The sequence below is a fragment of the Schistocerca gregaria genome, chromosome 2 (genome assembly GCF_023897955.1).
Source record: "Schistocerca gregaria isolate iqSchGreg1 chromosome 2, iqSchGreg1.2, whole genome shotgun sequence".
In the NCBI taxonomy this organism is placed as follows: Eukaryota; Metazoa; Arthropoda; class Insecta; order Orthoptera; family Acrididae; genus Schistocerca; species Schistocerca gregaria.
This window is the reverse complement of record NC_064921.1, coordinates 572,869,490-573,157,847: the sequence shown is the minus strand read 5'-3', so window position 1 is coordinate 573,157,847 and position 288,358 is coordinate 572,869,490. Positions and strand designations below refer to the sequence as shown.

The 288,358-nt window shown below is 40.3% G+C and overlaps 1 protein-coding gene across 1 annotated transcript; it reads left to right on the top strand.

The window, feature by feature from the left end:
• Positions 1–114,350: 114,350 nt before the first annotated feature.
• Positions 114,351–263,247, top strand: LOC126335879 (uncharacterized). The gene is made up of 4 exons (XM_049999349.1): positions 114,351–114,638; positions 144,061–144,270; positions 173,831–173,987; positions 262,755–263,247. The coding sequence occupies exons 1-4, from the start codon at positions 114,351–114,353 to the stop codon at positions 263,201–263,203; spliced, it is 1,104 nt and encodes a 367-aa protein (XP_049855306.1). The 3' UTR covers positions 263,204–263,247.
• Positions 263,248–288,358: the final 25,111 nt, after the last annotated feature.

Below are 288,358 nucleotides of genomic sequence, written 5' to 3'. Positions count from 1 at the left end.
CCACTGCCTACCTGCGGTTGAAGTTTGGATAGGAGCATGGTGGTTTACAATTGTGTGCTTGTTCCCCAAATTGTTAATGGAAGAAACAGTATTTATGGACGTCTGCTCCTGCGAGTGGTCAGATGGCGGTGACCCAGAATCTTCAACGGAGTCAGATGTGCTGTCATTGTGCAGACGTGAAGGTGCCGGTAGTGTGGCAAGCTTGACAGACTTAGGTTTAGTGGGGTGTCCACGTTGGGCCCTGGTTGTGGTTGGAAACTGATATAGCTGCTGGATTGCTGGTCATGGCGTTTACGTAGTAGAGTGGAGTAAGCTCGGTCAGCGGTGTGCAAGGGTTCACTATTTGGTCTATCTTCGTAGGTGGAGATGGCCATTTGAACAGACAGAGTCAGCTTTTCCATCCAAATCTCGGTGAGCATGGTGTCTGGCATGTTGCATTCACCGACGAGAAGTCAAAGGCATCACCATAGCTGGGATGGAGATCTGTCATCAAGGCATTCTTCATAGACAACCTGTCAAACATTTTCTCTTCTTGTCCTGGAGACATGTTCCAGTATTGCTTGTTTAGCTGTAGCGTACTTCTCGTTCAGAGGAGGTGACGTAACCAGGTCATAAATTAAGTCGACACGGTCATGGAGGTGGTTCATGAGGCATGTGAAACAGGCATTGTCATCAAGTGCACATACACTGAAAGTTTGCTCAATCAGGTTGAATCAGAATTCTGGGCGGCAGGTTTGAATGCCGGAAGTTTCGGTAGATTCAACGAACTGGTGGTTGAAGAATGCAGGCAGCCATCGTGGATGCAGGAATAGGCAAGTCAAAGTTAATTCTACATCATGAGGGTGGTAGAGAGGAAGCAGACGTGCTGGCTGTGTTCATAGAGGGGAAGCGAAATCCATTAGCAGGAAGCCCGGCATGACACGAAGCAGGACGGGTTGTTGCAGAGGAAGGCCAAAGTGGTCATGGCGGTTGCTTGACAGGTTATTATGCTATTGGTGCTCCACATCTGCAGCAAAATTGTTCATCACCGAGTCACTGATGAGCTTGGTGGAACCTGATGTGCTCAAATTACTGAACTGATGAACACTCAGAGTAACAGGCTGGCGAATGTCATTCACGTAGTGTGCAACCGGTGTGGAGTGATACACACATGGAGTTTGCACATTGAAAAAGGCGCCCTGTTGTGGTGCATTATGAAAACTATGCTCCCCACTATTTACAGTACTTGCATTAATGTTCGGTATCAGTGTGTAGTGGTTTCTTGTACTGCTGTGCGGTGAAAACTGAAGCACTTCAGGGCTAACAAAGCCAGAATCAGAGATCACTGGCATCATGTTCAAAACCACTGCACCTGATGAGGTCCCTGGGTTCTCAAGGCTATAGAACTGCAGAAATTCACGTCGGGCACCAACTACAGCTGGCGTGCTTGAATTTATTTGCTGTTGCTGGTGAAAACCGGGCTGCGGTGGCATGTTGTAGAAGGCCATTGCATAGCAGAATGCAGAAACCAGCACGGTAGTCACTTTGTACTTGGTTCAACAGATTATTCAAACTGAAGGAGATATCAAAGTGGTAAGGTAATGACCACGGTTCTCTCTTCTAACCATCAACACTTTTATTACACGACAAACGTACAGGTCGAAGATTAGGCGGGAATTGAGGTCCCGAAAGTATACAAAAACGAAGACCAACTTGAAGACATAATACACATATGATGTTTTGGCCTATTGATCCGTGGATCGATGCCACACCATCATTGTTTGGGAACATGAATTCCATGAATGGCTGCAAATGTTCTCCTTGTAGCCATCATAACCATTTTCAATCAACAATCAGATCAGTTGGACCAGTAAGACCCAGATCATCCCATGTAAACACAGCCCACTACATTATGAAGCCACCATCAGCTTCACAACTTGGGCCCATGACTTCAGGGGTCTGTGCCATACTTGAACCCTACCATCAGCTCTTACCACCGGAAATCAGGACTCATCTGATCAGGCCACAGTTTTCCAGTCATTTACAGTCCAATTAATATGTTCATGGGCCCAGAAAAAGTCGCCGCAGGTTATGTCATGCTGTTAGCAAAGGCACTTGCATCAGTTGTCTGCAGCCGTATCCCATTAACACCAAATTTTGACTTGCTGTCCTAATGGATATGTTCATTATACATTCCACATTGATTTCTGCAGTTATTACATGAAGTGTTGCATGTGTATTAGCACTGATAAGTATGTAAACTCTACTTCTTTCAGTCATTAATTGGAAGCTGTTGACCACACTGTTGTCCATTGAAATTTTCTATTCTTGGCACACTCTTGACATTGTGGATCACAGAAAACTGAGTTCCCTAATGATTTTTGAAATGGAATGTCCTATATATCTAGCTCCAACTACCATTTGGCATTCAGAGTCTGTCAATCCCTATCCTGTGGCTGTGATCACATCAGAAACCTTTTCACATGAACCACCAGAGTACAAATGACAGCTCTGCCAATGCACTGCCCTTTTATACTTTTTATACATGATACTACTGCCATCTGTATATGTGCATATTGCTATCCCATGACTTTTGTCACCTCTGTGTGCATACATTCGTATACATATGATTCTACTAGAAACAGTGCAAGCCAACCTAAATCTAGATTCCCAAGGAAAGTCTATTCCCAGCCATTTCAGAGTTCCATGCATTACGAATAGAGTCCACAAGACAACACCATAGCCAAAACATTCACAGTGCACACTCCATTGCTGTCATCATAATTGCTTATGCTTATGCTCTGGGTAAGCTTATATAGCTGAATCTGACTTGAGGCCATCAGAGGGTGCACATGTAGATGAACAGTATCTGATTGTATGTAGTGATGCCACAGTGGTTGCACCCGCTACTTGGTTTCCATGGTAAATCAAGTTGTGCCTCTTTATTGACCATATCATTAGGTAGTGTTATCCCAAATAAAAACAACAGAAACACGAACATATAGTTTATTTTAAGTAATGGACTATTCAGTCTTTTGTGTCATTTATTATTTTAGTCATTTATCATGTTTCACAGATCTCATCAAGAAGAACCTTCAGTTTTGTGGATCAACTCAAGATATACACTACTGATAGAAATTTAACACATAGAAACTTAATATGTGCACTGCATTAAAAGCAGACTACAACTGTACTGCTTAATGTTACATTAGGAGGAAAGCCACTACTTTGGGTAAATTTGAAGAGGATATGGAGGCCAACAGGAACGGGAAACAACTCTTGGATTTCTGTGCCAGTATGGGCTTAGTAATCACAAATTCCTTTTGTAAACATAAGAACATTCACCAGTATACTTGGGAAGGCAGGGGAACCAGATCTGTCATTGACTATATAATAACAGATCAGGAATCGAGGAAGGCTGTGAGGGACACACATGTATTCAGGGGATTCTTTGATGACACTGATCATTGTTTAATCTGCAGGGAAATTGGGATTGTGAGGCTGAAAGTGCAGGAGGTCAGGTCCATATGTAAGAGGATAAGAGTGGAGAAACTTCAGGACAAGAAAATCAGGCTCAAACACATAACAGCGATCTCAGAAAGGTACCAGTTAGTTGAATGTAGTCAATTACAGTCATTGGAAAAGGAATGGACAAGGTACAGGGACACAGTACTAGAAGTGAATAAAGAATGTCTTGGAACAGTAGTGTGTAAAAGTAGGATGAAGCAAACAGCTTGGTGGAATGACACAGTCAAGGCAGCCTGTAAAAGGAAAAAGAAGGCATATCAAAAATGGCTACATACTAGAACTCAGGTAGACAGAGAAAGTTATGTTGAAGAAAGAAACAAAGCCAAACAGATAATTGCAGCATCCAAGAAGAAATCTTGGGAAGACTTTGGAAACAGGTTGGAGACTATGGGTCAAGCTGCTGGAAAACCATTCTGGAGTGTAATTAGCAGTCTTCGAAAGGGAGGTAAGAAGGAAATGACAAGTATTTTGGACAGGTCACAAAAACTGCTGGTGAATCCTGTGGATGCCTTGGGCAGATGGAGGGAATATTTTGAAGAGTTGCTCAATGTAGGTGAAAATACGATCAGCAATGTTTCAGATTTCGAGGTAGAATGGGATAGGAATGATGATGGAAATAGGATCACATTCGAGGAAGTGGAGAAAATGGTCAATAGATTGCAGTGCAATAAAGCAGCTGGGGTGGATGAAATTAAGTCAGAACTCATCAAATACAGTGGAACATCAGGTCTTAAAGGGCTACACAGGATAACTGAAATGGCCTGGGAGTCGGGACAGGTTCCATCAGACTGGACAAAAGCAGTAATCACACCAATCTTTAAACATGGAAACAGAAAAGATTGTAACAACTACAGAGGTATCTTTTTAATCAGCATTGTGGGTAAAATCTTCTCATGTATTGTTGAAAGGAAAGTGCGAGTATTAGTTGAGGACCAATTGGCTGAAAATCAGTGTGGGTTTAGGCCTCTTAGAGGTTGTCAGAACCAGATCTTTAGCTTGCGGCAAATAATGGAAAAGTGTTATGAGTGGAACAGGGAATTGTATCTATGCTTTATAGATCTAGAAAAGGCATATGACTGGGTTCCTAGGAGAAAGTTATTGTCTGTTCTACGAGATTATGAAATAGGAGGAAAACTTTTGCAAGCAATTAAAGGTCTTTACATGGATAGTCAGGTAGCAGTTAGAGTTGACGGTAAATTGAGTTCATGGTTCAGAGTAGTTTCAGGGGTCAGACAAGGCTGCAACCTGTCTCCACTGTTGTTCATATTATTTATGGATCATATGTTGAAAACAATAGACTGGCAGGGTGAGATTAAGATATGTGAACACAAAATAAGCAGTCTTGCATAAGCAGATGACTTAGTTGTGATGGCAGATTCGATTGAAAGTTTGCAAAGTAATATTTCAGAGCTAGATCAGAAATGTAAGGACTATGATATGAAGATTAGCATCTCCAAAACGAAAGTAATGTCAGTGGGAAAGAAATATAAACAGATTGAGTGACAAATAGGAGGAACAAAGTTAGAACAGGTGGACAGTTTCAAGTACTTAGGACGCATATTCTCGGAGGATGGCAACATAGTGAAAGAAGTGGAAGCGAGGTGTAGCAAAGCTAATGCAGTGAGCGCTCAGCTATGATCTACTCTCTTCTGCAAGAAGGAAGTCAGTACCAAGACTACGTTATCTGTGTACCATTCAGTCTTTCGACCAACTTTGTTGTATGGGAGCGAAAGCTGGGTGGTTTCAGGTTACCTTATCAACAAGGTTGAGGTTACAGATATGAAAGTAGCTAGGATGATTGCAGGTACTCGTAGATGGGAACAATGGCAGGAGGGTGTCCACAATAAGGAAATCAAAGAAAAACTGGGAATGAACTCTATAGATGTAGCAGTCAGGGCGAACAGGCTTAGATGGTGGGGTCATGTTACACGCATGGTAGAAGCAAGGTTACCCAAGAGACTCATGGGTTCAGCAGTAGAGGGTAGGAGGGATAGGGGCAGACCAAGGAGAAGGTACCTGGATTCGGTTAAGAATGATTTTGAAGTAATAGGTTTAACATCAGAAGAGGCACCAATGTTAGCACTGAATATGGGATCATGGAGGAATTTTATAAGGGGGCTATGCTCCAGACTGAACGCGAAAGGCATAATCAATCTTAAATTATGATGGTGATGATGATGATGATGATGGTGATGTATTTTTTAGGTGTTTAAATTGGAAGAGCAGGCAAATATGTATCAGCAAGGGTCCAAATTTCAGTGGATATTCGTTAGAAAAATAATTAATTTTTAATACTTAGCTTTGGATGTCGGACAAATAGGTCCAGATGGCACAGACATAAATGAACTGACATCCTATCTTCATTCCTTCACAACCTCAGAACCTTTTCTCCCATCCACTTCACCTAGTCCTCCTCAATCCATCATGACACCTTCCTAGATGTTTACGTCCTCCTTTCTGATGGCTCCATTTGCACCTCTGTCTACATTGAACCTACCAACCACCAACTGCATTTCAATAGCTGACATCCCTTTCACACCAGAAAAATTTCTCCCATACAGTGTTTCCACCCATAGGTGACACATCTGCAGTGACAAGAATGCCCTTGCACAGTATGCTGAGAGCCTCACCAAGGTCGTCACATACAAGCACTATCCCCCACACCTAGCCCACAGACAGATCTCCCATGCCATTTCCACTCAAAGTCCCCCTAATACTTCCACCACTCCCAAGAATCAACCACAAAGGAGTGTCCCCTTCATCACTCAGTGCCATCCCAGACTGGAACAACTGAGCTACACCGTGGCCAGGGCTCTGATTACCTATCATCATACCCCGAGGTGAGGGACATCCTACCCAAGGTACTTCTTACCCACATAACCTCCACAACAGCCTAGTCCATCCTTATGCCACTCTTAATCCCAACTCCTTGCCATAAGCATTATATCCCTGTGTAAGATCCAGGTGCAAGACTTGCCCAATCCACCAACCCAGCACTTCCTATTCCAGTCCTGTCACAGGTTTATCCTACCTCATCAGGGGCCAGGCCAACTGTGAAAGCAGTCATGTCATTTACCGACCATTGCACAGCTTTTCATATTGGTATGGCTACCAACCAGCTGTCCACCAGGATGAACAGCCACTGCCAAATTGTGGCGAAGGCCAAAGCAGACCACCCTCTGGCACAACATGCAGCTGAGCATAACATGCTTGATTCAATGGGCCCTTCACTACCTAATCCATCTGGATCCTTCCCTCCACCACCAGCTTTTTTGAACTGTGCACATGGGTGTTATCCTTACAACACATTCTCCACACCCATAATTATCTTGCCCTCAACCTACAATAACATCATGATGTCCCCAGACTCTCCACCAAACAGTTTCCACATCCTCTGTCCCATTGTCTCCTCCCCATTCTTATCTCTGAGCCTTTTAGTTTGCCACCCTCTGCCAAAGCTGTCTGAGTTGGATGTCATGTGTCTGTGAGGTGTGCCTGCTTGTGTGTATGAATAATGTGTGTTTCTCTTTTTCTCTTTTGATGATGGAGGCTGTGACTGAAAGCTTTCTGTAAGTGTCTTTTAACTGTGCCTGTCTACAACTTAAGATATGTTCTTTACGATAAGTAGCAATTACCTTTTCCTACATTGTTGAGCCTCCTTTTATTTATTCCAGTAGCACCAGTCATATTCAAAATTTTATACAATCTTCATTTTCAGTATATTACTTTCAAATTGATGACAAAACTTATTCCAACAACCAACATGCTGAGATTTACAACTTTTAACATGAGCTCATACTTCAACTGAAACTGCCTTGGTGGGTGAACTTCTGTACCATTTATAGAGACACAGCTACGCACCTTTCAAATCCATTATTTAAACATCATTATTAATAAACTTTAAATGAAAAGTTGTAAGTTTACAAACTGTCAAGTACAATATTAGGCATTGCAAAGGATGGATAATGTTTGACATTAACTGAATTTTGACAATTGCTTTTTTCTGTGTGAACATTTACATAGTGTTATCTGTAAAATATTGCTTTCATAAAAATTTAAATTACTTTTTAATTATAAAATTATTCCAATGACAAACATTTTCGCTAGATCTGATTTAGGAGCCACACATATTAATTTAAGAGTTGTTCATTTTAATGTAGCTAGGTCTTATTTTTTTTATGGAACGTACTGTTAAAGAGAACTGATATTATATCATTTTTCTAAAGTTTTCAGAATATTAATTTTATAAAAATTATCTGTACTGAAAGATCAAAATAATATACTTTTAAGTCTGACAGCATTTATATACTCATACAAAATGTGGACTGGAGTTGTAAGAGATTGCAGTACTCTTGTTCTTGGAGTGTGCAAATTATTAAATATGTGTATCATATTCTAAACAACATGCTTCTCACTCTGCTAGCTTATACTACAATGAGTGTATACCTTCTTTATGCAATATTATTACTGCTCAATTCTGGTGAATGTCTCCCAATCCATACTTAAATGAAACAACAGATAGCAAATGGGCCTGACATTAGATTAACAGAATATTCTAAGAGCAAAATGTACTCAACTGAGTTACTTAAATAGTTTATTTTTATATTTATTCCATTTGAGGTTTTTATTATGTTGGACCCCGAGGAGTTTTACACAGAGTCATATTCAGTGTATTACAATTACTTCTACGTCTTCTTCTAGCAGTTCAAATTTTCTTGTTGGAAACTACATGACTGTTTGTGAGATTAAGGCAGAAACAGCTTCTTGTAAGTCAGTTATTGCCATCTTTAGCTATCATCTGTTCTGTGTCTGATAAGCTTGAGCTGAAACAGTTGATTTATATAACTGTCTTATCTCCAAACATTACAATTTTTGAACCATTCATTAAGTCACTGAAAGATTGTTTCTGTATAATGTGATTTCACTAGGTGGGGGGGAGGCAGAGGTGACAAATTTCAAATTTCTGTGATTGAAATTGCTGATATTCATGTTTATGAAAGTACTCAATATGGGCTTTTTACTGTAATGTTGATGTCTAATACACACCCAGCTCCCAACGCCTTGATCCTGGCTCATATTCCTACAATAGATCTAGATCAAAAACTTGACATATTCATGTTCCCACCACCACCTGCTCCAGTCCTTTCACAGCCTCTCCTGTCCCATCAAAGGCAGGGTTACCTGTGAAAGCAACCACTGTCCTGCTTACAAATGGATATGACAACAAACAGCTGTCTGTCCCCATGAAGGGCCACTGCCAAACTGGAGCCAAGAGACAGCTGATCTACCCAGTTTCTGAACATGCCGCACAGCGCAATGTGCTTCACTTCAATGATTGTTTCAATGATTGTGCCATCTGGAACCTTCCTACCAACACAAACTTTTCTGAAGGGCTAAAGGGGAACTCTCCCTACAGTATATCTTTCATTCTTGTAGCCCCCTGGCTTCCATCTTTGCTGATCCCTGTCCTCCACCTGTAAATCCCCTTCCCTGCTCTCACTCCAGTACTACACACTCCTTCCATTTCACCCACACACTCATTAGTATATCCCCTTTCTCTACTTCTCTCCGTTTCTGCCCTCCCTGGTTCCCCACCAGCCACACCACTCTGCACCTAGTAGACCTGTCCCCACCACTTCCCTGTATACCACTACAAGTGGTACATCTTCCCCATCCCAACCTGATATCCCTTCCATTCCCTGTCCAAAGCCTCCTCCTTACCTGAAAGCTTAAATGTTTAGCTGTCTTTTTGTTGTGCCTATCTGTGACTCTCCACCTCCTCCATATGGTGGCTAGCAATCTGCCCTTTTCATAATATTGTTATTCCTTCCTGGACTTTCCTCTGTTTAATATTTCCGCCCAGCTACCCAATATACAGTTGTATACAGTTTACATAAGACAGGTTTGTTCATTCTTGATTAGAATGGAATACTTAAAACTGGACAAAGTTAAATTAATTTACCAAGTTTTGTACACAGGTCCACACTTTATCATACATAAGTTTCTCACTAGGGTTATTAGAAGCTCATTTTTTCTTGTATGTGGCATGATGCAGTAACTTCATGTCTCAATACCCATCACTTACTACTTCTCTAGATGGTGGAGGGTTACCTATCCATGTGCTACTGTTTATAATACACCAAGGGTTTTCAATTGTTTTTATTACCATGACATTTAATGTATTTGATTTTCATGTATTCATTATTTTCATGCATTTTTAAAGTTTTATTGAAATATTATATGTTTATATATTTTTCAGGGTCTGGATAACATTTCTGTTCTACAGACACACCCATATCTTCAATATATTGACCTTTCTTGGAATTCTTTACAAGATGTCAGTGCACTGGGTCACATTCCATTTCTAATGTATCTTGATGTCTCACATAATAAACTTAAAACATTGTTAAGCTTCAAAGCACCTCATAATCTAACATATGTAAATTATTCTCACAATAAGATTCATGTAATTGGAGATATAAGTGAGTTTTGGTCAATCACGGAATTGAATCTGTCTCACAATCTTATAACAAAAATAGATGGATTACAGCAGCTAAGGTATGGTACCATGTTTATGTCCTCTCCATAATGTTTATTTTGTAAGCTGGAAACATAGGTCAAAACAAATTACTGATTGCTTTGGCCCATGTTGAATTGTTAAGTAAACCATTTAAGAAGTCAAGTCACCTCACAGGCATTACATTTAAAGTCCTACATTGGCTGATGGAGAAAATATCTGCAATGAAAATGCACCAAACTGCATATGTAATCAGGTATGTGATATTTTGGCAGAGGGATAAGAAAAGATCTCATATAAAGAATCAGACAACATGGTACAGTCAGAGAAGCTATCATCAACAAAATCATCTTTTACTTTATTCTTATATTATTATTTGGAAACAAAATTATTGTTATGATGCTGCCATTCATATTTTTCTTTACTGTATGGGATGATAATTTATTTGGTCTTTGCCTCATGTAAAAATTAAATATGAATCTCCAGCAGTCATTATATTTACATACAATGGACTCATGTAGGAAATGTCCATTGTTTAGTATGACTAAAGTAAAGGGAAGGTATCAGAAAACATAGATTTTTCAACTCAATATAATGTCTATATTCATTCATGGAATACATTGAATTGTATTCATACAGGAAGCATTACACCCCCTGTTATCAACAATGGTTTCCAAATCAGCATCTAGAAAGAATATGTGATTATATGATTGAATAGGTGATTTTTTAAAAATATTATAGTGCACTGTAAGTCACAACAACTGTTTTCTATTTGGGTATGCCATGGTGCTAATCAGATGTGCTAGTCATGGACTGCCATATCTGGAAAATAGCAATGTGATATTTACCTGCAAGACAGCATATGACCACACGCAATTTGCATTACTCTTCAGGTAGTCAAAGGGGTGTCATCAGGTGAAAATTATGTGGTTTCAGGGAATTTTCCAAAGTCTCCAAGAGTGCCATCAGTGAATTTTCCTGTTGTAAATGATATAGAAGATTATTTTGGACATCTGTAATGATATGCTTTAAACTAATACCATCTTGGTATCAGCTATGTATCTCTTGGAGTAGAGGTTTTACAGTTTCCTACTGACAGTTCATAGCATTTGATTGTCTATGACTTTAAGTATTTTTTCCGTACATAAAAAACTAACTGTACGTTTTGGTAGCTGTTCACATTTTTGGATTATGAAGCACTGTCCATGTGACTGAACTGAAATATAGAGAATAATAGGAAAGAGGAAGCAACTACAACAAGACAACACATGAGAGAATTAATATAAAAATTTGTTATTCAGTATTCAAATATTTCACAGCCTTAACTTTTAGGAAAAAATGCAGACAGTACCAGCACAAAAGTACTTTTGGATAGCTATTTTAAAGTGGTCATGAATTACACATAATGTTTCCAATTTCAGTAAATTGGGTAACTCATCAACTTACATGACAGTACCAATTCTGTTTTGAAATTTTAAATAAATACATATACACAACACCAGTCGGTTCCTCTGCCAACTCTCACCAGTTCCTATTCCTTTACCATCCAGCACCCAGCCCATCACAGTTGATGTCACTTCCTTCTTCACTAACATCTCCAGTACCCATGGTCTTTCCACTACTGAATATTATCTTCCCAACATGTGAGTAACTCCAAACCTACTACATCCTTTGTGGTCACAAAAACCATTTTATATCCTCAACCACAATTATTTCTCCTCTGAAGGCATCACTACAAACAAATCTGTGGTACAGCAATGTGTACCAATTTGGTATCATCCTATCCCAATGTATTTATGGATCTTCTGGAAGAATCCTTCCTAATTACTCAGAATTGCAAAACCCACGCCTGATTCAGATTCACTGATAACATCTTTGTGATGTTGCCCACTGTCCTTATTACACTTAACAAATTTGTTTGCAGCCACCCACTGAACATATGCAATATCCTTGTCTGTTGATATTACATCCCTGCTCCCAACCTAATTCCGTCATGGATCATACCTTTGAATAGATGTAGGTGTGAGACTTGTCCCATACATCCTACCACTACAACCTACTCCAATCCTGTCACAGGCATTTCTAACACTGTCGAAGGCAGGATCACCTGTGAAAGCAGCCATTTGATCTAAAAACTGTGGTGCAACCACTGTGCTGTTTTTTATGTGGCCATGACCTCTAATATGTCCACATACATTATCACTGTCAAACTGTGGCCAAGAAACTGGTGGACCACTCAGGTGGTGAAAATGTCACCCAGCACAATGCACTTCACTTTAATGATTGCCTCACAGTCCAAGCCATCTGGATTCTTCCTGTCCATACTAGCTTTTCTGAGTTTGACATATGGCAACTCTCCCTATAACTTATCCTTCTTTCCTGTAGCTCCCCTGGCTTAAACCTTTGCTAGTCCTTGCCTTCCATCTACCTATCCCCTTCCCTGCTTCCACATCAGCATTACATATGCCTCCTATCCTGGCAGTGCACCTACATGTCCTTTCCCCCTTTCTACTTCTCTCCTCTCTGCACTTCCTTTCTGCATCTAGATTTACGTACATACTCCACAAGCCACCATATGGCGCATGGCAGAGGACTCCCTGTAAACATTTCCCTTCCTTTTCCACTCACAAACAGAGTGATGGAAAAGTTATTGTATATATACATTCATATGAGCCCTAATTTATTGTATTTTATGTTTGTGGCCCTTAGACAAAATATATGTTGGTGGTAGTAGATTTATTCTGCAGTCAACTTCAAATGACAGTTCTCAAAATTTTTCCAATAGTGTTTACTGAAAATACACATAGTCTCCCTCCATGGATTCCCATTTGAGTTCCCAAAGCATCTCCTTAATACTTGCATGTTGTTCAAACCTACCAGTAACAAATCTAGCAGTTCATCTCTGAATTGGTTCAATGTCTTTCTTTAATCTCACTTGGCGTGGATCCCAAACAGTACACCAGTATTTCTATTATTAATTACTCAATCTTGGTCTGTTTGTTATGTTTATTTCTAGATTCATTTATGAAAAACTAATCAAAACCAATAGAAATTCACTTGTCAAGAAAAATTGTAAACCCTTTCGAATATTGTTATTACTGCAGACTGAAGCAGTAGTAAGCATGCCTTGAGTGTGATCAGATGTATTTCTATATTTTGGACGTGCATTAAATCAGACTTTCTCTATTCGAAAGTCAACTGTCATCAATCCCAAAGGTGTGACCTCCTTACCCCCACTCGACGCAATATATTATGTGGTCAGTCTAGCTTCCTTCATTGCATTATATTCCTAGTAGCCACTGACACTTGTGCTCCTGTGTTCAACAAAATCTTAAACTTTTTAGTTCCTATGGATCCTACCACTGAACATTCCACCTCTGCATATGTATTCGTAGCATTGAAATTAAACAGAAGGTCCCTTAGGTGGGTCTTGGGCCCCCTCTGCCATTTAACGATTGTCCACCCCTACCAACTCCACTTCTCCATCCTCCATGCTGCTGATTTCCACCCCTTCCTTTATTCCTCGGTGACTGGGTACATTGTCTTTGCACATGTCCCACACTATCACATTTAAAACATTTCACACCCACTGTAAACACTGTTTGCCTCTCGCATACCCCTGTTGCCACATCTATTTCCTCACATTGAATTGCCTGCTGAATGGCTGAATACAAATCTTTTGGAGTCCCTTCATGCACTTTTCATGAAATATGCAACAGTAACTCTCTCAAATATACATCAAGTGCCCTTTGCTCAGCCTCCTGCAACAGAACACTATTTGCTTCATCGTTCTGACTCAACTCATAAGTATACTCAATAATTTCCCTTATCCTGTCCACAATTTTCTCCATCATCTCCCCCTCTCTCTAAAGTACCAAGCGTTATTCTGCTTTTTGTGCCTTTGTAAAAGCCCTTCCTTTAACTGCTTAAACTGTCCTGCCTTCCTTTAGGCCTCATAGCACCTTACATGTGTTTTTGCTTCACCCATTAATCTAATCTGGGCTATATGTAACAACTGCTCATCAGACAAACCATTTATCACTGCTGAAGTCTCCAAGTCCTCCATAAATGAATGCACATCCTCAGATGTCTTGCCACAAAACGGAATAATCACACTTGCAGCAGCTGGATCAATCTCCTGCTCCCTAGGCCACAACAACTGATCAGATGCGGTTTCTCACTCACTTCTAGATGTTAATTCATTTCTCAACTGCATATTGTCTGCTGTCAATTGTGCTACTTTTTCCAACAAAATCCATACCACTTCTGGTTCTGACACACCTCGTGTTCCTGACTCTGCCATTGTGTTGCTTTCATTCCCAGTTAGTCCTGACACAAAACATTTATGTACAAGAATAACCCAACTCCCTACACCTCATTATCATCATACTCGGTAACATCATACTCAAACCAATACAAAAGTAATTAAATAAATCTTACTACCCCAAATACACTAACACTTATCCTGAAAAAAAAATAATAATATGCCTATGCAAGACATCTAAAATGTGGCTCCTGGCAGGCCATACTCAAAACACAAACAAGAAAGAAACCGTCCAATACTAAAAAGAAATCTGGTCAATACCCATCACATCCTGTGACCGTAATGCAGGTGGTGGGGTTGAACATCATATTGGACAGGCGTCATCTGCTATTCTGACACCAAATGTAGTGGCAACTTCTACCACCAAATGTATCAGGATAACCAAATGCAGCGGGAAGAGATAGGAGCCACTGTATTAAGACTTGTCTAAGTTTTCCAAAAGCTTTATTGTTTCGAACCACAGTTCCCTCGTACACCCTGGTCTGCATCACAGGGCCCTGCAATGCTGAGAAAGCACCCCAGCAGCATGTGCAATGCAATGCTGTGTCGAGCCAGCCTTGGCCAGCCGTGGGATGTGCCAGCTGCCGACTCAGTTGTGCCCATCCTCATAGCCTCAGCACCACTCCAAGGAACAGCCGAGCAGCCCACTGACAACTGCAAGATGGCCTATGCTGTGTTCCCCTGCCGGCATGGCTTGGATGTGACGACAATAAGCACCAGTGATCCAGAGTCCAAACCTGTGGCCCTTGCCTTGGGATGCCTCTGTTGTGTGTTGGAAGCCAGGATGACTGTCCGCGATAGCTAGCCATGGAGTGGCCTGCCGCTGGCTGGCTACGGACCCCATATTGGCCTCAGAGGGTCAAACCAGTGACCCACTGTGGACTGGAGAGCTGGCAGCCCATCTGCTGCTGTGTGTAGCTGGTGGTGTGACATGCCCCACCGTCCAAGAGAGCTTCCACACTTGAATGAACCTCGTTAGATACCTGCACCTATTTATAAGCAGCTGTGCACCTCTGTTTTGCCATATGTGCCACTTCGCGACACGTACTCATAATATGCTAGGTTGGCCAGTGGGCCCCTTCTGCCTGTGATTTGTGACATGCAAAACTGCTACGTATACTCTCTCAGCAATTTGATACCCCTGTGACCTCTATTCTACAACTAATGGTATGCATAACTCACTGCAATCTGGCCTGCACCTGGCTGTAACATTTGCTCAGAATATTGCACAAAACTAACTTTCCCCATCCTAAACAGTGGTGCTGCTACAATGTGGATGAATCCACTCCCACACTCCTGTATGGCAGCAACCTTGCTGGTCCAGTTGGCTTGCAAGAGATCATAGGTGCTTTGTAAGGTACTCAAGCATCTGTCAAATCTGTCAATTCCTTCAGTCTGTTTACTGAAATTTGTAAATTGTTGGCCAAGAAATTACCTGCATGTAAACTTCATGGAACCATTTGTTTATAAAAGCAGTCCCTGCTATGGACAGTATTATTCCATATAAATGTATGTTTTTTTTCAAGTAGGGGGATTAACTTCCCAATACATTATGTAACTTTAAATAATGCTGTGGAAGGCTAATGTTCTGTAACCGATGATTTGTTATGTTCAACACAGAAATTTCTAAACTTAAGAAGTTCAACAGTGCATTCCATGAACAATATTGTAAATAATTATCAGAATCGAATAAAATTAGGCACTGTTAGATAGTAGTCATACATTTCAATGAATTTTCTTATGTCAACACTCAGCATTTATTTTTTTATCAGTTGTAAATGAACCTTCTAGGCTTCTACATACATAGGTTAGTTTGTATGAACATTTGGCAAAAAGTATGCTAGACATTATGATTGTGATCATAAATTGGATATAAATTGTATAACAAGATATATATGAACCTTTTAGATTTCTATGTACATAGGTTAATTTGTATGAACATTTGGAATATAGAGTGGTAGACATATACAATTGCGATCATAAATTGAATATAGGTTGTATAACAATATATATACATTCCATATTTCACACTGTTTCTTGACCTCAAGCTACTCAATTAAGTCATCATTCATATTTATGACTCCGATTTCCTGTATTTATCCTGATTACTGCATTATTGTATGTTATTGGAACTTGAGTTGTATGCAAACTCATGCTTAACTCTTTTTTGGATACCTGTGGCCATCATGACTGTGTGTGTGTACATAAGGAGAGTGTGCAATATTAATTGACATTAGATGATTCCTATAATTATTCTTTATACATGATTGAACTTATTGATACATGATTATGAACTTGTTCATTTTGTTGTGTTGTAACATTTCTGCTAGTGTGTAGCTGGTGCAATTTGTACTCATGGCTCGGTCCCCACATTCTAAACATAGGCTCTAATATTTTTTCATTATTTTCTACTTTCATGAGTCAACATATATGGCCTTGCCACAGTGGTAACACTGGTTCCCATCAGATCACCAAAGTTAAGTGCTGTCGGGCTGGGCTGGCACTTGGTAGTAGGTCACAAAATATTGTAAACACATTGTTTCCATGTTATGTGAGAGGGATATTGTAAGAGGGATATTGTAACAGAATATGTCCTCTTGCATTTCATTTTCACAGCAGTAATTGTCTATATCAGTAATATTTTTCGAATTTTTGACAGGTCGTTATTATCTCAGCTCTTTTTCTGAAAAATTTCATATAATTTTATAGGCTATATGTTATATTGAAAGCTAAACTTTATGAATAGGAATTATTATTTTGGATGTTATAATTGATAAATACTAGTTCTGTATGAACAGGTAGTTTTTTTTTTTTTTAGAAACACCTGGAATTATGAATTATTTGTCCCACTTAAAATTTCTGTTATTAATTACACAATCTAGTACTGTTTATTATGTTATTTCTCTACACATCATAAAATAATCATATATTCAAATTGTTGTACTGGCCAAAACAGCAACTTTGATATTTCGTTGCATCTCATTAAGTTATGTAAAGATCCCAGAGTGAAGTGTCAGTCATTGGTTACAAATTCGTGATATCAGGATGTTTCTATTTACCTTATGATAGTGATTCTGCTTTAGAGGAGAAAGCCAGTTAAAAAATTTGCTCATTTATACACCAAATGATTGGATGGATATCACTAGACAAGCAAAGAAAACATCCCCCTGAATTTAAGTTCATTGAAATGAAATTCTTGGACTTCTTATATGCCAGGAACTTGTAGAATTCAGTAACAAATAGAAAAATGTTTATGGTTATGGTATCAACTGCCTGACTATAAGATGATTAAATTATGCAGTAGAATCTCATTTCAGCCTAATTTCTAAGTGGAATTTGAACCCTGATGTGCAATTTGATGGCGCTGACTTCAGATGGAAGCCCGGCCATCCCATGATATACTTTTTTCATATCCAGCATGGCCCTTTTCATAACAGACATTGAACAGTAACAATAGTTAAAGGACTTCGGGAATTTATCATGTCACCATTTTCTCAAGAACCAACAGTGTGGCACTGTCACAATAGCTTCTTCAGCTTTTCAGCAGCATGCAGATGAAAGCAATACACATTTCTTTGAATCTGAATTTTATAACTTCCTGTTTGGAAATATTAATTATAAGCAGATTCATGGAATAAAATTATAATTACATATTTGAGAAATTTATTCTTGTTACCATTGCCTTACTAAAACCAGTAGACATAAATAAAGCGGAAAATACAGTACATTTGATGCACAAAGGTAGCATCTAATAGCATTTAAATTTACCCTTATTCAGTATGAGAATAGATAATACAAAATATCTTCTGTTGTTCAAACATTTTAAAATGGTGTAAACCAAAACCTGTAATTAATTATTCATTAATAAATCTAGACATTAAAGAGGACACCACAAAACCTTATTAGAGATTTGAAATACATTTGATTTTATACACCTTGTTAATTGGTACATTCAAGCATTTGGTACTGCATACCATGGTGTTTGCAATAATGTGTAGCTTTTGAACCCTAGCATTACCAACATGTGTGCCTTTTTAGTCCCTCTCACTCAATATTTATGTGTTTTAACCATGTCTTTTGATATATGAACTTGAAATCAAAGCTAATTTTTCATTGCTGTATTAACAATTAAGTGATTATAGAATTTGTCAATTAAAATTCGTTTATTTGATTTATTCTCCTTGGGTCTTAGAACCTCCCCCTCCCAATGTTGATGTTGCAGAAATTGGAACTGATTCACCATCTGACATTGAAGATGAGGTGTGCCTTAACCTGTCAGATACTAATGATACCAGTTGTGATAAATTCATTGCAAAAGTGAATGCAAATGTGTTACTGTGCTATATCAGAAATATCAGCATTCTGTACAAAATGTAGTGTGGGGAAGAATGGAAGTAAGACAACAAGAGGCTATACAGCTCTTTTCTACCCCTCATGCTATGAATCCAATAAAACTGCTCTCAAATGAAGAAGCTTCTCGACTAGATATTTAACAAATCAATGAAGATGCGTTATTTTGTTATATCTGGCTCTTACAATTCATGGGTTCAAATCATAACAATAAGATACCTGTCCAAGATTTGTGGCCTATGCTCTGTAAGTTTATCTTTTCAGAGATGATTGTGGGACTCAGCTGTTGTCTACCAGATGTCAAATCAAAAACATATCAGCTGTCTAATTTCCAAATTGTTGTAACAATTTGGAAATTAGATGACTGAAAGGTGTTTGATTTGACATCCTCTTATGGTTTATGCTTCAGGTTCAACAAGCATATCAGTGCACACTCCGCTGCAGAGTGAAAATCTCATTCTGGAAGCATAATATGGATCAATGTGTCGACCCCAGTTTTTTGAAATTACTAAAATATTAAGGTTTCATGATAAGAATACAAGAGAAACTCATCACCAGACTGACAAGTTTGCCCTAATGAGGGAAATGTTTGAAAACTTGAATTCTTCATTTCGATTGTATTTCATTCCTGGTCTACACACCACAGTGGATGAGAAGTTGTCTTTGTTCCACAGTCACTGCCCATCAAGGCATTTCTAAAAAAAAAAAAAAAAAAAAAAAAACCTTGGAAAATACAATAATCTAATTAGAATGCTGTATGATTCTAAGACTAGATTTGCACTCAGCATGGACATCTACACAGGTAAGTCAGGAAATGCACAGTATCCAAATGGATCAATGGATATTTTAAAGAGACTAATAAAACCTATTGAGAAATCAGACCACAATATTCCAATGGACTGGTACTACACTTCAGTGGAGATTGCTGAGACTCTATGAAATGATTTTCATCTAACACTTTTTGGCACCCTGCAGTCAAACAGACAACAAATACCTGAAGAGCTGAAGACTACAACTGGCCCCAGTGTACTCTCACCCTTCTTCACATCTGTTGGTGCTTTCAACTTATCACTTGGAAGGGGTGATTAGTAACGAATCAGAATAGGCTAACACAAATCTGTATATATATATATATATATATATATATATATATATATATATATATATATATATTCGAAGGCTTACCAAGGGAAAGCGCCGGCAGACAGGCACATGAACAAAACACACAAACACACACACAGAATTACTAGCTTTCGCAACCGATGGTTGCTTCTTCAGGAAGGAGAGGGAAAGACGAAAGGATGTGGGTTTTAAGGGAGAGGGTAAGGAGTCATTCCAATCCCGGGAGCGGATTGTTGTCTGTTTGACTGCAGCTTTCCGCTCCCGGGAAGTTGGACACCATAGACCAGATGGCAAGACATTAGAGCATGAAGAGAGGAACAAGAAGATGGCCTATGTCCCTTTTCGAAACACTCACTCATATAGCAGCAATAAATCCATATTCACTATGCCTTCTCAACTTTCCAAATTGGAAAAAGAATTTTGCTAAATCATAGAAGAGTTGTACTCATTAACTCAGGTCTTGAACTAATAAGGCCACATGTAGATAAATGGGCCCGCAATTTGTATGGGCTTTAGAAGCCAGTAATAGTGGCAATGGAAAGCACCACACAATGGAAGCTTAACTGTGATAAGGAAACTTCACCATCAACAACTGTTACGAACATGTGGATGGTGCCAACTATGCTGCAAGAAGACGCATCTGAAAACATCAAGAACATAGGGTTGGGAAAATCGACTTTTACCTGCTGACTGTGCTGCAAACACATCTGTGGAAAACACAGCAAGAAGACAGCATTGTGTGTAAAATGTGTTCAGAATGCGACAGTAAATTGTGTTTGCTTCATGTAATTGACTGAAATTAAATAGCCATTTCTTATAAGAGAATGCAATCATGAATGTTAGTGGAAGAAAAATTATACAAAGTGAAACTTTCTGTCTGGGCCACTGAAGCCCCTTGTTGTTATATATAAAACAAAAATTATTGTGGTGATGATAGGGTTAACCACTGGATGAATTGAGTGTCACATAAAGTGCTAGACACAAATCTCTATACCAGTTTCAGTTTGAAGTCAGAACCTTCAATTTTGTAACCTGATACTTAATCCACATAGTAAGCAAGACATATGCATATCAAATTCATTTCTGCAAGTTTGTGAATAAATAAAATAAACATCTAAATATTTACTTTCACAAATATGAATGTATCCCTTTTTCTGCATAACTAAAAGCTCCAGCTTTCAAAAGGTATACATATTATATACACTTTCAGCCCATACTCTCCCAAAAAAGGTAATAAAATGATTATTCCAAGAAACTATTAGATTGGAATCTTAAAACAATGTACAATGAACCATTCAGGAAACTATTGAAATTGTCATTATATTTAAAATAATTATGTTAATAATATTGTGTGTAAAGGTCAGTGGGAAAATAGTTTGGAAAGAATAATGGTTACATATCTTCCTAGTTTTAAATACATTATGTATAAGAGCTTTGCAAAAACTGCTCAAAAGTGACGTTCTCCTAAAATGGCGTGTACAACTTGAAGTATTTTATGAGCATAACATGATGTCATAGGAGCAATGACATATTTGACATAATCTGCTACTAAAAATCATCCATAAAATAAGTTATAATGTGCCTAATATATCTGCAGGTATGACTTGCTCCTATATCAAAATCACACGTGTCACTAATGTATCCAATGTATGATACTTCCATTTTAGACACTTGAAACTGGCCTAAGGCTGAAATAGTAAAATGGTAAAGGAAACAAAGAGAATGGCAGCTGAAGGATTCTCGTAATCTATCAAAAAATTCATCATAGCTCAGGATCCTATCACATTGAAAATTATTGAAAAGTAACAGTTTATAGAAATTTCCCCTGATATTATGCAATTGTGTTCAGTATTCTGTTATTATTCACCAGTTCTAAATTTAAATGGAGGAAACATGTTCATAGGAGGGATGGCCTTAGTAGCGGATGGTGTGTGAAGGTGAATTGGTCAGTGATACATTTCACAAACTGCCACAAGGTCACAAATTGAACAGTGACCCAAATATAGACTAAATTCCCTTTACTATAGTCACAAATTTTTTGTCTATAATGACCATCTTCAGATCCATTTTATAAAAACTTGTCCTGATATAATGGAGCCATAGTAGCATCATCAAATGCTAAACACAAAATCAGTGCCAGCATTGTCACATACATATAAATAATAGTATATACAAGAGAGTTATCTTGTCAGCAGCACTAGTGGTGACAAGATGACTCTTGTATATACTATTATTTATATATACATCAAAAAAGTTTTGTGAAACATACATACATCAAAAAAAGTTTTGCGTCACCTTGGTTCCCAGAGCTCTTGAAGATAGTTGTTGACTGTGGATATTCTATAACAGGCACAGTCCCCTTGTCTGTTCAGAGATGTCATTAAACCTGCTCAAAGATGTGTACAACCATGCATGATGGAGAGGATCAGACAGCCGATCAGTTATAGTCATTCCACCAGCAAGGAGGTACACAGCTCATGTTCAACCATGCGTCAACAGTCAATCACATGTGCATTGTCACTTTGTGCCAGGAAGGGCTCTCAACAAGGGAAGTGTCCAGGCATCTCAGAGTGAACCAAAGCGATGTTGTTTGGATGTGGAGGAGGTACAGAGAGACAGGAACTATCGATGACATGCCTCACTCAGTCTGCCCAAGGGCTACTACTGCATTGGTACCTGTGGATTATGGCTCAGAGGAACCCTGACAGCAATGCTACCATGTTGAATAATGCTTTTCATGCAGCCACAGGACATCATGTTATGACTCAAACTGTGCACAATAGGCTGCATGATGTCAAATTTCACTCCCGATGTCAATCGCAAGGTCCATCTTTGCAATCATGATATCATGCAGCATGGTACAGATGGGCCCAACAACATGCTGAATGGACCGCTTAGGATTGGCATCATGTTCTCTTCGCAGATGAGTATCACATATGCCTTCAACCAGACAATCATCGGTGATGTGTTTGGAGGCAACCCGGTCAGGCTGAATGCCTTAGACACACTATCCAGCCAGTGCAGCAAGGTGGGGGTTCCCTATTGTTTTGGGGTGGCAATTTGTGGGGCCAATGTACGACACTGGTGGTCATGTTAGGCGCTGAAATGGCTGTACGATACTTGAATGCCATCCTCTGACTGATAGTGTAACCATATTGGCAGCATATTGGCAAGTCATTCATCTTCATGGACAACAATTCACACTTGCATCATGCACATCCTGTGAACGACTTCCTTCAGGACAACGACATTGCTCGACTAGAGTGACTAGCATGTTCTCCAGACACGAACCCTATTGAACATGCCTGGGATAGATTGAAAAAGGGCTATTTATGGACAAAGTGACATACAAGCCACTCTGAAGGATCTATTCTGCATTTCCATTGAGGAATGGGACAATCTGAACCAGCAGTGCTTTGATGAACTTGTGGATAGTAAGCCACGATGAATACAGGCATGCATCAACGCAAGAGGACATGACGCTGGGTATTAGAGGTGCTGGTGTGTTCTGCAGTCTGGACCACCACCTTTGAAGGACTTGCTGTATGTGGTACAACTTGCAATGTGTGGTTTTCATGAGTGATAAGAGGGGTGCAAATGATGTTTATGTTGCTCTCTATTCCAATTTTCGATACAGGATCCAGAACTCTCAGAACTGAGGTGACACAAAACTTTTTTTGGTGAGTGTATATTTAAATATTTAGAGCAGATTTCCAAAATTGTTGTTATTATTATTTCTGTGAGTTTTCTTATGATTTTTTGAAAATATTTATAAAATAAGGCACCTTATGAATTAATTGCATATAACTTTATTGTTGCATGTATAGATTATCATTAAAGTATGTCTTTCTACAGTGCATCACTGATCTTATTTTTCTAAACTTTTGGTTTGTATTAGTTTAGTTCTAAGTAGCTCTTTTCAAGAGGGTGTTGACTGTCAAAATCTTTTATATGTAGTTTGTAGCTTATTGTTTATGTGATGTGTTGTGTTTTTCTAATTAAAGCAATAATTAATGGAAATCATGAAAACAAAAAAAGTTCCACAACTATTTTTCCAAAGGTTCATCAATGAACTGTAAAGCCTGTATGTCTTCTCTTAAAATAGAAATCACTGAAAAAAAACTAAGAATTTCAAGAAAACTACTGTTTCCTACTTCAAGTTTTTTCAAATATTTTTTGTGATACTGACCTATGACTGTACACTGATTCATTTTTCTAAGCAGAAGTTGGTAATTGCTTGTCATTTTGATTTTTCTAAAGGATCTTCTATAGAGAAGGCTTAAAAAGTGAAGTTCTGGAAAAGCTAAACAAGAGAAATTATCAAGTTGTGCATTCCATAATCTTGGCCAAGTCTTGGACTGTGTGAACTATAAAATTCTGCTTAACAAACAAATATAGTTATCATCTTGCTTGAATGGCGTCTTAACAACTCAATTGACTGTGGAGAGTCGTATTGATAGAACGTGTCCCGGGAACGAAATTAACATCACAGTGGAAGAATATAATGTGTGGGGTCACACAAAAATCAATACTGGGGTTGGTCTAGTTCATAACTTGCAATAATTCTCTTATGATTATATTAAAGAATGGTTTAATGACTGTAATGTTTTGCTGATACTATTAGCATACTAATCATGCATCCAAGACCAACCTTACCAGCAAAACTCAGGTGATAACTAGATGTGCCAAACAGTTTAATCATAATCTTACAAAACCCCACATTATCCAATGTCATACAAGCAAACCTGATCTGCTATAGCCTGAATTAGACATTAATGGTCATACACTTATAGGTATTTTGTTGACAAGAAATAATTCCCACTTCAAAGAATACAATTACTCAGTATGTCATTTTTATTGACCACACACTAAGCCATAACAACACAAGTAAGCAACAATGACTCTCTGTGAAGCCAGTAATTCATCTTCTTTCTCCTGTGCTGACTACTTTCCCAGGAAATGATGTTACCACATGAGACCCACCCCCCATTTTTAAAGCCAGGAACTCCAGCAATATTGGAGTACTGGTGCTTAATCTGTCACCCAGTCTTCATGAAAATCAGCTGTGGAGGGTGTGTCATGGTAGCAGCCAGTGGAATAATGTTGGACTCTAGATCCTGGCAGGCTGTAGCATCTCTCAGGTCTGTGGGCTTGATACAGGTCAGTGGAAAACTGAGAAATGGTGCTGCTAAGGTTATTGCCTTGTAAAGGCATGAAGGTTTTAGTTGCTCTATGGAGTCTGTTTTGTGCCCACCATTCAGCTCAATATTGAAAGCATTCTCCTCTTTCAAAAGCACCTTCTAGGGACAAGTATATGGTGGGTTTAATGATGGGTGCATTGTATATCTCTGAGCCAGACATGTGATGCTGTAAGCACAACTTATGAATGAAAATCTTTCCTCACCTTGCCTGATAGGTGGGACTCTGTCCAAACATTTCTTCTGGCAGCTGATGCAAATTCTGGCACTGTTTCTGGAGTGGTCAACTGAAGTGCTACTGGTACAATGAATTCATCTTGGGCTGTCAAATATTGTAGATCCTTCTTACTGACGTGTGCAGATGCAACAATACCAACAGCAATGTATCTGTTCACATTGATGAGTAACACAGAAGTACTGCCTTGGCATTTGATGCAGACTGTCTGCCGTTCCGTTACTAGTGGAATGTTGTTTAATGGTGTGAAGATGGTTGTAGTCATAGTGTTGGAGAAACTTTTAAACAGCTACATCTTAACTGTCATACTGTCATCTCCAATCTCTCATAGTGGTGTGAAAGTTGCCAAACCTCAATAACCATGTAAGCAACGCTGCCCTTAAGACTGCCTCCTTGAAGATGTTTGTCACTATCTTTTCCATAGCACATATGCCCCAATGAGCCAAAATTCTGTGGGATTGATGGGTGTCGTTTGCCATGGGGTGTGTGGCAACAGATATTCAGAGGATGATTTGGGACAGAACTACATCATAGCTGCATGACTGTGTTCGCTTGTTATTTAGCCACTATATCAGCTCACACCAGAACCTGTATGTTAGTGCAGTTTTGCAACATGTTGGAAGGAACCAGTCAGTGGTTTGTGGACAGCAAAAACTGTAAATTATCTTCCTTTCACAAGCAATCAAAAATAGATTGTTAGAAATTCACAATTAATAGTACTCTATTTCTTCTGTTGTGGTGTAAGGTTCTGTGAGTAAAAGTTGAGCAGTTGCCATAGACCATCCACTCCCTGTTGCAGTGCTGCACTGATTGCATTTTGGCTCACATGCAGCATGACAGCCAATGGGGCACTGATGCAAAGGTGAAACAGCCATACTTGTTACTCCAAACATTCCTTGACTTGCTGAGTTTTTCTTCACTCACTGGGGTACAAGGCATCTTCTGACTACCAGAAATATGCACAATCCTTTGTAGATTGTTGCACTGCTACTGCATGTTTGGGAAGTGGCAGTAGACTGGCTGATGAGACAACATATCCCAAAAATTGTACCACTTGTTTGCTGAAAACACTTTATGTGGTGTTAATGACTATTCTATATTCCTACAGGTGCTGAAAAGCCTGCCACAGGTGGGTCACATGCTCCTCAACTATCAGTGAACATACACTCCTGGAAATGGAAAAAAGAACACATTGACACTGGTGTGTCAGTCCCACCATACTTGCTCCGGACACTGCGAGAGGGCTGTACAAGCAATGATCATACGCACGGCACAGCGGACACACCAGGAACCGTGGTGTTGACCGTCAAATAGCGCTAGCTGCGCAGCATTTGTGCACCGCCGCCGTCAGTGTCAACCAGTTTGCCGTGGCATACGGTGCTCCATTGCAGTCTTTAACACTGGTAGCAGGCCGCGACAGCGTGGACGTGAACCGTATGTGCAGTTGACGGACTTTGAGCGAGGGCGTATAGTGGGCATGCGGGAGGCCAGGTGGACGTACCACCAAATTGTTCAACACGTGGGGCGTGAGGTCTCCACAGTACATCGATGTTGTCGCCAGTGGTCGGCGGAAGGTGCACGTGCCCGTCGACCTGGGACCGGACCGCAGCGACGCACGGATGCACGCCAAGACCGTAGGATCCTACGCAGTGCCGTAGGGGACCGCACCGCCACTTCCCAGCAAATTAGGGACACTGTTGCTCCTGGGGTATCGGCGAGGACCATTCGCAACCGTCTCCATGAAGCTGGGCTATGGTCCCGCACACCGTTAGGCCGTCTTCCGCTCACGCCCCAACATCGTGCAGCCCGCCTCCAGTGGTGTCGCGACAGGCGTGAATGAAGGGACGAATGGAGACATGTCGTCTTCAGCGATGAGAGTCGCTTCTGCCTTGGTGCCAATGATGGTCGTATGCGTGTTTGGCGCCGTGCAGGTGAGTGCCACAATCAGGACTGCATACGACCGAGGCACACAGGGCCAACACTCGGCATCATGGTGTGGGGAGCGATCTCCTACACTGGCCGTACACCTCTGGTGATCGTCGAGGGGACACTGAATAGTGCACGGTACATCCAAACCGTCATCGAACCCATCGTTCTACCATTCCTAGACCGGCAAGGGAACTTGCTGTTCCAACAGGACAATGCACGTCCGCATGTATCCCGTGCCACCCAACATGCTCTAGAAGGTGTAAGTCAACTATCCTGGCCAGCAAGATCTCCGGATCTGTCCCCCATTGAGCATGTTTGGGACTGGATGAAGCGTCGTCTCACGTGGTCTGCACGTCCAGCACGAACGCTGGCCCAACTGAGGCGCCAGGTGGAAATGGCATGGCAAGCCGTTCCACAGGACTACATCCAGCATGTCTACGATTGTCTCCATGGGAGAATAGCAGCCTGTATTGGTGCGAAAGGTGGATATACACTGTACTAGTGCCGACATTGTGCATGCTCTGTTGCCTGTGTCTATGTGCCTGTGGTTCTGTCAGTGTGATCATGTGATGTATCTGACCCCAGGAATGTGTCAATAAAGTTTCCCCTTCCTGGGACAATGAAATCACGGTGTTCTTATTTCAGTTTCCAGGAGTGTATGAGGATCTCATCTATGTAACAAAATAGAAAATATAGCCTGTGAAACACTTCATGTTCATGACAGTGCCACATGTTAGCTGTGTTTCTCAATCCAAAAGGCATGAATCTGTGTTGGGAAACCCGAAAATGCATTAATGAAGCAGTTTTTTGTGTGTTCTCTAGTGCCACCAGAATTCACAAAAATGCCTTTGCACAATTGAGTGCACTAAATACCTGAGCATGGGCAATGATGCTGTTAAAGTCATTCATGTGAGGTACAGAGTAATGAATGGTAATTACTGAGACATTGGATGCCTGGCAATCCCCTCATAATCACCAGTAGCTGTCATTTTTCTGCAGCCTTCTTGAATGAGCTTCATTTGGTCAACATAGTGATGTGCAGTTATGGTGCACTGAGTGGTGACACTTCCCATCAGTGGCAACCATAGAGGTGAGTGCTGGAAACTTTTGCAGTTCATGGCTGAGAAGATTGCGATCATTTACTGTAGTAATGATTTCTATTGGCCAAATCATGTTTGGATCTGCAGATAGAATATGTGTGACACACCTAGATGATTTCCACACTTTCACCGAGTGAGGTGGCTAGCACACTGGACTCGCATTTAGGAGGACAACAGTTCAATCCCATGTCCGGCCATCCTGATTTGAATTTTCTGTGATTTCCCTAATTTGCTCCAGGCAAATGCCAGGATGGTTCCTTTGAAAGGGCACGGCCAACATCCTTCCCCATCCTTCCCTAATCCGATGAGACCAATGACCTCGCTGTCTGGTCTCCTCCCCCAAACAACCCCCCCCCCCCCCTTCCACACTGTTGTACAGGCACAATTGCATACTCATTTATCAGCACAGATGATGGTTGATGGATCAACTCTGTAGCTCACTGTAATCAAATGGTTCACTAAATCTGGCAGCAGATGAAAATGAGATAGGAAATCTTCAATGAGTATAGCATTGGTGACAACGCTGATAATAAATGTCCAAGCAGGCTCATATTGAAGACCAAAATCCAGTGTCATTCCCTGTTCACCATGAGTTTCTGTGTATAAATCAATCACTGTGATCAGCATACGCTGTGTCAATGAGGCAGGTACAACACTCAGCCATGTGGGGTAAACATTTTCCTCAGACATGAAATCTACAAAAACTTTTTACTCAACATGCTCGCACGTGAATAACCTCCACAACTGGTGTACGCTTACAGTGCTGCATTTGCTAGCTTGCCTTTCATCCTTCAGTTGCAGATGTATACACTGCTGATGAAGAACATTGGTGTCATCTGACATCATCTGTGGTGTTTGTCTAACAGCAGGGGCTGGTTCATTTGAGATCTGCATCTCCAAGATGGCTGATATGCCAGCACCATTGGCCAATAGTCCTATCAAATCTATGCCAATCATTTTTCAGGCACCATCTCTGCTGTTTAGGAATATACTCATTGTGACATAGGAATTTGTTGTTCTGTGTTGATATCTTCAGGTTCAGGTGTACAATTTCATTGCCTAATTGTTCCACCCTTTGCTCCTGCATTGGTATATCTACACTCATCTTACGTGTTTTAATGTTAGTTGTGGCACTTGCTACATCAGTGTGCATTCTGTGACCATTGTTAGTGGTGCCCTCAATTTTAGCAAATACTGGATCCTCAGACTGGATGTTTGCTACTTCATCAACCTTCTCACGATTGCCTGCAATGACAAATCTTGATGTATTTCCATGACTGTGTGAATACATGCTGTAGCACATGTAGCAACTCTTCAGGCAGCAGATCATGGTCAGCTAAGACATGTAAAGCTCACAGCATCTGAGACGGGGGTCTTTTACCTAGATGTTTGTCATTAAAAACTTTCTGCAGCCAAAACTTTGCAGACAATATGTAACATTGTATGAGCACCTTTTTTTTTTTTTTTTACTGATGTGTCACAGTGTTGTGGAGAACATCATCTAATTCCTCTAACACTGCTCCTTCTAAATGTGCAACGATACGTATGTGCTTGTAATCATTGATGCGCTCTCCATGCTGTAGAAAGATGCAATCTCTGTGTGAACCATGTCAATGAGTGATTAAGCCAGAGCAAATGAAGTTTGAAAAGGCCAAATTATGCCAATTTATGTCGAAAGTTGCAGCATAATTAGGGACATGGTTTTTTCCATTTTAAATTCAGTCTCTGGGAGCTGTGTGTCCATCATTATCATAAAAACCCCTTAGTTCCAAATCTCCTCTTCAAGGTATCATGTCACAGTCACCATTATGAGTACTTTGTCTACAAGGAATAATTCCCATATAAAAACTGCAGACACTATGATTACTCAGTATGTTGTTTTTATTGCACACACACACACACACACACACACACACACACACACACACACACACACTAAGTCATAATAACACAAATAAACAGGAAGAATATCTATCATAAGTCACTACTGGTAATATAGACTCTCTCTCAAGCCACTGATTCATCTTATATCTATTGCATTGGCTACTAGCCAAGTAAATGATGGTACCACATGCTAAACAAAACCCTGTATATTAAATTCATAGGTATTCAGCTAGGTGGTGATGATGTTTATCACTGCAAGTTCAACATTTTCCGATTTTCCTGGATACTTCAACTAGAAAAGAAACTAAAATTGATTCATCTAATAAAAATCTATTCATAGATTTCTTTTACTCATTTAAGATCATCACAGAGATACTAAAATGCTTGAACCACCATGTGCCTGAAGACAGTTGTTAACTTACCCAGCAGAAGCCTCGTTTCAAATTTTTGAGTATCAGTATCAGGTGAGAAATCTAGGGGCATATTACAACAGTAGGACTGCAAAGAATTAGGTTAATTGCTGCATGTCCAGAGCAAATGTGTAATAATTTGGTATGTGTGTTTAAGAGGGAAAAAGATAGAGATTGAACATAATAAATAGGGATTTAATCAGGGAAAGAGGGGGGAAATGCGACACTTAAGACAAACATATAAATGATTAGTATGTTGCCATATAGAGTTTGAAATCATGTACCATGAAAGATGTCAATAACTAACTAACATCCAAAGCAGTCATTCTCCTCACACTTCATACGTGAATGGAATGAGAAAAACTCTAATGTGTGATAAATTAGAAGTAGCATTCCTTCCACCATGCACTTCACAGTGATATGCTGATAGATTGTAGATTGTATTTTATTGGTCCTGTTGTCTACATAGCAGCTTATGCATAAGACATTGGACAAGTCAAGTTATAAATATACAGGCTGAAAGTAATTTCAAGGCATTTATATTTAAGCTTACAATAATACACTTTACACGTAAGTAAGTATTTATATAACACATTTCATAAATTTAAATATTCTTCAATGGAGTAAAAGCAGTGATGCTGTAAATATGACTTTAGAGATTTTCCAAATGTATTGACCTCAGTGATAGCTTTTATGTTTTCAGGAAGTTTGTTATAAAGCTTAACTCCCATGTGAAAAGTACCTTTTTGGCACAGTGCTGTGTTGATTTGAGTCATATAAGAGTAGATCCAGATATGTAGAGAAGCAAGTAGAGCCCTTAAGGAATGGATTTGTTTTCTGTTTTGTTGATCACTCTTCTGGTTGATTTGGTGCAGCCCACTATAACTTTGACTTCATCTCCTGTAGCAATTGGCTTATTACAGAGGAGAACTTACAGCCATAATCCTCAATTATTTGTTGGATGCATTTCTATCTATCTGCCCTTATAGTTTTTTTTTCCTTGATGCCTCTCTCTAGTATGATGGAAGTTAATTACTGATGTTGTGACACATGTTTGACCAAGCCATCCCTTCCTCTAATCAGCATTTTGACATATTGTTTTCCTCACTGATACTGTGGAGAGATTCACCAATTCTTATCATTCCACTTAATTTTCAGCACCCTTGGGTAACAACCAATCTCAAACACTTCATTTTGTTATCTGATTTTCCCCTGCATCCCACGATTCATTTCCAAATAAATCCTCACTCCAGACTTACTCTCTCAAAGTTTTTCTCAAATTAAGGCCTAGATACTGACTCCTTCTAGAGACGAATGACCTCTTTGTCTCTTCCAGACCACTTTTTATATCCTCCATGCCATGTCCATCATGCATTTTCTTCCAAGATATAAAGTTCCTTTGCTTTGTCTTCATAGTGGATGAAGGGAAGAACATAGGTGTTTAATGGCTCATCAACAGTTAAGTCTCTGGAAATGGAACACAGCATCAGACAGGTCATGGAAGGAAGCAGAAATAAGTAGTATATTTCTCAAAGAACAATCCCATTATTTTCTATAACTGGTTCAGGGTAACCATGAATAATCATAATCAGATTGTTTTGATGAGGAATCGAAACACATTATTCCCAAATAAGAGTCCAGTGCCTTAACTCTAAATCTTGCTCACTAGACCTTCAACAGAATTCTTGATTTATGTTAGATGGAAAGAATTGTGGGAGAATCTGGTGATCCCCTACAAGCAAAGCATGTAAAAGTTATTGCAGCAAACAAAGTTAATGGAAGAACAGCTCAACAACATGCTCATTTTAAGATCGAAGTCTTAGAACATTCCAGACAAATTTATCAAGGAGACTATAATGATGTGCTGCAAAGAGCACCAAGAATTTAATTAAAATTTATAACATTGTTTCAGACACATTTCGAAGCCTGTTACTGTAGCAGAAAATCACAAATACTGAAATTTTGATTTTTGAGCTGACAGTGCAGAGATAATGATCTCCTTGTTGCATTTAAAGAGAGATAAGCTTGAAATTTTTAGAGTATTGAATCTCCTCTGAACACTTCACCAAATCATACAATGAAGACTTTCATGACTGAATATCATAGTTGCTGATGAGTGTGTTGGCAAAATTAAGCATTGCCAGGAGCATCTCCAAAGGTGTCCAAAAACATGTCAGGAACCGAAAAGTTTCTTCAACCATGGCTGCATAACACAGAAGATTCATCAGCAGTTCTACCAAATGATGAAAGCAGTTCTCCATTAATAATAGCATTTACATTTAATTAATCAATGTTTCTTAACAGACTGGTTTCAAACACAAACAGAACAGTACTTTACAGAACTCAAAATCTGTTTCCATATTAATAACAATGAAGATACTTCACGAAACTTCCTGGCAGATTAAAAAATTTAAAACTGTGTGGCAGACTCAGACTCGAACTCGGGACCTTTGCCTTTTGTGGGCCAGTGCTCTACCATCTGAGCTACCCAAGCATGACTCATGCCCTGTCCTTGAAAGGGAAAGGTCTCGAGCTCGAGTCTTAGTCTGGCACACAGTTTTAATGTGCCAGGAAGTTTCATATCAGTGCACACTCCACTCCAAAGTTCAAATCCCATTCAAGATACTTCATAACTGTGTTTCAGTTCATAGCTCTTTACACTTATAATTAAAAGTTATCATGTTACAAAATTCTGAGTACCATACAAAATTATATGTTGCAGAAGGATGATAAATATTTGGCACAGACAAAATCTTGGAGATAATTACTTTCCTGTTAAAATTTCTGTCAAATGTTATTTTTAAATAGTTAGTTCCAGATAATATTGAATTTTGTACTAATTACAGAATTATTTTAAATGCTATCATTTTCACAAAATTCTTGTAGAAGTTGTATACACTCCTGGAAATGGAAAAAAGAACACATTGACACCAGTGTGTCAGACCCACCATACTTGCTCCGGACATTGCGAGAGTGCTGTACAAGCAATGATCACACCCAAGGCACAGTGGACACACCAGGAACCGCGGTGTTGGCCGTCAAATGGCGCTAGCTGCGCAGCATTTGTGCACCGCCGCCATCAGTGTCAGCCAGTTTGCCGTGGCATACGGAGCTCCATCGCAGTCTTTAACACTGGTAGCATGCCGTGACAGCATGGACGTGAACCGTATGTGCAGTTGACGGACTTTGAGTGAGGGCGTATAGTGGGCATGCGGGAGGCCGGGTGGACATACTGCTGAATTGCTCAACACATGGGGCGTGAGGTCTCTACAGTACATCGATATTGTCGCCAGTGGTCAGCGGAAGGTGCACGTGCCCGTCGACCTGGGACCGGACCGCAGCGACGCACGGATGCACGCCAAGACCGTAGGATCCTACGCAGTGCCGTAGGGGACCGCACCGCCACTTCCCAGCAAATTAGGGACACTGTTGCTCCTGGGGTATCGGCGAGGACCATTCGCAACCGTCTCCATGAAGCTGGGCTATGGTCCCGCACACCGTTAGGCCGTCTTCCGCTCATGCCCCAACATCGTGCAGCCCGCCTCCAGTGGTGTCGCGACAGGCGTGAATGGAGGGACGAATGGAGACGTGTCGTCTTCAACGATGAGAGTCGCTTCTGCCTTGGTGCCAATGATGGTCTTATGCATGTTTGGCGCCGTGCAGGTGAGCGCCACAATCAGGACTGCATACGACCGGGGCACACAGGGCCAACACCCGGCATTATGGTGTGGGGAGCGATCTCCTACACTGGCTGTACACCTCTGGTGATCGTCGAGGGGACACTGAATAGTGCATGGTACATCCAAACCGTCATCGAACCCATCGTTCTACCATTCCTAGACCGGCAAGGGAACTTGCTGTTCCAACAGGACAATGCACGTCCGCATGTATCCCGTGCCACCCAACATGCTCTAGAAGGTGTAAGTCAACTATCCTGGCCAGCAAGATCTCCGGATCTGTCCCCCATTGAGCATGTTTGGGACTGGATGAAGCGTCGTCTCACGTGGTCTGCACGTCCAGCACGAACGCTGGTCCAACTGAGGCGCCAGGTGGAAAAGGCATGGCAAGCCATTCCACAGGACTACATCCAGCATGTCTACGATTGTCTCCATGGGAGAATAGCAGCCTGTATTGGTGCGAAAGGTGGATATACACTGTACTAGTGCCGACATTGTGCATGCTCTGTTGCCTGTGTCTATGTGCCTGTGGTTCTGTCAGTGTGATCATGTGATGTATCTGACCCCAGGAATGTGTCAATAAAGTTTCCCCTTCGTGGGACAATGAATTCACAGTGTTCTTATTTCAATTTCCAGGAGTGTATTTTAATTCAGTAAGGTTTGCATTACATTTTGAAATGTTCTATAAAACAGAGTTAACATTAGATCACTTTTGAAACCTTGTTTCCTATTGCATTAAGTAAATAATGGGAAAATGTTAACTATAGTTGTAAATCGTTTTCATACTTGCAATCGGGTATTGAGCTTCACTACTGGAGTGAACTGAGTGGTAAACTAAAAGGAATCTCTGTCTAGTACATTATAAGACTATAATGAACAACAGGTGCTAGTGCACCCTCTTAACTGCTGAAAGCCTACTGACTGTCAACATTACAAGAACTGCTGGCAAGACCTGTTTAACAAAGAACTCATACTACAGTAGCAAAAGTTGAATGAATTTTGGAAACAATAGTCTAAGGATTATTTCTTGAAGTTAGATGTCCCATAACTTTTGGGCCATGCTGATGAAAGACATTAAGTCTTGCTTTTTTGATCCGCCCTAGCTCAAGAAGAGGGATTTCTGTGTCTTATTTGGACCAAAGTAAAGATAGAGATTGCTTGAAGGTACAGATCACCAGGTATGAAAAGTATAGACAGTAGTTCTATGCTCCCCAGAGGGATGCAAGATAGCTCACCCAGTTCTTCATCTGTTCATCCATAGTGGTGAAGATGTTGGAAATCATGAGTATGCTGAGGAGTGCTATTTTCAGAGTTTCAGAGAATGGATGTTCTTTAGGTATATTTAAGTTCTATCATTGGTTTTATCTTTAAGTATATGACATTCTTTTACTTACAGGACAGTAAAAATTCTAAGTGCATTATTACAGCCGTATGCACGAAAACTGAAACAACTGCAGAACAATAAACAGGCTAATTGTGTTAGTAACAATGAACATGCTAAATGTGTTAACACAATTTGTATTCAAATTTATACAACTGCAGGCACATTCTAAAAGGAGCCTGAATGCTTCTGTTTCTTAATTCTGCATGATTTCAGTAACTAATTCTAGACTGAAAGGACACATTACAGTTTTAGTTATCCATTATTACCTGTTTGAACAAACAACTGATCTGTAAACATTAATAAAATATTTTGTCTCTTGCCAGCTATACTAACAATAATTGTAAAATATTTCTATTGACCATCATTCTTAAATTTTGTTCTCTGAACTGTAGTATGATGCCTATTTTCTATGCTGCACAGGTATCTACAAAATCTAGATTTATCATACAACTTCATAAATCATTTTGAGAACCTCAGTCATATGCATATTGTAAATCTGAACCTCAAACATAACAACATAACAACATTTGAAACTGGTGATGACGTGGGAATTAAGACACTTCTGCATCTATACCAAATAAATCTTTCGAAAAACAAATTAAGTTTCTTGGGACTTTTTGAGGTAATATTTCATTACACATTGACTTCTTGTAACTACTCATTTTATTGTTAATCATATGATAAGAGCATGGTTTTGTTTAGATTAGATTAGATTAGTACTTGTTCCATAGATCATAGATACGATACTTCGTAATGATGTGGAATGTGTCAGGTTAATAAAAGATATCTATACAAGATATTACATTAGACAAAATTTTACATGACACTCAACATTTTTTAAAAATTTTTTTATGAGGTTGGGAAATTACCCACTTACTATATCCAAAAATTCATCTAATGAGTAGAAGGAGTTTCCATTAAGAAATTCTTTAAATTTCCTTTCAAATGCTATATGGCCATCTGTGAGACTTTTGATGCTATTAGGTAAGTGACCAAAGAAAAGAGTGTGATATTCACACTGTTTCTGGAATCACTAGGAAATTTAACATTGTGTTTTCCTTATAGATATGAAAACAAGGACAACATCTGAATGTACATCATTTTCACAGTTCTCTACAACTTTTAGTCTGTTAGTATGTGATTTATCAAAAAAGAGATGCATACACAAGTAATAAATTATTTCTGGAAAATATTTGTATCATTCATTCTGGATCCAACAAGAATGATCTAGCTTTAAATTGTTCTACTGACTTACTTGGCTTGAAGAATTATTTACAAAATAATTGCTTAAGTTTAAACCTTAGCAAAACATTCTAATGGACACCACCAGTCTGATGTGGAGCAATAGTGTGCTGTGTCTGATTATGCTACAGGAGTAAAACTGGGGAATAAAGTTGCTTCCCTGGTGCATTATAGACAGAGTCTGAGAAACTTAGTATGCTGAATTATGAGCAAATGAATATGATCTACTATATGGTAGTGTGTTCATACCTTACATTTGCAACTGAAGTATGAGGGTGTGCTGATCCTAAGCATATGAATAGGCTACTCATCCTTAAAAAAAGTCAGTAAGAATTCTGTGCAATCTTTGTTATATAAAGTCTTGCAAATGAACATTTAAAGATAATAATGATTTTGAAACAGCTCAGGTAATTTAATACAGGCAGTACAAAAGTCTAAATAGATATGTACATATCAGTATTCATAATACTAGGAGATACTTTTATTATCATCTGAAAAGCCATAACACAGAGGGAGCAGACAATAGTATCTATTATATGAGGAACAGTTTTATAACAAACATGCAAGAAATTTAAAAAGTTCAAGAGCAAACTGCAGCCTTTCAGAGAAGTAATATAATGAATATGTCTGCTTGTGTCTGTGTATGTGCGGATGGATATGTGTGTGTGTGTGTGTGTGTGTGTGTGTGTGTGTGTGTGTGTGTGTGTGTGTGTGTGTGTGTGTGTGTACACCTGTCCTTTTTTTCCCCTAAGGGAAGTCTTTCTGCTCCCAGGATTGGAATGACTCCTTACCCTCTCCCTTAAAACCCACATCCTTTCGTCTTTCCCTCTCCTTCCTGAAGAAGCAACCATCGGTTGCGAAAGCTAGTAATTCTGTGTGTGTGTTTGTGTGTTTTGTTCATTGTGCCTGTCTGCCGGCGCTTTCCCACTTGGTAAGTCTTGGAATCTTTGTTTTTAATATATTTTTCCCATGTGGAAGTTTATTTCTATTTAGTGTGTGTATGTGTGTATGTGTGTGCGAGTGTACACCTGTCCTTTTTTTCCCCTAAGGTAAGTCTTTCCGCTCCCGGGACTGGAATGACTCCTTACCCTCTCCCTTAAAACCCACAATCCTTTCTTCCCCTGCCTGCCAGATAAAGGGATCTGAGATTCCACGCTCCAACACATAGACCACCAGTTTTCTTTCTCCTGATAACAAAAGGAGGTATGAAAATTCATAAAATTTCATTTTTGCTTCAGATCGCACTGAAATTTCATAGTATGGGTTTCAGTGGTCCCTAGTGCTTCCAGAGGAAAAAATATAGTCATACTACACTTCAAAGGAATGAGAGGTCTGCAGCACTGCAATGTTGTTAGAGAAGGGTTGAATCATTTGGGGGATGTCAGTAGTGTCACAGATCCTAAAGAACATCATCCTATTGCTCATCGCAACGCAGACTGCAGTTTTGACCATGAAATATATGTAATTAAATGCCCCTATAGAAGGAGTTGTTTCATTCATGTACTTTATTAAATCTTATGAGGAATTTTTATTTTGCTTCTGAATAGATGTATGAACAAAATCTGCCATTAGCCACCCGTGAGAAAACCACTTTATTTCAGCACTTGGAGCTGCAGTTCTGACCTGCATCAGGTGCATCAATAGAAGGTGCAAGATGTGGATAAGGGGAGGCATGATAACTTTCCCATAGTGCAAGATGTCTGTGGCAATGGTTGGCAGGATTGTGGTGAAATGTGATACTGGCCATTAAAATTGCTACACCACAAAGATGATGTGCTACAGACGCAAAATTTAACTGACAGAAAGAAGATGCTGTGATATGCAACTGATTTGCTTTTCAGAGCATTTGCACAAGGTTGGTGCCAGTGGTGGCACCTACATCGTGCTGACATGAGGAAAGTTTCCAACTGATTTCTCATGCACAAACAGCAGTTGACCAACATTGCCTGGTGAAACATTGTTGTGATGCCTCGTGTAAGGAGGAGAAATGCATACCATCATGTTTCCGACTTTGATAAAGATCGGATTGTAGCCTATTGTGATTGCAGTTTATCGTATCGTGACATTGCTGCTTGCGTTGGTCAAGATCCAATGACTGTTAGCAGAATATGGAATTGGTGGGTTCAGAAGGGTAATATGGAATGCCGTGCTGGATCCCAATGGCCTCATATTAATAGCAGTTGAGATGACAGTCATCTTATCGGCATGGCTGTAATGGATTGTGCACCCACGTCTCAATCCCTGAGTCAACAGATGGGTACGTTTGCAAGACAACAACCATCTGCATGAACAGTTCGACAATGTTTGCAGCAGCATGAACAATCAACTTGGGAGACCATGGCTGTGATTACCCTTGACACTGCATCACAGACAGGAGTGCCTGCGATTGTGTACTCAAGGACGAACATGGATTCACGAATTGCAAAATGTCATTTTTTCGGATAAATCCAGGTTCTGTTTACAGCATCACGATGGTTGCATCCAAGTTTGGCAACATTGCGGTGAATGCACATTGTAAGTGTGTATTCATCATCACCATACTGGTGTATCATCTGGAGTGATGGTATGGAGTGCCATTGGTTATATGACACAGTCACCTCTTGTTCACATTGACGGCAGTTTGAACAATGGACCTTACATTTCAGATGTGTTATGACCCATGGCTCTACCCTTTATTCGATCTCTGCAAAACCCTACATTTCAGCAGGATAATGCATGACCACTTGTTGCAGGTCCTGTACAGGCCTTTCTGGATAGAGAAAATGTTCAACTGCTTCCCTGGCCGGCACATTCTCCAGATCTCTCACCAATTGAAAATGTATGCTCAATGGTGGCAGAGCAACTGGCTCGTCCCAATACGCCAGTCAATACTCTTGATGAATAGTGGTACCATGCTGAAGCTGCATGGGCAGCTGTACCTGTACACAACATCCAAGCCCTGTTTGACTCAATGCCCAGGTATATCATGGCCGTTATTACAGCCAGAGTTGGTTGTTCTGGGTACTGTTTTCTCAGGATCTATGCACCCAAATTGCATGAAAATGTAATCACATGTCAGTTCTAGTATAATTTATTTGTCCAATCATACCTGTTTATCATCTGCATTATTTCTTGGTGTATCAATTTTAATGGCCAGTAGTGTATTAACCCCCTTACATCTCACATGAACTTCTGACCTCTGGTCCCTAAATTAAGTGGCCTGGAAAGCGCTGCTGCTTCTGCTGCTGATGATGACAAGCATTATCATCTCTGATGAGACAAAGTATCACACTACATTTATTTATTTATTTATTCTCGAAAGATGAATATGAAATTTGTTTTTGATTGTGGACATATTTTATATTTTCAGTCATAACTTTGTTGAAACAATTATAAACAATCAAATACACTGTATATCTTGATTACTGGTGCTTGTATATATATATATATATATATATATATATATATATATATATATATATATATATATATATATATACACACAAAATTTCAAGCTTTCGCAACCTGCGGGTTTTAAGGGAGAGGGTAAGGAGTCATACCTAGGCATTCGAGAAAGTGGTTGGTGTCTTTGTTGAAGGATGGGAGACTGCATGTAATTACATGTAATTACTTCAACCCATTACATGTGTCTCCCATCTTTCATCAAAGACACCAATCACTTTCTCAAACACCTGGAATCCTTACCCAGTCTGTTACCCCCGGAAACCATCCTTGTAACCATTGATGCCACTTCCCTATACACAAATATCCTGCACGTCCAGGGCCTCGCTGCAATGGAGCACTTCCTTTCATGCCAATCACCTGCCACCCTACCTAAAACCTCTTTCCTCATCACCTTAGCCAGCTTCATCCTGACCCACAACTTCTTCACTTTTGAAGGCCAGACATACCAACAATTAAAGGGAACAGTCATGGGTACCAGGATGGCCCCCTTGTATGCCAACCTATTTATGGGTCGCTTAGAGGAAGCCTTCTTGGTTACCCAAGCCTGCCAACCCAAAGTTTGGTACAGATTTATTGACGACATCTTCATGATCTGGACTCACAGTGAAGAAAAGCAACTCCTGAATTTCCTCTCCAACCTCAACTCCTTTGGTTCCATCAGATTCACCTGGTCCTACTACAAATCCCATGCCACTTTCCTTGACGTTGACCTCCATCTGTCCAATGGCCAGCTTCACACATCCGTCCACATCAAACCCACCAACAAGCAACAGTACCTCCATTATGACAGCTGCCACCCATTCCATATCAAACAGTCCCTTCCCGACAGCCTAGGCCTTCGTGGTAAATGAATCTGCTCCAGTCTTAAATCCCTCGACCATTACACCAACAACCTGAAAACAGCTTTCGCATCCCGCAACTACCCTCCCAACCTGGTACAGAAGCAAATAACCAGAGCCACTTCCTCATCCCCTCAAACCCAGAACCTCTCACAGAAGAACCCTAAATGTGCCCCACTTGTGACAGGATACTTCCCGGGACTGGATCAGACTCTGAATGTGGCTCTCCAGCAGGGATACGACTTCCTAAAATCCTGCCCCGAAATGAGATCCATCCTTCATGAAATCCTCCCCACTCCACCAAGAGTGTCTTTCCGCCATCCACCTAACCTTCGTAACCTCTTGGTTCATCCCTATGAAATCCCCAAACCACCTTCCCTACCCTCTGGCTCCTACCCTTGTAACCACCCCCGGTGTAAAACCTGTCCTATGCACCCTCCCACCACCACCTACTCCAGTCCTGTAACCCGGAAAGTGTACACGATCAAAGGCAGAGCCACGTGTGAAAGCACCCACATGATTTACCAACTGACCTTCCTACACTGTGACACTTTCTATGTGGGAATGGCCAGCAACAAACTGTCCATTCACATGAATGGACACAGGCAGACAGTGTTTGTTGGTAATGAGGATCACCCTGTGGCTAAACATGCCTTGGTGCACAGCCAGCACGTCTTGGCACAGTGTTACACCGTCCGGGTTATCTGGATACTTCCCACCAACACCAACCTATCCAAACTCCAGAGATGGGAACTTCCCCTTCAGTATATCCTCTCTTCTTGATATCCGCCAGGCCTCAACCTCCGCTAATTTCAAGTTGCTGCCACTCATACCTCACCTGTCTTTGAATAACTTCTTTGCCTCTGTACTTCCACCTCGACTGACATCTCTGCCCGAACTCTTTGCCTTTACAAATGTCTGCTTGTGTCTGTGTATGTGCGGATGGATATGTGTGTGTGTGCGAGTGTACACCTGTCCTTTTTTCCCCCAAGGTAAGTCTTTCTGCTCCTGGGATTGGAATGACTCCTTACCCTCTCCCTCAAAACCCACATCCTTTCGTCTTTCCCTCTCCTTCCCTCTTTCCTGAAGAAGCAACTGATGGTTGCGAAAGCTAGAAATTCAATTTGTGTGTTTGTGTGTTTTATTTATTGTGCCTGTCTACCGGCACTTTCCCGCTTGGTAAGTCTTGGAATCTTTGTTTTATATATATTAACTTGCCTCCTCCAGAATGATGGATGGCCCCACTGTGTCAACATGATGGACATTTTCCTGTTTAACCTGATGCCTTTCGAAACCTTGACAGTACTGCTTCTGAATATTGTATGCAGGGAAATGACATTCAGATGATTCCTCACATCCCCACACCAATATGAGTCTTGCCATCTTGGTCCTCTATGGAGAAATGTGACTCATCTCTGCAGAGAACTTGACACCAATACTCCATATCCCCAGTGAACATACTGGTTTGCAAACTGTAACCTGGCAACATGATGTGTCACATTGGGCAGCTTCATTGATGTACATGCACAGATTCACAGTTCCTGCAACCATCGCTAAACTGTTTGCACTAAAACCACATGATCAGTATCAGCAGCCTGGCAACAGGCTAGAGATTGTGCTGTCATTTGTCAGTTCTGGATTACCTGCTGCCCAATAGCACAATCCTCCCAATATATTGCTGTGATATGCCATCTCCAGGTAAACTGATGATGACCATAAAACAAAACAAATATTCCAAATCCCCTGCATTGAGATGAGCCAAAGCTTAAGGCACACATCATTATTCACAAAATCGTTACCATGCAGAGAAAACAATGGCAATAATGTGACAAAGAAACACACAGCACCTTGCAACAACTGTCTGCAGACTGATTTGATTCTCCATCAATGCAAAATAGCTGAGTGACACTGCAACCCTCCACTAGTATTTGCTGGCTACACTCAAAATCTGAGGGATTATCAATAGCACTTCCCATTCTGCTGCTGCTTAGGAATCAATGAATGGCCTGTTTCTGTACAGGGACATTTTTAAGGTGGACAATAGAGATTCACAAGTGGCACTGACAGTGTTGCCAAACTGAGCAGTCTTAGAGGGACCCTTTGCCCTTTTATTAACATATGCGTCCATGTCCCCCCTTCCCTCCCTCACCCGCCATGCTCGTACATGCTACAAAAGGCCATAAAAAAATAGGCTTAAACACCCTCTTCTGCTTCACATTGTGTTCAAATTTCGTTGAATGGTTTTGAATGATCTTAAGTAGTCCCACCCCATTGAGTATACCAGCAAAAAATCGTAGTCATGTCGCATTTCAAAGGAGTTAAGTTACATTCAATAGGGTTGCAGCCCTATTATGTCCACAGAGAGGGACTAAATTACCTGGGAGGGGAGGAGGAGGGGTCAAAGGTTAGCAATAATCCTGTTCTGTTGCTTGTCACACTGCAAATTGTTGTTTTCAATGGCAAAAGTATGGAAGTGAATGTCCCAAGGGAAGACAAGATTTCACTATTCAATCTGTTATGTCTGCAAGGCCTTTTATGTAAATTCTGTTACAGAACACCCTCCAAAGAGCCATGTAAGTCTCAGACACACATATAAAATATTGTCAAACATTCAAATATTGCAGTTTGATGCTAATTACTATGTGAATTAAACAGCACCTAACAAAGAGGTTCTGTTTGGAAGCCAAATAGAAAGTCCATCACTACATTAAATGCAAGTATACTTAATATGAAGACTCTGTAATTGGTAGGAATATTTTTTGTTAACATCAAAGCCAGTAAATAGCTAAATTAATTAATGAGTACCAATGTTCCCTAGAATTTATTTACACTCCTGGAAATTGAAATAAGAACACCGTGAATTCATTGTCCCAAGAAGGGGAAACTTTATTGACACATTCCTGGGGTCAGATACATCACATGATCACACTGACAGAACCAAAGGCACATAGACACAGGCAACAGAGCATGCACAATGTCGGCACTAGTACAGTGTATATCCACCTTTCGCAGCAATGCAGGCTGCTATTCTCCCATGGAGACGACCGTAGAGATGCTGGATGTAGTCCTGTGGAACGGCTTGCCATGACATTTCCACCTGGCACCTCAGTTGGACCAGCGTTCGTGCTGGACGTGCAGACCACATGAGACGACGCTTCATCCAGTCCAAAACATGCTCAATGGGGGACAGATCCGGAGATCTTGCTGGCCAGGGTAGTTGACTTACACCTTCTAGAGCACGTTGGGTGGCACGGGATACATGCGGACATGCAATGTCCTGTTGGAACAGCAAGTTCCCTTGCCGGTCTAGGAATGGTAGAACGATGGGTTCGATGACAGTTTGGATGTACCATGCACTATTCAGTGTCCCCTCGACGATCACCAGAGGTGTACGGCCAGTGTAGGAGATCGCTCCCCACACCATAATGCCGGGTGTTGGCCCTGTGTGCCTCGGTCGTATGCAGTCCTGATTGTGGCGCTCACCTGCACGGCACCAAACACGCATACGACCCTCATTGGCACCAAGGCAGAAGCGACTCTCATCGCTGAAGACGACACGTCTTCATTCATCCCTCCATTCACGCCTGTCGCGACACCACTGGAGGCGGGCTGCACGATGTTGGGGCATGAGCAGAAGACGGCCTAACGGTGTGTGGGACCGTAGCCCAGCTTCATGGAGACGGTTGCGAATGGTCCTCGCCGATACCCCAGGAGCAACAGTGTCCCTAATTTGCTGGGAAGTGGCGGTGCGGTCCCCTACGGCACTGCGTAGGATCCTACGGTTTTGGCGTGCATCCGTGCGTCGCTGCGGTCCGGTCCCAGGTCGACGGGCACATGCACCTTCCGCCGACCACTGGCGACAACATCGATGTACTGTGGAGACCTCACGCCCCACGTGTTGAGCAATTCGGCGGTACGTCCACCCGGCCTCCCTCATGGCCACTATAGGCCCTCTCTCAAAGTCCGTCAACTGCACATACGGTTCACGTCCACGCTGTCGCGGCATGCTACCAGTGTTAAAGACTCCGATGGAGCTCCGTATGCCATGGCAAACTGGCTGACACTGACGGCGGCGGTGCACAAATGCTGCGCAGCTAGCGCCATTTGACGGCCAACACCGCGGTTCCTGGTGTGTCCGCTGTGCCGTGGGTGTGATCATTGCTTGTACAGCCCTCTCGCAGTGTCAGGAGCAAGTATGGTGGGTCTGACACACTGGTGTCAATGTGTTCTTTTTTCCATTTCCAGGAGTGTATTTGTCTCTATTATGTTCACATTGCATGCATTATTCCATCAATGTTTGCAGTAAAATAGGTGAGCAAAGTAAAATACTTACAACAGCATTTATAATTAAAGAGGAATTATGCAGTCCTTCATTAAAAATATGAACATATATCAACTTTCAGCCCTAGCAGTTATTCTCAACTATGTGGATACTATTAAATGAAAGCATATTTAATTTGTAGCTCCTGTTTTTGCTAGGAAAATGATGCAACTTATATTTTGCTTATAAATTAATCAAATGTAATTTACATTGTTTATTTCCATATATTATCTTGTTTCACACTTCTAAATTGTTTATTTCATGAACTACTTATACATATTCATTGTGAAATAATGTACATAAATCATGCTGTCCATGTTTTATCTCCGTGTATTAATTTTCTATTGTAATTGTGTAAATTTACATGTTAATCAATACTAGTGATTCTTGCTAAAAGTATAAATAGACATGTTACAGCACTGTCATTATGAAGATTCTAGTCAGTTTTCAGAGAGTCAAGATGTAGTCAGTTTGTAATTAAATGAAATGAGTGTTTGGCATCATTGGCCAGGTGGCCCCTTGTGAGACAGGCTGCCTTGGTGCAGATCTTATTACATTCAATGCCACATTGGGTGACCTGCACATCAGATGGGGATGAAATGATAATGAAGACATCACAACACCCAGTCCCTGAGAGGTGAAAATTCCTGACCCAGCCGGGAATCGAACCCAGGCCCATAGGAAGGCAATCCATCATGGTGACCACTCAGCTATTGGGACGGACAGTTTGTAATGCTAGTTGTTGATTGCTGTACACCACCTATGCAGTAATAAAAGAATTCATTGCAACTTCTGAACTTTCATTGATGACTCCATGATATGGCAAAACTGCTAGTTTCTTAAAGCAACATATTATGGACAACATGACATCAGCAACATAGGAGGTATAAAAATCTAAAGATTGAACATTAAATTCTGCTGATGAGCTCACATCACCCAAGAACTTTCTTGACATTGTCATTCTTATTAGTCTCTGTCTCAATTATCAGTACAAGCACATGATTTTCTGTACCTGGTGAAAGAATTTTTTTAAATTATTCAGTTTTGGTGAGACTACTCAATGGCATTTCAAAGTGAATATTACTATTTAGTAGTTTGAGATAATTATATTTACTGAAATTCTCAGTAGAAATGTTACAAATTTTTGGGAGGAGCTGGGATGTGTGTAAGACTTTTGGCAATGCTGATGTTGTCTGAAAGTTTTAGGTTTGCATGTTTTTGAACAATCTGGACTGTGGACAGTTGTGGAAGATTACTAAAAGGACCTGTGGATAATTGAGTGGATATTAATTGGATGCTAGATTGCTCCCTGACTTCACAACACAACAAAAAAGATAAGTACTTTCATCAATAATGTTTTCAGTTTGGTTGTTTGTTAGGGCCTGTTAGACTGTGGATAAAATTTGTGCTAGGATTTTACTGTCTTTTGAAAACTTTACATGTGATGAATTTGAAGAATTTTGCAAAATGAGCACCAACAATGTGAGATAGGCATGAGTGTTAGCAAGGATTGTAAAAGTACAGCAACTGCAGTAATCAAATTCAGAGTTTATTACCAGGGAAGAAGAGGGTCATGTGGATAATTCAAGCAGTATTTGTTTATTGCTTCAGGGATTTCAGCACCCAAATCCATTAAGAGACCTTTTTGATAAGCTAACACCATTCCTTGGTGACAAACTGACAGAACGAAATGAGAGTATAAATAAATATTTGACCAAATGGGAATAGGTTTAGAAGAAATGAAGGAAGCTTAACACAGAGTATTAAAAAACTTAATAGTACTTTTGAGAGAGTTAATAAAGTATAAGGGCATTTAAAAAATTTACTGATAAGGAGTTGAAGCCAACGCCCTTGTTGCAGTGGTCACACCACTTCCCGTCAGATCACCCAAGTTAAGCGCTGATGGGCTGGGCTAGCACTTGGAAGGGTGACCAGCTGGTCTGCCAAGTGCTGTTGGTAAGCGGGGTGCATTCAGCCCTTGTGAGGCAAACTGACGAGCTGCTTGACTGAAAAGTAGTGGCTCTGGTCTCGTAAACTGCCATACTTCTGGGAGAGCGGTGTGCTGACCACATGCTCTTCTGTATCCACATCCAGTGATGCCTATGGGCCGAGGATGACAAGGCGCCTGTCAGTACTGTTGGGCCTTCATGGCCTGTTTGGGTGGAGTTTAGTTTTATATGGAGTAGTGGACAAGAGGGTTACTGTTGTTGAGGAGAGATTAAGAGAAACAAAGGATATGATAATTAAAGAATCAGAGAGGAATGGTCAGGATTTCAAACATATGTATAGATTTTTGAAATTAGAGCCACAGAACTTAAACAAAAAATTGGAATTAAATGAAACAGAGATAAAAAAAAGAGTTAGCCATTGTAACTGGTAATGTTGAGGACTGTAAAAGGAAGTAATTGCAGTTAACTATAAAGTCAGTCAGTTAGAAAGAAATTTTTGATGCTAATAATTTCAGTAATAATTTTTTGTTTGGTAATATTTTCAATATTGTGATCTTAAAATATTTCCTGGGGGATCATAACATCTGTTCAGTGGATTTTTTGTGTCATTTGCAAGGCTAGTTTCACAGCCAGTAAATGTTTCCAGTTAGAGAAGGTAACATGAGAATGAGGGTGTTCAGTGAGAGGTAGTTAAGAATGTTAGCATACAGTGGCAGCTAGTCTGTAAGAGCACAAGAGCATATGAACACCCTAACTTTTGTCACCTTGCAGTTTTGTTGCCTATTGCTTATTTTTCTTTGAATGCTGTTAAAAGTAACATAGATGTTGCAAACTGAAAGATATGAAACTTAAACCTACCATGGTACTGGCATCAGTATCACGAGCACACCTTCAGTTGTGCACATTTTAAGGACATGCACAACTTACATGATGTAATCACCTTATGAGCAAAATAAAAACAGATTTGATAAGCAACGTGTATGGTTCACGAAGTTCACAGCTAGCCCTTGAAGTTTACATCAGTGCCATCAGATGGTAGCACACTGCAGCAGACGTATATTCTCAACATAAATCTTGGTATATGATAACCCACTTCTCAGACATCGAAAAGTTTGTTACACCTAACATACAAGCAACTGTTAACAAAAACCTTGAGCGAAAACTTAACAACTCAGCCCATAATGTGCTCAAAACGTTAAAATCTGTTAATAATATAATACATAGAGACTGTGAAAAGAAAGAAGATTGTATAATAGACTACAAAACTTCGGAAGACTTGAGCACAACAAATAATGCTTTTACTGTATATATACTTGCTGACAGTCTCAGAAAAAGGCTGGCAGAAACCCTATATAACTCAGGATGCAGTGTTACTAGTGTAATAAAACCTGATGCTCCACTGAAGGAGATCATCAATAACTGTGAAATTCTGATTATCAAGGTAAAGAAAAATGATAGTGTTCTAATCCTAGGGGGCAGAGTAGATGTCTGCTGCAATGATGTATTATCAGCAAGACGAGCGCTAAGAGAGATGCTCCAAAAGCTCAAAAATGTACATGTGATGGTAACCAGCATTCCATATGATTTGGTTAAGAAATCTCATGTCAACGAAGAAATCAACAAAACTAACAGACTGCTTCACAAAATAACAAAGTGCTAACCAAATTCAACACATGTCCAGCTAGATTTCAGAAAACAACAGTGGAGATCTCCTAAATAGAGCAGGACAACTGTATGTCTGTGCTCAAATTATGAAAACAATAAATAATCTCAATGATCAACACAAACTGCCTGGTATCCTCACTATAGCAGTAACTGAGCAAATGGAAATTTGCAAGGAAACATTGAAGATGAGAGAGATACCTAACATACCGGTACCAGTATTTGAAGGAATGGTAGAATATGGGGTACCAGCAGAAATGTCAGGAACATCCAGCAGAAGTGAAGAGGAAACAATTTCTTCAGATGAGAAAGCCTACAAACCTAGTGTAAACTCATGTGCACCTGAAACCTCCAAGGAGGAAGCTGTCAGCACATTCGACACATTTAATGCCTAATGCTCACTTGTAACTAGGACTGCAATCACACCAACAGCCAAGAACCATTCTACTAGACACAGAAACTCATCAGCTGCTCTGCAGACATCTCAAAGGAAGAGCCTCAGGATAAGATGAGCTGCTGTGCATAGTGACTATTTTTTATGGGATGGTCGCAATTCGAAGAAGAAGAAGAAGAAAAGGCAAAATCTTTACAGTGTCAGCAACAAGAAAGTACAAAGGTAAATAGTGCAGCAAATCCACTACATGTGCAGGGACTAGAAAGTAAATTAGCTGAAATATAAGTTCCGTTGACTGACTATCTAAAAGACATTAACATATTAAGCATAAGTGAGCACTGGGTAAAAGAAATGCATGCGTCTAGCACAATTATTCCAAATTTTGAAATGATTAGCAAATTTTAGATTCAAACATAAAGGAGTTGGGACATGTATTTATGTTAGGACAGGTGTAGAATCAAGAGAAATTAAATGAAAACTAAAATGCATAGAAAAAGGTTTTGAATACAGTATATGTGAGCTATCCAAATTAAAAATTACTATTGTGTGTTTGTACCGATCGCCATTGAGCAACTTTGCCATTTTTATGGAAAACCTCGAGGGACTACTGAATGAACTTAAATATAATTTAATTGTTCTTGGTGATTTTAATGTTAACTTTAAGAATGATTGTAGTAAACAACAGCAACTGTACAATCTGTTTTTGGGTCATAATATGATGGCAACTGTAAATGAAGTTACCAGATGTGGAAATATGTCTGAAACTATAATAGATCAAGTATTTATAAACAAGGACAAGTGTGAATATAACACTGAAGTAATTGACACTGGTTTCTTGGATCCCAAGGGTGTCAAATTGAGTTTAAAATGCCACATCTTACAAGGACTCTGTTATCAATAACAATTACAGAGAAAGGAGATTTATAAATGATGACAGCATAAGAATTTTTAATTACATTCTGGAAAATAACAATTGGGGTAGTGAATCAAGTGGTGATGTCAACACAAAGTTTGACTCATTCCTTGAAAGCTAAAAACACTGCTTCGATGTTGCCTTTCATATAATAAGAGTCAAAGCTAAACATAAAACCAAAACATGGGTTACACAGTTGATTAGAAAGTCATCAGATACTCTCAGAAAGTTAAAATCAGCCAAGAAGAATGTAACACTGAAAGCACATGTGTAATGTTATAGAAGCCTGTACAAGAAAGTAATAATTGCAGCTAAGAAGCTTGATTATGATTCATACATTGAAAAAGGTAACAACAAAATTAAGTCAGCTTGGGAGGTAATAAATAAAAATATAGGTAGACACAAAAGAAAATCGAAATGTGGTGCTACAGAAGAATGCTGAAGATTAGATGGGTTGATCATATAACTAATGAGGAGGTATTGAATAGAATTGGGGAGAAGAGGAGCTTGTGGCACAACTTGACTAGAAGAAGGGATCAGTTGGTAGCACATGTTCTAAGACATCGAGGGATCACCAATTTTGTATTGGAGGGCAGAGTGGAGGGTAAAAATCGTAGAGTGAGACCAAGAGATGGATACACTAAGCAGATTCAGAAGAATGTAGGTTGCAGTAGGTACTGGGAGATGAAGAAGCTTGCACAGGATAGAATAGCATGGAGAGCTGCATCAAAACAGTCTCAGGACTGAAGACCACAACAACAACAACAACAACAACAACAACAACACCACAAAAGAAAAGATAACAGCTTTGTCATTAAAAGTGGGGGTAAAACTGTTAAGGACCCACTTCAGATTGCCAACATATTTAACAAACATTTCACAAATATAGCCATTAATTTAATTAAAACTAAATGCAATTCCAATAGCAAGTTAAAAACCCCACGAATGACATGACAATGTTCCTTTATCCAATAACTGAATCAGAGGTACTAAATGCTATAAATAAGTTAAAAATAAAATATCATGTGGGTGTGATGGGATTCCTGACAAAGTCATTAGGCAAAGTGCAGGAAACATAGCCTCACATCTCACTGAAATTATAAATGAATCTTTTAAGACAGGGGTGTTTCCATCAAAACTTCAAATGTCAACTATAAAGCCACTTTACAAGAACGGTGATAAATATGGTGTTAGTAACTTTAGACCTTTATCAGTGTTGTCAGGTTTCTCAAAAATAATAGAAAGGGTAATGTATCATAGACTGTACAAATTTCTTATTAAGAATAGAATATTGGTTAATGTGCAAAATGGTTTCCGTAAAAATAAATCAACTGAAACAGCTATCTTCAATTTTTTACAACTTATTCTAAATACCATAAATAGAAAGAAATTAAATTTCGGATTGTTTTTAGATTTATCAAAGGCCTTTGATGACATTGACCATAATTACTGCTTAGGAAGTTATATGCCTATGGGATACGTGGAGTTGCCCACAAATGGTTTGAATTATATCTGTTGGACAGGTATCAGAAGGTGGAGATAAGCCATACAGATAGGACATATTTATTAAGATTCGAGAGAGTTTTGTATGGAGTACCCCAGGGATCTGTATTAGGGACATTACTGTTTTTAATATTTATCAATGACCTATCAAGTCAACTATCTGAAGCAGAGGCAGTGCTGTTTGCTGATGATACACGTTTGTTTGTTAAAGCAAGTAGTGAAGCTGGCTTACAGGAAAAAGTCACATTAGCAACAGACAAAGCAGACAGATGGTTTAATGAAGACAGACTCATTGTGAATGCCAAAAAAACAACGTGGATCAACTTCAGACATATTACAAATAAAATAAAACTAACCTTACAGTAGAACTGGGTAGGTGTAAGATTGAAGAAGCATCATACAATAAATTCTTGGGAGTATGGTTTGATGAACACTTAAGATGGGAAAAGCATGTAATATCACTGGACAAAAAAATTAAGTCAAACATGTTATATACTTAGAATGCTTAAAAGCTCATGTAATATTAAAACAGTGTTATGTGTTTATTTCTCATTCATGCACAGTTTATTAAAATACAGTGTACAGTTTTGTGGGAACAACAGTCTAACAAAACATTCATTTAGACTACAAAAGAAGGCAGTCAGAATAATGAATGATTTCCACAGAGAAATTCATAAAACAGCTATGCATCACAAAAGTGGACTATACCAACCCAAAATTCTCTACAGTGCTCTTCCCAAAGAACTAAAAAATCATACCAAAAGGTTTTACAGTATTGAAGAGTTTATGAATCATTGACAATAAAAGTGCAGTTAATATTTCCCTGACACAATAAATATGTGTAATTGCTCACATTTAAATACTTGCTGTTTCTATGAAAGTGTGAAAAAGTGTTAATGTATAATGTAAGAAATACTCTTTGATGTGAGAATCATAAGTTTTTTTGTGTGTTGTTATCCTACTTGTATATTTTTATGTTAATGTTCTTATAGTTCTATTAAAATTGTAGTGTCTAAGTGACAAGTAAATTCAATTATAAATTTCGATGTACATGTATTTTAAATTGTAATGTTTATTGACAAGTCCTATGTCATTTTGGTGATGTACTACAAGGACGCTAATAAATTGAATTGAATTGAATGACTATATAAATTTTAAGTAAGAGTATTGCATGATTTCTGTTTGCAGTTGTGTTTTATTATATCTCATTCTTCTATATCTCACTGATTTTACAATCTCCACTTCCATAAGACCCAAATTACATTGTTATGGCCAAAATTTAAAAAAAATGTCTGATTTCATCAGAGGCATGGCCACAACTATTACTCATTCTGTGAAACTAACAATATTCCAAAGAGTTTCCAAAACAAAAGAGTTTACAAATATTCATGACAAAAGAAGAATCTTCACCAACTTACATCATTATTTTGCAAACGAGTCCATAATTTTAACTGTACGTAAGGAATTAGTACATATCAATTGTAGCAAATTAATTTCTTTTTTACATTTTAGCCCAAAATATAATACACTGCATACAAAATCATATGAAATTTTTTTTAGTTAAACAGCAGAGATAATGTTCAACTCTACAAGATTGGAAAATATTCCTGGTAACGATTATTTCTGTATAGTAAGGTACTGTCAGAGGAGAGTATCGTATTACAATACCCCTCACAAAATTTGGAAACAGTGTGTTTACAGTATTTTGTGACAGGTTATAAAGTTTGCTAAACAGTGTACAAAATGATACCGAAAGATGTATTACAGATGTTGAGGTATCCGATACAATATATTACTGAAAACATAAGAAAAATATCTACTGCACAGGCCATTAGCTATACATATATCAGCATATGGCATTCAGATCTGTGAAATATAATGTCACAATAATACAAGGTAAAAACTACAATATTGCAACACTGAACTACATAAATAATTATGGAGACAATGTAAGTTACTAGGATTACAAATTACAAGTTTACATCCAAACAATCAAAACTTCAAAATCTTCAAAAGAGAAGAGAAAAAAATTCATAGCCTAAGTGTACTACGACTGAGCCTACTCAAAAAACTCACAATGACAGACCAGAAGAATATGAGGAGGAAGTTCGGGTCAGTTACACCAAACAACACTCCCATTTTTCAGTAGTTCAGTAGTTCATTTATTCACCTAAACACATCAAAGGCTTACAAAGAGCTGGACATGGTGGAAGAAAGCAAAGATAATCTCAGCTTAGCTTCCAAAGATGATACTTGGAGTCTAGAGACAAACGTATATCAATGCTGGTGTCAACCTCATCGGTAACACATAGCCACCCCCCCCCCCCCCTCCCTACTCCCCCCATGAACGTGTGAGTGTATACCTGTCCTTTTTTCCCCTTAAGGTAAGTCTTTCCGCTCCCGGGATTGGAGTGACTCCTTACCCTCTCCCTTAAAAACCACATCCTTTCGTCTTTCCCTCTCCTTCCCTCTTTCCTGAAGAAGCAATCGTTGGTAGTGAAACCTTGAATTTTGTGTGTATGTTTGTGTTTGTTTGTGTGTCTATCGACCTGGCAGCACTTTTGTTTGGTAAGTCACATCATCTTTGTTTATATATAAAATAGAAAGAAACTTCCAAATGGGAAAAATATATTAAAAACAAAGATTCCAAGACTTACCAAGCGGGAAAGCACAGGTAGACAGGCACAATAAAATAACACACAAACACACACACAAAATTTCTAGCTTTCACAACCAACGGTTGCTTCTTCAGGAAAGAGGGAAGGAGAGGGAAAGACGAAAGGATGTGGGTTTTAAGGGAGAGGGTAAGGAGTCATTCCAATCCCGGGAGCGGAAAGCCTTACCTTAGGAGGACAAAAGGATATGTACACTCCTGGAAATGGAAAAAAGAACACATTGACACCAGTGTGTCAGACCCACCATACTTGCTCCGAACACTGCGAGAGGGCTGTACAAGCAATGATCACACGCACGGCACAGCGGACACACCAGGAACCGCGGTGTTGGCCGTCGAATGGCGCTAGCTGCGCAGCATTTGTACACCACCGCCGTCAGTGTCAGCCAGTTTGCCGTGGCATACGGAGCTCCATCGCAGTCTTTAACACTGGTAGCATGCCGCGACAGTGTGGACGTTAACCGTATGTGCAGTTGACGGACATTGAGCGAGGGCGTATAGTGGGCATGCGGGAGGCCAGGTGGACGTACCACCAAATTGTTCAACACGTGGGGCGTGAGGTCTCCACAGTACATCGATGTTGTCACCAGTGGTCGGTGGAAGGTGCACGTGCCCGTCGACCTGGGACCGGACCGCAGCGACGCACGGATGCACGCCAAGACCGTATGATCCTATGCAGTGCCATAGGGGACAGCACCGCCACTTCCCAGCAAATTAGGGACACTTTCGCTCCTGGGGTATCGGCAAGGACCATTCGCAACCGTCTCCATGAAGCTGGGCTACGGTCCCGCACACCGTTAGGCCGTCTTCCGCTCACGCCCCAACATCGTGCAGCCCGCCTCCAGTGGTGTCGCTACAGGCGTGAATGGAGGGACGAATGGAGACGTGTCGTCTTCAGCGATGAGAGTCGCTTCTGCCTTGGTGCCAATGATGGTCGTATGCGTGTTTGGCGCCGTGCAGGTGAGCACCACAATCAGGACTGCATACGACCGAGGCACACAGGGCCAACACCCGGCATCATGATGTGGGGAGCGATCTCCTACACTGGCCGTACACCTCTGGTGATCGTCGAGGGGACACTGAATAGTGCATGGTACATCCAAACCGTCATCGAACCCATCGTTCTACCATACCTAGACTGGCAAGGGAACTTGCTGTTCCAACAGGACAATGCACGTCCGTATGTATCCTGTGCCACCCAACATGCTCTAGAAGGTGTAAGTCAACTATCCTGGCCAGAAAGATATCCGGATCTGTCCCCCATTGAGCATGTTTGGGACTGGATGAAGCGTCGTCTCACGTGGTCTGCACGTCCAGCACAAACGCTGGTCCAACTGAGGCGCCAGGTGGAAATGGCATGGCAAGCCGTTCCACAGGACTACATCCAGCATCTCTACGATCGTCTCCATGGGAGAATAGCAGCCTCCATTGCTGCGAAAGGTGGATATACACTGTACTAGTGCCGACATTGTGCATGCTCTGTTGCCTGTGTCTATGTGCCTGTGGTTCTGTAGGTGTGATCATGTGATGTATCTGACTCCAGGAATGTGTCAATAAAGTTTTCCCTTCCTGGGACAATGAATTCACGGTGTTCTTATTTCAATTTCCAGGAGTGTATATACTCACGCACGCACACACACACACACACACACACACACACACACACACACACACACACACACACATATCCATCCATACATATACAGACACAAGAGTTTCTTTGTCTTTAAATATGTCTGGTTGTGTCTGTATATGTATGGATGAATGGATGAATATGTGTGTGTGTGTGTGTGTGTGTGTGTGTGTGTGTGCGAGTATATACCTATCCATTTTTCCCCCTAAGGTAAGTCTTTCCACTCCCGGCATTGGAATGGCTCCTTACCTGTCCCTTAAAACCCACATCCTTTCATCTTCCCTTCTCCTTCCCTCTTTCCTGATGAAGCAACCGCCAGTTGCGAAAGCTCGTAATTTTGTGTGTGTGTTTGATTCCGACTGATGAATCTTAATATTAATGTAAGGACATCCATAATCTGACTGTTATTAGACACTTCATGTAAAAGATCATTTTCAGTTTTGTCAAATGCTACATCCTTACCGGTTTTACAGGGTTTTATCAACATTACTGGTATTACAGCACTACTTTGGTTACTCACGTTTTCAAGTAAAAGTTGAACACAATGAATGGATTCCATAGAACAACGTACATCACTTTTTACAGAAGGAACACAAAACACTTTGCTGTCAAAATCACACTTCCTGCTTAGATCTTCTTTTGCTTCATTCCACCAATTTAGATACAAAACTTGACTAACCTCAGATAACTTATTCTGGAATGCACATTTATCTACGTTATCATCAATCTGGCATACTCTAGGTTTACAGATAAACCATCTTTATAGTTTGGATCATTACTCTGCATGACATTAATGAAAAACTGCTTTCATTGGACTGGTATTCTGTGACTCTCACTTACATCATTACATACATCACTTACCTTGACTGTATTGTCAACATCATTCACAAATAACTCTGAAACTCCACAAATACCCAATACTTATCATCATCATCATATTCTTCCAAAATTTCATCAACAACATCATTAACAACGTAAGTCTCATCACCATCACAGTTACACACCACACCTGTGCTCATTTGCAATACGCTATCAGTGTCAGACTTACTAACTCAATTTCACAGCTCTCATTCACATGTACATAAAAAATACCACCTAGTTTAGATCAAATAGCGCTGTCACCTGATTTACTTACAGCAAAAACACTGTTTTCTGACCAAGAGAAGAAATCATTGTACATACTACATCAAAATTTTCATTTCTCCACATTGTGGTTTGTGACTACTACCTACATCACTATAATTAAACATGGTATCCTAAAACTTTTGATTGAAACATGAATGATAAATCTGATACTCCTTCTGTTCAACCTCAGATACCTCTGCCATGTTATTAACACTGTTATTATCACGTAATTGCAAGTGTAAACTGTGGGTCCTGTGCTTGCCATGTTTCCTCACTCCAAAACTGTGGACCTTCATTGAGGCAGGTTCCATTCCCTGAGTAGTTACCTCTATGATTGTTTCTTCTATTAAATTGTACATTGTTATCCCAATTATTCCTATCCTACTGATATTCAGAATTTGTCTCTCTATTAATATTTTGAACCTGATAGAAATTACCATTATCTGTGGTTATTGCCATTGTGATTCCCATCATTTTGATTATTATGATAAATACTACCCTATCCAGCCTGTCAACAAATCGTAAAAACTGCTCAAGAAAGCATCAGGTCCATGTACCAAATCCCACTGCAACATTTCTGGTAATCTAGCTTTAAGTGCATCAATCAAGGTATTTCATCATATGGTTTGTCAAGGCCTGTTAATTTTTAAAGTCCGTTCTTATGAAACTCTTTCAAAGTACCAGCCCTATTCCTACAATTAGGACCATTCAAAAATTCACTTTTAAATCTTCCCTTTTCAGCTTCCAACCAAAATGTATTTAAGCAACTGTTTTCAAAACATTGATGTGTTTCCCATTAACTTAAATTTAAATTTACCCAGGATAGAGCTTTGTCTTCAAGACATCTTTTAACAAATTAATTTTTTATTGCCTCTCATGCCTGAGAAAAAACTTTCTCTACAATAGTGCAGATAATCCTCTGGATTAATTGTATGATGGAAAACTTTTGAAAGGAATGTTGGACCACACAATACCATTGTTTGAATACAGATTTTTTCTGGATTCCATTTTCCTGAATTCCTTAAATTTTTTGATCTAAAACAGTTTTCAACATTTAAATGTTTTGATCTAAACTATTAAAATTTTATTCCATTTTTTCCCCAATGGGCTTCTATTCCACTCGGATATCATTAACATTCTTCATCTGTCATACAGATTCACTTACTAGCTCATTTTCCAAAACAATAAATTTATTTTCTGAGACACCAATTTTTTCATTCATACTTTTTAATCCATTCTGACAACCCATTTTCTTGTTCTGAAATGTGATTACTAAGTTGGTCTATTTGGTATGTACCCTGTCCATTTTACTATTGTTTTGAGACTGTTATGTGTTCATTTCCTCAAATTTTGTCAAAATCAACTCATCAGTTCACATATGGTCTGTACTTTTCTTTTTGATGTCCCTCATCACAGTTGTAAAGTCCTCTTTCAATTGATTTGGTCCTTCATTGTGGGTATTGTCTCATCACTCTTGATACAACTTTGTTGGACAGCTCTCGGTCTTCTTTCTTCCAGTTATTGGAATTTCATATAATCTGCAATTGGCTCAGATCACTGTCCCTTCTTCTACTGCAACAGACAAAACTTTGTTATCAATCAGCTGATCCCAGATGACACCCAAAATTGTAATCCTACCCTCCCACACATCACCAGTAAATTTTTAGTCTCTTCACAAAAATTGATTTGTTTCAAAAGCATGGTGAGGTGTAAGATGTACAAATAACTTTTTTACTTACCTTTATTTTCTCATTGTTGATGGCACTTCATCAAGTCTAGAAGTAGATTCTTCAGGCTGTCAGATGACGATAAATTTTAGGTGAGCCTGTTGTATGAATTCTATCTGAACTTGTTTTTTATTGTCACACATTCTTCTATACCACATTGACTGTACAATCTCCACTTCCATAAAACCCAAAATTACATTGTTATTGCCATGTCTGATTTCAACAATGGCATACCCACAAATACTACTCATTGTGTGGTACTTACAATATTCCAGAGAGTTTCCAAAGCAAAAGAGTTTACAAACTTTTTTGACAAAAGAAGAATCTTTGCCAAGTTATATCATTATTTTGTAAATTAGTCCAGAAATAAATTTAATAAATATCATCAGATTGTGGAAATTATTATTAATTTTAAGAATGCTACGTGTTTTGTAATTTCAAATATTTCTGAAAGAACAGTAATTTTAACTGTACATACAGAGTTAGTACATATCAATTGGAAAAAAATTAAATTCTTTTTATTAATTTTAGCCTGAAATACAATACATTGTGTACAGAATCATATGAAGTTCTTTTAGTTAAATGGCTGAGATTATGTTCACCTATACAAGATTTGAAAATATTGCTGGTATCAATTATTTCTATAAAGAAAAATAATGTTAGAGGAGGATGTCCTATTACAGCCTGATGTTAGATTTTCAGCTTCAAGCAAGAATCAGACCCCTAGACAAGAACTGGAGCCATCTCAACATGAGAAGTTGAGTAAACTTGTAAGTTTATGGTAATCTTCACTTCTCTCAAACCCTTATAAAAGAATTATTAATTACTTGCACTGGGCATTGTTCAATGTGGACAACAGATGGAAGAAGGAAAAAGGGGTGAGATTACAGACTACACATATGTGAATAGTTGCATCAGTGGTTTGTGACATTATTTACATAACATACTTTGCTGTCCTTGCTTTGAAGATATGAATTTAGCTAATTTTCCGAATACTTTTGATAAATAGTTTGCTTTGGTCAAACATTCTGTTGGACATCTGCCAAATAATTAAAAACTATCTATGTATCCATTAAACATCCACTCATCAAATACTCTATATAGGATGTAGCTTACATTGTACATTAGTACACAATTTTAAATACATGTTACATAAGAGTAACATTGATTCAATGACATAAATAATTTAAGCACATGATACAGAACAGTAAATCATTGAAATACAATAAATTAATATGTAGTACAATACATAACAAAAACAGTTTTAGATACATAATACAAAAAAGGAAATAATTTAAGTTTATGTCAACAGACATGCATTTAAAAAAGGAAATAATTTAAGTTAGTGTTAACAGATATTCATTTACAATATAGTAGCAACTGATTTTGTAAACTTGTTTTCAAAGCCACTTTGAATTTTTGCATTTCTTGTATTTCCTTGATGTGGTGGGGAAGTTTATTGTAAAGTTTTTGCCATTTTGCAGGGGTTCATTTTGTCTGAGAGTCATGCTTGCATGTTCATTGTGGAAGCCTGACTTTTGCTTGGTGTCATTTGCATGGAATGGTTTATTTGTACATGTAAAGTGATTTTTAGTTTCTGAAATTTTTATTTCAAAAATGTACTGGCATGGTAGTGGTAGCATCTGTAGTGCTTTCAAAAGAGGTTTTCAAGAATTTCTGATTCTGGCATTTTCAGTTTCCTCTTCTGAGCTATTACACAGCTATTGCTTAATATTATCCCATATCGCAGCAGAGATTCCACTTGTGCATAATACACATTTTTTAGTGTTTCTTTTATTGTACACCTAGAAAGTATTTTTATGCCATAGCATATTGTATTAATCTTTTTGCTGATGCATTTGATGTGTGAGTCCCGCTTCATGTTGTCTTGAGTCCATAAACATAGAAATTTTGCTGAATTTACAGTTTCTAATTTTTTATTAAATAGACTGATGGTTGGAGTTAATGGATGTGTAACCTGTGCAGTATGAAGATGCATTGCAACAGTTTCTCTCCTAATGCCCATGGCCTTACCACTATCAAACACTACCTTTCTCTTTGCCCGACATATTCCAAACCAACCACCTCCTTCCTAGTCACCATGACTAACTATATCTTCACCCACAGTTACTTCTCCTTTGAAGGCATTACCTACAAACAAATCTGCGGTACGGCTATGAGCACCCACATGGCACCATCCTATGCCAATCTGTTCATGGGCCATCTAGAAGAATCCATCCTAAACAGACAGAATCCTAAACCCTTCGCCTGGTTCAGATTCATTGATGACATCTTTGCTATCTAGATTGAAGGTGAGGACACCCCATCCACATTTCCCCAGAACCTCAACAACGTCTCCCCCATTTACTTCTTCTGGTCCTACTCAACCCAACAAGACAACTTCCTAGGTGTTGTTCTCCACCTCTACAGCTGCCACCCATTCCGTTCCAAGAAGTCCCTTCCGTGCAGCTTAGCCACCCATGGTCATCGCATCTGCAGTGACAGGCAGTCCCTCTCAAAATATACTGAGGCATCTCACTGAAGCCTTCACTGACTGTAATTATCCTCCCAACCTCGTAAAAAAACAAATCTCCCTTGCCACATCTTTCCAGTCTCCCACCACCTCTCAGAGCCCCACCGTCTGCACACAGAGGAGAATTCCCCTTGTAACTCATTACCACATAGGATGGGAGGAACTGAATTACATTCACCACCATGGTTTTGCTTACCTCTCATCATCCCTGAAATGAGAAATGTCCTGCCCACTATCCACCCCATCCCTCCCACAGTGGTATTCTGACATCCACCGAATCTACACAATATACTTGTCCATCCTTACACAACCCCTGCTCCCAATCCCTTACCTCATAGCTCATACCCCTGTAATAGACCTAGATGCAGGACCTGTTCCATACATCCTCCCACCACCACCTACTCTAGTCTGTTCACTAACATATATATCACAACAAAGGGAGGACTACCTGTGAAACCAGTCATGTGGTCTACACGCTAAGCTGCAACCACTGTTCTGCATGCTATGTAGGCATGACAACCAACAAGCTGTCTGTCTGCATGAATGGCCACTGACAAACTGTGGTCAAGAAACAAGTGGACTACCCTGTTGCTGAACACACTGCCAAAAGTGATATCCTTCATTGCTTCACAGCCTGTGCCATATGGATCCTCCCCACCAACACCAGATTTTCTAAATTGTGCTGGTGGGAACTTTCCCTGCAATACATCCTATGTTCCCATAACCCTCCTGGCCTCAAGCTTCATTAGTCGCAGTCCTCACCCATCCAGCCTCTTCCCTGCTCCCATTCCATCACTACACAGCTGTCATTCCACCACCACACCCAGTCTGTTCCTATTTATTTTATTTTATTTTTTATTTATCTCCCCATATTTCTCACCCTTATACACCTCCCCCCCTCCCCACCAATCCCCTGCCCACTGCCCAACCTGCAGCACTTCACTGTCTGCTATCCCCACCATACTGTCATTATCCCTCCCTACCCCAGTCTCCTCCTTTCCTCCACCCAGTCGCCACTCCCATCATACACTGGTGCTGCTGCTTGCAGTGTGGTTTCAGTTGCTTGAGACTGCAGTCATGTGTGTGAGTTGCATTTGTGTGAGTTTGTATGTGCATATGTGTGTCTATTGTTGACAAAGGCCATTGGCCGAAATCTTTAAGTGTGAAAATCTTTTTGTTGTGTCTATCTGCAACTCAGCACCTCCACTATATGATGAGTAGCAACTTTCCTTCTCATAATATTGTTACATTCCATCCTGGATTTTCCATTGTTTGAAATTGACAGAAAAAGTGTGATATAGAAAAAATGTGAAAGAATAAAAGTTACAGAAACAGAAATTACTTCTCAGGCAATACTTTTAAAAGTTGTCACATCAATTGGAACCAAGAGAGCCTATAATATCAAAAAATTTCAGCTTCAAGAATCAACCCCTAGATGTGAAGAATTGGAGCCAACTATGAGCAAAGAAGATAAGCAAAAACTTTATTGTTAATCTTACTCCTCTCAAAGCTTATTACAAGAGTTAATTATAAAGTGAGTCACAATCAACAAATGATATCAGGGAGGGGTAGATTACAACTGGAGGAGTCATCTAGGATCAGTTGCAGATAATGAAGCTTTGTCTGTTGCAGAAGAAGGGAGAGTGATTTGTGCCATTTGCAGGTTATGTATAAATAAATTTATGATCACGAGGTACTACTAACAATGATGGGCTGGACCAATGAAAGAGGACATTACAACTATGATGAGGGACATCAAAAAGGAAAGATAAGTACAAACTATTGGTGAAATTAATTTGTGTATGGACTCATGTGCTTATTAACAAAATGAATGCAGATGAGGGTAGCAGTGATGCAGAAGCGAAACCTGTAATACCCATCCAGGACACGTTTGAAACTAGCAAAATTGTAGTCAGCAAAGAAACAGAAAAAATAATGTTTTGCAGTAGATTTTGGCAAAACTAGAGGAAATGAAGACAGATAACAATGGCAAATTTAGGGTAGTTAATGATCAGTTAACTGAAATAAGAAACAAAAACAATAGTAAAATGGACAAGTTCAAAGAGCAAATGCATCAATGTAGTAATCAAATTTCTGAGCTAAAAAATGAGATGCCTCAGAGTGGTTAAAAAGTGTGAATGAAAAAATTGATGTCTTAGAAAATAAATTTATTATTGTGGAAAATGAGTTCATTGTTGAATCTGCAAGCCAGTAAAATGTTAATGACTTCAGAGCCCAACAGAAGGCCACTGCGGAAAAAATGGAATGAAACTTTAGCAGTTTAGATTTTAAAAAAATGTTTAATGTTGAAAACAATATGCAAACTAACATAAATGTTTTAGATCGTAATATTTCAGCAATTCGCAAAAATTGCATTCACAAAATCCTGTATTCAAACAATGGGATTGTGTGGTCCAACATTCCTTTCAAAAATTTTCCATCATGCAGTTTACATCCAGTGAATTTTCTGCTCCACTGTAGGGATAGTTTTGTGCCAGGTATGCGTGACAATCAAAAAATTAATTTGTTAAAATATGTCTTGAAGACAAAGCTCTGTCTTGGGTAAATTTAAATTTAAGTCAGTGGGAACACATCAAAGTTTCAGAAACAGTTATTGAAATAAATTTTGGTTGGAAGCTGAAAAGGGAAGAATTAAAAGTGAATATTTGAATGGTCCTAATTGTAGGAATAGGGCTGGTACTTTGAAAGAGTTTCATAAGAACTGACTTCAAAAATTAACATGCCTTGACAAACCATTTGATGAAATACCTTGATTGATGCACTTAAAGCTAGAGTACCAGAAAGGTTGCAGTGGGATTTGGTACATGGGCCTGATGATGGTCTTGAGCAGTTTTATGATATGTTGATAGGCTGGATAGGGTGTAGAAAGAAGTATGTATCGTAATAATTTAAATGATAGAAATTACAATGGGAATAACTGCAGATAATGGTAACTTCTATCAGGATCAAAATATTAATAGAGACACAAATTTTGAACATCAGCAGGATAGGAATAATTGGGATAACAACGACCAATGTAATAGAAGAAACAATCAAAGAGGCAATCAGAATTTTGAGGTAGTATGTAATAATGATTATTCTCTCAGTCAGAAACAGTGTTATTGCTGTATGTAAATCAGGTGACGACTGTATCAAATCAAAAGTAGGTGGTATTTTTTTATGTAGATGTGAATGAGAGCTGTGAAATAACTGTGGTTGGTATGTCCAACACTGGTAGCTTATTGCAAATGAGTATAAGTGAGGTGTGTAACTGTGATGGTGATGAGACTTGTGTTGTTAATGATGTTGTTGATGAAATAATTTTGGAAGAATATGATGATGATGATGAGTATCGGGTGTTTGTGGAGTTTAAGAATAGTGAAGTCTCAGAGCTATTTGTGAATGATGTTGACAATAGAGGTAAGGTAAGTTTTGTACATGATGATGTAAGTGACTAGTTAAAGCAGTTTTTTTTTATTAATGTCATGCTATATAATGATCCAAACAATAAGGTGGTTATCTGTAAGTATAGAGAATAAAGGTGAAAAGTTTTTGAAGTTGGTTTGGGAACAGATTGATCATAACATAGATAAATGTGTGTTCTGAAATAAGATAGCTGTGGTTATTCAAAGTTTGTATCATAAGTGGTGGAATGAAGTGAAAGAAGATCTAAGCAGGAAGTGTTATTTTGACAGTAATGTGTTTTGTGTTCCTTCTGTAATAAGTGATGTTACTTGTGCTATGGAATCCAACATGATTGACAAAAGTAATTCTACGAGACCAGCAAAGTTGATAAAACCCTGTAAAGACAGTGTGAATGTAGTGTCTAGTAACAGAGATGATTCAGATTTTAGATGTCCTTATATTAACATTAAGATTGATCAGTGGGAAAGTAACAGTTTGATTGATACAGGTAGCCTGGTTAGTGATATATCTGAACTATCCATAGACAAGGTCCAGTTTATTAAGAATTCTGTGGAAATGGCCATTGTAAGTGTAAAGTTAAGAGGAGTTACTGGTAAACAAAGCCAGTATTTAAAATGTCAAGAAGTTTAATGTCTAGTATAGAAGACAAGACCTTTGAACATGGATGCATAATGCCCCAAGTCTGGAAGAATACGTACACTATGTTTGCATATTCATAAGACTGTATAACTGTTTTTTGCTTGTCATGAATTTAGTATGTCAGATGATGTGATTTTTAAAGTTCTGTCTTATCTATTGACTGAGTTAAAATCAAGAGCTTGTGCCATATCATATGAAGAAGGTATTGAACAGCATATTTAGTACACAAAACAATGTTTCAGGATGATGTGAATGCTAGACAGGAAGTTACCTATCCATTGGGGCGTCTGATGAGAACTCTAGTGAACTAAAAGATGCAGGTGGATCCACTCCCCACACTGCTGTATGGCTGTCTGTATGGCTGTACCCAGATGACCAGTTGACTTACAAGAGATCATAGGTGCTGGGTAATGTACTGAATCATGTGTCAACTACATCAGTGTTGTGACCAAGTTTTGTAAATTCTTAGTCAAGACTGTCAAAGTGTTATTCTATATAAATGCATGTTTTTTCACATATGGGGCTGGTTTCCCAATACATTACATAACTTTAAATCAGTATCTTATTTAACAATTTTAAATGAATCCTCTAGGATTTTAAGTATGTAGGTTACTTGTCGAAATTTATTAAATAGTGTGTAAGACATTACTACCCTCCCAACCTGGTACAGAAGCAGATAACCAGAGCCACTTCCTCATCCCCTCAAACCCAGAACCTCTCACAGAAGAACCCCAAAAGTGCCCCACTTGTAACAGAATACTTCCCAGGACTGGATCAGACCTTGAATGTGGCTCTCCAGCAGGGATACGACTTCCTAAAATCCTGCCCCGAAATGAGATCCATCCTTCATGAAATCCTCCCCACTCCACCAAGAGTGTCTTTCCGCCGTCCACCTAACCTTCGTAACCTCTTGGTTCATCCCTATGAATTCCCCAAACCACCTCCCCTACCCTCTGGCTCCTACCCTTGCAACCGCCCCTGGTGTAAAACCTGTCCTATGCACCCTCCCACCACCACCTACTCCAGTCCTGTAACCCGGAAGGTGTACACAATCAAAGGGAGAGCCACATGTGAAAGCACCCACGTGATTTACCAACTGACCTGCCTGCACTGTGATGCTTTCTATGTGGGAATGACCAGCAACAAACTGTCCATTCGCATGAATGGACACAGGCAGACAGTGTTTGTTGGTAATGAGGATCACCCTGTGGCTAAACATGCCTTGATGCACGGCCAGCACATCTTGGCACAGTGTTACACCGTCCGAGTTATCTGGATACTTCCCACCAACACCAACCTATCCGAACTCCGGAGATGGTAACTCGCCCTTCAGTATATCCTCTCTTCTCGATATCCGCCAGGCCTCAACCTCCGCTAATTTCAAGTTGCCGCCGCTCATACCTCACCTGTCTTTCAACAACTTCTTTGCCTCTGTACTTCCGCCTCGACTGACATCTCTGCCCTTAACTCTTTGCCTTTAAATATGTCTGCTTGTGTCTGTGTATGTGCGGATGGATATGTGTGTGTGTGTGCGAGTGTACACCTGTCCTTTTTTTCCCCTAAGGGAAGTCTTTCCGCTCCCGGGATTGGAATGACTCCTTACCCTCTCCCTTAAAACCCACACCCTTTCATTTTTCCCTCTCCTTCCTTCCTTCCTGACGAAGCAACTGCCGGTTGCGAAAGCTCGTAATTCTGTGTGTGTGTTTGTGTGTTTTGTTCATGTGCCTGTCTGCCGGCGCTTTCCCGCTTGGTAAGTCTTGGAATCTTTATTTTTAACAATATAACAAGATGTACACATGTCTGCTTTCATACAGATTTTGGTCCTCAAGCTACGTGAATACATCATTATTCAAAGCTGTCTGTGACTCTGTTTACCTGTATTTATCCTCGTACTGCAGTAATGTGTATGATGGACCTTGAGTTGTTTGTGAGCAGATTCATGCTTAATTTTGTTTTGGTACTCCTGGTCATCACAACTCTGTGTGTGTGTGTGTGTGTGTGTGTGTGTGTGTGTGTGTGTGTGTGTGTGTGTGTGTGCGTGTGTGTGCATCTGTGCGTGTACTCAAGGAGAGCATGCAACTATTGATTTAAGCTTGGTGCTTCTTATAATTGATTGAACTTATTGATATGATTATGAACTTTATTCATTTTTTTGGTGTCAAAACAGTTTTTGCTGTTTTGTACCTGGTGTGTTTTGGATTCACAGGTCTGTCCCCACAGGTCTGTCCCCATATTGTAAGCTTAGACCCTAATACACTCCTGGAAATTGAAATAAGAACACCGTGAATTCATTGTCCCAGGAAGGGGAAACTTTATTGACACATTCCTGAGGTCAGATATATCACATGATCACACTGACAGAACCACAGGCACATAGACACAGGCAACAGAGCATGCACAATGTCGGCACTAGTACAGTGTATATCCACCTTTCGCAGTAATGCAGGCTGCTATTCTCCCATGGAGACGATCGTAGAGATGCTGGATGTAGTCCTGTGGAACGGCTTGCCATGCCATTTCCACCTGGCGCCTCAGTTGGACCAGCGTTTGTGCTGGACGTGCAGACCACGTGAGACGACGCTTCATCCAGTCCCAAACATGCTCAATGGGGGACAGATCCGGATATCTTTCTGGCCAGGATAGTTGACTTACACCTTCTAGAGCATGTTGGGTGGCACGGGATACATGCGGACGTGCATTGTCCTGTTGGAACAGCAAGTTCCCTTGCCGGTCTAGGTATGGTAGAACGATGGGTTCGATGACGGTTTGGATGTACCATGCACTATTCAGTGTCCCCTCGACGATCACCAGAGGTGTACGGCCAGTGTAGGAGATCGCTCCCCACATCATGATGCCGGGTGTTGGCCCTGTGTGCCTCGGTCGTATGCAGTCCTGATTGTGGTGCTCACCTGCACGGCGCCAAACACGCATACTACCATCATTGGCACCAAGGCAGAAGCGACTCTCATCGCTGAAGACGACACGTCTCCATTCGTCCCTCCATTCACGCCTGTAGCGACACCACTGGAGGCGGGCTGCACGATGTTGGGGCGTGAGCGGAAGACGGCCTAACGGTGTGCGGGACCGTAGCCCAGCTTCATGGAGACGGTTGAGAATGGTCCTCGCCGATACCCCAGGAGCAACAGTGTCCCTAATTTGCTGGGAAGTGGCGGTGCGGTCCCCTACGGCACTGCGTAGGATCCTATGGTCTTGGCGTGCATCCGTGCCTCGCTGCGGTCCGGTCCCAGGTCGACAGGCACATGCACCTTCCGCCGACCACTGGCGACAACATCGATGTACTGTGGAGACCTCACGCCCCACGTGTTGAGCAATTTGGCGGTATGTCCACCCAGCCTCCCGCATGCCCACTATACGCCCTCGCTCAAAGTCCGTCAACTGGACATACGGTTCACGTCCACGCTGTCGCGGCATGCTACCAGTGTTAAAGACTGCGATGGAGCTCCGTATGCCATGGCAAACTGGCTGACACTGATGGCGGCGGTGCACAAATGCTGCGCAGCTAGCGCCATTCGACGGCCAACACCGCGGTTCCTGGTGTGTCCGCTGTGCCGTGCGTGTGATCATTGCTTGTACAGCCCTCTCGCAGTGTCCGGAGCAAGTATGGTGGGTCTGACACACCGGTGTCAATGTGTTCTTTTTCCCATTTCCAGGAGTGTATATTTTCATTATTTTGTCCTTCCATGGGTCAACATATCCTTAAAAACACTGGTTTATGTGGCTGATTGATTTTGTGCTATATTCAACTCATGACTGAGTATGTTCTTCTGGTCTGTACCCATCACTGCGAATTTTTCAAGTTGTCTCAGGCGTCGTAATATTAGGCTCCGATTTTTATATCCTCTATTTTGTAGATTTGAAAATGTGATTTTATGAATGTAAACTTACAATTTGTATTTCTAGTAATTTACAGTGTCTCTGTGTTTATTTCTATAGTTTGGTGTTGCAATATTGTAGTTTTGCCTTTGTATCAATTGTCTTGTTACAGAATGTTCCCCAGATCTGAAACTCTGAATGCCATATCCTCATATACATATAAATTATGACTTGTACAGCAGGTATTTTTTTTATGTTTTCTGTAATATGTTATGTATCAGATACTTCGGTATGTCTGTATTATATCTTTCATCATCATTTGGTACACCATTTGGAAACCTTATAGCCTGTTACAAAATACTGTAAACACATTATTTCCAAATTCTGTGAGGACAACTTCCTCTAGCATTACTTTTCCTTGACAGAAGTAGGCAATACAAAAAAAAAATACCAGTTTTTAAACAGCTTAATATTATATCAACTGTTTTTCTAAAAGAATTGCATATGATGTTATACATGATGTATTATATTTAACATTAAAATGTATAAAAAGAAATTACTTTATTGTCATTGTTACAATTGTTATGTACTAACTTTGTATGTACAGTTAAAATTACTTTTCTTTTATAAGCATTTAAAATTACAAAATATCTGGTACACTTAAAATTCCTGTTGTTAATTGCCCAATTGGATGATATTTATTATGTTTCCTACTGGATTCATTTATAAAATAATCTTAAAATTGATGGAATTTCATTTGTCAACAAAATCTGTAAACTCTTTGGAATATTGTTAGTACTGCAGAATGCTTTAGTATTGGGCATGCCTCTGGTGTGATCTGATGTGTTTTTTTTATGTTTTTGAGGATAACAATGTAAATTTCAATTTTGAAGTGGAAATTGTAAAAACAGTGTGATACAGAAAAATGTGAAAGAATAAAAATTACAGAAACAGAAATTACTTCTCAGGCAAATCTTTCAAAAGTTATCATATCAATTGGAACTATGAGAGCCTATAATATCAAAAAATTTCAGCTTCAAGAATCAGCCTCTAGATGTGAAGAACTGGAGCCAACTATGAGAAAAGAAGATAAGTGAGAAATTTTATTGTAAATCTTATTCCTCTTGAAACTTATTAAAAGTTAATCATGAAGTGAGTTACAATCAACAAATGATGTGAGGGAGTGGTAGATTACAAATTGTACTTAATGTGTTTTCTTTCTGATGCATGATTTCACAATCTGCTCTCTGCTTTTTAGGTGTGATGTCACCCACTCACGCGCCAGCGCCCTAATTCATACCTACTCCAATTTTTGAAGTACCAAGTTGTGGTCAAAATGTTTTTTGAGGTCCATATATATTGCTGAGACATGTTCTTTCTGGTCTACTGCAGTCAAGGCTTTGTTAACAAAGTCAAATATGGTAGTTCCTGTTTTTATGAGTTTTCTGAATCCCTGTTGGGTATTTGATGCAAAATTAATTTTTGTTTGAATGAAATCAGTCTTTTGCAAAAAAATCTTTTTCCAGTATTTTAGAAAAACTAGGCAGCAGAGACATGGGCCTATATTTCTTTTCATTTGTCTTGTCTCCCTTTTTGAGAAGAATTCTTACCTTGGTCATTTGTAGTTTTTGTGGGAAAATATCACTACACAATGAAGAGTTGCAAAGATGAGTTAGGGGCTTAGTCAGTACTGTTGCACTTTTAGTTTAATACATCATGAGGGACATTCTCTATACCTGAAGAAAACTTTTGTTTTAATTCCTCTTTAATATTCAGTATTTCCTTTTCATCTGTTTGAAATAAAAGTATTGCTTTTTTTCATTTGAGTTACTTTTTTGCTCATCTCTGCTTCCAGAACCTGTTTTTCCATCAATTTGTTTGCTATTTCTGTGAAACACACATTAAATACATCAGGTACTATATGTGGGTCACGAATTTTGTCTCCATATTCAAGCAGATTAATGTTACAGTGTTTTTCCTGTGTTTTGCCAGTTTCTTTCCTAACAATGGGCCACATTGCTTTCATTTTATTTGTAGCTTTATTTCCCATGTATTTGTCATGTATTAGCTTTTTTGGCCTGCTGATAACTTTATTTTGGATCTGTTTGTATCTCTTAAATTATGTATCAAATTCTGAAATTGTTTTTGTTTGCTTGGCTATGGTATAGATAAACCTTTCTTCCTTTAGTGGGACTTTTATTCTGCAATTGTCCAACTAGTCTTTGTGTTCTTTTCCTGCTTTTTTTTCTGTGTGGGAAGTGCAGTTCAAAATAATGCTTGTAGGTGTTTAGGAATTTATCATATTTTTAACTTGTGTTGCTGCAGTTGTGTACTTCCTCCCACATCTCTGTAGTTAAGCAATTAAAAATGTATTTATATTAAAAACAAAGATTCCAAGACTTACCCAGCGGGAAATCGCCAGTAGACAGGCACAATAAATAAAACACACAAACACACACACAGAATTTCTAGCTTTCGCAACCGATGGTTGCTTCTTCAGGAAAGAGGGAAGGAGAGGGAAAGACGAAAGGATGTGGGTTTTAAGGGAGAGGGTAAGGAGTCATTCCAATCCCGGGAGCGGAAAGACTAACCTTAGGGGGAAAAAAGGACAGGTGAACACTCGCACACATACACACATATCCATCCGTACATACACAGACACAAGCAGACATTTGTAAAGGCAAAGAGTTCAGGCAGAGATGTCAGCTGAGGCGGAAGTACAGAGGCAAAGAAGTTGTTGAAAGACAGGTGAGGTATGAGCGGCGGCAACTTGAAATTAGCGGAGGCTGAGGCCTGGCGGATATCAAGAAGAGAGGATATACTGAAGGGCAAGTTCCCTTCTCCGGAGTTCGGCTAGGTTGGTGTTGGTGGGAAGTATCCAGATAACCCGGACGGTGTAAGACTGTGCCGAGATGTGCTGGCCATGCACCAAGGCATGTTTAGCCACAGGGTGATCCTCATTACCAACAAACACTGTCTGCCTGTGTCCATTCATGCGAATGGACTAATCTGGTTAGGGTGAAGGCATGTTCGCGGAGGGAATGTAAATAAAATTTAATGGGGTCGTTGTGGGGATGTCGTGAGGTTGACATGGTATTAGAGGGTGGAAAGGATAACATGAGGTTAAAGTGAAAATTATGCCCTTCAGTATATCCTCTCTTCTTGATATCCGCCAGGCCTCAACCTCCGCTAATTTCAAGTTGCCACTGTTCATACCTCCTGCTTGTGTCTGTGTATGTGCGGATGGATATGTGTGTGTGTGTGTGTGTGTGTGTGTGTGTGTGTGTGTGTGTGTGTGTGTGTGTGTGCGAGTGTACACCTGTCCTTTTTTCCCCTAAGGTAAGTCTTTCCGCTCCCGGGATTGGAATGACTCCTTACCCTCTCCCTTAAAACCCACATCCTTTCATCTTTCCCTCTCCTTCCCTCTTTCCTGAAGAAGCAACCGTCGGTTGCGAAAGCTAGAAATTCTGTGTGTTTGTTTGTGTGTTTTATTTATTGTGCTTGTCTACCGGCACTTTCCTGCTTGGTAAGTCTTGGAATCTTTGTTTTTAATATATTTTTCCCATGTGGAAGTTTCTTTCTATTTTATTTACATCATTAAAAATGTATTTATGTTTTCTACGCTGAAATTCCTGGTTGTGGTTACAAATATTTTTTGGTATGTATTGAGTGATCTATTTTCCCTTATATTATCTGTGCAAAATGACTCCAAAACCTGAAGTGAAACATTTTGCTTGACATTTAGTAAGAACAACAGTAATACCAGTAAATATTTCGTCTATTGTTGTGGCTGATTTGTTTGTTACATGTGTTGCTTTTTCTATTAGAGCTTTGAAGTTAAATGATGAGAGAAGATTCAATATGTCAGTTTGTTGTTTCGATTCAACAGAAAAATCAATATTAAAGTTGTGGGAGCACGCAGCTGAATAGTTACATGTGCACAGTACAGGGGCAGCAGCAAAGACTCTAGTGTGCATATAATCATTTACCCTTTGCTTTGTGTTTGTTTTGTCTTAGATGTTCTATGTTAATGTCTGGTTCATTGCTTCAGAGTAAAGTTGAACACTAAAAATATGAACGAGTCTATCATTAGTAGAATGCAGCTACGTAGTTGCTACAAAGTCAAAAGAACATGTACGGCAAGAGGCAGAGGAGAAGGACAATGAAGGTATACTACAACACATGCCAAATGGCAGAAGCTGTACAGCATGATCAGTACCCCAGCAGGGAACACTGCACAGTCAGGTTTGGGAGTTATGGAACGACGTTCAACACAATGGAATGGATTCAGCAGAGCGTGACAATGATATTACAAGGACAAAATCCGCGGCCGGAACACATTTACGAGAGGAGGATTTGCTGGGACAATGCATGAAAGTATGCCCACCGCCGTTCCTGGCTGATAAACTGGAACTTTGGTTCTCCATGTTAGAACTGGCATTCATGCATAATCAGGTAACTGATGACCGGGAAAAGTTCATGATAGTGGCAAACAGTCTGGATGCCAGGGCAGCAATATTGGTTGAAGAGATAATTAGACGGCCACTGGAAATGCAGAAATATACAACACTGAAGGGCTTTTTAATAAGCCGGCTTACTAAACTGTTAGATCAAAGAATCTGCCAGGTGTTGCAAGGTGAATTTAGAGGTGACAGAACTCCCTCTGAATATGGGAGGGTTTTGTGTGGAATCGTGAGGAAAAATGAATTTTGGAACACTACAAATCATTCCGTTTGGGCAGCACAGTTTCCGTCTGCAGTAAGATGGCAGCGAACGATGGATACGATATACAAGCACTACTCCAACTTGCCAACAGGGTTCATGCGATGGTTGAACCAACAATTTCTCTCAGTATTGCAAAGGTGGAGGCGACGATGGAAGAATACGAAGGGGCGGCGGTTAATAAGCAATGGTGCGCTATTACTGGTATAGAACTTCAAAAACTCAAGGAGCAGCTAGACAGGCTGCAGAGGCAGTTGGAGGCGTTGAGAGCTACTGGTTCGGAGATCCTACTGACACATAAGGACAGTGAAGATGCCGGGAAGGAGCAGTTGTGTTGGTATCATCAACGATTCGGGGAGCAAGCATCATAGTGCATTCTACTGTACAGTCACGTTCGCCGTGTAAATAACATGGAAACTGTAAGTACAGATGTTTCTTTATTAATGGTATCTCAGCAACTTTATGTTCGGGATGTGACAGCTTCATGTTATTATTCATAGGCACAGGGTCTGTTGCCAGCACATGGCCAAAGGGAAAATGTACTTCCCTCTGTGACAGCACATCGTTTTGCCTCAAGGCTGCAAATAAACAGCCCATAATGACATATGGCAGTGTGTCAAAGAAGTGAATTTAGGACGTAGTATTATTTGTCATTGGACTTTTGTCACTGAAGATGTGGCAGAGTGCATATTAGGAGCAGATTTTCTATATGCATTCGGTTTTGCGGTGGACATTCGATTATTGCAGCTTAGAAGAAGCAAAGAGGTGGTGCATGGTCATGTAGGAATAATCACAGAGAAGGTGGCATGGTTCGGTTGGAGCGACAGAAATATACCGACTTAGAGAACCGTCAGTGCAGCCGATAACCAGTGTGGCCCTTCATACAGCTTAACACATAAACACCGTGCCTGGGCCTCTGGTCTCCCTCAGACCAAGAAGGTTGGCCCCAGACAGATTTGCAGACACAAAAGCTGAGTTCAAAGAGATGTTTGAAATGGGAGTGATACGAAGATATGATAATGCATGGACCTCGTCTTTACATTTGGTGCGGAAGAAAGATGGAAGTTGGAGACCTTTTGGTGATTATAGGTTGTTGAATGCCCGTATGATACCTGATCGATATCCGGTTCCCAACATTCGTGACTTTACAAATAAATTGGCTGGAGCTGAATATTTCAGTGTAGTCAACTGTAAGAAAGCATACCATCAAATGGTGGCTGACAGTGACACACCGAAGACAGCAGTCACTACACCTTTCGGTCTTTTCGAGTTTTTACGCATGACATTTGGTTTAAAAAATGCTGTACACACATGGGAACATTTCATCGATGAGGTGCTGTGAGGGCTAGGTTTCACTTTTGCCTATTTAGACGATATACTGGTGTTAGTGACAGCAACCCTCCATAAGAGCACACCAGTCAGTTTTCGAGAAGCTATGTACTTATGGTGTAGTGGTAAATGACACCAAATGCAGTTTATGTAAAGATCGTGTGACTTGCCTGGGTCACACAGTCTCAGCAGCTGGCATCTGTCCTTTGGAGGAGAAGGTCAATGTTATACAGAAGATGCCTTGCCCATAGGTTTGCAACAGTTGTGGAGGTTCCTAAGTGTTTAAAATTTTTACCGCAGACATCTGCCAGGAGCTACGGCTTTACAAGCACCACTCACGGAGGCTTTGGCGGGCACGAACACCGGGAAAAATCAGAAGCTACAATGGACAGCAAGCATGCAGTTCGAGTGGATCAAGGAAAGCCTAAAGCAAACAGTTTTACTAGCTCACCCAGAGAAAGATGCGAAGCTAGCTATTGTTGTTGACGCAAGTCAGGTGGCGATTGGGGCAGCATTGCATCAGTGAACTGCCGGTCACTGGCAGCCTTCAGGATTCTTCTCCAAGAAACTCACAGACCCACAGTGAAATTGGAGTGCATATGATAGAGAGCTGCTGGCTACTTATGAATCCATAAGGTATTTCCAGCCTTACGTGGAAGCCAGACCATTTTCATTGTTTACAGATCACAAACTGCTCACTTTCACATTCTGCAAGTGTATGGATATTTTGTCACCAAACAATTCAGGCAACTGATTTACGACATATTAACAGGGCTGTGAATATGGTGGCAGATTACTTCTCATGAGTTGCGGCAATAAAGTATTCAGTGAACTATGCTACAATGGCAAGAGAGCAGAAGGATGATGCACAGCTGCAAGGTTTTTGGCAGAGCATGCCCACTGGGTTGAAGTTAGGTTACATGGTTTGGCTAATCCGGGACCCTGAGCAAGTGTAAAATTAATGACAGAGCATTTCATGTGGCCAGGAATTAAGAGAGACTGTTGGAAGTGGGCGCAGACATGTGTGGGTTGTCAGTGATGTAAAGTGGGATGCCATGTGAAGAAGCCAGTGGCTAAAGTTGACGGGCCAACTGGTCATTTCGAACATGTGCATCTGGATATTGTTGGACCATTGCTAATGTCCAAAGGCTATCAGTATCTATTGACAGCAATTGACAGATTTACGAGTTGGGCAGAAGCAATCCCCATTTCACACATATCAGCAGATACAGTCAGTCAGGCATTATTGATGACATTCGTAGCACGATTCAGATGTCCGGTACATGTCACGACGGACCAAGGATGTCTGTTCGGATCCTCCTTGTTCCTGGAGCTGGCAAACATGTATGGGTTCCGCCGTCACTGTACCACTGTACCACTGTATCACAAGCAAACAACCTGGAAAGCAACGGCATGCTAGAGCAGTTGCACCGAACACTTAGGGCCGCGTTAATGTGCCATGGTGAAAATTGGTCAGCAGCATTGCCACTAGTGTTACTAGGCTTACACACTGTTTTCAAACCTGACCTAGGAGAATCTACAGCGGAATTAGTATATGGGGAAATCATATGCGTACCCGGAGAGTTTTTTCAGAAGAGTACAGGAGAGATGGACCTTGCGTACTTGTTAACGAGAGTAAGAGATCAACTGGTCAGTGACATGGCATTGCGTTAGGCTGTAGCTCATACATCAAGAATTGAGCAAATGTTTGCATGTAATGATGCAAACCGACGCAGTCAGAACTCCATTGCAGCCACTATATACAGGACCTTATAAAGTACTACACCATATGGACCAGGCCTTGACTATCCTAGTTCGTGATAAGAGTGTTACTGTGTCAATAGACTGAATGAAGCTGGTTCACTTACTGTTACAAGATGTAAGACAAGAAGAGGAGGCAGGCCTGCAGCAAGATGAGGGGACCCTGCAGGGTGCAACAGATGGTAGGACAGCGAGTCGGATGAAGCTGCGAGAGGATACGACGATGGAGGAGATACAGCCGGAAATTCACACAAGAGCCAGGCAAAGGGTCTGGTACAAGTTTCCGCACATTCCTGGAGCTCTGCTCTTTAGGAAGGGGGCTTTGTGGGAGCAAACACACGAATAGCTGCATGTGCACAGTACAGGGGCAGTGGCAAAGACTCTAGTGTGCACATAATCATTTACTCTTTGCTTTGTGTTTGTTTTGTCTTAGATGTTCTATGTTAATATCCATCTCATTGCTTCAGAATAAAGTTGAACATTAAGAATACGAACGAGTCTATCATTAATAGAATGGAACTACATGGTAGCTACAAAGTCATCACAAATAATCAGATCTCTGTTCTTTTTTGATAACGTATGAAGAAGGTATTCTCAATTTTGTAATAAAGTGTTCATGTCTCTATCAGGGGTCTCGTACAAACAAATCATGGTCATATTTTCCAATAAACAGTTTAACACCTGATGTTTCCAGATCACTTTCTCTGGGAATATCTTCAGGAAACTGAATGGGCAGAAAGATGACATCACTTCTAATGTAGACGCAACTGCCACCATAATCTTTTGCTTTCCTGCAGAAATGACTACATAGTCTGAAGTCTGGAAGATACACTACTGGCCATTAAAATTGCTACACCAAGAAGAAATGCAGATGAAAAACGGGTATTCATTGGACAAATATATTATACTATAACTGACATATGATTACATTTTCACACAATTTGGGTGCATAGATCCTGAGAAATCAGTACCCAGAACAACCACCTCTGGCCATAATAACGGCCTTGATACTCCTGGGCATTGAGTCAAACAGAGCATGGATGGTATGTACAGGTACAGCTGCCCATGCAGCTTCAACATGATACTACAGTTCATCAAGAGTAGTGACATGTATTGTGACAAGCCAGTTGCTAGGACACCATTGACCAGACGTTTTCAATTGGTGAGAGATCTGGAGAATCTGCTGGCCAGGGCAGCAGTCATTTTCTGTATCCAGAAAGGCCTGTACAGGACCTGCAAAATGTGGTAGCACATTATCCTGCTGAAATGTAGGGTTTCGCGGGGATCGAATGAAGGGTATAGCCATGGGTCGTAACACCCCATGCCATCACACCAGGTGATACGCCAGTATGGTGATGATGAATACACGCTTCCAATGTGCGTTCACCACGATGTCACCAAACATGGATGCAACCATCATGATGCTGTAAACATATCCTGGATTCATCTGGAAAAATGACGCTTTGCCATTCGCTCACCCAGGCTCGTTGAGTACACCATCGCAGGCGCTCCTGTCTGTGGTGCAGCGTCAAGGGTAACCACAGCCATGGTCTCCGAGCTGATAGTCCATGCTGCTGCAAAAGTCATCGAACTGTTCGTGCAGATGGTTGTTGTCTTACAAACATCCCCATCAGTTGACTCAGGGATCAAGACATGGCTGCACAATCTGTTACAGTCATGTGGATAAGATGCCTGTCATTTTGACTGCTAGTGATACAAGGCCGTTGGAATCCAGCACGGCATTCCATATTACCCTCCTGAACCCACTGATTCCATATTCTGCTAACAGTCATTGGGTCTCGACCAACGCAAGAAGCGATGTTGCTATAAGATAAATCGCAATCGCAATAGGCCACAATCCAACATTGATAAAAGTCGGAAACGTGATGGTATGCATTTCTCCTCCTTACATGAGTCATCACAACAACGTTTCACCAGGCAATGCCGGTCAACTGATGTTTGTGTATGAGAAATCAGTTGGAAACTTTCCTCATGTTAGCACGTTGTATGTGAATGCTCTGAAAAGCTAATCATTTGCATATCGCAGCATCTTCTTCTTCTTGTCGGTTAAATTTCATGTCTGTAGCACGTCATGTTTGTGGTGTGACAATTTTAATGGCCAGTTCAAATTAATGATGATGTAAATAAAATAGAAAGAAACTTCCACATGGGAAAAATATATTAAAAACAAAGATTCCAAGACTTACCAAGCGGGAAAGCGCCGGTAGATAGGCACAGTAAATAAAACACACAAAGACACACACAGAATTTCTAGCTTTCGCAACTGATGGTTGCTTCTTCAGGAAAGTTGGAAGGAGAAGGAAAGACGAAAGGATGTGGGTTTTAAGGGAGAGGGTAAGGAGTCATTCCAATCCTGGGAGCGGAAAGACTTACCTTAGGGGGAAAAAAGTACAGGTGTACACTCGCACACACACACATATCCATCCGCACATACACACATACACATCCTTTCGTCTTTCCTTCTCCTTCCCTCTTTCCTGAAGAAGCAACCGTCGGTTGCGAAAGCTAGAAATTCTGTGTGTGTGTTTTATTTATTATGCCTATCTACCGGCGCTTTCCCGCTTGGTAAGTCTTGGAATCTTTGTTTTTAATATAATTTTAATGGCCAGTAGTGTATATATTCTGTGCTCTTGGTACCAGATATAGTTTATTGATTGATCATTATTTAAATGTATTTCTGCAGTAAATTTGAGGGACTTGTCACTTATAATGCACATTTGTATCCACTACTTGAATTAGATCTACAACATACAAGTGATGAACAATATACCCTTAAATTTATAATGTAATATTCTTTCAGGAATTAGAGAATTGGAAATACTATCTGAACTTACTGTCAATTGTATGTCTGATTGTGACCTATGTTGTCACCATACTGAGATCAGTAATATTGTTAAGTATTTCATTGCAAAGTTAATACACTCATTTTTTTCTATACTCAGTCTGGTTATTCAAACCCTGGTATCTGAGTTAAAATGCTGTTATTCTGTGTTAAAACTGAAGACCACACAATATGTGTGAAGTTGTAATATACTACATTATTTATGAACTACTGGTCATGGAATCCATTAGAAAAGAAAAAAATATTGTTTGTAGGTGAATTATTGGTGTTTTGCACTTGGATTGGTTTAACATGCCACTGCACCTGAGAGTACAAATGAAATTTGTGTAATCACAAACCACAACTATCTAAATAAGCTGTAACATGAGTAGAAGCATGTCACATCAACATTTCCATGCAAAACAAGTAAAATATGTACTATCTGATAATATGTCTTTTGTAATATTGATTCCCATGATGTTTTAGCATTGTATCAGCAAAAATTTGATAGGGTTTGTAGCCCTAGTAATCCAGTTTGTAACTTGACACTACTTATGTTGTTTAAATATGTCTTTATCACTCACAGATGTGACAAAACTAAGATGGAACTTTTCAGAAAAAATATTGCTCGAACTGTATGACAGAAGGCACAAAGAAGATGCCACAGCATCACATAAATATGAAACATTCTTGAAGAAGATGCTATATAATGAAAAGAATGTAATACTGATTTAAACTTTCATTTGTGATTACAGAACACCCCTCGAAAAGCCATTTAAGCCTCAAATTCACATATAAAATATTGTCAAATATTCAAATATTGTAATTTGATATTAATTACCATGTGAATTACACATCTGCTAACTAGGATGTTCTGTAAAGATCTTGTATGACGAACACTTGGGGGACCAAACCCCATCAGGACTCTGGTGCCGCCTTTGGTTACTTGTGAGTCAGCATACCATGCCAGTCGTCACTCTGTGGGCAGTGTGGTCTGCCAAGCTGCCTACTGACCTACAGATCCACCTGCTACCGCACTCCTTCAAGCCAGTCGGCTCTCATCTCCCAATCACAGACCAACTGCATTCATTGCTACAATAATGCCAGCCGGCTCCCCACTCACCGCTATTTGGCACAACTGCTCCTGTTTAGCAGCCATCTGCTGGCAGAGGCAGGGGTTGCTCCGCCCCCGTGCCTTCTAAATCGCCTGGCAGCATCTGCTCTCTCTCTCCACCGTCCGAGCACTCCATGATTGCTCATGCACCATACATGCTGGTATACATGCCAGAACAAATCAATGAGGAAAAGCCTCCTCTGCTGCCGCAGTCACCACTACCATCACATCCAGCTCATTCATACTTCTGGTACCACAAGGTTTTCGGTGAGGATGCTAAGAAGTGCTGGTTGCTTTGCTAGTATACAAACGCTGACCACAGGACCTAAAAGAGCCAAGTCCTGTGAGTAACTTCATAGGCATCTTCATACATTGCATTCAATCCACAAGTTTTCCCTGCTGAGTGGTTGTTTACATGTGACTGACATTTTGTCACGGCTCACTTTCCTAGTTGACATTGGTGCTGACGTGTCTGTCATACCTGCATCGATGGCTGCCCCCATTTTTTCACTGATGAGGTCACATCTGTGATATGTCAATGCATCAACATTACAAACCTCAGGCTCTGTTAAAGTACCAGTGCGTCTATCTCATTCTCATTGTGGATTCTGTGGACTTCTTACATTGCCAACACTGATTAAACAATTCTCGGTATGGATTCTTTGTCCCATTACAAACTCTCTCTGAACGTAGTTCAGGGCTCAGTGCTACACCATTCGACTAACACTGAGTTACTGTGCTCCCTCACTTATGTTCCCCCTCTGCTTCTCTTGTGACACATGAGTTAGTACGCAAGTGCTCCAACCTTGTGGGTGACATTGTGACCTGTGTAACTAATCTACTGTCAGAATATGACTTGGTGGCACAACTCTGCCAGGACAACAATGAGCTGAAACAATGTATTGCACACACCTACAACAAGCTCGTTGCAGCTCGTAACTCACTGCTAAAACTGCAGTCCACAATTCCACCACCTAATCAAGGTTCTCTGGCCGACACCTGTTCAGACACTCATCACGTTAGTCCAAACACATTAATTGCTTGTGACAAATTGCATCTGGTATATTCCACACCCCCAATGCACTCACCACGTTCAGTACCTTGTGTTTCAAACAGCACTTCTAATGACAGTCGCGCACATGATGCAACCATGCGCACCATGCAAGCAGCCAACCCCACAAACATTCCCCCTCTCTCCCGTACCAGCCACATGCTTCAGCGGCCATCACTGTTCCACCTACGACGCCAATGCCACTCTTGCCCATGCCGGTTATCAAGTGCAAATTTGACAGCAGACACTCACTGTGCGTTCCGACCTGCTCCACACTGCATATGCAGCTGCCCTCTCCACACAAACGAGCGCCGCACTCATGTACTAGGAATGTGACTTTTGGGCTGCCCTTTCTCATTGACGCTAATGGCTATGCCTCATCGTGCCCTACTCATCCAAAAACTTAGTGTACCAGAACAATTATCAGTTTGATGAGCAGTTCTCAGTTTCTTCTGTCATTGAAAGAATGACGCACAAGATAGTTACCACTGCCAGCCTCCTATTAGGCACAAGTTTAGATGCCTCAACCCTATTAAGTTGTGTGTGGCCCAGCAGCAAATAAACGAACTTTTGGTGGCAGGTATCCTGCAACCTTCAAGCAGCAACTGGTTTTCACCAATTCACATCACCCTCAAACATGATGGTTCTTTCTGAATGTTCAGTGATTACAGACATCTAAACGCTTGTACTGTCATGGACAATTACCCCATGCCTAACATACATGGTTTCACCCACATGTTATCGGGTGCTATAATCTCTTCAGTGTTAATTGACTGTAAATGTGCCTACCATCAGATTCCTGTAGCGCTGGAAGACATCCCTAAAACAACTATTATCACACCACTCAGTTTGTTTCAATACAGCTTCATGCCATTCGGCCTGAAAAATGCGGTACAAACCTGGCAGCAATTCATTGATCCCATCTTACGACAGTTCGAGTCTTGCTTTGCATATCTACATGAAATACTCATTTTCAGCAAGTCAGATGAGGAACATAAAAATTATTTATCCATGGTCCTCCAGACCTTGAACTCCAATGGTGTTGAGGTCAACAAAAGCAAATTCCAATTGTGCCAGCCTTCTGTCACTTTCTTGGGTTACACCACCTCCACCGACAGAATACAGCCTCCCAAAACTCGCATCGAGGCTATCACATCAATGCCAACCCCTGCTGCTTACAAAGGACTCTGGTGTTTCCTGGGGACAATAAATTACTACCACCATCACATGCCCTCTTCCGCCACCGTGCAGGCCCCGCTGATAGACTTGCTGTCAGGTAAACAGGCTTCAAGACTCAAACCCGTTCTCTGGACTGCACCTATGCTGGAGGCCTTCAATGCACTAAAGACTTCTTTAGCTCACACCGTGATGCTTGACCACCCCGACCCGTTGGCTGAGTTGTTCATCACTGCAGATGCCAGTGACATCGCGGTGGGAGTGGTACTACATCAATGCAAGGCAGACACAGTTAACCCTCTTCACTTCTTTTCTAAAAAAAAACTATCAACAGCTCAGAAGAAATACTCCACTTTCAATAGAGAAGTCTTTGTGGTCTATGAGGCCATCAAACACTTCTGCCCTGATGTGGAGGGTCACTTGTTCTTCATCCTCATGGATCACAAACCACTTGCAGAAGCTTTCTGCAACCTTCCCAAGGACCCAACCACTCAGCCTTTCCACCACTTTTATCTAGTCTCCCAATTCACAACCGATGTTTGCTACATCAAAGGCACAGGCAACATCACCGCATATTTTTTTCTCACACATCACAGACTTATCCAACGTGGCCGCCCCACAAGCCTCTGACGAGGAATCTCATGCTCTCTTTGTGGACCGTCAAACAGCCATTGTGTTTACCAAAGCTAAATTACCTGGTGTTGTGGACGAGGTGTGGTGCAACTCCTCTACCGGTACCTTACACCTGTTGCTCCCACCCCCCCTGCGCCAGCAGGCCTTTGACATGCTGCATAACCTCTCTAACCCTGCCATCTGCGCCACTACATAGCTCGCCTTCGAGCATTTCACATGGACAAATATAAAATGGGACTGTCAGACCTGAGCATGCAGCTGCATTCCCTGTCAATGCAACAAAATTTTCCGCCAAACCACCCCACCACTGGACAGGTTCAACATTCCCTCAGGACGATTTTGCTATGTACATATCAATTTTATTAGTCCTCTTCCACCGTTGGAGGGTCACAGATAAAAAAATGGCTCTAAGTACTATGGGACTTAACATCTGAGGTCATCAGTCCCCCAGAACTTAGAACTACTTAAACCTAACTAACCTAAGCACATCACACACATCCATGCCCGAGGCAGGATTCGAACCTGCGACTGTAGCTGTCACGCGGTTCCGGACTGAAGTGCCTAGAAACGCACGGCAACTCCGGCCGGCCAAAAGCAATGGTCTGGTAGAACAGTGGCACTGCGCTCTGAAAACGGCCCTCAGGTGCCACGATTGCCTCTGGTCCGAAGCCCTTCCAGGGGTGCTCCACTCAACTTTTAAGCCCAAGTTACAGGGAACTCTCTCAGAATTCACTTTTGGGGAGAATCCTGTCCTACCAGGGGCACTCATTCAACCTCAGGTACCCGAAGATTACCCCCCCCCCCCCCCACCCCTACCTAGATAAGTTGCACGCTCACTCACTTCAAACATGCACACCTTGTAATGGATCTGGGAGATATGTTATTTTCTACCGGATTTGTCAATACCAAATCTAATGTTGTAAATGTTTTCTTATATTTTTGTCAGAATATTTATTGAGAATTGTAATTTGCCTTATTTTATGCTAAATTGCTTATATGTTAGAGAGTGACAGCATATTGATTAATGTTAGTAGATGTGATGAATAATATCAAAGAGACTGGTTACAAGTGAAAGCTTGTGTGTTGTGTGAAATGTCTTTGATGCTGGAGTCATCTTTGACCGTAGTTAGTCAGCAGTGAACACTCGGAGTGTGACGGTGGAACAATGTACAGGTCCTCGTTATAACTTGCAAGTGACCAGCAAAAATGAGTTATTCTACTACTTTTTTATATAAACAACAAGAAGGAAGCACATTCGGAAAAATGGTATTTGAAGCACTAAAAATGAGGCAAACGCATTGAACCAGGACATTTCCGCAGCCGACAAAACAGCATTATGGAATCATATTTTCACTAGACGACTGAAGCCAATAAGTTAAATATCATCTTATAAAAATCCATGGAAAAGTGAGTACTGTCACGATATATGCTAAATTCAAGTGTATAAAAAACAGTGAGCAAGTTTTCAACCTGCACCCACCTATCAGCCACTCCCTGCTGGACACTTACATGCCAGCCACTCTCAACACTTGCTCCCATAGGATGCTGAGAGACGATTCAGTCTGACAACCTCTGCAAACACCTTACCTTGGCCCCTTTAAAGTCCTCCGTTGGGCTGATACAACTTTCAACATCATCGTCAAAGACTGTCCTCAAACTGTTTCATTTTGGATGACATTTCAATCTTAACTCTTGTTGACCGAGCTCTCAAGCAACTCACAGGCACCGCGACCTCACCACCCAATGATGAGCTAAACTTCAGCGATGTGCATAGCCTCACCCTTCCTTGTGAGTGTAAGCTGATGACAATCTGTATCTTCATCTCACTCGATGGCTCAGTTAGCATCTGGGCTTGCCACACCTACACTGTTCCATCCACCGTTCCGCCCGCCTGCTCACGGGGCCAGCCTGCCGCATCGTCTGCCCTCACTGGCTCAATGACTTTGAGGTAGACCTACCTCCCATTGCTCCTCCTCCCCACCCTGCCCTGGGCAAAGTGAAGGTCTCAGTCATGTGTCTACCACCTTGTATGACCACCAACAGTATCAATGCCCACACTGTCTCCATCCCAGACTCACCTCTGGTACTCTGTACTGCAGGGGGGGGGGGGGGGGGGGGGCTTTGTGGCATCAATAGGTCATACCGATGATGTCTAACATGAACTTTGACAGAGATCGTTTCATTTGAACAGCTATGTAATTCTAAGAGTCTGCTTTTATGTCTCTCACTGTGTACATGTGCACGACTACTGTGGAAATATATATTTATGTGCAGATATTTGTGGAACAGTTTGTTCAGTATACCTCTACATCCATCACTTTCCCATAACTTATTCTCCAGACTCTGTAATTGGTAGGAATATTTTTTGTTTACATTTAAGCCCATAATTAGCTAAATTCATTAATGGTTACCAATGTTTACTAAAATTTATATTTGCCTCATATTTGGTTCATATTGTTTGGATTGTTTCATTGAAGTTTGCAGCATAAAAGGTCAACAATGTAATATACCATCTACAGCATTTATAACATAAGAGATATTTTGCACTCCTTCATTACAAGATGTAAACATATACAGATTTTCAGACATAGCAGTCATTTTAAGCTACATGGCTATAATTAAATGAAAGCATATTTAATTCATAGCTGCAAATTTTGTTCGGAAAATGATGCAACTTTTATTTGGCTTATAAATTAGTCAAATGTTATCCACATTGTTAATTTCCATATACTATCTTGTTTCACATTTCTGAAGTGTTTATTTCACAGACTACCTATACATACTCATCAGGAAATAATGTACCTAAATTATGCTGTTGACAATTCATCCCTGTGTATTAATTTTCTCTAATAATTTTGAAAATTTACACCTTAAACGTCAGTACTGATTGTTACTAAAACTGTAAATAGATGTCCAACAGCACTGTTTTCACAGAGTCAAGATGTAGTCAGTTTGTAATGCTAGTTGTTCATTGCTGCACACCACCTATGCAGTAATAAAAGAATCATTCCACCTCCTGAACTTTCACTGCTGATTTCCATGATGTGGCAAGACTGCTACAGTTCACAGCAACATATTATGGACAACAGGACATCAAGATCTAGAAGTTGAGTATTAAATTCTGCAACTGTGCTTACATCACCCAAGAACTCTATTGACATTTTCAATCTTATTAGTTTCAGTCTAAATTTTCAGTACAAGCACATCATGTTCTGTACCTGGTGGAGGAATCTTTTTTATTATTCATTTTGGGTCAGACTACTCAAAGAGAGTTCAAAGTGATCATTACCTTTTAGCAGATTTAGGTAATTATATTTACTCACATTCCTTGCAGTAATGCTACGACTGTGAACACTGGGATGTCAAAAATGCTGTCCTTGGTCATTAATACGAAAACCATGTGATTTCTATGCCAGACAGTGCAAATCTAACCCATGTCACAGGGGTGCAGAGTTGGAGTGAGATGTTTTGAAGCACAGGTGTGATGATATTCTCATTGACTGACACATCCACAGTGGTGTTGGGCAAAATTGTGGTGAAATGTGGTGACAATGTAACATCAACATCCCATCTTGTACCTCACATGAACTTCTGTGCTCTGGCCTTATTCTGCTCATACGAAACTTTCATGTCTGAGACATCATCAAGCCCACGGATGATAATGCAGGGCACCATGCTTTTACATCATTGCAGAGTAAGGTTGTACTCACCTTCAAGTCAAAATTTAACCCTCTATGTTGCAATGGGAGAACATGATACGTTTCAAAAAAAGTAACCATTTAATTTTGTTGTGCCATCTTGCTGCAGTGTATTATCTGATGTTATTTGCCAACCATTAATTAAGTTATCTTGATTTTTAGGGTGGATTCTATATCTTAAATAGTAAAAATGCAACTGTCATAGGATTATTTTGTTGTCTGTTTGTCCAACTTTAAGGCATATTTTGCTCGGGACCAGAAGCAGGTATCAAATTGAAATTTGTATCACATATGAAAAATTTAATGTCACATATTTTAATACTCACAAACTCAATTGTCAAAACCTATTGTATTGTTCCTGTTGATCTAGTCCTAAAATTTCACAAGAAGATTGGTATTATAATACAATTAAAGGAAAAAATCCAAAATTTGTTAATTTTTAATTGTATCACAAAAAATATTTTTGTTGCCATTTGTTGTCAGTGTGTCTGTCCAGCTGTCTGTCACTTAACACCCCTTTTACTCATGCAGAATTATCAAGTTGAAATTTATGTCAAAGACTTAGGTCTATGCTCCCTCAGAAGTGTAAATAATGTATGGATCTAAGGTAATGCAGTCAAAAGATACACCCATATATGTCACATATTATGATACTAACTCTTCTATCAAAATGTATCAATGAACTGTCTATATACATGTGGTCTAGAAGTGAAGCATGTACCTGGAGTGTATATGGGATCAAATCTCAGATGCACCATGGTTATTTATTTCAGTCTTTGTTTTAATCTATCCTTCACTTCAAGTGATCTGATGAGTCACCAAAGACATCACATGGTTCAGATTCCAGATTTAACTGTAAGTGCCATTTCCCTGGTTGGATTATGAGGGTAGGTTAGGGACATACAAGTCACCGAAGTGGCATCCAGCAGAATGGCTTGCATCAGACCATTGATCCACATGAAATTATTGTTATTATTGCTCAAACAATCCACAGCTGTACTGTTGGTCCATAGTGTCCAACAGGCACAATATTTTGGCAATCAGACATGTTGCCATAATCAGATGCATTTATGAACTTTGCTTCTGAGGGCATGTGGCCATCTTAAATCCCCTCCCCCTGTGAGGCACTCTTTCTGTGAAATGCACCTATAGCCACATGTTGGCGTGTTGGTGGTCATTGAGACACTGGTGTCGGCGTCTGTAGTGGGGTCAGTGTAATTGACTCATCCTCTCTGGTTGCCCATTCATTTTCTTTGCTGAGGGGTTTTAATTAGACTCAATGCTGGTTCCCATGCCTTGCTGAGGTTATAGCCACAATCTTGTTTGATGAGACTGTCCCTGGTACAAATTTTGATAGCCTCTATAATGATGCTGTCTCAGTATTTGGATGCTAAGACCCTGGTATGTTGGTAGTCCGTTTTGTGATTTTCGGACAAACAGTGCTCTGCGATCGCTAACTTGTTGAGGTACCTAAGTTGAGTGTGCCTCTGATGTTCTCAGCAATGATCTTCGATGGTGTGCTTGGTCTGTCCAATATAAGTCTTCCCACACTGACACAGAATCTGGTAAATTCCAGCCTTCCATCAACTGAGATCGTCTTTGACATTTCACAATAATTCTCGTGTTTTATTTGCTGGGTAAAAGACAGTTCCTACTCAGTGTTTCCTCAATATTCATCCTATTTTCCCCGATAGTGAGCCAGTAAATGGTATATAGGCAGTGGCTATTTCTTCCTCTGTGACCTCTCCTGTGTCCACATACTGTACTGTAGAGGTGGGGCGGAGAGCGCTTCTGATCTGCCATTCCAAGTACCCGTTTTCCCGGAATACAGTTTTGGGGTGTTCCAGCTCATGGGGCAGACTCTCTGCATCAGAGATGGTGCATGCCCTGTGCACCAGTGTTTTTAGCACCCTATTCCTCTGTTAAGGGTGGTGGCACATGCAAATACAGGTTGGTGTGCGGTTCCTTCCTGTATACCCCATGGACCAGGGTGCCATCTACTCTTCTTTTGACCTTAACATCCAGAATGATAATCTTCCTTCTGCTTCAGTCACCATTGCGAATTTGACATTCAGCTGTATGGAGTTCAGGTGTGTAAGGAAGCCTAGTAGCTTGTCCCTTCCATGGGGCCAGATCATGAATGTGTCATCCACATAACATAGAAAACAAGTAGTTTTCCATTTGGATGACGCCAAAGCTTCCTCCTCAAAGTACTCCATATAGAAATTTGGGATCACAGGCAAGAGTGGGCTCCCCATTGTGACTCCTTCTGTATGTACATAGTATTCTCCATTAAAGAGAAAATAAGTAGAGGTCTGAACATGCCTGAAAAGGTCGGTCATCTTCTTGTCAAGTTTTTGTGCAAATATGCTAAACGTGGAAGAACCCTGGAGATACTAAAAGGTATCAGATAGATTATATAATGGTAAGACAGAGATTTAGGAACCAGGTTTTAAGTTGTAAGACATTTCCAGGGGCAGATGTGGACTCTGACCACAATCTATTGGTTATGACCTGTAGATTAAAACTGAAGAAACTGCAAAAATGTGAGAAATTAAGGAGATGGGACCTGGATAAACTGAAAGAACCAGAGGTTGTACAGAGTTTCAGAGAGAGCATAAGGGAACAATTGACAGGAATAGGGGAAAGAAATACAGTAGAAGAAGAATGGGTAGCTCTGAGGGATGTAGTAGTGAAGGCAGCAGAGGATAAAGTAGGTAAAAAGACGAGGGCTGCTAGAAATCCTTGGGTAACAGAAGAAATATTGAATTTAATTGATGAAAGGAGAAAATATAAAAATGCAGTAAATGAAGCAGGCAAAAAGGAATACAAACGTCTCAAAAATGAGATCGACAGGAAGTGCAAAATGGCTAAACAGGGATGGCTAGAGGACAAATGTAAGGATGTAGAAGCTTATCTCACTAGGGGTAAGATAGATACTGCCTACAGGAAAATTAGAGAGACCTTTGGAGAGAAGAGAACCACGTGTATGAATATCAAGAGCTCAGATGGCAGCCCAGTTCTAAGCAAAGAAGGGAAGGCAGAAAGGTGGAAGGAGTATATAGAAGGCTTATACAAGGGCGATGTACTTGAGGACAATATTATGGAAATAGAAGAGGACGTAGATGAAGACGAAATGGGAGATACGATACTGTGTGAAGAGTTTGACAGAGCACTGAAAGACCTGAGTCGAAACAAGGCCCCCGGAGTAGACAACATTCCATTAGAACTACTGACGGCCTTGGGAGAGCCAGTCATGACAAAACTCTACCAGCTGGTGAGCAAGATGTATGAGACAGGCGAAATACCCTCAGACTTCAAGAAGAATATAATAATTCCAATCCCAAAGAAAGCAGGTGCTGACAGATGTGAAAATTACCGAACTATCAGTTTAATAAGCCACGGCTGCAAAATAATAACGCGAATTCTTTACAGACGAATGGAAAAACTGGTAGATGCAGACCTCGGGGAGGATCAGTTTGGATTCCGTAGAAATGTTGGAACACGTGAGGCAATACTGACCTTACGACTTATCTTAGAAGAAAGATTAAGAAAAGGCAAACCTACGTTTCTAGCATTTGTAGACTTAGAGAAAGTTTTTGACAATGTTGACTGGAATACTCTTTTTCAAATTCTAAAGGTGGCAGGGGTAAAATACAGGGAGCGAAAGGCTATTTATAATTTGTACAGAAACCAGATGGCAGTAATAAGAGTTGAGGGGCATGAAAGGGAAGCAGTGGTTGGGAAAGGAGTGAGACAGGGTTGTAGCCTCTCCCCGATGTTATTCAATCTGTATATTGAGCAAGCAGTAAAGGAAACAAAAGAAAAATTTGGAGTAGGTATTAAAATTCATGGAGACGAAGTAAAAACTTTGAGGTTCGCCGATGACATTGTAATTCTGTCAGAGACGGCAAAGGACTTGGAAGAGCAGTTGAACGGAATGGACAGTGTCTTGAAAGGAGGATATAAGATGAACATTAACAAAAGCAAAACGAGGATAATGGAATGTAGTCAAATTAAATCGGGTGATGCTGAGGGAATTAGATTAGGAAATGAGACACTTAAAGTAGTAAAGGAGTTTTGCTATTTAGGAAGTAAAATAACTGATGATGGTCGAAGTAGAGAGGATATAAAATGTAGACTGGCAATGGCAAGGAAAGCGTTTCTGAAGAAGAGAAATTTGTTAACATCGAATATAGATTTATGTATCAGGAAGTCGTTTCTGAAAGTATTTGTTTGGAGTGTAGCCATGTATGGAAGTGAAACATGGACGATAACTAGTTTGGACAAGAAGAGAATAGAAGCTTTCGAAATGTGGTGCTACAGAAGAATACTGAAGATAAGGTGGATAGATCACGTAACTAATGAGGAGGTATTGAATAGGATTGGGGAGAAGAGAAGTTTGTGGCACAACTTGACTAGAAGAAGGGATCGGTTGGTAGGACATGTTTTGAGGCATCAAGGGATCACAAATTTAGCATTGGAGGGCAGCGTGGAGGGTAAAAATCGTAGAGGGAGACCGAGAGATGAGTACACTAAGCAGATTCAGAAGGATGTAGGTTGCAGTAGGTACTGGGAGATGAAGCAGCTTGCACAGGATAGAGTAGCATGGAGAGCTGCATCAAACCAGTCTCAGAACTGAAGACAACAACAACAAGAAGAGAATAGAAGCTTTCGAAATGTGGTGCTATAGAAGGATGCTGAAGATTAGATGGGTAGATCACATAACTAATGAGGAAGTATTGAATAGGGTTGGGGAGAAGAGAAGTTTGTGGCACAACTTGACCAGAAGAAGGGATCGGTTGGTATGACATGTTCTGAGGCATCAAGGGATCACCAATTTAGTATTGGAAGGCAGCACGATTCGGAAAAATCGTAGGAGGAGAGCAAGAGATGAATACAGTAAACAGATTCAGAAGGATGTAGGTTGCAGTAGGTACTGGGAGATTAAGCAGCTTGCACAGGATAGAGTAGCATGGAGAGCTGCATCAAACCAGTCTCAGGACTGAAGACCACAACAACATGCTCAACTGACTCTTGAAGAGGCACTCTGGTGAATAATGCAATAATGTCAAAACTCACCAGGATATCTGAGTTTCCCAGCTTGAAGTTGCTGAGATGTTTTACAAAATCCACAGAATTACAAATGTGATGGCATTTACCCACATAATGGCTTAGTAATTCTGCCAGGTATTTGGGCAGCAAATATGTAGGTGCCCTATTGTTGCTGACAATTGGGAGTAGCAGCACCCCTTCTTTGTGAACTTTAGGAAGCCCATAAAGTCATGGTGGTACAGGTCCTTGAGATTTCAATTCCTTGGTGACACCATCTGGTAAATCCGTATCCTTGAGCACAGCCCTAGTCTTATTCTTCACATTCTTTGTGGCATCAGCATTGATCTTCCTGTAAGATTCATCATTTAGCAGGCTCTTCATCTTTTTGATGTAGTCCTTATGGGAAAGAACAACCGTAGCATTGCCTTTATCAGCTGGTAAGAGAGCAATCTCAGAGCTCTGTCTCTGGTCTCGAATGGTTGCCCTCTCCATGCTGGTAATATTCAACTTGATCGGTATAGTTCTCATCAGAGCATGGCAGGTTTCCAAGCATACTTGTTCAGCTGCTTCAGGTGGTTGTTGCACAGCAACCTATTCAACTGCACTAAAAATTTCCACTACCAGCATGAACCTAGGTGTGGGAACAAATTTAAGTCCCTTCTAAAGAACAGAAACAGCATCCCCATGAGCTCAATGTCCGTGAGATTGATGATCATCTTGCTTGGAGTTGCCAGCAATGGTTTGTCAGAGAGATGAGAGAATTTTGATATCTGATGTCCCATGGCCTTCTTATGTGCAGAATTGGTGGTCACCCAGGTAACACCATCAATCCAGTCCCAGGTCCCGGAACTAAAACGATTAGTTAGTTTTAGATGCAGTTTAAGTAGTTTCTAGGAGTTGTAATCAAGGCTGTATCTGGTATAGTGCACCCTCTCATGAACCAAGGCAAGGCTAGCATGCTTCTTAATTCTCTTAACTGCTGCAGTATCAATTGATGTGTGACCTTAGCAAAGTTTGGCACAACCTGATTGGCAAGACATATCTACAGAAAGAGAAGGGCACTCAGCAAATGGCTCCTTCAGTGACGCAGCTTGTTGAATTTCTTCATGCTGTGATACATCTCCTCCCATAGAGGTGTATGATATGATTCTTCAGTTTCTCTTGGCACATTTCTTGCTCAAACAGTCCAAGGATGTACTGCCAGTCCATAGTGTCCAACGGGCACAATATTTTGGTGATCAGACATGTCACCATCATCAGATGCACTGATGAACTGAGCTCCTGAGGGCAGGCGGCTGTCTTACATCCCCTCCTCCTGTGAGGTGTTCTCTCTGCAGTCCACAGTCACAGCCATTCGTCGGCAGTCATGAGATGCTGACATCAGCATCTGAGATGGGGTCAGTGTAATTGCTTCATCCACACTGGTCACCCCTTCATTTTCTTTGCTTATCATCCTTTTAATTAGACTCAGTGCTGGTTCCCATGCCTTGCTAAGGTTATAGCCGCAATCTCAGTTGATGAGTCCATCCCTGATATGAATTTTGGTAGCCTCTCTAATGATGCTGTCCCATTATTTGGATGTCTGTGCTAAGACCCTGGTATGTTGGTAGTCCATTTAGTGGTTTTCAGGCAAACAGTGCTCTGCAACTCCCTTCTTGTTGGGGTACCTAAGTTGAGTGTGCCTCTGATGTTCTCAGCAATGATCTTCGATGGTGTGTACTGTCTGTCCAATATAAGTCTTACCACACTGGCATGGTATCTGGTATATGCTGGCCTTATGCAAACTGAGATTGTCTTTGACACTTTCCAATAATACTCATGTTTTATTGGGTGGGTAAAAGACTGTTCCTACTCAGTGGTTCCTCAATACTCATCCTATTTTCCCTGATAGTGTGCCAGTATATTGTATATAGGCAGTGGCTCTCTCTTCCTCCATGATTTCTTCCATCTCTACATGCTGTACTGTAGAGGTGCAGCTCAGTTCATCAGCACATCTGATAATGGCGACATGTCCAATCACTGAAATATTGTGCCCGTTGGGCACTATGGACCGGCAGTACACCCGTGGACTGTTCGAGCCAGAAAAACACCGGTAGAAATTGAAGAATCACATTGCTATTATTGTTTTTATCTACACACATAATTAAGTTTGAATGGGGCCCTCAGTGCATGAATCCTACTCACACTTCTCCAGTTTCTTCTTATTTGTTGAAATGCAATGAAATGCTTCTTCAGTTCATATGCCATCTTGATCAGCTCCCATTTTCCTTTCATTACAGTCATACTTACAGCTGCCTATATATGTTGTTCTCTGGTCCATTTATTTGCTATTCTATCTTCTTTAGAAATGTCTAACTTGTGTCCCTCCTTTGCTTATTGAATATTAGTCAGTTGGCAATACAGTATCTTCAAGTCTTTTGTGAAACACAAATAATGGCTGGAGTAAAGGTTAACACTCATTGTATCAACATGTTTGAGATGATGAGTGTTTGACAAACTGAAAACGTTTCTCTACTTTTGGACAATGTCTTTTTTCATAGCCAACTGACTAACAAAACACACAGAGAAACAAATAGATAGAAGTCCACACACACACACACACACACACACACACACACATAGCCAACTGACTAACAAAACACACAGAGAAACAAATAGATAGAAGTCCACACACACACACACACACACACACACACACACGTAATTACCCTGTCCTAGCTGGCTAAACAGACAGCTGGACCTGCATAAAAATCAGTCATATCTATTGAAACTTTACTATGCTGGGTGTTCATCCATCTGGCAGTTTGAGTCGCTGTGTTTATGTAGTGTGGTGCCACTTCTGTGGTGTCGCTCACACATAGCAAGGTTCTTCTTGTCATGTGGGTGCTGAGGAGGCATCTTCAGCTGGCATGGCAGTCTCTCTTCACCATGTGGTGTGATAAGTCATGCAACATCTCGCAGGCCAGTGACAGTTTTGTTGTAGTGAGTTCCAGAGGCAGCTTTGTTGGTACCGTGGTGTCCAGGGGCACGAGCTGTAACACACCTGATGGTTATAACATGCGAGTCATGGAAAGCAATGCTCAAGTGTTCCATAGCAGACATGTGGGATTTTCAAGTATGCCTCCACCCCCAGGCTGCGCACTGAGAGCTATGGACTACCAGGTACATTGCCAGGTAACAGCAAGAGTTTGCTGGCCACATCACAAGGCCATGCCTAGGTCTAGTCACAAGTGTTATGGTCCAGCATGTCTCTTCTTGGAGAACAGCTATTTAACACAACCCAGGGATCACTGTGCACAGTTTTCATTGGTGAGCACTGCCAGTTCCACATACCAACTGCTTGCAGTTCCTCAATTAAGCTCTTGTTGACACACCATTGGTGATGATAGCATCATGCAAAGAAGTAGGCTTCTGTGTTGGAAAACAGCTTTCTTTGAGTGTTTGTCGTTTGTGTTTAGTTCTGGCCCCAGGGAGACAGGTGGAGCCAAAGCCATTTTTGTTTGGAACCACAGAAGAGGTGAAATTAATTTGTAACAATAAACTGTGATGAACAGATTTTGATAACTGGAAGGACAATGAAGAAGCTATTGTTAGAAGCTATTGTTCTCCTACTGGCACTCTCTTTCAATTAGGGAAAATAGATTTAAGCAGTTTGGACCAGAAGGTCTTCCCAGTTCAGATGTTGCATTGGCTGTTGGATTTGTGCAGTTGTGGAACAAATGGATAACTGGGTCTTGCAGTGACTTTGTTTAGAGCAAGCAGTGAAGTTGAATAAGGGCGTTGTTTTACATCGCTTGTCTTTTATCTCAGTTCTTACCAGTGTAGAGTACTTCTGTCCTTATTACATGATTGAACTGAGGATCTGAGTTGATGCATGGGTTTCATGGTTTATACTTACTCAGGCTCAAGCATCTTATCTGTTCAGCTAAATTTTTGGATGTCATGCTGAGGAGATTTCTGCAATCGGCAGTTGCTTATTTAACTGTTAATTAAATTTCCAGAATCAAATTTTCACTCTGCAGTAGAGTGTGCACTGATATGAAACATCCCGGAAGATTGAACTGTGTGCTGGACTGAGACTTGAACTCAGGAACTTTGTCCTTTGCAGGCAAGTGCTCTACGAACTGAGCTACCTAAGCACACCTGTCCTCACAACCCGTCCTCACAGTTTCACTTCCACTAGCATCTTGTCTCCTACCTTCTGAACTTCATAGAAGCTCTCCTATGATGTGTATTGTGAAGTGGAAGAGGGAGGGGGCAGGGGCGGGGGTAGTTATGAGGGAACAGTACCAGAACAACTTAAGATATTAAAGCAAATAATGAAGGTACCAAGAGTCATCCATGACAGGCTCATCAAAACGGTGAAAGCAGTAGTGGTGGATTTCTGAGAGCTCAAGAAGAAGATCATTTTACACCCTGTCTCCCTCCCAGATGTTTATTCTTGTTTTGCCTCGTTTAATGGTGTTGGGATATTTATTACCTTGGATTTGAATCAGGCATATTGTCAGATGTTGCTAAGTGAGACTTCCAACCCTTCAACAACATTTAGTACTGACTGGAATCTCTTTGGACTGTCCACATGGGCAACAGTATTATGTCAGTTGTTGGACAAGGTGTTTGGGGGCTGACTTCATTTACCACTATTTGTATGATTTTTATTGTAGTCCAATGGAGGAATGTTTGAAATGTTTAGAGATAGTTTTTGAGATACCAAAGGCTGATTGTGAATCCCAAGATGATTAAATTTTCTTGTTCATCCATGCAGTTCTTACATTATGTCATTTCCTTAAAAGGACTGACTGTTGGTACTGAGAGGATGAAATCTATAATTAACTTTCCTACTTCTTTCATTGTTAGACAAGTTGTACAATTCATTGGTATGCTGATTTTTTTTTTCCATAAATTCGTTCCTGGATTTGTGCAAAAAAGCAGGTCATTTTAATGTGCTGGAAAAGAAAGGATTAAAATTTGAGTGGACTGAGGCTCAGGAAGCCACATTTTTAGGCCTCAAGGAGGCATTCACAGCTACTCCACTTTTGTCATTACCAGACTATCTGGAGCACCCCACGCCTCCTCTTTGAATTAGAAACTGACAATCGGTCACTTAGAAGGCTCCTGTGTTGACCCCATAGAACCAGAAGGATAGTGAGTTGGGCCATATGTATTCTAGCATTTAAGTTCCAAGTCAGACACATAAAAGGGATGGATACCACTGTTTCTGATGCCTGGAGCCATGTGTTTGACCTTTAACAACTACAAGATGAAACCACGGGTCTCCAAGTTGAACACTCATGTGAAATAACCATTATATTAATGTTACTTGTGCTCTTCCCAGGCATAGAAAAGTATCATCAACAAGATGACAGAGTAAAAGTGATAATGGAGAGGATAAATGAGGAAGAAAACTGAGTGAGTAGAGGATGTCCTATGCTGTGTACCTCATTATGATCATAAGCCTAAAAAGGTGGTTCTGGTAGAGGCAGTCACCTGTGTTTTACAATGTTTCCACTTATCTCTAATGGGTGGACACCTTGGAGTGTACAAAACTTTAGAAAATGTGAGAGAACACTTTATTTGGCTGGTCATGGACACTGATATAGGGGAGTATGGTATAAAGATTCTAACGCTTTACATGACTTAAAATGGTGAAGTATGTTTGCAAAATCCCACTTCTTTAACAATATGACTTACTTGAGATGGCCAGCTGACTTTCCTTGCTGGTTATCTTGCTGCTGCAACCTCCTCTTCTCTTCTTCTTTGAAGTATATCTGCTAGGAACAGGAATTTCTCAAGACTCTTTACAGTTATAAAAATAAGCAGACACATGCAGTTTCTTATGCATCACTTCATGATGTATATTTGAACATCAAACTTTTACAAAACTCATTCTCCACATAAACACTATCAAGTAGGTCTCTTCACATGTCCAAAGGTTAAACACAGAGTTCATTTACACATAAGAAAAGGTTGGCTTAAAACCCAAGTCCATTGTCATTCTGAATCTGAACACACATCTTACCCACCCCATGTCCAAAATGAACAACCACTAACAATATTTCAGCTGTTCTTTTTTTTTCACTACAATAGCCAAAGTTATAAAACAGCACAGAATACATAAACACTCCTTGTTATGGCTTCCATGGTGCGACCGGCAAACCCTTGTTGGTGTCGTTTGACTGTCATGTCTATGGTCTTCTTATTACACACTTCGGGCCTGCACACACAGAGAGGCAACTCTCAGTAGACAGGCCCTCTCACACTTATATTTAAAATTTCGTGTGCTCGAGATGGTAGAAGTAGAAGGCCAAGTGATTCTAGAATTTATGTGGAAATACACAAAGCACTACATATCCCTCCCCCCTCAAATCGAACGCATGATATTTTATACATAGTCATCTTGTACATGAATATCATACATAATAGCAGTTCACATTTTAACATTATACCTTTATTTCATAAGTTTCCATATATCTTTTTTACACCAACAAACCTTCTCTGTTTTTGTTTTTTTAGCACACTCCTTAGCTGAACAATTCCTTAATAACTATACTTGAGTACTCATTAGTGATCCAGTAAGCCTGAGTAGTATTTAGGAAATGTGAGACTTTATTTTTATTTTTTATTTATTTTTTATATTTATTTATTTATTTTTCAATGATAAGCTACAGGTGTTTGTGACACTTGAGAAATCTATTTTCTGTTTTGTCCTTTAATACTCCCTTTCCTAAGTATGTGTTATTTATAATATTTTATGTAGTTTGGAGGAACTCTGGGTACCCAGACAGTGTTCCTTTTGACACTTGTAAACTTACATAGCATGTAAGCTCATTGGGTATGAAGCCTAAAATTCACAAACCCAATCATCCCGACCACCCCATTGTAGCTGGTTACCAAGCCCCCACAGAACGTATCTCTGCCTACATAGATCAACACCTTCAACCCATTACATGCAGTCTCCCATCCTTCATCAAAGACACCAACCTCTTTCTCGAACGCCTGGAATCCTTACCCAGTCTGTTATCCTCGGAAACCATCCTTGTAACCATTGATGCCACTTCCTTATACACAAATATTCCGCACATCCAGGGCCTCGCTGCGATTGAGCACTTCCTTTCATGCCGATCACCTGTCACCCTACCTAAAACCTCTTTCACTATTACCCTAGCCAGCCTCATCCTGACTCACAACTTCTTCACTTTTGAAGGTCAGACATACCAACCTCATACGCCAATCTATTTATGAGTTGCTTAGAGGAAGCATTCTTGGTCACCCAAGCCAGCCAACCCAAAGTTTGGTACAGATTTATTGATGATATCTTCATGATCTGGACTCACATTGAAGAAGAACTCCAGAATTTCCTCTCCAACCTCAACTCCTTTGGTTCCATCAGATTCACCTGCTCCTACTCCAAATCCCGTACCACTTTCCTTGACGTTGACCTCCATCTGTCCAATGGCCAGCTTCACACGTCCGTCCACATCAAACCCACCAACAAGCAATGGTACCTCCATTATGAGAGCTGCCACCCATTCCACATCAAACGGTCCCTTCCCTACAGTCTAGGTCTTCGTGGCAAACGAATCTGCTCCAGTCTGGAATCCTTGAACTATTACACCAACAACCTGAAAACAGCTTTCGCATCCCGCAACTACCCTCCTGACCTGGTACAGAAGCAAATAACCAGAGCCACTTCCTCATCCCCTCAAACCCAGAACCTCCCACAGAAGAACCACAAAAGTGCCCCACTTGTGACAGGATACTTTCCGGGACTGGATCAGACTCTGAATGTGGCTCTCCAGCAGGGATACAACTTCCTCAAATCCTGCCCTGAAATGAGATCCAACCTTCATGAAATCCTCCCCATTCCACCAAGAGTGTCTTTCCGCCGTTCACCTAACCTTTGTAACCTCTTAGTTCATCCCTATGAAATTCCCAAACCACCTTCCCTACCCTCTGGCTCCTACCCTTGTAACCGCCCTTGGTGTAAAACCTGGTCCATGCACCCTCCCACCACCACCTACTCCAGTCCTGTAGCCCGGAAGGTGTACACGATCAAAGGCAGTGCCACGTGTGAAAGCACCCACGTGATTTACCAACTGACCTGCCTACACTGTGAAGCTTTCTATGTGGGAATGACCAGCAACAAACTGTCCATTCGATGAATGGACACAGGCAGACAGTGTTTGTTGGTAATGAGGATCACCCTGTGGCTAAACATGCCTTAGGGAACGGTCAGCACATCTTGGCACAGTGTTACACTGTCCGAGTTATCTGGATACTTCCCACTAACACCAAACTGTCAGAACTCCGGAGATGGGAACTTGCCCTTCAGTATATCCTCTCTTCTCGATATCCACCAGGCCTCAACCTCCGCTAATTTCAAGTTGCCGCCACCCTGTGGCTAAACATGCCTTGGTGCACGGTCAGCACATCTTGGCACAGTGTTACACTGTCTGAGTTATCTGGATACTTCCGACTAACACCAAACTGTCAGAACTCTGGAGATGGGAACTCGCCCTTCAGTATATCCTCTCTTCTCGATATCCACCAGGCCTCAACCTCCGCTAATTTCAAGTTGCCGCCACTCATACCTCACCTGTCTTTCAACAACTTCTTTGCCTCTGTACTTCCGCCTCGACTGACATCTCTGCCCAAACTCTTTGCCTTTACAAATGTCTGCTTGTGTCTGTGTATGTGCGGTTGGATATGTGTGTGTGTGCGAGTGTATACCTATCAATTTTTCCCCCTAAGGTAAGTCTTTCCACTCTCAGGATTGGATGACTCCTTACCCTCTCCCTTAAAACCCACATCCTTTCATCTTTCCCTCTCCTTCCCTCTTTCATGAGGGAAGCTCGAATTTTGTGCGTATGTTTGTGTGTCTATCAACCTGCCAGTGCTGTTGTTTGGTAAGTCACATCATCTTTGTGTGTGTATTTTTTTTCCAATTATTTATGTACACTTGCCTCTCTACTACAATATTACTACAAGTCACATTCTTAGGAAGAGTACTTTCACTCCCCACAAAATCAGTGTAAAGAACAATAAATTGCTGATATATCATGAGGCTTTATCTAAAATTGGTTTTGAAACTTATACCTTAGTATGCATGTCCTCACATGCATGCCTTCACCCACAGGGAAGACTTAGCTTCCAAAAATTAGAAAAATTCTGAATTGCTCACTATGGAGACTTTTTTTGTAAAAAAAAAAAGTAAAAATAAATCTTTCTCTCATTCTTTGTTACAACAGTGTTTTTTTAGCAGTTTCAATTAACATGTAACTTCAAATTTTTAATTTATACATGCAAATATACATACTTGGTTGTACAGGTAGTTTTGTTCTAACAAGCATATTCCAGTGGAGGACTTTTGTTTTAGATGATAATAGGTTATTTAAATCTTGAAATATGATTTCTGTTTATATAGTTTCAAAGAGATAACATTCCTGAGACCAAATAATTTATTTGACTTAGGGTACACCAAACGATAAGCATTAGGGTGTATATTTTCTATGACTTCAGAAGTATAGATATCAGAGAATTTCTGAAGTTAACATTTTCGATTTTTCATGAGACTTGAGCAGAACAAGATCCCCAATTTTGAAAGTGATGAACTGTGACCCATTATCTGATAATATAGCTTTTGGTTTACCCACCTGTGTGAAATAATCTCTTTCAATTTTTATTATAATTTCATGGCTAGTAGCTTTTTCACTGGATATAGTTTAATTAATTTTGAAAATACATCTACCATAACAAATATGTAACAGTGATCACCTTTACTCTTTGGTAACATTCCATATAAGTCCACAGCAATAAGATCTAAAGGTTTTTCCGGAATAATGTTTTGCATCTCTCCACCACATCTTTGATTGCTCACTTTAACTCTCTGACATTTGTCACAGGTTGCCAATTCTTTTCTTACCTTCTTTCCAATACTGTAAAAATAAACGTTTTCTTGTATCTTTTGAATGCACTTCTGCATCCCACAATGACCAAAATTTCCATGTATGTAAATGATAAGCTTTTCAGCATCTGCCTCTGACCAACAGAGTTTCCAGTTATCAGAATCTATACCTGTTCTCCGAAATAAAATCCGCTTATGTAATTTGTAAAATTTATCAAGTTTCTCATACCCCTTCTTGCCTAAACATTTTTTGATTAATATCCAACTTTCACCCAAATTTTGATTTTTCCTGATTTTGTTACACATAGCTCTAATTGTTTTCTCATTTTCCACTCCTTTCAGGTATCTAACTTTAAATTGCTTTTCCTCCTCTTTTTCAAAAATCTTCTTTTCTCCCCCAATTGGTAACCTTGAAAGTGAATCAGCTACTACATTCTCAGAACCTTTATGTGCTCGATTTCAAAGTCAAACTGTTGCAGAAATATTGTCCATCTGGTCAATCTACTGTGGTATAATTTGCACTCCTGTAAGTAACTCAAAGCTTTGTGATCCGAAAATACTATGGTATTGTGTCCAATAAGGTAAATTCTTAATTTTGTAAAAGCCCAATGAATTGCCAAAAGTTCCTTCTCTGTGACTGTATGATTTTTCTCATGATTAAGCAACATTCTGTTTGCAAATGCTATGGTACAATGTATCTTAACTACATTCTCTACTCTTTCTTGAAATAACTCTGCTCCAAGCCCATAATTACTGCTGTCAGTATTCAAACAAAATGGTAAATTAAAATCAGGTCTGTGTAATAAGTGTTGCTTCCTCAGCTCTTGCTTAATTTTATCAAACTCTTCCTGACAACTTTTATCCCAAACCCAAACAGTATTTTTCTGACCTAAACATGGTGCATTCAGACTCTGATCACTTACATGTTTTCAGTAATAACTGCATAACACAAAGAACGACTTTAATTGTTTTCTAGTCTTAGGAACAGGAATTTCAGAAATTGCTTTAATTTTTTCTGGATCTGCCATAATTCTCTTGTCTGTGACAATATGACCCAAAAATTTAAATTCAGAAACTGCAAACTTACATTTCTCTTATTTCAATGTCATCCCCCCCTTTCTAAGTTTTCCACAAACTGACTACAAAATCGAAAAATGTTCCTCCTAATTTTGCCCTGTAACCAAAATGTCATCTACATAAATTATCAGTTTAGATGCAAGTTCTTGCCCCAGTACATGATCCAAAGCTCTTATAAATTCGGAAACAGAAGAATTTAACCCAAATGGCAGAACACAATATTGGTAACTCTTACCATTGTACAAGAAAGCAGTATATTTTCTAGAATTAACCGAAAGTGATACCTGATGAAAACCTGAAGTTAGATCCAAACTTGACATATATTTAATATCTGTAAATTTATAGAGTATTTCATCAATCTTTTGGGATGGTCTGTCTGTCTGTACAAAATTCTGTTTAAGTGTCTAGAGTCCAAAACCAATCTTACTCTACCATCTTTTTTTCGAAACTACTACTAGAGGATTATTATATGCACTGATACTTCTTTCTATTATATTCTATCCTTCCATCTTTTTCAGATCTTTCTCTACAGCAGGTCTTTTTGTTATTGCAATACTGTATGGTTTTATGAAAAATGGTTCACGAGGTTTCACCTGAAGCTCACACTGATAACCCTTTACCCTACCAGGTATGTCACTGAAAACATCACTGTATTCCCACGGCAGATTTTCTAACTGTTGTTTTTGCTCCCCAGATAAATTTTATGGTTCTGTAATTTTCAAATTTACTAAATTCCCAAATTCAACTTCATCAGTATCAAATCTATGAATTTCAATATTCTCCAATCTATTTTCTTTTAGTAAATTGATACTGTCAAAATTTCCATTACTCTGATCACCAAGTGTGTTCACAAAATTTGTCTGAATGTATTCCCTTTCACTAGTTTCTATCAAAAGTTTTCTTCCAACCCAATCAAATGCTGTATTTACTTTTACTATCCAATTCATACCCAAAAGAAAATCTTCATTAAATTCCTGAATTACAAAACATCCATGTGTGAACAACTTGCCTTCAATTAAAAATGTCACTAAAGCCTGGCTTTTTACTAATTTACTGCTCTTCCCAGTAGCATCTTTTATCTTTACCCCAACAACTGGCATTTCAACATAATCTTTCCCCACTTTCAATTTCTTGCTTAACCTTTCAGATATTTCCGAGATCTCACTTCCTGTATCAATTAAACATTTACCAATCCATGACCCAATTTGAACTTTTATATGAGGACTGCAAAATTGATCACTTTTCTCAGAACCTGTATCCTAATGTAATAAATCACCTTCAATTTCCCCAAACCTATACTTATCAGAATCATATGGTATATCATTACATGCATTATTTGCCACAATTATAATATTTGCACAAGATACAAAATTGTCATTAGTACTCTCTATTATCTCAAATAGCCAAGAATTTTCATCCAAATCACATTGTATACTATTGAAGTACTTATCCTTCAGCTTTTCAAAAATAACATATCTCATCTTTTTCCACCACTCAGGACATATAGTTTCACATACATGAATAAGCATCTTCCTGAAGTTCTTGTCAAAAGAAATAGTATCATTGTTCAGCCATAGATTCATAAGAAATGTGTGTGTGTCATTAGTATCTGTAAAAATTTCACTTAGGCTAGGAGTTATACATGTTGTTGTTGTTGTGGTTTTCAGTCCTGAGACTGGTTTGATGCAGCTCTCCATGCTACTCTATCCTGTACAAGCTTTTTCATCTCCCAGTACCTACTGCAACCTACATCCTTCTGAATCTGCTGGGTGTATTCATCTCTTGGTCTCCCTCTACGATTTTTATCCTCCACACTGCCCTCCAATACTAAACTGGTGATTCCTTGATGCCTCAGAGCATGTCCTACCAACCAATCCCTACTTCTGGTCAAGTTGTGGCACAAACTTCTCTTCTCCCCAATCCTATTCAATACTTCCTCATTAGTTATGTGATCTACCCATCTAATCTTCAGCATTCTTCTGTAGCACCACATTTCGAAAGCTTCTATTCTCTTCTTGTCCAAACTATTTATCGTCCATGTTTCACTTCCATACATGGCTACACTTCATACAAATACTTTCACAAATGACTTCCTGACACTTAAATCTATACTCAATGTTAACAAATTTCTCTTCTTCAGAAACGCTTTCCTTGCCATTGCCAGTCTACATTTTATATCCTTCCCTCCTTCTACATCATCAGTTATTTTGCTCCCCAAATAGCAAAACTCCTTTACTCCTTTAAGTGTCTAATTCCCTCAGCAGCACCTGACTTAATTCGACTACATTCCATTATCCTCGTTTTGCTTTTGTTGATGTTTATCTTATATCTTCATCTTATATCCTCCTTTCCAAGAGTTATACATATGTCATCATTATTTATGTAGTCAGATTCACATGTGTCATCATTATTTGTGTAGTCAGATTCTTTACCAACAACATCAAAATTCACACTTTCACATACACCCTGCTTGTGAGCCTTATTCATCCTGGTAACATCCCTAGGAATTTCTGTAATGTTCTTGCTATTTAATCCATTTTCAACCATGTGTATACCCAACTCCCTGTTGTTGTTGTTGTGGTCTTCAGTCCTGAAACTGGTTTGATGCAGCTCTCCATGCTACTCTATCCTGTGCAAGCTTCTTCATCTCCCAGTACCTACTGCAACCTACATCCTTCTGAATCTGCTAAGTGTATTCATCTCTTGGTCTCCCTCTACGAGTTTTACCCTCCACACTGCCCTCCAATACTAAATTGGTGATCCCTTGATGTCTCAGAACATGTCCTACCAACCGATCCCTTCTTCTGGTCAAGTTTTGCCACATACTTCTCTTCTCCCCAATCCGATTCAATACTTCCTCATTAGTTATGTGATCTACCCATCTAATCTTCAGCATTCTTCTGTAGCACCACATTTCGAAAGCTTCTATTCTCTTCTTGTCCAAACTATTTATTGTCCATGATTCACTTCCATACATGGCTACACTCCATACAAATACTTTCAGAAATGACATCCTGACCCTTAAATCTATACTCGATGTTAACAAACTTCTCTTCTTCAGAAACGCTTTCCTTGCCATTGCCAGTCTACATTTTATATCTTCTCTACTTCGACCATCATCAGTTATTTTGCTCCCCAACTAGCAAAACTCCTTTACTACTTTAAGTGTCTCACTTTCTAATCTAATTCCCTCAGCATCACCTGACTTAATTCGACTACATTCCATTATCCTCGTTTTGCTTTTGTTGATGTTCATCTTATATCCTACTTTCAAGACACTATCCATTCCGTTCAACTGCTCTTCCAAGTCTATTGCTGTCTCTGACAGAATTACAATGTCATCAGCGAACCTCAAAGTTTTTATTTCTTCTCCATGGATTTTAATACCTACTCCAAACTTTTCTTTTGTTTCCTTCACTGCTTGCTCAATATACAGATTGAATAACATAGGGGAGAGACTACAACCCTGTCTCACTCCCTTCCCAACCACTGCTTCCCTTTCATGTCCCATGACTCTTATAACTGCCATCTGGTTTCTGTACAAATTGTAAATAGCCTTTCGCTCCCTGTATTTTACCCCTGCCACCTTCAGAATTTGAAAGAGAGTATACCAGTCAACATTGTCAAAAGCTTTCTCTAAGTCTACAAATGCTAGAAACGTAGGTTTGCCCTTCCTTAATCTAGTTTCTAAGATAAGTCGTAGGGTCAGTATTGCCTCACGTGTTCCAGCGTTTCTAAGGAATCCAAACTGATCTTCCCCGAGGTCGACTTCTACTAGTTTTTCCATTCGTCTGTAAAGAACTCACGTTAGTATTTTGCAGCTGTCACTTATTAAACTGATAGTTCGGTAATTTTCACATCTGTCAACACCTGCTTTCCTTGGGATTGGAATTATTATATTCTTCTTGAAGTCTGAGGGTATTTCGCCTGTCTCATACATCTTGCTTACCAAATGGTAGAGTTTTGTCAGGACTGGCTCTCCCAAGGCCGTCAGTAGTTCCAATGGAATGTTGTCTGCTCCAGGGGCCTAGTTTCGACTCAGGTCTTTCAATGGTCTGTCAAACTCTTCACGCAGTACCGTATCCCCCATTTCATCTTCATCTACATCCTCTTCCATTTCCATAATATTGTCCTTAAGTACATCGCCCTTGTATAGACCCTCTATATATACTCCCTATTTAAACTAATGAAACACCTTTCCTCAACATCATCATCAATACCTTTACCATCATTACCAACTTTATCATCAACATCATTATCATTATACATATTCAGCTTATACACATTCAAATTATCCCCCAAAATATTATTTTCCCTTTCTAAAGTTACTAGATCCCTTCACCAATTTTTTCATTCTCACAGCATGCATTCTCTCTTTCATTCACACATGTCTCTGAACTACTACAAATTACATCATCTGACAAAGTGTTGTTATTTTCTGCCCAAGTGTAACACTCTATTAAATTAAATGAATGACAATTACTTTTATCTACTGTATGTTCTAGTGTACTGAAAATTTTATATTTATCAATATCATCATTATTTTCCCCTTGAAATTTATTCGATAGTAACAACTAATAACATCATGTGATAGCTTAGGTTCGGATTTATCATGTTTGGGTTTATGATTGTCACATCCATTGGTCGTTTCATCATGCTCACCTTCTGCCTCAACCTTGCGGACCTTCAAGGGGGTGTCTACTCGTTTTTTATTTCCTGAATTACAACTGGTTCCTGTTTGAACTGCTGATTGTTGTTCTGGCAATGTCTCTGATCAAAATTTCTGTTCCCATTCCTATGCCAAACATTACCTGATTGTTGGTAGTTTCTGTTTTACTGATCTCTAGCAAAATTTCTGTGATTTTGATTCCTAAAGTGCTCTCTTTTTTTATTATTTCCGCAAAAATGTTTTTCTTTTTTTGGGTGAAAACTATGGTACATTTTTTGAAAATTGTTATATCCCCCTGAATTTTGACTGACATCATGATAATTGTTTTGTTCCCTTTTTTTTTGAAAGTTATCACATCCCCAATTTTGACCACTACCTTTCTGAGTAAGTAAACCCACTGTGTGTTCTTGTTGTTACCCTATCCAACTTTTCAATATAATTGAGAAACTGCTCAACATTACTATCAGGACAATGAACCAAACTCAACTGCATTGCTGATGGCAATCTTCACTTTAAGGTATCAATTTTGATCAAGTCATCCAAAGGTTTTGATAAATGAATAAGTTTTTGAAGTTCACTTTTGCGAAATTGTTTCATGCTCCCATCTGATTCTCTATAGTTTCTCTCATTCAAAAATTCACTTTTGATTCTAGTTTGTTTAAGATCATCCCACAAATTTTCCAGAAATTTTGATTCAAATTCTGAAAAGGGCATCCCCACAGTTACAATCTGGTTTGCCCAAGTCAAAGCTTCCCCTTCCAAGAATTTTTTCACAAATTTAATTTTCATATCATCTGGTGAGTGAGGTAAAAAACAATCCTTACAATATTGAATAAAATCAACAGGATGTAAGGGTCCATCTACCCAAAAGTGCTTTACTGGAATATAAGATACAAGATTGCATGTGTTGACATTGTGATTTTTGCTTTGAAATTCAATGTCAAGACTTTCAAGTTTTTCGCTAAGTTCTTTGACAGATTTTTTGTTTTCTAAATCACCGCATTCTACCTTTTTTTTTGTCTAGAGTAACCAAATGATTGTCAGTTTTTTGTTCTACATTTTTTTACTAAAACTTTTGTGTTTTCATCCAAATTTTTAATTTCCCCTTCTATCTCATTAAAATCAATTAAATTTCTTTCCCTATCTGCCAGTAACTCATTTTTTACAGTATTAATTTCATCGCTCAATTTAGCATCAATTTCATTTACTTTTGCTTCCACAGATTCAATTTTTTCCTCAACACTGCCAACTCTGTTCAAAAGATCACCCACTTGGGTATTGACTGCTTGGACTTGCAACAAAATATTATCAATTTTTTCATCCCAGTAAGTATTATTGTCATCAACTGATTGTTTAATTTCTTCCATGAAATTTACAAGAAAACTTTTTAAATCAAATTGATCGGTTCTTTCTGTTTCATTTGATCTGTCCTGATTTTCGAAGTCTATTAAATTACTACTTTCTACTTTAGGTACAATACTCTCGAAAATCTCATAAGTCATTCTGAAGAAAAAAAATATACACAATAATACAAAACAAGATAAAAAGATTGTTTTAACAAAATACGAGGATTTTGTGACTTATCTGGAACACTCTTCTACTGTTGTAAATCCACGTTTTCCATCCATGTGATTGTTGACCAAAATTCTTGAAATTTTTTCTTCTGTCGAAAATTATATTTTTTGCCAAAACATTTCTTCTCCAAAACTTTTACTTTCCGATGAACACATATATTGTAACATGCATTCTGAAAAAACTGGTATTAACACACAAAAATTTTCTTCCTCATAGCACTGTTGAAGAACACGTGAACACAATATCCCGGCTACAGTCCCCAGCTGAAATATGCGATCCTGGCTGAGTCCCCAGTTGAAATATGCTATCCCAGCTGAAGACCACAGTTGAAATATGCTATCCCGGCTGAATGACCACAGTTGAAATATGGTCACTATTTTTATTTACTTAAATTTGGCATATTTCATGACAGTACTTTTTCCGTAAAATGTTTACAAGGCGATATTTGTCTTGGCTTCAGTTGTCTAGTGGAAGTATGATTCCACTATGCAGTTTTGTTGGATGCAGAAATATCCTGATTCAATGCGTTTGTCTCATTTTTTGGTGCTCCGAATACCATTTCTTCAAATGTGGTTTCTTCTTAAATTTTATATAGAAAAAGTAATAACATAATTCTTTTTTTTTTATTCACTTCCAAATTATTATGACGGTGACCTGCACATTGTTCAACTATCAACACACACCACGTGTTCACTGCCGACTGCCGACTGACTACAGTCAAAGACGTCTCCAGTGTCAAAGACATTTTAAACAACACACAAGCTTCCACTTGTAATCAGTCTTTTTGATATTCTTCATCACATTTACTAATAGTGATCAATATGCTTTCACTCTCAGAAATATAAGTAAATTAATAAAAAATAAGCCAAATTACAATTAAAAAAGTTCTGACAAAAATAAAAGAAAACATTTACAATTTGGTATCGACAAATCCGGTAGAAAATAACAATCTCTCAGATCCATTACATGATCTATCACTCACGTCAAATGAGAATGTCCACACATTGCAGTATTGCAGGAGTCACAGCTGTGTGCAGCTGGTCAACATGTGGGAGACTGAACATATTTGCGTGACCTTTTTGTGATGATGACAGACATCTCACACAATGACTCACTGTGTTGTTGTTCACTGTCAGGTTTCCATAGACATTCTGCAAGAGCCTATGAAGATCTGAAATGCTCTAGTTTTCTGCCAAATGAAACTCAGTGATAGCTCTCTGCTTGGAACACACCTCTGTTACAGACACCATTTATAAAGCAACTTATAATACCACCACATTTTGGAACTTCATACAAATTTAGGGACTGAAGCAGGAAAATTCCATGATGTCACACTACAAATTCTGCATTTTTTCAACAAACTGATCTCTAAGAAAGATGTGATGAATTACTTATTGAACACCTTTTGTAGTTTCTCTTAAAGCCTCTGCACTTACTTCTATAGAATTAAAAAATTATTGTTTTCTTATGCAGGTTAAACATCAATGCCCTACCCCATACCATCCAAACCCCTCCTTTGCTGAGAGTGTGAATCACAATTTGCGACTGGCCCTTATTGCTTACCACCACAATAATAGAAGTGGGATGATACACTGAGTTGACTAGACCATGAATTTAATACCACTAACTATGAGAATCATCAGAATGCCTCTGTCATTTGATGTTCTTCTACTAGCCCAACTCTCCATTGAGTAATTTGTAGAGAACTGATCATGTGCTGCCATAGAGGATTTCTCCTACAGCGTTAGAGAACAATGATCCAAAGCCTGGAACAATATACAAGAGCTGCAACATAGGCAAGAACTTAGCAATAATAAGGGGAGGTGACCTTGTAATTACCAGGTTAGCAATAAGGTGTTCATGAACAAGACTGTGTGATAAGCCAGGCTAGTGAGAGAGTCTTGAAGAAACTTCTGCCCACTTTAAGGGAGCATTTGCCACCCAATGTTTGCTTACTCCAGCCACGATCCAGCTCAAGAGCAGTGAGCTTCTTCAGGCCCATGTCTCGCAGGAGGTGTCCTTTGACAAGTTCTGCTGCCACATAGTTAGTGGCCTGGGGTAGTCCAAAATTTTCAGGAAGGAGATTTTGCTGAGTGTTCATCTGTAGGTCAGTTTGGATTACTGCATTTACAGTGTGCACCCCTGTTTCACTCAGCTGGCAAGGCAGTCTTTCTTCATCATGTGATGTGATAGAGTGTGCAGCTTCTGCAGGACAATGACAATTTTGTGGTAGAGTGTGCCAGATGTGGCTTTGTTGGATCAGTAGGTATTTCCAGCTCAGATGTCACATAGGCTATAGAACTCTTGCAGTTGCGAAACCTAGTGCATAATTAGATCTTGCAATGATTGTGTTGTTGTATAGAGTGAGCAGCAAAATTGTATCATGGGTGTTGTTTTTATCTTGTTTGTTACCAGTGTAGGTAACTTCCCTCATTAAATCACCGAATTGAGGATTGGTATCAATGTTTGGGATGTATGGCACATACCCACTCAAGTTCAGGCATTGTGTCTAGGTGGCAGTGTAGCTATCGTGCTGAGGAGGTTTTTGCATTGGGCAGTTGCTTATTTAACTGTTAATTAAACAATGGAAAGTCCATGTTAGAATATTAACAATATTATTAAAAAGAAACAATGCTACTCACTGTAAAGGTGACATGTTGAGTTGCAGAAAGCCATGATGAAAGCACTGTAACTTCTCAGCCAAAGACTAGTTCAGGAAAGAAAACAACACTCTCATTCACACAAGAAAGCACATCTCACACACAAATGACTCCTGCCTCTGGCCACTCTGGCTAGACTGCAACAGAAATGCATCAAGTAGGAGCCAAAATCTGCAATGGCACAGGGAAGTGGAAGTGATAGGAGGGTACATTTGGGGAGAAGAGGAACTGGTGTTGCCTTGTAGATCATGCAGGGACTAGAGATGACATGACAGTTGGGTGGAGAGTGTGGGGACAGTATATTATCATAGGTTGAGGCCAAGATGATTTCAGGAGCAGAGAATGTGCTTTAAGGATAACTTTCCTCTTCACAGTTCAGAAAAACTGGCTGCGGAGGCGAGGATCCAAATTGGCCAGGTTGGGAAGCAGCTGGTGAAATCAAGCTTGTTAGTACAGCTGCATGTTGTGTCGCAGTGTGGTCCACTTTGCTCTTGACCATGCTTTGGTGGTGACCATTCATCCTCATGGACAGCTGGTTAGTAGTCACATCAAGATAAAAATCTGAACAGTGATTGCAGCAGAGCTGGTATATAACATAGTTGCATTCTCAGGTGGCCTGGCCTTTGATGGAGTAGCATAAGCCCATGACAGATCTGGTGTAGGAAGTGCTGGATGGGTGGGTCAGGCAGGTCTTGAATGTGGGTGTTCCACAGGGATATGGTCCCTGATGATATGATATGTTGTGGAGGTTGGGTTGGCAATAAAGCCACACTTTAGAATGGGTGGGAGAGATACTTGTGAGGATACCCTTTATATCAGAGCATTATGATTGTTGTGTCTGACTTCTTGGACACTGATTTGGCTAGTAATAATTCATTTCATTAGAACATTCTAAATAAGTAATACTATATTAATCACAACAGATTTTATCTTTGCCTGCTGTAGATATGAAACGGCACATGTGGACTTGCAGTTCAGAACACACTAAATGAGCCACAATAACTAAACGGTGAATTGGTACAACTTTAGAATGGTCATAATGTGCCTACAGTCACTACAAAACACAACTTCATAGACTCTTGTTGACATAGTTCTGATAGTGTTGGTGCATAGGCACAATTCACAGGCGACAGAAGTCTCATACTCCTCGATGGCTGACACAGGCTGTGTCATGGCCAGTATGCAGCACAATGACATTACTCTGACAGGAATTTCTTGGAACTGGGCAGGTTCTGATCTGAAACACAACAACCCTCCTAGCTTCTGGTGACACTATTTGAGGGCCGGTGTGTGGGAGTGGCACCTTGGAATTACGAGAGGCTTGGCTTATTCCTAGTGTTCCACAGGTGCTTTGTGATATCACTTTGCTGTGCACTACCTCTGCAGTGGGTGATACTTGGTGCGCCACTCTGGATAATCGATGACACTATGTTCCTCTCCTACAAGCATCTGCCTTGGCATCAGCTGTGGAGATGGGACATGACAATGAGGGCACAAATGGGACTACTGCAAGCTGACACATTTCGGAGGTAGATGGTGAAATTTCAGTCAGTGCCAAGCCCCGACCCACACTCCAATATCCATCCAGTATGTGGCTGGAAACCCCATCTGGGAAACCAACCATAGGATACACATTGGTGGTTGTAGGTGCACAGGCAGATGATGTGACAGGTGGACCACAGGAGACAACGTCTAGGCCCTCTGCGCGTTCAGATATGTTACCAGACATGACCCTGTTGTTGGCTGTGTTCCAGGCTGCCAGCACAACTGAAACTCTAGTGGTGGCAGCAGGTCAAACCCCATGGGCATCTTCCAAAGCAGAGGGGACATCTGCAACTGATGGTGGCTGTTGCATGCCCTGGCTGCATGCTGAATTTGTGAATAAAAAGGGGGCAGCAGAATCTCCCAAGTGGATTGGCCAAAGTTGTTTTTGATGCCACTTGTGCAAACCCCATCAGACCATGGATTTTGATGGTGGATGATGTAGGTGGAATGGGACGACTCTTCAGACACAACACCTTGTCTCCATCTGTGACCCTTGCTAAACTCACTTAAGATTACTTATTGCTAAGGCCGAAACAGTGATGCGGAAGAAGGGCCTCTGAAAGTGATGTAGCAAATGAAGCAGAGTCATATGATGTTGACATGCAGGAACTCAGTTGGCCACTTTCATGTTATGCTCTTGCTGATAGGAAGAAGATGTGCCAGAAGCTCTGATATACGGTCTACTGTTCTGATGAAATTTGAATAAAGAAAGTTCAACTCAACCACATCAATCACCACAGTAGCACCAAGAGAGTTCTGTAAACTACTTGTATCTCAAAACTGAATTGTACACCAATGGTAAAAAAAAAAAACTAATCAATTTCATTATGAGAGCTTGTCTACAGCTGGCTGAGAAAGATCATACTAAAGATGGGCTCTTATTATACAATAGAGTATCAGGCAGTTTAAAAATATAGAATCACTACCAATCTTCAAAACAAAACTTAGTGTGTACTTGTAAACATAATGTTTTTAGCGTTATAGATTTTTTTAAAAGCACTCCAAAAGAATTAGAAATAAGTTGTAGTAGTAAGGCAGTGTCCTAAGAAAGTTTCTACAGATAGTATATCAGAGAGAAGTACGCATGGATTTTATCATATGTTTGATCAAAACTCAGGTATTGCAGCAGAAAATGAAATTAGGTGCCTATATGTAGTAAATTAAGTTTTTAATAAAATGTTCAGTGTTGTAGTCTTCTATAGGGAAAGTTTTCTTTTGCATGGATTACAAGGAAGGATACATTTATTGCTATATTCAACCACTTAAATGATGATCTTCACATCACACAACAGAAAGCAGTGTCTACATTGGGTACTGAAGCAAGACACTTTGTCACAGCTATGTTCATAATTCCAAACTCTGCCTATTACTGTCAGTTAGATAGCTTCTTTTGATACTGTCAACAGACAAGATGGCTCCTTATATTATCTCATAGTACCTCTATGATCTATCTATTATATTGCACAGTGAAATGGTACACAGCAACCGAATAAGAACAAATTGTAACATCCATTTTTGAGTCTGAAATTGTAAACGTGACTGTGACAAAGCATTTTACTTCAGTAGATGAAGCAAATACTTCTGCCCACCAGTTATCTAAAGATGACTTCTCAACTAGTCAAAACTAGTAACCACTGTATCCTTACTTGTTCCTAAAGAAGACTACACACTATATTTAAAGATTGCCTGTTACAACAGTGATAATTTCAGGTAACTGTAATAAAGTGTTTGTTTGCTTATCTTTCCATTAACTGTTACATATATGTATTGCATCTATCTATTTTAGAACAATATAAGTACTCAGATTGTAATTTATCTTGTAACTGTAAATCGCAAATGTACATTGATGTATCCAAAATCACTCTAATGATCATAAATAAAATATGTAAAGCTTCATCTTGCATATATGAGTATGTTTTTCTGCCTACTGTGAAGAAGTATGTTGCCAGATAGCTTAGTATCATTTTCAGTATTGCTTATATATCTGTTAAACCTTTAATGTCTCAATTATAAGGTGAGTTATTAACTTGAGTCCTTATACTAGCAATACACAGTTTTAGAATGTAGTGAATGCCACAAGCCGGGACCTAAAATACACACTGATTGTAAACTTTCTGTTTAAAGCACATGAGAAACCTAGTTTTGAAAACTCTGAAAACATTTCAGGCCATTTTTAACCTGTTTATTACTTTTAGAATTACCACTTGTATTTAAAGTATTTTGGTAATTTGTAGAAGCTATGGCCAATAAGATACCTTACATTTCCACTTTGCTTTGAACGTTTGGGGCTTCTAGTCAGATGACTGTCAGCAAGTTGTTAAATGACTTTTGCATCAGAATAGAAAACTCCATTCTGAACCACATTCAAAGACACAAAGTCCACATGGATAACACTTTCACTTCTAGTATATTTGTTGTGAACATCAAAGATAATCCTAAATTTATCCTTTGTATTTAAGGAGACTACTGTTGTTGTTGTGGTCTTCAGTCCTGAGACTGGTTTGATGCAGCTCTCCATGCTACTCTATCCTGTGCAAGCCTCTTCATCACCCAGTTCCCCCTGCAACCTACATCCTTCTGAATCTGCGTAGTGTAGTCATCTCTTGGTCTCCCTCTACGACTTTTACCCTCCACACTGCCCTCCAATACTAAATTGGTGATCCCTTGATGCCTCAGAACATGTCATACCAACCGATCCCTTCTTCTGGTCAAGTTGTGCCACAAACTTCTCTTCTCCCCAACCCTATTCAATACTTCCTCATTAGTTATGTGATCTACCCATCTAATGTTCAACATTCTTCTGTAGCACCACATTTCAAAAGCTTCTATTCTCTTCTTGTCCAAACTATTTATCGTCCATGTTTCACTTCCATACATGGCTACACTTCATACAAATACTTTCACAAATGTCTTCCTGACACTTAAATCTATACTCGATGTTATCAAATTTCTCTTCTTCAGAAAAGATTTCCTTGCCATTGCCAGTCTACATTTTATATCCTCTCTACTTTGACCATCATCAGTTATTTTGCTCCCCAAATAGCAAAACTCCTTTACTACTTTAAGTGTCTCATTTCCTAATCTAATAACCCGACTTAATTCGACTACATTCCATTATCCTCGTTTTGCTTTTGTTGATGTTCATCTTATATCCTACTTTCAAGACACTATCCATTCCGTTCAACTGCTCTTCCAAGTCTATTGCTGTCTCTGACAGAATTACAATGTCATCAGCGAACCTCAAAGTTTTTATTTCTTCTCCATGGATTTTAATACCTACTCCAAACTTTTCTTTTGTTTCCTTCACTGCTTGCTCAATATACAGATTGAATAACATAGGGGAGAGACTACAACCCTGTCTCACTCCCTTCCCAACCACTGCTTCCCTTTCATGTCCCATGACTCTTATAACTGCCATCTGGTTTCTGTACAAATTGTAAATAGCCTTTCGCTCCCTGTATTTTACCCCTGCCACCTTCAGAATTTGAAAGAGAGTATTCCAGTCAACATTGTCAAAAGCTTTCTCTAAGTCTACAAATGCTAGAAACGTAGGTTTGCCCTTCCTTAATCTAGCTTCTAAGATAAGTCGTAGGGTCAGTATTGCCTCACGTGTTCCAACATTTCTACGGAATCCAAACTGATCTTCCCCAAGGTCAGATTCTACTAGTTTTCCCATTTGTCTGTAAAGAATTCAAGTTAGTATTTTGCAGCTGTGACTTATTAAACTGATAGTTCGGTAATTTTCACATCTGTCAACACCAGCTTTCTTTGGGATTGGAATTATTATATTCTTCTTGAAGTCTGAGGGTATTTCACCTGTCTCATAAATCTTGCTCACCAGATGGTAGAGTTTTGTCAGGACTGGCTCTCCTAAGGTCGTCAGTAGTTCCAATGGAATGTTGTCTACTCCGGGGGCCTTGTTTCGACTCAGGTCTTTCAGTGCTCTGTCAAACTCTTCACGCAGTATCGTATCTCCCATTTCATCTTCATCTACATCTTCTTCCATTTCCATAATATTGTCCTCAAGTACATCGCCCTTGTATAGACCCTCTATATACTCCTTCCACCTTTCTGCTTTCCCTTCTTTGCTTAGAACTTGGTTTCCATCTGAGCTCTTGATGTTCATACAAGTGGTTCTCTTATCACCAAAGGTCTCTTTAATTTTCCTGTAGGCAGTATCTATCTTACCCCTAGTGAGATAAGCTTCTACATCCTTATATTTGTCCTCTAGCAATCCCTGCTTAGCCATTTTGCACTTCCTGTCGATCTCATTTTTGAGACGTCTGTATTCCTTTTTGCCTGCTTCATTTACTGCATTTTTATATTTTCTCCTTTCATTAATTAAATTCAATATTTCTTCTGTTATCCAAGGGTTTCTACTAGCCCTCGTCTTTTTACCTACTTGATCCTCTGCTGCCTTCACTACTTCATCCCTCAAACCTACCCATTCTTCTTCCACTGTATTTCATTCCCCCATTCCTGTCAATTGCTCCCTTATGCTCTCCCTGAAACTCTGTACAACCTCTGGTTCTTTCAGTTTATCCAGGTTCCATCTCCTTAAATTTCCACCTTTTTGCAGTTTCTTCAGTTTTAATCTACAGGTCATAACCAATAGATTGTGGTCAGAGTCCACATCTACCCCTGGAAATGTCTTACAATTTAAAACCTGGTTCCTAAATCTCTGTCTTACCATTATATAATCTATCTGAAACCTGTCAGTATCTCCAGGCTTCTTCCATGTATACAGCCTTCTTTTATGATTCTTGAATCAAGTGTTACCTATGATTAAGTCGTGCAAAATTCTACCAGGTGGCTTCCTCTTTCATTTCTTTGCCCCAGTCCATATTCAACTACTATGTTTCCTTCTCTCCCTTGTCCTACTACCGAATTCCAGTCACCCGTGACTATTAAATTTTCGTCTCCCTTCACTGTCTGAATAAGACTACTATCAGGGAGTAAATGTATTAGCACATGAGTGTATGATTCCCAAGATCTCTAAAGACATTTCCAAAAGGCGTTTCATCATAAACTTTAGGTAATATTCTTACAGCATGCTTCTGTAGAATAAATACTATTTTCATGTTTACTGCACTGCCCAAGAAGGCTGTGCCATAGGAAAATATTGTGTGAATTATAGTTCCTCATTTTTTATTTTATTTCCTTTATTTTACACATCTTGATCTGGAGGACCCAACAGGAGATCATATTGCCCTGGTTGTGGAACAAGTCAGTACATAAAAGTGACACACACTACTGTTTGTAAAAAGTTAAACACTCAGAGGCAGTGGTCTACAATGCCATGATAAGAGGATGTATAAAATTGATTTAAATGGCACAGATGTGGCATACATGTAACCCCAACAGCTTCCTTTTCTGTGTGACCAGACAGGTCAGTGTCACCCAATGCTCAGCCAGACTGAAACAATCACATGAAGCAAGTGCCACTATGCCACACCAACATCACAGAGTGGAATATTAGCATGTGAGTGTGCTTGAACAGGGCAGAATAATTTGTCTCTGGAAGGCAGGTTTGTTGTTCTGTGACATTGCTGTTTGTATGGGGCATGCTGCATCAATGTGGAAGCAATGTGGAACCAGTGGAGAGAAGAGGGCAATACACAGCCCTAACAGGGCACTTGATGACATGATGAGACTACAGTGTGAGATGAGTGCCATCTTGTCTGCTTGGCTGTAATGGACAGAATAGCTTCATGCACAGTATTTGCACGATTTACTCCTACATCTACATCTGTACTCTTAAAACCACTGTGAGGTGCATATCAGAGGGTACACATCAGTGTACCAGTTACTAGGGTTTCATTAACATATGGAGTGTGGGAAGAATGATTGTTTGAATGTCTCTCTGCATACAGTAATTATTCTAATTTTATCTTATGCAGTAATTACTCTTATCTTATCTTTAAGCTCCCTATGTGAGCAATATGAAGAGGTTGCAGTATATCCCTAGAGAAATCATTTAAAGCCAGTTCTTGAAAGTTTTTTTATTGACTTTCCCAGGATACTTTACATCTATCTTCAAGAGTCTCCCAGTTCAGTTCCTTCAGTATTTCTGTGACACTCTCTCATGGATTAAACAAACCTGTGACCATTTGTGCTGCCCTTCTCTGTATAAGTTCAATATCCCCCATTAGTCCTACAGGGTAAAGTTCCACACATATGAGCAATATTCTAGAATGGGTTACTTGAGTGATCTGTAGGCAGTCTCCTCTGTAGACTGATTGCACTTCCCCAGTATTCTGCCAATAAACCAAAATCTACCACCTGCTTTACTTACAACTGAACCTATGTGATCATCCTACAAAGTGTCACACCGATGTATTTTTATGAGTTGGCTGATCCCAATAGTGACTCATAGAAGAAGGTGTAATTAGATGAATGATGAATACTAACTTCATTAATGAAGGTTCATTCAGCACTTGCACATAGAAAAGAGCAGAGCAAACTGCCTCCAGCCAGAACACATACTGTATCTATATAGTTACAGAACATTCCAGTAGAATGATTCTTGACATTTGTGGATACTTCTAGAATGTACTCAAACCACATATAAAAATTAAAATTTTACAGTTCAGGTACATTTTAAACTCACGACCCTGCATGCAACAGTCTAGCATCATAAGCACTACACTACGGTGATTGTGCTACTCAGCTTCTTCTGTGACAATATCATAGTCATAGGATACTACTTTTTTTCATTTTGTGAAATGCAAAATTTTACATTTCTGAACATTTAGAGCAAGTTTCTGATCTCTGCACCACATTGAAATCTTATTAAGATCTGCCTGAATATTTATGCAGCTTTTTTCAAATAATACTTCATTACAGATAACTGCATAATTTGCAAAAAGCCTGATTTTACTGTTAATATTGTCTGCAAGGTCATTACATACAACATAAAAACCAAGAGTCCCAGCACATTTCCCTGGGGCACACCCAAAGTTATTTCTACATTTGACAATCACTCTCCATCCAAGATAATATTCTGTGTCCTCCCCACCAAAAAGTCCTCCAATCAGTCACAAATTTTACTTGATACACTGTATGATCATACTTTTGGCAATAACCGTAATTGTGGTACTGAGTCAAGCACTTTTCAGAAATCAAGAAATACTGAATCTTCCTGGTTGCCTAGGTTTCATATGAATGATCTTTCCGGAATCCATGCCAGTTGGCATGGAGGAGGTCATTCTCTTCCAGATACCTCATTATGTTTGAGCTCACAATATGTTATAAGATTCTACAACAAACTGATGTCAAAGCTATTGGATGGTAGTTTTGTGAATCACTTCTACTACCCATCTTGTAGGTGAGTGTGACCTCTGCCATTTTTTTAAGAATTGGGTATGGCATTTTGTTTAAGGGATTTACACTAGATTATAGTTAGAAGAGAGACTAACTCAGCTCCAAATTCAATGTAGAATCTGACAGGTATTTCTTTGGGGTATGGAACTTCGTTCAGTTTTAAAGGTTTCAGCAGTTTCTCAACACCACTGATGCTAATACTTATTCACCTTTTCAGTGGTACAAGGATTAAATTGGGACTATTGTCTTGTGTTTTCCTTTGTAAAGAAACATTTCAAAATGGAGTTAAGAATTTCAGCTTTTGCTTTGTTACCCTCAATTTCAATTCCTCTCTCATTTGCTAGGGAATGAACACTAACTTTAGTGCAATTAACAGCCTTTACACATGACCATAATATCTTTGGGTTGTGTGAATGATCACTTGACATCATTCTGCTGTGGCATTCATTGAAGGCTTCACACATTATTTTACACCTATTATGCAGTAATCTCTGTTTCTTTAGAAATTTCTTTATAGTGACTCTGTACCATGGAGATTCCCTCCCATTATGAGTTGTTCTACTGCATACATATCCAGTCAGAGCATGGCCAACTATTCTTTTACATTTGAGCCAGAGTTCCTCTACATGCTCCTGCCCTGTGCTGGATGTTTCAGGTTCCTCATCAAGATATAACACTACTGATTCTTTATCTAGTTTACTAAACATATATATTTTTCTGCTTGTTTTGGTTTTACTTTGTACTTTGTTAATCATTGTTGCCACAACTATGTTATGGTCACTGACATCAGATACAGTATGGAAATCCTCAACGACATCAGGTCTATTTGTTACCATTTGATCCAATATATTTCCATCATATTGGGGGGGGGGGGGGGTAGTTTTCAGAGAAGGCCTTTAGTAAAGTTTCACAGGATGTCTTATCACACCCACCCCTAACAAAACTGTAATTTTTCCAGTTGATTGTTGTATGATTAAAGTCTCCACTAATGATTACACTATGACTGGGGAACTTACATACAAGTGAACTGAGGTTTCTCTAAAGTTTTCATTTATATTAGGAGATGAGTTTTGTGGGTAATAACAGCATCCAATTATCATTTTATGTGCACCCTTGATACTACGTCTTGCCCAGTCAGTCTCACATGGAGCTTCAATTTCCATCATAGTGAATTTGAGTTTCTTGTCTACTGTGAAAATTCACCACCTCCATTTCCTATATGTCTATCGTTTTGATATACACTTAAATTTTTCCCAAAAATCTCACCACTATCAGTTTCTGGTTTCAACCACCTTTCTTTACCTAGTATCATGTGAGCCTTGCTGCTTTTTATGAGCGCTTCAAACTCTCCACTTTGTTGCAAATGCTTCAGGAGTTTACCTCTCACCAGTGCAAGGCATTTCTTTTGATCTTACACTGATACTTACAGATTTCCTACAGCTATCATTATCTGGATTGGATGGGGAGTTGCCTAATATAAAATACCCTTGTGTGCACCCCACACACTGTCAGCTACCTGAGTAGCTTTGATGTGTAGTGTACACCTGACCCACTTATGGGAACCCTACAGTTCTCAACCATAGGTGCAAGTCCAAGAAGTCACAGTCAAGCTCGTCATAGAACCTTCAAAGTGTCTGGTTCAATGCTTCCACTCAACTCAGAACGAAAGTGCCATGATCATTTCTAGGGACAATGCTGCAAATTGCAAGCTTTGTTGAAACTCGATCTGCAAGGCTGATCTTCTCAACCTTTCTCTGTCATTTGCCCGAATGATGCAAGAATGACCTCAGTGCCCAGATGACAGGCACTACAACCTGCAGTTGGTTGCACCCTGTTCACTCAATGGCTGCCCGACTAGCCTCTTTGACACGTTGAATGAGATCCTCCATGCATACACATTGAGTGCACCTTGTGTCCTTTTCTGTTCATTGCTTCCATTTCCCTAAGGGGTACCTGTGATGACACAAGACAAAACATGTTTCCCCAAAGCAGGTGAAGTGAGTCCCACTGGTTCAGTTTCACCCTAAACTTGTTGGATAGGGGAGTCAGTGTATCATCCTTAGTCTCCCTGGTCCCCATCCACCCCCTACAGGGTGCCTAGCTCTACCACTGGCATACCACTCACAGTCAAGTGAACAGGTAATGACAGATCCTATACTTTCTGCAGAGGAGACAGGAGCCACAGGAGAGTATAGTAGTTGAGGTATCTCTGGTGAGGTATCATAGGTACACAACTCTCGGAAGCTCTTGCAACACACCAATTTGCAGCAGCTGCCAACCATTGGACAGTAATCATGGTGATTTCCAGCTACTTACAAATGCCAAACAATTTATCCCATGTTTCAGAACATCATTCACTATGGTACTGCATTTTGGTTGGTGCAATGTATGACAAGGCAGTTGACAAATAACTTTAAATTAAGTCAACTGATTGTATTTTATTCTGTTGAGCTAAAAAGTTTCTAAATTCCTATAAGAATTGAAGCTAATACACAAAATGAGATTTCTATTGAGGCAACACAAAAACCTGTGGTAAAAATTATTAGTTTCCAAAAATGTTTTGATGTTAATTACAGGTGTTAGCAAACTCAAAAACAGAATTAATTTATGATAAATGCAGATAACATATAGAGCTACTCCTTTTTTAAGAAAAAGCAGATAACATATAGAGCTACTCCTTTTTTAAGAAAAAGCAGATAACGTATAGAGCTACTTCTCTTTAATGGAAAACTAGATATAACACAATATCTTAGTTGGAAAATCTGCTACAGTACCTAAATCACAATCATCAATTTACTACAAATTTCTCATATATTATGCAAAGGTCAATGGTAGCTTCTGAAAAATCTCAAAAATGCCCATTTATTTGTGATGTATTCTTTGGCTGTACTGTGAACCATAAACACTGATTTGCTATTAAATAAATTATGTATCCAAAACACTAATACTGGTTGGAGCACTGCAGTGGATCTGAATATGTCTGCATTGATGATTAAATGCTGTCTTCTGTGGGCCATAATAGTGGAACACATGCTATTGTGTCAGCTTCCACTGACCAGAACCTACCAATTGACTGCAATGAGCATGTGAGTACTGACACTAACTTTCTGAGTGGCAAAATGGCCCCTTATGTGTTCGATGCTGCCACGGTGAATGCACTTCGACGGACTGTATTTTTGAGTGGCATAGTAGACAAATAGCAAGTGTGACAGTTTTGGGCACCATTGCCTTTAACACATGATCTTGTTTCCTATGTCTTGAGGGCATTCTGAACAGCTACCATTATATCAGGAAGGTTTTACAGCCCAAAGCACTGCCCTTCCTGCAGGCTGTTTCACACACTATATTTCAGCTGGACAACACCCAGACACATGTGGGGAATAAAGTGCAAGCCTTCTCTGAATAACGACAGATACCACTGCTTCACTGGCCTATCTGTTCACCTGACATGTCGCCCACCAAACATGTCTGGGATACAGTTGATTGGCAACTTGTTAATTCAGGTCCTCCTGCAGTCACAGTTGATGCTTTATGGGCACACCTACAAACTGCAGCAGCAGCACTCTTTGATTCCATGCCACGACATCTAGTGGCTCTGATTGCAGCATGTCGTGGCGGCTACTCTGTATTGATTTTCCACAGTCACAGTGCATGTACAGTTCTGCAGTGCTAATCACTTGTGTAGTGTCATGTCCCTTATCTGTGGAACAAATTTCATTGTGATCATGTCTTTTGGTCTTTGTGTTTCACTTTTCCAAAATAGCAGTATAGATAATATTAAATGTAGGCAAATCTTGTGCACATAATAAGCTGAAAGTGTGTGTTGCTAAAGCAAATAATATAAAAGAGGAGAGCTCCACAGAAATTCTTCAGTTTAAAATAGAATGTGTGAGGATTACAAGAAGTTGTTTTTTAATTCTTGTGATAGCCTATTGAAAATGGATGCCTCAGAATACTGCATGGCTTCCTACATAAAGAGTCAATCCAGATGCAAGATTGTATTTCTATCTAGAGTTAACTGAGTGAAATCTGCTAATTTTCTAGAATAAGCTCATATTTTTATCTTCATGTATTCTAATTGTAACCTCTCATTATGATGTGGAATTAATCAGATTTATGACTGTAGCTCACTTGCTTCACAAAAAAGTGGTGAAATGCTGCCCATTTACATGATTCCTTAAGTTTTTTTCCTTCCTCACACACATTTAGAAATTCTGTTATGGAGTAGAAGAAGTTGTCTAGCAGATATGATTTCAGTTTATGTTTGCAGTTAATTTCATCATCTGTTAAATTCTTTACATCATAGGATAAGTGGTCACAAATTCTTATAGGTGAATGTCTCATTCCTTCCATTGAGTGACAGATAGTGTAAATAATTACTTCTGCAAGTATTATATTTATTACTATTTTTGCATGCTGTGGGAAACTGAGAGGCTGTTCTCTGCATATCAAAGAGCTGTCTCCGGTAAATTTTCTTTATTTCAAGCTTCCATGCAACAAAAATAATTTTCCTTCAAAAATGAGCACTTGACTGCAAAAGGCAAAGTTTCAGCACACACTTAATCTGACAGAGAGTTTTCACATTGTTCCTTGATGTCAAGTTTCCCCATAGTAAGAACCCATAGGATATTATTGAATGAAAACAGAAATAATAAGTAAATTTTTGACGTTTTTAACTAAGACTTCTTATCTGTTTAAATATACAGGATTTTTGAATTTTTGTTTACTAATTTATTCTCATACATAATTCTTAATCACATGGTTAGATCTTGTTCAGTACTGGAGTGCATTATTGTGTTTTATCTAAATACAATGACAGCCATTTACAGAGAACCTATTTTTAATTTTCATGTAAATATTATTTCCATTTTGAAGTGTTATAGTTACTCCATTATGATGATACCAAATTCAGTTTTTCTTCTTAAGTTCCACAACAACTGAATTTATTAGATTATTAATTAATTTCCTTGTAAAGCCAGAATTAGCGGTCAGTACATACCTCAGGAGATGAAATGTTTAATATTGGCAATCAACATACATGAAAGTAAAAATGGTGATACTATCCTAGACTTCGGAACAATCAGTCCTTCCTCAGGGAGGAATGAGGAATAGGTTGCAGAAGGTTGAAAGGGAAGTGTAGGTCATCCAGTGAGTACATGGATGGACAAAGATGAAAGTGGAGGTGTCAGACATAATACACTGGTATGCACTATGCCAGCTTTGGTCCAGAGATGATAAGGACAGAGTGAGAAGTAAAGGAACATTAGGGAGAACAGAAATGTACAATGCAATTAAGAACTAGGATAACAGGAAAAAGAAAAAGAGAGAGAAAGGGAGAAGGATGGGAGGGAGGAGAACAAAGATGAAAAAAAAAACAGTAAAGAAATTAAATGGATCATTCTAAGCCAAAGATGCAACAAAAAGTATAGTAAAAATGGGGCATATTAAGAAAGATTAAGTCTGGAGGGTGTTGGAAGGCAAGGGTGTGTTAGAGAGTAAGTTCCCATTTCTGGAGTTTGGAGAATTTACTATGAGAGAGAAGGATCCTTGTAGCCCATTTAGTATAGCAAATAGTCAGGTCCCTTGAGACATGCTGCAGTGCATGTTCAGCAACTGTGTGATGTGTGTCGCCATGGTCAAAAGTTCTTTTATGCACACTGAGTGCTTAACCAGTTTAATAGTAGGCACATCTCCATAAAATGCTGTGCAGTCAATGCAATTTAGTTGGTAAATAATGTGCATAATTTAGCAAGTTGCTGTGCCTTTGAGCTGGACTGGAGTACTGTTATTAGATGGGTGCATGGGATAAGTTTTACAGTGATGATGATTGCAGAGATGGAATTTTGGGATAGGAATATTGGTTTGGGGATGTCATTAGGTTGGCTAGGATGGTATGAAGATTTGGAGACTGACATTAAGTGGTGTCTGGAGAATACCAGGGATAAATTCTGCCAAAATTTTTACAGAGACGCAGACTGTGTTCAGAAAGGATAGATTAAATAAAGTAAGTGGTGATGTGTTTGTGTCTGTCAGTTGTAGTTTGACTTGTGAAGTTGAAATAGATAGTCCCTGTGAATTACTATGGGTAGAGGTTATACTCAAAGCCATACCAAAATAATAATTGACTCCTTTTACTGAGCCCCCTACTCAGATGATATAATAGGTGAATCATTCAAATAAAACTTTAATCTCATTACAAATAAGTACCCCACTCATACAGTTATAATTGGTGGAGACTTCAATTTACCCTCAATTTGTTGGTGAAAATACATGTTCAAAGTCAGTGGTAGACAGAAAACATCTTCTGAAATTGTACTAAATGCTTTCTCTGAGAATTACTTTGAACAATTAGTACACGAGCTTACACAAATTGTAAATGGATGCAAAAATACACTTGACCTCTTAGTGATAAATAATTCTGATCTAATAGAGAGCATCATGACAGATACAGGGATTAGTGAATATAAGGTCATTGTAGTGAGGCTCAAAACCATATTAACCAAAACCACTAAAAATAAACGCAAAATATATCTATTTAAAACAGCAGATAAAAATTCACTTGATGCCTTCCTGAAAGAGTCTCCATTCCTTCCAAGCTAATTATGTAAGTGTAGACCAGATATGGCTCAACTTCAGAGATACAGTATCGACAGCAATAGATAGATTCATACTGCATAACTTAATAAGAGACAGGACTGATCCACCATGGTACACAAAATACATCAGAACACTGTTGCAGAAGCAATGAAAAAAGCATGCTAAATTCAGAAAAACGCAAAATCCCCAAGACTGCCTAAGTTTCATGGAAGCTCGAAATTTAGTGCTGGCGTCAATGCAAGATGCTTTTAATAGTTTTCACAATGAAACATTGTCTCAAAATATGGTAGAAAACTCAAAGAGATTCTGGTTATATGTAATGTACATCAGTGGCAGAAACAGTCAATACTGTCACTGCGCAATAACGATGGAAATGTTACCGATGATGGTGCCACTAAAGCGGAGTTACTAAATACAGTTTTCCATAATTCCTTTACGAAAGAAGTTAAGTAAATATTCCAGAATCCAAAACCAGAACAGCTGTTAGCATGAGTGACATAAAAGTAGATATCTTAGGTGTTGTGAAACAACTCAAATCACTAACAAAAGGCAAGTTTTCCAGTCCAGACGGTATAACAATCAGGTTGCTTTCAGGGTACACAGACACAATAGCACCTTTCTTAGCAATCATATACAATCGTTCACATGACAAAAGGTCTGTTCCTAAGGATTGTAAAGTAGCACAGGTCACACCAATATTCAAGAAAGGAAATAGGAGTAATCCACTGAGTTACAGACCCATATCACTGACCTCAATTTGCAGTAGGATTTTGGAGCATATACTGTACTCAAACATTATGAATCACCTTGAAGAAAATGACTTATTGATACATAACCAACATTGATTCAGAAAATATCATTCTTGTGCAAGACAACTAACTCTTTATTCCCATTAAGTAATGAGTGCTGTCGACAAGGGATCTCAGATTGATTCCATATTCCTAGATTTCCGGAAGGCTTTTGATACCAATCCTCACAAGCAACTATTAATCAAATTGCATGCATATAGAGTATTGTCTCAGTTGTGTGACTGGATTCATGATTTCCTCTCAGAGAGGTCACAGTTCATAGTGATAGATGGTAAATCATCAAGTAGAACGGAAGTGACATCTGGCATTCTGCAAGGTACTGTCATAGGCCCTCTGAAAATCCTGATTTACATAAATGATCTAGGTGATAATCTGAGCGGCCCCCTTAGATTGTTTGCAGATGACACTGTAATTTACCATCTAGTAGAATCATCAGAGGATCAATTCCAATTACAAAATGATCTAGAAAGTATTTCTGTATGGTGCAAAAAGTGTCAATTGGCAATAAACAAATAAAATTACAAGGTCATCCACATGGGTACTAAAAGAAATCTGATAAATTCTGAGTATATGATAAATCACACAAATTGAAGGGCTGTCAATTTGACTAAATACCTAGCAATTACAATTATGAGCAACTTAAATTGGAAAGACCACATACATAATATTGTAAGGAAGGCAAACCTAAGACTGCACTTTGTTGGCAGAACACTTAGAAGATGTAACAAACCCACTAAAGAGACAGCCTACATTACACTTGTCGATCCTCTGCTGGAATATTGCTGCACGGTGTGGGTTCCTTACCAGGTAGGATTGATGGAGGACATTGAAAAAGTGGAAAGAAGGGCAGCTCGTTTTGTGTTATTGTGCAGTAGGGGTGAGAGTGTCACTAATATGATATGCTAGCCGGGGTGGCAGTCATTGAAACAAAGGCAGTTTTATCTTTTGAATGTGAAGATATTTTGTTGACACCCACTTACATACGGAGAAATGATCATCATAATAAAATAAGAGAAATCAGAGCTGGAACAGAAAGATTTAGGTGTTCCTTTTTCCCACACGCCATTCGAGAGTGGAATTGTAGAGAAGCAGTATGATAATGGTTCAATGAACCCTCTGCAATGCACTTACGTGTGAATTGCAGAGTAACCATGTAGATGTGGATGTAGATGTAGATGTAGATGTAGATGTAGATTTGAGGAATTCATAGCCTTGGCACAGTAAAGTATTGAGGCATTCAAGACCTAGGTGTTAGTGGGTAGCAAGAGGAGTGGTTTCAAGTCTTTTGGTACTGGGAACTCAATTAGTTAGTGGGTGATATGTGGATATTGCCCAGGAGATTCGTTTGTGAGTACGAACTGAGGGGTACTTTGTAATGTAGCAGACTAGATCATCACTTCATACAACCTGATCCTTATCTTTCCAGGATATTACACTAACTAATTGCATTCTTTGTAATTAACTAGTAATATAGTTGTTACATGATATCAGTATAATATGACCATATTAGAGGTTGAGACTGTGTAAGTTCCTTACCAATTCTTCATTAGTATGTAGTCACAAGTTGAATAAGTTGTATTTTACTGTTACTGTTGTACGGCGTGTTTCTGCATGCTAATGTTGCATGATTACATAGTCAGTAAGGAGAAGTTTGATGAGCTGTATTTCACTGTTCCTGATTAACTCATTATCACATGGCAGCAGTTAAAGTTTCAGAATACACTATGTCTGATTAACATCAAATTTGGTGGCTTGATAGTACTTTTATGGAAACTGGCTGTAACTTTTTCTGATTAGATATAGGATTATTTCATAATAGTTACTGTTTTCGAGATTCATTATGTTGAAGAGACAATTTTGTGAAAGTACACTGGGGTAGAAATTGTGAAATAATGAGTTCTATTGTACTTGTAACTATGTTCTGTGTGCACTGCAATCATTACTGTTCATTCTATACAAACTTGGAATTATTAGCTAAATAATTTACTAATAAAGGAATTCAATAACATTGTATATAAATAGAGAATCATTTTTGTGGAAGTCTTGTAGCAGAAAAGTTTCAGTGAGTTAATACAAGGCAGGCTTTTGAAATGGCTCCTGTAAAACATATCCTGTACTATGACCAATGTTGCTTCTAATGACTATATGATGAATTAATTGTACATTGAGATTAACATAATTAACACTGTGATTAACGTAATTAAAACTTTTGTCTGTTGTGTGCCATGCTTTTTGAGATACTGTGAATGATCTGCAGTAGTTAATTTGAAACATAAGATTATACAACAATTCTTCTCTATAACTTTAAAATAGTTATGTTCTTAATACATGTCACACTAATTAAGAGACACTACCAGTCATCTAGCAAAAAGGGTAAAAGTAATGACTGATACTTATACTACTGAGGAGGAATTAGTGATATTTTGTGCATTCTGCAATTTTTAATTTTGTGTGCTATGTGCTTAATGTTGTGTGCTATGTGCTTACTTGATTCTACATTAGTTGTTTTCATGACATGTGTTTTCACTAATAATCATTGGTTTAGAGTTTTTGAGGTAACTGTGATAATTTTATAAGAATTTGACTATTATAGTGAACCCAAATGCTAACCTTAGCCAGGTGACAGAAGACATTGTAAATTTTGAGTAAAGGATTTTACAAAGAGACTCATATTATCATAGTATGTGGAATAGGGAATAGCGTGGCTAAATACAGAAATTGTGGTATTAGGGGTGAAATGGATGAAATAGGAGTAGCATCTACATACCTAAATTTGAGCTTTGTGGAGGTCCTACAGCACCATGACCAGCCCTGGGTTAACACTGCTGTGAGCCATGTGAATCTGAGTTGAGCCAGCTGCTGCTGACTAAAATAAAATCCCATATGACTGCAGTGCCTGCTGCTGTAATTGGGAAATGGGGATATACTAGACATGTCTTACTCCTGAATGAGAGTGGGAAAGATAGGCTGACTGAGCTTCTTGCAGAAAATATACAGGGGCCATATCACACGAATGATCCCAGTGGTTACTTGTGTCAGAGATGTACCTTTTTGGTTGAAAACAGTAGTCAGGCACCCTGTTGTGAAAGAAGTTAAAATAACAGAAACGCCTCACAAAATGGTTAAGTATGCACAGAAAAGTAAGGTTAGCTTATTTCAGTAAAATATTGGTGGGTTGAGTAATAAGACAAAAGAGCTTCTTGTCTATTTGGAAAACATATAGAGCTCTATAAAGATAGACATATGTGCCAGTCTAAGCACCACATAAATTCAGGGTTAGAGAAGTTCTGTGCTCTAGCAACTTACTCACATAGAACTAATATGGGAAAAGGAGGAATTGTTACATATATTAAGACAGAATACAAGTTCAAATACATTGATACAAATATATTTTGTAGTGATGAGCACATAGGAGTGTGTGTTTGTGAATTAATACTGAAAAAAGTTCAGTTTCAAATGTAGCTGCATACAAATTCCCATTGGGAAATTTTGAACTGTTTGCTACGAATTTTGGTTCCTTACTATGCTATTTATCAGACAGCAGCAAGCAGTTAACTCTTTGACTGCTGTTGATGAGTTTATTCGTCATGATGCCTGCTGTTCCCTGGGTGCTGATGAAAAGTTTAGTCACAGTTACTACTCTGAGTGCTGTCAATGAGCTAAGTCACACCCATTCACTAGCCTCTGAGTGCTGATGACAAGTATAGATGCATCGCTTCCTGAGTGCTGATGATGAATAAGTTGAACAGTGGACTTCCCGCCCCATGTCTCAGTAGCCGTTCGCAGTTCTGGCTGCTAGCATGTCACCTTATTCTTTGTCTATTCTGAGCCTAGGCTTTGCATGACAGTTCCCTGTTCATTGGAATTTACATCAGTATTCTTCACATCCTGTATTTTACAAAAAAAGAAAAGAAAGAAAGAAGGCAAGACATCGTGTATGCACTGAGGAAGAAATCATGGAGATTATTATGAGCAATGATGGTGAAGATGAACTACTTTATTTTCACAAAAGTGATAGCTCTTCCACAGAATCATAAAGCTACAATCATAAACCATCCATGCCAGTAGGCATATCAATGCAGTCTCATGTTTCCACACTAGATCTTATTTGTTCTGAATATGAAGAATCAAAAATCGATGGTGAAATGCCTATGAAGAATTCATGTTTTAGCAATAAATTTGACTGGAAAGGACGTGGTCTTTCACTGGTTAATTACACATTATATGATATGCTATCGGGACATCGGTGTGAAACAGGGAATGAGCCCAGTATTCTATCAGTTTTCATGTTTTCTTTACAGAAGAACTGATGAAATATATAGTTGATGAAATGAATTGGTTTCATTTATTCACCAAGGAGAATACTCCAGAATCAGTGAATTCTCAAATATTAAAGTGAAAATATACAGGACATGAAGAAATGTATTGTTTCACAGCTGTTTGTCTTCAGTGCCTTACATGAAAAAACAGAAAATCAGCAAATACTACAGATGATCTTATAGATATTCCAATTTCTAGTGAACTTATGCCAAGAGACCACTTTTGTATTACTTAGGAGAATATTACATTTCAGTGACAACTCTGACAACAATGGAAGAGACAGATTATTCAAAATTAGAAACATTGTTGATAAAGTTCTTAGAACTTCCCATAGTGCATTTAATCGATATCAAAAACTCTGCATTGATTTAAGTTTGTTATTATTCAAAGGATGCTTATCTTTCAGACAATTCATTGCATCAAAATGGAGTTGATTTGGAATAAAAACATTTGTGTTATGCATTTGTAAGACTGCCTATCTATTAGATTTCTTTTTTTATACAGGGACACAACTGAGTTCCACAATTTGGGGAAAAGTAATGACGTAGTGGCTACACTTATACAGCCCTATTTGGAATGGGACATACCCTCTACCTTGATAATTGGTACTCAAGCCCAGACACAGTCATGGAATGAACACATGTGGTGGTGCCCATAAGAATAAACGCAAGATGCCATAACTACAGAAGAAACTGAAACAAGGAGACATTCAATTTATGTGTACTAATACAATGTTTGCTATAAAGTGGTGTGACAAAAGGGAGATGTGGATGTTGACCACATGTAACACCACAGAAATGGTTGACACAGTAAAGACAGAGGAAATAAAGAGACCAAAAAGCATTGTAGATTATAACTTGAATGTGGGAGCAGTTGACCATTCTGATATGCTGCTTAGCTTTGAAGTGCGATGTGAGAGATGATCTGTATGTCACTTTGTCCTCTAAATGACATAATCCAATGTTTCAAAGAACAAAAGCAATGTACAGTACTTTGTAATCTATGGCTTATTTTATTTGTTCTTGAGCTAGCACAGTGAGGAACTCATGGGTAAATGCCAATGTTTTAAATGGGTATGCAAGGAAGAGCAGGTAAAGCTAATTAATAATGTCACTTTCAGCACCAGCTGCAAAACTCATGTAAAAAATCTACAAGCAAGGTATACACACATCAGAAAACGTTTTGCATCACCTCAGTTCTGCGAGTTCCAGAACATGTACAGAAAATTGGAATAGATATAAAAAAAAACATTATTTCCACCCTTTTCATTAAAACCGCACATTGCATGTTGTACCACCATAAAGCGAGACCTTCAGAAGTGGTGGTCTAGATCACTGTATACACTGGTACCTCTAACACCCAGTAGCACGTAATCTTGCATTGATGCATGCCTGTATTCGTCATGGCATGCAGACCCCTCACAGTGGTTGGTGGGTCACATCATCCATAAACAGTCCTTTTCAGTCCATGCCAGGCATGTTTGATATGGTTCATTTCTGGAAGACTTGCTGTCCACTCTTCCCGAGCGGTGTCATTATCCTGAAGGAAGTCATACACAAGATGTGCATGATGGGGGTGCAAATTGTCATCCATGAAGTTGAATGCCTAGCCAATATGCTGCCGATATGGTTGCACTATCGATCAGAGGATGCATTCACATAGCGTGCTGCCATTACAGCACTTTCAATGACCACCAGTGGCACACGCCGGCCCTACATAATGCCACCCCAAAACAGCAGGGAATCTCCACCTTGCTGCACTCACTGGAGAGTGTGTCTAAGGCATTCAGTGTGACTGGGTTGATTCCAAATACATCTCCAATGACTGTCTGGTTGAAGCCATATGCGACACTCATTGGTGAAGATTAGATTAGATTAGATTAGATTAGATTAGTTTAATACTTGTTCCATAGATCATGAATATGACACTTCGTAATGATGTGGAACGTTTTTTAGAAGAGAACATGATGCCAATCCTGAGCATCCATTTAGCATGATGCTGGGTCCACCTGTACCATGCTGCATTGTGTCATGGTTGCAAAGATGGACCTCACCATGGACATCAGGAGTGAATTTGCCCATCATGCAGCCTACTGTGCCCAGTCTGAGTCATGACATGACGTCCCTGTGGCTGCGCAAAAAGCATTATTCAACATGGTGGCATTGCTGTCAGGATACCTCTGAGCCATAGTCCATAGGTAGCAGTCATCCACTGCAGTAATAGCCCTTGGGTGGCCTGAGTGAGGCATGTCATAGACAGTTCCTGTTTCTCTGTATCTCCATGTCCAAACAATTGCTTTTGTTCTCTCCAAGATGCCTTGACACTTCCCTTGTTGAGAGCCCTTCCTGGCACAAAATAACAATGCAGATGCAATCAAACTGCAGTATTGACCATCTAGGTATGGTTGAACTACAGACAACACGAGCCGTGTACCTCCTTCCTGGTGAAACAACTGCAAATGATTGGCTGTCGGACACCCTCCATCTAATAGGCGCTACTCACGCATGGTTGTTTACATCTTGGGGTGGGGTTAGTGACATCTCTGAACAGTCAAAGGCACTGTACCTATGATACAGTATCCAGTCAGCATCTACTTTCAGGAGTTCTAGGGACCAGGATGAGGCAAAACTATTTTTGATGTTTGTAGTTCTTAGTGATCATGGAAAATAGTATCAACAATATCACATATGACATTAAATAACCATGAAAAAGACTGTTGATCAACAGAGGGATCAAAATATCTTGTGAAACGAAAAGGGAATTATATGTTTTGGCAAGAACAAGTGGTGTTTCTAGCAGAGTATGAAGGATTTGCACTCACATAAGAAGCCACATCAAATGTGGAATATGTAAAGCACCACTATCTCAAGATATTTATCCAGAGAGAAGTATTTGCTCACTACGAAAACAACTCAAAATTACTGAGGAAAAGTATTGAAAAAATCAAGGAACATGCACATTATGTCAGAAATTAGTATTTCTGACAATAGACTTAAAGCTACATAGAATGTAGTGAGATGAGAGACAAGACAACCAGCAACAGATAGCGAACATATGTAATAATCATTACTTAACTGTAGTAGAAAGTAGAGAAAAAATTTCTATAAAAATTATAGCAGTATGTAGAAAAAACAACTACCATAAAATTCAGTCAGATGAAAGTATCACCAAACTTCCTCTTCTGGAATTAAAAAAAACTCTCAAAAATTAGAGCTCATCTGGATCCCATGGTGTTTCTAGCAGAGTATGAAGGATTTGCACTCACATAAGAAGCCACATCAAATGTGGAATATGTAAAGCACCACTATCTCAAGATATTTATCCAGAGAGAAGTATGTCATTGTTAAACCTCTCTATAATAAATGTGATAGGAGAGATGTCAATAACTACTGGCCTCTTTCATCATTTTCCAAAGTTTTTGAGAAGGTTGTGATTTGTAGAATAGTTTTTTACAATGAAATCTAGAATAGAACCACTGTTCGGATTTCAGAAGAGTTGCTGTACTGAGAACTCCATATACAGCATGTTGTTGTTGTGGTCTTCAGTCCTGAGACTGGTTTGATGCAGATCTCCATGCTACTCTATCATGTGCAAGCTTCTTCATCTCCAAGTACGTACTGCAGCCTACATCCTTCTAAATCTGCTCAGTGTATTCATCTCTTGGTCTCCCTCTATGATTTTTACCCTCCACGCTGCTCTTCATTACTAAAATGATGATCCCTTGATGCCTCAAAACATGTCCTATCAACCAATCCCTTCTTCTAGTCAAGTTGTGCCACAAACTCCTATTCTCCCCAATTCTATTCAATACCTCCTCATTACTTATGTGATCTACCCATCTAATCTTCACCATTCCTCTGTAGCACAACATTTCAAAAGCTTCTATCCTCTTCTTCTCCAAACTGTTTATCGCCCATGTTTCACTTCCATACATGGCTACACTCCATACAAATACATTCAGAAACATCTTCCTGACAGTTAAATCTATACTCAATGTTAACAAATTTCTCTTCTTCAGAAACACTTTCCTTGCCATTGCCAGTCTACATATTATATCCTCTCTACTTTGAGCATTATCAATTATTTTGCTCCCCAAATAGCAAAACTCCTTTACTACTTTAAGTGTCTCATTTCCTAATCTAATTCCCTCAGCATCACCCAACTTAATTTGATTGCATTCCTTTATCCTCATTTTGCTTTTGTTGATGTTCATCTTATATCCTCTCTTCAAGACACTCTCCATTCTGTTCAACTGCTCTTCCAAGTCCTTTGCTGTCTCTGACAGAATTACAATGTCATCGGCGAACCTCAAAGTTTTTATTTCTTCTCCATGGATTTTAATACCTACTCCGAGTTTTTCTTTTGTTTTCTTTACTGCTTGCTCAATATACAGTTTGAATAACATCAGAGAGAGGTTACAACCCTGTCTCACTCTCTTCCCGACCACTGCTACCCTTTCATGCCCCTCAACTCTTATAACGGCCATCTGGTTTCTGTACAAATTGTAAATAGCCTTTCGATCCCTGTATTTTACCCCTGCCACATTCACAATTTCCAGTCAACATTATCAAATTTTTTCTAGTCTACAAATGCTAGAAATGTAGGTTTGCCATTTCTGAGTCTAGCTTCTAAGATAAGTCATACGGTCAGCATTGCCTCATATTTCTACGGAATCCAAACTGATCTTCCCCGAGGTTGGCTTCTACCAGTTTTTCCTTTCATCTATAAAGAATTCTGGTTAGTATTTAGCAGCTGTGACTTATTAAAGTGATAGTACATAATTTTCACATCTGTCAACACCTGCTTTCTTTGGGATTGGAATTATTATATTCTTCTTGAAGTCTGAAGGTATTTCGCCTGTCTCATACATTTTGCTCACCAGATTGTAGAGTTTTGTTAGGACTGGCTCTCCCAAGGCCGTCAGTAGTTCTAATGGAATGTTGTCTACTCCTGGGACCTTGTTTCTACTCAGGTCTTTCAGTGCTCTGTCAAACTCTTCATGCAGTATCGTATCTCCCATTTCATCTTCATTTACATTCTCTTCCCTTTCTATAACATTGCCCTCAAGTACATCACCATTGTATAGTCCCTCTATATACTCCTTCCACCTTTCTGCTTTCCCTTCTTTGCTTAGAACTGGGTTTCCATCTGAGCTCTTGATATTCATACAAGTGGTTCTCTTTTCTCCAAATGTCTCTTTAATTTTGTTGAAGGCAAGATCTATTTTACCCCTACTGAGATAAGCCTCTACATCCTTACATTTGTTCTCTAGCCATGCCTGCTTAGCCATTATGCACTTCCTGTCAATCTCATTTTTGAGACGTTTGTATTCCTCTTTGTCTACTTCATTTACTGCATTTTTATATTTTCTTCTTTCATCAATTAAATTGAGTATTTCTTGTCACCCAAGGATTTCTACTAGCCCTCGTCCTTTTATCTATTTGGTCCTCTGCTGCCTTCAGTACTTCATCCCTCAAAGCTACCCATTCTTCTTCTACTGTATTTCTTTCCACCATTCTTGTCAATTGTTCCCTTGTGCTCCCCCTGAAACTCTGTACAACCTCTGGTTTAGTCAATTTATCCAGGTCCCATCTCCTTAAATTCCCACCTTTTTGCAGTTTCTTCAGTTTTAATCTACAGATCATAAGCAATAGATTGTGGCCAGAGTCCACATCTGCCCCTGGAAATGTCCTACAATTTAAAACCTGGTTCCTAAATGTCTGTCTTACCATTATTTACTCTATCTGAAACCTGTCAGTATCTCCAGGCTTCTTCCATGTATACAGCCTTCTTTTATGATCCTTGAACCAAGTGTCAGCTATGATTAACTTATGCTCTGTGCAAAATTCTACCAGGCAGCTTCCTCTTTCATTTCTTCCCACCAATCCATATTCACCTACTACGTTTCCTTGTCTCCCTTTTCCTAATGTCAAGTTCCAGTCTCCCTTCACTACCTGAATAATTTATTTTATCTCATCATACATTTCTTCAATTTCTTTGTCATTTGCAGTGCTAGTTGGCATATAGACTCCTGTGTTCGACGTGGGCTTCATGTCTATCTTGGCCACAATAATGTGTTCACTATGCTGATTGTAGTAGCTTACCCATACTCCTATTTTTTTTATTCATTATTAAACCTACTCCTGCATTACCCCTATTTGATTTTGTATTTATAACCCTGTATTCACCTGACCAAAAGTCTTGTTCATCCTGCCACAGAACTTCGCTAATTCCCACTAAATCCAAATTTAACCTATCCATTTCCCTTTTTAAATTTTCTAACCTACCTGCCTGATTAAGGGATCTGACATTCCACACTCTGATCCGTAGAACGCCAGTTTTCTTTCTCCTGATAACGACATCCTCTTGAGTAGTCTCTGCCCGGAGATTTGAATGGGGGACTATTTTACCTCCAGAATATTTTGCCCAAGAGAACGCCATCATCATTTAACCATACAGTAAAGCTGCATGCCCTCGGGAAAAATTTCGGCCATGATTTCCCCTTGCTTTCAGCTGTTCACAGTACCAGGACAGCAATGCCGTATTGGTTAGTGTTACAAGGCCAGATCAGTCAATCATCCAGACCGTTACCCTTGCAACTACTGAAAAGGCTGCTGCCCCTCTTCAGGAACCACATGTTTGCCTGGCCTCTCAACAGATACCCCTCCGTTGTGGTTGCACCCACGGTACGGCTATCTGTATCGCTGAGGCACGCAAGCCTCCCCACCAACGGCGAGGTCTATGGTTCATTGGGGGGGGGGGGGGGGGGAGGCTTTACTCACAAAATTTTACAAGGTTTAAAATAACAAAATAGCACTGGTTGGTATTTTTCATGATCTATTTAAGGCATTTGACTGTGTGAATTACAATCTTCTTCGAGATAAACTGAGACTTTATGAAATTCTTGGTGTACTTGAACAATGGATAATGGTTTTCAACCAAAAGAATGCAGTAATTCAACTAATATAATCATGGGAGATTCTTCTGACTGGGGAGGATTCACATATAGGATTTACCAAGGTTCTGTCTTAGGGCCAACATTGTTCCTCATGTATGTAAGCAATCTTCTGCATAATGTACAACAAGTTAAATTAATTCCTTTTGCAGATGACAGTAATATTTCAATTAATCCAAGCAAGAGGAGAAGTGATAACCAGTGTTCATAAAAGATCATTGACTGGTTTTCTGTGAACAGTCTCACTCTCTATTTTAAAAAGACACAACATATGCAGTTCAAATTTTTTAGGTGTCCATACTGTTGAGAATTTAAACAGGAAAAAGCACATTTTATAATTCCTAAAACAAGTTAGTTCAACCATATTTGCCCTTGGACACATTATGAATCTTGGGAAGAGACAAATCAATAAGTTGACATATTTTTCATATTTTCATTCAATTATGTTCTGGGGTAACACATCTTTAAGAAAGAAAGTCTCTCTTGCTTAAAAACATGCTGCTCACCCATGATCATCTTGTCCACATATACTTAATGACTTAGGCTATTTGACTACTGCTTGATAATATATTTATTTCCTCACGAAGTGTGTTGTAAATAGTCCACTACAGTTAAAAATGATCAGTGATAGATATAATTACAATATCAGAAGAAAAAATCATGTCCATTACTCCACATTAAGGTTGTCTTTAACACAAAAAGGGGTATGCTATGCTGCAACCAACGTCATTTTTCACCAACTTACCAATTGATAAATATCTGACAGAGATAAAAGTAAAATCTGAAAAATAACTGAAAAAGTTTCTTCTTAACAACTCCTCTGCAGAAGAATTTCTGCTATTGTGGAAAACATTCCACATGGGAAAAATATATCTAAAAACAAAGATGATGTGACTTACCAAACAAAAGTGCTGTCAGGTCGATAGACACACAAACAAACACAAACACACACACAAAATTCAAGCTTTCGCAACCAACGGTTGCTTCTTCAGGAAAGAGGGAAAGATGAAAGGTTGTGGGTTTTAAGGCAGAGGGTAAGGAGTCATTCCAATCCCGGGAGCAGAAAGACTTACCTTAGGGGGAAAAAGGATAGGTATACACTTGCACATGTGGGGCACAAGTGGGGCACTTTTGTGGCTCTTCTGTGGGAGGTTCCGGGTTTGAGGGGATGAGGAAGTGGCTCTGGTAATTTGCTTCTGTACTTGGTAGGGAGGGTAGTTGCGGGATGCAAAAGCTTTTTTTCAGGTTGTTGGTGTAGTGGTTCAGGGATTCCAGACTGGAGCAGATTCGTTTGCCACGAAGACCTAGACTGTAGGGAAGGGACCGTTTGATGTGGAATGGGTGGCAGCTCTCATAATGGAGGTACCGTTGCTTGTTGGTGGGTTTGATGTGGACGGACGTGTGAAGCTGACCATTGGACAGATGGAGGTCAACATCAAGGAAAGTGGTACGGGATTTGGAGTAGGAGCAGGTGAATCTGATGGATCCAAAGGAGTTGAGGTTGGAGAGGAAATTATGGAGTTCTTCTTCACTGTGAGTCCAGATCATGAAGATGTCATCAATAAATCTGTACCAATCTTTGGGTTGGCAGGCCTGGGTAACCAAGAAGGCTTCCTCTAAGCGACCCATGAATAGGTTGGCGTACAAGGGGGCCATTCTGGTACCCATTACTGTTCCCTTTAATTGTTGGTATGTCTGGCCTTCGAAAAGGGAAGAAGTTGTTGGTCAGGATGGAGCTAATGAGGAAAGAGGTTCTAGGTAGGGTGGCAGGTGATTGGCGTGAAAGGAAGAGCTCCATCACAGCGAGGCCCTGGATGTGTGGAATATTTGTGTATAAGGAAGAGGCATCAGTGGTTACAAGTATGGTTTCCAGCGGTAACTGATTGGGTAAGCATTCCAGGCGTTCGAAAAAGTGGTTGGTGTCTATGATGAAGGATGGGAGACTGCATGTAATGTCTGCTTGTGTCTGTGTATGTGCGGATGGATATGTGTGTGTGTGCGAGTGTACACCTGTCCTTTTTTCCCCCTAAGGGAAGTCTTTCCGCTCCTGGGATTGGAATGACTCCTTACCCTCTCCCTTAAAACCCACATCCTTTCGTCTTTCCCTCTCCTTCCCTCTTTCCTGAAGAAGCAACCATTGGTTGCGAAAGCTAGTAATTCTGTGTGTGTGTTTGCGTGTTTTGTTCATTGTGCCTGTCTGCCGGCGCTTTCCCACTTGGTAAGTCTTGGAATCTTTGTTTTTAATAAATAAAATAGAAAGAAACTTCCATATGGGAAAAATACTTACCAAGCGGGAAAGCGCCGGTAGATAGGCACAATGAATAAAACACACAAACACACACTCAGAATTTCGAGCTTTCGCAACCGGCGGCTGCTTCATCAGGAAAGAGGGAAGGAAAAGGAAAGATGAAAGGATGTGGGTGTTAAGGGAGAGGGTAAGGAGTCATTCCAATCCCGGGAGCGGAAAGACTTACCTTAGGGGGAAAAAAGGATAGGTATATACTCGCACGCACACACACACACACACACACACACACACACACACACACACACATACACACACACACACACACACACACATATCCATCCATACATACACAGACAGAAGCAGACATATAAAGAAGATGTGACTTACCAAACGAAAGCGCTGGCAGGTTGATAGACAAACAAACATACTCAAAAAATTCAAGCTGCCTACACTGTTTGTGCTTGTGTTTGTTTGTGTGACTATCAACCTGCCAGTGCTTTTGTTTGGTAAGTCACATCTCACATCTTCTTTGTTTTTAGATATATTTTTCCCATGTGGAATGTTTCCCTCTATTATATATATATTGAAAACCGTCAGTGAGTATGGGGGTTTGGTAGGCATATTAATAATTAATTTGAATATTAATGCAAAATGACACATTCCACATCATCACAGCATATCATGTATGAGTTATCGATGAACCTGAAACTAACAATCTAAAAAAATCTGAAACTAAAACTCTAAAAAAATCTGAAACTAACAATCTAAAAGGAGGAGTTGTTTATTAGGACACATCCTGAGGCACCAGGGAAGTAACAGTTCGGTAATGGAGAGAAGTATGTGAAGTAAAAATTGTGGAGAGAGACCAAAGATCAATTACAGTAAGTGTGTTCAAAGGAGTCTAGGTTGCAGCAGTAATACATGAAGATAAAATGGCTTCCACAGTATACACTAGTATTGAGAGCTGCATCAAATTAGTCTTAGGACTGAAGACAACAACAACTACAGTTATAACTACAATAACAACAGAAATGAAGTGATTGTTATGTCAAATTATAGTAGTTGAGTGGATGGCCACAATAGCTGCATCATTAAGGAGAATCAGATAACAGTTTTCTTATGAATGGTTTGCTTTTTACAACTTCTTATATGTGTAATATGTGAGCACATATGCATTAGGAGTCGCTAAGCTACTCTCATGACTTTAATTCATAATGGCTTATCACTTTAAACCATTTCCCCCCCCCCCCCTGCCCCCTCCTCACCACCGACCTCCCCACCGCCTGCTCCCCCACTCTTTTCTCCCTATATTTCAAGATGGTGGAAGAGATCTAAGAGTTTTAACACTAAGTGTTTGCTGTCATAGTTTCCTTTCCCCTTGTAAATTTCACTGATACAGTGACATTTGCAAACTTATTTCTTCTCTTACATAAACAGGCTTTATAAAAGTCAAATAAAAATGAGTTTTATTTGGTCTGCTTTAATTTTGTCTTTATTTACAGGGAGCTTATCACTTGCATAAACTCTACATATCTGAGAATACCATTTCAGATCTTACAGAACTATCAAACCTGCAGAAATTCTTTCTGCTACAAGTATTAGACATGAGGAACAATAAAATAACTGAGCTTTCTGGATACCGAGAACTTGTTTTGCACACAGTTCCCTCAGTAAAACACCTAGATGGATGTGAAGTTACTTATGTGGAAAAGGTAATTATTGCCCATTTTTGACAAAGTTTATCTGTGTATTTACATGAAAATAGTCATTGACACTACCCATCATGACAGGTACGATTTTCTGGTATTGTAAAACATTTCCAGTTATACAAATACAAAACTGCCTGACATGTGCTATTATAAGTATCCAAAGTACAAAAAAAAAGAGAAAACAGATATTATGACTTTAGTCTTGATGGGATTTGATAAGAATGCACATCTCATGAAAAAACAGATTGGAGGAGGTTTCACACTTTTTGCTGGCAGGATACATCACTACATTCATTTCTTTTAATTCCAGCCAATAAAACACTGCCATTGTTTAATAAAAATGTTTAAATTGCAGATGTAGGTGTAAACTAAAATACAAATACACAATACCAAGTTGAGATATGACAATCATCTGATACCTAATTGACCAGACAATACCAAGTTGAGACATGACAATGATCTGCTATCTAATTGACCATATTGATGTCCTAATGCTAAAGTTAAGTAATCACATCAGTGGTGTGAGAGAGGAAATGGTACAGGAAATATATCCACAATACATGCTCTGTTTAAATGAATACTGATTGTGCAACCTGCATTTTGATCTGATGTTTGGATCAGTAAGCATGTGGCACCAATGAAATCGACACCAACATCGATATGCATTTGTCATTGGACTCTGAGCATTATCTTTGGCTGTTCCACGATGTTCAGTTCAGTTATTTGTGATCCTTGTATGTGTTAAGGTTAATAAATGAACTATTTCTAAATGGGGGTGATTATTGGTGCAATCAACCTGGTAATCCTCCTCACTAGTGACCCCAAGTTGTAACTTCTTCTGTTTTCGCCATTTTACTGTGTCCACGACCTCTGTGTCGGCTATTTTTGCATGTATTACAACAACACAGCATTCAAACAATGACTTCGGGCTAGCACCTAACGCCGGATTTTGTGATTGACATGCATCATGTTGTGGGCGATGTACACCCTCCAGGACTACAATGGCTCTCACTCGATGATTCTGCCAATTTCGCCAGACGTTTTTGAGCCTGCAACAATAAGTGAGAATAGGAGTGTGCATGATTCCAGCTATCATATGCCTATGTACTTGCCACATGTGCCCTCCCTCATTGACTGTGCAGTTACCTCTTATGGATCTCCCTGCAGTCCGAGACCAATGCCGATTTCTGCAAATGCTTCATCGAACAATCTACTACTGCCAGGACAATGATTTGCCACATCGCAATCCATGCAGTACCACGCAGATACCTGCCACCTGGCAAGAACTGCTACGTTCACAGGTCTACCTCCTCAGCACCTGACCACGCCCACGCCTGTCTCAGTTCAGCAGCACCCACATGCATTCCTACTTCGATACCTCGGCCTGCAACAGGAACAATAGCTTGTTATCTGTGCCTGACCTCCACCTCCATCCCACTGCTACATGTCTGTGTTTTGTGCCATGACATTCACCTTATCGGCACACCGTTTTGAGTGGAGTGACTATGAAGAGTTAACATTCACACATTCTGTCCCACATTCGAGATCATTTCCCACTGTGTGCTTCTGGACAAACTGCACCAACGCAGCCTCCCTGCAACACATGTGGCCCCAGCTCTGATCATACGTCGAGCTTTCCGTGGACTAACACCCGTTCTCAAACTTTGACTTTTTCTCACCTTGCCCCTCCGCTGGCTCCAGTCGAGCTTCCACAACCATTCACGGTGCCTCATCCGCGACGCATCAATCTGAACACACCCGCAATGTGTTGAGCTTCCGCAACCGCAATCAACACATTACGGTGTCTCATCAGCGTCCGCCTTCCGCGTCATGATGAATCGCACTCAACCAAAACGTGTTACCTTCACGCTGCCACTCAAACAGCCATTGTTGCCACATCCCCTGGAGGCACTCTCTCTTGGAATACTACAGCAACAACAGCTTGATTCAGGCAGTGCCCCAACGAACTCAACTCAACGTGTTTTCCGAACATTCTACAATGCTTACCGTCGCTGCTGCCATTTAATCCCAACAGAGCAACAATTTGGTTCAAAATTGTCGATGAAGTGTTTGACCATTACAAACTCAATGGGTCAACAAGGTTTCTGTGACTCCCCACCCACCTGCACGACCAGGAGTACTTAATTTCTGACCTGGTTGATGCCCCCGACTTACCTATCCGGTACACTCTAGCCAAAAAGACAGTTCTACGTCGGCTTTCACGCTCAACTGAGGCAGCAGTACAGCAAGAGCTCCACATTGAGCAACTAGGCAACGACAAATCTTCGCAGACTGGAGACGGGTACGTGCCCTGGTCAGCACCAATCTGTTCTCTGACATAGCTCTCCTCGCCATCTGGTCAGATCTCATCACATCCACTTTGCTCTGGCTCAAAGGTCTCCTGAACCTGTTGAGCACAGAATAACAATTGCTCACAAGCTACACAATGCGTCACTGCTCTATTTCGCCAGTCACTGCGGGGCTGACAAGTCAGATTCAGGCTCATCGCCCTGCGGCTGGACACAGCCGGGGCCGTACTGTGCCGACCGTTCCACTCACTCCGGAAAGCAGTAAACAAGCAACTGGGACGTCACCGGCTCCGCCCAAGATCACACCCCCTCCTGCAACCAAACCTGCTGCAGCCACTGAACCTCGGCCACCGCCACTGGCAATGAATTTTCCACAGGAAATGCAACTGCACTACCCGTACTCTTACTTCCACACATGGTTTGGTGAGGTGGCATGGAACTGCAGACCACCCTGCCACTTCCCAAACACCAATCGCTGGTAAGTCCAGGTGCTGCCTCCTGTGCACAACATGACAGGCACCCCCCCAGTGCTCCATTCTGTCCAGGAACAACCGGCAAATTGTGAACGACTTTACATTAAAGACATTTCGTTGGGATACCTTTTCCTAGTAGACACAGGCACTAATGTTTCGCTGCTGCCTACGTCCTTAGCATCATTGAACATCCACCCTCATCATACTTCACTGCAAGCCATGAATACAACCAAACTACAATGCTCGGGTTCAACTTTCCACATTGTCTCACTCTCCACAAACTGCAAACTTGAGTGGACTTTTTTAGTGTGCAAAATTGACGGATCTATACTAGGCATTGACTTCTTGTGACACCACAAACTTTCACTGGACCTAGTGCAAAACACTGTGTTTCATCATCCATCCAAAACTCACTTCCCCTGTGCTCCGTCGAGCAAACCCCCTCATGACACATCGGTCCGAGCTCATCTCATCTGTACGAGCTTGCCTCTGTCGACGACGTTACAAGAAATGACGCACAAGTGCCTTGTCGAGCTTGAACACTTCACTCACCTACACAAGGAAAACTTTGAGCTCTCCCTCCAGCTCCACAAAATGCAGCTCCAGCTGTCTGATGCAGCAAAGGAATTACAGACACTACAGCAAGGACAAAGCAAGGTCAGTAAGTGCGCAGAATCTGCTTTCAGCCCCAGAAATCGAGCCTCCATGTGTTTACCTCTTGCTACCCCTCGCAACTGTGCTATCAAGTCTTCCATAACACGTACTAACAGTTCCGCAGGGCCACACCCTTCTAACATGTTAGCATTGGACACTCGCCCGGACATAACTGCGCATGCACAACGAGCGTCATGTGTTCCTGAACTAACGGCACCTACCTCGCCCCTCATGGACAGCACCTCAAACTGTGCAATTTTGGCTCCTGTGCGCCGCTGTGTGACTGCCACTGACAACGCAAACAGTGCACTCATGCCAAGAGTTTCGCCCATGACCATGCTATCACAGGCCTTGGAGAATGGACTCACTAACGGCTCACGAGCTCTACCGAGCTCATCCGACCATGGTGCCATTGCTTCGGGCCGGCGGCCGTCTTATCACATTGATTCCTGGGACACTCCGCCACCTCGGTGCCCGTTGGATCTGCTGAGTGGCCCAAACACCACGACCATGCCTCACTTGCCCCGCCCGCCACACATTGTTAAGAAACCACCTCCCATGCCGCCGGCAACATTTCTGTCGTCAACAATGGCACAGCTCACAAGCTTCGCCTCACACGAGTTCAACCGATTTCCAGTAAACCACGTCCACTTTGTCCCGAGCGCCTCTCCGACCTTCAAATACAGATTTCTGAACTACTTAGCTCCGGCATCATTGAACCCTCTGCCTGTAGCTGGTCTACGCCCATACATATGACACCCAAGAAAGATGGGTCCTGGCGCATGTGCAGAGACTACCGTCGACTAAACGCATGAACAATTATGGACACCTACCCCATACCCAACATTGCCAATTTTACCAGTTCCCTTGCAGGTACAACCATGTTCTCTGTCATTGATTTCAAATGGGCCTACCACCAGATCCCCATGGCACCTGAAGATATTGAGAAGACAGCAATTACCACCCTGATCGGGTTATTTCAGTTTCGATTCATGTCCTTCAGTCTGAAAAACGCAACCCAGACCTGGCAACGCCTAATCAATGAAGTGCTATTCGACCTAAAATTCTACTTTGCATATCTTGATGACATTCTTGTGTTCAGCTCCTCCGTCGAGGACAGCAGTCGATATGTGCAAAATGTTATGAACACTCATGGCAGCAGGCATCAAGATCATCCAGGACACATAGCAGCTACATCAACCCGCTGTCACTTTTCTTGGTTTTCGGGTCTCTGCCGATGGCATTTCACCGCCCCCTGAGAAAGTACAAACAATACTAAACCTACCATGACCTTCATCATTCAAAGACCTCCGGCACTTTCTGGGGATGGTTAATTATTATCGCCGACATCTATGCGGAGATTCAGGTTCCACTGACAAACGCCTTGGCAGGCACCATCACGTCTGGGTCTTGGCCCGTTCCATGGACCCCTGCTATGACTGACTCTTTCAGTGCCCTTAAAAATCTTTTTGCTGAGGCTTGCACCATTGCACATCCTCATCTCAATCCACAGCTTTTCATCACCAGAGATGCGAGTGATCCTGCCATCAGCACTGTCCTTAGCCAGACAATCGACGGCCAAACTTTGTCTCTGCAGTTCTTCTCGAGCAAGCTCACCAATGCACAACGGAAAATTACCACTTTTGACAGGGAGTTGCTCGTGGTCTACAAAGCGATCAAGCATTTTAAGACTGACGTTGAGGGATGTCCTTTCTATGTTTTAACGGACAACATACCACTGGCTGCGGCCATTACAAAACCGCCAGTTGACCCGCCTTCTCGCCGATTGAGATACATGGACGTCATATCTCAGTTCACCATTAATGTCAGACACATAAAGGGTGCTGACAATATAGTTGCTGATTTCCTTTCACAAGTTGAAGCCATCCATTCGCTGAACTGTCTAACATCCAACCCGCCAATGAGGAAACACAAAACCTGATTTGAGACTCTACTTCTTCATTACACTTCGTCCGCACCACCTTCCTTTGCATTTCTGGTTAGATCTGGTGCGATGACAGTATGGGCACATTATGGCCATTCATCTCAACCATGCTCCGTTGAGCTGTCTTCAACGCATTGCATAATTTAGCTCACCCCGGTGTTCGGGTGTCCGCCCACCTCATAGCGCAGCGCTTTGTGTGGAGAAATGTCAACAAGGACTTCCAGCAATGGGCACGCTGCTGCATCACATGCCAACGCTGCAAAGTACACAAGCCCACTTCACCCCCCCCCCCCCCCCCCCCCGGCGCCTTTTTGATCCCTCTGGGGCGTTTCCAGCATATTCATATTGACATTGCCGGCCCTCTCTTCCCCTCTAACGGCTTTTGTTATGTTCTCTCATCTATTGACCAAACAACTCGCTGGGTCGAGGCTGTACCACTCCCCAATAATACGGCAGAAACTGTTGCTCGAGCTTTTGTCGAGTCATGGGTGTCACGTTTCAGATGTCCATCTATCATCACGACTGACCAGTGCAGACAATTTGAGTTGGCCCTGTTCAACAGGATCTGTAACATTTGTGACATCCAGCACATCCATACCAAAGCATATCACCCGCAAAGTAACAGGCTAGTCGAGCACTGGCACCGCACTTTCAGGGCGGCTCTTATTGCCACGACTCTCTATGGACGGAGACCCTTCCCCTTTTGCTACTTGGAATTCACGTGATCTATAAGGAAGACCTCAAAGGCACAATAGCCGAGTTCGTATACGGCTAGAACATTGTTCTCCCTGGTGAACCTGTGAGCCCTTCTGCTTCGCCCCCTTTGTTTGACTTACCTTCCTTTGTGGACCACGTCAGATGCCACTTCATCAACCTCCATATCCCTCTGCCTGTCAGCCATAACTGCTCTATGGTTCATGTCTCGAAATCTCTGGACAATTGCAAGTACATCCTGCTCCGAGATGACGCTGTCCGTGCTCCCCTCCAACCTCCATATACCAGCCCGTACCGAATTCTCCAGCGCTCAGCCAACATCTATGACATCCAGGTGAAAGATTCAGCAGTTACAGTCTCTCTCAACAGACTTAAGCCTGCTCGTGTCAAGCCTTCTTCTACCCCTCTTCAGGCCACGAACACACCACTCACTGTCGTGGCTCAGACGCTTCGACCATTCCCTCCACATCAGACTTACACACTCAATCGAGTGACTTCCAGTTCCAATCGTTGAACTCTCCTCTGACCTTTCCCTTTACTCCGGCCTCACACACTCCGTTGAGTAACCACATGCTCTCCAAGTCGAGCTTACCTACGATTATGCCCTCACCGCCGGGCCCTTCGCATGCCCCTTCGACCTCTCCACCATCACCTGCCTCACCCTGTTGAGGTTTCTCACACCCCCTCCCCACTCCATCTTGAACGTGCCCTCACTAGAAGTGTTTGCGCCTGTCTCCCCCCGGACATAATCCACGACATTTCAATAACATCATGTTCATCCAGTGCTCATGACACAAACTCCACCTTTCCCTGCCACCTGGTGAAATGTGTTCCCCTCCTGCCCGATGTCAACCTGGACATGCTTTGTGTGTTCGCCATGCCCAACAGAGATGTTGTTGTCACTCCGGTCCACCCGCAAACCACTGGCCTACTTGTCGCTGCACAACTTTATGGTTGCATCCAACTGTTGTAGTGCTGAGGGCCAACCAGCAAAATTGTGTTGCCCATGATGGGGCTGGAGTAAATGAGGGGATAGTGCTATTGTAAAATTAATTCGAGCTGTGTTACTAGAGCATTGGTAGTCTAGGAGCCAGGATGTAGCATAATCATATCAGATTTCTGTTAATTAGAGGAATTTACATTTCTGTATCAGAAGTAGCTAGAAAGCATTATGATAGTGTTGTAGGATCTTGTTCAAGGCAGAATGTGTTGCATGTTGGCTGAGGACAGACCTATAGCTGATGACAGTTTCAACACAATGAGCAGTGAGCTTTTTGATCATCTTATGTTGGCAAAGTCAAATGATGTACATTCATGTAAGAACTGACTTTAATTTGTGTTCTTAAGTTAAATTTTTGACTTTTACAGTACCTGCAGAGTTAGACAGTGGCAGCATAGATGAATAAAGTTTATGTTGCATCACTATGTCATCTTTCAGTTTGCTGATGGTAACTAGGACAATGCTAGTTTCACTGTTGTGAACTTTCTCAATATTGTGTTAAATGCAGGGATCAATATTTATCATCTTTGAGACTGTGATGGGTAGTTGCCTAGCGGATTCAGAACTGTCCTGGCATGTAATGTTACAAGTCCCACATGGAAGCTGTATTACTGTGATATTGGATAGAATGTTTCTTGTCAACTGGAACTAACAGTTATGAGGCAGACTCCAGGAGCTCTGATCCATGATAACTGTATCTTTGAGTTTATCTTGTTACCATGGAATACCAAACTGACTGGAGCCCATAGAGCTTCAAAATGTAGCATTTTTTTACTAGTGTAATGTGTTATTTATTTGATGAGCTGTGTCAGGTTAGTGCAAAGAGAAACTATGACACACCAGTGGGAACAAAGCATAAGAATGTAAGAATGATTTCAGACTGGATAGAGGACATGCAGATGAACTATGATCATACAGAACCAGAAGGAATGTCTCTGTTATCAGTCACTCACATATCCCTGTTGTTGCTCCATTTACAGTGGTGGATAGTGTGTTCCTCCCCCCCCCCCCCCCCCCCACCCCCCCCCCCTCCCCCCAACCCTCTCTAAATTTTCCACCTATCCATTCCAAAGAAATGCACTAATTATTCATAGCTGTACAGCCTGAGCCATTTCACACTAGTGTAGTTCTAAATCTGTTCCCCAAACAATAAATAATAGGTAAGATTTGATGTTGCAAGATGCAGATCCAAGAACATTTTCATGAAAGGCTTTTATAGTTTTAGACGTTATCATTTCCAGATTTCTCAGAAACTTTTTCAAAATAAAGTGGCATGTAAACAATCAACTTTAAAAATTATAACAATTACAAGCTGTCTTTTTACACATGATACTTTTACTTTCCCTGTGTGAGGACAGGCCCTCATTTACAGTCTTGGGATCTGACCAGCTGCAGTGAACATTCCAGCCAGGAGAATGTGTTTATTCAGAAACTGACCATACTGTTGTGAATTAAAATCTAACATGGTTCGTGGTCATTAAATCAAGAAATATAATCACAGAAAGACTGAGTTCCCAAATGGAGGCATATTTTTAGCATGAGATAAAAATCTAGTAATACAATGCTGCTTATAATTTAAGCATCCATCTTACTATTTGATGGTGAAATTCTGAATTCAGACCTATTGTGTGTTTGTTTTGTCTGAGGGCGCAAAAACAACTAGGGTCATATGCAATCATGTCAGAACTATAGAACATGAAGACAAAGAGATGAGTTAAAAATGACTACATGTTAATCACAATTGATGGAGGAGAAGACAGCTAAAAACTAAAATATGCCATAGGGAAACAGAGGTCATGAACTAAATATGAAATTGCCATTGCCATATTGCTATGATGAATAAAAAGTAAATTACAGTCAGTACCCCATGCATCTTTCATAAAAATGGCCAATAACTCAGACAACGAACACAATGAGAATGTAAGTGGTTAAAATAAGAGCATTCCATCAGGAAATGGTGGACCATCAAAGGTTGAGTGCAATGAGTATGAAGTGGTAGGGGAGCACCACTTAACAAATGGCAATGGCTAAAAAGACAATAGATATAGTTTTGTCTGTGGAAAAACGAAAGTCAATGTCGAAGCTCCAAGAGTAAAGATGATGGAGACGTCACTGTAGATGCTGCTCAATGAGACAGGTCCTTGGAGAAGTGCAATAGATGGCAAAATCATCAAAAAAAAAAAAAAAAAAAAAAAAAAAAAAAAAAAAAAAAAAAAAAAAAAAAAAGGAGGTGGAAATGCCTGGTGGGAGACAGGCCATTATAATGCTAATGGCGGTAGCAAAGAGTATGACACTCAGGATTGAACCCTGAGGCACACCATTTTCCTGGATAAATGTGTCCAACAAGCCAGAGCCCACATTTGCCTTGAAAACTCGGTCTTTTAACATGTAGAGAGTAGGATACCAGTCCTCCAGCAGGTGTTGTACGCTTTCTCCAAATCAGAAAACACAGCCACAGTATGGGATTTCTGCAAAAAATCATTCAGGCCATGCATGGACAAAGTGATGAGATGATCAGTGACAGAGCAGTGTGCTCAAAATCCACGCTGTGTAATTGTTAGTAAATTGTGAGACTCAAGCCACCATACCAGCTGGGCATGAATCATATGTTCCATCACCTTGCAAACACAGCTGGTGAGAGAAATGGGGCAGTAGCTAGGAGGAAGGTGTCTGTCCTTACCAGGCTTAGGTATGGGTATGACAGTGGCTTCATGCCAGTATTTGGGAAACAGGCCCTCTGCCCAGATGCAGTTGTATATATGAATCAGAAAGAGCTGGCACACAAGAGAAAGGTGCTGCAACAGCTGAATGTAAACATCGACTGGCACTGGGGGTGGAGGATCCGGATGAACTGAGAGCATGATCTAGCTCCCTCATGGTAAAGGCATCATAGCACTCATGATTCTGAGAACAGAAGGGTATCGCTCGAGCCTCCTCGACTCGTTTTTGATAGGGGAAGGGTAGGTGGTAGTGGTAGGTGCTCTAAACCTACACAAAATGGCGACCCAAGATGTTAAAAATAGCAATAGGGTCTACAATGACAGCGTCTGCTACTGTCAGGCCAGAAATTGGGATATGGATCTTGGTTCCAGAAAGCCGTCCGAGGTTGTCCCACATGAAAGAAGAGGGAGTGGAACTGTTAAAAGAACTAGTGAATGAAATCCAGCTAGCTTTTTTGCTATTCTGAAGAGCACAGTGACACTGAACGCAACTGTTTATAATAAAAGCAGTTGGTCACCGTAGGATGACGGTTAAAAACATGGAGAGCACATTTCTGTGCACAAATAGTGTTGCAGCATGCCTCAGTCCACCAAGGATCCATGACACAGCATGGTAAAGAGGATGTTCCAGGAATGGAACAAAAGGATAGCACACAGGAAATGGTCACTCGCATGTGTGTCAGAGAGAATGGACCAGTCGAGATGAGGGGCAAGCTGGGCAGTGCAGAAGGATAGATCCAAATGGGAATAGGTGTGCATGCAGTCTGAAAGGAACATGAGTGTTCCTGTGTTAAGACAGAAGAGGTTAAGTTGACCTTGAAGATCAACCTAGGCACCCACCTCTTGGACAGGTTCAGTGAGAACCCCGAAGGGGATGATGCACATTAAAGTCACTGAGCAGCAGAAGGGGTGGAGGGGGGCGGGGGGGGGGGGGTGAGTAGCTGCCCAATAAGCTGGAGGAAGTCTGCCCTGGTGACATCAAATGATGGAGGGATGTAAATGGTACAAAGGGAAAAGGTCAAGTGAGGAAGGAAAAGGTGAACTTCAACAGTCAGAAAGATGGAATGCCTATGAATATCATCTTGTGTGAGAATGATGATTCCCCCATGAGATGCAATGCCGTCATTGGGGAAAGGTCAAAACAGACTAGGAAGAAATGTGAGACCTCAAAGCGGTCTTGAGGATGATGGAGGGATGTAAATGGTACAAAGGGAAAAGGTCGAGTGAGGAAGGAAAACGTCAACTGCAACAGTCAGAAAGATGGGATGCCTATGAATATCATCCAATGTGAGAATCATGATTCCCTCATGAGATGCAATGCCATCATTGGGGAAAAGTCAAAACAGGCCGGGAAGAAATGTGAGACCTCAAAGTGGTCTTGAGGATACAATTTTGTTTCCAGAAGGCAGAGAACAAAAGGATGTTGCAATTCTAAGAGCAGCTGTAAATCCTCATTACTGAGTTGAACGCCACAAACATTCAATTGGAGGAGAGTCATGATGAGGAAACAATGAAAGTGTGTCACTACAGTTGCTGCCAAGTGCCAGCCTTCAAAGACTGAAAGCTACAGGGCACAGAGACAGGAGGATCCTGCTCCATGAGCTCTACAGAAACTTCAGCTTTCTCCTTCTGTCAGTCTGTGGAGTCCAGGGCAGAAAAATGGTTGGTGGTGCACACCAGTGACACAGAGGTTGGCTGGGTGAGGGTATCCTGTGGCGACACCATCAAAGAGGATCTTTGAGTCAGCAAAGAAGAAGACTGTTTGCCTTTGTTTGACTTTGCCAACTTTCCAGTTGGCAGAGGAAGACTTAGATGTTGGTTGGCTGAAGGTACATTGGAGGTCTTCACAATAGTATTCCTTCTGTCCTGTGTAGCTGGCAACTTTGCCCCATGAGACGAAAGATTGGTGGCTTGTTGCACAGCTGGAGGAGGAGATGAGGATGCTACCTTTGTGGAGCAAGATGTAGCAAGAACAGTACTGAGGTGCCAGATGGTAGAATGCAGGGTTTCTGACTAGCCAACAACTTGCAAGCAAATGGGTAAAGCACTTTTTCCTTCACCTAGTCCTCCAGGACAGCCCACTAATTGAGATACACAGGACAATCACAGGAGCAGGTGGCATGGTCACCACTGCAGTTAATGCAGCAGGGAGAAGGAGGAAGACAATCACCTTCAGGACATAGATTATACATTTGGCTGGGTGTCGACAGGACTCTCAAGTGTGGTTGCAGTGGTGACACTGGTAGCACAGCATTGGGTTCAGAATATACAGCCTGATTGTGATAACTTCATAACTTGCTTTGATCTTTGAAAGAAGAACCACTCTATCAAAACTGAGAAAAATAGTGACTGCTAGGTCACAGGTTCGAATCCTGCCTTGGGCATGGATGTGAGTGATGTCATTAGGTTAGTTAGGTTTAAGAAGTTCTAAGTTCTAGGGGACTGATGACCTCAGAAGTTAAGTCCCATAGTGCTCAGAGCTATTTGAACCATTTGAAAAATAGTGCCTGTGGACACTAAGGACTGCAATGACACCCTGATCAGAGAGGTGTGTATGGATTTCTGCCTCAGTCAGACCATCAAGCAGCCTCATGTAAATAATTCCATGGGAAGAATTCAGCATTTGATGAGCCTCAACAGGAACAGTTTAGCCATGGAGAAGCAAAGTTACAAGCAGTTGGTGTTCTTGACAATGCGATGCAGGATGTTTCAGGGCCAGCAATTCCATCAACACATTTCTGAATAATCTGAATAATAAAAGGATTAACTGTAGCAAAGTACTGACTGTCTTCAGTATGTGAAACCATGAGGAACCATGGTGCAGCTGGTAGGGTCTTTGAATTGTTAGCCTCATTCAATTTACGTTTCATAGCCATTGACAGTGTAGATGATTGGCTTATTGCAAGAAAATCCTCCATGATTACCAACATCTCCGATGGCATACCCCTTCCAACAGGGAGCTCCCTTCAGGTGGGTGTTCACACCTCAGGTCACACCTCCCAAATACCTGACAGAGGGACCAATCAGCAATTTGGGAAAGGTAACACCTCAGACAATCACCCCTCCCTGGGTCTGCCTTATACCAGGGGGTACGTGCGAATCCTATCTGCAAACCTGGAGCTGGGAATTATGCATTACCCGGTCACCTGTTATGTGCCAGTTGCATGGGCCAGCCTTCAGGAGCTCACAGGAAGGAAAAATAAAAAGAGAAACCTGAAATATTAGAGCAGAGGAAGGATAGGAGAAGGTGAATGAAGAAATAAAAATGGAATGAGAAACAGTAGAGTATTCTGATATTGGCTATCAAAAATGCAGAATACATTTCCAAAAACAACCCAGACAGTAAGTGGACAGGCATGCAGCATGGAAGGGAAAGGATGCTGCAAAGGCTGGGGCCCTATGGTAGGCAAGTACGAACCCACCAAAGAGCAGAAAGGCTCCTAGGGGAAGTTCAGACCTTTGTTAACAATCATAGTGCCCTGTGAAATACTGAGAATAATGAGACACACTTACACTTTGATTTTATATTTTGTAGGTTATAATAGTGTCAAAGTTTGCTGCTATTACAATTCTTAAATCAACAATGTGACACATGTACTTCTGATTCTACCATTCACTATCTTCAATTCAAAAGTCAATATTGCATACCTTCATTGGAATAAATTGCATTTCTTCAGCTAGTTAAAACAGCGATTTAAATACATCATTGTATTTGCAGGAAACAGAAATGCAGAAAAATACTTCTCAAATGGTTGTTGCAATGAGTAGAAAAGTTTAAATACTCATTTTGTTTCATCAATATATTAATGGCTCTGAATGTCTTCTTCTTGTAGTCTATAAAATTATGTTTAGGTCCAGGGTTTTAAGCAAGTTAAAGATACTTATTCACATTTTCATGATATTGTGATTTATTTCTCATCTAGACATGGCAAACAATGGAATTGATGCATCACCTTTGTGCTTACAGCTAATGAGAGCCTTCAACAATTTTCATAAACACTGACAGACTGTAAAACATTTGATTTATATTTTCAATTACCAGTCACATTTATCAATAAAAAGAATGCATGTGATGCACACTTTCCTCATGGTACCAAGACAAAAAAAACCTGTTACAGATTAAATGACTTTTGTACACATTTTCCTGCATACGTGAGGGAGACTGAGATGGATGTAAGTTGCAGTAGTTACTCAGAGATGAAAAGGCTTGCACAGAATAGAGTAGCATGGAGAGCTGCATCCAACCAGTCTTTGAATGAAAATCACAACAGTATGAGTGAAATATTATGAATAAAACATAACTCTTGTGTCTGCAAACTTAATAGGGGTAAAGATAATTATATATTATTGAACAGAATTTTGAAATAGGGTTATATAAGATCTGCTGAGTATGTCACATTGCTATATCAATAAAACTTTTGAATTCTCTTTTCATGACTGACTTTTACTAATAATTATAGCAGTTTATAATTTAATGAATAATAACATTTCATCATAAAATTTCGTAACCAAAATATTGTGAAGTGTTAAGTATATGCCGGTTATGGTTGAATGAAACAAATGAAATTTAGAGGATAAGTAACTTCTTTAAAATTAAAATTAAAATGATGTTACAAAGTATTACAGAAAACTTGGAAAAGAGTCAAATTTAAATAATATCTTCATACAATATGTTAAACCCCATGGCACCCCTTTCTAAGCAGCAGACTAGTCATTTTAGGTTAAACATAGCTGAAAAAATAATGGAATCACAAATTTCTTTAATGAGACTAGTTTCATAGTATACTATTGATGAATGGCCTCTGTGATACACAGGGTTTATCAGAAAGAATCATCTGATTTGGCATATCTATATTTCTGAAGCTAATAAACACATGTAATGAATATTGTTTTTTGATGAAAAGGAAACTCAAAAAATTTTTGCCATGCCTTTTCACAGGTGTTCAATATGCCCCCCTTGAGATGCATGGCGTATGTCAATTTTGTATTCAAATTGTTCCCACACTGCAGCGGACATGTCTTGAGTTACAGCTTCCACAGTTTCTGTTATGCAGTGTCTCAGTTCATTAATTGTTGTTGGTAACAGAGGCACATAAACGGAGTCTTTTATAAACTCCCCCACAAGAAATAATCACATACAGCCAGTCTGATGATCTTGGAGACCTGTAATGTAAGGCTGAATCATTTGGTCTAATACAACCAATCCATCGTTCAGTAATGCTTTGATTAAAAAATTCCTGTACTTCCACATGCCAGTGTGATAGTGCCCCATCCTGTTGGCAAATGAAATTGTCTGAGTCAGACTCCAACTGTGGGAAAAGAAAATTCTCAAGCATTTTGATGTATGCGCTTCCTGTAACAGTGTTCTTGGCAAAGAAAAATGGATGATACATCCTTTCCCATGAAACTGCACAAAACATATTATAGTTTGGAGAGTCCCTCTAATGTTGTACAGCTTTATGTGGTTGTTCTGTATCCCATGTTCTCACATTATGATGGTTCACCTTTTCATTTAAATGGAATGTTGCCTTATCACTAAACACTAGCTGTGGAAGAAAACTGTCATCCATCCATCCATCTTGCCAGGAACGAAATTACAGAACTCCACACATTGTTGTTTATCACCTTCAAGAAGAGCTTGCAGTAGCTGAATTTTGTATGCTTTCATGCGTAAACGTTAATGCAACACACACCAGAGGGACATCCAGGGCATGTTAAGCTGTCAAGGTGGGTGGTGAATAGATTTCTGCGGACTCCTTGTGAAACTATGGCGAATGCATTCAATGTCTGTGTTACACACTCAGGGATGGCCTGGCGATTTGCCTTTACACAAACAACCTGTTTTTCATAATAGTTCACACCATCATCTAAATCTCTGTGTTGTAGGAGGATCCACACTATACCTAATACGAAAGTCATGCTGAACAGTTATTACTGACCCACACTGTGCAAAACATAGAACACAGAACACTTTCTCTTGTCCCAACACCAGTTTTACTAGTACTGATGTGGGTGCCCACTATTGCTATCCAAAAGGAACCATGTAAAACTTGAGAGTTTGCTCTTTCCAACAGTTATTCACACACATATCTCAAATAACATAACAGTTATGATTTTTTTTTAAATCAGATGATTCTTTTTGATACACCTTGTACATCACAAATTTTCAGATGAATGCTTTTCAAATGATGTACCTCTCCAATACACAGTTTCTCAAAAAATTTGTTAAACCACTGTACTGAACCAAAATGTAAACAATTTAATTTTATTAATACTTGCAACATTTTACATATATTATTGTTGTTATTAATAAAATCATAGATATCTGTACCAAATTAAAAATGGCATTGCTGTCAAGCTGTATTTTGGTGGATGGAGTTATGGGAATTTACTATTCAGATAATCATTTTAGCTGTCTGTTTACACTGGTGTAGTTAACTTCCATTAGGACACTTATAATTAGAAAATACTAGGGAACTCATAGTTAGTACTGACATGAGTACTACAGTTCATAACATGCAAAATCCTATAAGATAATCAGTATATTTGAAGAAGGTGAGCCATGCCAGTAGGGATACTACAGTTCATAACATGCAAAATCCTATAAGATAATCAGTATATTTGAAGAAGGTGACCCATACCAGTAGGGAGTCTGGCAGTTCAACTTCCCTATAAATTACTTGGAACTCTGAGAAACTAATTACTTGAACAGATAACTAGCATTTGAGCTAATGAGCAGCACCTTTCTCCACTGCATAGTTTGTCATACCTTTGTTAGATTCCAAACTTTGAATAAATACTTCTGTTACTTTATTTTCTCTGTACATAATGACACAAATCACCAATTAACCAAATCACTAATTAACAGTTTCATGTAACTTACTATGGTTTACAGTATGGAAACTAAAAGTATAAACATGAGGCTCCACGTCATGTAAGAATGATAGCATTCATTTCTGAACAATCCAAAACATTAAAATCTGATATAAACATTTTTAAAGCATTGTTCAGTTTTCAGAATAACAGTTTATTCCTACGGCAGCCTTTATAAGAACATCTCTGTCACAAAACTACCAGTTCACAGTTAGAAAGTTTACAAGTAAGATGTGTGTTAGATGCATTCTCAGTGTTTGCCAAGGGCAGAGTGATTTCACATGTGAATTTGAACTATTTTGTGACATATTTAAATAATTAACTTCACCACTGTAATTTTAGGTGCTGATTTGGTACAGTGTGCTAGTAAATTTTCATAGTAGAAAAACTGGATACCATTATTATTAAACAAACTTTGTAAGGAATAAATGAATGTGTTAATGGAATTTAAATGGTGATGATGCATACATTTATGAGCAAACATCATCACATACCCATTTATACTTTAACATTAGTGGTGATCAGGACTGCTGTTATTGGGAAGGGACTGCAAGAACCAGGTCAGTATCATTACATTTGTTGCTCTATCAGGTGAAGAATTATTCCACCAAAGCATAGTTAGAACTTATGAGGTTTACAAAATATTACAACAGTGAACTAGGTAAGTACACTAAGGAAATGACTGTAGAACAGTGAACTATATTTTTGTGTGGCATAGATGAACTAAAATTATGTTTAGACTGCAAATAGGATAATGCATGAACTGTAATCAGGCAGTGCAAAATAAATATTTTGTGAAAAATGACATCAACACATGAATTAAAGAGAGGATTTTGGAAAATGAGAGGACAAGAATTACTGATATCATCATTGGTGTCACTTTCAGCAACAGCCAATCCATGCACAGCCCAGCTGTCAATGAACCAGCCTGGCATGGAACTTCAAATGGACCAATATGGATGTTATGAGTGGAAGCAGTAAGCAATTGGTAGAAAGAACAGACTCTGTTGATGATCCACAGCTGTATGATATACTTCAAAATTAATTCACTAACTGGAAGTTCCTCAACATCAGCTGTATTAGCTATAGATTTACTATCAAATAGTGACATAAGAAAATTTGTGGAGGGCTGGCACTTGAAACCAGATTTCCCTCTTGTTGCAAGCTATTACCTTAACCAGTTTGGCTATCCATGCATGCTCCACAGACTAACCCAAACCTCCATAAGTCATACTGTCTACATCTTTATATCATAGTCTACTAAATTCATAATTTAGTGATCATGACATTACTTGTATTCCTACAATAGGGAGAATGAAACAACAGGATATTGAGACCAGTGTTGTTATTGTCATTTGCCAAAACTACGCCTGTAATACTTAAATACATGTCTGAAAGAAAAGACAATATTGTTGATCTACAGCTGTACAAAATACTTCAAAATTAGTTCACGGAATGTGAGTTCCTTGATATCAACTGTTCTAGGTAGAGATTTGCTATTTTCATGTGTCACTACTGCATAGTAAATCTATACCTAATACAGCTAATGTCAAGGAATTCACATTCAGCAAATTAATTATGAAGTATTTTGAACAGCTGGCAGATCCTCAACTGTGTCTGTTCTTTTGGCCAAATGATGATAACAACATTGGTCTCAATTTATTATTCTCTCATTCTTGCTGTTGTGGTAATACAAGTAATGTTGTGAGCACATATAGACAACAATGGAAGGTTGTAGAGAATGCGACATATGGAGGTTTGGATCAGTCTCAGCAGCATGCATGGATAGCTAAAGTGGCTAGGGCAACCTATCACAGTAAGTGGGAATTCTGGATCTGAGTCCCGACCTGGCACAAATTTTCATATGTCACTATTGTGCAGTACCTAATAAATCTAATATCAAGTGCAGTCAGAAAATTAATTTTGCAGAAACAAGTGTACTTCATTTAATCAAAACTCCATTCCTTCATGCAAAGTGAATCAAATAGGAATATAATGGAGCAAGGCAAGATCATTGAAAATCCCCCTACAACATTGGATGGTACCTAAGCAAAGCAGCATTCTATTATAACTAATTTCAGTATTTTGTATCACACTTCAAAAATTAGTTAGTAGATCAATAAAAACTTGGCTATTTTTTGTCATATATATTTAAGCATTTGTATTAGAATGTTACATGAGTGAACATGCCCACTAAAGTGAGTCTTATATTGTTATTCCTAGAAATTTTCATCGTTCTCTTTAACAATAATATCATTTCTAATGCCAGATTTTTTTACCAGTTATTTCTTATTGCTGGTAACCTATGAGATTTATGGTTCCTATCAAAAACAGAGATTTTAGAGATCAAGACTGAGAAATAAAGGAAAATTAGAGTTGCTTCTCTGCCTTGTAACTGGAAAAATTGTTTATGGGAGCATAACACCTGTCACATTTCAGTCATACTAACTAAGGTCACAGGTCTGATTTGTAGCATGAGTAGAACCTTGATGTTTTGCATATGCTGTGTCAATATAACTCATATGTGGCAAGTAATATAATGAAAGGCAAGTAGAGGTCCAATTAAAGTCAACAACATAAACAAATGACACATACCAGCTCTCACCAAGCACAGTCTGGTGCATAATCACATAAAATGTGACATGAAAATATCAGTATCATACTGTAGATCCCATTTTTATAAACAATATAATTAAGGAGACTATTAAAATAAGAATGTCATAAAACCTACTAAATAGAGATAAAGGCATCAATGTCAACAAAACGTGAGACATAGCACAAGATCTAAACAGACCCTTTGTGTAAAAAAGCTGAAAATTTCTGTGAAGTTGTACATTTCATGTAGTGGTGGGACAGAGCCTGGAAAACAAATGCACTTCAAATTGGGTATTGGGCAACAGAAATGTAATTTGTGAGTAAGAAGTAATATTACACCACAACAGGGTTAGAGTCCATACAGCAGGCACACATAAGATCATATTCATAATATCTGATGAAGATGTCCAGGTCAGTTGTCAAAATATTGTGTACAAAATCCAATCATACTAGAGAAACCCAAGAACTCACAATGACATGGCTAATTTTTATTCACTCTGTATTTACTCACATATGTTTCAAATAGGAAAATCTTTCATGTATTGTTTTTTCTATAACATTGCCAGGACCCAAGTAATTACATTCACAGGTAACAGCAAGGAACTGCTTTTGTCCTGATGAAGTACTAACGGCAGCTCAGTCTCATGCTGAACTGACATTGCTTGAACAACTGAAACGCTGTCACTGTAAACTACTTGATGATGTTGTTCCTGTAGATGAGAAGCCGTTTCCTTTAGTGGTGCTGGTTGGCCCACCAGGAAGTAAGAAATCTCATTTGGTTCATCACATAGCCAATACTGCTTCTGAAAAGGTGAGAATATAGGTACTAATTTAATAAAACTGAGAAGTAAATCACTTAATATAATTAATTTTCTAATATAGGAGGAAATGGATATGGAGGAAGAAATTTTATTCTAACAATAATGTGCATCCTTTAATTTTTTACTAAAAATTATGGCTGTAATTTAATGTTTTGTCATTAGAAATGGAGCATAAGGATGGGCTGGAACAAGATGGGTAGTGAAGTTGGCCATTCCCGTTCCAAAGAGTCATCTTGGGATTTGACTTAAGCAATTACATAAATTTACAAAAAAATTTAAATCAAAATGGATGAAGAGGGGCTTCAACTACTCTCCTCCATATGCAAGTCCAATGCCTTAGTCATGTGCCACCTTGCTTGATCCCAATGTTTGCCTCACTTTCAATATTAGTAATAATGATAACAACAACAATAATAATAATTATAATGATAATAATAATAGCCTCTTGAGCTACAGCCTTTTATACACTGCCTGAAATAATTACATTTACAGATCAGTACCACAAGTGGTGCTGAGGTACGAGGTATCAACTTGTGCTCAAACACCCATAATATTACGCTGTGTAGCCCCCACAGGTACCGACTCTGGCATCCAGTTGATTGTACAGATGGCGAATTCTGTCCTGGGATATGTTATGCCATGCCTCCTCAACCTGTTAATGTAGTTCTGTAAGAGTTGTTGGCTGACAACTTGCATGGGTAAATTCTAATCCCACTTGCTTGAAGGGCCGTGAGAACTACAAGGTGTTTGTAAATTAATATTGGGGGTTTTAATGCTTTATAATATTTATTATATTAAACTTACAGTTATAAATGATATTTCAAATGAATGAGCAACTCAAACAGTTTTACCAAGAACCTTATAAATGTTCAATGTGAGCGCCATTTGTCACATGGCACACATTAAGTCTATAGCTGAGTTCTTCCCAAACGTTGATAAGTGTGTCTTCAGTGATTGTAGCAACAGCTGCTTCAATCCAGTTTCTTAATTTAGGGAGGTCTGCTGGTAATGGAGACATGTATACATGATCCTTGATGATAGACACACAAACAAACAGAAACATACACACAAAATTCAAGCTTTCGCAACCAATGGTTGCTTCATCAGGAAAGAGGGAAGGAGAGGGAAAGACGAAACAATGTGGGTTTTAAGGGAGAGGGTAAGGAGTCATTTGTAAAGGCAAAGAGTTTGGGCAGATCTGCCAGTCGAGGTGGAAGTACAGAGGCAAAGATGTTGTTGAAAGAGAGGTGAGGTATGAGCGGTGGCAAATCGAAATTAGCGGAGATTGGGGGCTGGTGGATAACGAGAAGAGGGGATATACTGAAGGGCAAGTTCCCATCTCCAGAGTTCTGACAGGTTGGTGTTAGTGGGAAGTATCCAGATAACCTGGATGGTGTAACACTGTGCCAAGATGTGCTGGCCATGCACCAAGGCATGTTTAGCCACAGGGTGATCCTCATTACCAACAAACACTGTCTGCCTGTGTCCATTCATGCGAATGGACAGTTTGTTGCTGGTCATTCCCACATAGAAAGCATCACAGTGTAGGCAGGTCAGTTGGTAAATTACATGGGTGCTTTCACACGTGGCTCTGCCTTTGATCGTGTACACCTTCCAGGTTACAGAACTGGAATAGGTGGTGGTGGGAGGGTGCATGGGACAGGTTTTACATGGGGGGCAGTTACAATGGTAGGAGCCAGAGGGTAGGGAAGGTGGTTTGGGGATTTCATAGGGATGAACTAAGAGGTTACGAAGGTTAGGTGGATGGCGGAAAGACACTCTTGGTGGAGTGGGGAGGACTTCATGAAAGATGGATCTCATTTCAGGGCAGGATTTGAGGGGGTCGTATTCCTGCTGGAGAGCCAAATTCAGAGTCTGATCCAGTTCCGGAAAGAATCCTGTCACAAGTGGGGCACTTTTGGGGTTCTTCTGTGGGAGGTTCTGGGTTTGAGGAGATGAGGAAGTGGCTCCAGTTATTTGCTTCTGTACCAGGTCGGGAGGGTAATTGCGGGATGTGAAAGCTGTTTTCAGGTTGTTGGTGTAATGGGACAGGGATTCCGGACTGGAACAGATTCATTTGCCACAAAGACCTAGGCTGTAGGGAATGGACCGTTTGATGTGCAATGGGTGGCAACTGTCATAATGGAGGTACTGTTGCTTGTTGGTGGGTGAAGCTGGACATGGGACAGGTGGAGGTCAATGTCAAGGAAAGTGGCATGGGATTTGGAGTAGGAGCAGGTGAATCTGATGGAACCAAAGGAGTTGAGGTTGGAGAGGAAATTCTGGAGTTCTTCTTCACTGTGAGTCCAGATCATAGAGATGTCATCAATAAATCTGTACCAAACTTTGGGTTTGCAGGCCTGGGTAACCAAGAAGGCTTCCTCTAAGCAACCCATGAATAGGTTGGCATACAAGGGGGCCATTCTGGTACCCATGGCTGTCCCCTTTAATTGTTGGTATGTCTGACCTTCGAAAGTGAAGAAGTTGTGCGTCAGGATGAAGCTGGCTAAGGTAATGAGGGAAGAGGTTTTAGGTAGGGTGGTAGGTGATCGGCGTGAAAGGAAGTGCTCCATAGCAGCGAGGCCCTGGATGTGCAAAATATTTGTGTATAAGGAAGTGGCATCAATGGTTACAAGGATGGTTTCCAGGGGTAACAGACTGGGTAAGGATTCCAGGCGTTCAAGAAAGTGGTTGGTGTCTTTGATGAAGGATGGGAGACTGCTTGTAATGGGTTGAAGGTGTTGATCTACATAGGCAGAGATACGTTCTGTGGGGGCTTGGTAACCAGCTACAATGGGGTGGCCAGGATGATTGGGTTCATGAATTTTAGGAAGAAGGTAGAAGGTAGGGGTGCAGGGTGTTGGTTGGGTCAGGAGGCTGACGGAGTCACGTGAAAGGTTTTGTAGGGGGCCTAAGGTTCTGAGGATTTCTTGAAGCTCTGCCTGGACATCAGGAATGGGATTACCTTGGCAAACTTTGTATGTAGTTTTGTCTGAAAGCTGACGCAGTCCCTCAGCCATATACTCCCGATGATCAAGTACCACGGTTGTGGAACCCTTGTCCGCTGGAAGAATGACGATGGATCGGTCAGCCTTCAGATCATGGATAGCCTGGGCTTCAGCAGTGGTGATGTTGGGAGTAGGATTAAGGTTTTTTAAGAAGGATTGAGAGGCAAGGCTGGAAGTGAGAAATTCCTGGAAGGTTTGGAGAGGGTGATTTTGAGGAAGAGGAGATGGGTCCCGCTGTGACGGAGGACGCAACTGTTCCAGGCGGGGTTCAATTTGGATAGTGTCTTGGGGAGTTGGATCATTAGGAGTAGGATTTGGATCATTTTTCTTCATGGCAAAGTGATATTTCCAGCAGAGAGTACGGGTGTAGTACAGTAAATCTTTGACAAGGGCTGTTTGGATGAAAGATGATGTGACTTACCAAACAAAAGCGCTGGCAGGTCGATAGACACACAAACAAACACAAACACACACACAAAATTCAAGCTTTCGTAACCAATGGTTGCTTCTTCAGGAAAGAGGGAAGGAGAGGGAAAGACAATAGGATGTGGGTTTTAAGGGAGAGGGTAAGGAGTCATTCCAATCCCGGGAGCAGTAAGACTTACCTTAGGGGGAGAAAAGGACAGGTATACACTTGCACACACACACATATCCATCCGCACATACACAGACACAAGCAGACATTAGTAAAGGCAAAGAGTTTGTTTTTAGATATATTTTTCCCATGTGGAATGTTTCCCTATTGGTCATTAAAATTGCTACACCCTGAAGATGACATGATACAGACGTAAAATTTAACCAACAGTAAGAAGATGCTATGATATGCAAATGATTAGTTTCTGAGAGCATTCACACAAGGTTGTCATTGGTGGCGACACCTACAAAGTGCTGACATGAGGAAAGTTTCCAATTGATTTCTCATACACAAAGAAGCAGTTGACCGTCGTTGCTGGGTGAAACGTTGTAGTGATGCCTTGTGTAAGGAGGAGAAATGCCGTACCATCACGCTCCGAGTTTGATAAAGGTCAGATTGTAGCCTATCGTGATCGCCGTTTATAGTATCGTGACATTGGTGCTCACGTTGGTTGAGATCCAATGACTGTGAGCAGAATAAGGAATCGGTGGGTTCATGAGGGTAATCCAGAACGCCGTGATGGATCCCAACAGCCTCATATCACTAGCAGTCGAGATGACAGTCATCTTATCTCCATGGCTGTAACGGATTGTGCACCCACATCTTGATCCCTGATTCAACAGATGGGGACGATTGCAAGACAACAACCATCTGCACAAACAGTTCAACGGACGTTTGCAGCAGCATGGACTATCAGCTCGGAGACCATGGCTGTGGTTACCCTTGATGCTGCATCACAGACAGGAGCGCCTGCGATGGTGTACTCAGTGACGAACGTGGATGCACGAATAGCAAAATGTCATTTTTATCGGATGACTCCAGGGTCTGTTTACAGCATCATGATGGTCGCATCCGTGTTTGGCGACATCGCCGTGAACGCACATTGGAAGTGTGTATTCGTCATCACCATACGGGAGTATCACCCGGCGTGATGGTATGGGGTGCCATTGGTTACACGTCTCGGTCACCTCTTGTTCGCATTGATGGCACTTTGAACAGTGGACGTTACATTTCAGTTGTGTTACGACCCATGCCAGTACCCTTCATTCGATCCCTGCAGAACCCTACATTTCAGCAGGATAATGCACGACCGCATGTTGCAGGTCCTGTACAGGCCTTTCTGGATACAGAAAATGTTCGACTGCTGCCCTGGTCAGCACATTCTCCAGATCTCTCACCAATTGAAAATGCCTGGTTAATGGTGGCCGAACAACTGGCTCGTCACAATACGCCACAATACACCAATCTTGATTAACTGTGGTATTTTGTTGAAGCTGCATGGGCAGCTGTACCTGTACACGCCATCCAAGCTCTGTTTGACTCAGAGCCAAGGCGTATCAAGGCCATTATTACCGCCAGAGTTGGTTTTTCTGGGTACTGATTTCTCCTGCAATTCTTCTTGGTATAGCAATTTTAATGGCCAGTAGTGTGTGTATATATATATAAAATAGAAAGAAACATTCCACATGTGAAAAATATATTAAAAACAAAGATTCCATGACTGCCAAACGGGAAAGCACTGGTAGATAGGCACAATAAAACACACACACACACACACACACACACACACACACAAAATTTCAAGCTTTCGCAACCCACGGTTGCTAAATCATGTAAGAGGGAAGGAGAGGAAAAGATGAAAGGATGTGGGATTTAAGGGAGAGGGTAAGGAGTCATTCCAATCACAGAAGCAGAAAGACTTACCTAAGGGGGACAAAAGGACTGGTATACACTCGCACACAGACACATATCCATCCACACATATACAGACACAAGCAGACATATTTAAAGGCCTTTAGTTGTTAAAAATGGTTGCCACAGCTTCAAAATGCTTGAAACAGTTAATGACACCAGTTTTCCCACCAAAAACTGCACTCTTCCAAGTTCTCAGCATCTTAAAAAAATTAATTTGTCAGCGAAAAAGTTTAGGGATAAGCATCCCCCAGCGTTCTCCCAGAAAAATAGCACTAAGTTTAATATAATAAATATTATAAAGCATTAAAACCCCGATATTCATTTATAAACACCTTGTAGTTCAAGATGCTGGTCATAATTCTGGGGGTTGGCAGGAACGATTAAGATACTAAGGTACACATAGTAACAGTACAATATGAAAAGAATTTGATAAATTGTTGCAAGGTTTTGGTTGTGTTTTCAATCCATAGGGCATGAAAAGGAACTCAAAGACGCAGTCTTACAGACATCATCCAGGTGCATATACATTTAAAGGTAGGCCTTTCTGCAGTCAGTGACACTAAAGAAGTTGCACTCATGAGGTACACTTCAAGTCCTGAATGTCTGGGATAGGTTAACTACCGTGTACTATTTGAGCATTTAGAGCTTTGTAATCACCATAGAGTCTAACAGAACCATCCTTTTTTGACAGTAGTTGATGGGTGAAGCCCAGGAGCTGTCTCACGGCTGAACTACACCCAATTGTAGCAGTTCGTTGTCTGCCACCTTTGTTACCTGTAGACGAGTGAGGGCCATGCAGCATGCTTTCTAGCAGGGGTAGGCCAGGTGTCATGAGAATGTTGTGCATTATACCACTGCAGGTGCTGCATTGATGAGAGTTCACTTGTGATATCAAGTGAGTAGGACACACGGGTAATCCATTGGCTACGAAGCTGAAGGCACCATACTAAGCTGCGTGTGATGAATTGTGGTCAAAAGTGCTGGCAGTGTAATTGCCTGAGATAGAGGTGATGGGGTGTGGCCACCATGGTTGGGGGTGGTAGGCACAGAGGTAACATCAGTTACAAGTGAGAACCTATCATACAGCTCATGTGCATGTGTGATTGCACACCGTGAATATGTTGGAGATGGCTTGCATTTTAAGTGTGGAGCATCTCCGATGCTTGATGCATTTCCAGGTAAAGCTGGTGTCTTGGCACAATAACATCCATGGTTGCAGCACACTCGTTTAAGATGACAGAGCATGTGTTACCATCATGTAGAGGAAGACTGAAATGATGAGGCAGCGTCAGAGCAAAAAACCCCAGAATGAGATGATGAGTTTAGGGGTGTAGAAATGCAGTGTGCTCTAAATCTGGTGAGAGGTGCAAATATCAGAGTAAGTCAATCCCCACTGAAAGCTCACTGACATCAGTTATGAAGAAGGTCAATGGGGCATGGCAAATCTGTGCTAAGTTGTAAAACATGATGTTAAGGATCCAGCATGGAGATTGAAAAATTGTTGGTGGCATGGAGCTGTACTTTGGTTGAGTCAGGGAACAGCGCAAACATGTACTTCAATGCTGTGCTGACATGTGACTGTAGCAATGACCAAGTACATGCATGTGTTATGGTTGAAAATATAAAGTCTTCTGTCCATCAGGTTGGGCAGCATGAAGAACCTCCAACTCGAGTGACATGGGTGAAACAACTTGAGATGATGGAATTAGCTGGTGCACCTGTGGTGGCCCATGTTTGAAGTTTGGAAAGCTGCAGCAACACTGTCAGTTACACACAGTGTTGCTCAATTGGGTGTAACACTAGAAAAACTGTGACCTTGTGGCGGCCAGTGTGGTATTGTAAAGTGAGGGAATGGTGCCATGTGCAGCACACACGACAATGTCCAACTTTGAAATGGTGATGTCATCTGCTCAAGTTGTGGTGGCTCAGAACATGAGGTAGGCATGAGTGATGTAACATTCCACAGGCAGGTGCTGTCCCTGTAATTAATGCACTACCCACATTGCAGTACAGTGAACTTCCTATCCACAAAGCTGAGCTGCTTGTTGAGTAGCTCTGCTACAGGTACAGTCATAGTAAGCTGCTGCTGAGGTGGAAGTTTGATGCTCCAAAGCATCCGTAATGTTGTGTCTGCATCAGATGCGTGTCCAGCAATGTTTGTAGCTGGCAGCACAGCTGAGGTGTTGTCTTATTGGCACATTGTGTGTCATAGATTGCTTGTCAAAGTTGATAGGCATTGAAGTCCAGTGGATTTTGCTGTTGTACATTTTTTGTACCCAGGGGGCATAGGTATTACATAACTGGTGATGTCAGTGTGCTCAGCCAGTTGGCAGATCAACACCACATGCTTAAGAGTTGTCAGCCAAAATGCCTTGTAATGAAAGTACGCAATCCCCTGCAGTAAACCAAAAGGCCATTGTTTCTGGTCTAGATGGTGGTATCTTGGATTGAGGAGAAATCTCTCACAACAGTGTAAAGGCCAAATGTGGTGGTACTGTGGTACTTGTGTGAAATGGTACAAGAGAGGAAGTGTCATGTAGCACTCACAGCATGGTTGTTGATACCATGAAGGGTTTCAGGTAGTGCAGAGACTGGTGCCTTGTGTTATTCATGGCAGTTTCATTGTTTAACAGTAGTCCTGATGCAATTGTCACAGATGTTGTGGTTGACAATCGATGGATCATAATGAACATGAGCTGAGCTCCAAAATTTGAAACCAAAATACTTGGATCATAATCTTGCATGAAGTCTAATAGTAGATTTGTTGGTGGCAATCATTGCTGGGGCATGCCAGCACATGTGACTTTGTGTGAGGAAGAAAGCATAATAGTACACAGTTCAGATTTTAGGACTATCTGTCAGTTAAGTCATTGGGAGCACTGGAGGTGCACACTACTTGGCAGAATCTATGAGGCACAGTCACATGGAGCAGTTGGTGTAATAGATGCAATGCAATATGGCTGCATTGATAGAGCATGGCAGCTAGTAATGTAATGAAAAGTTCGGCATGGTTGTTGTGGTAGCTGTGGGCCACCAATGTAGTAAATTTCCCAACAGATATAAGGAGATATACCATTAATGTTGTCAACACAATATAGTGTGATTCACTTTTATTAATACAGAGAGCACTATAGCACAACCACATTATACCAGGTTCTAAACCTAACTATTTTGCTTGCTTTGATTCAGACATTCCACACTGCCGTGAAAACTTTCGTCAGCAGCATTGCTAGCGCTGTTATCCCCACATACTTTATTTATATCTTTTGTAACACTTTCACACCATGCAATAAAATGTGATTGTGTGTCATATTCTGCATGGGGCACAGTCTTAGTGGTATAGTGATATGGCAGACAGTCATTAAGTGCATATCCAGAGAACATCACCTGTATCATTGACATGAGAAGAAATTGTATCATTTTTTCCTTTCTTATTCACGTATGTAATACATGTTTTGGCTATATTTGTTATTTATATTTGTGAAACATGTAATATGATATCTGTTTTGCATTTCATTAAAGACATTTTCATCATGGTTAAATTATTACAATATTGCATCTACATATTGCTAACCTGAGTGGGGCTCTGGGGCTCTGGGGCTCCCAGTGGCTGGAGATAGTAGCCATGTGTGTATCATTGTGCCCACCAGCAACTCAATGCCTTCTCTATGTAGTGAGTAGCAATCTATCCTTTTAAGATTGTTGTTATTCCACCCTGAACTTTCCACTGTTTAATTTAGGGTTACAGGAGACCAAACACTGAATAATATAAGCATTGAATTGTTGACAGGCACACTCAAAAGTGAATGAAAACTGGATAACTTTTGGGATAAATCTTCATTACAATTGTGCAGCCATATGTAAATGTCATATGTACCTGCTCATGAAAGGAACATCCTATCAGTATTAAATAAAAAACTAAAAATAATGCACTATTATTATATGTTTGAAGTAATCAAGACAGACAAAACCTTAAATGTATACAAATGCTTGTATGGGTTGCCCCGCCATCCTTCATTGCCCTCTGCTTACTGCATCCAAATGCACTTACACATTTCTAATCCATATTTGAGCTAATGGCACCTATTTCTGAATTTTGAAAATTATTTCTTTATTCTGCAGGTGAGAGTGGGTGTCAGTCATACTACAAGACCAAAAGAACCTAATGAAATTGATGGGGTGTATTACCATTTTGTGTCCCAAAAAGAATTTGATGATTTGGTAAAACATGGAGAATTTATGTCTGTCACAGAAACTCTAGGGAGCTGTTATGGGTTTGGTAAGGCAGAAAAATTAGTAATGTTGTAGTCAACTTTTATCCTATTTTTGGATGTTAAAATTGTAATACATTTCACTTTTTAGAAAACATCACAGACTTTCAGGTTTTGAGGTATGAAGGCAACTAATAATAATGTGAATGTTGATAAACTGTTCTCATTGTTTGGTTTTTTCTATGTTAATAATTTCCATTACAGAGCTTTGCAAGGGACAAATACAGGGTGTTTCATAAATGACCGGTATATTTGAAACGGCAATAAAAACTAAATGAGCAGTGATAGAAATACACTGTTTGTTGCAATATGCTTGGGACAACAGTACATTTTCAGGCGGGCAAACTTCGAAATTACAGTAGTTACAATTTTCAACAACAGATGGCGCTGCAAGTGATGTGAAAGATATAGAAGACAACGCAGTCTGTGGGTGCGCCATCCTGTACATCGTCTTTCTGATGTAAGCGTGTGCTGTTCACAACGTGCAAGTGTGCTGTGGACAACATGGTTTATTCCTTAGAACAGAGGATTTTCTGGTGTTGGAATTCCACCGCCTAGAACACAGTGTTGTTGCAACAAGACGAAGTTTTCAACGGAGGTTTAATGTAACCAAAGGACCAAAAAGCGATACAATAAAGGATCTGTTTGAAAAATTTCAACGGACTGGGAACATGACGGATGAACGTGCTATAAAGGTAGGGCAACCGGGTATGGCAACCACAGAGGGCAATGCGCAGCTAGTGCAGCAGGTGATCCAACAGCAGCCTCGGGTTTCCGTTCGCCTTGTTGCAGCTGAGGTCCAAATGACGCCAACATCCACGTATCATCTCATGTGCCAGAGTTTACACCTCTATCCATACAAAATTCAAACGCGGCAACCCCTCAACGCCGCTACCATTGCTGCACGAGAGATATTCGCTAACGATATAGGGCACAGGATTGATGACGGCGATACGCATGTGGGCAGTATTTGGTTTACTGATGAAGCTTATTTTTACCTGGATGGCTTCATCAATAAATAGAACTGGCGCATATGGGGAACCGAAAAGCCCCATGTTGCAGTCCCATCGTCCCTGCATCCTCAAAAAGTACTGGTCTGGGCCGCCATTTCTTCCAAAGGAATCATTGGCCCATTTTTCAGATCTGAAAAGATTACTGCATCAAGCTATCTGGACATTCTTCGTGAATTTGTGGCGGTACAAACTGCCTTAGACGACACTGCGAACAACTCGCAGTTTATGGAAGATGGTGCCTGGCCACATCGCACAGCAGACGTCTTTAATTTCCTGAATGAATATTTCGATGATCGTGTGATTGCTTTGGACTATGGCCTCCCTATTCGCCAGACATGAACCCCTGTGACTTCTTTCTGTGGGGACACTTGAAAGACCAGGTGTACCGCCAGAATCCAGAAACAATTGAACAGCTGAAGCAGTACATCTCATCTGCATGTGAAGCCATTCCGCCAGACACGTTGTCAAAGGTTTCGGGTAATTTCATTCAGAGACTACACCATATTATTGCTAGGCATGGTGGATATGTGGAAAATATCGTACTATAAAGTTTCCCAGACCGCAGCGCCATCTGTTGTTGACAATTGTAACTACTGTAATTTCGAAAGTTTGTCTCCCTGAAAATGTACTGTTGTCCCAAGCATATTGCAACAAACGGTGTATTTCTATCACTGCTCGTTTAGTTTTTATTGCCGTTTCAAATATACCGGTCATTTTTGAAACTCCCTGTATCACAATGTTTATGCTAATGAAATGAAAGGTGGTGTGGTGTCCTTTTTTCAGTATAACTAAGCACATTTGTTCATTTACCTGGTGGTTTGTTCAGTCTCTGCAAAAGACATAATACAGAGGAAGTGAGTGATCACTGTCTGGAAGCATGTAATAGCGGTAATATATGGTGTAGGTTCTGGAATGTGTTGTAGACAGGTCTAAACAGCTGCACATAGTGACAACAGTCTCAGCAAACATTTACTCCCACACTCATTTATTCATTCACCATGATCTGTAGACACCAATAGGATGAAGAGCCTTCAGGGATATGGAAGGAGTCAAAGTGTGATGGTACTAACCTGGTTGTGCCAATATGAGTCCTCAGAGGTGCACATGGAATAGAAGTCTCATACACTGAAATTTTTTCAGTTGATAGTCTCCAGTTTAATAATGGATGTAACACTAGTGATTAAAGTCTAAGATACTTTCACATCTACTTATGTGGTGCCGATGAGATTAGTTGTTGTGGAGTTCTCTAGACTGCAGTTTGGTATTTTCTCTATCATAATCGTTGTGTCATCTGTGATTAGGGTGAAGTGTGCTCTCTGTGTTATACACCTTGACAGATCATTGATTAAGATTAGAAAAAGTATGGTACCAAGCACCAAGCCCTATAATACTCCACACTTCATTGTGCTTCCGTCAGAGCAGGTATATGCCATTGCAGAATTATTCAGTACTACCTTCTGCCTTCTGTCATCTAGATATGATTTGATCCACTTCCCTGCTTTACCATATAAACCATAGTGCTCAGCCTTTTTAAATACAATTTTGTAACCTACATAGCTGAATTCATTAGACAGAATGCAAAAGATTCTAAATGATGACTTTTTTTGTTTATTGATATGAGGAGTTGGTTGACAAATGAGAAAATGATGTGTTCAGTTGAAATATCCCTTTGGATTCTTTTATTAAGATGATTCATGATTCTCTTGAACATAAGGTTCTCTATGATTTTAGCAAATGAAACTGGCTGGTAGCTGGAAACCTTAGCTTTATCACTTTTTTGAACAGTGTCTTAACAAATGCATGATTGAGTCTATTAGGAACACTACCTTGATTTATAGACTCATTGAATGTGTAGTGGACAACTTCAAGAATAAATTTGCAACAGTGCTTCAGTACTTTCATAGATATAATATACACACTAGTGGAATTTTTATTTCTCATTTGGCTTGTTACTTTTTCGAACTCATCAGTTATAGTACAAGGTACATGCATCTGACTAATTTTGCTCTGTACTGCTTTTTGAATAAGGTTCTTGGGTTCAACAATAGATTCTTTACAACCAATTTGATCAACTTCTGTGAAAAAACGGTTGTTGAAAATATTGGCATCTATGTCACCTTCATCTAACATGCTTCCTTTATGGCACACTTCAATTCTGCCTGCATCTTCTCAAATTTTTCCTGTCTCTCTTTTGACCATCTTCCTAGTAGTTTTCATTTTATTATTTGAGTTGTCAATTTCGGATCTGATAAGTATGCTCTAGTATTTTTTAATTACATTTGTGAAACTGGTGTGTAGTGATAGTGAATGATAGACAAACAGTGGTGTGTAGTACACAACTTACTTTATTTTATAGAAACTCAATACATACAAGGACACATAACATAATGCTTAATAGGTGGGTGCTTGGATGGCATTATCCATGTGGGTGAGAGTGGGAGGGGGAGATGGGGGAGATGTATCTTCTTGTATGTGTGAGTTGGGTGGGTTTGTGATGAGCTCTCTACCTGGAGAGGGCAGGTGAGTTGTGGAGATGTCCAGATGACCACCATCGGTGAAATGTGCAAGGGGAGTTGTGGGGTCAATGTTATCAGCTTCACTAGAGATTCAGCTGAGGCAGTGCAGTCATTGTGGGTCCTGTGACTACCAGATCCTTGTCTTGATGCTCCATGCAGAAGCAGCAGATGTCAAATAGTGGCTGGAAAAGTGGAGACACAGTCACAGGGGAAAGAGGGTTGTGTGTGTGAGGGGAAGCCCCCTTGAGGATATAGTCTGTATTGAGGGCTCATTCATGAGATACCAGGCAGGTTTGAGTCAGTTGATGGAGACTCTGACTGGCTTGCCATTAAGCAAAATGTTATAGGTGTTGCGGCTGCATTGGAGAATTCAATGTGGGCCTAAGAATGGGGGCTGGAGTGCAGCATGGACAGTACCATCCTGCAGCATGACATGGTTGCAAGTGCCTAGGTCTCTGGAGACTAACATTATAGGAGAGGTATGGGGGAGGGGGGGGGGGGGGGAAGGAACATGAAGGTTTCGCAGTGTGTCACTGGATGCTGTCAACCAAGGCAGGAAGTGAGGTTGGTGGTAGGAGGATGGTTGGATGAGCCTAAATCACTGGGGAGGGTTAGTGTCTCTCTATATAAAGTCTCAGCTAGTGAGGCATTGAGGTCTTATTTAAGTACTGTGCAGACATCCAGCAGCATCTGTGGGAGTGCACTGGACCACTCACCCCTGTGGCACATAAGAGTAGCCTTTAGGGTGTGATGCCACCTTTCAACAATCCCATTAACTCGAGGTAGTAGGTGGTGGTTCTGTAATGGGTAATACTGTGTACATCAAAGAGTTCAGTAAACAGCGAGGACTCAAATTGTCTACTTGGGCCAATGTTATGGAGGCAGGGCAGCCAAAACACATTAACCCGTTTGACATGAGAGCAACTGTTTCAGCAGTGATGTCTTGGATGGGGGTAGCTTTTGGACAGCATGTTAGCTGGTCAACAATGGAGAGTGGGTTGCTGGATGGGGGAAGGGGCCTGACCAGGTCCACATGAATGCACCAAAAGCATCCCTTTGGTATCCGAAATGTGCCTCATGGGGGCTAGTGTGCCAGCTGGTTTTACATCATTGGCATGGTACACAGGCCCTTGTCCATAACTTGCAGTCTCGCTTAACATGAGGTCAAATGTACTGCTCAGTTATAAGGTAAGTAGCAGGTTTGACATCAGGCTGAGCAAAGTTGCAAAACAGGTCCAAAATAATTCTGCAGAACTGGTGTGGGACAAGTGAGTGTGTGAATTACTGGGGCATGTTGCAGAGGACAGAGTGGGTTGAACAGGGGATAAACTTTGGCTCAATGAGTAGGGTGGAGGAGGCATTGTTTAAGAGGTCCTGTGCCTGAGGATCATTCTGCTGAGCCAGTATGAGCCTGTTGAAGTTGAACATGGCTGAGAAGGCATTGATGCATGACAAGCAGTCAGCAATTACTTGTCCTTGGGTGGGCTGGTAGTCCATGTAAATGGTAAGGGGGAGGGGGGGGGCTTCAATATCTTCTCTGAAATACTGCACAGCCTTCTAAATGGTCATAAGCTTTCAGTTGTAAGCCAACCACATACATTGTACCTTGTTCAGCTTATGGGATAAGAAGTGGAAGGGTTGATTAAAGCTGTTGATTCTTGCTGAATGATGGCTCTTATTGCTAAACTGCTAGCATCAGCAGTGATGGACAGGGAAGCTTCTGGAATCAAGTGAGCTTAGGTAGCTGCCTGAACCAGATTGTCCTAGATGATGTGGAAGGTGCACTGCTTGTTTGCAGTCAGTCCACATATGCTTCCTGTGACTGGTTATATTTTTGCCTTTGTTAAGGGTTCCTGAAGGGCATAGGTGTGGGGCACGTGACGCCGACAGAAACTGACAGTCCCAAGAAAACAGCAGAATGCATGGTAGTCGGATGGTGGGGGTAGATTATGAATCAGCTCAGTGTGCTCTGGAGTTGGGCAAATGTTGGAAGCATTAACAATGTGACATAAGAAGGTAACTTGTGCCTGATTGAGTTGACATTTGTCAGGGTTAATCACTTCAACAGCACTGAGAACTTGCTCCAAGTGGGCAGAGTGTGAATCCATGTCTGGCAAAAAAATTAGGATATCATCATGATATGGATAACAAAAAGAAAATTTAGAAAGTAGGCTATCTAGGAAGCATTGCCAAGTTCATGCAGCATTTTTTAATCCATAAGATGTAAAAAGGAACTTAATCCAAAATGTGGTTATAATAGTCTTGTGGACATCATCTTTGTACATTGGTGTATATCTACAGATATGCCTTCTTACAGTCAACTATGCTAAGCTTTAGCACCAGCGAGTTAGTGTGTCAAGGTTTGGAGATTAGGGATCAGGTAATCATCCATGATTGTGAGAGCATTCAAGCAATGATAGTCCATCCAAAGTCTGGCTGAATCATCCTTCTTAGGAATAAGGTGGATTGGTAGGCCCAGCTGTTATTTGGTGGACAAATTATGCCAGCTTATAACATCCTATCTATTGCTGCCTTCATCATGTGGAGGCAGTCAGAGGTTAGACATCTGGTGTGCTGACAAACTGGTGGGCCAGGTGCCACTGTGTCATTGTTGATGGCTGACTTGATAAAATGATCATGCAGGGTAGAGCCAATGGCTGAGAGTTTTTCAGTGCAGGCCATGTGAAAGTCAGTGTGCCAAGAAGCAGAAATGACATCAGATGTCAGCTGTAGGCTGGAGCTGGATTGCCTGAGCAAGGTGGTAGTCTGCACATGCACAGTGTGGTTAGCGAGCTACAGTAGATTGGATGTAGTGTGGCAGATGGCAGCTGCAGACTGGAATTGGGCTACCCAGGCAAGGCCGGTACATACACATACACGGCACACACAATGAGCTATGAGTGTCTGGTCATGGCATGGTAAACAGCTCTAGGTGCAAATGCTGTCACAGCACAGACAATGGTGTACTGCATAGGCGTAGCTGCAGTGCAGGAGAGGCTATCCTGCACAGATGCAGATGTGGAGTGGCAGGTGGCACATTGCACTGGCACAGACATGACACTGCTGGTACTGCCTGGTATGGGCATGGGGGGTGGGGGAAGTGAGTGGAAGTAGCACAAACACAGCACAGATGACATTAGGTGGCAAAGGAGTGGGCATGGAGTAAATGACAGTTGGTGTACTGACCTGGGTAAATGGTGAAGTGGGGGTGGCTGCATTAGGTGACGTGAGTTGTCAGATGACAGGTGCTGGTCTATAAGCATAGGCAATAGATGGGGAATGGAGGCGCTCAAGTGTGGAGCTGGCCTCAGTGAGTTCTGCCTGTGCTGCCTGCATGAGGCTGAATAGGGACACATTGTTCTGTCAGAGGTGAGTGTCTCTTGCATGTCCATATACTGTTGACAGACATGTAGTAAACTGTCACTACAGTCCAGCACTGTTGTATGTACTATTGTGTGGTGACCAGGAAGCATAGTCTTCTTATATACAGTCAAAGATGTACAGATGGTTGTTCAGAGCAACATCAGAAGCCAGCTGGGAGGCAGTGACTTTGTGTCTGTTGAGGCAGCTTACACATCATTCACAGCTTGGGAGCACCTCTTGTGGAATATGTGAGTTTGTGTAATCACATAGTTGACAACAGAAGTGCATAATATTGCCAAAGTTGGTGTGACATCAGTAGAGGCGAGACTGCATGTGCACAGGTGCCGATGTACCAGGAATGACAGCTGGAGCTGAGTTTGTTTTGTAATCATCTACATCTACATCTATATCCATACTCCACAAGCCACATGACGGTGTGTGGCAGAGGGTACTTTGAGTACCTCTATTGGTTCTCCCTTCTATTCCAGTCTCGTATTGTTCGTGTAAAGAAAGATTGTTGGTATGCCTTTCTGTGGTTGCTCTGATCTCTCTGATTTTATCCTCATGGTCTCTTAACAAGAAATACCTAGGAGGGAGCAATATACTGCTTGACTCCTCGGTGAAGGTATGTTCTCGAAACTTCAACAAAAGCCCGTACCGAGCTACTGAGTGTCACTGCTGCAGAGTCTTCCACTGGAGTTTATCTATCATCTCCGTAACACTTTTGTGATTAGTAAATCATCCAGTAACAAAGTGCACTGTTCTTAGCAGGATCTTCTCTATCTCTTCTATCAATCCTATCTGGTACGGATCCCACACTAGTGAGCAATATTCAAGCAGTGGGCGATCAAGTGTACTGTAACCTACTTCCTTTGTTTTCGGATTGCTTTTCCTTAGGATTCTTCCAATGAATCTCAGTCTGGCAACTGCTTTACCAACGATCAACTTTATATGATCATTCCATTTTAAATCACTCCTAATGCCTACTTCCAGATAATTTATAGAATTAATTGCTTCCAGTTGCTGACCTGCTATATTATAGCTAAATGATAAAGGATCTTTCTTTCTATGTATTCGCAGCACATTACACTTCTCTACATTGAGATTAAATTGCCATTCCCTGCACCATGCGTCAAATTGTTGCAGATCCTCCTGCATTTCAGTACAATTTTCCACTGTTATAACCTCTCGATATACTACAGCATAATCCGCAAAAAGCCTCAGTGAACTCCCGATGTTATCCACAAAGTCATTTATGTATATTGTGAACAGCAATGGTCCTACGATACTCCCCTGTGCCACACCGAAATCTCTCTTACTTTGGAAGACTTCTCTCCATTGAGAATTACATGCTGCATTCTGTTATCTAGGAACTCTTCAATCCAATCACACAACTGGTCTGATAGTCCATATGCTCTTACTTTGTTCATTAAATGACTGTGGGGAACAGTACTGAATGCCTTGTGGAAGTCAAAAAACATGGCATCTACCTGGGAACCCATGTCTATGGCCCTCTGAGTCTTGTGGAGGAATAGGGTGAGCTGGGTTTCACATGATCATCTTTTTTGAAACCCATGCTGATTTCTACAGAGTAGATTTCTAGACTCCAGAAAAGTCATTATACTTAAACATAATACTTGTTCCAAAATTCTACAACTGATTGACGTTAGAGATATAGGTCTATAGTTCTGCACATCTGTTCGACGTCCCTTCTTGAAAACGGGGATGACCTGTGCCCTTTTCCAATCCTTTGGAATGCTACGCTCTTCTAGAGACCTACAGTACACTGCTGCAAGAAGGGGGGCAGGTTCCTTCACGTACTCTGTGTAAAATCAAACTGGTATCCCACCAGGTCCAACGACCTTTCTGCTTTTGAGAGATTTTAATTGTTTTTCTATCCCTCTGTCATCTATTTTGATATCTACCATTTTGGCATCTGTGCAACAAACTAGAGAAGGAACTACAGTGCACTCTTCTTCTGTGAAACAGCTTTGGAAAAAGACATTTAGTATTTCAGCCTTTAGTCTGTCATCCTCTGTTTCAGTACCATTTTGGTCACAGAGTGTCTGGACATTTTGTTTTGATCCACCTACCGCTTTGACATAAGACCAAAATTTCTTAGGATTTTCTGCCAAGTCAGTACATAAACTTTACTTTCGAATACATTGAACCCCTCTGCATAGCCGTCCTCATACAACATTTCACTTGCGTATTTTTTGTTTGTCTGCAAGGCTTTGGCTATGTTTATGTTTGCTGTGAAGTTCCCTTTGCTTCTGCAGCAGTTTTCTAACTCAGTTGTTGTACCATGGTGGCTCTTTTCAATCTCTTACGAACTTGCTTGGCACATACTCATCTAATGCCATGTTGTGGCCACTGAGACATCAGTATGAGTGGGGCCAGGAGCACTCAGTGACTGTCAGTGGCTACAGGAGGTCACACACATGGCAGTGCAGTGCACATATCCATGCCATGGTTGGCAGCTTTGGGTGATGCAGTGCCCATGTCAAGAAATGGCAAATATGCAGTTAGCAAAGGGCAGGCAGGTGTTCAGAGGTTGGTTACTAGTGGTGAGTAAAGTCATCTGCAATTGGGATGGGAGCTTGGTGATCCAGATTGTCCACAGCACCTCATTGAACATGATTCAAAGATTTACTGCAATGATGCCACCACAATTTGGAATTGGTCCCATCCTGTAAACGTTCATTGTAAATTGCCTTGTGTAGCTGCTCTTTGGGAGACTGAGAGAGGCATCAAAGTGCATTGTTTTGGCAGTCCCATACTTGTCCATAGATGGTGGTGCCAGGATGATATCATAGATAACATCAGTTTCGATGCCAAGGCAGGTGAGTAGAGTGATGTACTTCATGTCATCCATGATGATAGTGTTGGAGGTTAATGTGCTTTTGACAATCATAAACAACAGGTGTAGGTTGTTTGTATGAAATGGCAGTAATTTGAGCCATGAAGTAGTTGCCTGCTTCAGTAATGAGGTCGAAATACAGCCACACCGCATGGGGAGAACTGTGCATGGACAGTGGACAGTAATGCATATGGGTGCATGGACCAGAGGACAGGCAGCCTACTTCTTGGCACAGATGAGATGACATGTGTATCAAGTGGACTCGTGTCCAGTGCATATGATACTGGCCAAAGGTGGCTATCACGGATCAGTAATCCAGGCCATGGAAATACTGATGAAATGAACGGGTAGACATTACACTGGTAGAGACTGTAACAAAGTCAATAAGCAGATTGTCAATTGCATTGCATTTTTGAGACCCTGCAATTTGCAATGAGGCTGCATTGTGAGAAGTGTCACTGTCACTTTTTATGAGTTTGGCAACATACAGAACACTGCTCATGTTTGTCAATAGTGAAGGGTGCAAGATGTCGAAATTTGTGGTCAGTGTAACCACAATGGGGGTGTGATGTCCACAATGTCACAACACAAATTTGCACTATTTTATCATTCACTCAAAGTTTGAGGTCACCAATGTGAAACTCTGGTGCATAGTGATAGCAAATGATAGACAACACAGTGGTACAGAATACAAATATACTTTATTTTATAGGAACTTGCTGCATATAAGGATACACAACATAACACACTCAAGTCACTCAACTGCTACTGTCCAATGTCAGAGATAAGACTGTGAGTCACTTTCTCTTGCCAGTGATGCTTATGTTCCCACACCTTCTTTATGATGCTACAGTATAATTTGTAGTGGTCCATATCCTGGGGTTTGTTAGAATTTATGAATGAAACATAAAGCATTCTCTTTGTTTTAAAGGATGTTTCAGTTCCCTTTGTGAACAATTGTGTCCTGTAATCAGTCTGGTTGGTACTTTTCGAAATTCTCTTAGGAAATACAGCTTCAGAAAGAGAAAAATTTCATTCAGGAATAGACTAAATTTATCATTGACATTTTAGCCTTATATGCTGTGTTCCATTCTAACTGCTGCAAAAGTGTGCTGAAAGTTTGAAGATTCTCACTGTTGATTAGTCTAAAAGATCTAATGATTAAACTACTCTTGTTAGCAGAGCTTACATCATGTATTTTAAGAGCAGTCCATCATGGTCAGAAAGGTCATTACCACTTATGTTACAAATATGTTATCAATTCTGTTATTGTCTCCAAAGATATTGTCAAACAGACTTGTGCAGTCCTTTGTCACTCCTTTGGAAAAGCTAACAACTGCCCTCAGATTAAAAGAGCCCATCACATACCCAAAATCTGTTCTGTTATTATTACAAGGAAGGAAATTTACATCAAAGTCACCAAGCTTGATTATTTCTTTGGTTTTCGAGAACAGGTGAGTTTTGGAAGTTGGAACGCCCTATCCCGACAATGTTAAATTTAGTGACTTGGTTTCCCTGTATTTCAGGAACCATTGCAGCCATTGACATGAAACTTTTACAAGACATTACACTGTATGTTGTGAGTCTCCTGAACTATAATAATTGCATTTCAGCCACTGCTTTCAGAATATAATTTTTAAATTATGCGGTTAAAATTTTGTGTACTTTTTTATATGTTACCCTAAATAATTTTAATTGTGCATAACATTATGTTCTTCTTTTAGTTTAGTACACTCAGGATATGTATGTTATTACTCTCTGAAAATTTGAATACTCTACTGCAAGTGTTCTCTGAGATTTAGGGAAAAATGCAAAAGAAAATGTAAATTTTCAGGAATGGCTTCTAAAGTTTCAAAAGACTGTAACTCATGTAATATATGCTTAATTTTTTTATTTTTAGTCACTCATAAGCACACTGCACCATATCGTATGTCATCCTCTTGATCTTTTTCCAAGTTTTTTCTTCTTTCTGGATGCCTTAGAGGCCAACTGTGTTGCATACTCTGCTTTATCAATGCGAACCTTGTCCATCTGTTCAAGTTCTCTGATGCAGTTTGCTCCAAAATTAATTCCCATATCCTGTAGAACTTTTACCTTACCAATGTTGCCATCATTAAAAGCAATAACAGCATCACTGACACCCCACTTTAGTGTCTTCTCTCTGACAAAAACATTTTTTGGTAGGAAATGAGCTGAGTGAACTGCATTACTGTTCAGCTGCCAGTTTCACACAATCCAAATCCAGAACTATGCATCGCAGAATGGTATACACTGGCATTTTATCCCACCTCGTGTCCCACATTTTGGCAGTCTGTGGGAAGCAGGCATAAAATTCATCAAGACACATTTGAAGAGTCGTGGAAAGCCAAATGCAGACATTTGTAGAATTATACACACTTCTAACACAAATTAACTTCCTGACAACCCAGATGAATTCTCATACATTACTCCAGGCCATTTCCTTATTGGTGAACCCTTAACAACTATCCCAGAGCCAGGCTTGCTTTCAGAGCCATCATCCAGGTTGTCACGATGGCAGTTCATCCAGCAGTGCAAGCAGCACATCTGGAAATGGTGGTCAAAGGACTACCTATCACAACTACAACAGAGAACTAAATGGTTATTAACAAAGGACAATCTACACCCAGGTACATTGGTTCTCGTGAAAGAAGAAAATTTGCCTTCCCTTGTTTGGCAGTCTGGGGTCATTGTTGGTATACACCCTGGTCCTGATGGAAAGGTATGACTTGTTTCAGTGCATACAGCAATGGGAACTTATAAACAACCACTGTCAAAGATCTGTGTTGTTCCACAGGAAATAGAGGCTCTAGTGCACTTAACTATTAAATTACTAACTGAAGTGTTTCTTTTGTTTACAGTGGACATGATTTCTTCAATCATTTTATTTCCTTGTTTGTTTGGTGTAACTTTTGCTGCATTCAATTATTTGTATTTGTGTATTTTATATAAATTAGGTGAGTGGAATGTTCTGTATTGGTGCAACATGCCACAAGGCCGCAGCAGCAACCAAACGCTCACTGCAGGTAATAATTTTTTCTATCCAGCTGTCCATACAATGTACGGCCAGAACTGACCATGACAGGGAAGACAGGCCATGCCCGCGAAGCACTGCATATGCATCTGTAACTGTGTCTCACAATTTAGTGTCTAAGTACAGTCCACTTTTACCAATCATGTACTTTCATTTTCAACAGCCTTTCCTTTGCGACAAGTTTATGCATTTGTTTGAACTGTGGAAAGAGCAAGGAAGTGCAGAATTTACTGCACATTTTATGGCTGCCACCAACAGTGAAATGACATTGACCTTTTCCTACATCAATTTGTATTTGGTATGTCCTAGATGGTTCCATACTGATTAAACAATCAAATATTAATTTATCTATTATCAAAAAAATGCATCATACAGAAAACTGCCATAATTGTATGGGAATTAAGGCTTGTTTTGTGACTCCTTTTGATTTCTGACCAGTGGCACATTGTACCTTGTAATTTTGCACTGGCATTGTGGGTATACACCCACGTTTCTTCAATTCTTGAAAGAATATATGTGACATAAAATTGGTTGTAGCAGCTGTGTCAAGCACAATGGGGACATCAAGGTCAAATATTTTGGTTTTAATAGTAGCTTGTACCTTGTCCCCAGTCTAGTTTTTCTGCATACCCTCATTACTTTGATATATATCATCTCTCACATCACTACCATTATCATATCTGATAAAGCAAGTGTCACTCAAGCTCGTGCCCCCACTCTCCTCCAAGGTCACAGAACAGGGGCCTACCATGACTGGTTCAAGTTTTTCCAGCATCCCGGTGGCATCAGTCTCTGAGTTAGTCATAACTTCCACTATTTGGACAGTTGGTGTTTGATTATGGCAATTAGTGTCCTGACAGGCTCTCAACTGAAATTCTCTTTGCCTCTCCACATTATTCAGCATATCTACATTACTTTGCTGGCCAAATTCTGCTGTCTGTGTGTTATTCAGTTGTCTTGTATTGTTTTGCATTTGCCAAGTGATTGGCTGATTATTGCCAGTAGCTTGTGTCTATACATATTGTACAGGCTGGCCATACACTATTCACCTGTTGTAGGTGTTTTGCTAAATTTTTGCCCATTTCTTTTATATCTAACTTTGAATTTATGGCTTTCTCCATTGCTGTTATGATTACCATTACCATTACCATAGGTCTATGTGGGATAAGGTTGCTATCTGTGTTATACTATGAATCCATTGTTTAACTTGTTGGTCTGTAAATCTCTGAGGCGCTATCGGTCTGGGTTATACTGGTTTCTCTTTGTATATCAAATCTATTGAGTCCAGTACAGATAGAAAACATTCAGTGTCATGTTCCATGATGGTAATGAGTTTTTCCCTATGTGGGCAGGAAGACGGCTCTTTAAAATTTTCAGCACGTCTACTTGAGATACCGGGTTAGTCGAGTATCTGGTTTTATTCAAATATTTTTCAAAATAGCCCCTAAGCTTCCATACTTGCTATTGAATGGAGCTGGGTTGAATACTTCACGTCTGAGCCTCTCTTGTACAGCCTCAGACCAATATTTATCCATAAAGGCTCTCTCAAACTGTTCATAGTAGTGGCAATGTTCCACCATGTCTGTAGCTCATAGCAGAACACCACCCTGTGTGTATCCAACAACAAATCAAATTTTCTGGGCTTTGGTCCAGGTACAAGGTAAAACATTTTGAAATGCTCTAATAAAGACTACAGGATGTGTTCTTTTCCCTTCAGAGGTAAATCTTGGGAATTGTTGATGCCTAAGTAATCCCTCATCTGCAAGTAATGTTGACAAACATGTCACACTGTCAGTGACAGGAGTTTTTATGTTTGTTAGTGACATAGCGCATGGAAACTGTGATTGCTTGACACTTACAGCTGCCAGCAAGTGTTGCTGCATTCTGCAATCTTTGCCATTTTCCTTTGATGGGCTAGCCCCCTGTTGTGGGCATCCAGTGAAAGTATCAAACTTTTCTAAAAACTTGGGTTTGTTTTCTGTCAAATGTTGTTTTGAAATGTCAGTAGTTTTAGTAATACTGCCTCGTAACCATTCCTCTACTATCTTTAAAGCTGAATCTATTTTAGCTAAGAGTTGACTTTAATCCTCTTTTAGAGCTTCTTCTGCAGTATCTACATAAATTTTGCACTCTGGCACTATCTTTTCAGTAAGGGTGCTGCCCTTATTCAGCATCCAGGCTTCAGCTTTTCAGTTATTCCCTTTACATCATCACATAACTTCTCTCTCTGGTTGTTGGCAAATTTTGACTCTAAACTTAACTGGTCTACTCCTAGACATAACTTTTGTGCTTCTGCATGTAAGTTTTTGCACATGTCTTACAGCTCGCTGACTGCATCTGTCACCATTTTTAGTGATGCATTGACTTTGGATTGCATCTCCTGAATTTGAGAATATGCCTCACTGAGGTTTTGTATCTCACCTGCAAGTTGTTCCTGTTAACTGTCTACTGGTGATACTCTTTTAGGTCTACTGCCATCTCTGCATAAGGGTTAGTATTCACTAAAGTGAGGTGTCACTGGATGTGAGTACTGCAACGTCTGGTTAAGATTAACCATTAATACGCGCTCATCTGGAGATAGATTGGGTCAAAATCGAAAGAAGGGTAGTGGTTTGAAGGGCAGAGGAAAAAAAGTGCCAAGGCAAGAGCCAAGGGAAAAAAAACTTTGCTATAGTTAGATCGAGTGGTAAGAGCAGTAGCGGATGTCTTGCTGCCTACAATAGGTCGTGTAAGGATAGGCTTTGTTAGTAGTGAGTATCATGCATGTAAACTCCCTGATGTTGTGTTGCTCAAAGGCTGGTGCTGGGTGCTGGTGTAGAGTCCTCATTCAGCGTCTGCAACCTGCAACAGTTAGGTTTATTATTGTTTTTGTGTCCGATAGGTCATATATCGGAAGCACAGTGTAAGGTAATGTTGGCAGTTTGTTTGTGCGTCAGTGGTCGAGCTCGTTGGTGTCCCTGCTGTGGCCTGTTGGTTGGCTCTAATAGCAGCTGGTAATTACCAGTCAGTGTTGCTGATATGCAGGGGCTTGCCGATGTTTGTCGCTTGTTTGCATATGTTAGTTTACCATAGGTGGCTATGCCCTAGCTAGTGTCTTTGGCCACTTGTGCTTCCACCTATGGTTGTGAAAAACTGATGATACCCTTTCCGTTAACATATTTATATTGCAGGACATGTCGGTAATTATTTCTTGTTTTAGTTGTTTACCTAACTCTGTCAATTTCCAGGACAGTTCATCAGATAATTCAGTGCTTATAGTTTTGCTCACCTCACTGAACTGTTGACTAATACTATTCTTAAAATTGTTGTGTTAACTGTAGTCCTATATTTTCCTGATGTCTTGTGAACTGCTGTGTTACACCCTTCAGCTGTTGTGTTACAGTTTCTTGAAATTCCTGTTGTTTTGTAAATCTTTGTGTTATTAGTTTTATGAGTTGTGTCTAATTGTGGGTGTCACTAGTATTTGCTTTCTTGAACTGTTGCCTGCTCTTGTGTTTGTGAAGTCATAAGCAAGTAGTCAGAGGAAGTTTCTCTGTCACAAGCTTCAGTTTCACTATTTGGAAAAATGATTCCCAGTAAGAACTGAGAAATTGTATCATCAAGCGTCATGAAAGTGACATCATGATTAGTTACATCACCAGTGCCATCATTTTTTTAACAGTGGGCCTCCAAACTCATTGTTTTGGTAGCCATTGGCCAGTCCACGAGCTGGCGCATTACTTTCAGTTGTTGCCAAACTCAGATTTCTGACATATTGGCATACTGCATTTTGTAATGAGTGTTCAGCAATGGGCATTTCTTTTGACTCCATTGAGAAGAGTGTTTAACAAAATTATGAAAAAAAAAATTTCAAAAATGAAATTTTTTTGTATTGGTACTTTTCAATTAAAGTAGATTTATGTATGTATTCATTAATGAAACTGATTATTCTCTGAGATAGTCTTATAGAATTTGAATGACTTATCTTGCACTTTAATAATGACTTTACACAAATTTTCTTCTTTTCTATAGAAATGCACTTTCCGTCAAGGATATTCATCTACATCTACAGCTACATGACTACTCTGCAATTCACATTTAAGTGCTTGGCAGAGGGTTCATCGAACCACAATCATACTATCTCTCTACTGTTCCACTCCCGAACAGCGAGCAGGAAAAACGAACACCTAAACCTTTCTATTCGAGCTCTGATTTCTCTTATTTTATTTTGATGATCATTCCTACATATGTAGGTTGGGCTCAACAAAATATTTTCGCATTTGGAAGAGAAAGTTGGTGACTGAAATTTCGTAAAAAGGTCTCGCCGCGACGAAAAACGTCTATGCTCTAATGACTTCCATCCCAACTCGTGTATCATATCTGCCACACTCTCTCCCCTATAACATGATAATACAAAACGAGCTGCCCTTTTTTGCACCCTTTCGATGTCCTCCGTCAATCCCACCTGGTAAGGATCCCACACTGCGCAGCAATATTCTAACAAAGGACGAACGAGTGTAGTGTAAGCTGTCTCTTTAGTGGACTTGTTGCATCTTCTAAGTGTCCTGCCAATGAAACGCAACCTTTGGTTCGCCTTCCCGACAATATTATCTATGTGGTCCTTCCAACTGAAGTTGTTCGTAATTTTAACACCCAGGTACTTAGTTGAATTGACAGCCTTGAGAATTGTATTATTTATCAAGTAATCGAATTCCAACGGATTTCTTTTGGAACTCATGTGGATCATCTCACACTTTTCGTTATTTAGCGTCAACTGCCACCTGACACACCGTACAGCAATCTTTTCTAAATCGCTTTGCAACTGATACTGGTCTTTGGATGACCTTACTAGATGGTAAATTACAGCATCATCTGCAAACAGTCTAAGAGAACTGCTCAGATTGTCACCCAGGTCATTTAAATAGATCAGGAACAGTAAAGGTCCCAGGACGCTTCCCTGGGGAACACCTGATATCACTTCAGTTTTACTCGATGATTTGCCATCTATTACTACGAACTGCGACCTTCCTGACAGGAAATCACGAATCCAGTCGCACAACTGAGACGATACCCCATAGCTCCGCAGCTTGATTAGAAGTCACTTATGAGGAACGGTGTCAAAAGCTTTCCGGAAATCTAGAAATACGGAATCAACTTGAGATCCCCTGTCGATAGCGGCCATTACTTCGTGCGAATAAAGAGCTAGCTGCATTGCACAAGAGCGATGTTTTCTGAAGCCATGCTGATTACGTGTCAATAGATCGTTCCCTTTGAGGTGATTCATAATGTTTGAATACAGTATATACTCCAAAACCCTACTGCAAACCGACGTCAATGATATAGGTCTGTAGTTAAATGGATTACTCCTACTACCCTTCTTGAACACTGGTGTGACCTGCACAATTTTCCAATCTGTAGGTACAGATCTATCGGTGAGCGAGCGGTTGTATATGAGTGCTAAGTAGGGAGCTATAGTATCAGCGTAATCTGAAAGGAACCTAATCGGTATACAATCTGGACCTGAAGACTTGCCCGTATCAAGCGATTTGAGTTGCTTTGCAACCCCTAAGGTATCTACTTCTAAGAAACTCATGCTAGCAGATGTTCGTGTTTCAAATTCTGGAATATTCCATTCATCTTCCCTGGTGAAGGAATTTCGGAAAACTGCGTTCAATAACTCTGCTTTAGCGGCACAGTCGTCAATAACAGTACCATCGGCACTGCGCAGCGAAGGTATTGACTGCGTCTTGCCGCTTGTGTACTTTACATACGACCAGAATTTCTTCAGATTTTCTACCAAATTTCGAGACAATGTTTCATTGTGGAACCTATTAAAGGCATCTCGCATCGAAGTACGTGCCAAATTTCGCACGTCTGTAAATTTTAGCCCATCTTCGGGATTTCGCGTTCTTCTGAACTTCGCATGCTTTTTCCGTTGCCTCTGCAACAGCGTTCGGACCTTTTTTGTGTACCACGGGGGATCCGTTCCATCTCTTACCAATTTATGAGGTATGAATATCTCAATTGCTGTTGCTACTATAACTTTGAATTTGAGCCACATCTCATCTACATTCACATAGTCAGTTCGGAAGGAATGGAAATTGTCTTTTAGGAAGGCTTCTAGTGGCACTTTATCCGCTTTTTTAAATAAAATTATTTTGCGTTTAATTGGAAGGAAAAGAGATTATCTACTGTGAGGGAGACAGCACCAAGCACAGCCATATAAGCATACAGTATAACAGCTTCTTACCTTTACCATTGAAATCAACATTCCCAGGGCATCTTGTTTGTAGGCAGAATTTAATTTTAATTTGCTCCTTCAAGTTTTTATTGGTCCCAATCTCACGGATATGTAATAAATGCAACAAAACTCTCATTAGTTTTCTGTAACAATGAAATGGATTATTTATCTCAAAAATTTGTTTATCTCAACAATTGAAAGGTCTGCTCATATTCCACTCGGCACTGTCCTTTAAACGGTCGCCATTGAACAGTGGCAATATATAATATATAATGGAAACTGATTAATAACTGCTGCTTGAATAATAATAAAAAAAAAAATTGGGACGGATAATTGAAAGAAATTGGAAGATACACGTATCCTGAGTGAACTTTAACTGGAATTAATATCAACAGACCCTTAAAGTCAATACATTTTTAGATCATCATTATTATTTGAATTTACATACCTTTTTTCTGTTACCACTGTGGTGCATAGAACATGGTATGACAATACTGGTTCTGAATCGCCCCTCCTATGCTTACACAAATTCTTGTCTGCTTTGATCCTCTTGATGTAAGATTCTCGACACGGGGAAAATGCTGAACAGATGTGGTTATTCATAAACTTCGGCCCACTAATAACTTTTATAACACTTCTTTAATGTGCTTTTAGGATACATATTTTTGATAAATACTGATATGGCGGTAGTAGTCATACATCCGCCCTCTACCACTTATGGAGGCAACAGGTGAATATACAGAAATTAATCAATTGAAGAGCATATCTCTACTTATTTTGTCTGTATCCCAAGACTATCTCTGGTACAAAATAATGTATTATTTATATGTATAAAGAAAAGAATGAGAGAAAAATAATAATAATAGGATTCATTACAATGGCCACACAAACCTCTTTGACGCCAGCTTAACCGTCATGTGCATTCCAGGGTGACACAGGTTATAGAGGTTATCGAACACTGTCCAGTGGGATGAGGTTGGTACATATGGTCGTGATCTGCCATACAGTACATCACAGTAGATCTAGTCAGTTTCAATTTAGTCAACCAGCTGCAATTTTAGTGAAGTTTCGTCATCATGAAATATTGCTTGCAGTTCAGAGTCTTCTTGCTGTGTAACTGCTTGCTCTCTCATGTTCAATGGATGTGAAACACCAGATACTCTGGATAAGCAGTCGGTCCCCACATTGGTCAATCAGGAAAGGTGATGCAAGTCCATAGTGAATTGGCTTATAAACTTGAGTTAAGAGTATTGAAGTGGTGAGCAGTTGTCACTGTTCTTATTGAATGCATATACCAACAGTTTGTGATCAGTATAAACTGTGAAATCCCATGCCTTGGCCTGTGTTTTGAAGTGGTTGATTGGTAGATGGCCAACAGCACTGTATCACACACACTCCAGCGCTGCTGTGAAGGAGTCTATTTATGTGAAAAACATGCCAGTGGCTGCCATGCACCATCTACCCATTGTTGTAAAGCCGAGCTATTTATCGTACACGTTTCACTTCCATACATGGCAACACTCCATATGAATACATTCAGAAACATCTTCCTGACAGTTAAATCTATACTCATTGTTAACAAATTTCTCTTCTTCAGAAATGCTTTCCTTGCCATTGCCAGTCTACATTTTATATCCTCTCTACTTCGACCATCATCAGTTATTTTGCTCCCCAAATAGCAAAATTCCTTTACTACTTTAAGTGTCTCATTTCCTAATCTAATTCCCTCAGCCTCACCTGACGTAATTTGACTACATTCCATTATTCTCGTTTTGCTTTTGTTGATGTTCATCTTATACCCTCCTTCCAAGACACTATCCATTCCATTCCAGGTCCTTTGCTGTCTCTGACAGAATTACAATGTCATCAGCGAACCTCAAAGTTTTTATTTCTTCTCCATGGATTTTAATACCTACTCCAAATTTTTCTTTTGTTTCCTTCACTGCTTGCTCAATATACAGATTGAATAACATCGGGGAGAGACTACAACCCTGTGTTACTCCCTTCCCAACCACTGCTTCCCTTCCATGTCCCTCGACTCTTATAACAGCCATCTGGTTTCTGTACAAATTGTAAATAGCCTTTCGCTCCCTGTATTTTACCCCTTCCACCTTCAGAATTTGAAAGAGCGCATTCCAGTCAACATTGTCAAAAGCTTTCTCTAAGTCTATAAATGCTAGAAACGTAGGTTTGCCTTTCCTTAATCTAGCTTCTAAGATAAGTCGTAGGTACAGTATTACCTCACGTGTTCCAACATTTCTACGGAATGCAAACTGATCTTCCCTGAGGTTGGCTTCTACTAGTTTTTCCATTCATCTGTAAAGAATCCGCTTTAGTATTTTGCAGCCGTGACTTATTAAACTGATAGTTCGGTAATTTTCACATTTTTCAACACCTGCTTTCTTTGGGATTGGAATTATTATATTCTTCTTGAAGTCTGAGGGTATTTCACCTGTTTCATACATCTTGCTCACCAGATGGTACAGTTTTGTCAGGACTGGCTCTCCCAAGGCTGGCAGTAGTTCTAATGGAAAGTTGTCTACTCCCGGGACCTTGTTTCAACTCAGGTTTTTCAGTGTTCTCTCAAACTCTTCACACATAATCTTATCTCCCATTTCATCTTCATCTACATCCTCTTCCACTTCCATAATATTGTTCTCAAGTACATCGCCCTTGTATATACCCTCTGTATACTCCTTCCACCTTTCTGCTTAGAACTGGGTTTCCATCTGAGCTTTTGATATTCATGCAAGTGGTTATCTTTTCTCTGAAGGTCTCTTTAAATTTCCTGTAGGCAGTATCTATCTTACCCCTAGTGAGATAGGCCTCTACATCCTTACATTTGTCCTCTAGCCAACCCTGCTTAGCCATTTTGCACTTCCTGTTGATCTCATTTTTGAGACATTTGTATTCCTTTTTGCCTGCTTCATTTACTGCATTTTTATATTTTTTTTCCTTTCATCAATTAAATTCAGTATTTCTTCTGTCACCCAAGGATTTCTACTAGCCCTCGTCTTTTTACCTACTTGATCCTCTGCTGTCTTCTCTACTTCATCCCTCAAAGCTACCCATTCTTCTTCTACTGTATTTCTTTCCCCCATTCCTGTCAACTGTTCCCTTATGCTCTTCCTGAAACTCTGTACCACCTCTGGTTTAGTCAGTTTATCCAGGTCCCATCTCCTTAAATTCCTACCTTTTTGCAGTTTCTTCAGTGTTAATCTACAGTTCATAACCAATAGATTGTAGTCAGAATCCACATCTGCCCCTGGAAATGTCTTACAATTTAAAATCTGGTTCCTAAATCTCTGTCTTACCATTATATAATCTACCTGAAACTTGTCAGTATCTCCAGGCTTCTTCCATGTACACAGCCTTCTTTTATGATCCTTGAACCAAGTGTCAGCTATCATTAAGTTATGCTCTGTGCAAAATTCTACCAGATGTCTTCCTCTTTCATTTCTTCCCCCCAATCAATATTCACCTACTACGTTTCCTTGTCTCCCTTTTCCTACTGTCGAGTTCCAGTCTCCCTTCACAATCTGAATAATTTCTTTTATTTTGTCATACATTTCTTCAATTTCTTCATCATCTGCAGAGCTAGTTGGCATATAAACTTGTACTACTGTAGTAGGCTTGGGTTTTGTATCTATCTTGGCCACAATAATGCCTTCGCTATGCTGTTTGTAGTAGTTTACCCGCATTCCTATTTTTTTTTATTCATTATTAAACCGACTCCTGCATTACCCCTATTTGATTTTGTGTTTATAACCCTGTAGTCACCTGACCAGAAGTCATGTTCCTCCTTCCACCGAACTTCACTAATTCCCACTATATCTAACTTTAACCTATCCATTTCCCTTTTTAAATTTTCTAACCTACCTGCCCGATTAAGGGATCTGACATTCCACGCTCCGATCCATAGGATGCCAGTTTTCTTTCTCCTGATAACGACATCCTCTTGAGTAGTCCCCGCCCGGAGATCCGAATGGGGGACTATTTTACCTCCAAAATATTTTACCCAAGAGGACGCCATCATCATTTAACCATATAGTAAAGCTGCATGCCCTTGGGAAAAATTACAGCTGTAGTTTCCCCTTGCTTTCAGCCGTTTGTGGTATCAGCACGGCAAGGCCGTTTTGGTTAGTGTTACAAGGCCAGATCAGTCAATCATCCAGACTGTTCCATTGCAACTACTGAAAAGGCTGCTGCCTCTCTGCAGGAACCACACGTTTGTCTGGCCTCTCAACAGATACCCCTCCGTTGTGGTTGCACCTATGGTACGGCTATCTGTATCGGGGGGGGGGGGGGGGGGGGGGGGGGGAACCTAACTGGTTAGTAAATGTTACTGTTAACATTTTACCACTGTGGTAGATAAACTATTGATTACTGGCGTGGCTTTGAGAGAATCCTCTTGCTCAGGTTGAAGCTCCTCTTGACATTTTTTCATGTTTGTGAGAAACTCTACAACAAATTCAAGAATACAATAGCACAGTTGCACAAAACTGTTCTCAACATCAGGTATAACAAAAATTGTCTCAGTAAAAATCTTTTTAGTATGCATTACAGAAATAAATTTGACCCAAAGAAGAAGACACATAGGTGTCAAAACATGTCTGATTGAATAAAAAGAAATAGTGTTTTACATTAGGTGGATTTAAAACAAATTAAATTGCAAACACAGAAAAACATCAGGAGGAGCTTTGAACCTGAGCAAGATGATTCTAAATTGCAAACACAGAAAAACATCAGGAGGAGCTTTGAACCTGAGCAAGATGATTCTTTCATAGCCATGCCAAGTATCCCCCATGTATCTCTATAATAAATTCAAAAATACTGTCTTCAACATGAGGTTTCACAAAATCTCTCAATAACAAAACTTGTACTATACTTTACAGAAATAGATTTGACACACAGAAGATGACACATAAGTGCCAAAACATGTCTGGGTGAATAAAAAGAAATCAAACAATGTAAACTCCAGGTTGGAGTATCAACAATATTAGGAAATGAATAGACTGCTGTTCACCATAGAGATGGCCCACTGAATTGTGGACAGACACAATAAATAGACTGTCACACATTATAGCTTTTTGACAAAGCAGTCTTCAACAAAGAAAACTTGCCCACATTCACACAAGCAGGCACACATGACCACTATCACCAGCAGGTCAGCCTGGAATGTGACTTTCATGCAAACAGCAATCTGGAGTCTGGTGGAAAAGAGGGAGGGCTAGCAGGGGGAAAGAAGTACTCTGTGGTAAGGCATGCAGGACCTAAATTGGAGCCTGATGAAACTGCCAGGTGCAGCATTGGGAGGCAGGGTGTGAGGATAAAAAAGGGGAATGGAAAAGGAGAAGAGCAGTGAAAGGGAGAGGATGAACAGGTGCATTGGCAGAGGGTGGCACACAGTGAGGTTGAGGGGGGGATGTAAAAGGGAGGACAATGGGGGTGGAAACTGTTGAGTGGAGTGTGTAGGACAGTAGTTTACTGTAGGGAGAAGCTGGGATAATTTCAGAAGTAGTAGTGGGTAATATGTTGTAAGGATAACTCTGATCTGTGCAGTTCAGAAAAGCTGGAGTTGGAAGGGGGGATTCAGACAGCCAATGTTGTGAAGCAGCCATTGAAAACAAGCTTGTTCAGCTGCATCTTGTGTCACAGAGTGGCCTAGTTTGATTTTTGCCACAATTTGGCGGTGACCTTTCATCCTGCTGGACAGCTTGTTGGTAGTCATATCAATATAAAGAAACTGTGCACTGATTGCAGCAAGCTGGTATACAACATGACTGCTTTTGCAGGTGGTCCAGCATTTGATGAGGTAAAATAAGCCTGTGATAGGGCTTGAAGAGGAAGTGATAGGTTGATGAATTGGCCAGGTCTTCCACTTGTGTCTTGCACAGGGCTATGATCTCAGTGGCAATGGGTTTGGAACTGGGGTGGTGTAGGGATGGACTGCTACGATGTGGAGGTTGGTTGGTGAGTGATGGAACAACAGTTCAGGAGGGGGCTGGAAGGATCTTGGGTAGGATGTCTGTCATTTTGGAACATTATGAAGTGAACTGAACCACATCCTTTGCCAGGGCTTTGATTATCTATCATGATGCCCTGCAATGAGGGATGTCCTACCCATGATCCTTCCAACACCCTCCTAAAGTTGTGTTCCATCAACCGCCCAACCTCCCTATTCATCCCTGTGCCACTCCCAACCATGACCCTTTGCCACAGGGTTAATTCTCTGATGAAGATCCAGGTGAAAGACCTGACCAATTGCTATTCAACACTTCCTTCTCCAGTCCTGTAACAGACTTATTTTACCCCATCAAAGACCAGACCACTTGTGAAAGCAGCCGTCTTGTATACCAGCTCTTCTGCAACCATTGCACAGCTCTTTTATATTGGTATGACTACTTAACCAGCTGTCCAGCAGGATGAATGGCCACTGTCAAACTGTGGCCAAAAGCAAAGTCAACCACCTTGTATCACAACATGCAACTGAACAGAATGTCCTTGATTTCTGCTTCACATCCCAGGCCACTTGGATCTTCCCCTCAACCACCAGCTTTTCTGAACTGCATAGGTAGGAGTTATCCTTACAACACATTCCCCACTCCAAAAATTATTCTGGCTTCAACCTATGGTAACCTACTGCCTCACACCCTATGACCAACATTTTATGGTCCCTTTCTCCTGTCACCTCATCCCTTTATGTCCCCCACCCTCACAGTGTGCTGTGCTCTGCCAGTTTACCCATCTGCTCTTTCTCCTTTTGGGCTCCTCTCCTTTCATACTCCCCTTACTTTCCCCTTACTTTCACCTCCCAACACTGTGCCTGGCAGTCTCATCATGCTGTGATCTAGTCCCTGCACACCTCACCAGACAGCACTCTGCTCCCCCCTCAGCCATACCCTGGTATCCCCCCCCCCCTTCCCTGCCTCACTCCAGACAGTCACATGTCACATTTTGATTGGAGCTGCTGGTGGTAATGATCATGTGTGAATGATGTGTGCTTGCTTATCTGGATGTGAGTGTTATTTCTTAGCTGCAGAAGGAGTTGGCCAAAAGCTATAAAGTGTAATGGTCTCTTCCTTGTTCATGTGTGCAACTCAATTAACCATCTTTACAGTGAGTAACAATCTATCCTTTTACTTATATTGTTGAATTTAAAAAAATAGTGGAACTTCTGCAGATTGAAGCTGTTTGCTGGACTGAGACCCAAACTCGGGACCTTTGCCTTCCACAGGCAAGTGTGCTACTGACTGAGCCACCCAAGCATGACACATGACCCATCCTCACATCTTTATTTCCAACAGTACCTTACCTTCTGCCTTCCAAACTTCACAGAAGCTGTCCTTTGAGCCATGCAAGTCTAGCACCCCTGAAAGAAAGGATACTGTGGTAGCATGGCTTCGCCATAGCTTGGGGCGTGTTTCCAGAATGAAATTTCCACTCAGCAGTGGAGTGTGCACTGATATAAAACTTCCTGGCAGATTAAAACTGTGCCAGACTGATACTCAAACTTGGGAACTTTGCAACTTTCTACAAGAGGTGCTAGTTTTGCAAGGTTCGCAGGAGAGCTTCTGTGAAGTTAGGAAGGTGAATATGAGGTACTGGGTGTAAGTAAACTGGGAGGACCAGTCGTGAATCATGCTTTGGTAGCTTCGTAGAGCACTTGCTCATGACAGGCAATGGTACCGAGTTTGAGGCACAATCCAGCACACAGATTTAATCTACCAGGAACTTTCTTACCAGCACACAATCTGATCCAGAGTGATAATTTCATGGTAAAAAAATAGTGTTTTGCTTAAGGAAAATGTAAAAAAAATCTATTTCTTTACTACAGTTTTAAAGGTGAAAATATTGCTGAATTTTGTGCAACATATTAGATTTTTTTTTTTATGTTTCACTGTGTCATTTAGTTCTTGTAAAGGATTTTCTGTGGAAAATTATCCAAAGCTGAACACCAAAACTCCTTGTGTCCTCAGTCCACGTTATTTGGCAGAAAATAAGCATTAAAGTCTTCACAAACAATGAATCTCTAGATAACTCAGCATTAGATTATTTAAACTGTCTCTAGCAACTTTATTAAGCTTAAAATACTTCCTGTTTGTGATCTGTAAACTGTCATTATTATAAGTTCCTTTGTTTCCTGATTCATTATTATGAGTTAGTATTCAAAGAACTGCTCAACACAGTATTCACTCACATTAACACCTAGATATTACCTCTAATTTTTTACATTATTTGCCATTTCTCCTTTCTTCTTATTGGTTCTTCAGTAGTATGATTCCAACTTGCATACATCACTTTTCAATTTCAGTGAGTTCTGTGCAAGGTTCTGATATGCACAGAAAGGTTGATGAAATTTCACCTATTCATTAGTATTGATCTATGGATATGAGAGATTAATCATGTTTATTAATGAGGCTTCTAATGAGTGGAAGACACTAAACACATTTTCTTTTTATATTATTTCTTTGATGTTTGTTATCAACATTTGCTCATGATTAAAAAAACAACAGCAATATTCATAAATTTAATTGTGTGTGTGTGTGTGTGCGTGTGTGTGTCTGTGTGTGTGTGTGTGTGTGTGTGTGTGTGTGTGTGTGTGTGTGTGTGTGTTTATTTGCGTGCATATCTGATACAGAGAAAGAGACTGCAGATACAATTTTTTTTTATAGAAATAATTGGCAACTTATGGCAATGCTCAGCATATTGTCATATTTTTCCTGTGAAAGTGTTTCATTCCAAGTGAGAGAGACTGTAATTATGATCCAATCATATTGCAAAGAATTAATTAGTTGAATTAGGTATCTTTTTTATTATGAATTCTATTGATCTCAATTAACAGTAAAAGTGCAGATACATAGGGTAAGTGTTTTAATATTAGTTCCAACGATTTCAGTAGCAGTAGAACCATAAGGAAAAGAGTGAATATTTCTAACAACATTTAAATTAATGAAATTAATTTTGTACAAAATTTACAGTAATGAATACTGAAAAGTGAAAATGCTGAGAAAATCCATGACCTGAGCATAAGGATTCTTGCAAGGTGCAAGACCCTTCTTCAACATTTTCTTTTATTATGATATCTCATGGACAAAGTCTGATGTATGTAGGTAGAGTGTTGAAAACAATGATATGTGGGTAACCTATGTGTTCCTGCATGAAAGTGAAACAATGAAGTTCATTTGGTCTCTGTACTAGTTTTGTTATGACCTTTTGGTGCCAATGAAATCCACACCAACTTCAATGGGTCCATCTTTGAACTAAGCTAAGATTCTCTTTGGGCTGTTGCACCATGTCAGTTCTTTGTGAGCCTTGTTTGTATTTGGGAATTGTTTGGTGTAACTAACCCCAACATCATTCCCTCACTGGTGAACCCGAGTTGTAACGTCTTCTGTTTTCGCTATTTAACTGTGTCCACGACCTCCGTGTCAGTTATTTTCACGTGCATTACATCGACACAACATTCGAAAAATGACTTCAGCCCAGCGCCTAACGCCGGATTTTGTAATCAACATGCATCATGTTGTGGGCGATGTACACCCACCTGGACTGCAACACGATGCCTCTCATTTGCCGATTTTGCCGCTCGTTTTTGAGCCTGCAACAACAAGTGAGGTTAGGAGTGTGTTTGTTCCCACCACATGTGCCCTTCCTCATCGACTGTGCAGGTACCTCTTATGGATCTCCATGCAGTGCCGGATCATTGCCAATTTCTACAAATGTTTCGTTGGACAACCTACCACCACCAGGACAATGATTTGTCATGCCGCATTCCATGCAGTACCACGCGGATACCTGCCACATGGCTGGAACTGCTTCGTTCACAGTCCTACTTCTCAGTATCTCACCACGCCCGCGCCTGCCTCAGTTCAGAAACAGCACATGCCTTCCTCCTTCGATACCTCAGCCTGCAGCAGGAACAATAACTTGTTATCTGTGCCTGACCTCCACCTCCGTCCCTCTGCTACACCTCAGTGTTTTGCGCCACATCGTTCAACTTATCCCCACACTTTTTTTGAGTGGAATGACCATGAACAGTGAACATTCACACATTCCATCCCATGTTTGACATCATTTCCCACACTGTGCTTCTGGACAGCCTGCACCTCCGCAGCCTCCCTGCAACACAGGTGGTCCCGGCTCTGATCATACATCGAGCTTTCTGTGGACTAACATGTGTTCTCAAACTTTGAACTTTTTCTCACCTGTCACCCACGTCCTGTCTCCAGTCGAGCTTCCGCTACTGTTCTTGGCACCTCTCGGTGCCTCATCCATGTTGGTCTTCTGCAATGTGTCAATCCGAACACACCCGCAACATGTTGAGCTTCCACAACCCAATCGACACACTATGGTGTCTCACCCGCGTCGGCCTCTTGCATCATGACGAATTGCACTAAACCACAATGTGTCACCTTCACGCTGGCACCCAAACAGCCATCACTGCCACATACCCTGGAGGCACATTCTCCTGGAATACCACAGCAACAACAGCTTGATTCAGGCAGTGCCTCGACGACCTCAACTCAATCTGTTCTTCCGAACATTCTACAATGCTTACCAGCACTGCCGCCGTTTAATCCCGACAGAGCAACAACGTGGTTCAAAATCGTTGATGCAGTGTTCAACCATTACAAACTCAATAAGTCAACCAGGTTTCTGTGCCTCATCACCCCCTTGCACGACCAGGAGGACTTCAGTGCTGACCTGGTTGATGCCCAGGACTCATTTACCCGGTACACTCTAGCCAAAGAGACAGTTCTATGTTGGCTTGCACGCTCAACTGAGGCAGCAATATGGCAAGTGCTCCACGTCGAGCAACTAGGTAACGACAATCCTTCCCAGCTCTGAAGTTGGCTACGTGCCCTGGTCAGCACCGATCTATTCTCTGACACAGCTCTCCTCGCCATATGGTCAGATAAACTATTTCCTCACATCCTCTTTGCTCTGGCTCAAAGGCCACCTGAACCTGCCAAGCAAAGAATGACCATTGCTGACAAGCTACATGATGCATCACTGTTCCATTTCGCCAGCCACTGCCCACCTGACAAGTCTAAGGTTCAGGCTCATTGCCCTGTGGCCAGACATGGCTGGGGCTGTACTGTGCATACTGTTCCACTTGCTCCAGGAAGCAGTAAACAAGCAACTGGGACATCACCAGCTCCATCCTAGATCACACCCCCTCCTACAACCAAACCTGCTGCAGCCACCAAACCTCAGCCACCACCACTGGTAACGAACTTTCAACAGGAAATGCAACTACACTTCCTGTACTGTTACTTCCATACACAGTTTGTTGAGGTGGCATGGAACTGCAGACCACCCTGCCACTTCCCAAACGTCAATCGCTGGTAAGTCCAGGTGCTGCCCCTGCCACAACATGACAGGCAGCCTCCAGTGCTACATTCTGTCTGGGAACAACCGGATAATTGTGGATGACTTTACATTAAAGACATTTCGTTGGGATACCTTTTCCTAGTGGACACAGGAACCAATGTTTCGCTGCTGCCTACGTCCTTAGCATCGTTGAACACCCGCCCACATCATACTTCACTGCAAGCTGTGAATTCAAGTAAACTACAATGCTTGGGTTCAAATTCACATGTTTTCTCACTCTCTGCAAACTACAAACTCGAGTGGACTTTATTAGTATGCGAAATTGATGAACCTATACTAGGCATTGACTTCTTGCTACACCACAAACTTTCACTGGACCTAGTGTGAAACACTGTGTTTCATCATCCGTACAAGACTCACTTCCCTGTGTTTTGTCAAGCAAACCCCCCCATGACACATCGTTCTGGACTCATCTCATCTGTACATGCTTGTCTCTGAAGACGATGTTACAAGAAACCAAGCACAAGTGCCTTGTTGAGCTTGAACACCACAGCTACTACTCCGCCCCTCATGAACAGCACCTCAAACAATGCAACTTCGGGTCATGCATGCCGCCATGCGACCACCACTGACAACACAAACAGTGCACTCACGCCAAGTATTTCGCCATCGACCATGCTGCCATAGGCCGGGCCCTCAGACAATGGACTCACTAATGGCTCACATGCTCTACCGAGCTCACCCGACCACAGTGCCACTGCTTCGGGCTGGCGGCCATCTTGTCAGGTTGACTCCTGGTACACTTCGCTGCCTCGGCTCCCGTTAGATCTGCCGAGTGGCTCCGAACACTACAATCATGCCTCACCTGCCCCACCCGCCACACATTGTAAACAAATCACCTCCCATGCCACCGGCAACATTTCTGTCATCACCAATGGCATGGTTCACAAGCTTCGCCTTACACAGGTCCCCCAATCTCCAGTAAACCACGTTGACTGTGTCCTGAGTGCCTCTCCGACCTTCAAAAACAAATTTCTGAACTACTAAGCTCCAGCGTCATTGAACCCTCTGCCAGTAGCTGGTCTACGCCCATCCATATGACACCCAAGAAAGACGGGTCCTGTCACGTGAGTGGAGACTACCATTGACTAAATGCATGAACAATTATGGACACCTACCCATACCCCCAATATTGCCGAATTTACCAGTTCCTTCACAGGTGCGACCAATTTCTCTGTCATTGATTGCAAATGGGCCTACCACCAGATCTCCATGGCACCTGAAGGTATTGAGAAAACAGCAATCACTATCCCGATGTGGTTATTTCAGTTTTGACTCGTGCCCTTCATTCTGAAAAATGCAACCTAGACCTAGCAAAGCTTCATCAACGAAGTGCTATTCGACCTAAAATTCTGCTTTGCATATCTTGATGACATTCTTGTGTTCAGCTCCTCCATTAAAGACAACAGTCGACAGGTGCAAACTGTTGTGAACACTTTCGCAGCAGCAGGCATTGAGACCAACCAGGACAAATTGCAGCTACATCAATCCGCTGTTACTTTTCTTGATTTTCGGGTCTCTGCCGATGGCATTTCACCGCCCCCTGAGACAGTACAAACAATATTAAACCTACCCAGACCTTCGTCATTCAAAGAGCTCCAGCACTTTCTAGGGATGGTTAATTATTATCGCCAACATCTACCTCAGGCTGCAGAGATTCAGGCTCCACTGACGGACGCCTTGGCAGGCACCAACACTTCTGGATCTCGGACCGTTCCATGGACCCCTGCTATGACTGACTCTTTCACTGCCCTCAAAAATCTTCTTGCCGAGGCCTCCACCATCACGCATCCATCCCAATGTGCAGCTTTTCATCACCACAGATGAGAGCGATACTGCCATTGGCGCTGTCCGTAACTAGACAATCAACGACCAAACTTCGCCTCTGCAGTTCTTCTCGAGCAAGCTCACCAATGCACAACGGAAATATTCTGCATTTGACAGGAAGCTGCTCATGGTCTACAAAGTGATCAAGCATTTTAAGACTGATGCTGAGGGACACCCTTTCTATGTTTTAACAGACCACAAAGCCCTGCCTGCAGCCATTTCAAACTTGCCAGCTGACCCGCCTCCTTGCCATTACACATACGTGGTTTTCATATCTCAGTTCACCACCAATGTCAGACACATAAAGGGTGCTGACAATATAGTTGCTGATTTCCTTTCACAAGTCATCGCTGTCCATTCGCTGTTAGACCTCTCTGAACTGCCTAACCTCCAACTCGCTGACGAGGAAACACAAAACTTGATTTCAGACTCTACATCTTCACTACACTTCGTCCACACCACCTTCCCTGGCATTTCTGGTTAGATCTGGTGTGATGACAGCACGAGCACATTATGCCCCCTCATCCCAACCACACTCTGTCAAGCTGTCTTCAACGCATTGCATAATTTAGCCCACCCCAGTGTTCATGCATCCGCCTGCCTCGTTGCAGAGTGCTTTTTGTGGAGAAATGTTAACAAGGACTGCCACCAATGGGAATGCTCCTGCGTCGTGTGCCAACGCTGCAAAGCACACTTCACCCCCCCCCCCCCCCCCTTGGCGCCTTATCAATCCCTCCTGGGCATTTCCAGCATATTCGTATTGACATTGTCGGCCCTCTCTCCACCTCTAATGGCTTTCGTTATGTTCTCTCGTCTATCGACCGAACAACTTGCTGGGTCGAAGCTGTCTCTCTCCCCAATATTATGGCAGAAACTGTTGCTCGAGCTTTCATCGAGTCATGGATATCGCGTTTCAGTTGTCCAGCTATCATCACGACTGTCCAGGGCAGACAATTTGAGTCGCCCCTGTTCAACAAGATTTTTAACGAAACTTCCTGGCAGATTAAAACTGTGTGCCCGACCGAGACTCGAACTCGGGACCTTTGCCTTTCGCGGGCAAGTGCTCTACCAACTGAGCTACCGAAGCACGACTCACGTCCGGTACTCACAGCTTTACTTCTGCCAGTATCCGTCTCCTACCTTCCAAACTTTACAGAAGCTCTTCTGCGAACCTTGCAGAATTAGCACTCCTGAAAGAAAGGATATTGCGGAGACATGGCTTAGCCACAGCCTGGGGGATGTTTCCAGAATGAGATTTTCACTCTGCAGCGGAGTGTGCGCTGATATGAAACTTCCTGGCAGATTAAAACTGTGTGCCCGACCGAGACTCGAACTCGGGACCTTTGCCTTTCGCGGGCAAGTGCTCTACCAACTGAGCTACCGAAGCACGACTCACGTCCGGTACTCACAGCTTTACTTCTGCCAGTATCCGTCTCCTACCTTCCAAACTTTACAGAAGCTCTTCTGCGAACCTTGCAGAATTAGCACTCCTGAAAGAAAGGATATTGCGGAGACATGGCTTAGCCACAGCCTGGGGGATGTTTCCAGAATGAGATTTTCACTCTGCAGCGGAGTGTGCGCTGATATGAAACTTCCTGGCAGATTAAAACTGTGTGCCCGACCGAGACTCGAACTCGGGACCTTTGCCTTTCGCGGGCAAGTGCTCTACCAACTGAGCTACCGAAGCACGACTCACGTCCGGTACTCACAGCTTTACTTCTGTCAGTATCCGTCTCCTACCTTCCAAACTTTACAGAAGCTCTTCTGCGAACCTTGCAGAATTAGCACTCCTGAAAGAAAGGATATTGCGGAGACATGGCTTAGCCACAGCCTGGGGGATGTTTCCAGAATGAGATTTTCACTCTGCAGCGGAGTGTGCGCTGATATGAAACTTCCTGGCAGATTAAAACTGTGTGCCCGACCGAGACTCGAACTCGGGACCTTTGCCTTTCGCGGGCAAGTGCTCTACCAACTGAGCTACCGAAGCACGACTCACGTCCGGTACTCACAGCTTTACTTCTGCCAGTATCCGTCTCCTACCTTCCAAACTTTACAGAAGCTCTTCTGCGAACCTTGCAGAATTAGCACTCCTGAAAGAAAGGATATTGCGGAGACATGGCTTAGCCACAGCCTGGGGGATGTTTCCAGAATGAGATTTTCACTCTGCAGCGGAGTGTGCGCTGATATGAAACTTCCTGGCAGATTAAAACTGTGTGCCCGACCGAGACTCGAACTCGGGACCTTTGCCTTTCGCGGGCAAGTGCTCTACCAACTGAGCTACCGAAGCACGACTCACGTCCGGTACTCACAGCTTTACTTCTGCCAGTATCCGTCTCCTACCTTCCAAACTTTACAGAAGCTCTTCTGCGAACCTTGCAGAATTAGCACTCCTGAAAGAAAGGATATTGCGGAGACATGGCTTAGCCACAGCCTGGGGGATGTTTCCAGAATGAGATTTTCACTCTGCAGCGGAGTGTGCGCTGATATGAAACTTCCTGGCAGATTAAAACTGTGTGCCCGACCGAGACTCGAACTCGGGACCTTTGCCTTTCGCGGGCAAGTGCTCTACCAACTGAGCTACCGAAGCACGACTCACGTCCGGTACTCACAGCTTTACTTCTGCCAGTATCCGTCTCCTACCTTCCAAACTTTACAGAAGCTCTTCTGCGAACCTTGCAGAATTAGCACTCCTGAAAGAAAGGATATTGCGGAGACATGGCTTAGCCACAGCCTGGGGGATGTTTCCAGAATGAGATTTTCACTCTGCAGCGGAGTGTGCGCTGATATGAAACTTCCTGGCAGATTAAAACTGTGTGCCCGACCGAGACTCGAACTCGGGACCTTTGCCTTTCGCGGGCAAGTGCTCTACCAACTGAGCTACCGAAGCACGACTCACGTCCGGTACTCACAGCTTTACTTCTGCCAGTATCCGTCTCCTACCTTCCAAACTTTACAGAAGCTCTTCTGCGAACCTTGCAGAATTAGCACTCCTGAAAGAAAGGATATTGCGGAGACATGGCTTAGCCACAGCCTGGGGGATGTTTCCAGAATGAGATTTTCACTCTGTAGCGGAGTGTGCGCTGATATGAAACTTCCTGGCAGATTAAAACTGTGTGCCCGACCGAGACTCGAACTCGGGACCTTTGCCTTTCGCGGGCAAGTGCTCTACCAACTGAGCTACCGAAGCACGACTCACGTCCGGTACTCACAGCTTTACTTCTGCCAGTATCCGTCTCCTACCTTCCAAACTTTACAGAAGCTCTTCTGCGAACCTTGCAGAATTAGCACTCCTGAAAGAAAGGATATTGCGGAGACATGGCTTAGCCACAGCCTGGGGGATGTTTCCAGAATGAGATTTTCACTCTGCAGCGGAGTGTGCGCTGATATGAAACTTCCTGGCAGATTAAAACTGTGTGCCCGACCGAGACTCGAACTCGGGACCTTTGCCAGGAAGTTTCATATCAGCGCACACTCCGCTGCAGAGTGAAAATCTCATTCTGGAAACATCCCCCAGGCTGTGGCTAAGCCATGTCTCCGCAATATCCTTTCTTTCAGGAGTGCTAATTCTGCAAGGTTCGCAGAAGAGCTTCTGTAAAGTTTGGAAGGTAGGAGACGGATACTGGCAGAAGTAAAGCTGTGAGTACCGGACGTGAGTCGTGCTTCGGTAGCTCAGTTGGTAGAGCACTTGCCCGCGAAAGGCAAAGGTCCCGAGTTCGAGTCTCGGTCGGGCACACAGTTTTAATCTGCCAGGAAGTTTCATATCAGCGCACACTCCGCTGCAGAGTGAAAATCTCATTCTGGAAACATCCCCCAGGCTGTGGCTAAGCCATGTCTCCGCAATATCCTTTCTTTCAGGAGTGCTAATTCTGCAAGGTTCGCAGAAGAGCTTCTGTAAAGTTTGGAAGGTAGGAGACGGATACTGGCAGAAGTAAAGCTGTGAGTACCGGACGTGAGTCGTGCTTCGGTAGCTCAGTTGGTAGAGCACTTGCCCGCGAAAGGCAAAGGTCCCGAGTTCGAGTCTCGGTCGGGCACACAGTTTTAATCTGCCAGGAAGTTTCATATCAGCGCACACTCCGCTGCAGAGTGAAAATCTCATTCTGGAAACATCCCCCAGGCTGTGGCTAAGCCATGTCTCCGCAATATCCTTTCTTTCAGGAGTGCTAATTCTGCAAGGTTCGCAGAAGAGCTTCTGTAAAGTTTGGAAGGTAGGAGACGGATACTGGCAGAAGTAAAGCTGTGAGTACCGGACGTGAGTCGTGCTTCGGTAGCTCAGTTGGTAGAGCACTTGCCCGCGAAAGGCAAAGGTCCCGAGTTCGAGTCTCGGTCGGGCACACAGTTTTAATCTGCCAGGAAGTTTCATATCAGCGCACACTCCGCTGCAGAGTGAAAATCTCATTCTGGAAACATCCCCCAGGCTGTGGCTAAGCCATGTCTCCGCAATATCCTTTCTTTCAGGAGTGCTAATTCTGCAAGGTTCGCAGAAGAGCTTCTGTAAAGTTTGGAAGGTAGGAGACGGATACTGGCAGAAGTAAAGCTGTGAGTACCGGACGTGAGTCGTGCTTCGGTAGCTCAGTTGGTAGAGCACTTGCCCGCGAAAGGCAAAGGTCCCGAGTTCGAGTCTCGGTCGGGCACACAGTTTTAATCTGCCAGGAAGTTTCATATCAGCGCACACTCCGCTGCAGAGTGAAAATCTCATTCTGGAAACATCCCCCAGGCTGTGGCTAAGCCATGTCTCCGCAATATCCTTTCTTTCAGGAGTGCTAATTCTGCAAGGTTCGCAGAAGAGCTTCTGTAAAGTTTGGAAGGTAGGAGACGGATACTGGCAGAAGTAAAGCTGTGAGTACCGGACGTGAGTCGTGCTTCGGTAGCTCAGTTGGTAGAGCACTTGCCCGCGAAAGGCAAAGGTCCCGAGTTCGAGTCTCGGTCGGGCACACAGTTTTAATCTGCCAGGAAGTTTCATATCAGCGCACACTCCGCTGCAGAGTGAAAATCTCATTCGGGAAGATTTTTAACATTTGCACCATCAGGCCCATCCATACCACAGCATATCATCTGCAAAGTAACTTGCTAGTTGAGCGCTGGTGCCGCACTTTCAAGGCAGCTCTTCAATGCCATGACTCTCCTTGGACGGAGGCCCTTTCCCTTGTGCTACTCGGCATTCGTGCAATCTATAAGGAAGACCTCAAAGGCACAATAGCTGAGTTCGTATGCAGCCAGAACATTGTTCTCCCTGGTGAACTTGTGAGTCCTTCTGCTTCTCTCCCTCAGTCCGACTTACCTTCCTTCATGGACCATGTCAGATGCCACTTCATCAACCTCAATGTCCCTACACCCGCCAGCCATTCCCGCCCTAAGATTCATGTCCCGAAATCTCTGGACAATTGCGAGTACATCATGCTCCGAGATGACACTGTCCGTGCTTCCCTCCAACCTCCATATACCGGCCTCTCTGGTGCTCAGTCAACACCTATGACATCCTGATGAAAGATTCAGCTGTTACAGTCTCTCTCAACAGACTTAAGCCTGCTCATGTTGAGCCTTCTTCAACACCCCCCCCCCCCCCCCTCCCCATTCAGGCCACGACCACACCACTCACTATCGTGGCTCACGACACTCTGACTTCGCCCTCTATGCCGGTCTCACACACTCCAGTGAGTCACTTCCAGCTCCAATTAGTGAGCTCTCCTCCGACCTCGCCCTCTACTCTGATCTCACGCATTACGTCGAGTGACCACATGCTCCCACGTCAAGCTTACGTACGATCATGCCCTTGCCTCCAGGCCCTTTGACCTCTCCACCGTTGCCTGCCTCGCCCTGTCGAGGTTTCTGACGCCCCCCCCCCCCCCCCCCCTTGAATGTGCCCTCACTTGAAGTGTTTGTGCATGTCACCCCAGACATAATCCACGACATCTCAATAATACTGCACGATGATACACTGTTCGTTGTGTTTCTCTTCGTCCTGTGCTCATGACACCTTCTTTCACGACATCTACCCACACAGCTCCCCCCAACGATGCTGTCAAGCTGACTGTGGTCCAGCTCCTGCGGCCCACACCTGCCAACGCCGTAGTCACCCCCCCACCCCCCCTCCCCCGACCTCTCAAGAGTACTCTGTACTGCGGGGCGGGGGCTATGTGGCGCTGAAGAAATTGACACCAATATTGATGCATCCATCTTTGAACTAAGCTAAGATTATCTTTGGACTGTTCTGCCATGTCAGTTCTTTGTGAGCCTTGCTTGTGTTTGGGTGAATAAATGAACTGCTGCTAAATGGGGGTTGTTTGGTGTAACTAAGCTGAACATCTTTCCCTCAACCTCATTTTGTGGTCATGATATGCAATGTTTGTTTTGAAATGAGTGCAGTTTTTATTATTGTCACACATGGGGGAGAATATAGACCATGATGTTAATGTGGAGAAGTGTAATCTGTGAAACAGGTTGCTGTAAGAGCGTTTTAAATGAATGCCACTCATTATTTAGGTTGCTCTCTTCTGAGCAGTGTAATTGTATTTTGACGGAGGCTTCTAATGCGAAAAACAATGCCACGGGGTGACAGTTTGTAAAAGTACTGCTTTGACCAATTATGCATGAGGTTAAAGTTACTGAAATAAGCCATTTCACCACATCTAGTATATGGGAGGGAGAACTTAATTTGCTAACAACATATATATCAAACAACTTGGAGTAGTCTAAAAACTCAGGTAATCAAAATTTTATGTTGGATCACTATGACTAAATAATTACCACATTGAATCTAAACTCTGGAGTTGAGTTTCGCTGATGTGAAACTTCCTGGTGTAGTAAGGCCCTGTGCCAGCCTGGGACTCTTAACCTGGGACATATACCTGTAGTGTGTAACATCCCTGAATATGTAAATGAGTAAAATTGGAAAATGTGGGACCAAACTGCTGAGGTCATCAGTCCCTAAGCATACACACTACTTAATCTAACTTAAACTAACTTATGCTAAAGATAACACACAAACCCATACCCCAGGGAGGACTCGAACCTTCGATGGGGTGAGCAAACTGTGACAAGGCACCCTAGACTGTGCAGCTACCCTCCGTGGCTGTAAATGAGGATCAATGCCCCATGAGGCAGTGGGAGTTAGTATGTTCTGTGGATAAGTGTTCAAGATGGCGCCGGGTAAACCCTCCTCGTGTAATGATGTCTCAATTTCCATAAAAAGTGATAGTGATATGTGCAAAATGTGTGTAAAAAAGGTTAAGCGTGGTATCCTGTGTATCGAGTGCAAGTCGTGGTACCACGATAAATGCGTAAAAGTGAATCTGAAGTATATAAAAGACGATCATGATTGGACATGCCGTCAGTGCCTTACGAGTGCCGCGAAAAACGAAACACTGTACACACTAAAATCAAAAGAAACAATAATAAGGGTTCTATCAGACGATTTAGTGACTATAACAACGAAATACCAAGAACTCCAGAAGAAATATCAAGAACTGAAAATAAAATACCAAGGATTGGAGCAAAATCATCGCCTAGCACAAGATGCCGTAAAAGATCTTTCTATGCAAAAAAAGTGGCGAGTGCCGATGCCGACTAAAGCATGTAAACAAACAGTAAGTACAGCTTCGGTGATACCGCTATCAAATAAATACTTGGTTATAGACGAAGACTGTAATAAAACCACAAGCCTAGCACAAGATGTCGTAGAAGATCTTTCCACGCAAAAAACGTGGCGTGTGCCGACTAAAGCATGTAAACAAACAGTAAGTACAGCTTCGGTGATACCGCTATCAAATAAATACTTGGTTATAGACGAAGACTGTAATAAAACAGCAAATAGGGATGAACCAGAATCAGTGACTAAACGTCCAATAAAGTGCACAGTCAGGAAAATTTTTACAACTAATAAAACAAGGAACTACATAAAACGAGTTCTTGTGCTTGGAGATAGTCACGCCAAGAGATTTGGAGCTTACAAAAATAAATAGACAATTTCGTAAAATATGTAAGTATTATCAAAACGTAACATTCTTTGAGCTTCCCAATTCAAGAGAACTGTTCACGAAACATGGTCAACACTATAACAGCGCTGGGAAGTCGTGCATTAGCAAAATGCTGACAAAACTAATAAAAAAAGACGACCACGTTGTAAGAAATACAATTGCAATACAGCCAGTTTCTATCAAGGAAATACGAAAACACCTTAACAGCTGCATAACTAGTAAGTCAGTTGCAGCCACAGCATCAGTGCAGCCAGGATCATCACTTGAACAAGAAGAGGCAGCGCCAGAATCATCTTCAACAAAAACAGCAAGAAAATGTGAGGATCCAACGGAAGAAACAGTGGCCAGTCCATCAATCAGTAGGATAACCATAACACCCCATCACCAAAAGGATTTTTAGACCAAGGCAAGAGAAACGTAAAGACTACAAGGTAAGCAGTGCTCAGTGCTTCTCAGTCTTCCACCAAAATATGCAATGCATAAGAAACAAAGTGCAACAATTAGAAGTGGAACTGCAGTCTATTGACAGCTCACTTGTTTGCTTAACAGAACATTGGTGTAACGGTTCAGAATTATCAAATGTAGCACTACATTCATACATTCTAGCCTGTCATTACAGCAGAAACACTATGAAATGTGGTGCATCATGCATATACGTGAAAGAGGGGATTATGTATAAAATTAGGAATGACGCCATGGCATTAAGTGAAGATAAACACATAGAAATATCTGCTTTAGATATAAACAACCTAGATGTATTACAAAGACTAACAATACTATGTATTTATCGTGCTCCCAGTGGTGACATAGACACATTCACTACAAAGTTAACCCAAGCATTAGATATGGTCTCCAGCCCCAAAGGCAAAATTATCATTTGTGGAGATCTAAACATTAACATGATGAACCCAGATATGTTGTACAATAATTTTCTGAACATTATGTATGCCTATGGTGTATCACCATTAATTAACACTGCCACTAGGATAACCAGACATTCAGCTTCAAGTATTGACCATATGCTAACAGACATAGAGAAAGATAGATGTGACGTTGTCATAGATGACCTTGGCATCGCAGACCATTCCAGTCAGTTATTAAAATTGGGTATAGAATTAGATAATAACACTAAAATACACAAGTACAGTAGGGTTTTCTCTAAGTCAAAAAGAGTTCTATTTGCTGCACTACTTAACAGTGAAACATGGGAGGAAGTGTACAGAGAACCTACTATAAATGGGAAATTTTCAAAGTTTCTGTCAGTATTTAAATTCAGGTTTGAAGAAGTGTTCCCTAAAGTTCTAAGAATCACTAAATCATGCAACAACAACAGCTGGGTAACCAATGGGATAAGGAAATCTGCTGAAACGCTCAAGCACCTCAGCTCAATGAAAAACTACCGTAATGATTCAGCATTTCATAATTATTATCATAGATACAGAAAGATCTATAGAAAAGTATTGTTAGTGGCTAAAAGGTACCAAAATGACAAATTTATAGAAAAAGCCAGTAATAAAATCAAAGCAGCATGGAAAATCACCAAACAAGAAACTAATAGGAAAAAATTAAAGCCAGTAAACATACAGTTTCAGCACAATGATACCAAAATAAATGATCCCAAAAAACTAGCAAACTTTGCCAATCAATATTTCAGTAACATAGCTACCAGACTGCAGCAGAAGTTCAACAAAACAAAGCAATCACAAACTCTGAACAAAATAGCACACACAATGATGCTACGACCAACCACAGCAGAAGAAGTATCCAATGTTGTGAGTAACCTAAAATGTAAAAATTCGGCAGGCATAGATGAAATACCTGTGTGCTTACTGAAGGACTGCATAGACAACATCAAAGACCCATTAGTGCACATCATCAATGAATCCTTCTCCATGGGTTGCTTCCCAGAAATACTAAAGCATGCAAAAATCCTACCTATATATAAGAAAGGTGACCCAGAAATCATAGAAAACTACAGACCAATCTCATTACTGTCATCCTTTTCAAAAGTCATAGAGACCATAATGAAAAACAGGCTCATGGGGTACTTAACAAAGTTCAATCTTCTGAGTAAAGAGCAATTTGGTTTCCGGGCTGGCAAAAGCACAAATTCAGCTGTAGCTCACTTCTCAAATGTTATCCTCGAAGCACTAGACAAAGGAGACCACATAACAGGGATCTTCCTTGATTTGACCAAAGCATTTGACACGGTAGACCACACAATTTTGCTAAACAAACTAAATGCACTAGGAGTAAGAGGAGTAACAAACATGTGGTTTCATTCATACCTGCAAAACAGGGTCCAACAGGTGTAGATCACTCAAACCAACTCCAATCACACCTTTTCACACCTTTCAAACCCAGAATACATCAACATAGGAGTCCCCCAAGGAAGTGTGCTGGGCCCAATCCTCTTTTTAATATACATAAACGATTTTCCACAAAGTGTCAAACATGGTGAATCAGTACTGTTTGCTGATGACAGTAACATCCTAATCGAAGCTGAGTCGCCAAGTGCACTCAATGAAAAAGCTGAGGAAACACGTAAGCATGTATGCCAATGGATAGAGACTAATACATTAACCCTAAATGTAAAAAAAACCAACAGTATTAGCTTCCACTTAAACAGAAAACCGAACAGTAGCAAGCTAAAAGTTAATGACGAGCACATAGAATGTGTACCATCAACAAAATTTTTAGGCATGCATGTCGACTCTCAACTAAATTGGACCAAGCACACTGTGGTACTTGGAAAGCGAATAGCTTCAGCATGCTATGCACTTAGGATTATAAATTCAGTGTGTAGTAGCCGGTGTACTAGAACTACATATTTTGCGTATGTCCACTCTATAATTAGTTATGGCATAACCTTCTGGGGATCAACAGAGCAGAACAGACAAACAATAATTAAGTTGCAAAAACGGGCCATACGAATCATAACAAAAAGTAGCAGTAGATCCCATTGCACAGAGTTATTTAAATCTTTGGGTATATTGACAGTTCCGTGTGAATACATTTTGCAGACAGTAATATACATAAAAAGACACATTGACCAGTTCCCGATAAACAGTTCCATACATGCACATGACACCAGACACAGACAACACTTACACCTCTATAGGAAAAACAAATCAAAAACTCAAAATAGCATGTTATATAATGGAATTAAATTATACAATAAACTTCCACAAGGGATCAAAGACATAAGCAAAATAGATAACCTGAGGAAATCGCTAAAAAAATATTTCTCGGAAAAGTGCTTTTATACTGTCAATGATTACTTGAGATGATGTGAATGCATAGAAATATGTAAAAATTAGCAACTGTGTCATTAAGTGGTTTAAAAATGCATCTTGTTATAATATTCATGAATTCCGATTGTGACAATTATAAATTTGTGTACCTATTGTATATACTCATGTTGACAACATCCATACGATCCTGATTGTCTACGGATGGATAAATAAATAAATAAAAAAATAAATAAAACTCATAACACTTACATGTGTTAAGTACATGTGCTTACATATAAACAAAGTGGAAATAATATCTCTATGCTGTAACACTATTCTGCTATCACACTGATGGTACCACATTTCCCACATATCATTCATGGGCAAGTGCTCTATTAATGGAACACCTCTTCCATAAAATCACACACACACACACACACACACACACACACACACACACACACACACACACACACTGGGCCAGAAGAACACACAGTGATTGGACAGCAAGAGGGGGATTGGTGAAGTGTGGCTAATGACTCAGTGTGAGGGTAATAGGTGTATGGGATATGAATGGGGGAGGGAGAGGCAGCAGTTGCTTGATATAGGAATTTGACACACGGACATCGGCATCAGTGAGTTTGTGCGGTGCAGGATGATTATGTGATGCTGGAGAGTGGATTAAGAGGGGTTACAGGAGAAAGGAAGTGACCATTTTGGGAAGTTGGGCCATGGAACAGGGTGGACTTGTGTATGGGACATGGGGTTCCCAGAGACTGAGTACAGAAAAATTATGGGAATGAAGAAAATTTTGCAACGATAACTGCAATCTGTGTAGTTCAGAAAAGCTGGTGCTTTGCAGGGAAGGTGCCAGATAGCAGGGGTTGCAAGCATCCATTGAAATTGAGCATGTTGTGCCCAGCAATGCATTCTGCCACTCAGCTTGGCAGTGACTGTTCACTTGGGTGGACCATTGGTCAGTGGTCATGCTCAAATAAAATGCTGTTCACAAATTGTAATAGTGGTGGCATATGATGTGGCTGGTTTCATGGGTGGCTCTGCCTCTGATGGGTTAGGCTTCAATTCAGTCCCTTGTTGAGCAGTTGAAGACAGCAAAATGAAAGCTGAAGTTTTAAATTTCACTTTCATGAAGTCATTCAAACAGGTGAATCATACAAACACACTATCATTTGACTATCAGACAGACTCCTGTGTGGACAACATAGTAACAAGCATCATTGGCATAGAGAAGCAACTGAAAGATTTAAAAGCGAATAAATCACCAGATCTGGATGGAATCTCAGTTCAGTTTTACCAAGAGTATTCATTGGCATTGGCCCCATACGTAGCTTGTATTTATCATAAATCTCTCACCTGGCATGAAGTCCCAAGGAACTGTAAAAAAGTGTCCGTGACACCAGTATATAAGAAGGGTAAAGGAATGGACCCACAAATTTACAGACCTCTATTCTTAACTTTGGTTTGTTGCAGAATCTTTGAACATATTCTCAGTTGGAATATAACAAACTTTCTTGAGACTGAGAAGCTTATGTCCATGAATCAGAATGGTTTTAGAAAGCATCACTCATACAGAATTCAGCTTGCCCTTTTCTAATATGGTATACTGTGAACTATGGATGAAGGGTAACAGGCAGATTCCACATTTTTAGATTTCTGGAAAGCATTTGCTACAGTGCCATGTTGCACTCTGTTAATGAAGGTATGGGCATATGAAATAAGTTCACAGATTTGTGAATGACTAAAAGATGTTTTAAGAAATAAAGCCCAATATGTTGTCAAAGTTGAGTGACTGTAGGAAGATACATGATGACTTAGATAAAATTTGTAGTCAGTGCAATGAATGGCAACTAGTTCTAATCATGGAAAAATTTAAATTGATGCAGATGAGTATGGTTATGGTGAGATAAATGTACAAATTGATCTTGGTTCACATAAAATGACCAATACCATACTGGAGATGAAAAAACCCAGAAATCTATTACGACATGGCTATACAAAGATGTTTACATGTCAACTTACATTAATAATGTAGTTGCAATGATGATTATGGACTTCTTAAAAAAGAGAAACAATTATTTTTATTTTACTTATGAAATGTCATTTTTCAAAGATGATTTTTGCATAAATAGATCAATATATGATAGTAATTTACATGTTATTAGAGGTAAGTGTTTGTCTTTAAGTATTTAGTTGCATGAGTTTGATGTGTGAGCATGGAATACAAGTTATGTGTGTTATACTCATCTGTATTGTGAAGTGAAATGACTGAAAATACACTCCTGGAAATGGAAAAAAGAACACATTGACACCGGTGTGTCAGACCCACCATACTTGCTCCGGACACTGCGAGAGTGCTGTACAAGCAATGATCACACGCACGGCACAGCGGACAGACCAGGAACCGCGGTGTTGGCCGTCGAATGGCGCTAGCTGCGCAGCATTTGTGCACCGCCGCCGTCAGTGTCAGCCAGTTTGCCGTGGCATACGGAGCTCCATCGCAGCCTTTAACACTGGTAGCATGCCGCGACAGCGTGGACGTGAACCGTATGTGCAGTTGATGGACTTTGAGCGAGGGCGTATAGTGGGCATGCAGGAGGCCGGGTGGACGTACCGCCGAATTGCTCAACACGTGGGGCATGAGGTCTCCACAGTACATCGATGTTGTCGCCAGTGGTCAGCAGAAGGTGCACGTGCCTGTCGACCTGGGACCGGACGGCAGCGATGCACGGATGCACGCCAAGACTGTAGGATCCTACGCAGTGCCGTAGGGGACCGCACCGCCACTTCCCAGCAAATTAGGGACACTGTTGCTCCTGGGGTATCGGCGAGGACCATTCGCAACCATCTCCATGAAGCTGGGCTACGGTCCCGCACACCGTTAGGCCGTCTTCCGCTCACGCCCCAACATCGGGCAGCCCGCCTCCAGTGGTGTCGCGACAGGCGTGAATGGAGGGATGAATGGAGACGTGTCGTCTTCAGCAATGAGAGTCGCTTCTGCCTTGGTGCCAATGATGGTCGTATGCGTGTTTGGCGCCGTGCAGGTGAGCGCCACAATCAGGACTGCATACGACCGAGGCACACAGGGCCAACACCCGGCATCATGGTGTGGGGAGCGATCTCCTACACTGGCCATACACCTCTGGTGATCGTCGAGGGGACACTGAATAGTGCACGGTACATCCAAACTGTCATCGAACCCATCGTTCTACCATTCCTAGACCGGCAGGGGAACTTGCTGTTCCAACAGGACAATGCAGGTCCGCATGTATCCCGTGCCACCCAACGTGCTCTAGAAGGTGTAAGTCAACTACCCTGGCCAGCAAGATCTCCGGATCTGTCCCCCATTGAGCATGTTTGGGACTGGATGAAGCATCGTCTCACGTGGTCTGCACGTCCAGCACGAACGCTGGTCCAACTGAGGCGCCAGGTGGAAATGGCATGGCAAGCCGTTCCACAGGACTACATCCAGCATCTCTATGATCGTCTCCATGGGAGAATAGCAGCCTGCATTGCTGCGAAAGGTGGATATACACTGTACTAGTGCCGACATTGTGCATGCTCTGTTGCCTGTGTCTATGTGCCTGTGGTTCTGTCAGTGTGATCATGTGATGTATCTGACCCCAGGAATGTATCAATAAAGTTTCGCCTTCCTGGGACCATGAATTCACGGTGTTCTTATTTCAATTTCCAGGAGTGTATAAGCATTATTCACCAGAAAGCACACCAGTGTTCATTTGATTTGATGGAAGGCACCCAATCATCCTCTAGACTATCACAAAAAAGGAATAATGAGCCTTCAGTTTACAAAAATGAAGAGGAACAAAAGATGAGTATTATTAATAAAACTGATTATTCAAATGCTACCATTGCTATGTCTTGTTGCAGTGTGTCACTATCTCAGCATGGTAAGTGCTGTGATAATGTGACCAGCCATCCAAATTAGTAACTTACTTCAAGAATGAATAAGTCAACTTTGGGCACAAGAGGGTGGTTATGGTCAGAGTAGGAAGAACAAACCTGTTATGTTTGGTTACACTATACCGTAGTTGGAGTCACAAATAGTGGGGGTTGAGTTTAGGCTTGTTCTGCACATCTACATCACATATGCTCTGACAGCCAATGAGAAATCGGTATGTTCTGAGTGCTCCACTGTGAATATCTTAGCTAATGCAGGCATTAAACATAACTGTAGCAAGTTGTTTAGTGAACTTCAATTTCATATGTCAAGAGTTGTCATCACTGATTGTGGTGATGAGTGAAGATGCTTCAGGAACTCAGCTTGGTGTCCTTGGAGAGAAGGCAGTTTACTTTTTGAGGAACACCACTGGGAGAATTTAGAGAATGGTATTTGAAGCTAACTGCCAAACAATTCTACTGCTGTCAACATATGTTGTGTGTGAGGACCACATAGATGAGACATGAGAAATTAGGGCTCGTAAGGCGGCATATAGGCAGACTTTTTCCCTAACTCTGTTTGCACGTGGAACAGGAAAGGAAATGACAGTAATCAGCAGGTACCATCTGCCACACACTGTATGGTGGCTTGCAGAGTATCTAGTAGATGTAGATGTAGATGCCTGTGATAGGACTGGAGTCGGTTGTGCTGGACTGATGAACTATATGAGTCATGCACCCAGGCTTTTCACAGGAATATGACCTATGTGGTAAGAGATTGGGAGCGGGTGTGGCATAGGAATGGACCAAGATATTGTACAGAATGAGTGATGATTGATGTGATCACTTACATGGAATGTGCACAGTACCAAAAATTTTGAACATTAACTCAACACTTAGCCAACTCATTATTCATTACATTCTCTTGTTTGATTGGAACTCATAACTGTAGTTAGTTTACCTAAAAATGGTGTTAATTACAAATACCACTAATATAAACCGCACTATCATTGTTAATATGCAATCATATACCTGACTGCAAACTTCCTGATAAATTAAATGAAAAAAAAACCCTTGCAAAGGGCTATAGTATGTAAACAGCTAATGATACAAATATGTTAGCAAATCTTGGTCTCATTTAGTTACAGAGTAATTAGCATTCTTAAGTAAAACATTGTTGTGGAAGTAGAATACCACATTTTGGCAGACTAGGCTCTGTAATTCTTTAGAAATTAATGTTGTATCTAAAATCCTAGTTGAAATAAACATCTCTCAACTATTTAATTAACCAGGAATATAAACCTTTAATTGTAACTTAGGGGAATTCAGCAAACAACAATAGCTAACTTTAATTCTAATTAATGCAGTCTCATAAAAGTGGCTCCTTTGAAGCCATTTTAGACAGTCTGTAGAAGGTTATAAAATAAGCAAGCTTCATGTCCAAAAATGTACCACAGATCAGTTAGCACATATTACAATTAGTATAATGTGCTGAGTTTTATCTAAACTTCATATTTGAGAATTTATCCAGTGACTATTTTTAATGACTAACTGTGAACCAGCAATTCATTTCATGACCTGTGTTAATCTTCAATAACGTCTTCTGCTAACTGAGACAATTAGGTCAGAATACAAACAGTGTTATTTCCAGTACTTGCTTACTATGTATGTACATTGGTTTGTTATGACTGTTAGACTTCAAGGTCAATGAATGCAGAACTTAATTCAGTGATGTGTTATATATTAGTTTGCCACACATAAAGTTTTGTGTCATTTCATTATTAGATTACTGCACTTGAACAATCATGTTATAGGAAATCAGCCAAGTGTAGTATGTGGCTAAGCATTATCTGTTCATAAATTATGATAGTTGAGACATTATCTCGTCATAAACATTGACATAAAAGTGCAACTGAAGTGTCTGAAATGGGGCTCACCACATGATGAAATAAAATATAAGATCCAAATGAGAATGGTGTAAAGCAGAAAGAGGTTATAACATTGAGAATTTTTTTTAAAAAGGTTATATAGTTTGAAAAATTCTCCTTCTGTGTGTGAGAGAAGGTATTATTTATAGCTGATAACTTTTGTACAGTGATGTCAAGTACTGATTCTGATTGTAAACTATTACTTGTGTGCACAGAAATGTTGTTATGATGATGATCTTTGTCTGAAATTTTGTTGGCAGGCATTGTAGTAGTAAGTTTCGTAGAGTGAAAATGATGACTGAACTGTAGGCCTACTCATAAATGATTGTTTACTCTGTTCTGTTCAACATCAAATTATAGTGATATAAGAGAAGTCTCATCCATCCAGGTACATAATGGTTCGGATTTATGTATCTTTACTCATATGATAGGAAGTCTAGTCTCAATTTCTATAGGTCAGTTCAAAAGTACACTGGGAGATGAAAAGTTCCAGAGGTTGAGAGAGATCAAGAATCAAGAAAGAAAAAACAAAATAGAAGAAATGCCATTACCAACCATTTTGTAATTTTTTGTTAATTTGTTCATTTTGCCACCATGTATCATAAGATTTCATTTTTTTAAAAGTACACTGTTATAAGGGTACCTGTAACAAATCAAGAGCCATGCTGATCCGATTCAGCTATTGTTTACACTGATTATTCATTTGAAAGTTAATGTCCATTCATTAATTTGTTAGCTGTTACATATGAACGGTGTGTTGTTGTTGTTGTTGTGGTCTTTAATCCTGAGACTGGTTTGATGCAGCTCTCCATGCTACTCTATCCTGTGCAAGCTCCTTCATCTCCCAGTACCTACTGCAACCTACATTTTTCTAAATCTGCTTAGTGTATTCAACTCTTGGTCTCCCTCTACGATTTTTACCCTCCACGCTGCCCTCCAATGCTAAATTTGTGATCCCTTGATGCCTCACAACATGTCCTACCAAATATGAACGGTAGCTATAACGTACGCATATTCTTATGAATTCAGTACTGGAGGTGGAGCTATTTCAATGTAATTAACACTATAAGAAGTTATTAATTATCCAATATTAAAATATAATGAACTGAACCACATCCAAGCATTTGTGATTGAAATGCCACAACCTATAAAATAAGGCGAAAGGCAACATCTCACTTATAGTGGACTGATATGTAGCACATAGAGACTTGCTACAGAAAACAGTATCCATACTAGCTTTTGAACTCTTGCTCTGTTTTCAGCAAAAATACACACATTCACACACATGCAACCACAGGGACACCTGAAATGTACATTTCCACAGCTGTGATGAGACTAATTAGTGATTATCCATTATTTTAGATTATTGAGAGCAGTGTCCAGTGCAAATGGAGGTGGGGAGTGGTCAGGAGGGACATCACACATGGCAAGGACGGGGTAACGGGATAGCAAGAGGCAGGTCTTTCAACAGATGACTCAGCACCTACAAAACAAGATGAAAGGAGTTTGGAGGGTGGAGCATACAAGAAATATAGGGAAGGGAAGAGATTGGGGGAGGGGCAAATTATATATGGGGGGGAAGGGGAGGGAGTGAGGGGGATGAGAGAGAGAGGAGGAGGGAAGTGGTGGAGAGACAGAGAGAGAGAGGGAGAGAGAGAGGCGGGGGGGGGGGGGGGGGGGAGGAGAAGAAGACCTCTATGTGGGGAGAGAGGAAGAATGGTAGGAGAAGGCAGTACACCATGTGGATGGGAAAAGAAAAGAAGGGAAATGGTAAGAAGGGGCACTGGGGAACCGCTTAGAGAAGGTTGATGTTAGGGGGACTGCTAGAGTGCAGGATACACTGAAAAGACAAATCCATGCTTTGCATTTCAGAGGAACTTGTGCTGGAAAGGAATATCCAAATGACCTGCATAGTGAAGTAGCTGCTGTGCTGCACAGCATGTTTGATAACTGAATATTCAAGTCAGCAGTTTGCCACAGTTTGGCAGCAGCCTTTCATATGTGCAGACAACTTGTCTAGCCCACATAGAGTGCTGAACAGTAACTGCAGAAAAGTTTATATGTAATGTGGCTGCTTTCACATGTGTCACTGCCTTTTATTGGGCAGCAAATACCTGTGACTAGACTGGTGTAGGAGGTTGTAGATGGCTGTATGGGACAGGTCTTGGGGCTGGGACAACCACAACATGATAATCCATGGGGCACAGGATAGGGAACAGAATTGGTTTGGGCTGGATGAAGGACAGAACACTACTTTGGGTGATGTATACAGAATTTTCAGTAGGATATCTCTCATCTCAGGTTAACAGGTTTACTGGCATCAGAGGGGAATATGAAACAGAAGATCTGTTTATGCCTGAGCTATATAGGATTGTCTGCCAATAAAGGTTTTAGTCATGTTATTGGCATATCTTGAAAACACCTGCTTTCTACTGCAGATGTAATGTCTGCTGGTGGTTAGGTTGTACGGAAGGTACTTTATGACATTGAATGGGTGACAGCTGTCAAAATGGAAGGACTGTTGATGGTTGGTGTGGTTGATATGAACAGGTGTATTTATAGAGCTATCTGAGAGATAGAGATTGACAGGTAAGAAGGTAGTTTGTTGAGCTGAGAAGGACCAGATGAAGCAGCATGGGAGTAGATGCTGAGGTTAGCAAGAAAAGAGCAAATGTTGTCCTCACCATGAGTCCAGAGCATGAAAAACTCATCAATGCATCTGAATCAAACAGGAGGTTTTAGGTGTTGACTGGCTAGGAAGGATTCCTCCAGATGGCACATAAATAAGTTGACATAGGATGATACCATGTGAGTGCCTTTGGTAGTAGCAACAATTTACTTAGAGTTGGCCTTCGAACCCTGTGAAATAACTGTGGGTCAGGATGCAGTAAGCTAGGATGATTAGGAAAGAGGTGGTGGGTTTGGTATCAGGAGGACATGGAAAGGTTGTTTTCCTTGGCTGTGAAGCCATGGGATAAGGGATGTTGGTGAACAAGAATGTTACACCCTCAGTGACCAACAAGGTGTCCAGTGATAGTGGGACAAACTGTGGAAATGTGCCATAAACAATGTCTTAAGTCTAGGATGGGAAGTTACAGAGAATAGTTTGAGGCATTGGTCAACAAAGGCAGAAGTTAGTTGTGTAGAAGCATTACATCCAGCCACAGTGGGATGACCACTAGGATGATCTGCAGGGTTGTCTTTGGGGACTAGGTAAAAGATAGGAATGTGTGGAGTTCTTGGTATGAGGAGGGAGATGGATTCAGGTGTCAGGATTTGTAATGAACCTAGGACCTTGAAGACTGCTGAAGTTCTTGGAAGTTGGCAGAGACCCTCAACCTCATAACTACACTTCATGGCTACTGTGGTGAAGCCTTTCTCTCCAGGAATGATGATAAGGCTGAATTGGTTTTCAGGTTATGGATAACTATGTTCCACAGGAGTGATGTTGGTGTCACTGGGGAAGGATTTAGGAAAATAATTTTTTTTGAATCATCAGTCTTCTGTCTGGTTTGATACAGCCCACCCTGAATTCCTCTCCAGTGCCAACCTACATCCTCGATTTTCTGCAGGATGTATTCCAATCTCTGCCTTCCTCTACAGATTTGCCTTCTACAGCTCCCTCTAGTACCATCAAAGTCATTCCCTGATGCCTTAACAGATGTCCTATCATCCTGTCCCCTCTCCTTGTCTGTGTTTTCCATGTATTTCTTTCCTCTGCAATTCTGCACAGGACCATCTCATTCCTTACCTTATCAGTCGACCTAATCTTTAACATTCATCTGTAGAATCACATCTCAAATGTTTCAAATGTCATCTGTTCCAGTTTTTACACAGTTCATGTTTTACTACCATACAATTCTGTGCTCCAAACGTACACTCTCAGAAATTTCTTCCTCAAATTATGGCCTATGTTTGATTCTAGTAGACTTCTCTTGGCCATGAATGCCCTTTTTGCCAGTACTAGTCTGTTTTTGATGTCCTCCTTGCACCATCTATCATTGGTTATTTTGCTGCCTGGGTAGCAGAATACCTTAGCTTCATCTACTTTGTGACCATCAAACCTGATATTAAGATTCTTGGTGATCTCATTTCTGCTAATTCTCATTACCTTCATTGTTCTTCAATTTAGTCTCAATCCCTATTCTGTACTCATTAGAGTGTTCATTCCATTCAATAGATCATGCATTTCCTCCTCACTTTCATTCAGGATAGCAATGTCATCAGCGAATATCATTGATATCCTTTCACCCTGAATTTTAACTCCATCAGTGAATCTTTCTTTTATTTCCTTCCCTAAGGCCAAACAGGTCATCATCTAACACATCCTCAGATTTCTTTTCCATTCTTCTTTGTATTATTATTGTCGGCAATTTGCATGCATGAGCTGTTAAGCTGATTGTCCGATAATTCTCACACTTGTCAGTTCTTGCAGTCTTTGGATTTGTGTGCAATTGTCAGTTCTTGTAGTCTTTGGACTTGTGTGGATGATATTTTTCTGAAAGTCAGATGCTATGTTGCCAGACTCATACATTCCACACATCATTGCGAATAGACATTTAGTTGATACTTCCCCCAATGATTTTAGAAATTCTGATGGAATGTTATCTATGCCTTCTGTCTTATTTGATCTTCTTCCGCCATGTTTCTTCTTCTATCATGTCAGATAACTCTTCCCCCTCAAAGAGGCCTTCAATGTACTTCTTCCACCTATCCACTCTCTCCTCTGCATTTAACAGTAGATTTCCTGTTGCACTTTTAACGTTACCAGCCATCCTTTCAATTTCACTGAAGGTGAGCCAGTCCTTCTGACAATCATTCCTTTTTCGATTTCCTCACATTTTTCATGCAGCCATTTCATCTTAGCTTCCCTGCACTTCCTGTTTATTTCATTCCTGAGTGACTTGTATTTCTGTATTCCTGAATTTCCCAGAAGATTTTTGTACTTCCTTCTTTCATCAGTCAACAGAAGTATATTTTCTATTGTCAATGGTTTTTTGCAGTAACCTTCTTTATAACTATGTTTTTCTTTCCAACTTGTGTGATTGCCCTTTTCAAGGATTTCCATTCCTCTTCAACTGTACTGCCTTCTCAGCTATTCCTTATTGCTGTATCTATCGCCTTCGAGAACTTAAAGAGTATCTCATCATTCCTTAGTGCTTCTTATCCCTCTTCTTTACCCATTGATTCATCCCAACTAATCTCTTGAACTTCAGCCTAGTCTTCATCACTGCTACATTATGATCAGAGTTTATGTCTGCTCCTACACACACCTTACTATCCAGTATCTGATTTCAAAATCTCTGTTTGACCATGACATAATCTAACTGAAATCTTCCCATATCACCTGGCCTTTTCCAAGTATATCTCCTCCTCTTGCGATTCTTGAACATAGTATTCACTGAAATTTATTACAGAACTCAATTACTTCTCCTCTCTCCTTCCTTGTCCCAAGCTCATATTCTCCTGTAACTTTTTGTCCTACTGTGTGTGTGTGTGTGTGTGTGTGTGTGTGTGTGTGTGTGTGTGTGTTTGAGGTTTACGGGCACTAAACAGCATGGTCAGACCTGATGCAGTTCCAAATCCTCACATACAGAGTCAAAACAAGAGGAGAATGAACACACTAAAAGAGGAAAGGAAACACAAGGAAAGGAGAGCAGAAACCGAAGGGAAACAAGGAGGTAATCTTACCTAAAACCTGGGTGAGCCAGTCACCCAGCAACACATTAAAACCCTCTCCCTAAAATCCGAGACAACAAATTGGACAGGACACAAAACCGTAAGACGTTAACCACAGTCGTTGCGTCGTCTTGCAAAATAGAGGGCAAATCCGGTGGCAAAGAAACCACCGCCCTCTGGTCAGAGAATAAAAGACAGTTAAGTAAATTGTGGCGGACAGTAATCTGGACGCCACAAGCACTGCAGATTTGGGGGTCCTCCTGCTGGAGAAAAAAATCATGCATTAAGGAACTGTGCCAGATGCGGAGGAGAGTAAGGAGAACCTCATCCCGCCTGCATGACTGGTAGGATGTACGCCATGGCCGCGTGGTGGCCTTGACCAGACGCAGCTTATTTTCACCGACTGCCAGCCACTCCTCTTCCCATTGATGCATAACACGAAAATTCAGGAGGGAGGTAACAGCATGGAGGGGGACGGCACAGTCAGTAACATGAGAGAGGGAACATGTATCTTTGGCAGCCACATCCGCCAGTTCGTTTCAATTTTTGTCCTACTCCTTCCCCCTACAACTGCATTCCAGTCCCCCATGACTATTAGATTTTCATCTCCCTTTATGTACTATATTACATTTTCAATATCCTCATATAATTTCTCTATCTTTTCATCTTCAGCTTGTAATGCCAGCATGTATACCTGAAGTATTGTTGTTGGTTTTGGTTTGCTGTTGATTCTGATAAGAACAACCCTATCACTGAACTGTTCACAGTAATACACTCTCTGCCCTACCTTCCCATTCACAACAAATCCTATTCCTGTTATTCCATTTTCTTCTGCTGTTGATATTGCACTACACTCATCTGACCAGAAATCCTTGTCTTCTTCCCATTTCACTTCACTGACCCCTACTATATCTAGACTGAGCCTTTGCATTTCCCTTTCCATATTTTTTAGGCTTCCCTGCCATGTTCAAGCTTCTGACATTCCAGACAGGGTTCAGCATTGGTTTTAGGTAGAATATGGTCACTAGTGTTGATGATGGAAATGTTTTTCCAGAGTAGGGATTGAGAGAAGAAGAGAAGACCTTCAACAAGTCCAGCATGATTGGATTTGGGAGTGGGGCCTTTGGAAAGGACTGGTACTTTCATTGGATTAGGGCTTTGAGAGGAATATTTTACAACTGTACTCTGGATCTGTTTAGGTTCTTCATTCTGTATGGCAGTGACAGGGTGTTTCTGACGGTGTGGTAAATGTGGTAGGTTTGTGAGGTAGGGTTTGTCAGCTATGAGGGAATGTGGGGGGAGGTCTGGAGGCTGCTGCAAAGACAGTGGATAGTGGTAGTTCAAGGTGGAAGTAGGAGGTGAACAGGCTGGATAGTTTATTGAGGTGGCATTGTGCATGCTACTCTAGTTCCTTGAAGGCAAGAGTTTCGATATGAGAGTCATGTGTGTGTGAGTTGCATTTGCATGACTGTGTGTGTGTGTGTGTGTGTGTGCGTGTGTGTGTGTGTGTGTGTGTGTGATCTAATTTTGATGAAGGCCTTACTGATTGAAAGCTTTATTTGTGACAGTCTTTTTGTTGTGCCTATCTGTGACTCAGGATCTCCACTATGTCGTAAGTAGCAACTTTAGTTTCCATTATATTGTTGTAATATCTATTATAGGAATTTGGAATTGCTGTGCAGAAGTATCTTATGGATGGAGAGGAGGCATTACAAAGATGTTTGGGCCTGATTTACATGGTTTTTCAGACTAAGTTGGTGAGGCCTAAGGACTGGAATACATCTGTACAGATGGAAGTCATTGTGGAAGGAGGAGCTGCAGTCAGAGATGAATAATTTGATGATAAGGCCATTTTGAGGGATTTCATGAGCCAGGCAATAATGCAGGACTGGGCTCCAGCTAGGGATAAGGAATCTTTTCTGTGTTGGCACAGATGGCAAGAGCAAGTGTCCATGGTTGAGGATAAAAACACATCAAAATACATCAGCTACTTAGAAATAGATGTGAAAAAAATTTGCAAAAATACTTAAAATCACAAAAAAGATGAGACAGGTGAAATATGGGGAAGCAACATGAAACCTGAGGTAGTAGGCTGATAGTGCAAGGGGAAAAAGAAATTAATTTGATGTGAAAAGACAGTGAGGTCAAAGATAAAAATAACTAAAAAGACAATAACATGGGGTGCAGGTTAATGTGGTACAGGAAGGCAGGGAAAATAATGTGTAAAAATATGTGAGACTGAGAGTGGAAGAATGATGAATTTGAAGGTCTAGGACTAATGATTTCAGCAGATGGACTGTAGGCCATGAGATGCCACACTAATGACAAGCATAGTCACATAGCCACATGCTGTGCATGGACGTCATGTTTGATACAGTTTGGATAATAAGTGATAGTGTGATGTGGTTTAAAATGTGACATATAAAACATGGGAAAGAAGAGAAAGAAAAGGATGATACCGAGTAAAGTAATGCTTTAAAAATAGTAACAAATGAAAACAGCACTGGGTTACAGGATGAAAGAAAAGCTTTTAAGCAAAATGAAACAATGGAAAACCCAAGATGGAATAATGACAATATTATCAAAAGGATATATTGATACTTACACATAGTGCAGATGTTGTGTCATAGACAGGCACAAGACTGCTAAACAATTGAGCTTTAATGCAAAAGACCTGCTCTTGAAGTAGACAACACACACACACACACACACACACACACACACACACACAAGCACAACTCGCACACACATGACCTCTGTCTCTGGCTGACAAACCTGGACTGTGAGCAACTATACATGGAGGGTGAAGCAATGTGGGTGGTAGGGGTAAGGAAGAGGCTGGGGCAGAGAGAGGGAGAAATATCAGGATAAGTGGGGAGGATGATAGAGTGCTACTTGTGAGAGCACACATGGTCATGGTGGGGACAGAGTAGTTAGTTAGGTGCAGTCAGTCGGCAGGAGTGCGATGGGGGGGGGGGGGGGGGGGGGGGGGAGGGTGATATGGGCTAGAAAGGGAGAGAAGTGAAAAGGCTATGGGTGAATTAGTGGAATAGAAGGCTATATAGTGCTTAAGTGGGAGCAGGGCGAGAGATAGGTGGATGAAAGACAGTGTCTAATGATGGACCAGGCATGTTATGGGAATTAGGATCTATTGCAGGCAGAGTTTCCACCTGCACAGTTCAGAAAAGCTGGTGTTGGTAGGAAGGATCCAGGTGATGCAGCCTGTGCAACGCTATTTGAAGAATCTTGTGTTGGGCAACATGCTCAGCAACTGGCTGGTCCAGTTGTTTCTTGACTACAGTTTTTACTGTGGTCATTAATGTGGACAGGTTGGTTGTCATGCCAACATATAACAAAAGACAGTGGTGGCAACTTAGCTTTCAGATCACAGATGTGAAAGCTAAGCTGTAATCACTGTGTTTTGTTGTATGTTTGCAACCAAGCTTTCAGATCACATATCTGAAAGCTAAGCTGCAACCACTGTGTTTTGTTGTATGTGGGCATGACAACTGACAAGACTACTTTCATGGGGAGTCCTACTTCTGATGGAATAAGTGATGCTTGTGACCAGACTGCAGTACGTTGTGGTTGAAGAATGTGTGAGACAGGTCTTGCAACTAAGTCTGTTGCATGCATGTGAGACAAGGGAATTTGTGCAAGGGTCGAGTAAGGATGGAGGATGATATTGTGTAGGTTCAGTGGGCAGCAGAATACTGCTGTGGGAGGGGTGCGAAGGATAGTGGGTAGGATAGTCCTCATTTCAGTGAATGATGACAGCTAGTCAAATTCTGTCAGAAAATGTGGTACAGTTGCTCCAGTCCTGGGTGGTAATGAGTCATGAGGAAATGCTCCTTTGTGGCCAGATAATGGGACTTTGGTTGTCAGTGGATGAATTGAGAGATAAGGCACAGAAGATCTGTTTCTGTACAAGTTTGAGAGGGTAATTTCAGTCTGTGAGAACCACAGTGAGTTACTCCAACAGCCACTAGTGGCTAGGCTGTATGTGTGGGACTTCTTGGTATGGACAGTGTGGCAGCTGTTGGTAGGTGGTAGGTGTGATATGAATGGAGGTACTGATGTAACCATTTTTGAGGTGGTGAAAAACATCAAGGAATATGGATTGTCAGGTTGAGGAGGACCAGGTGAAGTACATGCAGAGGAGATTTGAGGTTCTGGGGCAATGAGAATGGGGTGTCCTCACTCTCAGTCCAGATCACAAAGGTATCATCAGTACATCTAAACAAGGTAAAGGATCTGGGACTCTGGGTGATTAGGAAGGAGTCCTCTAGTTGGCCCATGAATAGGTTGGTCAAGCCTGTGCTCGATCGTGTACCACAGATTTGTTTGTTGGTGAAGTGAAGAAATTGTGGGTAAGGATGTAATTGGTGATGGTGATCAGAAAGGAGGTTGTAGGTTTGGAATCCTTTAGGTGCTGAGAAAGGCTACATGCATTAGGGGTGTTAGTGTAAAGGGACATGGCATGATGAGTGACAAGCAGGACACAAGGAAAAAAACTGTGGAGTGTTGGTGGAGGAAATCATTAGTGACTTTTACATAGGAGTGTAGGTTGTGGGTAATAGACTGAAGGTGTTGGGCTGTGAGAGCAGAGATTCTCTCAGTGGGGTACAATAACCATTCACAATGGGGCATCCTGAATGGTTGGGTTTATGCACTTTAGGAAATATGTAGAAGATAGGAGTGAGGGGAGTGGGAGGGGTGAGGAGAGAGGCAGATTCAGGGGAGAGGTTCTGGGATGGGCCTAAGGATTTGAAGAGTGACTGGAGTCCCTGTTGGATTTCTGGAATGGAGTCACTCTGGCAGCATTTGTAGGTGTACGAATCTGATACTTTGTGCTCTTCCATCAGGTAATCCCTGCAGTTTAAGACCACACTGGTTTAGCCCTTGTCAACATGTAGGCTTATAAGGTCAGGGTCAGTTTTTAGGTGGTAGATTGCAGCTCTTTCTGCAGATGTAACATTAGCTTGAATGTTTTGGAACTTGGAGAACAATTGTGAGACAAGGTTTGAGGTTAATATATACTGGAATGCTAACAAGGGTGATCTGGTGGCAGTGGGATTGGATCATGGTTGGATAGTGGAGTACACTTAGTCAGGCAGGGCTCAACATTGGTTTTGGGTTGCATCTGATTGCTAGGGTTAGGGGCAAACAAGTTTTACCCCAGTAGGGACTGGGAAAAAGAGAGAAGGCCTTTAACTAGTCCAGCATGACTGAATTTGGGAATGGTGCAAAAGGTTAGACCTATGGAAAAGACTGATACTTCTGTGGGACTAAGGGTTTTGCAGGAAAGGTTCATGACTGTGTTTCGGATCTGTTTAGGATATAAATTCTGTATGGTGCTGGGAGGAGGCTACTCAGGGTGTGGTAAATGTAGTAGGTTTGTGATGCATTGTTTGTCAGGTATGTGCGGAAGTGGGGGAGATTTGGAGGCTGTTGTAGAGGTGGCGGATAGTGATAGTCTAATGTGGGAGTAGGGGGCAAAAAATTTGGAGAGTTTTTTGAGGTGGCATTTTGCATGCTGCTCTAGCTCCTGGAGGGCAAAACTTTCAATGTGAGTGCTGGGATATAGAAATTTAGAATACCAGTGCAGGAGTATTTTACAGAGGTATTGCAAGGAGGTTTGGGCCTAACTTAAAAGGTTTTGTAGGGGTATGTTGGTGAAGGCTAAGGACTGGCAGAATCCAAACAGATTGAAGCTATTGTGGTGGGAGAGGCTGCAGCCAAATTGGGTAATTTGATGGTAAGGCCATTTGGGGATAGTCCATGAGTCAGGCAAGAATGTAGGAACAGTATGTGATACCAAGCACTGCCTAGGGACAAGGAAACTGTTCTGTATTGGTGCAGGCAATAGGAACAAGTATCCATGGTAGAATATAAAAACATGTAAGAATATGTTAAATATGTGTGAAAAAATTCACAAAAATCTGCAGAAATGCATGACGAAAATCACAAAAATGACTGAACAAATGAAGTTTGGAGAAACAATATGAAAGTTGAACATGCCCCATTGTGGCCATTAGTGTGCCCCCACTGACAGAATCTCTGCTCTCATAAACCAACACCTTCAGCATATTATGCACAACTTACCCACCTACTTAAAAGTCACCAATCATTTCCTCAACTGACTGTCCACAGTTCCTTTTCCTTTACCATATGGTGCCTTGTTCATCACTATTGATGCTATCAAGCTTTAAACTGACATTCCTAATGCTCATGGCAATACTGCTATTGAACGCTACTTTCCCCAATGCCCAACAAATTCCAGACCTACAACCCCCTTCTTGATGACCATGACCAGTTATATCCTCACCCAAAATTACTTCATATTTGAAGGCATTACCTAAAAATAAATGAGTGGTACAGAAAAGGGTACCTGCATGGCACCATCCGATGCCAATCTATTCATGGGCCATCTAGAGGAATCCTTCCTAAACATATAGGGTCCCAAACCCCTTACCTGGTTTGGATTCATTGATAACATCTTCATGATTTGGATTAAGGGTGAGGGCACCCTGTCCATGTTCCTCCAGAATCTCAACACTTTCTCTCTCACTCAGCTCACCAGGTCCTCCTCAACCCAAAAATCCACATTCTTTGATGTTGACCTCCACCTCAAAGACAGCATCTGTACACCAAAATTCTTACCAAGCCTTTCACAGACTGAAATTATCCTCCCAATCTTGTACACAAACAGATCTCCTATGTTTTATCTCTCCAGTCACTCACCACCTCCCAGGGTCCCACCATCGAGCCACGAAGGAGCATTCCCCTCTTGACTCAGTACCATCCTGGAATGGAGCAACTGAATCACATCCACCACTACACTCTTGACTGCCTCTTGTTTTGCCCAGAAGTGAGGAATATCCTACCCACTATCCTTCCGACCCATCCCACAGTGGTATTCCACCATTCACTGAACCCACACAGTATCCTCATTCACCCTTACTGAGACCCTGACCTCAGTTCCTTGCCTCAAGGCTCATACCCCTGTAAATGACCTAGGTGCAAGACCTGTCTCATATATCCTCCCACCACCATCTTCTCCAGTTCAGTAACAAGCCATCACCTGACCCATCAAAGGCAGGGCTACCTGTGAAAGCAATCATGTAACCTACAAGCTAAACTGCAACCACTGTGTTTTGTTGTATGTGAGCACGACTAACAACAAGCTGTCTGTCCGCATGAATGGCCACTGACAAACAATGGCCAAGAAACAGCTGGATCAACCCATTGATGAACACACTCCCAAACACAATGTTCATCACTTCAGTGAGAGCTTGACAGCCTGCACCATCTGGATCCTTCCTACTAACACCAGCTCAGGTCATTTGGTCAAAATCTCACTTGTTTACCACTCTTTTTGTTGTGCCCATCTTTGACACAATATCTCCTCTATGTGGTAAGTAGCAGTCTATTCTTTTCATAATGCTGTCACTATTCCACTGTAGATTTTCCATTTTTTTAACAATAAAGTGTAGGTTACATCAAAATTCCAGCTGGGAAAATCCACTTACAGTATTCCTATAATTCAATATGTCTCTTCCTTGTGTCTTTGATAGCTGTGATGGTTGATTGTTCATTAAATGATGAGATTCATTTTTGAGCTTCATTTTGGTTTTTGTAATTTACAAAATATAGCAAGTACATAGCACTATTTCAGTGTCACAAAGTTGTGACAGTGGTTATCAATTGGAGTAGCAAATTAGATTAATTCTTGCAATGTCTCTGGTCTTGACTTTCAAAAGTCTCAGTGTTAATAAATGTGCCTTCATAAAATATCTGGCAATCCTACCAAATTCCTGTAATTTACTTTGCAGTCTTTAACATTTGAAATAAGTCACTAAAATTATCATGATATATGCAGATATTACACATCTACACCTGGTATTGACTATTCTCCCAAGCTGGCCAAAACATGTATAAATTCCTGAACAGTAGTTGGAGTTGGCATGAAATGCAACCACTCATAATGTCCAAGATGTTATAAAAACAGCTGTGGAGTGACCTGGTGTGTTGGTCTCTGGTAAGGCTATTGATAATCCTGCTCTTAAAACCATCTTCTCAAACCAGCTCCTGTTTCCTGGAAATAGTGAATGATAATTCCACAGTAGTATTTCACTTGACTCAGTAGCTGCCCTGAACCAGTTTGAATACTGTGCTCATAATGGTAGTAAATCCAAATTAGAAACCATTAATATTTATTACTTCTTCTTGTTGTCTGCAGGATTCCAAGAATTAGCACACTGTGTTGATAGCAATAAACTGTGCCTAACTCATACTGACCTGGCAGCAGCATTAACACTGTCAGGATGCAGTGTGAAACCGATCTTTGTATTGGCACTTCCTGCAAGTGTTGATGTCCACTTAGAGAGACTACTTAATAAGTATGAACCTTCTGTACCTGAAGGAAAATCTGGATTACTGAGAATCAAAAAGAGAACACCTTATGGTACAAGTGAGTATCAATAACATTACCCATGTCTAGTAATTCATACTTCACAGTTTTGCTCTTAACCATTTGAAATGATTCTACTTTTCTTCATAAATTTAGCAAAGCTAAGTGTTTCCCTCTATCACCTAAGGTTTTTCACAAAGTAATGGTGAAAGTCCAGAAAATTCACACAAAACCCACACATTCAAAAAATGTATTTAAAAGAAAACAATAAAATGAGGCACTCCTAGTGTTATAATGTAGTATCATGTTCTTCAGGTCTAAATAAATAAGTCTCTATGTCTCAATACGAAAGAAGGAAAGTTGCTACTCACCATATAGTAGAGATGCTGAGCCATGATAGGCACAAGAAAAAGATTCACACAATCTTAGCTTTGGGCCATTAAGGCCTTTGTCAGCAGTAGACACACACACACACACACACACACACACACACACACACACACACACACACACACACACACACACACACACACACTCATGCAAGTGCAACTTGCACACACATCTGCAGTCTAAGAGAGCTTCAACTACACAGCGAGCAGCAGTACCACTGCATGATGGGAGTGGCAACTGGGTGGGCGGAGATGGAGGGATAGTATGGTGGGAGTGGCAGACAGTGAAGTGTTGCAGTTTAGCCGAAGGGTATGAGAGAAGTTGTGGAGGGGAGGGGGTAAGTAGTGGAAAGGAGAGAAATAAAAATAAAAGAAATTAAAACACTGGGTGTGGTGGTGAAATGACAGCTGTGTAGTGTTGGATGGGTGAGGACAGTGAGTAACGAAGACTGAGGCCAGGAGGGTTACGGGAACGTAGGATGTATTGCAGGGAAAGTTCCCACCTGCACAATTCAGAAAAGCTGGTGTTGGTGGGAAGGATCCACAGGGCACAGACTGTGAAGCAGTCATCGAGATGAGGGGTATCATGTTTGGCAGCGTGTTCAGCAACAGGCTGGTCCACTTGTATTTTGGCCACATTTTATCGGTGGCCGTTCATGCAGACAGACAGCTTGTTGGTATTGTATTGTATTGTATATTTATTGGTCCTGTGAATCATGCACTACACAGGGGTACATAATGATATAGAACAAGTCAAATAATTTGCAATAAAGTTTAACGGAAAAAATGTTGTATGGTTTTCAGTACATAGGAATATAACTCTAACATATGGGAATAACATTTCACAAATACACAAATAAATTTTACATGCACACATTTCATACTTTCGGCCTTGATTATACATACACACACATCTATGTAACATACCACATATAATACACAGATAAATCTACACATACACATTTCTTATTTTGGCCTTAACTGTATTTAAGTTTTTCACATATTTACATTGTAGATAAAAATTCATCAACACTATAGTAGCAATGTTGTAGCAAGTAGTCACTCACTGCAGTTTTGAATTTATGCATGCCAGTTATTGCCTTAATTCTTTTAGGTAATTTGTTATACAGTTTTTTCCTGCTTGCAAGGGTCATTTTTGTTTTAGTGTTGTATGTGAAAACTGCATATGTAAATCTTGATTATTCCTTGTGTTGTATAAATGCATATTTTAGTTTTTTGGAGCAATCTTGCTATTTTCATTTACAATTTTCCTTATAAACAGTATTGTTTCTTGGATATATAGGCTTGGTAATGGAAGAATATGAAGCTTTTTAAATGAAGGTTTGCATGAAGATTGAGGTGCTGAGCCTTTCATGGCTCTTATAATCCAGCAAGAATTTTTGTACTATAACAAATGGTATTTAATTTACTACATAGGTGTTGTGTGTGTTTCTGCCATCTTAGGTCATGTTGGATCCAAACTCCCAAAAATTTGGTGTTATTCATAATTTCAAGTTTTTTGCCTAACAGTTCTATGGCTGCAGTTAAAGGCTGTTTATTCTGCACTGTGTGTAGATGCATGGTGTTTGTTGTATGTGTGTTTATTATTAAGTTGTTCATTGGGAACCATTCCGATACATGTGAAGCGCTCTTTTTTTATTTCTTTTTGGAGCTCTTCCGGGGGCTTCCCTTTGATAAGTATATTTGTATCATCAGCATATTTAATGTAATTATAGTTAGAGATGGATGGTTCCAGGTCATTTACAAACAGCAAGAACAAGATTGGTCCCAGTACGGAACCCTGCAACACACCATATTTAACACATTGTTTTTATTATTGATAGGAAGTTAAATTTTTCCTTCTTTGTACAAGACTTCGTTTTGTAGATATGACTTTATCCACTCATAGTCTGGGCCTCTGACACCAACATTTTCTAGCTTTTTAAGCAATAGTCCATGGTTAATTATGTCAAATGCTTTTGAAAGATCTAGGAATATTGCTGCTATGTGTTCTTTTTCATCTAACGCATTTAAAGCTTCATTTAAGAAATCGATAATAGCTGTCTCAGTGAATTTACGTTTTAGGAAACTATGCTGTGTAGCTGAAAAAGTTTATTTTCTTCAATGAAATCCACGAGTCTTTTATAAAAGATTTTTTCAATTATTTTAGAAAAAACTGGTAGTAGAGAGACTAGCCTATAATTTATTATATCTGTTTTTTCACCCTTTTTGTACAATGGCTTCACTTTAGCTATTTTTAACATTTCTGGGAAGATTCCCTGAGAAAGTGAACTATTGCATATGTCTACCATGGGCCTAACTACTAATGATATGGTCTGGTATGTTGTCAGTACCAGAGGAAATTTTGATTGCAGCTCCGCTATTGGTTTTAGCATTTTCTGTTCATCTGTTGGGTATAGGAAAAGATACTTGTTGCTAGGGATACTTTTAATCTGATTTGCATTGACAGCATAAAGAAAGTTTTGTTTCACCAGAATCTCAGCTGCCTCAGAAAAATATGAGTTAAAATTATTTGCCATCTGCTGGGGATCAGTATTACAGAAGTGTTTTCGTTCAGTTTGATATTACGGTATTCTCTCTGTTTTACTCCTGTTTCATGCTTTACAATTTCTCATATGGCTTTCATTTTATTTTGTACATTTGCTATGAAGGAACTATTTGCCATTCTTTTTGCTTCTTTTATAACTTTAGTTAAAATCTTTTTGTAATTCTTAAACTAGGAATTAAATTCTGGGGATATGGTGTGCTGTCTAGATACTTCATGGAGTAATCCCTTTTCCTTCACAGATATTTGTATCCCTGTTGTGACCCATTTTATTTTTAGATCCTTTTTTGTGGCTGTCTTTTTATGGAGTGGAAAGCAAAGTTCAAAATAATAACTTAAACTATTTAGGAATTTGTTGAACTCATCATTTGTACTTTTACATTCATAGATGTCTTCCCAAGTTTCTTTACACAGATAGTTAAGGAAATGTTGTATATTCTGGGCATTATACTTCCTAGATGTAGTAGTTAGACATTCAGTTGAACTAAACGGTTTTCCTAATCTTATATTAATTTCTTGGGCTATGTGGTCCCTGAAGCCTGTATTGTCTCTTTGTGTTGAAAAGTCAATGTTAAAATCCCAACATATAATTAGTTTTCTATTTTTTTGTGCAGTCTTGTGTAAGATATTTTCAAGGTTCTTTAACATGATGTTAATATTGCCAGTTGGCGCCCTGTATAGACAAATTATAGCAATTTTTTCATCTGTGATTTCAGTACCATTTACCTCAATATCTTTCTCTATGGATAATTTTTCTACATACGGCATACATTTAAAATTTATGCTATTTTTAACATAAATGCAACTACCACTATGTTTATACAATTTCCAACAAAAATAAATACCCAATACAAAATTTGGAATGCATAGCATATGAAGTTTCTCTTTGTCAAGCCAATGTTCAGTAAAACATAATACACAGGTGTTTTTCATGTCACTTTCCAACAAAATTAGAAATTCGTTTACTTTGTTGGATAGCGATTGTACATTTTGATGAAATACCATCAGGTCTGGAGTTAAACACGGGTTCTGAAACTTACTATCCTTAGTACTTATATTTATACTGGAATTTCTGCGTGGAAGATATTTTTCATTTAAAATTTTCACTTTTAAATTTTCACCCCCTCCTCACGGTATCAGTTTCCCTTGTTCTTAATGAATTTACAGATGTCTGTAACAATTTTACTGAAATTCATTGAGCCTAGTCTGTTAAAATGCACGCCATCCTTCCAAATCCTTGTCATGCCTACATAGAATGCAGCACAGTGGTTGTAGACTAGCTTGTAGATCACATGACTGGTTTCACAGGTAGCCCTGCCTTTGATGTGATAGGTATTGTTAGTGACCAGACTGGAGTAGGTGGTGGTAGAACGTTATATGGGACAGGTCTTGCATCGATGTCTATTAAAGGGGTACGATCCATGAGGTAAGGGATTGGGAGCAGGGGTTGTGTAAGGATGGACGAGTATGTTGTGTAGGTTCGGTGGACAGTGGACTACCACGGTAGGAGGGGTGGGAAGGATAGTGAGTAGGACATTTCTCATTTCAGGGCATGGTGAGAGGTAATCGAAACCCTGGCGGATAATGTAATTCAGTTGCACCAGTCACAATGGTACTGAGTTACGAGGGGAATGCTCCTCTGTGGCCGGGCTGTCTGACTTTGGGAGGTGGTGGGAGACTGGAAAGATAAGGCACCTGAGCTTTGTTTTTGTACAAGGATGGGAGGATAATTATGGTCAGTGAAGGCTTCAGTGAGGCCCTCAGTATATTTAGAGAGGGACTGCTCGTCACTGCAGATGCGATGACCATGAGTGGCTAGGCTGTACCGAAGGGACTTCTTTGTATGAAATGGGTGGCAGCTGTCGAAGTGGAGGTATTGCTGGTGGTTAGTAGGTTTGGTATGGATGGAGGTACTGATGTAGCAATCTCCGAGGTGGAGGTCAATATCTAGGAAGGTGGCTTGTTGGGTTGAGTAGGACCAGGTGAAGCAAATGGGGAAAAAGTTGTTGAGGTTCTGGAGGAATTTGAATAAGGTGTCCTCAAGTTCAATCCAGATAGCAACGATGTCATCAGTGAATCTGAACCAGGTGAGGGGTTTATGATTCTGGGTTTTTAGGAAGGATACCTCTAGATGGCCCATGAATAGGTTAGCATAGGATGGTGCCATGTGGGTGCCCATAGCCGTACCGTGGACATGTTTGTAGGTAATGCCTTCAAAGGAGAAGTATTTGTGGGTGAGGATTGATTGATTTATTTATTAATCCATGTAACAATTTACATTGTGTGGATTTCATCAGAAAAATCATATACAATACAATATACCTACAATTATACACATAAAATTAGTATTTACACACATTTTGAGGTATCTTAAATTAGTTTTATATCCTTATGTAATTTGTGATTTTCTTATAGTACTGTACAATTTTGGATTTCATATTATAATTATTTCCTCATGTGTTACAATGCAGGCTACTTTAATTACACTACATGTCTTAATTCAGATAGTCCGTTACTGCGTAATAACTTTTATTTTATAAAATATTTTTAGTTTTGTTTTGAACTGTCCGATTGTGTCAATATCTTTTATTTTTTGGGGTAATTTATTATATAATTTAACGGCATTGTACAACAAGCTCTGCTGAGTTTTAACTTTATTTTTCCTCTCTAGATGCAGATTGTATTGGTTTCTAGTTTCATAGCTGTGTACTAAAGAATTTTTCATATAGCAGTCAATATTTTTTTTTTTACATACATAATACTTTGAAAAATGTTTTCACAGAGGACAGTTAGGATTTCCAGCTTTTGGAAATGTTCAAGGCAGTGAGCCCTACTGCCACTTTTGGTTATTATACGAATTGCCCTTTTCTGTAATTTGAAAACTATTTGAATATTTTTACTGTTGACTCTCCAAAATATTATTCCATAGGTAATAACAGAGTGGATATATAAGACAAATATACAGATCTGTCATATGTAGTATCACACACTACAGTCAGAATTCTAAGAGCATAGCATGCCATAGTGATTCTGTTACTAAGTATTTTAATGTGTACTCCCCACTTTAACTGACTGTCAACTTGCATACCAAGAAATTTTGTGTAGTCTACGCATTCTATAGTTTCATCGTTTAACTTAAAGTTGTTATACTGTGGTTTTTTGCAGACATAGAAGTTAATAGCATTTGTTTTTTAAGATTTAGTGTTAGTTTATTATTGGATGCCCACTCACGTACACTGTTTAGTGTTTCTTCGGCTTTTTCTTTTAGTGCATCTGGTGATTTGTCACTGATTAGAACATTTGAGTAATCTCCAAACAATATTGTTTGTCCATGCTTGATGCTCTGTGGGAAGTCATTTATGTAAATGAGGAATAGTATTGGGCCAAGGACACTACACTGTGGGACACCTATATTTACATAATTTTGGTCTTAAGTATGCTTTACAATATACTTTGAGCAACTTCAAATATGTGAGATTTCAGTTATCTGTCTTCAATTTTTTAAATATGACTGGAACCACTTTTTCTCAAGTCCCCTTATTCCCAGTTCATCTAACTTATTTAACAATATGTTGTGGTCTACTGTATCAAATGCTTTAGTTAGATCAAGAAATATGCCTGTTGTGTAGTTCCCTTTATCTAATGCTTCTAGTAGGTGTTTTGTGAGGTGTGCTGTTGCTGATTCTGTGCTTTTCCCTGATCGAAATCCAAACTGGTCAACAGATAGTAAGTAGTATTTATTTAAATAATTCATTAGCCTATCTTTCATAATATTTTCTAATATTTTTGCAACGCATGATAGTAGAGAAATTGGCCTATAATTTTCAATTTTTCCTACATCACTTTTTTTTTTTTTTTTTTTTTTTTTTTTTTTTGAAGAGAGATAGTAATTTCGCATATTTTAAATAGTCTGGAAAGTTGCCCTGCTTGAAAGATTGATTTATAATATCAACTAAAGGTGGAAGTAGGCTCTTGATACAGTCCTTAATTATAAAAATGGGGACTTCATCCAGACCAGCTGAGTTTTTGTTTTTCAGTTTGCTGACTGCTTTATAGACTTCTTCCTGTGTTGTAGGGAATAACACCATTGAGTGTGATACACCATTGTTTGGCTTTTTGACTTGAGAGGCTGTTAGAAAATTTTCCTGTAATTTTATTCCAAAGCTACTAAAATAATCATTTATATAGTTTGCCAAATATATTGGGTCTTTTATTAGAGTCCCTTCCTCTTTGATTTTCAACTTTGACGGATTCATTTTCCTGGTACCAGTTTCCTGCTTCACAATCTTCCATACTGCCTTATTTTTGTTTTCAGCAGAGAGCACCAGTTTGGAGTTACGAGCAAGCAATATTTTCCTATATGTTTTCCTATATCTTTTAAAAAAGAGTGAGAAAGCAGGATTAGTTTGGTTGTGTTTAATGGAGCTCAGGTACTTTAGTGTTTCAGACGATTTTTTGATTCCTTTTGTGACCCACTTGCATTTTCCTGCTGTTGATAATGGACATAACACTTTAGGAAATGTTTCTTCAAAATTTAATTTAAACAATGTCATGAAATTTTTGAATTTTTCATTTGCATCTACCTCTGAGTATACTGAGTCCCATGTTTGTCCTGCTATCTGTTTGGCAAACTCATGTCTATTTTGTTTAGAAAAAATTCGTCTGTAAATATGCATTTTCTTTGTTTCTTCTGGAGCCACTTCCATATTAATGATTTGACCTGAGTGATCAGATAATCCTAGCTCTGCTACCACCACCTCACAGTTTTCTTTGCCTAAATCTGTTAATACCTGATCAACAGCTGTCTTTGAGTATTTTGTTATTCTGGTTGCACTGTTAACTATTGGAAATAGATTGAAACTTTGAGCAAGACTTTGTAATGAGTCCCATGTAGAATCAGGATTCAGTTTATCCACATTTAGGTCTCCACATATGAGAATTTGGTTCCTTGGAGTGGACATCTTGTCAAGAACATGATTAAGGTTGGAGAAAAAGATGTTGAAGTCTTCACTAGGAGATCTGTATATACATAAGATAATCAAATTCCTACACCTGTATTGGTCCCTGATTTCAACTGCCGCCAGTTCAAAATTTTGCTCTTCACTGATTACACATAAATCGCTTCTGGTCTTATACTGATAATTTTGTTTTACATAAATACAACACCCTCCACACTACATAGAAGTCCTACAGTATGCACATGCTAAATTAGAAGACTGGAAGACTAAATGATTAATTTCAGCCTCATTGCACCAATGCTCAGTGAGACAAACAACTGAGCACTCTGTAGACTCCAACTCCACTTCTAACTGTTGGGTCTTATTTGCTAGGGAACATATATTTTGGTGAACAACTGTAAAGTGATTTTTTCCAACACTATTTGCATTCCCACTTTTTTTCGTTTTAATGTCGTTCTGTTTTGGTTCAACTGCTTTCTTATTACGATTACACTCACATTTTTTGTTTGCATAAGGAATTCTTGGATAGTCACCCCCTGCAGACCGCATTATTTTCCCTTATTTTTTATAATTTTACATAAGTCCAGGAGCATTTCACTGAAAGTCATTGCACCTAGTCTGTTTAGGTGCAAGCCATCCCTACCCAGACATTTGTCGTCGAGAAATTTGTTTGGGTCAACAAATACAACACCAAGTTCGTCGCACTGTTCCCTGATGCCAGTGTTTATTTTGTTTGTGTACGCGTCACTCACCGATCTTCTTTGTAGAATTCCGTTGATAACAATTCTGGAGCTTTTAAACAAACCTTTGGCTTACCGAATTACTTTACGAATATCATTTATGATTTCTTCTTGTCTGCTGCTCCTAATAGATTTGTCCCTACGTGAATTATCACGCCTTTAAAATTTGTGTTGGAATCATTGTTGTTTTGGTTGGATTTTTCCGTGTTCCCAATGTTGTTGAAATGTTTCACAATCTGCTGTGGTCGGATTCCAGGGCGAACATCGAATTTACAGTTCGGAACCACTACATTTTTTAACATGGAATCGCCGATAACAAAGAAATCGCTTTTGGCGATCTGTTTTGCTGGATTGCTTTCACATTTATCTTTTTTCTTATACGTCACAGTTTTCCACTTACAGATTTACCGCACGAATCGTTTTCCGCCACTGTTTTCACTGGGATTTGCATATGCGAGTTTACACAGGTTTGCTTACTTCCCAATAACGGAGTTTGCACGCGGGAGTTCATTGAATTTCCACATGTTTAGCTTTCTGCCACTGTTTTTTGCCGGAGTATGCACATGTAAGTTATCACGGTTTTGTTTTTTGCTCGCGAACTGAGTTTGCACACAAGAGTCCTCACATTTGTTTGTTTTGTCCTGTAATGGGTTTCCACATACGCAGCTTGCCGATTCACTTTTTAGCTTTGCGTTTTCTTCTTTCAGAGACTGAATCTCGTTTTTGAGGGTTCCGATATCACTTTGTAGCACTTTAATTCTTTCTTGTTTTGACTTTATGGTACTTACAAGTTCTGACGTTTCCCACTGCAAACAGTCGGTGCATCTCCACGGAACTTAGTCACTAATGAATTTCAGGTTCACTTTTGTGCACTTCTCATGAAGCAAAAAATGGCACTTTACGCATAAGATTCCTTTTATCACACGTTTTCTGCATTGCTTACATGCAGAACCGCTGATTTTTTTTCCTTTTTAGTAGAGACAGATGTGACGTTACACTTTTAATTCAGCGCCATCATGGAGATTAGGAAGGAGGTTATTGGTTTGGAATCCATAGGGCGTCTGTAAAGGTAGTGTTCGATAGCAGTAAGGCCATGGGCATTACGAATGTTAGTCTACAGGGAGGTGACATCAATAGTGACGAGCAGGGCACCATGTGATAAAGGGAGAGGAACTGTGGAGAGTCGGTTGAAGAAATGGTTGGTATCTTTTATATAGGAGGATAGGTTCTGGGTAATAGGTTGAAGGTGTTGGTCTACGAGAGTAGAGATTCTAGCAGTGGGGGCACAGTAACCGGCCACAATGGGGCGTCCTGGATGGTTGTGTTTATGGACTTTAGGGGTAAGTAGAGAGATGGACTCTGGGGAGAGGTTCTGGGATGGGCCTAAGGATTTGAGTAGCGACTAGAGATCCTGCTGGATTGCTGGAATGGGATCACTGTGGCATGGTTTGTAGGTGGAAGTATCTGACAGCTGATGGAGTCCCTCTGCCAGGTAATCATTGCAGTTCGAAACTACGGTGGTGGAGCCTTTGTCTGCAGGTAGGATTATAAGATCAGGATCAGTTTTTAGATGGTGGACTGCGGTTCTTTCTGTGGATGTAAGGTTAGTATGCATGTTGAGGGATTTGGGGAATGATGGTGAGGCAAGGTTCAAGGATACATTCAATCCTAGATTTTCCATTGTTTGAAGTTTCAATGTCTGTTCTTTTTCCACTCAGATATCCATTGTATTTTCTCCTGTATACTAACTGAAGACATCTCCTGTGTAGCATTCAGTAGTAGTCAGCCATCATACTGACTTCCCATCCATTAGTCCTGGTACTCCCATTACATTTGTTTAACATTTTCTTGCAACTTTTCTTCCTGTCTCATTTACATCAACTACATATTCCAGAAAATAGATGATGCAGGAGTCCAAAAGTGTAGCTTCAAGCTCACTGAGGCATCCAGTACTTTTGAGGTTATCCAGCATGTTTCTTACTAATTATCATAATCAAGAGCTTTGCAGTTGCCAAAACACTTGTTGACAAATTGTTTAAAGGATATCCAAGATGATGTTTAATATTCATTCATTTTGCCTTCAAATGTTTCACCTTTCAATAGTTTCCAAACATCAGGAGTTTAGCTTTTGATAGTCATAATAAATTAGTTTCCACGTATTTGGAAAGTGTCCACCTTTTGGCAGTCTTTTTATAAATTGTTTACTGATGTCAAGTTTTAGATGGATTAGAATTTTTTTCTTTCTTTTTTCTTTTTTTCTCCATCTTTCAATTGAACAGCACATGTTTCTCTCTCACTTTTGATTTTTAATCACACACCATCATATGCAGTTATGATGTTGGTTTCTCATAGACTAAGCTCACCAACAGATCAGAAGGGCTGTATGCATCAATTACAATTATTTTCCTCTCTCTTCCACAAAATGCATATTCTACACACATGTAAGGGCATTTTATTTGTTTGTTTGGAAAGGAAATTTATTGCTAAAAGTACTTATCTTCATGTGAGTGTTCTACTGCGACAGTATCGACGCGTATTAACAAAAAATACATAATAAATAGTACCAAACAAGACTTCGCTTACTGCAAAGGTAAGCAGAAAACAGGTAATCTCGGAACAGCAAGCACTAGTAAAATCGAACTGTATGCTGACAGCCAAGGACGAAAAATAGCCTCTGAATTTTGGCGTACCTAGCAGTCAGAATTTTAATTGTAATTGTACAAGAAAACCAGGAGCAAAATTCAGTGCTGCTATGTCAAAGAGTCAAGAAAAAATTTCCTCATTGAGCAAAAAGTACTTTTCCATCTTCCTGGCGGGATCAAATGATGTCGCTAGGAATGAAAAACCTCTATGAGCTGAGAGGAACAAAAGTTATTGTGTCACAACGTTACGACTTGATAGAATGGTCCTGTGTAAATAAAGAAATTGAAACTGCACATAAAAAGATGCAAAATATTTGCAGGTGGTTTGAAAATGTAGCATTTGTGAACATCAGCAAGTTAGGCAAAAGATTTCAGACAACACATGGTTCTTATCTAAATGTACTTGGAAAAAAACATAATAGTAACAAAAATTTTAGAACTAGAAAATAAAATCTCAAATGTGCAGTGTGATGATAGAAAAGTCATACCTCACATGTGAAATCTGCTGTCAGTGAAGCTACACCTCTTCAAGACAAATGTGAAATTTTATTAATGCAAGTGAACACCCCAAATGTTAACAATTCACAGAAAGGCACAGAAGTTGTGGAACAACAAACACCAGAAATAAGTGAAACAGCAGCAGCACCATCATCATCATCAGAAGCAGCAACAGCAACAAGAAGAGCAGCAGCAGTAGCAGAACCAACAACAACTGGAGCAGCAACACAGCAATGCTTAAAGAAGAGCCAAAGGAAAAATACATCTGTGTCATTCAGTGATAATTTTTTATGGTTTTAAGCCAAGAAGAAAATAAAAATGTGAAAAACCAGCCTGCTAACTCACAGATAAGTCACAGCAACATCATATTTTAAAACATTTTTAAACATTTCAAAATGTGAAAAACCAGCCTGCTAACTCACAGATAAGTCACAGCAACATCTTATTTTTAAACTTTCAGGGTCTTGAAAGTAAAGTTGAAATTCTGGAGGAGTCATTGCCACAGAATAAGTATTCTTTCTTATGTCTATCTGAACATTGGCTTAAACCAGAACAAATACAATACTATGTACGAGAAGGTTATAAACATGGAAACAGTTTTTGCAGATCTCAGTACCACAGTGGTGGTACTGTTATCTATGTTTCAAATGAAATAGGGTGTAGAGCGCTAGATCTAAGTTGGGCAAATGTAGGGAAAGACTTTGAAATTGCCGGGATCATATGTGATATAATGAAACTTATCATAATATGTATCTACCATTACCCTGACTCAGTTGATAAAACCTTTTTTGATAATTTAGACAGTGTACTCTGCTACATAACAAAGTGGAAACAATATGTAACTGTAATTGGGGGAGACTTTAATTCAAGCTTTGATGTAATATGTAACAAACCCAGTGTAAATAAGTTACTGAATATGCTAAGGCAGCACAACTTCCATCATGTAAATTCAGAACCAACAAGACTAAAAGTGTGATTGGATAATGCTTTTATAAAATGTGCTCATTTTATAAAAGGGGATAAAAGCAAGGCTACACAGAAGATAACAAAATCTAATACCTTAATATTAACAAAACACAATCTCAGAAAACTAACACACCAGCTGAGCGTAATTAACTGGGATAAATTATTTCAAAACTGTGTTTCCACTGCCCAAACAGGTTATAAAACATTCCATAATTACTTCACAAGTACTTTAAAAGCCCATCCTGTTTAAAAGAAATATCATAAAACAAGAAAAAGTACATTGTGGTACACTAAAGAACTGGAGAATATAAAAAATAAGCTACTGCTGTTGAAGCACCTTGGCAAAGTAAATAATTCTAATGAAATTAAGGATCTCAAAAAAAAAACCTATAAGAAACAGTTACAAATGGCAAAACAAAGATGCAACACAAATTTCGTAAAAAATAGTAAAAACCAATGCAAAACAGTCTGGTCAGTAATTAATACTGTTAAAGGTGAAGTCAGAAACTTTGAGAAGACAGTCCCAATACTAGCACATACATTCAACAAATATTTTGTAAGCCGTGCTGATGATATCAAAAGGATAATCAGTAAACTAAATGTAACATACATAGATTATCTTAAGAATGCAAACCTACATCATAATAGGGCCAGATCATCATTGAAAGACTTTAAAGAGACACACCAACATGAAGTTCTTAAAATAGTCAAAGAAATGAAAAATTCATACAGTACATATATTTTTAACATGTCAAACAATCTATTGAAATAAATCATACATTACATTGCAGCACCATTAACATATTCTATAAACCTGTGTCTCATAGAAGGGGTTTTTCCTGATCCTCTCAAACTATCCAAGGTGACTCAAGTCCTTAAGAATGGTATCAAATCAGATCCTGCAAACTACAGACCAATTTCACTAATTCCAGTACTAGGAAAAGTCTTTGAAGGCATAAATTATCAGTAGATGTATGAGTACCTAAAACTAAATGATATTTTAAGTGCATCACAGTTTCGTTACAGAAAAGGAAGGTCAGCTATACATACCATAGAGCTCTTAGTCAGAGGCATTTTAGTGGCATTTGAGGACCATGCTCACACACAGGTAACCTTATGTGATCTGAGCAAAGCCTTTGACTGTGTTGACCACTTACTTTTCCTCTCTAAACTTGAGTACTTTGGAATATGTGATAAAAGTTTAAATCTCATCAAATCTTACCTCAATAAAAGGAAACAGGTGGTGAGTTCAGGAAGTTATCTGTCAAACACCCAGGTTCAACACAAAGTGCCACAGGGATCTAAATTGGGACCACTTCTCTTCCTTGTACACATAAATGACTTACCAGGAAATATAGATGTAAAGACATATATGTATGCAGATGATACAACTTTTCAATCTGTAAACAATGTATTTGATAACCTTGTAAGTGGTATGTAATTGGCAAAAGAAACTGCAACGTCATGGTTTAATGCAAATGGTCTACTATTAAATGAGGTAAAGACCCAGAATATGTGGTTCAGTTTATCAAAGATTACAAAAATAAAAATAAAGGCAAAGTTTTTAGGTATCATACTTGACAACAGTCTAACATGGAACTCTCATGTTGATCACATAGTGGTTAGGTTGTCAAGAGTTATATATTTGTTGAAGAGACTGGTGTGTTGTGTGACATTTGAGTACACAAGGACAGCATACTTTGCCTTTTTTCAATCTGTTTTAAGGTATGACTTAATACTTTGGGGAAACAGTAGAAAAATAAATGAAATTATGGTGATCCTGAAGAAAGCAATCAGAGTAATGGCTAAGGTAGATAATAGAACACATTGTGAACCATTGTTCATTAAATATAGAATTTTAATGGTTATTAATTTATGTATTCTTGACAGCATTAACTACATACTTGCTGAACTACCTAATTTAAGTGTAACAAATCAAAGGCATAACTATTATACAAGAACCTGTACCTCTCTGCTGTTGCCACAAAATAGATTAGCTAAAACTAACAATAGTCATAAGTGTATGGCAGTTAAAATATATAAATAAATTGTCTAAGAATGCATCAATCAAACCTGACAAATTATTTAAAGAAAATTTACATATCTTCTTGTTAACTAATCCATTCTATTAATTAGAAGAATTTTTAGACATGCCCAATATCAACTTTAATATGCAAAAATTTATTTTGTGAAATTAATAGGTTAAGCAAACTGATGAAAGACCAATAAAGAATCAGAATCAGAATCTGAGCATTGTTGTAGTTGTTATGTAGATTTTTAACCTCAGAATAAATTTCTTTGTTTCAGAGTATGGTCACAAAACTATCTTCAGGTCAAATATTTGCATATTTCCATGCAAACCATAACACTCATAGTACAACATTTTGGGATTCAGTACAGCAATTTCATTATTTCTCATTTATTTCACTCCCATACAAGCTGTTGACAATTATTCAATTAACAATTTTACACATTCTTCTCACCAAATCCCTCATGTTAACTAAAACCTTACTCTAGGGATACACTATAACCCCCTTTGTATTACTCACACAGGCATCATGGGGATAAGAAAAATTACTGCATGCACAGAGACATTCAAACAATCATTCTTCCCATGCTCCATCTGTGAATGGAACAGAAAGAAACCCCAATAACTTGTAAAATGGGGTGTACCCTCTGCCATGCACCTTACAGTGCTTTGCAGCGTATAGATGTAGTTGGAGATATAAAATAACTTTAGACTGAGTGTAACTAACTTGAAACAGAGACTCCAACCATCTAACTTAACTGTAAACCACATGGTGACTATTGACCACAAAAACAGTATTTCAGAGTTTGGGCTCAGAGATTCTGATCTGCATTGTGCAAGTTTTCTCTCATTTGTTCATTGTGTGTTCTCACAGCTAGTGAATAAATCATTCTATAGTGCATCTTTTGTTAGTGATTATTCCTTCATCATACAACAAAGGCACAGAAACTGTTGACATTGGTGACCTCAGACTCACTTTGCTTCATCACACATTTTTCTGGCGACTGTTTACTGTACAGTGTGCGCACATTATAAACTATGAGCTATTCAACATACAATGCACCGAATCCTGTGTTCTCTCATCATGTTTCACATTTGGAGTGTGAGCCTCAGGTGTACCACCCACCATATACCACTATCAAAAAGCAACAGGAATGATTCCTTCTTAATGCAACATAAGTGAGCTCTCTAACCTATGTGAGTTCATAATGGTGCAAACCAAATCTATAGTCAAGTCTTTAGTGTTTATGCAAGGTCATGTCAATCTTGGTCCTCCACAAGTTTGACAGACTGATGAACATGTATGTTTCAGACCTGATATTGCTCCCCATTACAGGGCTAGTGTGCTACAGTCATTACTATCAATGCTTAGTGGCCACAAACTTGTGAACTAGTATACTCAACTGTACATTTTCTGATTCCCTATACTACACATCTTCCACTATCACCTTCCACAGTCACAGTTATATCACCTACAATGGTTAACCTCACTTCCTTGCCTTCACATCATGACATCTCACCTCCTGTTCCCCCCCATGGGGGCCTCACCACTGCTGCTGCGTTCAGTGACCATGGTTGTCCTTGCCACATAGGTTGACTACACTCTCACACTTACTGTGGTCACCATCTTGGTACTCCCCTGCATGATGGCATTGGGAAGTTCTGCTCTGGGATACCATCTGTCACTCAATCAAGATTTTGCCACGCTTAGCACCTCATCACTTTCGAAGCCTCTGTGCCTGCCAACTCAACTTCACTTACACGTCTCCTTCTGGCTGGCAGGCTTCCTAACCTGCTGCTGAAAGACAACCTCCAAACCCCCTTGTCCACCAACCTCTTTGACCTCCATGGCATCACAGATGGTAACTCGCATTTTATCTGTCTCATCATCCAGCTGCATGACCACATGAACTTCATCAGTTATCTAGTTCTGTGTCTTCCTATTCAATGCTAGCACTCTGTTGCCAAAGCTATGATAATTGAGCATTTGTTGTGTCTTCCATATGAAGTTATTCAACATATTATACACAATGAAAGCTCAGGATCATAGATTCCATCCCAACTCTGGTGCCACCTAGGGGCATTAGTTGATGTGGAATTCATGCCTGACATAGTGTTATGGACTTTTTGGCTGCAACTGCAACTACTTTCTCATGCATCATATTTATCGGAGACTAAGTTTTGCCTCACTGATCAGGCCTATAGCAATGTCTGACACAGACATTCTCACCAAACCCAGCAGTTGGGTGGAGGCCAGGCTTGGTACTACCAATGAACCCCCACCCCCCTCCAGGTTGCTTGGATGGCAGAGGCCATACAAGAGCTTACACAGTGCTTCAGGAAGACAAGCAGCCACCTAGTAGCAACATTCATGTCTTACCTGCACCGAGCCAATGGCTGTTTCCAATCACAGCCTGAGGCCATCTGTACACGCAGCTGACTCCACTCAGAACCCAACAGAGGATTTGCAAGTGGCACGGAGTACCCTCACTCCCAACCCCTCTCCCTGTGTAAACACCTCCCCTCCTCTTACCCACTGTTGGTTCCACACTTCCTTCGGTGATGCAGCACAGAACTGTCGACCTCCTTTCACATTCCCAAACTCTGCCCATGGGTCAGTTTAACCAACCCAGTTCTTGCCAACTCCACATCGCATCTTACGAATCAACAGTCAGCTAATGCCACCTCAACTTCAGGTGGTCATTTCTGTGTGATGGACCACACATTGGGCTTAAGCATTATATCTGTTTTGTTAGCCCCCACTCACACAATTCCAAGAAGCTAACTTTATGTGCTGCTAACAACTTAAGCATCAATGTTCTCAGTAAAACAGAGCTTCATGTGCATCTCACTCATGATCTACATTTTACCTGGACTTTCCACATCACAGACATTTATGAATCTGTGCTTGGCGTAGACTCTCTACCTCATTGCTCCACCATGCATACAGCTTCCTAATCCTGGAATCATTCAGCTCTTCTCCTTTATTAACCACAAAAGACCCCGTCCTCAGCTCTCTCTCCAACTGCTTCACTTTAATGGCTCAACTCACTGCATCACTGGTTCACCTTATGCTCATTGCTCTATTTCTGATGCTCTGTGAGCTGAAAATGCTGTACTTTGACAACTGATTAAGGCAGCATCCTCACAACTGGCATGGGCTGATCAGACATTATGTCAGTTCACCCGTATGCACTCATTGTGCTCCAACAATACTTTAGCAACTACAGCCATGCTCTTACTGGCTCCACCTCCTCTACAGGACTTTTAAGGTCAGTGACATTTCACCAGCCCAGTGCACTCTTAATGATGCTCTCTTAGCTGTGATGACTAATGGTACTTGACATAAAATCAATACTATGGAGGGACCACGCATATAACATGGTGCTTGCTGCCACAACCCCAGAAAACTGTGATATGCTAAAATGGCTGTCAGTGAGCTACTGGATGCAGGCATTATAAGCCCGTCAGACAGCAATTGTACTTCATCCAGAAGAAAGACAGTTCATTTCATCTATGTGAGGACTACAGGGCTCTGAACTTCTGCACTGCTGATGCCACATATTCAGGATTTTGCTCAACTGTTCAATGGTGCTAGAGTATTTAGCACACTTGATTGCCACAAAGTTTGCTACCAAATTCCCATGTTCAAGGGTGACATCCCCAAGACTGCTCTAATTAAGCCTTTTGGATGTTTTGACTATTGTTTCATGTCATAAGAGCTATAAAGTGTGGCCTAGACTTGGCAGCAGTTTATTGATTCTTTACTGTTTAACATCCAATTCATGTATACCTATCTGGATGACATCCTGATCTTTTCCTCCACCACCAACAAACACGAACAGCATTTGGCTCAAGTCCAGAGCACACTATGTAATGACAGTGTCAGAATCAATCACAAGAAGTCACAACTAACTCCTGACAGTGTAACTTTCCTAGGCTATACTGTGTCAGCTGAGGGCATCCAACTAACATTCAACCATGTTGAGTTTATTCATAACTATCAATCTTCCATGGACTACCATGAATTGCAAAACTTCCTAGGTATTATAAACTTCTACCATTGTCACTTCCCTTACACTGCCCCAATCCAGGCACCAATTACTGAAAGTCTGTTTGGAAAAACACCTCCCGCAGGAGGAAAGTTCCATGGACAGATGATATGATCCAAGCATTAAAGAATCTCAAGTATGCCCTCACCCAGGCTGTCACACTGGTACCCTCAGTACCTGATGCCGACATCTTGGTCACTGTTTGTGCAAGTAATACATCAATAGGCACAGTTTTGCAGCAGCATGGCATTGATACCACCCAGCCTATCAGAATCTTCTCCAAAACACTTTTGTCTGCCTAATGGAAGTGGCCAGTATTCAACTGTAAACTCCTCACAGTCGGTGAGGTAGTCATTTCCTTCCATGACAGTATTGAAGGTCATGAGTTTACTATCTTTACCACCCACCAGCTACATGCACATGCCATCCCCAATCCTAGCAAAGATGTTCCTCCTGCCACCCATGACACATCAATATAAATAGCCAGCATTCTACAAATATATGCTACATTGGCAGTTCTGACTATGTCATCACTCACTGCGTGCTCTGGGAGAACATTATCATGTCCCCCATTGACGTGGGTAAGTTGGCCCACCTGAAAACCTGTGACAACAAGCTTGCAGGAATGCTAAAGGGCACAAAATGCACACTGACTCTAGAGCTACACCCATCATCTGTGACACCTCAACAGGTGCTTTCCGACCAGTTGTACCTCACCCTCTCCGATGAGTGATGTTTGCATCCCTGCATGGTGACACTCACCCAAGTATCAAGGCCACTATGAAATTGGTTATCAAATGATTCATCTGGCTGGGAATTAAGAATGATTGTTATGATTGGTCATGTGCCTGTAGCTGTTGCCATAAGAATAAAATCAGACAATGTGCACAGCCTCCTCTAGGACAATTTAGCATCTCAAAAGGCATCACAGGCCCACTCCCTCCCTCCAAGGGCTTTCAGTATTTACTCTTAATCATTGACTGAGTCATGAAATTGGTCAATCCATTCCTCTATCTGATATTATGGCTGAGTCAGATGCCCATGCCTTCGTCAACTGTTAAATTTCCTGCTTTGGTTGCCCCTCATCTATAACCACCTGTTGGGGCCACCAGTTCTAATCCTCTCTATTTGCCAAACTATGCAAGCTTTATGGTGTTGACAATTTCCACACCACTACCTACTACCTGCTGAGCAACAGCTTCATGGAGCATTGGCATCACACTCTTCAGGCAGCACTCATGGGTCACAGCCATTCTGGTCAGACACACTACCATGGATGCTCCTGGGAATGTGCACCACATACAAAGCTGGCCTGCAAGCATCATTTGCCAACATCTTCTATAGAAAATTGATCATCTTTCCCACCAAGTTCATTGAGCACACACACCTCCCAAATGATGACGAGCTCCTGCTTTAGTTGATTTAGTACGTGAACATATTTTGCACATCCATACTCTTCCACCAAAATCATATTCATCACCATGAGTCTTTCTCCATTTAAGAACTATCACTCTGCAATTATGTTATGCTTCATGATAACTCCATTTGTGCATCCCTCCAGCCCCCCATAGTAGGACCCTCACCTGGTCCTTGACCATGAACAGAACACATTAGACATACTGTTTAAGAGCAAATGCCAAATGGTCTCAGTGAATAAACTACAAATACAGTGAATAAGCCAACATGGTCATTAGCCAATGGCCTACATCTGCCTTTTTTTTTACAGAGTTGCACTGTCCACGGCCAATGACATCTCTCCCCCCTGACAATGTCAATGACACCTTTCTGTGAGACACAATGAATGAATTGTACTATGATTTTGCCCTGTGATGTGATATCCCCTTTTCTACTCCTTTACACCCAACTGTTAAGGTGTTTACTGTGAATGACAGAAATATTAACCTTGATGACCTCTCCGTTGAAATTTGAGATGGCACTGTCTTCATTTTCATCACCTCTCTGCCAACACAACACAGTGCCTCAACAACTCACATAAACCTACTGAACTCTTTTGCACTCCCTTCAGATGCTGAGTAGGATGACATAGTGGCCGAATCTCAAGTGACGGCATCCTCTCTATTGTCATCCCTCTCTGCCTGCAGCTTGTGGACTTCACTCCAGTCTCCACTCCTGCATGGGATGTCATTTTTGTACACCTACATGGCTTAAAGATTTCATCTCCTGTTCAGTTCCTCCCCCATACCCTGCACTAAATGGGGAGAGAGTGCTCTTACTATCAATCTCTAAGTTTTGGCTTCCAGACTGTGGGCTCTATACACTTTGCTCTCTTAGCATTGTATAGGTTTTCTCATGTTTGTTCATTGTCTGTCCTTGTGGATAGTGAATAAATTGTTCTACAGTGTATCTTGTGTGGTGGTTTCTATTCTTTCATCATACAACAAAGGGGTGGAAACTACCACAACTTCAAACCTCCATAAAGTTGAGAAACAAAGAAAGGTGTACAACTCAATTCAGTAAATATGTTTATTCATTAAATTTGTGGGCTGTTAATGTGGTCTTATTTTTTACTATGACAAATTAATTTTTACCTGATTAGTGCTTGTTTCCTGTGTTTCAAAATTTACAAATTTTTATTTCTTAAGGAGATCTGACTACATTCATATGATGGTTCATTCCAATGTAAGATTTGAAATTTCAGAATAGTAGTCATGAAATATGACATTTGGTAATCATATACTACAAAATAGACTGAAGGATATTCTTCTATTAATAAATAATGAACATAACAGTTTTTGTTGAACAATACAGAACTGTATGCACTTTACAGAAGAAATATTTTTTTTATTTTAAAATTAGAGAGGTTTAATTAGAGCTGAGTGGAGGTGAATCACTTAATTGGTCTTTTGTCTCATGTACAAGTTTACATTTTACTACTTTGTGTTTTAGTTGTGGTCTTCAGTTCAAAGACTGTTTTGATGCAGTTCTCCACGCTCATCAACCCTTTGCAAGCCTCTTCATCTCTGAATAACTACTACAACCTACATCCATTTGAAACTTCTTACTGTATTCATCCATTGGTATCCCTCTACAATTCCCCCCCCCCCCCCCCCCTATTCCCACTTTCCTCCTTTACCAAATTGACAATTCCTTCACGCCTCAGGTGGTATCCTATCAATTGATCCCTTCTTTTAGACAAGTTATGCAACACATTTCTTTTCTACTTGTTCAGTTCTGCATTTCCTCTTTGCCTACTCAACCTAATCATTTAATCTTTAGCATAACTTCTGTACATTGCTATGCAACATACAGGACACCTTCTGAAAAAACTTCCTAACACTTACATTTGTATTCCTCAACATTTGTATTCCTCATCGCAAAATTCCTCTTTTTCTGAAATGTTTTTTTGCACTGTAGCTAGTCTGCTTTATATGTTCCATCTACTTTGCCCTCAACAGTTATTTTGCTATCTTAGTAGCAAAACCCATTTACTACTTTTAGCATCTGATTTTCTCATCTAATTTCTTCAGTGTCACTTACTTTAATTCAACTACATTCCATTGAACTTGCTTTATTTTTGTTGGTGTTTATCTTTGTTGGTTTTTTCAGGACACTATCCATTCTGTGCTACTGCTCTTCCATGTCCTTTACTGTCTCTAACAAAATCACAGTGTCACTGTAAAACCTCAAAATTTTTATTCCTTCTCCTTGAACTTTAATTCCTCGTCCAATTTTTCTTACATTTTCTTACTACTTACTCACTGTACAGATTGAACAACATCTGAGATCAGCTGCAACCCTGTCTCATTCCCTCCTAAGTTACTAGTTTACTTTCATGTCCTCCAACTCTTACAAATGTTGTCTGGCTTCTGCACAAGTCGTAAATAAGCTTTCACACACTGTGTTCTATGTCAAGTACCTTCAGAACTTCAGAGAGTTCATTGAAGTCAACATATTCTTAAATCTAAAAATAGTTTATAAATCAGTTAACCTTTCTTTGAACCATCTTAAAAGATAAGTCAATAGGGGTAGAACTGTGTTGCCTGTTCTTACCTTTCTCTAGCACTCAAAATTCAGCTTCTAGCAGTTTTTCCATTCTTCAGTTGACAATTTGCGGCTGTATTTTGCAATCACAACTGTGAGTTTGGTAATATTCACATATGTTCCACACCTGCCTTCTTTGGAATTGGTATTATTATGTGCTTTTGAGATTTAAGGGTATTTCAGCTGTCTCATACATCTCTTACAACAGGGTTTTGTTATTCCAATCAGCTTGACTGTGTGTCCCTCCTTCCATAATTTGCAAACCATTCTCTGATCAACTTTAAAATTTTGGCTGAACTTGACATATCCTTCTGCATCAACACCATTGACCTGTTTTCTTTCTCAGCATCAACAATTTGCATAATGTTAACAGAAAATCACACCAGCTTGCAAAGACATTTACCATGCTCGCCCTACATGCTTGCAATGCAGCTTAACAATGCATACTACTTTAATCAGAGCATGGATATACCTTTTTTTGTTCCTACTTCTGCTGAGTTACCATTTTGTCTTGCTGGGTAATAATTGCCAACAAATGTCTGTAGCATTCTTTTAAAAGATATGTTCTTGCTTTCATCCTTACTAATTTATTTCATTTCTATGTCTTTGCTAACTAGGTATGTAACAGGCTTTTAAAAAATTTGTTCTTGAGTTCAGCTTTATTTATTTATTTTCCTTCCACAATTATGTTCACGATTATTTCCTAAGTGCTAAATACTTAGGGTACATTTTATTTTACAATACAAAGAGTGCAGCAACCTGGCATATACTGAATATGTAATAAACAAAATCCAGATAAGTATAAGTAGGACTTGTGCACCAAGGATTCTGTACAAACTTCATTATGAATATAGATGGTTCATCCATCCTGGGAATCAACACTTTTGTTGATTTTTACCTGTTATTAGTATCAATATTGGCAAGATCTCAAAATATACGACATAAATGGCTGTATTATTTGATTACTTTGATGTAGAAGCTTTAATCTTTTACACCACCAATGTGTCATAGATCATATTATTTGACATAAATTTCAACTCAATATAGCTACCTGTTCCTGAGAAAAAGGGGTCGCAGCAGACAGTTCAGTAATGTGATCAAAACATTTATGTCATATAATTACAAATAAACAACTTTTGAATCTTCTTTCCTTTACTTGTAGCGTAAAATCTTGCTACTTGCCAAATTTCATGATTGCGGATCATCAGGAAGTACCCAAAATGTTCTGATGAGTGAGTTTGTGAGTTTCAAAATATGTGCATAACTGGCCATATCTTTTGATTGTATTGACTAAGAAGCTTACCTTTTTATACTGTCAAGGGACAATAGAACATTGTATGTGACATAAATTCGAATTTGATATGTCTATTTGTTCTGGAGAAAAAGGTTTCTGAACAGATGGACAGACAGTCAGATAAAAATGACAAAAACTTTTTTATTGTGTGATATAATTAAAAATTAACAATTTTCAAATGTTTTCCTTTACTTTTATATTAAAATCTTGCTTTTTTCCAAAGTCAATGGGAAGTACCCTATTGCTTTTCATGAGTCAGTTTGGGAGTGCCACATTTCCACATAACTGGCTGTATCTTTTGGCTGCATTGACTTAGAAGCTTAAATTTTTTGCGTCCCCAAGGGACCATAGGCCTCAGTATGTGGTGTGAATCTGGGCTTAATACATCACCTGTTCCTGAGGAAAAGGGGTTCTTAACGGTTTGACAGACAACAAAGTGATCGTACAAGTGTTCCACTTGTACTGACTGAGATATGGAACCCAAAAAATTACTCATAGTCACTCATTATTCAAAAATTTCCAAGGTACTAGCTCACTATTTCTGGGTCAGCAGAAATAAGAACCAGAGTAAAAAAGAGATATCTATACCTATAACCTGTCTTCACTACTTGTAATAATGGGATTGTTCATAGTTACTCATTATCTGCCTAGTCATCGTCCTGAGTACATTGATGGTCACTGTAAATTAACTACTGGAGAGCTAATTGAGTTTAATCTTGTGTTAAGTTTCATCATTTTTATTATACTTTCAAAACAAAATCAAAGTATTACTACATTAGCCTACAATGTTTAAAAAAGGAGCAGCTGCATGCTCATTGCTCAGAACTCAAAACCAGACTGACTTCCTTTGTCAACATGGCTGTAACTATTTATACTTTCTTAACAATCACAAACAATCCTTGGCATTATTTAAAATGATTATTTGATTAATGCTTAGGTATCAAATGTTAACAATACACTTGTTATATTTACTAATTACAGAAGATTCATATCATATAAAATGTTCCTACCAATTAATGAACTTCTACACATTAGTGTAATTAAGATTCCATAATTATTTTTTTCATGACTTTTTCACAAGTACATATTTCCGTACACCTGTATGTCAGAAATTACTGTTTATGGTTAAAAATTATCTGTTTAAATTAGTTTCAATTAGACTGTTATGTTTCATATCAAGTCTTTTATCAGTAAAAATATCATGCCTACTGATATACACATTCCATTTGAAGTTATTGTTTTCATTGCAGGTCCACAAAAATCAGGAGTATCAAACAGTGCACCAGTAAGTATAAAAAAGGGGACAGGTGCTTGTATGTGTGGACAAGAAACCTGCCTGTGTAACATAACTTACACAACTTATGACAATAATGTAAGTTACTACACACCTGAGTCAAAACAGCTTGAAGAAATCTACATTAGATCTTCACTGAAGATGAGACAGGAGTACCTTGATATGCATTATCAGAATCCTGGTTTCTTTTCAAAAGTAATTTTTACTGATGACCTGGACAGTGCTTATTCAGAATTAATGAAATTCCTTAAAAGTGTGTACAGAGGAAGACTCCATCAGATACCACTGTACTCGTTAGATGGGGATCACTATTACCAAGAGGTGGTCTGTGAGAAGCTAGATTACTACAACAACATAATTAATAATCACAATTTTAAAGGAGTCAAACAGTTAGAACCATTATAGTGAATTTGTGGTGAACTGTGTAAAAATATTCAAAAAATAAATGTCTTTCAAGAAATATTATAGTAAATGTTATTTGTTTATTGCTACAAGTAATGGGGAAAAATGAAGACAACCTAAAGAAAAGTATAGTTTTTATGTTCAAATTTTAATGAAAATGTAAAAACATTTAAGTCTGCAGAATTGTTAGTTAGTTAGCTAGTTATCTACATGTTCCAAGTGTTATAAATGTGATCTCTTGCTATGACATGGAGCAAATCAGTTGTACTATTGTAGTACATATTCTCACTGGAAAATATGGTGATGTGTTGATCAGATACACATTTGATTAATATTTCTTTGTACAAGCACATAGTGATTTATACTTAACTGTGTTCAATGTCTCTCTCTCTCTCTCTTGAGGACATGTTAACTAATAAATTTCTCTGTGTATTAATTTCTTTCACACATTTGTAAAACAAAAAATATACCATGTGCTGTTTCAATTTAACATAGCTGATCTACATGTCATATCCATGCAGAAGTGAAATTTAGAGTCTCTATTCTGCACAGCTTAAACAATGCTTCTTACAGCCGCTACAGCACTGTGCGTGAACCTGAAGTAAATTATCTGAATGTACAGATGACATCAATAACAACAAAGTTTAGCCTTATCATGAGATCATAAAAGTAAAATTGTGTATCCGTATTTAAATACAGATGAATATATCACCTGCATAGGCCTACTTTATGCAAGATAGTGTCCAAAGCAGCTGTGTAAAAGGTAGTCAATGTTTATAGTATACAATGGATGCATACATGTTGCAGACCAACTGCCATATTTACCAAGTGGCAGTGATAAAGAGAGAAACAAAAGATGGAACAATCGACCCAACAGAATTAACTAACTACAAAGGAGTTATGCAAATTGGTCACAAATTAGTATTCATACAGGTATCAACATGAAAGGTACCAATATATGATTGTTAGAATATGATCTGAAGTGTCAACCTCTGGTACCAGTCTACCACATTTACAGGCTTACAGAAATTACATAACAGGCTTATTTTGTTTATCTTGTCATTTTGGAACTCAGTTTCTTATACTGACTCATATTGTGTTATTAATTTCATTTTGACTTTAGCAAGCATACATATACTTCTGCACTGGTTCAGCTGTTACTGATCAATACTTGAACATGAAACATAAACAGTTCTCATTTTGTAATTCCAGAACACCTTTCAGAAGAAATAAAACTAGATATTTTAAAATATTTATGGAATGAACCCATCAAATGTTAAAAACGTTTTCCAACTAATAATTTTCAAGATATAAGCAACTTTATCAAAAGAATTGTTATTGTACATATTTCATGAATTTCAATACTAAAGCTAAAAGCCATATAAAACTTTAGGTTGCAATGTGAGAGGAGTAAACTAATACATAATGCCATGATGTCAGTCTGGACACACCAGCATGTTTTTGATTGTAATCCTTAAATATTCAGTTTCTAATAATGGATGAAATAACCATTAATTGTTAAAATGATATACAAGGAGTGTTGAATCACCCATCAGAGTCTCAGTTTTCTGACAGTTTCGTGAGCCAGTTTTGTAAACATATTATATAATAAACATTGAATTCTGATAGAGAAACATACCATAAATCTGAATTTCTTGAAGTTTCTCTTAGCACTACCAAATCATTAGCTACACTGTTAAGAAATCAGCAATTATGGTGCAGCAGATACTCGCAAATTTTTTTTACTGCTACTATTGCACTGGAGATATCCAAGAAATGAAGATGAGTATTTGCTAATTAACTGTTATGCCCAGTTACACTTCAGTTGGAAGATGTGAAATTGTAAACTTTGGTTGCCGATGGATGAAAGTGTGAAGGTGCATTGCAATTTCACCATGCAGCTGGTAATGATAGTAAACAGGGGACATTTTAATACCAAGGTATGAAGTCTTTGCAAATTTCATACTTAGTACTCAAACAATTAATATTAATCTGTTGACTGATGCATTTACTTTAATCAAGACACTGAATCACTGGAACATTTTTGCAAACAGACTATTTGTATTGATTATCACTGCACACCCTATATGTTAGGGTGAAGATCACATGCAAAATTCATGTTGTTTTATAACATTATGACTCTCTAGTAAACATTTTTGTAAACAGGGTGTTTGTTTCACTTATCACTGCATAACATGTCTGTTGAGGTGAATGACAACATATGAAAAATTCATACTGGTTTATGATGAGATGCATTGACAGCATATCTACAAAGTATTTGGGTAAGGAAATGTGGAGCAAATAGAAAGGAGTGAAAAGGTGGGTGGACAGTTGTAGTTGTCAGGCAAAAATGGTGGTGCTAGGACTTAGCTCAGTATTGGTGCTGCCATGGAGAACACCATAAGTGGCAGCTGCAGCATGTCATTGCAGTGACATGGCATCTAGAATGATGCCTTTGCTATGCCGTCTCTCTGACTATGTGCTTTGCTCATGTGCATGAAAAAAAGGATACCAGAAGTAATTTAAAAAGAGAGAATGTAAATCATCACAAACTTTAAGTGTGATCAACTTTCATGGAGTGTTTGCAAACTAAAACAATTGTCTGAAGAAGTTCACACATACAAAAATGTCATTTATATAAAATGCACTGCTGCAGTGTCTGAATTAAATGAGTCACTCTCTGTGAGATGAAAAGAAAGCACATCCTAGGAATGTTCTTCCTATATGTACAATATCATAAAAAGTAAAACATGATCACAGTTCCACTGGGCAGTTAAATGAAAAACTCTGTACATATTATTCCAGAGATTCCTTTATTTGGTACTCTTTAAAATGTTTTGTTGGGATTGACCCTGTATGGTGCTGAAATATGGACACTATGGAAGAGAGTTAGAGCAATGCTGGAGGATTATGAGAAGTGGACATTGTAGAGGATGGAAAGAATAAGTTTAATGGTCCTGAATAATGCAATAGGTGGCAGCACCTACAGCAGCATTAAGACGGAAGCAATGGATCCCAGGAAATGGAAACACAAATGACTTGATAATATATCATAAAACTGATGATGAACATACTCCTGTGCTGTAGGCCATAAAGTTTGCCTAAAATGATGTACTCTGTTTCAGTGCAATTAGGATGCACAATGTTTTTTATTCTGAAGGGCCCGATCAGTAATGATTAAATTTCTTCACTTCATCTGTGACCTCGGAAGATTTTCTATGAATTTTGATGAGGACCCAGTCACTCAGTTTATACATCAAAGATTTCTCTAATTTCCTATGTAAACATAAGCTTTGTTATTCTGTTATTCATATGATCTAACATTTGTGTGTGTGTATGTCTGTGTGTGTGTGCATGTGTGTGTCACACATTGTTATAAAATACTGTTTGGCTTATGATTGAATAAAACTATATGTGGTGAGATATTGGTGCTGTCAAGACTCAAACTGTTAATCACTGCAATCATGAAACAATTTTCCAAGCTCTGAGACAATGCATTTTTTTTTCAAGGGTGGGTGGTAAGCAGAAATTAAAATTTTCTATATGACATAATTCTCCATGCTTTTTAATCTAAACTGAGAGCCATTATGATTGAGGATCTTCTCTTAATAGCTTGGGCATTACATGCCTATTAAGCTTACAGGAAGCATAAAGTGAACTTATTATGAAAAAGTTCCAGTACTACAATCGTAAACAAAAAATTGCCATTAGGTCTTGCCAACAGATCATAAACATCAACTGAAATCATTTGACCAAGTCTGTCAAATATTATACTATGCCTCTATTTTTTATGCTATGCAGCAGAAACCTTTACTACTGACATGAATCACATATTATATTCTGTCGGCTCACTTGGAAGGTAACTAAAAGATATATGCTAAAATACCAGGTGAAGGAACAGATTTTTTGTGCCTGCATACCAGAAATCTAATAGATAACTCTCTGCACCATGAAAACGTCAAGATACCTATATTGAGCAGTAATTTCTTAGAAATATTCTCTTCAATGTCCATGGTGAAATTAATGTGCATGTCTTGCTGCAATATATATATATATGACATTCATCACATTTAGCTCACCAGTAATTAATGACAATAAGCCTGAAACAATATTGACTTGGATGGGTAGATAGTGAATTTCATAGTCAAATTCTTGAAAAGTTGATGTTCAGCATGTCAGACTGTTGTGCATTATGTGACACCTCATTGAAAAAGATAAAACTTTGTGATCTGATATGACAAAGGGTTTTCTTCCAAGCAGATAAAAGTGAAATTTCTGAAATTCCCAGAAAATTATGTTGGCTCCATGCTGTATATCAGTGTACTTCCTTGTCCGTAGGTTGGGGAGGGGGAGGGGGGGAGCCCCTACCCCTTTGCTCTCCCTCTCCCCTCCCTCCCTTCCTCTCTGGTAGTTAGCAACTCAGAGGTTGTCAGCAAGTGTGCAGGGTGGGAATGCAGGAAGGAGGGCAGCAGGTATATGGAATAGGCAAGTGACACATAGGCACTGGAGCTGGTGAGTTCGTCTGGTGCACAATGAAGATGACATGGAGGTGTGGATAGGGAGGAGGTAACAGTCCAACAGAGAAATGAGAAACTGTTGGGTAGAGGCTGTGAGAACATGGGTTAGCAGAGTCTGATGCCAGGAGAATTATGGGAGTGAAGGATATGTTTCAAAGATAATGTCCATCTACATAGTTCAGAAAATTTGGTGTGGGAGGTGAGGATCCAGATGGCACAGATTGTGAAACAGCCATAGAAATCAAGCATGTTGTGCTCAACAGAGTGATGTACCACAGTGTGTTCAACTCTGTTCTTTCCACAGTTTGGTGATGTCCATTCATTCTGGTGGACAGTGGTGGGTGGTCACACCCACAAAAAATTCAAAAAGGGTTGGTATATGGCTCATCTGCTGTCACAGATGGTCCTGCCTATGATGGTTGGCTGGTTGGTTGGTTGATTTGGAGGAGGGAACCAAGCAGAGAGGTCACTGGTCCCATCATATTAGGGAAGGATGGGGAAGTAAATCAGTCATGCCCTTTCAAAGGAACCATCCTGGTACATGCCTGAAAGGATTTAGAGAAATCATGGAAAACCTAAACCAGGATGGCCGGACATGAATTTGATCCATTGTCTTCCTGAATGAAAGACCAGTGTGCTAACCACTACACCACCTCACTAGGTACCTATGATGGGATATGATAAACCTGTGTTGGGGCTGGAGTAGGATGTGCTGGGTGAGTAAACTGAGCAGTGCTTACTCCTGGGTATTCTGCAAAGGTAGAGCCCTGTGGCAAGGGATTGGGAGTAGGACTGGCATAGTGGTGTTGTGTAGGCTGAGTGGATAATGGAATTCCTTCATTCCCTTGAAATGATCATATTTTTTAAATAGATACAACAATTTTACTTACTAGCAAGAGTGGTGAGGAATAACAGCAATCTGTAAACTGTGACATAAAACAAATCGTTACCAGTCAATCTAGATTTCAAAAAGGCTCTCAAACCCATAAAAATAATGCTCTACATAAATCTGTTGTTTCAATTAAAACTGAATGAGTGCTAAGTAGGTCAGAAACAAAATACATAGGCATATGGCTGCAAGATTATCTAAAATGGATTAAGAGCACTGAAAAATGCGATGAATGTTTGAATCTGATGGCCAGGAGGCCCCATACAGGTAAGTTCAGCCACTGAGTTGCAAGTCTTATTTCAAGGGATGTCACATTGGATGACTTGCATTTTGATGATGATGAAATGATGATGAGGACAACACAACATCCAGTTCAGGAGCAGAGAAAATCTTTAACCCAGCTGGAAATCGAACATAGGCCAACTGCATGGTAGGCAAACATGTTACCACTCAGTTAAGCAGGCAGATATAAGCACACAAAATATGTTAATGACAAGCTTAGTAGAAGTTGTTATATCTTAAAGTGCCCTGAAAACTTAGACAAGTACAGAAACAGTTACCAGTGCCACCTGTGTCTACATTTGCTGTCAAGTACATTATGGTACCATAATCAAAAAAACTCTCCAGTATCTTGCAGCACTTTTAGAATGCACTGAAGGGCCATTAGAATAATAATGGAAGTAAAATAAAGGAATTATGTATATCTGATTACATATCACTTAATATACTTCCCCTGACATGTATTTACATTACAGAAGTATTCCTATTCCTTAAAGTGCAGTTTACTGACTGCACAATGACAGAAGGAACATCCAGCTTTTTGTAGCCCTATTACATGACCTCACTCAGATTCAGTGAGGTGCTGACAATGGTGTCACCTTAAAGGCATTCTTGGTGAACATCAACTTCCTATGTCCAGCATCTTTTCAAGATGCCCTGCGCCTGCTACATCCAGCTTTTTGTAGCCCTATTACATGACCTCACTCAGATTCAGTGAGGTGCTGACAATGGTGTCACCTTAAAGGCATTCTTGGTGAACATCAACTTCCTATGTCCAGCATCTTTTCAAGATGCCCTGCGCCTGCTACACGGACGTCTGAGTCACAGCTCTTGTACAAGATAAGTAATTTAAGTAGTAATAAACTGTTTTTAACACTTTAAACTAATTTATTACGTTAATTATAGTGCTCTGCAAGCGTACCATTAAAGGTTTTTGTCTTACTCGCGTATTTTCACAGTAATCACGTAAAGTTCGTTTTGTTTACATATCGCGGCCAGGCCGAACTTTTGAGTTTTCAGATTAAACTTCATACTGCAATCTTAAGTGCATTTACTGATAGTTTAGTGTGCTAAATACGTTTGCTGCCCCTTTATATCTGTAGAGTATCGTCATCTCTTAAGTAATTTCCAGTAAAAAACTTTTGAACCACTGTTTACATAGTCGCGAGTAGGCCTAATTTTTTGTACACGTATTTTCATTGTTTTCCGGTAACTTAATTGTCTTTCTGTCACTAAAATCGATTTGTACCATGAGTGTAAAGTGCCTGACGTGCCGTAGGATCGTTAGCTCCGGGGTCTGGTGTGATGGATGTAGTAACTTTTTTCATTGGGGCGACTGTAGTGGCGTGGGAATTGGGAAAATGAGCGAGACTCATCAGTGGTTCTGTAGGCTATGCAGTAGAGATAGGAAGATTGTGGAACAGGAGGGGAAAATTGCTGCCCTTCAGGCTGAGTTAGATGAGGCTAGGCGAGAACTGGGCAGGTTAAGGGGGGAGAAGGGTAAACAGGGGTGGGAAGTGGCAACAGGCATGAGGAACAGGCCAAGAAATTCTTCTGACAGCTTTGTTATTAATGTACAAAATAGGTTTGACCTGATGCCTCACTCAGAAACTGATGAGCCTCTCACAGAAGTAGATGTAGACAGGGCTCAACAAGCTTTCAGCAGCAAATTGATTAAGAATGTAGGGAAGACTGCAAAGAGAAAGAAAGTCTTGTTGCTAGGTAGTTCACATGCTAGGGGTGTGGGCCAACTTCTGCAGGATGAATTAGGGTTGGATTACCAGGTCACAAGTTTTTTCAAACCTAGTGCTGAACTTGGGCAGGTTACAGAGGATTTAGGTTCACTATGTAAAGGTTTTACTAAGGAAGACACCGTGGTTATTGTGGGTGGGCCGGGCAACAGTATTGACAGAGATCCGGGGTACAGCATAAAGTGTGACCTGGTAAAGATTGCATCAGCATCGAATCATACCGGTGTTGGGTTTGTGTCGGTTCTGGAGCGCCACGACCGACCTCATTTGACCTCTTCTGTCAGGAGAGTTAATTTGGAGTTGGAACGGCTACTTGGATCTGGTGCGGGGTCACACATTGGTGTGGTTCCTGTTGATTCACTCTGTAGGTGGGACTATACTAGACATGGCCTACACCTCAACAGGAAAGGGAAGGGTAAACTGGCTGGGCTGATAGCAGGAAATTTAAAGGGGGGAGGAACTACATCTCATGGTGGAAACTCTTTTTTAGTGTAAGATCAGTGTCCAGTGGGAAACTCAGCCAGGCAAGTACTAAAGATGTTAAAAAAGTTCAAGATACTCACAAAAGTAAAGTGAAAAATAATGTTAGTATATTTCATCAAAATACTGGGGGATTGAAGAATAAAAGTACTAAAAATGTTAAAAAAGTTCAAGATACTCACAAAAGTAAAGTGAAAAATACTGTTAGTATATTTCATCAAAATATTGGGGGATTGAAGAATAAAATTGATGAGCTTCTGCTTTGTTTAGAAGATATAGAAACCAAGAATGTAATAGATATACTATGCCTGTCTGAGCATCACATTGTCACTGATATGCAAAAGGTTAGCATCAATGGGTACAAATTAGCTGCACATGTAAGTAGAGATAATATGATGAGAGGAGGAGTTGCCATATATGTCAAAAGCTTCCACAGTGCAAAAAATTTAGAAACTAAAAAATTTTGTGCAGAGCAACATATGGAAGCATGTGCCACTGAACTTGGCACTTTCATAATTGTAACAGTGTATAGGTCCCCCTCAGGGAATTTCCAGCTATTTCTAGAAAACTTGGATGCTTTGTTGTGCTATCTGTCAGACAGGGGGAAGCAAATTATCATTTGTGGGGATTTCAATGTTGATTCCCTGAAAGAGAGTAATAGGAAGAATGACCTTTTAGTATTACTCAGTTCTTTCAATTTGAGCTCCGTCATTGATTTTCCTACTTGGATAACAAAGAACAGCAGTACATTGATAGATAACTTTTTTATAGACCAAGATAAGTTTAAGGACATAAATGCTTATCCTGTTGAGAATGGTCTTTCAGATCATAGTGCACAGCTTGTTACAGTACATGACATAGCTCCATGCAGTATAATAAATCAGACTTTCAAAGCAGTGCGTTCAATTAACAATATAAATACTGCAAACTTTAGGGAAAGCCTACAGCAGCTAGACTGGGATGAAGTGTATAAGGAACCCGATGCAAACTTGAAATATAACTTATTTCACAATACATTTTTAAGGGTATTTGAAAATTGTTTTCCCAAGAAAATAGTTAAACATAATTCCAAGAAAACATATAAAAAACCTTGGCTAACTAAAGGAATAAGAATATCTTGCAACCGTAAAAGAGAACTGTATCTAACAGCAAGAGGGAGTACTGACCCCGAAATTGTTCAATATTATAAAAACTATTGTGCGGTACTAAGAAAAGTTATTAAAAAGTCCAGAAGCATGTGTATCATGTCTGAGATCAGTAACTCTGATAATAAAATTAAAGCAATTTGGAATATTATTGAAAGGGAAACAGGGCAACCAAGAGCACAGGAAGACTTTAGTGCAATAAAACTGAATGACAAGTGCACTAACAAACAATCAGAAATTGAAAATATTTTGAATAATCATTTTTTAAATGTTGTGGAGAAAATAGGATCTAGATCTTCACTAGAAGAGGCAAGGCTATTAATAGAAGAGGCCATACCTGCGCAGTTTGAAACAACTGTAATTCCACCAACCTCTCCCTCTGAAATCAGTAAAATAGTAAACTCACTGAAAAGTAAAAGCTCTTACGGAATTGATGGCATTTCCAGCAAAGTACTTAAAGCTTGTTCCCCACAGATAAGTAGGATTCTTAGCCACATATGTAATAGCTCTTTGGAGCAGGGTGTTTTCCCTGATAGACTGAAATATGCCATTGTAAAACCATTGCATAAAAAGGGGGATACGTCGGATGTCAACAACTACCGCCCAATCTCTCTTCTGACAGCTCTATCAAAAATTTTTCAGAAGGTAATGTATTCAAGAGTAGCCTCCCATATTTGTAAAAATAAAGTACTAACAAAATGTCAGTTTGGTTTTCAGAAAGGCTTTTCAACAGAAAATGCTATATATGCTTTCACTGATCAAATATTAAATGCTCTGAATAACCGGACATCACCCATTGGTATTTTTTGTGATCTCTCAAAGGCCTTTGATTGTGTAAATCATGGAATTCTTTTAGATAAGCTAAATCATTATGGTTTGAGTGGGGTAGTGCACAAATGGTTTAATTCATACTTAACTGGAAGAATGCAGAAAGTTGAAATAAGTGGTTCGTGTAATGTTAAAACAACAGCTGATTCCTCAAACTGGGGTGCTATCAAGCACGGGGTCCCACAGGGTTCGGTCTTAGGTCCTTCACTGTTCTTGATATACATTAATGACTTACCATTCCACATTGATGAAGATGCAAAGTTAGTTCTTTTTGCTGATGATACAAGTATAGTAATAACATCCAAAAACCAAGAACTAAGTGATGTAATTGTAAATGATGTTTTTCACAAAATTATTAAGTGGTTCTCAGCAAACGGACTCTCTTTAAATTTTGATAAAACACAGTATATACAGTTCCGTACAGTAAATGGCACAACTCCAGTAATACATGTAGAATTTGAACAGAAGTCTGTAGCTAAGGTAGAATTTTCAAAATTTTTAGGTGTGTCCATTGATGAGAGGTTAAACTGGAAGCAACACATTGATGGTCTGCTGAAACGTCTGAGTTCAGCTACGTATGCTATTAGGGTTATTGCAAATTTTGGTGATAAGAATCTCAGTAAATTAGCTTACTATGCCTACTTTCATTCACTGCTTTCGTATGGCATCATATTCTGGGGTAATTCATCGTTGAGTAGAAAAGTATTCATTGCACAAAAACGTGTAATCAGAATAATTGCTGGAGCCCACCCACGGTCATCCTGCAGACATCTATTTAAGGATCTAGGGATCCTCACAGTAACCTCACAGTATATATATTCCCTTATGAAATTTGTTGATAATAATCCAACCCAATTCAAAAGTAATAGCAGTGTGCATACCTATAACACCAGGAGAAAGGATGATCTTCACTATGCAGGGTTAAATCTGACTTTGGCACAGAAAGGGGTAAATTATGCTGCCACAAAAGTCTTTGGGCACCTACCAAACAGCATCAAAAGCCTGACATAGCCAACTAACATTTAAAAGTAAATTAAAAGAATTTTTAGATGACAACTCCTTCTACTCATTGGCTGAATTTTTAGATATAAACTAAGTAAAAAAAAAAAAAAACAAAAAAAAAAAAAAACCCTTAATCATTAGTGTCATGCAATATTTTGTGTAATGTAATTTCTTGTACAGACATCTTTTATTAACCTGACACGTTCCACATCATTACGAAGTGTCGTATTCATGATCTATGGAACAAGTATTAATCTAATCTAATCTAAAGCTAAATAACACTAGTGACTGTTACAACATATATTTAAAGGAAGACTTATTTGCATTCTCATAGTGGCACTACTAGTGCCACTCTTATGTGACTGGTGCAAAATCTGAACAGACATCATACTTCAGATGTTGAAAATTGCCTACCATCTTTCATTTACGGTTTTTTTTTTTTTTCATTTTTTGTGTGTGTGTGTGTGTGTGTGTGTGTGTGTGTGTGTGCATTTTGCGATTGTTAAATTCTCATTCCTATCTCAAGAAATCGCAAAAGCATGAACATAACAACAGGATCAAAAACAGCCTTTACAAATATTTAAAGTGGTCAGCATTAGTACAAAAGGAAGCCAGGTACAAGGGTACACTAGCCAAAACACATTAATTGTCTTGTATATGGTGAATTTTGAAACTGAAGTATACGGCTTTCTATTGGGTAACTTTTTTATGCCACTGAAGAGTATCCGACAGAACCTTTTAAAATTGATGTTTTAGATCATTTTCTAGTTAACATTATCACCGTAAAGAAATAATATTTCATTCAACTTCTTTACACATGCTCAAGAATCCTTGTATGATATCCACAGAATATGGCTAATGTACTATAATTTAAAGTAATGTGGCAGATATATGAACTCTGAACCACAGTTTTAAAGCTTTAGTACCCATGTACAGCTTTATAGTCATTGTAGTAATGAATAGTTTTCATTCTGCATTTGAAGGACCATTGTCCAACAAGTGCAGTAGATTTATGGAACTTAGGCCCACAAAAACTTTTATACATGTAACTACTAACTTTTCAGAAACGTAAGTTTCCCAAGCTATGAGCACTGAGCTACATTTGAGGGCAACACTGACATTCAAACTGCTATCATCAAAAGGTTGCATAAGCAGTTTGCAATCATCTTCCTGTAGCTGTATTTTATGTTTCCATTAGATCACTGAAATTAGTGTGAAATGAATGTCAGAATCTTTTTGTTTCCTTTCTTTGTCTAGCAATCAACAAAATGTATGGTCAGATGATGAATAATAGCTAGTCTCACAAGATCCAACAGTCAGAGGGCCATGCCTGAGCATCATGTTGGCATTCTTTATGAAGGGTTGTGGAGGGCAGTTCTGGTAAGCCCCCGCCCCCCTCCCACATTCCTGACCTTTTTCTAATCACATGTGTACTGTAAATGGTAATGACTCTATAGCACTCCCTCAAAGATGCTTTGATGTACGTCAGTTGCATCTTGTTAATAATAACATTAGTATTCTCATACCAGTAAGTTCTGTATCAAATCACAAATTGGTCCTGACACTCAGTAAGTATATATCTTATTCACTGAACAGAAACTGGGACTGTAAACAATGTCTTCTAGGTTTCAAGGAATGTGGCGTCAACCTGGGCAGCATCGTCTCTGATACTCTGGACCATAGGGGTGAACAGTGCAAGCTGAATTTCATACAGTTTCTCAGTGTGAAATCCGTGTTGATTCCCACAGAGAAAATTTTTGTTCTTTAAAAAGATCATAATACATTATCATAATATGTGTTTCACTACTCTAAAAGATGCTGCTGTCAGCAAATGGGCATATAAATCGGTGTACAAAACTTCAGTATGAAAGTAACTTTTACATCATGTTTTATTGCCATGTAACGTAGCTCGATGAAACTTGGTCTTGTATTCATGGACAACAATAACACTGAAGTCACTATGATTTATGATGCTCCCTTGGACATTCCAAGAGCTGCTCCAACTGCACAGTTTGATGCAGTTGCACATTGTCATCCATAGAAATGATGTCAGGGTGAAATGCACCCATGCATATGGGAGAAAGTGTACAGCGTCACAATAATGTTGACCAGTGAGTGTAATGTGCTAAATGATTTGGAGGTCAGAAGGCTCGCGCAACATTGTGCCTCACCACATCATAACACCTGGATCACCAAAAAAATAGTGTACAACAAGGTTGGATATACCCCCATATGGTAAGAGGTGGGAATACGTAATGCACTAAGGAACATTGTCAAACGTAATTGTTGTGGTGGTTTCAGGTGTCATGTTGTGGAGTGCCATAATGTTGTATGGGCGTACTGATCTCCAAAACTTTAACCACAGTACATTCACCAATCAACAGTATTGTGACACTGTACTCATTCCCCAGGTGCATTTTTTCATGGGTGCATTTGGCTTAACTTAATTTTTATAGATGACAATACACTACATTGAGGAGCTCTTGGAATGAGTGGATATTCAGTGAATGGAATGGCCTGCATATTCTCCTGACTTAAATTCCTTCAAGCACATGTGGAATGCATTGGGGGAGGCAGGGGGTATGCTGCAGCCCTCATGACCATCCTGCTGTTTTCAACTACACTGATGGAGGAAAGAGATGTCCTACTACAAGAACTCATTACTAACCTCGTGGGCAGCAAGGGAGCATGTTGCAGAGCATGGATTTCCATCCATGATGATTATTAAGAACCAAGATAATTATTAAGAACCATGTCCAACCTTTTGGAATGGCCAAGGGGACTATCATAAATCTCGGTGAATTCAGTGTTATTATTGTCTTTGAATAAAAGCATTATTTTTATTTGTCTCTTTGGATATTTCTTTCAGTTATCTTCTGTACCATAATGCAGCAGTTCTGTTAATCTATGATTCAAGTTCCATTGAGCAGTGGCAGTGACACATCATCTGAAAGTTACTTTTGCCTTTAAGTTTTGCGCACCACTGTAATTATGTGCATTTTTCTGAGGGTTGTTCTTTAAAATGGGAAATGGTCTGCACTTTTTTAAATTCTCAAGGCACCCTTTGTTGCCTCAGTGACTTACAATAAACTACTGCTAGAATGGGGACAGATACTTTTGCATAATCTGTGTAGAATCTTACAGATGTCTTATCAGGCTATATGTCTCTCCACTGCTGAGCAATTGTAGTTGATTTTCTGTTTCATGGTCACTTATTTGATGTGTAACATTGTGGTATTTGTGTGGTGACTGGAAGAAGGAACTGTATTACAATCTCCCACAGTGAAACAATTTCATAAGACTACATTCAATATTTCAGTCTTCTGTATGTTGTTTTCAATTTTGGTGACAGTATGGTCATAGAGTGACAGAAGAGATGATTGTTATTTGCTTGCTGACTTTGCATATGACCAAAACGTTTTAGAATTTTTTATCAGACCATTTGGAAAATTTTACTTTCTAATTCATTTAATGTGTCTTAGTAGGCTCTGCTGTAGCTCATTTTTGCTTTATTCAGCTTGAGTTGGACAACAAAGTTTGACTTTGTTCATATTTATGAATCTCCCTTCGCTTAAGTGGAAAATTTGTGACAGCTTTTGAACCATGGAGAATCTTTACCATCCTTCACAATCTTGCTTGGCATATATGTGTCTCTGACATGCTGTACAGTGCTTTTGAATTTTATCCATTTTTGGCCCACGTCTTTGTGCCCAGAATTAAAAATTTAGTGTTAATTCCTCAGATAGTTTACATCTTGTTTACAGTCACTCTTGCAAAACAATGTTTTTCCTATGTTTCTCAGCATTTCTTATAACATGTTGTATGCACTAAATACACTTGGTGGCAAACATAAACAGATGGCAAGAAGAGAACCTGTTACCACCAAAAGTAGTTGCTGCTATGAGGTGGTCTCCTTGCATGCAGCAACTATATAGCCTCATCACAGGACCAAATAGGTTGAAGCCACAGCTAACCAAAAATATTTGGCAACATAGCTCAGCAGCATTTCATAATAATTTGTTACAATACATAGTACATTTCTAAACTCTAATATTAAGAAAGTATGTGACATGTAGCTGAATGATAGCTACAGACATTTATAAAATGTCCACTTTGGCTTTTCTTCATGGCAACTGTTGACATAGTCCTGATATAATCTTGATGTACTGTTGATACTCTGGACAGTAATGCTGATACACCCACTGCTACTGATTTGAGAGGATCTGTGTGTCTGCTCATACCCACCTTTTGTGGGTTTGATTTATTTCATCTCGTAACATACAATAGTCAGATGATGTGATATGTTGTACTGGAGACATGTCAATATATAATTTTAGGGAGTTAGTTTACAGACTTAAAAATAATAGCAAGTATAGTTATCAAACAAATTTCTAGCAGTACAATACTTTTACATTTTTTCCCCAGAAATGTTTGTTGCCCTGTTTAAATTATCACCTCTTCATTCATAAACCCCTCCACTGAATAATAACATTCTTCCTCTAAGAGTTCATGTAATTTTTCTTTCGATGACCAATTTCCATGCTCACAATATCACGGCCCTTTAATTTATTGTATACTTTCATGCTCGTGTATTGTGGAGTCATAGAATAAAGCTTTAATCAGAGTGGAGGGAGCATAAAATTTTATTTTTGCCTGGTTGTGTAAGTGGGGTTTGAAGTGAAATTCTTTGAAAAGTTCAGGTTTACTGTACAGGAAAATTAGAATTTCAAAAATGTATAGTGATGGTACAGATAATATATTTAGTTTTTTAAACAATGGACAACATGAGGTTCTTGGATGCGCGGCACACATCTTCCTGATGATTCCTTTTTGAAGTTTTAATATCAGTACCATATAATTTGAATTACCCCAAAAAATTGTGCCATATATGAAGACAGGTTTGAAGCAACTATGGTACACAATTTTTTGGCTGTCCATGCCTATTACATCATGTAACATTCCCATTGTAAAAGAAAGGCTATTTAGTTTCTTAACTAAATATTCTGAGTGTGCCTGTCAGCTTGAGTTTTCATCCAAGTTTATTCCTAAGAATGACAGAAGCAGAAAACAGTCCTTCCAATGTGACACCCTCTTTGGATGCTAGCCTTAATTCAGTGTTCCCTGACTTGCAGGCAGTTCAGCATTCTGCTATTTATGGCTGTGTTCAGATCTTCTGGAAGACACAGTATAACATTAGATTAGATTAGATTAGTTTTCGTTCCATAGATCCGTGTTAAGGAGATCCTCGTGGATGTGGAACATGTCACCTTTTTTATTTTTTATTTTTTTTAAAGCTGAAATAACAATACTAATAGTATAAATATATACAACACACCATTTGTTTCTATTAAAAAATTCGACAATGGAGTATAAGGAGTTGGCCACTAGTAAGTCTTTCAGGCTCCTTTTAAACTGATCTCTATTTGTAACTAAATTTTTTATATTTTGCTGGCAAATTATTGAAGATGAGTGTTCCTGAGTAGTGGACCCCTTTTTGAACTAAAGTAAGTGCTTTTAAGTCCATGTGCAGATCATTTTTGTTCCTGGTATTGTATGTATGAACTGAGCTGTTTGTTGGAAAAAAGAGATATATTATTTAGGACAAATTTCATTAAGGAGTAAATATACTGAGAGGCAGTAGTTAGTATACCCAGTTCTTTGAAGAGGTTTCTACAAGACGTCCGTGAGTTTACTCCACAAGTAATACGTATTACACGCTTTTGGACTCTGAAAACTTTTGTTTGACTTGAAGAGTTACCTCAAAATATTATACCATATGACATTATGGAATGAAAGTAGGCAAAGTATGCAAGCTTTTTCACTTTTATGTCACCTATGTCTGCTAACACTTGAATTGCAAATACAGATTTGTTAAGGCGTTTCTGCAGTTCTGTGGTGTGCTCCTCCCAACTGAATTTATTATCAAGTTGTAATCCCAGGAATTTAAGACTGTTTACCTCTTCTATCTGCTCTTCTTCGTACTTTATGCATATGCTGGGTGGAAAGCTCTTACAGGTTCTGAATTGCATATGGTGAGTCTTTTCGAAGTTTAATGTCAGTGAGTTGGATTTAAACCATTTATTAATATCCATGAAAATATCATTAGCAGATCTTTCTAGAACTAAACTTAACATACTATTTATTGCAATACTTGTGTCATCTGCAAACAAAACAAACTCTGCTTCTGGCAGTGTAACTGATGAGAGATCATTAATGTACACAAGAAAAAGCAATGGCCCTAAGATGGATCCTTGTGGGACACCACATGTAATTTCTTCCCATTCTGATGATGACTGATGACTTAATTCACTAGTCCCTTGCACTGACACCCTTTGTTTCCTGTTAGCGAGGTATGACTTGAACCATTTTGCAGCACTGCCTGTGACACCATAGAATTCTAATTTATTTAAAAGGATGTTGTGGTTTACACAATCGAATGTCTTTGAGAAATCACAGAAAATACCTGCTGCTTGTAACTTGTTATTTAATGAATTAAGTACATTTTCACAGTAGGTGTAAATAGCCTTTTCGATATCAGAACCCTTCAGAAATCCAAACTGTGTTCTTGATAATATGTTATTTATGGTCAGATGGTTGAGAAGCTGCCTGTAGATTACTTTTTCTAAAATTTTTGAGAATGCTGGCAAAAGTGAAATCGGTCTGTAGTTTGATAGCATCTCTTTATCCCCTTTCTTGAATAGAGGCTTGAAATCTGCATATTTCAGCCAGTCAGGAAATGTCCCAGTTATAACTCACAAGAACATGCCTTAATTAACTTTGTTGATATTTCATCGTAACCACTAGAATGCTTTGTTTTTAAAGATTTTATTGTGGAAGTTATTTCTTTTGGTGATGTGAGTGACATATTCATGTTCCTAAAGCTATTTGTAAAGGCTAGTTTCAGATATTCAAGGGCATTATTTACTGATCCTGACAATCCCATTCTATCAGTAATCGATATTAAGTACTTGTTAAATAGATGTGCCACACTATGCCCATCGGTTACTAATGTGTCATCTACCCTTAGTGCTATTTGCTCCTGTTCCTTTCTGGTTCTACCAGTCTCCTCTTTCACTACATCCCATATTGTTTTTATTTTGTTCCCTGACATTGCTATCTTCTTCTCGTAGTGTATTTGGTTAGATGCCTGAATTACTTTTTTTAAATATTTTACAGTATTCCTTGTATTTAGCTAAATCATCAGCATTGGAGCTATTCTTGGTCGACAGATACATTTTCCTTTTTGTCTTGGTCCTTTGGTCACTGATGCTGTAAGAGCTGCAAGTGGGGTCACTTGCCCTTTTTGGAATTTGAATACATCCCATTTATTCATTAAATAATTCCATCAAATTTCTGCAACTTCATTGAATTACATATTTAACATTTCCACCTGTGATGGAAAATTCTGCAGTTTTAGCAATCACTATATATCTTGAATTTTCTAGCTGTCACTAATCACAGGGAATTGTGCCTGTTTGTTGGTATGGCTATAGTTTCAGTGCTGTTCTACAGCCAAGCTGGCTTTGAATCTTTGCATAAGAGTGCTGAAATAGTGGCTTCAGTCTTTTTCTGTCATTCTCATTCAGCTCTTGCCAGCTGCGAAGTGTCATTTTGTCACGAAGCAGTCGCGATAGTCGTATGCCCATGTTATGGTGCCCGACGACATTATGCATTCGGCCCCTGATAGGGAGGTCCGGCAATGGGCCCTGCAGTTAGAAGACCCTTTCCTCGAGGAAGTCCTGTCCATTGCTCAATCGTATGAAGTCTCTCATGCTGCCGGTCAACAGTTGGAAGCGTGGTGCGACGTTGCGGCGGTTCAGGGCGGTGCAGCCGCGTCCACTGTGTCTGGGGTGGACAACGTGCGAGCGATACAATCCAGCCGTTACGGCCGCCCCGCACGGCGCGTAAACTGAGTTCCAGCCGCCGGCTCCTGTTACCGTCCTGTGCATCGTGCTATGTACATCATGATCGGTCAGAGTGCCCCCAGTGTTGGGCCGTTTGTCGCAAATGTAATAAAAAGGGACAAATTGCTAAAGTTTGCCGCTCAGCCTCGAAAGAATCAAAGGAAGCAGTTACAGAGGACATGGATGTTGACATTCAGGAAGTTTCATCGGGCCAGGCTCTCGACGTGTAGGCCCACAAACTCTTTATCGAGGTGTCGGTTCAATCGTGCCAATTAAAACTGCAAGTCGATACGGGCGCGGCAGTTCCTTTGTTGAATGCACAAACTTACTCCGATCTTGGGTCGCCCCCGTTGGTGCCAGTTTACCTGCGTCTCCGCAGTTATGGTAAACAGTTCAGTCCCCTACTGGGTCATTTCACTACCGACGTGACTTACAAATCAGTCACTCAGCCCATTAGTTTTATTGTTGTCAGTGGTGCAAGCTCCGCTAACCTTTTTGGCTTGGATGCCTTTCAAGCTTTTGGGTTTTCTATCACTGACACCATACAGTTGGTCTCTGAAGATGTTCCCCATCAACCATTACAATCTTTGATATCTGACTTTCCAGATATCTTTGAGGAGGGCCTGGGGCGCGTTACAGACTTTGCAGCTCACTTAAAGTTGAAGGCGTCGGCTCGCCCGCATTTTCTACGCTCGAGGCAGATCCCCTTGGCTCTCTGCCCTCAGGTAAAAGAAGAGCTAGACAGGCTGACAGCCCTAGGGATCGTCCTTCCCATTTCTTCTAGTGAGTGGGCTTCACCCCTCGTTGTTGTCAGGAAACCCTCGGGAAAATTACATCTTTGTGGCGATTTCATGGCCACCATTAATTCCCAATTGGTGGTGGACACCTATCCTTTGCCTCGGGCTGATGAATTGTTCCCGCCGTAGTGGGAGACCAATATTTTTCGAAAATCGATCTTTCAGAGGCTTATCATCAGATACCTCTTGATGAGGACTCCTAACAGCTGGCAGCTGTCAACACCCTGTTTGGCCTTTATCAATACCAGCGGTTGGCCTTCGGAATATCCAGTGCCCCGGCGATATTCCAGCGTTATTTTGAGCACGTCACGTCGACAATCCCTCATTGTATTAATTACCTGGATGACATAATTGTCACGGGCCACAGCACGAAGGAACACTTGCACAACCTTCGCACCCTCTTTCTCAAATTCAGGTCCGTGGGCTTGCGTTGCAACCTGCGTTAAGTCAAACTTCTTCCAACCGACCATTGAGTATGTGGGCTACACAATCTCTCGGGACAGCGTGCAGCCACTAGGAAGTTTGGTCCAAGGTATCGTCGACCTTCCGCAGCCTGCTTCACTGAAGGAGTTACAAGCTTTTTTAGGCAATATTGCCTATTACCACCGGTTCATTCCCAGGGCTTCCACCATCGCCCACCCCCTGTACTGCCTTCTGCGCAAGGGTGTTCCTTTTGATTGGTCGCCTGCATGCGAGTGAGCGTTCACCTCGTTGAAAGGCCTCCTCAAGTCAGCGCCATGTTTGGCTACTTTTGACCCCCATAAGCCGTTGGTCCTGGCTACAGATGCTTCGCAGTATGGGGTGGGGGCGGTCCTGGCCCATTGCAACGCAGATGGTTCTGAACAGCCACTGGCGTTTGCGTCTAAAACTCTTAGTCCCGCACAGGCCCATAACTCCCAGGTGGAAAAAGAGGCTTTGGCCATTGTCTACGCTGTTACCAAGTTTCACCCTTTCTTGTATGGCACGAGTTTCAGTTAATCACTGACCATAAGCCATTAATATCCTTATTTGGCCCTGCCTCTCAGATTCTGAATAGAGCGGACCAAAGACTACAGCGCTGGGCCTTGTTCCTCTCCAAGTACCATTATGACATTCATTTTCGCCCTACCGGACAGCATGCCAACGCAGACGTCTTCTGGTGGGCCCGGATCGTAAGTTCGATCGAGAGGAGATTATGTGTTTTCATTTGGATGCGGCGTCCTGCCAAGCAGTTGATGGCTTCCCGATCACTAGTTCTCAAGTCGCCAGGGAAACAGCAGCTGACCCAGTTCTCCGGCAAGTAGTTCGCCTCATTCAGCAGGGGTGGTCATCCCAACCTCCAGGCCGGGCCTTGGACCCTCTTTGTAATTATTTTGTTCTATGAGACCGCCTCTCCATCTTGGAAGGAGTTCTCCTACTGGTAAATGCTACAGCTCCTCGCGTGGTTGTTCCTGCAAGTTTGCGAAGGGAAGTCCACACATTATTACATGAGGGGCACTGGGGTGTTTCCCGTACTAAAACCTTGGCTCACAGACATGTGTACTGGCCTGGTATTGACAGAGAAATTGAGCACTTGGTGGCTGCCTGTTCCCAGTGTGCAAGCCAACAGGCATCTCCCAGGTCAGCGTTGTTTATGTCGCAGACCTTCCAGGATTTTTGTAGGCCCTTCGGTATTCGGCACATTGGCTCTCCCCCCTTTCATCCACAATCGAATGGGGAAGCCGAGCACATGGTGCGCCCATTTAAGACACAGATGAAAAAGCAGGTGCACGAATTTCCTGCGGAGGAGACGTTGACATTTTTCCTGGTGGCATACCGGAGCACACCTATGGGAGAACGCAGCCCCGCAGAGCTCCTCCACGGGCGCCAACCTCGGACTCTGCTGCACCTCCTTTGGCCCAGTCCTCGCCAGTCTTCGCAAAACGGAGTACCCGGCTTTCCACCAAGTATGTCGGTCTGGGCACGTGGGTTTGGTCGCAATCCACGTTGGATACTGGCGGTGGTCCTGCGCCGACATGGCTGCCGGCTCTATACCTTGCAGATGGGGGACCGGGAGGTACGTCGTCACCAAAATCAGCTACGTCCACGTTTGGACACCCACCCTCCGACCCCTCAAGCACCGGCTTCCACATTGCCAACACCTGTGTTGGTTTCTCAGGGGACGCTACTACCCCTCCCCCCTGTGATTCGGCCACACTGCAATGGCTCTCAGCCTTGGCAGCCTCCAGTAGCTCCAGCACTGGCATCGCAATCGTTAGCGATGCCCCAGCGAGAGCCGGCCCCCTTCGCAGGCCCGATTTCTCAGCAGGCTGGTTCACCTGTGGTCGTCCCTTCCCCATCGTCGCCGCCACTGGGTCTTGCCCCTCCTGGGGTGGACCAGGATCCAGAGTTTGACGACCTGTCTCCCATTCTGTCCCGGGTTCCAGTAGTGGGACGATGGGGGCCTGTTTGTGTGGGTCACTTCCAGCCGTATTCGAAGGTTCCGGCTCGAGGGTTGCCAGATCCCCTTGACTCCAGCCTTCCGATGGATGTGGAGGTCATCACTCCTGCAAGACACTCCACCTTCCGCCACAGTGGATTACAGTTGCTTCACCCCGCCGAAGGAGGAGGAGTGCAGTAGCCACCAGAAAGATCGTGGGAGGCCCACATCGGCTCGGTGCGTCACAGACGGAAGTTGCCACAAATAGAGTCCCGTCCACCAGAAGGCACGCGAGAATTCGGCCGCGATCTCTGCCAGCGGAACAACAACAACAACAACAAGAACTCAGGCAGCACGGGCCGTGCCCAGTCAGTTCACATCGGACATGCCTATGAGACAGTTCTCGGTCTACTCTGAAGTGCGACATAAAACGTGAACCATGTTACTAAACTTACAACACTAATGTACATCTTACTTAAGCAATTGCATGCTTCTTGCACAAAATCTCATAAGGCACTGACATAAAATGCCAACAAGGTGGCCCCTTTATACATAACTCTGAACAATCCTTGGTATTGTTATAAAGAGTTTTTTAATAAAATTACAATTAAAACTGTTGCCTCAAAATTAATGACATATTTCAACAGTTGCACTGGCTCTTATAGAGCAAATACAAATATGGATTTCCAAGCATTTAACATTCTAGGGGTGTGCAAATACTCAAAATATGAAACATTACACATACGTTTACTATTTTTACAAAATGCAAAAGATACATGGTTTGTAAAATGTTCCCACCAATTATGGGACCTGTACACTTAAATACAATTATAATTTAGTAACCAGTTTCATTGCAATAATTCTGCAAGCACAGAGCCACCTTTTGTTTACGTCAGTGATCACTGTTTATTTCAAATTTGATCAAAAAATGTGTGTTTTAAATGGGTTTCAGTGGACTGTTACATCTCAACAACCCCCAAAAGTATTTGTGCAACTAAAAGTTGAACAAAACCTTTTCTGGCATATCTACATAACAGTACTCATTTTACAATCAATTGGATGGATTAGCAATTCACGTATGATATGAGATCAGATTTCTGCTTAATCTCCAAAATCAAGTGTACACATACATCACAATGAACTTTAAACTATGTTTTCAATTAAATATGTAAGATTATCATAAATTATTTTGTATCAGTTTTAACATGGATCAGACAAAACAATGATTAATAGCACAAAGAAAGAACAAGTTAATTCACAGGATTGTCTGTAGCTTGTATTTCAAAGTGAATATGAGGTAAATCTATTTCAATTAGAAAAAGTAACTAATGGAAGTCAGCTGAATTGATCTTGTTTCTGAATAATTATGTCACTCATTAGAGCCTCCAAGTTCTCCTGCGTGCAATGGAGACACTAGTGTATATAACTCTTTTCAATACTGTCAGTGTACTGTGGAACAAGCGTTAGTATTGGATACTACAATACTCAAAATCCATATTAGATTGTACTTGGCAGTCTCCTATTGTAGGCAGGTGCACCAAGTTCTTTTTAGTAATGCACAGCGTTAGACCATAATATACCAAAGTATTCAGTATCCTCCATGTGTAATGAGGAGCACTGAACTGAAGCTCAATGTGATTCTATGCTCATCGGAAGTTCTTCATTGCAAAACCTGGAATGTGGTTCATATTCCACTCTTTATGACAGAATTGTTCAATTCGGCAAAATTCAAACTGATCATATTTAAACATTTCGTATCTTAAATCTCATTTTGCAATTCTGACTTATTCTTTGATAACATATCACTAAAATTATATTGTTATTAACTACATGAAGTAAAATTGTACCTTTGGATTTTAAATTATATAACTAATACAAAATTCTCAAGTGCTATTGCACTAGTTTCTGCACTTTAGACTAATATTCACATATATTACTGAATAATCACACTTCCACAAATTGCCACATCTGGGGCTGACTGAAAGACAATTTTCCACAGAGTCCACTTAGACTACATTTACAAATCTTGATTGAGTCACAGCACACAGACTGTTAGTTGTTTCTTTTTTTTTTTTTTTTTTTTTTTTTTTGGTTCATCAAATACGTTACTATAATATGGTACTACACTTTAAAATACAATAAATTCCTTGAAATTTGGTTCTTCAGTAGTGAACATCATTTACCCTACATGCACAGAATGAAATGTCTGACCAATGACCAAATTCTTTACATTTCATTTGGCAAGACACTTTCAACACTTCTTTCCTACCTTTACAATTATTCAAACATTAATTAATGGATTAGTTAAGTAACATTAACACAATGCAGTTGTTGCTTTTTCCTTCACAGTGAGTGCTAACACACAACAAAGTAAAACATATGTGAGTAATATATCATAACAGAATGTGTTCATACATCAGTATGTGTTCACCACTTTGGGTTCCAAAACACAAAAAAATGAAACATAAGTGAGTAATATATCATGACAGAATATGGTTATACATCTATACATAATACATGCTTAAATCATCCTTATCAAAAACCACGAGTACATCAAGTTGAAAACTGCATACTTACTCTCAAATTAGCAAAAGTATATCATCAATTACAGCAAAGATTATCTATACATGTGACATCTTTGAAATTCAGTATATTTAATAATGCACAAATGCTGGCTTGGTACCCTGGTGAGAAGTAAGAAATGAAATTGAAGATACAGTGTGTTGGAGCTGAAGAAGCAAATATGACAGACCCCTAAGACAGGAAACCCCCTTACCCCCCTATCCAGGACCCCCACTGTTCAAGTAGTTGACTGTGGCACTAGATGGAGAAGTGTGTTTGGCATTCCCTACAGAATGGACTTGCCACAGTTTCACTTTCCCAGCCCCTGAAAATAAACCTCAACACTCCCTATTAACTGATGGATGAAGAGTAAACAATAGCATTCTGATAGACAGAGTAATTGATATATTTAACTTTGTATTGGTTAATAAAAGAATCAAATTCTAGATACAACGAGCTAACTCAGAAGCAATTCCTCTGATATCTAGTTCCAATCAAACATAATTAATACATAAACATGAAAATATAGAAATGTTATTGTTGTTGTGGTCTTCAGTCCTGAGACTGGTTTGATGCAGCTCGCCATGCTACTCTAACCTGTGCAAG

What these genes read in the sequence shown, in the direction of transcription:
- LOC126335879 (XM_049999349.1), top strand. Translation starts at nt 114,351, where the DNA reads ATGTGGCTGGAAACCCCATCTGGGAAACCAACCATAGGATACACATTG. An exon ending in CCTGGCTGCATGCTGAATTT is followed by an intron (nt 114,639 to 144,060) that starts GTGAATAAAAAG and finishes CTTTATTTACAG; the next exon opens with GGAGCTTATCACTTGCATAA. An exon ending in AAGTTACTTATGTGGAAAAG is followed by an intron (nt 144,271 to 173,830) that starts GTAATTATTGCC and finishes TTTATTCTGCAG; the next exon opens with GTGAGAGTGGGTGTCAGTCA.